Here is a 288,358-nt window from a genome sequence, read left to right on the forward strand (position 1 = left end):
TTGGAGAGAACCTGGAGGCAGGAGCACAGAAGATATCGAGTGCCAAGGGAGTCCTCTGCCTGAGCTGTGGCTGGAACCAAGATGAGGCTGAGAGGTGTCTGGTATAATAAAAGATGAAATTAATGTGAGAAAAATACACCTGAAAAGCACTTACATTTGCTGGTACAAAGGAATGCAAATCACTACAACAATCAATATCTTTTCCTTTGATAAATTTAAAGTGATTTGTAAAATGATAATTCTTAATTTTTTAAAGATGTAGTAAGAGAGGAAGAGTTTTACTGCTAAAATGAATACATTTTATGAACTTCCTTGGACTAAACTAATGTTATAAATTTTTGTGGGCCAAATTGTGTCCCACCCCCCACCAAATTTATATGTTGAAATCCTAACCCCTAGTATGTCGGAATGTGACTATATTTGGAGATAGGCCTTTAAAGAGGTGATTAAGTTAAAATGAAGCCTTAGAGTGGGCCCTAATCCAATCTGAATGGTATCCTTAGAAGGAGAGGAAATTGGACACTCAGAGATATCAGGGAAGCATGCCCACAGAGGAAAGACTGTGTGAACACATAGCAAGAAGGCAGCCATCCTCAGAAGAAACCAAGCCTGCCATCATCTTGATCTTGAACTTGTAGGTTCCAGAATTGCAAGAAAATAAATTTATCTTGTTAAGTCACCCAATCTGTGGTATTCTCTTATGGCAGCCCTAGAGAACTCATACAAGAGTAAGAATCTTAAATATTAATATCTTCATACGCTGTGGCTACCACAGCCAATTCCTCTCAATACCCATTTTCCCATTTTTCCTTACTAATAGAACCTGAGTTTTTTCTTTTTGATTATTATTATTATTGAGAGTACAGCACTGTGCCCAGCACTAGGCTGTAGACCATGATTGGTCTAGGCCAACTCTGAAAATCCTATTCCTGTTTTCTCAGCATCTCTTGCAAGTAGTGTTGACTTTGTGACCCAGTTCTGGGCAGCAAGACTAAGGAGAATGTTCAGTGGGGCTTCTGAGAAACATTTTGCTTTCCTAATAGAAAAAGACAGATGAAGGCATTATGCATGTTCCCCCACCCCTTTTCCTGCTTTATACCTCAGACACCGATATGATGTGCTACCTATCTTTGCACAGCTCCAGCTTTACATTCTATTAGGTAAGACATTTCAATGCATCAGAGGGCCTCTGGTCTAATAGTTTTAACACATGCCCTTGGAATCAGTCTTATTGGACTAGCTTAGGTAACATGCACATAACTGAACCAATCATGAGGACCATAGTTGACTGATCTGAAGAGTGTTCCGACTCCTAGAGTGTAGGGTTGATGCCAGCCTTAGCCAACACTCATGGATGGAAAGTTGGGGAGGGGTTGCCCAAAGGGAAATCAAGGTGTTGATACCAGAATTTGGAGGAACGAATGATGATCAGGCAAAAACCAACTAACACAACTAATTGATGTGCTTTACACCTAACTAAGTTCTCCTTCAGGTCTCAGCTTGCCTATTATTTCCACTATGAACTTTTCCTGGCCAACCTCAATGCTGTCAGTTCTAGACTAGTTGCCCCTATTGTTTTTTTCCTATACCACCTGTACTTTCTTTATCACAGCACTTTTATATTGTGTTAAAATTGTCTGTTTGTTTCTCTTAATTCCTGATTAAACTACAAAGGCTATTAAGGCAGGAATCGTGATTATCTCATTCACCATTGCCTCTCTAGTGTCTACCTGTGCACCTAGTAAATAAACTTGATAAATATATGCTGAGTGAATAAAAATCTACTGCTAAATGGATATTTGGTAGACAAGTGTAATTGAAAATGCTTTCGGGCTGGGCGTGGTGGCTCACGCCTGTAATCCCAGCACTTTGGGAGGCTGAGGCTGGCGGATCACCTGAAGTCAGGAGTTTGAGACTAGTCTAGCCAACATGGTGAAACCCCATCTCTGCTAAAAATAAAAAAAAATTAGCTGGGCGTGGTGGCACATGCCTGTAATCCCAGCTACTTGAGAGGCTGAGGCAGGAGAATTGCTTGAACCAGGGAGGTGGAGGTTGCAGTGAGCTGAGATCACGCCATTGCACTCTAGTCTGAGCGACAGAGTGAGACACTGTCTCAAAAGAAAAAAAAAAGAAAAAAAAAGGAAAATGCTTTAAAGCACATGGACGTGATAGGTACTACAAAAAGAATGGACACATTGGTCTCTTGTTACCACACCCATGCACTTATTCAGTCCCTTGAAGGAGGAAGAGTGGATACATTGGTCAGAATCTAGAACATTCATTGGGGTACATTTACCAACATTCCTTAAAGATGAGCAACTCTGACTATTACAGTCTCTTTGTTTTCCTTTTGCAGATATAGACAGGGTTTTTCTCTTTGACACAGGCCTAACCAGGTTTCTTTCTTCTTTTCCATCCCCCTGAAATATGCAACTGAATGGTAAATTATGTCAGGGCTTGGTTGGCATATATCTCTTACTGAAAATGCACCTTGATCCTAGAATTTAGAGTAAAGATGGAGAACTAGAACCATTCTTTTCTCAACATTAGACCATGTGCTCCATCCTATACAGCTTATAAGAAGACCCTGAATGGGAAGTTACTGAGCTCTTACATATCTATTTAGAAAGCAGCATTTTGTTTCTCATCTTATCTAATTTTCTCTTGGGGAAGCATATAGGTACAGGTGGTTATGACGTAAGATCAGGTTGTTTCTTCATTCAAGACTGTAAGAGAATCACAAATACAACGCTAACCTCACAAATGTGACCGTAACCGCTCACTGATTCCTAAGGGGGCACCAGCTCATTCAGCACTTCTCATTTCCTCACACAGCCCCTCAACCAGCAGGAATGAGATTCTTCACTGCACAGAACACTCAAGGCAGGTGTGGTTCTGGCCTGAAAGAGAGATTGTCCAGTTCTTACAAAGTGCTGGTTGGCCTCAGTTTTATGCTGTTAGTGCCAATACAGTGCTTTTCATACAAACTGAGGACTAAACTCTGATTTTTTTTTTTTATCTTGCCCAAATTCCTATCTAAGGGGTCTGGGGAGTCATGCCCTACAAACCAAAAATTCTCATCAGATGTGTTTTATTTAACCCTGTAAATAGTGGCTTACTTTCCAATCTGACTCTGGCATAACAAGGAAGAAAATCAAAATATTTTACCCCAAAACATGTTTCTCTACCATATCTTGAAATGACCCTGCAAAGCCGTCTCTTGTGGGAAAAATCCATATTCTATAGAAAATCCCTTTTCCCCTTGTTTTCCTTCCTTCCTTTCCAGATCCAGGAGATCATCAACTAAGAGACTTTTAGGTCCGATAAAAAACATTTTACAACCCGCTCTCTCTCTCTCTCTCTGAAGTCTGCTACCTGAGAGCTTCCTCTGTACAATAAAACTTGGTCTCCATAATTTTTATCTTAACCTGAACATTTTCTATTCATCCCAGGTCTTCAGATAAACTCAACCAATTGTCAACCAGAAAATGTTTAAATTTACCTACAGGCTGGAAGCCCCTGCTTTGAGTTGTCCTGCCTTTCTGAACCACAGTAACCTATTTCTTACATGTATTTGATTGATGTCTCATGCCTCCCTAAAATATACAAAACCAAGCTGTACCCCGACCACCTTGGGCACATGTTCCCAGGACCTCCTGAGGGCTGTGTCATGGGCCGTGGTCACTCATATTTGGCTCAGAATAAATCTCTAAATATATTTTACAGTTTGACTCTTTTCATCAACAGAACCACCACGGAGAACAATGTGGGAATGATCCAGTCTTACAGAGATGACAGATAGGAGTGAGAGGAGTTTTTGCATTTTTAGTTTTTTGAATGTGTTTTTTGGTACAGCCTTAGTGAAACTTCATTAAGCAATGGCTAGGTACAGATTTGAGAGGCATTAACAATTTTTAGGAGCCTAATAGCTATCTATTAATTAATTTGACAAATATTTACTCTGAAATTCCAGTAACTAGGTCCTTGGTAGACTCTGGGGATGCAAAGATGGGGAAGGCAGGATCTCCTGGAGGAGAAAATATTCAGTTGGAGGAGAAAAGCACTTAAACAAATATTAGGTTGGTGTAAAAGTAATTGTGAGTTTTTTTCATTACTTTTAATAGCAAAAACTGCAATTACTTTTGTACCAACCTAATAATTATGATGCATCATGATGCTGAGGAATGAACTCAAATTGACCTCTGCCAGATCTTCCTTGCCTTGTAAAATCCTGTAAATCTTTTAAAGCCAACTCAAATCCTGCTTTCTCCAAGAATCCTAAGTGCTCAGTTCAGTCAAAACAAATCTCTCTTGCCCTCTAACTTATATATTAACAATATTATGTTTGTGTCTCTTTCCCATTTGATTTTATATTCTTGAAGGACAGAAGCTGTATCTTAGCCATCTGTGTATTCTCCAATTTGGCCAGCACAGTCTTTTTCATGTAGTAAATACTGAATGTTTGTTGAATTGAAATAAACTTTATTACATTAATCAGTTAGTTCTCATGGAGTTTCCAAATACATTGATTCTCTGTTGTGGAAGAGAAAGGACAACAGAAGCAACATATTTCTAATTAATAGTTTCAATTTTGGTGAGAAATTATTTGCCTGGAATCTAAAAAAAAGTACATGAAGTCTTAATTTTAATATCATTATAGTAAGTGTATGTTGTTTCCACTGAAAATAAGAGAAACACAAAGGAAAATAATTCATTCTACCAAAAGGACGCATGCACCCACATGTTCATTGCAGCACAATTCACAATAGCAAACATGTGGAATCAACCCTGTTGTCCATCCACAGTAAACTGCATAAAGAAAACGTGGTACATATATACCATAAAACACTATGCAGCCATAAAAAGGGCAAAATCATGTTCTTTGCAGCTACATAGATGCAGCTGGAGACCAGCATCCTAAGTGAGTTAACACAGAAAAAGAAAATCAAATACCACATGTTGTTACTTATAAGTGGAAGCTAAACATTGAGTACACATGGACATAATGAGAGGAACAATAGACACCGGGACTACTAGAAGGGGGAGGGAGGGAAGGAAAAGGATCAGGGTTGAAAAACTACCCACTGGGTACTATGCTCATTACCTGGGTGATGTGTTCAGTCATACTCCAAACCTCAGCATCATACAATACCTTCGTAACAAACCTGCACATGTACCCTGTGATTCTAAAATAAAAGAGTGCAGTGGCGCGATCTTGGCTCACTGCAACCTCCATCTCCCGGGTTCAAGCGATTCTCCTGCCTCAGCCTCTGGAGTAGCTGGGACTACAGGCACCCGCCACCATGCCCGGCTGATTTTTGTATTTTTAGTAGAGATGGGGTTTCACCATGTTGGCCAGGCTGGTCTCAAACTCCTGACCTCAAGTGATTCCCCTGCCTCGGCCTCCTGAAGTGCTGGGATTACAGGCAGGAGCCACTGCGCCCAGCCCAACATGTAGATTTTTAGACATTATTTGCTGTCACTTGAAACTTAGAAAGATGATGGAATTGCAGACAATTTGAATTCAAGTTACTCTGTAATGCTAATGAACAGAATATATCTACTGATTATTACTGATTGTATTTGGAGAAGTTTAGATGGCGGTTACAGTGTTGGAAAGTAGGAATGTCAGAAATGGGTGTTGAGATCATGTGAAATAAAGTTACTATCAAAGATAGGAATTGAGATCATAGAGAATAAACTCGGAGATATGGGGTAAGCAAGAGCATGCAGAGAGACTTGAATGAGAGGAAGAATTCAGCACCAGATACAATGTAAAACAGGAGGCCATTTCTAGTTCTTGGTGAGAAGAATAGCTGACTGTAGTTACGGCCCTTTAAACTCACTGCTCTGAGCCACAGTTTAAAATGAGGTTTAGCAGGAGAGAGTTCCATGAAGAACCCCAAAAGTTAAAAAAAAGTATAAATTAATAGTTTTTAAAATAAAATGATACAAATGTTTTGGGAAAACTAATGAGGTATAAAATGGATTAGAAGGAAGAGGTCATAGAGACAGGAAATCCAGTTAAGGACAGCTTTATTTGTTCCAGTAAGAGGAGGTGAAGGCAGAGATTAGGATGGAAGACAGAAGGGATAGAAGTAAAGCTGAAGTTGCTCCATCTGCCAAGATGTCAGGTTACCTCTGAAAGCCTTTTCATTTACCAGTGATTCATTCTGTTTTGAGTTTTCTTCGGACTTCATTTTCCATTTGTTATTACTGATTACAATAATAAAGGTCTGATTTAGCACCCTCCCCATATGTTAAGGCCTCGAAGACAAACATAAATGACAAAGATGTGTCTTCTTTGAAAAATTCTTTGTGATTTTAATTTTTCACACACTCATGAAGTATAACTGAAAGAGATGGTGATTAAGATAATTTAGTATTGTTTTTCACCAAGATGCCTTGGATTTCTAGCATACTTTGATGTAGAGTATGCTATTCAGAGTACTAAGGTGTGAAGGATTTCTATGGCACTTTGCAATGGTTTCCACACAATGGCTGAAAATGTTTCTACGTGCCTGAGACAAAGGCTTTTAATCTTTTGCCCAAGGAGCAAGTTTGAGTTTGCCACATAAAATAGCACCCAAGGAACTGGGTCTTGCCTTCTAACGAAAGGGAAGCAATGGAGATGGAAATTTTCTTATAGTATTTTCTAAATGTCACTTTGTAGTATTAGATGGAGTTAACTGGCTAGAAATGTCTGAGCTAAAGTTCACTTAAGGTAATGGTTTTGGGTTACGTTTATCTTAGTCCATTCCTTAGTTTCCAAAAAACAAAAGATATTGAAATGCATGAATAAAAGGAGAATATTCAAGACAATAATAAAAAACAACCAGCTGCATTCCATTTTGGAATTAGGATTTTTTAAAAAGACAAGCTGTTAAAACGCGACTGCTCGTCTACTCCAATATGTTGAGAAACAGGGTCTCTGGTTATTAAAGCCAAAGCTGAAATTATTTTCAAATAATTATTATTCCATCATTTATAGTCCACTGAAAACATGCTTAAAGCGTAACTTGTTCTGGTCGCCAAAGGTGAAATGATAAAAGTCACTAAAACATGAACCTGAGAAGTATCTAAACCCACTTTTGCTTTGCCGTTGATGATTCCTTATCTTGCAACGATAATTTCCACCCAGCAAATATCCTTTGCCTGGGTTCATAGGACATATTTCTGCCATTTTTCTTGCATTGTTAATGAGTCGCCTGAAGCACGCAATCTGTGGTGGGACAGTTTTACTTTAAAAAGGTATAAATAGCCGGGCGCGGTGGCTCACGCCTGCAATTCCAACAGTTTGGGAGGCCAGGTGGGCAGATTACTTGAGGTCAGGAATTCAAGACCAGACTGGCCGATATGGTGAAACCCCGTCCCTACTAAAAATACAAAAAAATTAGCCGAGGGTGGTGGTGCACGCCTGTAGTCCCAGCTACTCAGGAGGCTGAGGCAGGAGAATCTCTTGAGCCTGGGAGGCGGAGCTTGCAGTGAGCCGAGATGGCGCCATTGCCGCACTTCAGCCTGGGCGGCAGAGCAAGACTCCCAGACTCTGTCTAAGAACAACAACAACAACAACAACAAATATATATATATAAATGAGGCGGATTGTAGACTTGGGCGTTTCAAATATCCACAGTCCACTGCTAGTTCATTTTTCTTTCTTCTCCATTCCAAAAGCCAGTAGTTGTTTTCTTCCACGGGAATCTAGGCTTAATTTGGATTAAAATTGTCCTGGAATTTATGGGAACCTGCTTTTCTGAACTCCGGTCTTAAAAATCTTCCAGAATATAACATTTTCACAGATAAGAAGTTTCAGATTCTGTTCCTTTTGGCTTTAATGCAAGGTTTTCTATTTTTTTCCCCCTAAATCTACTATTAATATTTCTCTAAAAATGGCAAGCATTTTAAGAAACTTTCTTATAATTCTCTTGCCCATTCCTCCAATCCCCATATTGAATATTCACATTTTTCCTAAAAAGAACAACTATTTTACTTGATCTTGGTATCCTATTGTACTCTTCATAAACCAAAAAAAAAAAAAAACCCATAAATTTTACATCTTAACTTTCACAGTTACTACAATCTTAAGGACGCAGGTAAACTTTACTCATATAACTCAATGTGATCTCACTTTGCATTGTAGAGCCTGCCAAAAAGTGGGTAGTTTGTTCAGTCCACCCTAGTAATTTTCCAAGTCAGTGTAGGTTAAAATATTGTCAATTCAAGAGTCTACTGTCTTCTCCGTCTTCAGGGAATGGTGTTTGAATCTAGGGGAGATTTATATCTCAAGGATAGGCAGGAAGGGTGAAGGTGAGCCAGTGGTCCCTGACAGCATCTATATAGTGTCTGCTGCTGCGAATAATAATAATAGATACTCCGTCTTCTACCCCTGGGTTATCCATGGTGACGATTCTGGCAAGGAAATAGTGTGATCTCCTTCCTTGTCTCTGTGGCAGGGGTGACACATACAAGGTTTCAGCTCCACATTTTCCAGCTGGTGACTGAAATATTACACTTCTTTCAATGTAAGTTTTCTCACTCCTTTTAAAGAACTTCTTAGCAGGTAGTTGCTCTCACCTGCAGAAAAATTTCACATTCTATTTATGGGGATAAAATTTTGCATCTCTTCCTCACGGCTTGTGGGGTACCAGGAAGATTCAGGAGGGAGATGTCCTCAGGTCTCTCCTATCCATATTCATTACCCTGTCACCTCACTGCTCTCTGCTTGGCCAGGTGGTACAAGGACTATTGCCAGAAAAGAAATTGTTCTCAAAAATCTTCAGCTGGAAGCTGGTTCTAATTCCCTAATTTCAAGAGGGAGTTTGCCCCCTGTTCATCATTTTAAATTCCAATTATTGGAGCACATAATCCACTTCTCAACTCTCTGTTACCAGAGATTTGTTCTTTTTACAAAGAAGGTGGGAAAACGTAAGAAAAAAAAATTGGTTCAGATGGATAGTAACAGTTTTTAAATTCTACACCTCACACCTACATCCTTGCTGTTTACCAAAAACCCTTCCTTCCCAAATTTGGTGTCTTTGTTCATCGGTCTTGGCAACTTTTTTCCCATCCATCACAGGGACCCACATGCTTCAGGGTTCAAATGAGTGGGGTCATGGAGGAGAAGTACATGCTGATTAGTGTAATCAAGATGTATCCTCTGGCCCCAGCTGAGGTTTATGATGGAACCATGTAAGATTATTCATGGAGGTGCTGATGACAACAGAGGAGTACCACAGGATTTAGCGAAATGTCTAAGAAGGAAAATGCTTCTCTAGATGTATAATAAGCTTCAGCTGCACTTCAGTGTGGTGAGAAGAAAATCAGTGTTGTTTTTTGGAGCTAAATTCTGTCCCATACTTGAAAATGTTAACACAGTGGAAACTTTTGATCAAAAAACTAGGACATCATTTTGCATAAAGTGCTAGAGCAGATTCTATAATACCTACAGAATGGCAGAAAGGCTGTTTGCACGAGAGGACACCATAAATCCACTCAGTACTAATAGCATGCAATGAAAACTCTTTTCAGAAGAGAGATTTTGCACACAAAGAGCCCCGAGGGAAGAGATAGCAATGGAAACATCCATCAAGTAAGGAAAGGGTGTTTAGAAAATTGCTCTTCCGACTCCATCTATCATACTATCAGAGACTGCTGTGTTAATCCATTTACCACCACTAAGCATGAGCACAAAGACAAAATGCAGAAGTATTCCTTGGGGAGAGCTTTCAACAAAACTTCTATAGAGGCTAATGTGGACAATGGGGATTTTTCCCATGTCACATCCAAAAAGCACTGAGTGCAACTTACACATCAACATGCAGCTGTGGGTGGTTTTTCAAATATAAGTCATCTCTTAATTCTTTGCTCCAAGGGGCATTGTTTTCTTCCTTCACAGGACAAGTTCTCAGTTGTGAATACATGCTGCAGCTCCTCTCTGCCTCTTCAATGGCAATATAAACTTCATATTATCCTGAGGGTTAAAAACAAAATAAGATCTTACTTCTCTGAATTCATTCTCCATGTATGGTAAAAAGGGCATTAATTAGAAATACTGCAATGATTATATAAAAATATTCATAATTACTTTCTTAGCTTTTACAATTGTCCCCAAAAAGAAAAGCATAGCCAAGTGTTTACCATGCTATTAAATATTATCAATTTCAATATTAATACATTGATAATGAAAATAATTCCATTTGTTTTTACAGTGGTTTTCTGTCTTTATAGTTATTTCACATCTTTTATTGCATTTGACTCACTTATTTGAATATTCTGAAAGTTACATACTTCCCTACTCTATTGACTAATTGTTCTTTCAAATGATTAAATAAATCTTTTTGGGGAAAGACATATGAAATTACAAGATGAAAACAATTCTTAGGGACATTATGCTCTGACCATTTCAATGAAGTCTTAGTCATGTGTGACTGGGAGAGAAAGAAGCAATGCCTTGAAAAATGATAGTGAGTGCAGCAGCTGCTTTGAAGAGCAAACGCCCTAGCCCATGTCACACCATTAAGAAGGATTATTCCCTAAAGAGAATAGTATAGACAAGTCACTTATTTAACTATGAGGTAAATTTCCAGGAAGAAGATTTAGATTTAAATTTCTTCGAGAAATCTACAGACTACTAAAATTCACCCATAACAATGATCCAGACATGCTATGTTAATGTTAGTGTTTTCAACTTTTTGAGTAGAACCTGTTTATAAAATATTACACAGATATGGCTGGATGCGGCGGCTCACGCCTGTAATCCCAGCACTTTGGGAGGCCGAGGCGGGTGGATCATGAGGTCAGGAGACCGAGACCATCCTGGCCAATATGGTGAAAACCCGTCTCTACTAAAAATACAAAATTAGCTGGGCATGGTGGTGCACAGCTGTAGTCCCAGCTACTCGGGAGGCTGAGATAGGAGAATCACCGGAACCTGGGAGGCAGAGGTTGCATTGAGCCGAGATCATGCCACTGCACTCCAGCCTGGGAGACAGAGCGAGACTCCATCTCAAAACAAAACAAAAAATTATACAGATATGATAATACTTGCAGTTTTATTATTTGGTGTCTGGGAGAATTGTAAGGACCACACATTTTTATGAATTTAGCAAAATATACGTTTATAATAATTTATCTTTAAATAATCACACCGTAATTTACATGTGGTAAATTATGTAAAATGTACCTGTGTCTATAGCTATGTTTGGCTAACATATAAATTCTTATTACACCTCAAGGCCTTCAGATGTTTTCAGCTTATCAGCTAAGAATTTCAATCAATTAACATTAAATTTATATCCACAAATTAATTAATTTATTAATTGAACATTTTAAAAAGCATTTCTTTAGGCATTGCATAATACTAGGTGCTGTGAAAGAAAGAAATAAAATCAGACATTCTTTAGAGCAACTGAGAGTCTAATAACATATACATACATATATGTGTATATATATATGTAACTATAATATTAAGTAAAAGTTAATTACAAGACTCATTTCCAGAAAAATGACAGACTAGATACCCTGAACACCTTCCCTCACCTGCCAAATTATAAAAATAAAGTGCACCTAGTTTTTTCTTACAATTCTGTGCTTTTGGAAAATAATATTTAAAAATCTTTCTATGGGAATTCATCTTTAAGTTAAGATTCCCACAGACAAAATTTCAAACTTGCAGTCAAAACCATAAGGCCCTCATTGGAAATAAGGCAAAGCAAAGCCAGCAAGAAATAACAGACAATTAAATCAGATATTACAGATTTCAAATATTAGAATTATTAGACTGAAATAGAATAATATATTTGTTATGCATAATAAAATAAATAGGAAAGGAAAATTTGACTAAGGAATAAGGGACTATAAGATTGGTCAGGCAGATTTAGGAAAAAATCAAATGAACATGTAGGAATACAAAAATTGATATTTAAATTTAACATCTGTGTTATAAATAGGTATAAATTTCTGTGATCTTGGATTAGGTAATGGTTTCTTAAGTAAGACACCTACAGTACAAATAACCAAAGAAAAAATAGAAAAACTAAATGTCATTAAATTTAGAAAGCTTTTGTGCCTCTAACAAATGGTGTTGGGTCAACTGGATAGCCACATGCAAAAGAATGAGCTGGACCCTTACCTCACGCCATATACAAAAACTGATTCAAAATGAATCAGAGACCTAAATGTAAGAGCAGAAAATATGTCTTTGAAGAAAATTTAGGAATAAATCGTATGACTTTGCATCTGACAATGATTTAGCTATGACACTAAAAGCACAAGCACCAACAACAAAATAATATTTAGACTTAATCAAAATTTGAAAATGTATATAAAGAACACTAGACAACCTACATAATGGGAGAAAATATTTGCAAATTATATATATAATATATAATTATATATTTGCAAATTAAATATATAATAAAGATTTAGTATTCAGAATATATAAAGAAATTTTACAACAACAAAAAGACAAAACAATCCAGCTTAAAAATGGGCAAAGCACTTATATAGACATTTCTCCAAAGAAGTTATACAAATAGCCAATAAACACAAAATAAGATGTTCACATTATTAGTCATTAGGAAAATACAAATCAAAACCACAGTAAGATACCACTTTATGACCGGTAGGATGGATACAAATTTTTTTTAAGCAGAAAATAACAAGTGTTGGTAAGGACATGGAGAAATTGGAATCCTCATGCAATGCTGGTAGAAATGTAAAATGGTGCAGCCACCATGGAAAACAATCAGACAGTTCCTCAAAAAGTTAAACATGGAGTTACCATCATTCCCACTCCTAGAAGAGAACTGAAAACATATGTCCACACAAACACTTCACATGAATGTTCATAACAGCATTACTCATAATAGTTAGAAAGTAGAAACAACCCAACTGTCTTTCAACTGATGAATGCATAAATAAAATATGATATTACCTCTATAACAGAATATTATCCAGCAATAAAAAATGAAATGCTGGTACATACTACAGCATGGATAAATCTTGAAGACATTATGCTATGTGAAAGAAGCCAGACACAAAAGGCCTCATATTGTATGATCCCACTTACATGAAATGCCCAGAATAGGCAAATCCATAGAGACAGACCTGGTTAATGATTGCCAGGGTCTGGAGAGAGGGGAAAAGAAAGCCACTGTTAATGGGTATGAGGTTTCTTTTTGGCGTGATAAAAATGCTCTGGAATTAGACATTGACGATTAAGTACAACTTTGTGAATCTACTCAAAACACTGAATTGCACATTTTTTTAAAGGGTAAATTTTATGGTAGGTGAATTCTATTTTGATTTTTTAAAAACTAATGTGTATTATAGCAGACTTTATATAAATGAGGAAAGGATCAATAAACTGGAAGATAGAAAAATTTATTCAACATGCTTCTCAGAGAGAAAAATTAATAAATTGTATATGACAGTGGAAGTAAGTAATGTAAAGGAGAATGAGAAAGCTGACATATACCTAACTGGAGTTACAATAGAAGAGAAAAGGGAAAATAGAAATGAGTCAATATGTAAGGCATTAACACCCCAAAACATTTCAAATGTATTTTCAAAAACTGTTCTCATTTCAGGAAACTGAACAAATTCTGAATATAAGTAAGAAAAAGAGAAATACACTACTAGATACAGCATAGGGGAACACAATTAGAAAAAGAGAGAAGATGGCCAGGTGTGGTGGCTCACGCCTGTAATCTCAGCACTTTGGGAGGCCGAGGCAGGCGGATCACAAGGTCAGGAGTTCGAGACCAGCCTGGCCATTATGGTGAAACCCTGTCCCTGCTAAAAATACAAAAATTAGCTGGGCGTGGTGGTGGGCGCCTATAGTCTCAACTACTTGGGAGGCTGAGGCAGGAGAATTGAACCCGGGAGGCAGGGGTTGCAGTGAGCCAAGATCACGCCACTGCACACCAGCCTGGGCGACAGAGTGAGACTCCATCTCAAAAAAAAAAAAAAAAAGAAAAAAGAAAAGAAAGAAAAGAAAAAGAGAGAAGATAAGTTGACTGTATGAAGAAATAGACAAATATTCTTAAAAAGAAAAAATGTTAAAATGACAGCTGGTTTCCCAGGAAAAAATAAAAATGAAAGCCAGAGAAAAACTGTAATAGTATATTGAAATTATTGAGAGAAAATAACTATCAATCCAGAATTGCACAGTTCGTGAAACATATCTTCTAATAATGAAGGCAAAATAAAATACTTTCGGAAAAAACCTGAAAGAATGTGGCAATAACCAATTCTCACAAAAAAAAAAAAAAACTTCATAAAACATGAAAGGTTTCATGTGCAAGAAGAAATAATGAGCAAAGAAATAGATACATTTATGAGTAAATCTAAACAACATAACAGTAAAAGACAATAATTAGTAATAATGTCTAATTTATGGAGTTATGTAAGATAGAACAAAAATTCTATACAATAGTAGTATATAAGTTGGGAGGAGGCTGATCAGAGTCAGTCATCTGAGGTTCTTGTATTGTTTATGAGAAAAGAAAAGATGATGATTAACTTTAGACTTTGCATACTAGAATTTTTAGAATGAGCATAACAGAATTAAAAATAGAAGATAATAGCGGGTATAAATTCTCACTGCTAGAATAAAAAATGAAATCACGAAAAAAAACCCCACAAACTTCTGTATCAGCTGCTTAACAAAGTGCCCTAAAACTTAGTGTCTTAAAAGAGCAATCATTTATTATTGCTCATCAGCTGGTAGATTAACTAGGCTGTTCCACTAATTTGGGCTAGATTTAGCTGTTCTTGGATAGACTCACTTATGTCATGACTCACGCTTCATCCCTGGGAGCTGGTCAGAGATGGCCTTATCTAGAGCAGCTCATCTCTTTTCCTTGTAGCCTCTCATCCTCCAACAGGCCAGCCTGCTCTTGTTCACATATTAACTGGACAAGTCCCAACAGAATGAATGCCTAAATCAGAGATTAGCAAACTTTCTCTGTAAAGGTCCAGATAGTAAATATTTTAGGCTTTGCAGGCCATACAATTGCAACCACTCAGCTCTGCTGTTTTGGCAAGAAAGCATCCATTGCCAATATGAACATGAATGAACGTGGCTGTGTTACAATTAATCTTTATGTTAAAAGATGGACAGCAGGCCAGATTTGGCCTGTGGGCTTTAGTTTGCTTACTCCTGGCATAGACTTAGGACTGGTATAGCTTCTTTCACCTCTTGATAGAAAGAAATGCAAAGTCTTATTACCAAAGGGATTCCTTTTACAGGGAGAGAAATGATTGCATCTCATTTTGATAATCCACCATAATTTCAATAAATCAAAAAGAAGTCAAGAAAAAGCCCGGGCACAGTGGCTCATGCCTTTAATCCCAGCACTTTGGGAGGCCAAGGTGGGCAGATAACCTGAGGTCAGGAGTTCAAGACCAGTCTGACTAACATGGTGAAACCCCATCTCTACTAAAAATACAAAAATTAGCTGGGCGTGGTGGAGAGTGCCTGTAATCTCAGCTACTTGGGAGGTTGAGGCAGGAGAATCGCTTGAACCTGGGAGGCCGAGGTTGCAGTGATCTGAGATCACACCACTGCGCTCCAGCCTGGGTGACAAGAGAGAGATTCCATCTCAAAAGAAAAAAAAAAAAAAGAAGTCAAGAAAAGAGAGAGAAAGTTCACAGAAAAAGTAAAAATAAGACAATATAAAGCAATATAAGTAAAGTCAAACATATTATTCACAAATTTACAGTAAATGTGAAGGGAATCATCTCTCAATTTAAAGCTGTAAAGCCAAAATTATTGAAACAGCAAAGAGGAATTTTAAAACCCATCAACGCTGTGGGAGATTTTAGCTTATTTCTCTCAGTAATTGATTAAGCAAAATGGCATGATTCAGTGCAGCTGAAGACGTGCATCCTGCATAACCCTGCAATTCTGGTCCTAGATGAACATTCTGAAGTGACTCTTAGGGATGCGCACAAAGACTCATGCACAAGGTGGTTCACAGAAGCATTGTGTATAGAGAAAAAACTGGAAACAACCAAACTGTCAGTCAAAAGGAGAATGAACAAAGAAAATGTGAATGAGGCCAATAGTAGAATTCTACACAATAGAGAAAAGGAATAAACCCCACCTTTATGGATGTATCTCAGGAGCTGAGAGTGCAATGTACAAAGCACATTGCAGAAGAGCACATACAATCTGACTTCACTTACCTACGGTTCAAAACATGCAAAACTAAACACTTTATTTTTAGGAAAAAAATAGATGGTAAGACTATTAAGATGGTGCTTACCTTTGTAGGTCGGGTTGGGAATGGTATGGGAGGGACATAAAGGGGGATTTGAAGATAGCTCTTAAGGAGGGTGTCTATTTTATATTATCTGTTTCCAATATAAACCAAATGGGCTTCTCTGAGTTTCCTTTCCTCTCATCCATCACCTCATTTGCATAATACACGTTCATCTTAGTGCAGGGGAGAGGGAAAGAGGTTATATAGCCTGTTACAAATGAGGCTGAGTTCTCAGATACAAAAATTTCCCTTTTATCTTACAATTGCATTATACTGAAAGTGAAACCTGTATCTCATTCTACTAAAGCAGAAAAACTTTAAATGACATTTTCAAATGTCTAGTATAAATGATATTTATGTTCAGTAGAATATAATTAGATTTTAATTCTCTGTTGATTTTGGTCTTTATGCCTGATTATAACAAATTTGCATTTAGGAAATTTTGTGTCACTTAAAAGATTCTTCAAGCTAAAATCTACAGACCATGTGATTATTTAGTTCACCACGTATATTACAATTTGAGCATCCCTAATCCAAAAATTTGAAATCCAAACACTTCTGGTCTCATGCATTTTGGATAAGGGGTACTCAACTCGTATTGCAAAATGTATTCTGCTGTGGGTGTTTCCCTATCCTGATGCTATTAAACCAGGCAATCCACCTGTGAAGTCCTATAAATTTCTGTGAAGGATCCTATGAATTCTTCAATAAATCAAAACAAGTCTTAAGCATTCTAGCCCTTTTCTTATTGTTTGTCTGGAAACTTCTAATTCAGTGACCTTCAGTTAGTGGGGTGGGAAAAAGAGAGGAAATATTTTCCAGCTTCAACTAAGGCCTCACCTGTAGCTATGACTCCATGGAATATGGTCCTTGTGGTCTTCCTTTGAGAATCAGAGGGGCAGAGAGCTGCAGTGCTTAGAGATGACTGATGTCTCGCTGGGTTGGTGCAGAAGCCTAAGCTTCACTCCTGCCCTTGCTCTGTCTCTAGTCAAAAAAGCACCCACACGGCTTTGGATTTTGTGGCATTGACTGTCATCCTGATTCATGCTTGCCTGTGGGACATGGCAGAGTTGAGTTTCCGTGGCTCAGTGCTCACTGCGCCCTGGCCAGGGTTCTTGCCTGCCCTTGGTGCTTCTTACCGCATTATATTTCAGGCCACCACTCTGCTTGACCTGGATCCACCAGACAGGTGGAGCTACTGTAATCCCTTTCAAGGGAGGTTTACATAGCATTAGAACTAAATCTTCTTTTATTTGTTCATACATATTAAATTACTGCTGGTGGATAGAAATGTTTTCTAAAGAGCAAGACTGCTTGGGTTCAAATCTCAGTTCCATTACTTACTAGTTGTGTGACCTGGGACAAGTTTTCATGTCTCTGTTCCTTCGTTTCTTCCTTACAAAATGGATATAATGAAATTATCCAATTTATGGGTTTGTTTGAGAGGATTAAATTAGTTAAAATATGTGGAACACTTAGGACATGCCTAGAATGTAGTAAACACTCCATCAATGTTAGTAATTCTTTCTACTGTTTGTTACAGAAAGTTCTGAGTGTTAAAGGGTATTTTATGTCTAGAGACAAAGTACAAAATTTGAGAGAGCTTTAACATTAGTACTAGAGTAGCAGTTCTGAGATTTGTAGTCTTAAGATGTTTACACATTTAGAAATTATGGAGGACCCAAAGAACCTTCGTTTTTGTGGATTATTTTCATTTATATTTACCTTATTCAATACTGAGCAATTAAAAATATTTATCAGTTTGTTTAAAAATAACATTAATAACCCTCTGTCTTGTTAATACAAATGATATGTTATGAAAAATGATTCTTCCACAAAATAAAAATAATTTAGTGAGAAGAGTGACATTGCTTTACATTTGTCCACATTTCTTTAATGTCTGGCTTAACTGAAGGCAGCTGGATTTTCATATTTGCTTTGCATTCAATTTGTTGTGATCACTTTGGGAGGTCGAGGCAGGAGGATGGCTTAAGGCCAGGAATTCGAGACCATCCTAGGCAACGTAGGGAGACCCCATCTCTACACACACAAAAAAAATTAGCCAGGCAGGGTGACATGTACCCGTAGTCCCAGCTCCTTGGGCGGCTGAGGCAGGAGGATCACTTGAGCCCAGGAGTTCAAGGCTGCAGTGAGCTGTGATTGTGCCACTGCACTCTAGCCTGGATGACAGAGCAAGACCCTGTCCATCTCAAAAAAATCTGTTGTGATATTATATGTCTTGTAGCCTTTGAAAAACATTGTATACTCATGAAAGAATGTATAGGAAAAGTGAAAATAATGTCTTAGTATTCATATGAAAAGAGTTTTGACCTTATAGACAGCCCTAAAAAGGTCTCAGGGAACTCTGGGGTCCACAGATCACATCTTGAAAGCCGTTGTGCTAGAGCAGGTGAGAGTTGAACACAACAGGTTTAAGACTAGACAGATTGCTTTAATTCCTGACTTCTTCTTCTTCTTTTCAGCCCTGAGACCTCCAGGCTGTTATGTTTGCTGGAACTTCCAACTGATCACTGTACCCCTGCATCTTTGCATGGCAGGTTCCTTCTCATTCTTCAGGCGTTAGCTTAAATACCCCTTTCTGGTAGAGGCCGCCCCTGACTACTCTACTATAAGCAGGCACCCCTTGTTATTTTGTAGCAATAGCCTCTGCTGTCTCCTTTTCAGTACTCATCACAAAATGTAATCACATTTATTTGTTTATTGGCTGCCTATTCCACCAGTAGATAAACTCCCTGAGGTCAGGGCCCTGTCTGTTTTGTTTACCATTGTAATTCCAACACCTACTTTGACCCCTTTCCTTATTCCATAAGTCTTAGTCAATCCATTAGCGAATCCTATTGACTTTATCATCCAACTATATCCAGAATCAGGTCACTTCCCAGCTCTTCCATCCTGCTACCCTGGTCCAAGGCCTGAACCTTCCATAGACCCTATCTATTAAAGGGTTTTCTGAAAGAAAACTCTGCCTTCCATTGCCCGTTAGTTACTATCTACACTCAACAACCAGAATAAGCCTTTCAAGATATAAATGAAAAAATATTCCGTTCCTCTGCTTACAATGTCCAGTGGCTTCTAATCATAGAGCCTTGCATGATTTACTTCCCAATTCCTTCTCTACTTTAGCCATAATGATCACTTTGCTGTTCTTCAGCACATTAAGCATATTCAAGGTCATAGCACTTGCTGTTACCTCTAACTGGAATACTATTGCTAATGACTCAGTTCCTCACTTCACTCAGGCCTCAGTTTAAATGTCATCTTATTGGAAAGTGTTTCCTCGACCAGTATCTATAAAATAGCAGCCTCCACCTGCCAATCTTTTTCTCTGTACATCATAATGCAATTTATTTTCTTTTGAGTGCTTATTAACAACCAATGTGTTCTGTATGTTTTTATTTATACCTTTCTTCTCCCACTGTCATGTAAATTTTCTCACCACAGGGATTTAGTCTTTTCTTTTTATTACCGTATCCTCTATGTCAAGGACTGGACCTGATACACTTAACAGCTGGGTGCTCCATATAAGTTTGCTAAATGAATTTTAAAATGAGCTAATGAATAAATCGCATAGAAATCATGCTTTTAAAAAAGTAATCTATGGGCTTCCATTCCAAGATGGCTGAGTAGGAACAGCTCCGGTCTTCAGCTCCCAGTGTGATCAATGCAGAAGACAGGTGATTTCTGTGGTTACAACTGAGGTATCTGGCTCATCTCATTGTGACTGGTCGGACAGTGAGTGCAGCCCATGGAGGGTGAGCTGAAGCAGAGTGGGGCATTGCCTCACCCGAGAAGTGCAAGGGATCAGGGGATTTCCCTTTCCTAGACAAGGGAAGCCATGACAGACTGTACTGGGAAAAACGGGACACTCCAGCCCAAATACTGTGCTTTTCCCAAGGTCTTAGCAACCAGCAGACAAGGAGATTCTCTCCAGTGCCTGACTCCGCAGGTCCCATGCCCACAGAGCCTTGCTCACTGCTAGTGCAGCAGTCTGAGATTGAACTGTGTGGCAGCAGCCTGGCTGGGGGAGGGGCATCTGCCATTACTGAGGCTTGAATAGGTAAACAAAGCAGCCAGGAAGCTCGAACTGGGTGGAGCCCACTGCAGCTCAGCAAGGCCTACTGCCTCTGTAGACTCCACCTCTGTGGGCAGGGCATAGCTGAACAAAAGGCAGTAGACAACTTCTGCAGACTTAGACATCCCCGTCTGACAGCTCTGAAGAGAGCAGTGGTTCTCCCAGCATGGCGTTTGAGCTCTGAGAACAGACAGACTGCCTCCTCACATGGGCGCTTGACCCCTGTGTAGCCTAACTGGGAGACACCTCCCAGTAGGGGCTGACAGACACCTCATACAGGTGGGTGCTCCTCTGGGACAAAGCTTCCAGAGGAAGGATCAGGCAGCAATATTTACTGCTCTGCAATATTTGCTGTTCTGCAACCTCTGCTGGTGATACCCAGGGAAACACGGTCTGGAGTGGACCTCCAGCAAACTCTAACAGACCTGCAGCTGAGGGCCTTGACTGCTAGAAGGAAAACCAACAAGCAGAAAGGAATAGCATCGACATCAACAAAAAGGACATCTACACCAAAACCCCATCTGTAGGTCTGTAGGTCACCAGCATCAAAGACCAAAGGTAGATAAAACCACAAAGATGGGGAAAAACCAGAGCAGAAAAGCTGAAAATTCTAAAAATCAGAGTGCCTCTTCTCCTCTAAAGGATTGCAGCTCCTTGCCAGCAACGGAACACAGCTGGATGGAGAATGACTTTGACGAGTTGACAGAAGTAGGCTTCAGAAGATCGGTAATAACAAACTTCTCTGAGGTAAAGAAGCACGTTCTAACCCATCACAAGGAAGTTAAAAACCTTGAAAAAAGGTTAGACGAATGGCTAACTAGAATAAACAGTGTAGAGAAGATCTTAAATGACCTGATGGAGCTGAAAACCATGGCACAAGAACGTTGTGACACATGCACAAGCTTCAATAGCCAATTCGATCAAGTGGAAGAAAGGGTATCAGTGATTGAAAATCAAATTAATGGAATAAAGCGAGAGACAAGTTTAGAGAAAAAAGTGTAAAAAGAAATGAACAAAGCCTCCAAGAAATATAGGATGACGTGAAAAGACCAAATCTATGTTTGATTGGTGTAACTGAAAGTGATGGGGAGAATGGAACCAAGTTGGAAAACACTCTTCAGGATATTATCCAGGAGAACTTCCCCAACCTAGCAAGGCAGGCCAACATTCAAATTCAGGAAATACAGAGAATACCACAAAGATATTCCTTGAGAAGAGCAATTCCAAGACACATAATTGTCAGATTCACCAAGGTTGAAATGAAGGAAAAAATGTTAAGGGCAGCTAGAGAGAAAGGTCAGGTTACCCACAAAGGGAAGCCCATCGGACTAACAGCAGATCTCTCAGCAGAAACCTTACAAGCCAGAAGAGAGTGGGGACCAATATTCAACATTCTTAAGGAAAAGAATTTTTAACCCAGAATTTCATACCCAGCCAAACGAAGCTTCATAAGTGAAGGAGAAATAAAATCCTTTACAGACAAGCAAATGCTGAGAGATTTTGTCACCACCAGGCCTGCCTTATAAGAGCTCCTGAAGGAAGCACTAAACATGGAAAGGAACAACCAGTATCAGCCACTGCAAAAACATGCCAAATTGTAAACACCAACGATGCTAGGAAGAAACTGCATCAACTAACGGGCAAGATAGCTAGCTAACATCATAATGAAGGGATCATATTCACACATAACAATATTAACCTTAAATGTAAATGGGCTAAATGCCCCAATTAAAAGACACAGACTGGCAAATTGGATAAAGAGTCAAGACGCATCAGTGTGCTGTATTCAGGAGACCCATCTCACGTGCAGAGACACACATAGGCTCAAAATAAAGGGATGGAGGAAGATCTACCAAGCAAATGGAAAGCAAGAAAAAAAAAGCAGGGGTTGCAATCCTAGTCTCTGATAAAACAGACTTTAAACCAACAAAGATCAAAAGAGACGAAGAAGACCATTACATAATGGTATAGGGATCAAATTCAACAAGAAGAGCTAACTATCCTAAACATATATGCACCCAATACAGGAGCATCCAGATTTATAAAGCAAGTCCTCAGAGACCTACAAAGAGACTTAGACTCCCACACAATAATAATGGGAGACTTTAGCACCCCACTGTCAATATTAGACAGATCAATGAGTCAGAAAGTTAACAAGGATATCCAGGACTTGAACTCAGCTCTGCACCAAGCAGACCTAATAGACATCTACAGAACTCTCCATCCCAAATCAACAGAATGTACATTCTTCTCAGCACAACATCACACTTGTTTTAAAATTGAGCACATAATTGGAAGTAAAGCACTCCTCAGCAAATGTAAAAGAACTGAAACCACAACAAACTGTCTTTCGGACCACAGTGCAATCAAATTAGAATTCAGGATTAAGAAATTCACTCAAAACCACAGAACTACATGGAAACTGAACAACCTGCTCCTGAATGACTACTGGGTAAATAACGAAATGAAGCCAGAAATAAAGATGTTCTTTGAAACCAGTGAGAACAAAGACACAACATACCAGAATCTCTGGGACACATTTAAAGCAGTGTGTAGAGGGAAATTTATAGCACCATAAATGCCCACAAGAGAAAGCAGGAAAGATCTAAAATTGACACCCTAACATCACAATTAAAAGAACTAGATAAGCAAGAGCAAACAAATTCAAAAGCTAGCAGAAGGCAAGAAATAACTAAGATCAGAGCAGAACTCAAGGAGACAGAGACACAAAAAACCCTTCAAAAAATCAATGAATCCAGGAGCTGTTTTTTTTGAAAAGATCAACAAAATTGATAGACCACTAGCAAGACTAAAGAAGAAAAGAGAGAAAAATCAAATAGATGCAATAAAAAATGATAAAGGGGATATCACTACTGATCCCACAGAAATACAAACTACCATCAGAGAATACTATAAACAGGTCCATACAAATAAACTAGAAAATCTGGAAGAAATGGATAAATTCCTGGACACATACACCCTCCCAAGAACAAACCAGGAAGAAGTTGAATCTCTGAATAGACCAATAACAGGCTCTGAAATTGAGGCAATAATTAATAGCCTAACAACCAAAAAAAGTCCAGGACCAGACAGATTCACAGCCGAATCTACCAGAGGTACAAACAGCAGCTGGTACTATTCCTTCTGAAACTATTCCAATCTATAGAAAAAGAGAGAATCCTCCCTAACTCATTTTATGAGGCCAACATCATCCTGATACCAAAGCCTGGCAGAGACACAACAAAAAAAGAGAAGTTTAGACCAATATCCACGGTGAACATCAATGCAAAAATCCTCAATAAAATACTGGCATACCAAATCCAGCAGCACATCAAAAAGCTTATCCACCATGATGAAGTTGGCTTCATCCCTGGGATGCAAGGCTGGTTCAACATACACACATCAATAAACATAATCCATCACATAAACAGAACCAAAGACAAAAACCACATAATTATCTCAATAGATGCAGAAAAGTCCTTCCATGAAATTCAACACCTCTTCATGCTAAAAACTCTCAATAAACTAGGTGTTGATGGAACATATCTCAAAATAATAAGAGCTATTTATGACAAACCCACAGCCAATATCATACTGAATGGGCAAAAACTGGAAGCATTCCCTTTGAAAACTGGCACAAGACAAGGATGCCCTCTCTTATCACTCCTTTTCAACATATTATCGGAACTTCTGGCCAGGGCAATCAGGCAAGAGAAAGAAATAAAGGGTATTCAATTAGGAAAAGAGGAACTCAAATTGTCCGTGTTTGCAGATGAGGTGATTATATTTAGAAAACCCCATTGTCTCAGCCGAAAATCTCCTTAAGCTGATAAGCAACTTCAGCAAAGTCTCAGATACAAAATCAATGTGCAAAAATCACAAGCATTCCTATACACCAATAACAGACAAACAGAGAGCCAAATGATGAGTGAACTCCCATTCACAATTGCTACAAAGAGAATAAAATACCTGGGAATCCAACTTACAAGGGATATGAAGGACGTCCTCAAGGAGAACTACAAGCCACTGCTCAATGAGATAAAAGAGGACACATATAAATGGAAGACCATTTTATGCACATGGATAGGAAAAATCATGAAAATGGCCATACTGTCCAAGGTAATTTATAGATTCAATGCCATCCCCATCAAGCTACCAATGACTTTCTTCACAGAATTGGAAAAAGCTACTTTAAAGTTCATATGGAACCAAAAAAGAGCCCATATAGCCAAGACAATCCTAAGCAAAAAAAAAAAAAAACAAAGCTGGAGGCATCACGCTACCTGACTTCAAACTATACTACAAGGCTACAGTAACCAAAACAGCATGGTACTGGTACCAAAACAGATATATAGACCAATGAAACAGAACAGAGGCCTCAGAAATAACACCACACATCTACAACCATCTAATCTTTGACAAACCTGACAAAAACAAGCAATTGGGAAAGGATTCTCTATTTAATAAATGGTGCTGGGAAAACTGGCTAGCCATATGTAGAAAGCTGAAACTGGATCCTTTCCTTACACCTTATACAAAAATTAATTCAAGATGGATTAAAGACTTAAATGTTAGACCTAAAACCATAAAAACCCTAGAAGAAAACCCAGGAAATACCATTTAGGACATAGGCACGGACAAGTACTTCATGACTAAAACACCAAAAGCAATGGCAACAAAAGCCAAAATAGACAAATGGGATCTAATTAAACTAAAGAGCTTCTGCACAGCAAAAGAAACTACCATCAGAGTGAACAGGCAACCTACAGAATGGGAGAAAATTTTTGCAATCTACCCATCTGACAAAGGGTATCCAGAATCTACAAAGAACTTAAACAGATTTACAAGAAAAAGACAACCCCATCAAAAAGTGAGCAAAGGATATGAACAGACACTTCTCAACAGAAGACATTTATGCAGCCAACAGACATATGAAAAAATGCTCATCATCAGTGGTTATCAGAGAAATGCAAATCAAAACCACAATGAGATACCATCTCACGCTAGTTAGAATGGCGATCATTAAAAAGTCGGGAAACAACAGATGCTGGAGTGGATGCGGAGAAATAGGACCACTTTTAAACTGTTGGTGGGAGTGTAAATCAGTTCAACAATTGTGGAAGACAGTGTGGCGATTCTTCAATGATCTAGAAATAGAAATACCATTTGAGGCCGGGCGCGGTGGCTCACGCCTGTAATCCCAGCATTTTGGGAGTCCGAGGTGGGTGGTTCACGAGGTCAGGAGATTGAGACCATCCTGGCTAACACGGTGAAACCCCACCTCTACTAAAAACACAAAAAATTAGCCGGGCGAGGTGGCAGGTGCCTGTAGTCCCAGCTACTCTGGAGGCTGAGGCAGGGGAATGGCGTGAACCCGGGAGGCAGAGCTTTCAGTGAGCCGAGATTGCGCCACTGCACTCCAGCCTGGGTGACAGAGTGAGACTCTGTCTCAAAAAAAAAAAAAAAAAAAAATACCATTTGACCTAGCAATCCCATTACTGGGTATATACCCAAAGGATTATATATCATGCTACTATAAAGACACATGCACATGTATGTTTGTTTATTGTGGCACTATTCACAATAGCAAAGACTTGGAACCAACCCTAATGTCCGTCAATGATAGACTGGATTAAGAAAATTTGGCACATATACACCATGGCACATATACACACATATACTGTGCAGCCATAAAAAAGGATGAGTTCATGTCCTTTGCAGGGACATGGATGAAGCTGGAAACCATCATTCTCAGCAAACTATCACCAGTGCAGAAAACCAAACACCACATGTTCTCACTCATAGGTGGGAGTTCAACAACAAGAACATTTGGACACGGGGGGGGAACAACACACACCGGGGCCTGTTGTGGGGTGGGGGGCTGGGGAGGGATAGCATTAGGAGAAATACCTAATGTAAATGATGAGTTGATGAGTGTAGCAAACCAACATGGGACATGCATACCGATGCAACAAACCTGCATGTTGTGCACATGTACCCTAGAACTTATTAAAAAAAAAAGTAATCTGTGGTTCTGTGCTTATGTAGATTGGTGTATGAAAAAGGAGGGCTGTGTGTTTTTGTTCAAGTTAGATCCAAACAGGGGAAAGTAGAGGTAAAGAGAGCATGAGTAATAGTAGCAGTCATATTTCAATTGATGGAGGCTAGGATAAGAAAATAATATACTTGCTAGCCTGAAATTATTTCTGACTCTAGTTACATAGGTAGCTTGGATAGTCACTATAATACTATGGATAGCAACTGTCCCTTTTAGAAACAAATCGTATTCTGGTCCTTTTAGTTTTTACCTGTTATAAATGAATTCTTACATATTAAATCCTGCAGCAAAATGTCTTTCTCTCATCAATATATATTCTCCCTTGGCTATATGACTTTCCCACTCCAAACTATGCAAACTGGCTTTGTGAACACACTTTGGCAAGAAAAATCTGATGGTTCCAGTGGAATTATACTGTTTCATTGAGAAGGGATTACTCAAGTTCCCTAGCCAACAGTTCATAGCCTATCAAAATATGTCAAATTCAGGAAAACATTGAACAGATTTGCTTTTATTCCTATGAAAAGAACATTTTTGATCATGAAGAGCCTACTAATCTAGGAAAGAAAGTCATGTCCTAGTTGTGAAATATATTAGCCACAAGACCTTGATTAAATTACATAACATCTCTTAGCTGTAATTTCTACATCCCAAAAATGGAGGGTTGTAAGAGATCACCTCTGAAGCCCCGTCTCCCTCCCTAGCACCTAGAAAACTACCTGTACATAGAGTGTTGTGAATTATGATACATGATGCTGAGAAACTATGATCTTCTTTCTTCTGCATTTCCATAGAATATCAGCTCCTAGCATGTAAGTGGAGCTTAATATCTGTTTATTCAAAAGAAAAATTTTTTTTTCTAATAGGAAAAATATAATATGCAATAAAATGTTATGATAATGTAGTTCAAATTGTGGGTAAAATTTTTTTAAATATATTATTAAAAAAGAATAAATAGCTCTAAGAAAATCAATAACTATGACTTTCCCTTTCCCGACTTTCTTTTGAGAACCCAGGCATATGGTTCTTGGTTCACTTCCTTCATGAAAAGATTTTTTCATGTACAGTGACAGCACAGAGGAGCACCCCAAGAGAGCTCAAATCTGAAGATCTCTGGATGTTTTTCGACACAGAAATCAGTGAAGTGAGGTCTCGGGCCACTCAATGTTTTCAGAGTCAATAATACAAATGTCAAATCAATAAAGAAGCACTCACACCAGCAGTACAAGAAAAAGACAACATTTATGATGTACTATCTTCCTCCAGAAAAGAAAATCCCGTGGCACTGGGACAGACATCTACTCCTCAGCCCAACCAGAAAACTTCAGAGCCCTTCCGGTGTACACAGAGTACACAGAATAGCCTTGAGGGTTCTGACCAGAATCACTCATATACAGCTGCCCTGTGAACATGAAATTTTCTCTATATGTCTTAATTTCTTCGTATAACATATGAAAGATTCATTGACGTCAATCTGTTACACAAAAAAATTTCCCTAATCATGGCCTTCAGACTGGCAAATATAAATCAGGTAGAATCTGTGGCGACCTCAGCACAAAACCATTAATCTTGCTGGAAGAAAGAATTCCCTATGCAAGCTCTGTAGTTGAAGTATGTCACCCTTATGAAAGAAGAGCACTTTTTTTTAATAAACTCCATTTCTCTGCATCCAACTACTGCTTATCATTCAAGGTCTAGCTCTTCAGTCACGCCACCTTTCCCTTCCATGAAGCCTGAGCTAATGTTCCAGCTGAAAGGGAGTTTTCTCCCCTCTTGGAACTGTATCTGTTTCTCTCTTGTGACCTTGATAATTTCTTTCCTCCATTACATGCACCTGGGCCTGTGTTTACATTCTTCCACTAGACTGAGGAGCAGGCACCACTGTGACTATCATTGCCTCCCCGGAGAAGCCTTTTTCCTGCCAAACAAATGTTGGGCAAATCATAAATAGTAAAAATAAAAAGTTTTGGTAGAATAAGTGAATGAGTGAAGCATTAACCTAATATTTCAAAATTAAGCATCACCTTCACATTTGAGTTAACTATTTGATTCAGCTTCAGGAACTAATTTTCACAAAAGCCCTGTGGCTCAGTAGATGGAGTCAGGTATGGAAGTTGGCAGATAATCTTTCTGCTCAATTACTAATGACCCGTGGAGAAAATGCCCTACTTATCGTATTTTTTGTGGAACAGTACAATGGAAAGTGTTCATGAAGGTCTTTGAGTCCATTTCCTGAGACACACAGATGACCAGGCACTTGTGTAGGTTGGCACTGTACATTAAGGGTCAGAGCAGAGCTGGGACCTGCTTCCTGAACATAACCTATGTGATACAAGTCAGAAGAGTGGTACCTTGATTGGGGATTGGCTAGGAAGAGGTGCAAAAAAACCTCTCTTGTATGACAGAAATATTCTCTATCTTGATCCAAATGGTGGCTACTGGAATGTACACGTATGTAAAAATCTACCCAGTTATACATTTAAGATGTGTACATTTTACTAAATGTAACACTATACCTTAGAAAAAACTAAATGCGATATTTTAATGAAACCGCTTTGCACCCTATTCATTATTTAACTTTTTATTTCTTACATCTGTAATTTTTCTGGTTACAAAACATATGTATTTTGTAAAGTACCCCAACATATCAGAAATGTAAAAGCCTAGAAAATGAATATCGTTCAAAACACCATTTCCCAGAGAGAAAACATTGTTAAAAATTTATCATACCCAGGTTGTATTTTTCTACGAAAAAGCGGCCGCTTTGAGGGTGTAGAACTGCTAGTTTTGTCACCTGGCCCATAATCTCCAGGAACACTGTGAATCCTGGGAGAAGCTGTGCCATGCTACTGGCAAGGAGCTGTCCTCTACCCTGGGAGAAGCTGTGCCGTGCTGCTGGCAAGGAGCTGTCCTCTGCTTCTTAAGCCATCAGGTCTCCTTTGGGTCCTGGACAAGTTTTGGTGTTCTTGATTTTTTACATTTTCTCAGACTCCAGAGATTTGGGCTTATTTACCAGTGTACCTTCTCTCTTGTGCCCAATCCTTGAACTCACTTTAGAATAGTATTAAAATTTCACCACTTCTTCCATTGTTGAAGATCCTAAAACAGATTCATGTTACTGCTGTTTCACAGATTTGTTGCTAAGCACTATAGACGGGTGAACAAAACGTGAACACAAGTAACCAACCCAGGGAACCGACAAAGTCTATGAGCTGCGAACACAGGTCTCCTAACACTTCTCCCTGGTAACATAGATTTAGCAAGGTTTTAAATTTCCTTACACTACCATCCGTAATAGCAGAGGATAAGCACTTTGGTTTCCTTTGAAGTCTCATACATTGGATGGGGAGGTAAGGAGGGTAGAAATTAACTTTGTCAGCTCTTCCTCTTCCCTTCTCTTCCCTTCCTGAACAATTCAGTCCTGAAGTCATTAGGTGGAGTTGAGCAAGGTAGATCAGAGCCTGGAGCATCCATTTGCCAGAAAGCTAAGGAAGAGCTTGAAAAATGAAAGGGGCATATCAAAAGGACACAGAGCATCAAAATACATGAGGACAGGAAAGAATTATAACCCAATAAACACAGGAAAATATGAGTCAATTTATAAATAAACTAAAAGTATGGAAAGAGTAGGGTATTTAAATAGTTTCAAAGTACCTCTCCACAAAATACCTGTTAATTAAAAAGGGAAAAAGAGTAACCTTACCATGGATAAGGCAGACTTTAATGGAGCAATCAAAGTGAACATTATCAGTAATGGAACAAGCTGAAAATCATACGCCACCTGATCAGATGCTATGAGAAATACACAGCATCACTTCTGGGATATTCTTGCTAGAGGTAAATAATCTAGATCTCATTGTAAGGGAACATCAGAAAACCTAAACTGAGGGATATTCTACAAAGTAGCCTTTAATCTTCAAAAAAGTCAAGGCCATGAAAATGTTCCAGATAGAAATAAGGAGACATGCATCGTGCAATTCAGAACTGCATCCTTTTGCTATAAAGGATGTTATTGTGACAATTCCTGAAGTTGGAATGGAGTCTGAGGATGAAATGATGGCAATTTATCAGTATTGATTCCCTGATTTTAATATTTGTAGTGTAGTCATAGAGGATAATTTTCTTGTTTTTTTTTTGAAATATGATGCTTTGATTTATTTTGGTCTTAAGATGTATCATTTCAGCAAGTTAGTCACAAATGGTTCTGAGGGAGTGCAGTTTTTTTACTGTATTTGCAGTTCTTCTGTAAGTTTGAGATTATTTAAAGATTTAAAAAATCCTACTCCAATGCAATGATTTAAAGAGTTGCTTCAGATAATGTTCTAGTTTAAGCGAAAATCCTCTGCTTGACCCTCCCTTCTGAAGGAAGAGGCTTATGCAACACCACGATTTTGAGAAAGGCAGGAGAATGATCAGATTTACTTTACTTCCTTGTACCATCTGCTGGTTCTTCTGGTCTCTGAGGAATTGTCTGTTCTCACTGGTTGGGGCTGTGTACTGTCATCTGATCTCTCTCTCTCTTGGGTTGATCACAGCCTGGTGATGCTCCCTGGCTGCCTCCACAGAAATATTCTCAGTAGCATTTTAGACCCTTGAGTCTCTGCCATGTCCTCTGTGTGGCACCCTGACACAAGCAGTTTAGCCCCAGCCTCTACTGTGGGGTTTCCTCTTCCATTGCTATAGGGCTCTGTGGCAAGCCATCTGCATCTCAAGTCAGTGATTTCTGAGACCTCCCACTAGGAGGCAGTATAAGTGTATGTCTATATGAGCCCCTGGCCCCATGAGGCTAAGGGCTTCATTCTTCAGATCAGTTCAAAGTGCTTAGATTTTAGGTAGAAATAAGGTGCTGTATTCTAAATGAGGACTTGGAGATGCTTAGGAAAACTAAATTTCAAGTCCTCTTTCTATCTAATTGTGTTGACAAATTTATTCTGATATGGTTGGTATGGGGAATTCAGTCCAGCAGGAGAATTCTTTTCATAGCATGAAATGGGAATCAAGCTGTGTTTGCTCTGCTCTTGGCTCCACCATAGCTTATCTAAAACACCTCCTTCTCTGCAGCCTGAAGCCCAGAGCTGAGAAGTCAGGACACTGGGCCTTCTCACAGCCCCCAACAACTTCTCTGCCCTGACACCTTTCTTCTACTTCTATTTTCCTGGGCTGGAAAGAACAAACTTTCCTCCAGGTCACATCTTCCTACCTTCCCACTGCTGCCACGAGCCTGAATCCTCATGGTGGGCCAGAGTCTTCATCCATGCAAGAGACACTCCCAGGCTTGGTTATGAAGCCTTGCATCTTGGTATAGAGCTCAACTTCCTGTCCTAAGGCAACAAGTTGCACCTTGATCTAAAATGTTAGTTAACATACCCAAGCTTTGGCTTTCCTATTGGTTAAATGGGAATATTAAAGATAAATATCTAAATTTACAATATATCTTCCTCAATAGTCTCTTATTAAATGGGATAATTAACTAGAATAGACATTCAAATGATACAGCATTTCATCATGTGTCAAATGAAAATAATAACATCTGTCTATATCTATAAGGATACAACAGCACTAAGAGTTTAAAATGAAATTTGAATCTAAAAAAATTATGTAGTTGCTATATAAATGTAACATTATTAAATTTACCAGATTTTTCTATATCATCCTTAGAATCTATGCATAAGAACATTTTGTCTGTTGAGGACAATTAAAAATAGGTCCATATAAGACGCAATTAAAGCTCCTGGGATAAACTCAGTCGCTTAATGAAATCTGCTCTAGAGCACAGAGTGTAAGAGCATTATTCCAACTGACGATTTTAATGCCCAAGTAAATGAAGACAGGATGGCCAATAAAGGTAACTAGCAAAATGTTGAGGTGGTGGTGTATGTTGGGAGGGGAGGAGGCAATGGAAGTAACCCTTACAGAGAATTTTAAAACCAACCAGAAGTTGATCTACTTTTCATTATTACCATGTGCTGGTGATTGTAACCCATGTCAGTGATAAGACACATTACATTCCACTTCCGATGGACTACAGCTCTGCTCTCTCCTTGTCTTCTCACTGTGTTAAGGAACAGAGACAACTTTGTTCCTGCAATGAGAATCCACAGGTTATAGGATATAGCTCTTATTTATACCCCCCAACGCACCATTAAGCAATGCCAATTGACTTTTCTGACCCAAGATCCAAAGGATCTTAGAGGACTTCTGACAGAAGATATTCAGCAAAAGTTGGTGCTCTGTCATGCTGACTTGCAGCATAATAAAAAAAGATAAAATCAAAAGAGGCAAATGTCTCTTAAAAATGTGAAGAACCAGTTTTGACTGAGGATAAAATTATATAAAAGTCCTCTTATGTGGGTGACCATATTTGTCTATGACTTGCTTTTGCTTCATATTTTAGTTTTGAATATTTTCTTTCATTGCGTCTCACTAAGGAAACTATTCTTTTTGACTCCCCACAGTTAAACCAGCCAATGAATCACTTATAACTTGCCATTAACAGCCAAGTTCTAATTGTTATATCTAGATATGATTTCCATGTCTTTTTCAGTCACAGATTATAAGTTTTTTTTAACTGCTCTGAGGTTTCTTTTACATCTCCAGAATCTGTAAAATTTAAGTACAGAATCTAAACCTAAAATTGAACACTTTATTATTGGAAGTAATTAATAACTAGATGTTTTTAAAGTATTAAAAGGAATGACATGTATTTGCAAGCTTACTGAGGTTTTGTTTTTATTTCAGGTACCGTATGTTTTAGTTTGAGAACTTGTTCACTCATTATGTCCATCTTTCCTTTTCAATCTATAAATATGTATAAGAGCTATTTTAAGCACTCACCTGCTAATTCCAGGTCATCTCAGGGTCTGCTCCTATTGACTCATGGCCACCCACCTTTAGTGGCGCTTCATGTCATATGCAAGGAAAAGGGAGAAAAGATGTGAAACTAGAAGGACATATCAGTGGTGGTCAAACAGCAGGCTCGGGAGTTGAAGAGCGTTGGAGGAGGAAGAAGCATAGCTATAAGGTCATATCTTTTGGCTTATTTTCTTAAGATAAATATCCAGTAATTTTAAAATTGCATTGTGGATATTTGAAATGCTCCAACTCTTGAGAGTCTGAATATTTTTCTTCCTGCAAGAAATGTGAATTTTTATTATGGCCGGCAGTAATTTGCTGGCAGATAGGCTGGATCCCTCTGAAGCTTGATTGTAAGCTTTGTTAGGTAGGGTCCAGTGGAGCCCTTAGTCTAAGGCTAGAGTCTTTTGGGGGTCTTGGTAGAAGGTCTACCCGTTCAGCAAGGTCTTCTGAGTCTGGATGGTCCGAGTTTGATGGCTCCCGGCACACTGTGGGACCTTCAGACCTTCTCTTGAGGCTTTCACTTGGTTACATATGTGACAATCCAGAAGCTCTCTTCTGCCAGGTCTCACTGAGTCTCTCCTGTGCATACCTGACATTGTATTTGGCCCAAGACCAGAGGACCTCTATGTAGATTTCCAAGCACCTGCTCTGTGCACTCCTCCTTTCAAAGATCATGCTCCCCAAACCCCAGCTGGCTCAGCACCCCCAGACTCTGACCTCTGTTCCTCTGCTGAAGCTGATCTGCTTGAGCCCCACTTCCCTTCAGCCTACCAAGCAGTGCCCCAGGCTAAAGGCCAATCAACCCAGGCCTCACTTAATGCATTTTTCTTCTTTTAGTAATATGTCTGATGTCCGACATCTAAACACAGCTACTTCATTTATTATGACCATTCTTATATTTTTTTAAGCATGAATCTACACCTGTCAATACCAGAAACCCAAGATTAGTTTTCTTGCTTTTATTCCACTGTTTTCAGTGTATTCATAATTTTAAAGATATTTCATATTGACCTTTTAAAAAGTATTATCATGGCATTGTTTTCAGAAGTGTGTTCTGTTAAAAAGTAAACTGGCTCTGTTATAAAACAAATGCATTTTTCTTGACAGCAGGACACCTCAGTGCCATAAAAAGCTGATATGGGTTGTAAATTTTCAAGGGACTATATTATCTGCATTTTTCAAATTCATTCGACCACAGAATCCATTTTTAATAGATTGTCTTGTGGGAGTAATAGAAAATGTATTACTTTTTTGGGAAATGGTGCTCTGTGGATGCTATTTATTAATTTTATTAAAAATTTATATGCCTAATTAAAAAGCAAACATAGTTACAACCACCTTTTAAATTAATTTTTAGATGGAAAATAAGCTTTGCTTCTTCTTCTTCTCTCTAATACTCCTCCACTCAAAATCATTCCAGGAAGTTCTCGAGACACATATGAAGATTTCTGAGTGTATATACATATGTTCCCAATGGTGAGTTTGCAGTTGAGCCCTGTAAACATTTTGTATATCATGGAATAACAGGAGAGTTTTACAGGGAGAAGTGCACTTTTACACTATGAAAACATGTATTTCATTTTGACATTTTTTCCCCAAAGAAAAAGACATTTTTTAGGTAGGATAAAATAAAGTCAGCGTTTTTCATTCTGTGAAGTTGTCAGCTTCTCATGCTGTTTGTTAAATGAGGTGTCACTGAAGATGTGAGAATGATGAGCTTTTAACAGCAGCAGCAGCGGCTGCAGCAGCTGGATCTCTTCTTTACCATTAATAATTAAATTATTTCAAGTCGTTTTACAGAGCAATCCTCCTCCTCCAGCACACTCACACAAAGCTCTGGGTACAGCTGATTGGGAGGTGTCTCCTCACTGCCATGTCTAGGAATTGCATAGCAACAGCAGAGAGGTAGCAGACATGAGGATGCCTGACTGAGTGACATTCAAAGACCCAGGCACAATGTATTTCTTCAGTTACCTCTGCCAAGCAGCTCCTCTCTCTGGACCTCAATTGCTCTAACAGGAAAATGAATTCTTTAAACTAGATAATTTTAGAGTTTCTTTTTAGCTCTTATATTCCACAAACCTTGTTTAATAACACTACATGGACTAAACAGTGATAAGAATATCATGTCTATAAAACACTGCCTCTCTGGTTGAAAGTAGGAGAGAAGTGTCCTAAAAAACAATGGAAAATACAGCTGTCAAGCAATTTGTAGTTTCATTTTAACTTTACACCTGTAAACAGAAAATATCTTACTCTTCAAGTTTGGCCTTCAAGACTTAAATAATTCCTGTAATCACAATGAATTTGTCATCTGTCAAAACCCCACATTTTAGTTCTTGTCAAGCAACAAAGTTGATGACTTTTCTCCTGAAACTTTATTCTGACTTTGCTTCTTACTGATAGCAGAAGATTACAAGGTGGGAGAGAGATTTTTCCCCAAAGATACAATGGAATTTTGCAGAGAACCAGAACAAAAGGTGTTTAAATCTCTAAATGAAACTAGAAGAAAAAAAATTAAGTCACTCTGATTTCAGTTGCTAACAAAGGCAGAGAAAGAAAAATCCACTTGCTATGTTACTTCTCCATGAGCCAAGCTCAGCACAAAGTGAAAAAGGATTTTCTGATACAGCTTTACATTATCTTTAATTGAATTATTGGTTTAGATTTTAGCAGAAGAGAAGAATAAAACGATCAAAGCCTTTGTTTTCCTGGGAGCCTCAAATGCACCTGTACTATATCCAGCTGTATAAGTGATATGTATGGATACTCATAGGGATGCCTGCGTTCTCCTGCCTGGGGGCCAGGTGAACCTGGAGAATTGTGGGGTGTAGCTCCTGTAGCTGTGCTACCGTAAGCAATCATTCATCTAGAGCTCTGGAGAGTAGCTCCAGAAGGTGGTCCAGACCAAGCTGGGGCTTACAGGTAGAGACACAGCAGAAAGGCCAGGCCTGAGGGGCAACTTGAGACTTAAATGGAAGGTGAGGAATGGATTGGAAAGTGGAACATGAGGTAGTTCAGGGCAAGTGATTCAGAAAAACTCATGAGCAAGATTCAGAGAACTGATGTCCCCCTTTATATATGGGGCTTAGACGGAACCCAACTATCATTTCTTCCAGGCCTTATCCACTTAAGCCTCAGCCTTAGAAGGGGAGGCAGAGATGTGTTTTCCCCTTGTTGGGTGATTGGTTTCAGCTTTCTCATTTTGGAAACTTCAAGAGCACAGTAACTAAGCCCACGGACTTTAGCAAAGACGGCACTTACTAACTATATGATTTGGTGCTGTATTAGTCAGGGTTCCCTAGAGGGATGGAACTAATAGGATAGATGTCTATTAAAGGGGAATTTATTAAGGAGTGCTGACTCACACAATCACAAGGTGAAGTCCCACAATAGGCTGTCTGCAAGCTGAGGAGTAAGGAAGTCAGTCTGAGTCCCAAAACCTCAAAAGTAGGGAAGCTGACACTACAGCCTTCAGCCTGTGGTCTAAGGCCTGAGAGCCCCTGGCACGTCCAAGAATCCGAAATCTGAAGAACTTGGAGTCTGATGTTCAAGGGCAGAAGCATCCCACATGGGAGAAAGGTGAAGACTGGAAGACTCAGCAAGTCTGCTCTTCCTTCTTCTGCCTGCTTTATTCTAGTGGTGCTGGCAGCTGATGAGATGGTGCCCACCCAGATTGAGGGTGGGTCTGCCTCTCCCAGTCCACTGACTCAAATGTTAATCTCTTTTGTCAGCACCCTCACAGACACATCCAGGAACAATATATTGCATCTTTCAATCTAATCCAGTTGACACTGAATATTAACCATTATAGGGGCCAATACTGATTTGGGATAAGTTACTTAATTCCTCTGAATTTCAATTTCTTCCTCTGTAAAATGAGGATAACAAATCTAATAAAAACAATATAGGTGAGAATAATAATCTTAACCTTAGGATGGTGATGAGTAAAGCACTTACTACCTGGCACATCCAAATTAAGTATTAGAACGATTACAGTTACATTCTATTATCCTCTAGTTTGGGCTACTTCCAGTACTAAGATATAAGCTCCATGATAGCATGGATCCTTCGGTTTCACAATTGTATTTCAAACCTAGCAGAGAGCCTGGCACATGGTAGGAACTTTGCAAATATTTGTTGAATGAAGCAATGAATAAACAAATGAAAGAAACTGGCCAGTACTCCTGGATAGCTTGCCAAGATATCTGTGAGGGAGGGTGATGCCACCACCAAAGCACTAGGGCACCCCAAGGTGCAAAGCTCTGACCCTGCCTGGTTTGGCCAGAGATTCTCACACACACCTGAAATGTCCTTTTGTATGGTAAATTATATTTTCTTTTTATTACTGTTTCCAGTACTTTGATCCAAGTCTCTTTTACATGTGTGCAAGAATATAAGATGCATCTCTTTTTAGTATTTTCACATAATTTTTTTTATACTTTAAGTTCTGGGATACATGTGCAGAACATGCACGTTTGTTACATAGGTGTACACGTGCCATGGTGGTTTGCTGCACCCATCAACCCGTCATCTACATTAAGTATTTCTCCTAATGCTATCCCTCCCCTAGGCCCTCACCCCCCAACAGGCCCTGGTGTGTGATGTTACCTTCCCTGTGTCCATGTGTTCTCATTGTTCAACTCCCACTTATGAGTGAGAATATGTGGTGTTTGGTTTTATATTCCTGTGTTAGTTTGCTGAGAATGATGGTTTCCAGCTTCATCCATGTCCCTGCAAAGGACATGAACTCATTCTTTTTTATGGCTGCATAGTATTCCATGGTGTATACGTGCCACATTTTCTTTTTCCAGTCTATCATTGATGGGCATTTGTGTTGGTTCCAAGTCTTTGCTATGGTGAACAGTGCTGCAATAAACATACGTGTGCATGTCTTTATAGTAGCATGATTTATAATCCTTTGGGTATATACCCAGTAATGGGCTTGCTGGGTCAAATGGTATTTCTGGTTCTAGATCCTTGAGGAATTGCCACACTGTCTTCCACAATGGTTGAACTGATTTACACTCCCACCAACAGTGTAAAAGGGTTCCTATTCCTCCACATCCTCTCCAGCATCTGTTGTTTCCTGACTTTTTATTAGAGATAGACATTCTAACTGGCATGAGATGGTATCTCATTGTGGTTTTGATTTACATTTCTCTAATGTCCAGTGATGATGAGCTTTTTTTCGTATGCTTTTTGGCCACATAAATGTCTTCTTTGAGAAGGGTCTGTTCATATCCTTTGCCTACTTTTTGATGGGGTTGTTTTTTTTTCTTGTAAATTTGTTTAAGTTCTTCTTAGATTCTGGATATTAGCCCTTTGTCTGGTGGATAGATTGCAAAAATTTTCTCCCATTCTGTAGGTTGTCTGTTCACTCTGATGACAGTTTCTTTTGCTGTGCAGAAGCTCTTTAGTTTAATTAGATCCCATTTGTCAATTTTGGCTGTTGTTGCCATTGCTTTTGGTGTTTTAGTCATGAAGTCTTTGCCAATGTCTATGTCCTGAATGGTATTGCCTAGGTTTTCTTCTAGGGTTTGTATGGTTTTAGGTCTTATGTTTAAATCTTTAATCCATCTTGAGTTAATTTTTGTATAAGGTGTAAGGAAGGGATCCAGTTTCAGTTTTCTGTATATGGCTAGCCAGTTTTCCCAGCATCATTTATTAAATAGGGAATCCTTTCCCCATTTCTTGTTTTTGTCAGATTTGTCAAAGATCAAATGGTTGTAGATGTGTGGTGTTATTTATGAGGCCTCTCTTCTGTTTCATTGGTCTATATATCTGTTTTGGTACCAGTACCATGCTGTTTTGGTTACTGTAGCCTTGTACTAGAGTTTGAAGTGAGGCAGCGTGATGCCTCCAGCTTCGTTCTTTTGGCTTAGGATTGACTTGGCTATATGGGCTCCTTTTTGGTTCCATATGAAATTTAAAGTAGTTTTTTCTAATTCTGTGAAGAAAGTCAATGGTAGCTTGAAGGGGATAGCATTGAATTTATAAATTACTTTAAGCAGTATGGCCATTTTCATGATATTGATTCTTCCTATCCATGAGCATGGAATGTTTTTCCATTTGTTTGTATCCTCTCTTATTTTCTTTAGCCGTGGTTTATAGTTCTCCTTGAAGAGATCCTTTACATCCCTTGTAAGTTGTATTCCTAGGTATTTTATTATCTTTGTAGCAATTGTGAATGGGAGTTCACTCATGATTTGGCTCTCTGTTTGTCTGTTATTGGTGTATAGGAATGCCTGTGACTTTTGCACATTGATTTTGTATCCTGAGACTTTGCTGAAGTTGCTTATCAGCTTAAGGAGATTTTGGCCTGAGACGATGGGGTTTTCTAAATATACAATCACGTCATCTGCAAACAGGAACAATTTGACTTCCTCCTTCCTATTTGAATACCCTTCATTTCTTTCTCTTGACTGATTGCCCTGGCCAGAACTTCCAATACTATGTTGAATAGGAGTGGTGAGAGAGGGCATCTTTGTCTTGTGTCAGTTTTCAAAGGGTATGCTTCCAGCTTTTGCCCATTCAGTATGATATTGGCTGTGGGTTTGTCATAAATAACTTTTATTATTTTGAGATGCGTTCCACCAATGCCTAGTTTATTGAGGGTTTTTGGCATGAAGCAGTGTTGAATTTTATGGAAGGTCTTTTCTACATCTATTGAGATAATCATGTGGTTTTTATCATTGGTTCTGTTTGTGTGACAGATTACATTTATTGATTTGAGTATGTTGAACCGGCCTTGTATCCCAGGGATGAAGCTGACTTGATCATGGTGGATAAGCTTTTTGATGTGCTGCTGGATTCAGTTTGCCAGTATTTTATTGAGGATTTTCTCATCGATGTTTGTCAGGGATATTGGCCTGGAATTTTCTTTTTTTGTTGTGTCTCTGCCAGGTTTTGGTATCAGAATGATGCTGGTCTCATAAAATGAGTTACGGAAGAGTCCCCCTTTTTCTATTGATTGGAATAGTTCAGAAGGAATGGTACCAGCTCCTCTTTGTATCTCTGGTAAAATTCAGCTGTGAATCTATCTGGTCCTGGGCTTTTTTTGGTTGGAAGGCTATTAATTACTTTCTCAATGTCAGAACTTGTTATTGGTCTATTCAGGGATTTGACTTCTTCCTGTTTTATTCTTGGGAGGGTGGATGTGTCCAGGAATTTATCCATTTCTTCTAGATTTTCTAGTTTATTTGCCTATAGGTGTTTCTAGCATTCTCTGATGGTAGTTTGTATTTCTGCTGGATCAGTGATGATATCCCCTTTATCATTTTTTTATTGTGTCTATTTGATTCTTCTCTCTTTTCTTCTTTATTAGTCTGGGTAGTGGTATATTTTATTAATCTTTTCAAAAAACCACCTCCTGAGTTCTTTGATTTTTTGAAGGTTTTTTCATGTCTCTCTCTCCTTCAGTTCTGCTCTGATCTTAGTTATTTCTTGTGTTCTGCCAGCTTCTGTTTGCCCTTGCTTCTCTAGTTCTTTTTATTGTGATGTTAGGGTGTCGATTTTAGATCTTTCCTGTTTTCTCCTGTGGGCATTTAGTGCTATAAATTTCTTTCTTAACACTGCTTTAGCTGAATCCCAGAGATTCTGGTACATTGTGTCTTTGTTCTCATTGGTTTCAAAGAACTTCTTTATTTCTGCCTTAATTTTGTTATTTACCCTATAGTCATTCAGGAGCAGGTTGTTCAGTTTCCATGTAGTTGTGCCGTTTTGAGTGAGTTTCTTAATCCCGAGTTCTAATTTGATTGCACTGTGGTCTGAGACACTGTTTGTTAGGATTTCCATTGTTTTGCATTTGCTGAGGAGTGTTTTGCTTCCAATTATGTGGTCAATTTTAGAATAAATGTGATGTGGTGCTGAGAAGAATGCGTATTCTGTTGATTTGGGGTGGAGAGTTCTGTAGATGTCTATTAGTTCTGCTTGCTCCAGAGCTGAGTTCATGTCCTGAATATCCTTGTTAATTTTCAGTCTTGTTGATCTGCCTAATATTGAGAGTGGAGTATTAAAGTCCCCCACTATTATTGTGTGAGAGTCTGAGTCTCTTTTTAGGCCTCTAAGAACTTGCTTTATGAATCTGGGTGCTCCTGTATTGGGTGCATATATATTTAGGATAGTTAGCTCTTCTTATTACATTGATTCCTTTACCATTATGTATACCCTTCTTTGTCTTTTTTGATCTTTGTTGGTTTAAAGTCTGTTTTATCAGTGATTAGGGTTGCCACCCCCACTTTTTTTTTGCTTTCCTTTTGCTTGATAAATTTTCCTCCATATCTTTATTTTGAGCCTATATGTGTCTTTGCATGTGAGATGGGTCTCCTGAATACAGCACACCAATGGGTCTTGACTCTATCCAATTTGCCAGTCTGTGTCTTTTAATTGGGGCATTTAGCCCATTTACATTTCAGGTTAATATTGTTATGTGTGAATTTGATCTTGTCATTTTGATTCTAGCTGGCTATTTTGTCTGTTAATTGATGCAGTTTCCTCATGGTGTCAATGGTCTTTACAATTTGGTATGTTGTTGTAGTGGTGGGTACTTCTATTTTCTTTCCATATTTAGTGCTTCCTTCAGGAGCTCTTGTAAGGCATCCCTGGTGGTGACAAAATCTCTCAGCATTTGCTTGTCTGTAAAGGATTTTATTTCTCCTTCACTTATGAAGCTTAGTGTGGCTGGATATGAAATTGTGGGTTGAAAATTGTTTCCTTTCACATAAACATTTTTAAATTCATGGGGCTTGGCTGATACAGTAATAATACCATTTTGTCCTATCTCCCATGTTATTCCCCAAAGACAGCAATTACAGAAGGCATTTCATTTCATCTGCTCTTCTACAGTAGATAGCATATGCACACAGACAATACATTATCCCAACACAAGTTTTCCGTACTGAGTGTAGCCTCACAAAAATCTCATTTAAATGCGTTGCCATGGAATTAGTGACAAATTTTAATATAATGTATCTCTTGTGGGGCTTCATGTCATATGAAAGGAAAAGACAGAAAATATGGGAAACTAGAAGGAGACACATCAGTTGTGATCATACAGCAGGCTCAAGAGTTGAAGCATCTTGGAGGAGGAAGAGACAGAGAGCGTCAGAGAGGAGTCATGGAAATGAAGGAGGTAGAAAGCAAGGCAGTTCGGTACCATCAAGCTGCCACAACATGCAGTTCCTTCTGCTTATTAGGACATATACCCCTTTTAATACAATTTTTCTCTTTTAAAAGTTGCTTTCCACCATTACATTGTAGACTCAATGATGATATGGACTGGTTTTATTTCAAGAGTTTAACAGAGTCTTTGACATATAGTAAATTCTTAAAATTTTTGACTGGACATTTGGATAGGTAGATAGATGGAAGGATGGATGATCAGAATATAAAAGAGACTAGAGAAGAGCAGAGGTTATCAAATAGAAGCTGTCAAGCACCTAATTTCCCCAGCGCTTTCCAGGGCTGATCCAAGCTACAGAGTTTCCTGGGATTCTTGGATGGAAGGAGTTTTACCCCTGGGAAGGAGAAGATGGAAGGAGGCATATCATTCAGTCAGAAGGTGGAGTTCAGTATGATAGAGATGGAAGTGGAAGTGTATCATCAACTGCGAGCCAGAATCAATATTTAAATTTTGGGTTGGAGAGTAGCTTGAAAAAAAAAGTAAAACAGTTAAGGGTACTTACAGATATTACTCACAGGGGACTTAAAACAGAGCATGTATTGCTTACAGGGCACTTGTAAAACAAATAGTGCAGGGTATTTATCAAAAATGGATATTGCTACCTCATCAGATTTGATGTGTCTGTCTCAGGAGGATTTTTAGGAGGACTGGCTCTTTTGTAGAGTCAGGAATGAAGGAGATACTCCCATTTCCAGAACCCTCTTTTAGACTCATCCGAGGGGTGCAGACACTAAATTCCAGAGTATGTGTTCTATCCCATACACTGTCACCACCTAGAACTTGAAAGTCCTGAGACTGAATATAGTTTAAGCAAGAGTTCAGAAGGCCTTTGACAACATGTTCAGGTTACCCATCTTAGGTTCTGGAACCTGGAAGATGTACCGAACAGGGTCTTAGTAGGCCAGATGGAGCAGAGAGTCATAAAAACAGGATGGACAAAATAATAGAGGGTGATTGGAGCTGCAAACTGTAAAACTAGAGTTGACTATGGGTATTAACTTGAAAGACTCACGTCACCATCCTCTGGTTGTAGCAGATGCAGGGCTTTTTACATTTTATCTCCCATCCTAGATTCCCTGCTGACACATTCCCTATTCTTGGGTGCAAGAGAGAGTATGTCTTCCATGTCTTCTTAAATACTCTGACTACTGAGGAGGTGTGGTGTTTGGTGTAAGGAGTTTGGAGGACAAATCGATACTTTTGAAAGACGACAGTCTGTGTAGAGGAGCAAGGTAAGTTACTATAGGCAAAGTTCAGGTCTTGGAAAGCATCTGGGTTGATTGGCTAGTTCTATTATCTGCAATATTCTAGGGATCAGTTGACCATTCCAGGTTGTTGTTGGCCCAGGAGAGGTACATGATAGTCTGGTTGGTATGGATGTGTAAGCCCAAGCTCAGAGAGCATTTTCCAAAACAAGAATTTGGAAACAAGAAACCAAAGTGCATAGTCAGAGATCAGAGAGCTGGGCAGTCTGTGAAAGTAGATCTTTTTGATGAAGACAGTTGCTGTGGGTGATACAGATGAGCAGCAGTGGGATATTGGTACCTAGAAAATATGCCATTTTGGCAAAAGCATTTAACATTATTGGGATGATGTCTTGGGCATCAGGAAGCCAAGCACTTAAAATATATCTTTCTGATAAAATCCCAGGATGTTTGAGATGACAGAAAATGCGGCAGGTCTTTAGGCCTCTCTGAGCCATCTCTAATCCAAGGGTATCCATTCTAAATACTTGGGTATTTTGAAGCATGCCCCCATGAGGTACTGGAAGAACCTAAGATCATGTTTTGGGCTTCTACTAGGCTTGGTGGCCTGACATGTTGGTAGATGTCACAACTAGACCAGTTGCCTTGTGTGGCTGTGAATTTCCACCAGGCATTGTTACGCATATGCATTAGTGATGGCCTGGTTGGGATTGTCTTACTTTCCTAGGATTGGGGTGGGCTAGATGACTACAGAGTTTTCTAGGAAAAGTATTTCTCTAGGTGTGGCAACCTCAGCTCTCTCCCATTTGAGGGCTCTTGTAATGTTTCTCCCTATCAATTTTGCTTGGAGCAAAGATAAGGGAGAATTTAAATCAAAGATCTCAGGCCATCTGGCACAGGGCATTTCCATTGGTTATAGAATCTGGTCTAAAACTACCAGAAACACATGTGCAGTTGAGCAAAGTGGTTTTATTCCTTGTTGAAGTTAGCGAGACTGCCGCCATGGGGAACTGCGCCTCAGTAAGAATATTAGAAACGACTGTAAGTGTTGGTTAGGTGATTTTGGAGAGGGTCCCAGGAAATGTGGGTTTGCTCAGGATTGAGTGCTGTTAAAAAGTGGGAAGAATCTTATAATTGGGCATCTCAATAAATCTTATGTAGAAGGAGGGCAAGACTAAAGCAAGGCTAAAGCTATAATTGGCGGACAAGCAACTGTCACTCATATTAGCCAGGAGAGGGAGGTTTCACATTTTGTAGTTTGCATAAAGACCTTGTCTTTGTCTGTGTTTAGACAAGCATTATGAAGTGATCCTGTTTAGTCTCACTTCGTCAAGGTCACAGAGTGATCTTGTCTGATGCTGGCAGTCCATGAGATAGTTTTTGTCCAATAAGAGAACCCCTGGTGTAGCTGTGAGCACTGGGCCTGCTTTCATAACACTGAGGCTTAGCTGTGTTAGGCCAGTTCCCCTTGTTAGGAGATGCTCTTTTCTCTTTCACCTGTCTTGTCACAGCTACTGTAGGTTGCAAAGGTCCTATTTGAGTCAGGGAGCATAAATGTTTCAAATGAAGAGAATTCAATGAAGGGACTATTTCCAGAGATGTGGGCCAGATTAGGGAAACAATAAAGTGAGGAACCCAGAGACCAGCAACAATGACAAGCCATTACCACTGCCACTGCCACCCCTCCCCAGAGCTGATGGAATAATGGTAGAAATTAACCTTTATTGGAATCAGTGAGAATGGGAACCCTAGTGGAGGGGCTGCCTTCCAGAAACTAGGCTGTTGAAGACATGCAGCAATTGTCAGAAATGCTTTGGTAGAGCAGGAGGGATGTGGAGAGACATATCCATTCCTTCTCTCTTTTGCTAGTGGCTTCCACTGGCTTAACATAAGCAGGAGCCAGGAGCAAGGTAGCTTAGGTTATGCAGTCAGAGCTTCCTGGGGCATTGAACAGGGCAGAGAAGAGCAGAGAATCAATATAGGAGTGGGCATGGAAAATGAGAAATAGCCAGCAGAGCCTTCAGCATGTATCCTGCGTTTTCATTAAGGACTGAAGAGATACAAAAGCTGATGGCCAGATTTGGTAAGGGTCACTTATTTAAGTTCACACACAGCAACCAACATTGTTCTGCCAACTCATTGGTCATTAAAAACATAGGCTTTGGATTTGAAAGGCATGAGAATGAGGTCTGAACAGTAACCCCAAAGAGCTCTAATTAGCTTATTATATTTGAAAGGTTCAGGAGTTGGAGGCTTCAAGATGGCTTTGAGATTGTATAGGGCTGTGTTTAGGCCTCAGAGTTTAATTCTTGGAGGAGGAAAAGCTCACAATGGTTGGTTTTGCTCTCCTAATTGGGGTACCAGACACTACTACTTTGTCAGCCTGAAAATATGAGGCTCAGAGGCAAGAGCTAACACAGAGTAAGTGAGCAAAAGCCATTCAGCCTATGATAAAAATGATAAAGATTTTAAATTCCGGAATTGGAGATGGTTTTCCAGTAACACAATTTCTCCTGTAGGAAAAATACCTGGAGCATCCTATTTAGTGATTTTTTTTTTTTTTTTTTTTTTTTTTGAGACTGAGTCTTGCTCTGTCGCCCAGGCTGGAGTACAATGATACAATCTCGGCTCACTGCAACCTCTGCCTACCAGGTTCAAGCAATTCTCCTGCCTCAGCCTCCCGAGTAACTGGGACTACAGGTGTGTGCCACCATGCCCAGCTAATTTTTTGTATTTTCAGTAGAGATGGGGTTTCACTGTGTTAGCCAGGATGGTCTTGATCTCCTGACCTTGTGATCTGCCCACCTCTGCCTCCCAAAGTGCTGGGATTACAGGCGTGAGCCACCGCGCCTTTCCTATTTAGTGATGTTTTAAGGGTAACCAGGATTTGTTTTGATTACGTATGGTAAGACACACAGACATGGTTGTCATGACGAAAAAATTTGTTATACTCACAGATTCCTAGAAACAGGAGGCATGGCATGCCACGCAGGGGCTCACATGGGGAAGCACTGAGGTTCCTCACATGGGGAAGCACCGAGGTTCGTCAGGAGGCAGACGGAGGGAGGGGAAAACATGGCCTCTGGAGGAGAGGAGCTGTCTTGAGTTATCTGGTACCTGGCTGTGATAATTAATTTTATGTGTCAACCTGGCTGGGCCATGGTGCTCAAATAGTTGGTCAAACATTATTCTGGGTACTTTCATGAAGGTGTTTTTTGCATGAAGTTAACATTTAAATTTGTGGACTTTGCATAAAGTAGATTACTCTCCAAAATGTGGGTGGTCCTCATCCAATCATTTGAAGGTCTTAAGCATAAAGACTGACCTCTCCTGAGCAAGGAGGAATTATGATAGCAGACTACCTTTGGACTTGAACTGCAACTCTTCCCTGGGTCTGCTGCTGATATGGTTTGTCTCTGTGTCCCCACCCAAATCTCATCTCAAATTGTAATCTTCAGATGTCGAGGGAGGGACCTGGTGGGAGGTGATTGTATCATTGGGATGGTTTCCCCCATGTTGTTCTCATGATAGTGAGTGACTTCTTATGAGAGCTGATGGTTTTAAAAGTGTTTGGCAGTTACCTCTTCACTCTTCTCCTCTCTCCTGCCGCCATGTAAGACGTGCCTTGCTTTCCCTTTGCCTTCCGCCATGATTGTAAGTTTCCTCAGGCCTCTCCAGCCATGTGGAGCTGTAAGTCAATTAAACCTCTTTTGTTTATATTTTATAAATTATTGTTTATAAATTACCCATTCTCAGGTGGTATCTTTATAACCGTGTGGAAATGGACTAATATACCTGTCTGCTGGCCTACCCTGCAGATTTTGGATTTATCAAGCCACCGCAATCACATGAACCATTCTGTTTTTAAAAAACTCTCCCTATATAACACAATCCCCAACTTACAATGGTTCCAAGTACAATTTTTCAACTTTACGATGGCACAAAAGTGATAGGCATTTTAGAAACCATACTTAACGTACTCACGCAACCATTCTGTTTTTCACTTTCAGTACAATAGTCAATAAATTATGTGAGATATTCCACACTTTGTGTTAGGTTATTTTGCCCAGTTGTAGGTGAATGTAAGTGTTCTGTTTAAAGTAGGGTAGAGTAAGCTATGATGTTCAGTAGGTTAGGTATATTAAATGAATTTTTGACATGATATTTTCAACTTATGATGTGTTTATTGAGACATAACTCCACAGTAAGTCAAGCAGCATCTGTATTTGTCTATCCTCTTGGTTATGTTTCTGGAGAACTCTGACTAATACACTGGCCCTAGAGTGTTTAGGACAGATGGATAGGGGTGTGCAGTGAGAAAGATCAATACAGGAAGTGGTTGGGTGTGGCTCTGGAATGGTTAGTTTACATTTGGAAAGCGTGCTCCTGGGCAAGTTATTTATTATCTCTAGGAATTGGCTAATCTTGTGAGCTGTAGTCCTTCCAGAGAGAGCAAGACACCAGATGTCATAGCATCAAAACAGAAAATAAGGAGATGTGGTTAATACAAGTTCAAAAGGGGGAAGCTATGGACACTTACAAAATAGATTGGTGCCATTCATATCTTCAAACAGAAATACTTTAGTAGATATGTCTGAGAAGCTTATTTGTGTGCCAAGATAAACAGCGTCCCTGCTCTCAACACATTTACATTAGAATTGAATGAGTGCCTGGAAATAAGCAACTGGCATTTTCAAGTCCAGAAAGCCTACTAAAAGAGTGGCAAAAAATAACGTGTCTGACTGTGTGCTGAGGCCAGTAACTGATGTGGAGAGGGAGGCTTGGCTAGGGGAATATAAATTCCAGGGAATTCAGAGCAGACCTGGTGGGGTCAAGAGTAATATCGAGTTACTCCTTCAGAATCAAGGTCACTCTGACTGAGACTGACTTTTAAATGAGCAAGAAGAATGCAGCACAGAAGATACTATTGCAGAAGAGCTACCAGAAGTGTTGCCAGGTTGTAATTCTAGGAGTGGATCAGTTGGGTTAGAGACTGCACCAGCTATTGGAAAAGTAAACACTTCTGAAAAACACTGCCTTTTAATTAATTTATCTACAGATCCTGTGATCTTGCTCTTATATTGCTTCGTCTAATTTCCTGTGGTAGACATGGCTAGCCATTTACCAAATTAGTTTTTTCAGGCAATTAATTTTCCTGGGCAGAGTTAGATCACATTTTCCAGACTCTTTTGCAGGTTAAGTGTGGCCATAGGACTGAGTGGATGGAATGTGAGCATAGGTGATAGGTATCGTTTCTAAGCTAAGGCTTTTAAAAAAGAGGAAAGCCTCCTCCATGCTTTTATGGTTAACTGGGATGGCAATCCCCAGGATGATCTTGCCAATCATAGGCTGAAGTTGGCAGATGCATTGTCGGCATGAACCCTTGGATAACTGCGTGGAGGAAAGTTGACCTGCAGATCAGGAACACCTATCTTGGACTATTAGGTGAAAACAGACAAACTTCTATTGTTTTAGAGCCATATTCATGTTAGGTCTATTTGTCATCATGACTTTAACTAGCGTAAGTATAAATAAAGATGTTTTTCTCTGCTTATAGAGGGCAAAGAGACCATTTCCCCCTTCTCTCTTAAAATGGTTTCTTGGAGCCATAATAAATCTGAGCTTTTATTCTAACCTTTGTAATAAAGATAAATCTTTTTAGATATTAAGCCTAATCTTTAGGTTCTACAATATAGAGATATTTCTAAGGTCATGAGATAGCTCTTTATGTAAGAGTGTACCCCTGGAATTAGGTCAGAAGCATCTCAGGAGGTGAGCGGAAATTGTCACACACTTTAGCATCTTCGTCTCTTGAGGAAATAAGGGAAGTTTTAATTGCTCTTTCTACTACCTTACTGTAGAAATTTGTGCGAAATTCTGTCCAGACTTTGTAGTCACATTTTTATGACCTCACATGTGTATAAATCCTCTAATGCTTCCCAGTAATAGTGTTCTATTTCTTTCTTCAATATTGGTGTGGAAGAGTCTTTTTGTTGGCATGATTATTTTATGTCCCCCAACAACTGACTAGAAATTGACATCAGAAGTAGGGCTCTACTTTAACAAAAAATGAAAATATGTGGGTTCTGCTTAGTGGTCAAGCATCTGCTGAGGAGTAAACAAATATTCAGAGGCTAGAAAGATGAGAACCCATGGCATAAAGTGGCAAAAAATTTTGGTAATATTGTCACTTTCAGTAACTTGGAACTCAAAACAAGTGCCTTCTAAATCTTTAGTTCTAGGGGAATAGGTAAGAAAAACCCAGTGCATCTGTGTGTGCATTGGGTGTGTTAGTGTATTAGCAAGGTATTGTAAAGAGGAAATAAGTACCTATAAGGATTGGCTGATTTAAAAGCATAAATAAAAGGTGTTAGCAATCTAGAAATTTGGATCTGAAAAGCCAACTGCTTCTGGAATCCAAACAGCAAGACATATAAACACTTTGAACAAGAAAAGGTCTATAAGGACTTACGAAGAAACTCAATACTGTAGCATAGATCAAGTTAAGAATGTTCTCTTCCTGCCCAAGCCTTTTGTTTTAGATATACTTCGGTATGCTCTAAGTTTAGAGAGTTCAGCATGGGGGTAAGGAAGCAAATACAGAGGCCTGAGCACTCTATCTAGAGAATAACTTTGGGTATGGTAATTCGCACATGGAATTGACTGGGAGTAAATAGATCAGAAGCCCATTATATTTTTGAAGGAAATGCATTGCTAAAAGAAACAACAAGCCTGCACTTTAAAAGTCTTGACTGTGAAAACTTTTGAGCCTCCAGCTTCCCAAATGGGAGAGTTAGGGGCCATAGAAAACAATAGCCTAGGGAATTCCTCCCAGAAATTGAGTCCAAGGTTTGTTACAAATTTTCTCCATGATAGAACAAGAGTCCTTTATAAGACCCATCCATCAGTATTCCATCCTTGCATAGACCAGTGAGTCCTGTTTCCCCTACTTTCTTATCCTGAAGGGGAACCTTTCTTTGGATGCTGTGCCTTGGTCCATTCCTGTGTGGTGGGATAGGAGGTAGAGTGGCAGAAATTTGTCTTTTCTGCACTGTCAAACTGCAAGTTGCCATAGCCAGAAGGGATGGAAAGAAATATATATCACCAAGAGATCTTGGTGCTGAATTGCATTCAATTATCCTTTTTCTCTTCTCCAAGAGTGTTCGGCTTTTCAAGACTTTCAGAAATTGATTTTTTTTTTCTTTGAGACAGAGATAGACTTCAAGTTTGGAACAAAAGACTGAGCTATAACTGGGCTACACACATATCACATTAATTTGGCTAAATAAGTACAACATGGGAATGACACCACTAGTAAAGCAGTCTTTTCAAATGACCTTTATGCTTCCATTTTTTATATTTAGGTTTTGACCCCAAGTCCTGACAGTAATGTATTTATTTTATTCACTTTCTGCTTCTATGAAGGAGTCTAGTTTACTGAGTATATGCATAGGTTACTATTATTTATTTTTTACTATAGGGTGTTTGTCGTGAGCTATAAAGCCAAAAAAAGCTACAGTGTCCTTGCAGAAAATGTGTGCTTTGCTTCTTACACTATGGGTGTGGGGTGACCCACAGTTGCACTGGCTTAATCATGCCTGCACCTGGCAATCAATCACTCTTCTGGAAACTGCATCCCATTAGGCATCAGCACAAAAAGCACTCTTGCCAAGTAGAAACAGGGCAGAAAATGCAATTCTGGTCTCTGACAGTGATTGAACATAGACTATGCCAAATCTCTGCCTGATGTCCCTAAATACAAAACATGCAGGGAAAAGCTGATGAATGAGTGGCTCATACTTCCTTCAGATCAAAGCTGCCATGCTCTTTTCATTATACAGTTTATCCATAGCAAGTAGATAGGACACATAGCTAATGCTCTATGTTCCCCAGAAGAGGTATAATGTGATAAGAGAGGTATACTCCAAGGACACAGTTAAATAATAAAGAACTGGGACCTGAATACGCCCATCCATGTACTAGAATTTTCTAAGAGTAGAAACAGCCTGCAAATTTAATGCTCTCCTTCTCCACTTAATCCCTCAACTGCCTACCTCATTGTATCTCCTCCCCAAAAGAGTACACTTCAGCCCTGGTACAGTCTATAGATCCCTCCTGGAATCAAAATCACAGAATGTTGGCATAGGAAAGCCCCATGAGTAATTTTGCTTCATCTTTTTTTTTTAGGACTGGAAAACTAAGCCCAAGAGTGATGAAGCAATTTAAGCCCGAGAGTGATGAAGCAAACAGTCAGTAAGTGGTAGATTCTGGAATGAAACGCTAGGATCCCATCTCCTGGTCTAAAGCTTTCCTTCTATTTACAGAATCATTTTCCATTTACATTCAGATTCCTGAATGTTGGCAGCACTTTGTCAACTGAATCAAGGAGATACTGAACTATAATTCCAAGTTTTAATGGTGCTGAAAGGACACATAAGAGACTACCTCAGTGCTCTGTTTAAAGAGAAATTAATAATGCTTCCTATTTTATGAATTGCATCATTTATACACATAGATCTTCAAACAAAGGTTTGTTGCTTGATAATCTGAAGTGAGAAGTATTGACTTATCAAGAGAAATAATTTATACTAGGGAGAGAAAAGTTAGCAATTGTAGAGCTACATGCAAATAACAAAATAACTATTACCATTGATAATTATTCAATTCATTAGTTAATTTATTCTTCACTCATTTCATATGTTTATATGCAGTGCCTGTGATGCCTGCAAGATATTATGCTAAGGTTCCTGGGAAACACAAAGGTAGGTAAAGGTAGGTAAAGGTGGGTAAGGTTCCTGGGAAACACAAAGGTAGGTAAAGCCACTTCTGCCCTCAACAAGCTAGCTCCTAGTTTTTTAAGAACTAAGTGATGGATATTCAGCAGGGAATTTTGATTCAGTAGGAGGGGACAGCACTCAGTCACTTCTGGAGAAAAGGGTTAGGTGGCACATTTTCCCTCTGTACTCGTTTTGTAAAAACAGCTTTACTGAGGTTTGACTGACACACAATAAACCACATACAATGAAAGAGACAATTTGATAAGTTCTGACATATGTAGACACCCCATGATCACTGTCAAGATGATGAACATACCCATCACCCCACAGAATTGCTAGTACCTTCAGTAATCCCTCCCTCTTGCTCCTCTTGGGCTCCACTGCCCAATCCCTAGGAAAACAGTGACCTGCTTTCTGTCACTATAGATTGGGTTGCATTTTCATTATTTTATATAAATGGAATCATACTATATGTACTATTTTTTTGCTTGGCTTTTTTTCACTCAGCGTCATTATTTTGAGGTCCATATACATTGTTTTGTATCAATAGTTTGTTTATTTTTATTGCAAAGTAATAGTCTGCTAAATATATACCAGAACTTGTTTATCCATTCATCTGTTGTGGGAAATTTGGGGTTATTTCCAGTTTTTGATTATTACAAATAAAGGTATAAATATTCATATATTTATGAAGTCTTTATTTACATGGACATATGGAAATGATACATGCTTTCATTTATCTTGAGTAAATACTAGGGGGTGGAATGGCTGGGTCATATGGCAGCTGTATGATTAGCTTTTTAAGAAACTGACAAACTGTTTCCAGAATGGCTGTACCATTTTTTAATTCTCATCAGCAATGTATGAGAATTCTAGTTGTTCCACACCTTTCCAAAAACTGGTATGGTCAGTCTTTTTGGTCAGTCTTTTTTCACTTCAGTTATTCCAAAAGTTTTCATTCATATGTACACATTTATACCCACTGACAAACAGAGAGGATGGTAGCCACTTTGGAAAAAACCTGAATCTCATCTGCCATTTGCATTTAGACAGATATGCCTGATACTCTGCAGAGAGAGAGACAAAGTGACTCATTGAAAATAATTTATCACAGAGAAAGGAATCTTCACAGGGAGCCATCCTTAGTAACAGAGCCAGAGGAAAATGCAAGTCCTGAGAACCACGTGGTTGAGAAAACAGACTCATCTTGCTCCAGTTTTGTGGATGTAAACAGGGGAGAGAGTTGTTACATCCCAGAAGCCTGAAGTCTTAGCATGTGCAGGCAATCTTGTTGAGGATCTCTTATCTGCCCAAGTATCACACAGTAGGTGTGTTGTCTCTTTTACATAAGAGTGATAGCAGACATCTCTGTGGTTAGGTTGTTCCCATTCTACCGACATTGAATGTAGCCACTTTCCAGCTCCGCCAGGTCCCAGGTGATGGCAGTGCTGCTGGTGTGTCGCAGAGTTCCAACTCTAAGTGACACCACTGAGGAAGTGTTGAGGCTCAGGCTGATTGAGAGGGTGATGTTTAATCAGGACTTCATTATGGAAACATAAAAACAGTTTTGAGGATAATTTAGAAGGAACTGTGATTTTCCTTTGATATTTCTAAAACAATCAGGAAGAGGGTCACAGTCAATGATATTTGGCAGAACAGATGGGACTACATCTATACTCGCTGGAGGTAACATACACTTGTAGCCATGAAGCCAGGTAGCATTTAAAAGGGCTGTAAGAGGTGGATAATGATAGCAGACATTTATTGAAAACTTAATGATATGCCAGGTGGTATTCAGAGTGCTTTAAAGGGAGGAACTCATTTAATCTCATAACCCAGGACATTTTATGTTGGGCTGCAAACCTAACATAAAACTGGCTGCAAAACAAAATAAGCTAAAGTGTACTCATAGAAAATGTGCATTTTTCTTCTTAAACTGTGAGGGTATGGTGACACACAGATGCATTTTCTTTATCATGGCTGTACCTATGACCTACTATCAACATTATTATCTCCATTTTTCAGGTGAGGAAACAGACTCATAAGCTTAAGTGAATTGCCCAAGGTCACATAGCTAAGAAACGGCAAGTCAAGTTTAGAATCAAGGCAGCCTGGCTCCAGAAACCATGTTCTCAATTGCTCTGCAGTTTTGACCTTAGCAAGAAATGCAAAATACTCTAGAATTCAGAGAAATGTCACATTATTTTTCAGTGAGGGAATAGGAAGGGATTCATGCAAGATATAATATTTTAAATGATACCTTGAAAGAATTATGAAAGCAGAGAACTATAGGTTTGGAAAGATCAGGACAGAATGAAGAGCATTCTTTCTGACACATTGACTATACTAATCATTGTGGATACATTTTCATTCCCTGTAAATTGTCCATAATTAGTGGAGGCAAAGGATATCAAATATAACTTGACGGGCTTATTAAAGGATACATATGGTTTATTAACTTTTAAATAACATATTTGAGTGTTATCTCCTGTCTTCTGGCCACCATTTCTTTCAGTATAGCAAGATGGGTGGGGGAAGCATGTGCTAGGAATTAGAAATGGGCTGGTCCAATTCCTAGCTCCACTGCTTTTTGGCTGAGTGATCTTGGGAAACTTGCTGAACCTGTTGTCAGAACTGTGAAGAGTCTCATATATTTCATTCTACTTGCAAGCTAACAAGTTAACTGCCACAGTTTCATGGATATTGGCAGAAGACATGAGACTCTTGAGTCAGAAACAATGGACTTTATTACTCATGGCAACGTCGGTAGCCAAAATATCAGCATTTGTGCCAGTTCCCTGAGCCCCAATTCTTACAGGATGATGCAAACAAGGCAGGAGATATCATCACGTGCAGTGGATTGTGTTATAGGAGAGGACTCCCTGGTCTAGGGAACCCAGATCTTTTGTAATGGACAGTCAGCCTGCCTGAACTTTGCCTTGAAGGAAGACATTATCTTTATTATACTGGACAATAAACAAACCTGCTTTTGCCCTGAAAGAAGACACTATGCTTATTTTCCCAGTCTGTTTGCTATACGTGTATTCTTGAGAAGATAGTCCGGAAAAAGGGTAACCTCTGCTCACAAAACATAGAGAAACCTGAGAGTCCTGTGGAAAATTGTCCCTCAACACCTCTATCTGCAGTTTATTCACCTGTGAAAGAGGAATAATGATAATTATTCACTGGCTTGCTGTGAGAATTTAATGAGATTCTATTTGGAAAGAATTTAGAAGGGCATCTGCCACATTTCAAGCATCCAGTAAATGTTAGTTATTGTCGTTCTTTTTAAAAATTGTGCTAAAATACATATAACATGAAATTTACCATTTTAGCCTTTTTAAATTGTAGAGGTCAGTGGTATTAAATACATTCACATTGTTGTGCGACCATCAGCACCATCCATCTCCAGAAAGTTTTCATCTTCACCAGCTGCAACATTGTACCCATTAAATACCAACTCCCCATTCCTAACTTGCCCTAAAGGGAATCCAAAGGATTCTTTAGTCCAAGAATCTAAAGGCCAACGAAACTGCAGTCTGATGTCCAAGGGCAGGAAGCATCCAGCATGGGAAAAAGATGAAAACCAGAAGACTCAGCAAGCCAGCTTGTTACACCTTCTTCCACCTGCCTTTTCTAGCCACACAGCTGATTGGATGGTGCCCCTAACAACCACCATTCTACTCTCTGTCTTTCTTATGTAAGTGAAATCATACAGTATTTGTCCTTTTGTGACTAGCTTATTTATTTATCTATTTATTTATTTTGAGACAGAGTCTCGCTCTGTTGCCAGGCTAGAGTGCAGTGGCACAATCTCGGCTCACTGCAAACTCCACCTCCCAGGTTCAAGTGATTCTCCTGCCTCAGCTTCTCAAGTAGCTGGGACTACAGACGCTTGCCACCACGTCTGGCTAATTTTTTGTATTTTTAGTAGAGACGGAGTTTCACCATGTTGACCAGGATGGTCTTGATCTCTTGACCTCGTGATCCACCTGCCTCAGCCTCCCAAAGTGCTGGAATTAAGGCGTGAACCACCCCACCCGGCCGTGACTAGCTGATTTTACTTAGCATAATGTCCTCCACATTTATCCATGTTGTGGTTTGAGTCAGTAGTTCTTTAATTTTTAAGGCTGAAAAATAATCCATTGTGTGAGTATGTGTGTGTGTGTAAATATACACACACATATATAAATATATAAAATCCATATTTATATATGCAAATATATAAATGTGCTAGGAATTAGAGCACATTTATGTATCTATATATTTACATAGCATATAGCACAAATATGTATTTATATATTTACATATAAATATGTATTTTATATATTTACATATAAATATGTATTTTATATATTTACATATATAAATATGGATTTTTATATATTTATATGTGTATATATATTTATATATTTAAGAGGTTATTTATTTAGACCTCTATCTCTCACCATACATAAAAGTCAAATCTAAATATGTTAAATACTTAAATGGAAGGCCTGAAGCTATGAAACTACCAGAAGAAAACGTAGGAAAAAGGCTTTGTGAAACTGGACTGGGCAGATTGTTTTTAATAAGACCTCAAAAGCATAAGCAACAAGAGCAAAAATAGACAAATGGGATTGTATCAAACTAAAAAGGCTCTGTGCAGCTAAGGAGACCATCAATATAGTGAAGAGACAACTTACAGAATGGGAGAAAGTATCTGTAAACTTTGCATTTGACAGAAGGTAAATATCCTGCATATTAGGGTTCTCCAGAAGGACAGAACTAATAGGATATATGTACATATGAAAGGATATATGTACATATGTACATATGAAAGGATATATGTACATATGTACATATGAAAGGATATATGTACATATGTACATATGAAAGGATATATGTACATATGTACATATGAAAGGATATATGTACATATGTACATATGAAAGGATATATGTACATATGTACATATGAAAGGATATATGTACATATGTACATATGAAAGGATATATGTACATATGTACATATGAAAGGATATATGTACATATGTACATATGAAAGGATATATGTACATATGTACATATGAAAGGAAGTTTATTAAGGAGAATTGACTTACACAATCACAAGTTGAAGCCCCACAATAGGCTGTCTGCAAGCTGAGGAGCTAGGAAGCCAGTAGTGGCTCAGTCTGAGTCCCCAGCTCTCAAAAGTAGGGAAGCCGACAGACAGTGCAGCCTTCAGTCTGTGGCCAAAGGCTGGAGAGCCCCTGGTGAACCACTGGTGTAAGTCCAAGGGTGCAGGAATCATCCAGCATGGGAAAAAGATGAAAACTGGAAGATTCAGCAAGCCGGCTTATTACACCTTCTTCTACCTGCTTTTTCTAGCCACACAGCTGATTGGCTGGTGCCCACCCACATTGAGGGTGGGCCTCCCTCTAGTAGTCCACTGACTCAAATGCTAATCTCCTCTGGCAACACCTTCATAGACACAATACTTCGTGTACAATTGTTTCACCCAGAAACAATACTTTGCATCCTTCAATCCAATCAAGTTGGCACTTAATATTAACCATCACATACTGAATATATAAGGAAGTCAAACAACTCAATAGCAATAATAATCATCATCATCAGATTAAAAAATGAACAAAAGACCTGAACAAACATTTCTCAGAAGAAGACATACAAATGGCTAACAGATATATGAAAAAATGCTCAGCACCACTAATCATTGGGGAAACGTAAATCAAAACCCCAATGACCTTACCCCAATGATCTTACCCCAGTTAAAATGTCTATTATTTAAAAAAACGAGAATCCAGAGAAAGGGGAACTTTTATACACCGTTGGTGGGAATGTAAATTAGCACAGCTATTATGGAAAACAGTATGGAGGTTCTACAAAAAGTTAACAATAGAACTAATTCATGATCCAGCAGTCCCATTACATTACTTGTTGCATATCCAAAACAAACGAAATCACTATGCTGAAGAGATATCTGCACCCTAATGTTTATTGCAGCATTATTCACAATAGCCAAGATATGAAATCAACCTAAATACACATGTACAGATGAATGGATAAAGAAAATGTGATGTATATACGTACACAATGGAATACTACTCAGCCATAAAACAGAATGAAATCCTGTCACTTAGAGCAACATGGATGAACCTGAAGGATATTACATTAAGTGAAATAAGCCAGGCACAGAAAGACAAACACCACATTATCTCACTCATATATGGAATTTTAAAAAGTTGATCTCATAGAATTAGAGAGCAGAGTATTTATTACCAAAGGCTGGGGAAGGTAAAAAGGAGGAGGGGACTGGAAGAGGTCGGTCAATGGGTGCAAAGTCATAGTTATATTGGAGGAATAAGTTCTGGTGTTCTTGCTGTCACCACAAAGAAAAGAGAAATGTTAAAAGTGATGAATATGGTAACTATCTTGATTTGATCTTTAAACAATATATAAATGTACTGAAACCTCACACTATACTCCATTAATATGCACATTATGTGTCAATTATAAATACAAAATTAATAATAATTATTTGAAAGTTCCATTAACGTTTAAAACAATCTGAAGAGAATGTTCAACATTTCTATTCTCAGTCTTTTAGAGACAAATCCAAATTACAAAACACTGAATTGATTTGTTCGAGAAAAAGCAGCAAATCCACAGCCAAATCATAACAAGAGAATACCTTGATGGTCTATAGTTTAGCACTTAACTATTCAGGTTGAATAAAAGTGCATAACTTCTAGTTCCATATATCAGTAAGAAATCTAAACAATGTATAATCATATCATCTTTATTGCTTCTTAAAATTGAGGTTATAACTAGCAACATTTCTGAAAAATTTCAAAGAAGTAAAAATTACTACTTAAATTTTAGCTACTTCTTTCCTATTACTCTTCAATTATAACTACCACTAATAGTACAATTATTACTCTTTGGAACACTATTGTACTTAGTAACATAGAGCATCTACTGTAACAATGAAACACTGTGTCCACTTTCTTTAAAAAATGTCAATTTACATCTTTTAGAAAATAGAGATATTTATCTTGGCACATAGTTGGTTGACTTTATTCATATGTCTTTTTATCTTACCTTCTCTTTGGAATACTTAGATGAAAAATTTTAATTTTGACTACTGTTCAAAAGCAACCTAAACACAACATATGTCAGCATTTTAATGAGCTTTGCTTTAATGACTAATTCAATGTGAAACTAGTAAAAAATTAATTGCATTATGAGAATAGAAATTAATTATTCAGATGCCTAAGTTAGGAGTACAATAATAGTCAACTACAGCAAAATCCTGCTTAACCAAACTTATCTAATGGGAACTTTCAAACTTTCAACTAAGATTTCATTTTGTTTTGGTGTTTTTTTGTTTTTTGTTTTTTTTTTTTGGAGAATCAGAAGGATGTAGATGGCAAGAGGGCATATTATCAAGTGAGACAGATTAAACTGTATCAACATTTATCTTTTGTCCTGAGAAATTCTAAGCTTTCCTTAACTAGTGGCTTTTAAAAAATCCTTTGTTTTAAGTGGACCATGAGCAAACTCATCTGTGCCATATTCTTAAATAGACACTCCTAACTTACCTGCTGCAAATCTAATAGGAGAAAAACACATTCTTTACTTTTCTCCTCCAAATAGGGAGCTGTAACTCATTGCAGGGCTTAGGATAGACACCTAACAATTATCTGGAAATAAATGAAGAAGAAATCTATTACACTTGACAGCTAAAAAAAAAAGTGAGAACACAATTGAGCTTCTTTGTAAAATTATCAAAACTTTCTGTAGTCGTGGAACCAACCCAAATGCCCGTCAGTGAAGGAGTGGATAAATAAACTGTGGTGTTTTATATATATATGATGGAATACTAGTCAGCCATAAAAAGGAATGAATTAATGGCAAATGCAGAGACCTGGATGAGATTGGAGACTATTATCCTAAATGAAGTGACTCAGGAATGGAAAACCAAACATCACATGTTCTCACCCATAAGTGGGAGCTAAGCTATGAGGATGCAAAGACATAAGAATGACACACTGGACTTTGGGGACACAGGAGGAAAGGGTGGGAAGGGGTGAGGAATAAGACTACAAATAGGGGGCAGTGTATACTGCTCAGGTGATAAGTGCACCAAAATTTCACAAATCACCACTAAAGAACTTACTCATGTAACCAAATACCACTTATTCTCCAATAACCTGTGGAAAACAATGACAGAAAAATCTTTTTGTAGTCAATAACAGATTTTTGTAGTATTCCTCAATCAGGTTACTTAATTATAATTCAACTACTTCTTTAAGGAATTTGCAAAGTTTTCAATTCACACACAAACACATACATAAATAGAAACATAGGCACAAATGCATATGAATATGTACATATATTACACACACTATGGAACAACTACAAGTAAATTCAGGTTAAAATACCAGAAACCAAGCAGAAGAGAGGCATAGATTAGATGTTAAAACCTGGGGTGGTGGTGGAGGTAATGACAACACTGGTCCTGATGATGATGATAGCTGTTATTTATTGGTTGCTTACTATGGCTAGTCACAACACTAGATGCTTGCTGAGTGATTCACTACATTTGAACACTATATTCATTTAGCTCCAAGATTGTTGTATCCAAGTCAAAAGGAGGAAGTGTAATAGTGAAAACTGAATATAGTTTAGGAATTTAACAGAATTGGCATTTGTGGTAGGGAAAAATCTGCTTCAAATGAGCATTTCCTCATGCAAATATTATATTACACATAGATAAGTGATAGTTGGTGATATTATTTGTCAGAAAATATAAAGAGGGACATCTGTCTATATATATTTAGAAAAGAAACATAAAATTATACAAGTAATTTAAAAACTTTTTAATAGCTTTATTGAAATATAATTCAGTCTATAAAATTGTATTTCCAGTGTACATCTCAATGGTTTCTAGGACACATGCAATTATCATAACAGTCAATTTTAGAATATTTTCACCACCTTAAAATGAAATCTCTTACTCTTTGGCTATCACTCCACAACTCTCCCATCTCTTCCACTACCCCAGACCCTAAGCAACCATTAATATACTTCTGTCTCTACAGATTTCTTCATTCTGGACTTATAAATAAATGGAGTCATATAATTAGTGGTCTTTTGTAACTGATTTCTTTTAGTTAGCATAATGTTTTCAAGGTTAATCTACATTATAGCATGTACCAGTACTTCATTTCTTGTTAAGTAATTTTCCTGGTATGGATACCACTTTTGTTGATCCATTTGTTGACTGATGAACATTTGGGTTGTTTCCATCTTTTGGCTGTTATGAAAGATGCTACTATTAACATTTCTGTACAAGTTTTTGTGTGGACATACATTTTCATCTCTCTTGGATGCATACCTAGAAGTGAAATTGTTATGTTATATAGTAACTCAAGGTTTAATTATTTGAGGAACTACTAGATTCTTCCCCACAGTGGCTGTACCATTTTACATTCCCACTATGACTGTATGAAAGTTCTGAGTTTTCCACATCCTCACCAACATTTCTTGTTAGTTTTTATTCTCACCTTCCTAGTGGATGCTGATGACTGATGTCAAGTGCCTTTTCATATGCTTATTTGCCACTTGTATACATCTTTTTTGGAGAAATGCTTATCCAAATCATTTGCCCATTTTAAAATTTGGTTGTCTTTTTATTATAAGAGTTTTTTAGTAGGAGTTCTTTATATATCCTGGATAGAAGTCCCTTATCAGATGTGTGATTTGCAAGTATTTTATCCTATTCTATGGGTTGTCTTTGTCAGGATGAGAAAGTTTCCTTCTATTCCTAGTTTGCTGAGGGTTTCTTATTATTAAAAGGTGTTGGATTTTGTCAAATGCCTTTTTCTTTGCCTATTGAAATGACCATGTGAGTTTTTTTGTTCTATTGATGATTTAGTACATTAATTAAGTTTTTAGTTGTTAAACCAATTTTGAATTCCTGGAATAAATCCCACTTAGTCATAGAGTATAAGTATAATTTGTTTTGTATGTTGCTGGATTTGGTTTGCTAGTATGCCATTGAAGATTTTTGCATCCACATTCATAAGAGACATTGTTGTGCAGTTTTAATTTTCTTGTAATGCCTTTCTCTGGTTTGGGTATCAGAGTAATAGTGGCTTAAAATATTTGGAAAGTGTTCCTTCTCATTCTATTTTTTGGGAGAATTTGTGAAAAATTGATATTAGTTCTTTTTTGAATGTTTGATAGAATTCAGTGGTGAAGCCATCTGGGCCTGGGCTTTTCTCATGGATAGTTTTAAAATTCTTGATCCAATCTCTTTACTTATTATAAGTCTATTCGGAATAACTATTTCACATTGAGTCAGCTTTAGTAGTTTGTGTTTTTCTAGGACTTGGCCCATTTCATTTGTCTAATCTGTTTGTGTACAATTGTTCACAGTATTTATTTATAATCCTTCCTATTTTTATAAGGTCAGTGGTAATGTCCTCTCTTTCATTTCTGATTCTAGTAATCTGAGTCTTTTCTCTTTTTATTTTTTAGTCAAACTAGTAAAAGTTTGTCAATTTTGTAGATCTTTTCTAAGAACCAGCTTTTGGGTTTACTGATTTTATCTATTTTTTTCTATTTCGATGTAATTAATTTCTACTCTAATTATTATTTTCTTCATTCTGCTTGTTTTAGGTTTAGTCTCCTTTTACTTTTTCAGTGTCTTAAGGTGCAAAATTAGGCTATTGATTTATTTCTTTTTTTCTTAATACAGGCTTTTATTGTAATAAATTTCTGTCTAAGCATTGCTTTAGGTGCATCCTATAAGCTTTCTTATGTTATGTCTTCATTTTCATACATCTCAAGGTATCTTCTGTTTCTCTTTAATTTCTTCCTTGTCCTATTGATTATTTAGGAGTGTGTTCAATTTCCACATATTTGTGAGTTTCCCCAAATTTTCCATTATTGACGTCTAATTGTATTTTATTGTGGTAAGAGAACATGCTTTGCATTATTTACATTCTTTCAAATTTACTGAAACTTTGTTTCATGGTTTTACTGTGATTGATCTTTCAGAATGTTCCATGTGCACTTGAGAAAAATGCATATTGTGTTGTTTTGTAAAATATTCTGTAGATGTCTTCTAGGTATAGTTATAGTTTTTTTCTATTTCCTTGTTAACCTTATGTCTACTTTTACCCATTATTGAAAGGGGGGTGTTGATGTCTCCAACTCTTATTGTTGAACTTCCTCCTTTTCCCTTCATTTCTGTCAGGTTTTTTCATGTATTTTTGTGATCTGTTATTAGGTGCATACATATTTATAATTGTTATATTTTAGTTCTGAATTGATCCTTTTATCATTATCAAATGTCCCTCTTTATCTTTAGTAATTTTTGTAATCTAAAATGTATTTGGTCTGACATTAATATAGCCACTCAAGATTTCTTGAGATTGCTGTTTGCATAATATATCTTTTCCCTTTCTTTCACTTTTAATCTTTTTGTGTCTTTGAATCCAAAGTGTGTCTTATGTAGATGACATATAGTCATCTACTAAATATGACTAGTGTACCTTATGTAGATGACATATAGACACACTTATCTACTATATGTGATCTAAATAAGACAGGCTTTGGGTTATGCTTTTTATCTAGTCTGAAAATAACTACCTTTTAATTGGTTATTTATCCATTCACATTTTATTTTTTATATATTTAGATATGTCTGCCATTTTACTTTTTGTTTTCCATGTCTTTTGTCTTTTTTATTACTCTATTCCTCCCTTACTGCTTTCTTTTGCACTGAGTGAATGTTTTCTAATGTAGCATTTTAATTCCATTATTTTTTCCATCATATATTTTGAGGTTGGTTTTTTTTTAAGTGGTTGCTCTAAGGTTTACTACATGAATCTTAACTTATTGGAATTAGCTTCAGATTTATACTAGCTTAATTCTAGTAATGTAAAGAAATGTTACTTCTGTTAGCTCTCTATTCCCTTTTCCTCCTTGTTTGTGGTATTGTCATACATATCTATTAATGTTAAAAACCCGACAATATATTATTATAATTTTAATTTACTGTCTATCATTATTTCCTTAGGCAATATGGTTTTGCTCCCATTCATCTTCTTTGTTCTCTGATTGGCAAATATATTACATGCATTACATTTCTATATGCTTGTTATAGTCTCCACAATACATTAGCTACATATTATTATTATTATTATTATTATTATTATTATTATTATTTTTGAGAGGGAGTCTTGCTCTGTCATCCAGGCTGGAGTGCAGTGGCAAAATCTTGGCTCATTGCTACCTCTGCCTCCCAGGTCCAGGTGACTCTCCTGTCTCAGCCTCCTGAGTACCTGGAAATACAGGCATGTGCCACCACACCTGCTTAATTTTTTCTATTTTAAGTGGAGTCAGGGTTTTACCATATTGGCCAGGATGGTCTTGAACTCCTGACCTCAGGTGATCTGCCCACCTCGGCCTCCCAAAGTGCTAGGATTACAGGTATGAGCCACAGCACCCAGCTGATACATATTATTTTATACAGTTGCTTTTTAAATCTATTAGCAGAAGAAAGAAGAAAAATATGCATTTATAGTTTCTTTATAATTTCTTAATTTCCTTTACAAGTACTTTGTTCTGCCAGATAAAATCTACTGTTGAGCCCATCTAGTTATTTTTATTGCAATTATTGAAGTTTTCAACCTCAGAATTTTCATTTGGTTATTTCTAGTAACTTGTATGTCTTTAGAGGTATTCTCTATTTGATATATTGTCATCATGCCTTCCTTTACTTCTTTAATTATGCTTCCCCTTAGTTCTGTCAATGTATTTGTGATAACTACCTTAAAATCATTTTCTGTTAGTCTGACATTGAAACTGCCTTTGCAAAAATCATAACTGAGAAAATTATGACACTGAACAATATCAGACCTAGCTGACCTCATCTTGCTTCTAACCTCTAAACTGTCCTTGTCCATTCCTGGGCATAGGCCAAACTAACTTTGGAAAGGAATTTAGTGTATAGTTTATATAATAGCTCTTCCCAAAAGGCTAAACTGTTCTAGCAAAACAAATGAAAGGCCACCAGCCACCAAGTCAAGATGAGAGGAGCTGAATTTTAAATATTACCAGCCATAATTCCAGAGGTCATGAGATTTGTAGCTTCCCCAGTTCCTCTTCAAGGTAACATCACTATTGTGAACCTAAGATCGGCCTTTGGAGATGTCTTTTCAGGTTTTTGCATTTCTAACATCCAGATAGCTCCCCCGGACCTGCCAGCCCGTTCTATGGCACCCACCCAGGAACTAACTTAGTAGAAGAGAACAGCTTTGACTCCCTATGAGTTCATCCCTGAGCCAAGCAGTCAGCACTCCTGATTCACTGGCCCCCTACCCACCATATTATCCTTAAAAACTCTGATCCCCGAGTTTTCGGGGAGACTGATTTGAGTAATAATAAAACTCCAGTCTCCTGCACAGCCGGCTCTGAGTGAATTACTCTTTCTCTATTGCAATTCCCCTGTCTTGATAAATCAACTCTGTCTAGGCAGAGGGCAAGGTGAACCCCTTGGGCAGTTACAACATCTGGTCACTCTGAAAGGCAGTTTGTCTTGTCTTCTTTTATTTAGGTGTATCATAGTTTTCTGTTTCTTTTCATGCCTTGTAATTTTTTATTAGAAACTGGACACTTTAGATAATATATTGTAGCAATTCTGGGCACTGCCAGGCCTCTGGGGCTTATAATTATTATTTATTTGTTTATCTGTTGAGTGACTCCCTAGGTTTAGTTAAATCTAGCCTGTCAGCTCTATAGTGTTCAGCCTCTGATATTTGTGCTCAGGGAGATGGAACTTGGTCTATGTTCACAGTCGCCCTCGGGTAACAGTGGCACTTGCAGGACTCCTCTACTCTTTTCCTGACCATATCCAGCTGTTAATCTCTACTGACTTTCTCAGCAGTTACTTGCCCATTGAGAGTTCTATTGTTTTCAACAATGCCCTGAGGATAAATTCTTCTTCAAACCGGTCTAATCAACTTTCAGTTCCCTTGGCAGAACAGTTTCTGAGGTAAAAGTTTGATATTTGTCCTAACCCTAGAAATGTTCCTCCCAGCTGCCCTATTCCCTGGCTCTCTCCTGCAAAGTAGCTGGCTTATAGTCTAGGCTGTATCTCCATTAGACCCATGGATCTCCTCCCAACTTTCTATTACTCCAACCTCTACTATCTGCAGAGTGGCCTTAGGTTTAAACTTCTCCACGTATCATTGCATCTAAAGTCAGTTTGGGGGAAGAGATTAGGCATGATCTGTCATATGGCTGGCTTCTTCTCCCAGGCAAAACCTCTGAGCCAGGGCTCTGGAAATGGAGGTGGAGACAATGGCAAGCTCTTTTCCGAGTGACACTCCACTCTAGAAGCTGACAGCTAAGTGGAAGGGGAAGAGATTCAATACTCTGGGGTCCTTTAGGCTTGTCACTTTTAGTGTGAAACTAGCACCTCACTAGCAGAGAGCTTCTGGGGGCTGCAGTATTTTAAGCATATCACACTCAAGGTAGAGTCTCAGATCCATGAGTGGAAATTGGGTGGAGAAATGGAGCCTCCACACAATCACACCAACTTGGGACTTAAGCTCAGCAATGGGCAGCTGAAGACAGAATGAGAAATTCCTGCTTCTCCCTGGAAGAAGCTCTCCAGCTGGGAGCTAAAAGGAGAGGGGGCTCTGTATTCTTGGTTGCAGAAATCTCCACCCGGCTTAGCTTGGAGGGGAAAGGAAAAAAGGAGTCTTTGTTCAGCTACCACAGACTCTCATCTTTCTTACTAAATGTTCATAGATGTTTCTTCATTTGCTATTTACCCTTCGACCATTTCCAGAGAGGCTTCAAAAGTTTGCTTTGTTTTTTAAAAAATAATTTTTGCAAGTTTTATTGGAAAACAGGTCACTGGAGCTTCTCATCCTACTGTGCCAGAAATCAGTCTCCTCGAAGCACGTGTTAATGGATATACTTCACAGTGTTCTGAAACAAAAGTCGGAGATACCTCAGAAATGGACTTGAGTTTTATAATTTCATAATTTATCCTAGACCCAGGAAAATTCCAGTTTGACTATTGGCCAGCAGTAATCGATTTACATAACTAGGCTCAACGTGGGCAATTTGCATAATTTACAACAATAGAATACAGGTTACTTGTAATCTAAGGAAGGACAAACCTCCTACTGAGACAGTCAAGTAAAAAGGGGTCGCTGAAGAATCTCTGACTGGCATGCACACTGGGAAGATGGAGTGGAGCCTCTGAAAGTTTGTGCTGTTTGCAAGGTCGAGGAGCCTGGCCTCTCCTGTTCCTGCGTGGCAACCTGGGATTCAATCTGTGAGGTGAGAAACCTGCTAGCAGGACTCTATCTCACTTTGCTGATGGTTCCTGCTTCCCTTTTTTTTCCACCCAATAAATGCAGCCCTACTCACCCTACAATGTGTCTACGTGCCTAAATTATCCTGGTTGTGTGACAAGAACCTGGGTTTTTTCTACAACACTACCATGTGAGTACAGAGGATGAAAAGGGCTGTCTTTCTTTCTCTTTGTAGAATACAAATCCAATTAGTTCTTGACTGGTTATTTTAATTTGGTCTAGAAAAAGAAATGAGCCTCCAGATTTTATTTTAATCAATAAATTCAGCCTTTTTCTGACTAAAATTTTTCTTCTCAGTTTTATTAAAAAGTAAGCAAAGTGAACAGGATTAATTTTGCAACTTCCCTGTAGTTGAAATGCTAATCCACAGTGAAATGTCTATGAAACAGAAGCCAAACCAGGTAATCTTCATATCAATTAGGATTAGTTGTAGTTGCATATAAGAGGAAAACCAAAATAGCATTTACTTAAACTCTCAGGATTTATTCTTCTAGCATAAAAGAAGGTAAAGTGGGTAGCAGTGCTGACATGAATGCTCCAAAAAAATAATTAGGAACTCAGGCTTTTTCTGTCTCTCTGCATAAGGTTGCTTCACGGTCCAATACAACTACCAGAGCTCTGCCTCCATGTTTGTATGTCACGTAAAAGAAATGAAGAAGCAGGAGGAAAGCAGGATGTCCCCCTCAGCTGCATCAACTCCCTTTTCTGTAAATACTGATAGAGACAGGAGACAGGGACATATGGGTAGAAGAGGGCAGTTCCCCGGCAAAGGCCCCACCCGCAAGCCTGGATACCTGGAGCCCTAAATAAGAACAGGTATTTCTGTTTTCATGCCCCAAAAGTTGCCTGTTGGCCTGCCACACCCCCTATCCTGCTCCCATATAAACCCCAAACTCCAGAGCAGACCAACAGATCAGCAGACCAGCAGACCAATGATGGCAGAATAATGTGGCAGAGAAAGAGAGAAGAGGAGGAATGTCTGGACACCAAGGGGAGTTCAGCTGGGGGCGGTTGGAGAAGAGTCCAGCTGCTGGGTGTCCTGACTCCAGGGAAAGATCACCTTCCTACTCCATCCCCGCTGCTGGCTCCCCAACCATCTCGCTGAGAGCGACCTCCACCACTCAATAAAACCTTGCACTCATCCTTTGAGCCTGTGTGTGATCCGATTCTTCTGGGACACTGGGCAAGAGCTTAGGACACAGAAGGCTGTCACACTGGCCCTTTGCCCTTACGATAAGGCAGAGAGTCCATTGAGCTGATTAACACTCAAGCCATCTGCAGATGGCAAAGCTGAAAGAGCTTTGTAACACTGGGGTTGCAGCACCCTGCCCTAGACACTACCCCAGGGCCGAGAGCCCAAAGCACTTATCCCGGCCTCTGCACCTGCCCGTCTGCATGCTCCTTCTAGGTGTCTGAGCTGTGGGATGACACAAACAGGTGAGCCACACCCCTGGTGCGTCTTGTGAGAGGAAATCAGGGAACTCTCCCATTTCAATACCACAAGATTATTCTATGGTCATGCTTCCATTTTCATCTTATTGCCTGAAACATAGTCACATAATCACAGATAACATTACAGGAGGTTGGTAAACGTAAGTTTCAGATGTGCACATTGCCAGTTCAAGTAAAAGTGGAGAAAGAAGTAGAGAAAGCCTTTTGCTTGGGCAATTACCCATTATAAAAACAATGTGAGAAATAATCATCCACACCCCTGCTTCCTCCCACCTCAATCTATTGAAGTTGAGTGTACAGAGAAACCATGCAGAGTAAAATGTATACCTGACCTGACACTTTTAACCCAAATACCTCTCTCAACAATCCTAAGAGAAATTTTAGCTGTTAGTGGACCTCACAAAGTCAGGGACCTGACTGGAGAGTTAGGCATCCAGGTTGTGGAGTCAGGCTCTGCACACTTAAGCATTGTGACTTCATTTTTCTCAACTGTAAAATACAGCTATCAAGCGAACCTTCCTCAAAGGATTGGTGTGGGTTAAGAGAATGCAGGACAATTGTTAACGATTGTGCCTAGTATATAGTGACCATTCTGTAGGAGTTAGCTGTTATTATTACTCTCTACAGCAGCTTTCCTTTTAAACACTTTTAAACACTTCAACCAAAATAGACTTATCATTCTATTCTAAGCAGAATAAGACTATATGTCCTTTTGTATGTCTAATAACATAGAGCAACACCATTGCTCTAAGGATATAACCAGGATTTTCCATGCAGGTTAGTGAGTCACCTCTCTGATAGGTGCACAGATATCTGTAGACATGGCTTTTATTTGCCTTGTAGTCAATGCCCAGGTCCCATGTAGCTAAACTGAGTCTGGACATGTGGCCTCACAAATAAATGCTACCAATGGTGACAACTGGTCAATGTGCTTTGAATAGGCACAGTGTAGGAAAGGTTCCAGGTTACTGGTGGTAGAGGTTGGTCTTTCACTTGCATTTTAAAATGTGTCTCAGGCATTGTACTCAACTTGATATTGCTGAATAAATAAGTGTCTGTATTTCAGGCATTGTATTTAATTTGACCTTCCTGAGGAAAACAGACAATGCAGGGTTAAGATATAAACAATACTATATTATAACTCTCTGTCCCTCTGGTGAATTTTCTATTTCGTAAAGTGATTTCAAGTTCTTTATATCCTCTGAATTTCGTAAGAATCCAGTAAGGTCAGCAGAGCAGGAGAAAGGATTGTTTTCCATATTTTGCACATGAGGAAACAGACTCAGTTCCTATAGGAAGTCATATGAATTTCAACCACAGAGCCAAGACTAGAATTCAGGCCTTCTGACTACAAGCTGGTTTCTATTCAGCTCCACCAGAAAGCAAATCAGCAGGGAGGCTGCTGAATAGCTTCTGAGTTATCAGAAAGCTGAATTTGCTAGCAGCTTCTGGAACAGCAGTGACGACAGCAGGTAAGGCAGGGCAGCTGTTTTTATAAGGTTATAATTTTGTGTTAGGAGCTTCCATAGATCGTCCTTCATTTACTCTCAAGGAGTCACTGGGATGTACCTTACTTTCATTTATATCTGAGGTCTTGCAGGGATGCAGTATCAGAGTAGTGAGAACTCCCACTTGTGATTAGCAAAATGACTCCCTGGTGAGAACAATAATATAAAGGGGGATAGAAAATGAAAGAGAGGCGAACTTGTTCATTTTTTCATTCCTCTGTGACTGCATACACCTGCAGTTCTGAGTTAGGTATTATCAACAGAAATGTGAATAATATCCAGGCTTGATACTGAGGAGTTTACAGTCTACTGCAGGAAAGAGAAAAGCATCTACGATAAACATTATCTTAGAAAGTTCTGAAAGAAACACAATGAGAAAAAAGAAGGGGGAAATGCTGCTTCATTTTTGGAGTGGTTTGAACTAGGCCTTGAAATCTAGGAGCATTTACCATTGAAACAGGAGGCGTTAAGGGCATAATGGACATGGAGACAAGATGCCATCTGTCATGCTCAGGGAATTTTAAGTAGTTCAATGTGGCTAGAACATATGGTATAGGGACTGGGGCTGGTTGAGTCAGACAGGGAGGTGGAGACGGGAGATGAAGCCTGCAAGGTATAATGGGTACCTGATATCCACATTAAAACGAAGGGCTGAGAAATTTACACTTCATCTTACAGGTGCTAGAGAAGGGTTTAATCAGAGGAGTGACATGATCAGATCAGTGTTAGAAACTTCTGGTGGTCCGGTGGAGGTTGAAATGGGGTGGGCAGGGAAAGTAACTCAGCAGGAAAATGAACACTTTGCTGGTAGTGGAGATTTTTTCTTTTTCTTTTTTACAGTTCCTTTCCCTTAAACTTGCTTCTCTTCTTTTATGCATTTTTTCAGTAGTTTTCAGGCACTCTGGAGTTATTAGTACTATTTCCAACTAGCCCAGGAGTTACCTCAAATGGCCAACCTGTATATTCATGAGACACCATGTTAATTCCATTAGACGGTCATTAAAAGAGATCTGAAGAGTCCTGAGGCACGCTGCAAAGTCCCTCACGCAAACACGGAGAGGCTGCTGTGCTGCAGCCATGCCATGGAGCCACAGCACGTCCAGGCATGTCTTTGCCTTTAGGTCCATCACAGGCCAGTTTGCCTCAGATAACCTCACTGTGCTTTATATACAAAATTCCAGGCTCTGTCTTCTAAGCTTCCAAGTGTTAGCTGGATTAGACAGATACTGCGAATCAGTAGCTCAAGGATTCTTGACATTTCTTATAGCAATAAGCCACAGGGAATGGCATCACTATTCAAAGTTTAACATTAAGAAGCTGAGCTTGGGGAAGCCCTAGGAAGAGTAAAGATTAGTTATCTGCTTTAAAAAAAAAAAAAGAGGACGGAGGCTGTTCTAGTCAGCTTAGAGGGCACTGGTTCAACTGGCTCTATGGTCCTAATGGAATCAATATTCAGGCAGAGAAAAAAGGTCACTTGGTTTCTCTCTCTTTTTTTTTTTTATAGTCTGAGCAAGAGAATAATGGGAAGGTGTGATCCACTTTATATGAGGCAATGTCTTTTATATCTTTTGAAATAAATATCATGCTACAATTTCTTATTAACAGGTTTGCAATTCTTTTTTACTTAGAAATGAAATATTTGTTCCCCCTATATTCTTAAATCTACTTTGTCAAAGATTTATTTCCACCATATTCTTCCAAGTTTCTTGGAATGATCACATTTCGACTTGGGTAGAAACAATAATAGCTAACACTTACATAGTATTTTCCAGGCATTGTTCTAAGTATTTATTATTTATTAAGTTGTTTAATCCTCACGTTAACCTAAAGAGGTAGGTCTTCATAGGAGGTGATGGGAAAATAGGAGAATAAAGAGGTTAAGTAATCTGCCAGCATCACACTTCTACACATGGCAAGGCTGGAATATAAAACCAGGTAGTCAGTCCTGCTTACCTCTTAGGGAACATCCCAGCCAAGAGTTCATCCATGGCAAGTACAATAATTTTGTTGAGAATCAAATTATCTCAAGGGCAATGTGTTCACTTTTCATGGTCAAGCTCTTCTTCTTTTTTGATAATTTAACAGAAAGAACTGGAAGCCATTTTCTAATGGATTGGAGAACCTGCCAATTCAATACTATGATGCATTACATGTGAACTTGGGGCAACAGGCCTGTGTCCCTATCCCAGATGCTGCATTTGACAAAGGATTTCACAGCCAGTGGTGATTTTAATGAATCCTATCTCACCTGTTTCTCATTCATGCTTTTTTGCAAAATATATCTGAGTGAGTAAGTATTCAAATGTAATTCATTTTAAAATGGCTGCCTCATATGTCATCATGTCATTATAAAATGTGAAAAGCTCTTTTTCACTTTAAATAGTCACAGGAGAAAACAGTAGCATTACAAAATATCTGTGTGATCACACAATGCAGAGCTTACATGACAGTCGGGTAGGGCAAGCATCTATGTCTTAAGGTCCAAGCTTTCACACCCTCTGATTCTAGGACTCTGGGATTCTGAGTCATTATTTTCTTTTGGGCCAGAAAATTGGAATCATGGGACACAAAATATTTGAAATTACAAGGTAAAGAGGGTCTCTTCACTTCCTCTCTCTCTACCCTGGAGTCCTGTACAGGTTGCTTTCTTGCCTAGTGACCCACATATCAGGCCTGAAATACATGCCTTCACTCATGATTGATGTATTAGGCTATGGATAGCTCAGGGAAGACATGAAAAAGGGAGCTTATTTGGACATCTAAATCCTAGTGTCTTTTCTAGACTCCCTTAGAACTTGGAGGACACTGTCGTGGGCCACACCATCAACCTGCCAAAAATCAAGCTTTTGTGAATTATTCAAAAGGAAAAGTAAATTGCTAGGTAACACTCTAAGTGTCTGATTTACAAATGTTACATAAAAACCAAGTCTTGGCACTTTTGCAAAGCATAAATTGGGATATAAAATCAAGTATGACAGTACTCCCTCCGGCCTGCTCTCACTCCCAACCCCACTCCCACCCACACACCTGCACTGGTCTCTCAGCCAACTTTCTCTCAGCTTCTCTCCGTCTGTCCCAATCTGAAGTTGCATAGCTTTGGCCATTTTTCCTCATTTGCCTTCTATCTTATATACCCTTCTATCAACCTTCCCTAATTATAAAATTATATACATAATTTTTCCACATAATTATTTGAAAATGTTTTCCTTTAACAAAATAGTAATTAAATTGGAATGATAAGTCATATAAATGGTTACATATTCAGGATATAAAGGGTGGAAAAAATAGGGGCACTCCACAGTGAAAACACTCAGTTGAGTGCTTTTAAATCTCATGGTTTACCAAATCTCTAATCAGCCATGTGATATGCATAAGGTGTCCTAATTATGGCATTTTATTGGGATGGTGCTGTTATTAATCATACTATTTTATCTTGTCTGTCTCCTTTGCTAAAGTTTAGAAAAATCAAATACTTTCCTAACCTCTCTTGCAAATAAAGGTAGCCCTTGACCCAGGTCTTTAAAGAATAAATTTTTTGTTTTTAATTGACACATACTAATTGTATGTATTTATGAGAGAAAGTGTAATGTATCAATATAGTTATACATTGTGTAATAATCAAATCAGGGAACTTATCATTTCTTTGTGATGAGAACATTCAAAATCCTCTTTTCTAGCCATTTAAAAATATATACATTTTAAAAAATATTTAAAATGTACATTTTAAATATAACTACAATATTGTTAACCATAGTTGCCCTACTGTACAATAGAACAGAAGAGCTTCTTCCTCCTCTCCACCCATATGACCTAGTTCTAATCAAGAAAATGTAAAGGGAAATCTGATAGAAGATTCTCAGGGAGGTATTTGTCTCCCTGTTAAAAGTACTGGAGGAAAAGCCTTTTTTTTCGGTAGGCTCCAGATGTTCCAGTGGATAACCTCAAGGTGCATGGCGCCAGGGAGTGACTGCCCTCAGTGTACCTTCTGGCAGCAGGAGCAGAAGCGAGTTTGTCCACATCCTGCATTCATGATAAACAGTTTGCTGTTTGATCATATAGCCTCCAGTGGAATGCTGAGTTGGTCACCACCCTCAGGCTTTCAGCTCCCAACACCACTGCTTCCTATTTCTGCAGGTGGTTGTATGGTGGAGCTGCAGCAGCCACCCGGAAGCAAGGAGAAGAAGGTCAAGGGACACTGACAGAAGCACTTGATATCCTCCAGGTGTTGAAGTATTCATTCAACAACTAGTTATTGGATGCTTATTACATTCCATGCACTGCACTAGTGCTAGGAATTCAAATGTAAAAACAATGCCCCTGTTTTCAGGGAGCTTACATTTTAATAGGGAGCAAGACAGCCAATAATAAATATATATCAGGTAGAGTTTAGAGCTATTGTTAAAACAATGAAGCAGGGTAAGGGAGCTGAAAAGTGATGGGGTGATATTGTATATAGGTTTATAAAGGAATATCTAACTGATAAAATCACATTTGAGAGACATAAAGAAAATGAGAGAGTAAATCATGCAGATATTGGAGAGGGGAGCAGAATGCTCCAGGAAGAGGATACAGCATATGCAAAGACCCTGAAGGAAGGCACGACTCAGCATATTCAAGAAGTAGCAAGAAGACCAGAGTGGCAAGTACTGAGTGAACAACAGGGAAAATGAAGGGAATGAGATTAGAGTTCACCAAGGTTCAGATCTTCTAGAGGCCTGGAAGCTATAGTAATGATTTTAGATTTTATTTTGAAAGACATACGAAATTATTGGAAGATTTTGAGCAGGGGAGCAACATGCTATACATTTTTTTTTTTTGAGATGGGATTAGGCTCCTGTTGCCCAGGCTGGAGTGGAATGGCACAATCTTGGCTCACTGCAACCTCTGCCTCCCGGGTTCAAGCTATTGTCCTGCCTCAGTCTCCCAAGTAGCCGGGATTACAGACGAGTGCCACCATGCCTGGCTAATTTTTGTATTTAGTAGAGACAGGGTTTCACCATGTTGGTTAGGCTGGTCTCGAACTCCTGACCTCAGGTGATCCATCCACCTTGGCCTTCCAAAGTGCTGGGATTACAGGTGTGAGCCACAGTGCCCAGCCCATGCTATAAAATTTTAACAGAACCTTTCTGGCTGCTGGATATAGAAAATGTTAAATGAGAACAAGGAAGAAAACAGATAAGCTAGAAAAATGTTACTAAAAGAAGAGTTTCTGGACACAAGTGGAAGTGATGGAGGTAGGGAGAAAGGCTGGATTCTAGATATATTTTAAAGGTTAAAGCAACAAGTTTTTCTGAGGGATTTGATGCAAAGTATCAATCCAGCAAGGGCCTATCTTCAGACTTCTTAATATATGAGAAAAATAAACCTCTGTTGTTTAAGCCACTATTATTAATGTGGTCTTCTCTTACTTGCAGCTGAAAGTATTCCTAATACAACTGGAAGCAAACTATTATTTCTTCAATGTGCTCTCTTTTTTTTCCCCCAGTCTTATGAGTTAAAACTAAATCACCAGAGTCTTGGATCATTACAAACTCTTGCACGAGGGTTTATCTACATAATTTACTTAATTATTAAACTCCATTAAAAATACATTAGAATAAACAAATATTGAGGCCCAGAGAGCTCAAAAACAAACAAACAAACAAACAACAACAACAAAACAAGGTTGATTTGCTTACTTGGATTTTGCCGGAGAATTGCATGGGAGAAAAGAAGAGAAACCTGGTCCACAAAAAGAAGATAACTTAAAGCACTTCTTTTAGGTGAAAACAATCAGTGTGAACTAATCTCATTGTTTCTGGTGAAAAGTATGGCAAGTCAGTTGCAAGACTGAGAAACTCTGGCATATACTAAATGATTTTTAAAAAGAGACCCCTTTTGAATGCTCTGGATAATAGCAGTGCTGTCCAGTAGAAATATAATGCTAGCCACATATATATTTTAAAATATTTTAGTAAGCATATTAAAACAATTTTTAAAACAGCTGAAATTAGCATTTACTATTCAAATCAATATATTCAAATATTATTTCACGTGAGCCCCTAAGTGTTCAGTAATCACATGTGGCTAATGGCTCTCCTATTGAACAGTCCATCTTTAGAAGACCAAACACAAAAAAAAACTTTAAAGGAAAACTGTGGGAATAAAACATGAAGTACGTTTAAGAACTCAATAATTTTACCTCTGTTTCAACCCAAACACAGACCATTTCCAAGTTATTAAAGTTTAGAATAAGATTTGAGAAAGAATCCAGGACTTGGCAATGGAAGAGAATGTGGGCATAATAGTACTCATTGAGATTGATGTAAGGATTAAACGAGATGAGATGTATGTTTTAATAAAAGAATGCCATATGAATATGCCTTTATGAAATAGCATTACTTCTTTATTTTATTAGAGTATCAGTCTGTGGTTAAATAAACACTTCAGATATTTGTAGGCGATTCTTTCCCCCAAATATCATCATGCTCTTTGCTTTCACAATCATTATACGTTACGAAACACTGATAAGAAACATATTTAAATACCCAGGAATAATCAGTTTGGAAAAAACTGGGGGCATTCTCTCCTAACATCCAAGAAATATCTTTCTTTGCACACATGGAAAATCTACTAGAGAGTTTTTGACTATGGCTACAAATGTGTGGGAAAGGGAAATGCTGATGACTTTTCAAGGCTTTCCTGACTAAAAAATCTGACACTGTAAAAAAAGGACACTGTATTCTGAAAGGTACAAGTACATATAAATAAATAAACATGTTTTTTTTTTCTCAGTAATATCTGAGACTTCTGAATTCCTCTGTAATTACATTTAGCAGGGGAAAAACAACCTCATCCATGCCTGTGCATAGCAGCTCCCAGCAATCTGTCGGCTTTTCACAGCATAGTAACCCACTGATCGCTGTCTTAGCTCTTCAATAAATACCGCAGGCCGTGTGTGTGTGCTTACAGAACTTCACAGGTTTCCATGGATACATGAATTTTAGTGCTAAAGCACATTTACTATCACTTTTCTTGTCACCAAGAATCCTGTAAACACTTGTGCTTTAAGCTTTTGTGCAGAAATTTAGCATTTCGTAGAGGACAAGTCAGAATTACCTTTTTCCAAATGCATTGTATGATTTTCCTGTAGGGCGAAATCCCCAAAATCATTGATATTTGTGGCCTGTTTTTAGTCATGCACTTTTATTTATTAAACCAATAAAAGATAATAAAGGTTTAACTACATTGTCAGTACCACTTTTAAATGACAGAAATGTATACTATTTAAATGTTACAATTAATAAATGAGATAACTTCCTCTGAATTTAAAATGCAAAGAGAGAAATAGGAAATGCAGAAGTAGGAATATTATGTTGATATTTAGCCACTTCCTAAATATGGTGAAATTTAAGAATAATTTTCAAGTATATTTTTGTGTCATACCCATAGCTTAAATTTAATCTTTCTTTTTTTTTTTTTTTTTTTTTTTTTTGAGACGGAGTCCCGCTGTTTAGCCCAGGCCGGATTGCAGTGGCGCAATCTCGGCTCACTGCAAGCTCCGCCTCCCAGGTTCACGCCATTCTCCTGCCTCAGCCTCCCGAGTAGCTGGGACTACAGGCGCCCGCCACCGCGCCCGGCTAATTTTTTGTATTTTTAGTAGAGACGGGGTTTCACCGTGTTAGCCAAGATGGTCTCGATCTCCTGACCTTGTGATCCGCCCGCCTCGGCCTCCCAAAGTGCTGGGATTACAGGCGTGAGCCACCGCGCCCAGCCAATTTAATCTTTCTTATACATACTAAGCTTTTTGGATATTTAAAAGACCTTTTCACAAATCTGTGAAGATGGCAGGCTATGTTACTATTTTTCCTGTTTCGTATATATATAAGCTGAGGCTCAGAGGTTTAACAAACATGCTTCTTATCATACAGCTAGCAAATGGTAGAACCAGGCTTAGAACCCAAGACTCATGACTCATTGCCTTTCCATTGTCTTTTTTTTTCTGAGAAGAATGCAGGCAACTCTTTATATAGAAGACATAGCTATGTTCTTCCTTCCTTGCCACATGCTGATAGATTCCCATGTCTCTGGTGTAGCCTCCATTACATTATTCTTTTCTTCATTCGTCCCTTGACTGCTCCACAGACTTGACTTAGCCTAATTTACCAAGCTTAGTCATTTCAGATGAATATAATCATCAGGAAGCAGCAGTTGCAGAGACATTACCTAGCTTGGATGTGCAGTACGTGAAAAACCTGTAAGCAAACAGATTTTCAGTTGCAATGATATTGACCAGAAATACACAAAGCAGATTGAATTAGAGGGTTAAGTAATTTGTACAGGAAAAAAATCCAGTCTGAGCAGGCAGGTGGCCTGGACATTCAAGTCAAGAAAAAAGCTTTTACTTTTACAGCATAGATTTTAGGGGCTGAGGTTGGAACTATTGGAATGATTGTCTCAACTCTTACTAGCTCACATAAAACGTAGCCAACCATCTCTGCATTATCTTGGCAAATATTTCAGTTATTTGTGCAGCTCTTTTATTTTTGTGGTTTTGAAAACCTATTAAAAAAAAGGTTTTTCTTTTGCTGTCTGATAAAAGAGGGAGTCTGGGTAGGGGAAGAGCTCTTGCCTAAGAGGCCTGACTTCAGTTCTACCCCAGGAGAACTGGAATACAGAGCTCCACATCTCAGGCCTCACACCAACTGCCAGGACTGAGCAGTCACAAGTTTGCTGAGAGGATCAAATGAGACAACAGAATCAAAGCGCTTTGCTAATTGTAAAATATGCACAAAACATATAGGGTTGTTTGAGGCCTCTGTCTAATATCACACAATGCCAATTGGTTTGAGTTTCCATGTGTTAAAAAGCCAATTGTAATTTTTGTTACCTTATAGGGCTTTTTCTGGAATGTGAACTTTATTCACTCAACAACAAACAGGACTAAGTCATCTCCATTATGCTTTTTTCAATATGTTTCAACTCTTACTATAAAATTAGGCAGCAACAGAGAATGCCAGCCACACAGGGCTTCACTTATAATGGCCAAAATAATAGGAACTGTTTATTTAAGTGTAATTTAACATCTGCTCCAATCATAGCCCCAGATTACAACTCTAGATTAAGACAAACTTTGCCTATTACTGCCCAAGGCTAAGTCCTCATTCTTTCTTAATGGAAATTTTAATTTTCCACTGCTCATCCGTAGAGTACCACCGATTGATCAACTCTCTCTCCAATCCATAGAAATGAAGAGAGAACTCAGGGCTCTCCTGAACTACAACGCTTTCTACATTTCTCCTATAAATTCCACGCAGGCATTGAATTGAATTTGTTCTTAACCAAATGCGTTTTATCTATACCTGGCAGGAATCTAGAAGTGAAATTACAAGATTTATTTCATTTTAATTCTATTATGAAGCATTTAATCACAAATACCCTGAAAATGAAAAGATAATTTATCATTTTACCTTGACTGAGCAACTCTCCTCACTTCACATTCATGAATCCATAACGCAGAGAGGAGACTGGATGATTAAGTGTTTGATTAGAGAAAACAGATTAACCTAGCAAACATAATAAATTTGGCTCATAAGCAGGATGGCTTTATAAATGCTCACAATACCTCTCCTGTATAAAATCATGAACCACTTCCTACAGTGATGACTCCATCGAAATAGTTGAGAAACATAAAGCAAATGCATGTTTATGGCTTTCTCTTTGAGACATTAAAAGGGTATTGAAAGGCATATCTGATTCAGCTTATAACTCTGGATATATATTAAGGAACATGTAAGAAAATATTAATGCATAAAAAAAGCTACAACTTCTCAAGTGTTCTAGTTTCCACTTTGTCAATAATTACGTTTTCAATGTCCTTCTGTGGACTGTTTCCAAAGGTGCCAATCCAGACCCAAAGTTTCAGATCACTCAGATTCACCCTTAACCTTCATAACACAACCCAATAGCTTTACGAAAAAAGTTGCATATTTAGGTAGTTGTTATCCCATTATGACAAAATACATAAAATTAGCGAGATATTTTTTAGCCTTCAAATAAGTGGGAAAAAATCCTTTTAGCTGAGATTCCATTTACATCAGAATAAAAATCTAAGTTATGACTAGGTTGAAGCAACGTCCTGTGCAGCGCTCCATAAAGTTCACTTAGTCTTCAAGGGTTCCTTACTTAGCTAGGTTAGTATTCCTGGCCTCTTTTTTTAGCAGTGAGAAAAAGGATACTCTCCCTGCCCCAGCTTTATTTTTAAACTCACAGCCATATCCTGGAGGTCTCTGCTGGCTATTTGGCGCGTGGGGGCGGAGGGGGGCCGGGGGAGGGGGGCGGGGCGGGGTCTGGAGGTCTGTGCTGGCTATCTGGCGTGTGTGTGTGTGTGTGTGTGTGTGTGTGTGGTTGGAGGTCTCTGCTGGCTATCTGGCGTGTGTGTGTGTGTGGTGTGGTGTGTGTAAGCAGTGAGGTTGTTTTAGGGCCAGTCCTTCCTCCGCCACTTTGCTGACTCAAAGACCCAGAGGCTTTCTTGGGGTGCAGGTACCATGATTCCTTGGGCCCTAAGGGAATTTTTGTTAGGCTAGAAGAGTGGGTGTACTCATGATGGGTGTACCCGAACATTCCTGGGCTCAACAAAACCGATTATCTTTATAACCGCGGCGCCTAGCACAGCGCCTGGTGCCCTAAACGTTGGCTGCGGGAACGTCCGAGACGCGGGTGCGGAGCCGGGGGCGGAATAACTGGTTGCGCGGCGCTTTGACCGTAGGCGCTGGAGCGCGTGCGTTGCGTGCGCGCGCGGAGGCGGCTGCGTCGGGGCGCGAGAAGGTGCAGTTCCCCGGCGGGCGGGCGGGCGGGCGGGCGAAGCTGGGCTCGGGGCCAAGCGAGGTCTAGCCGGAGCGACTGTGCCCCGCCTCCTGGGCGGAGCGGGCGGCTCCCCATGGTCAGAGCCTCGTGCCGGCTCGGCAGCGCCCGGACGCCGAGCCCAGCGCGTCGGCCCCCCGGCGTGCGGGCGTCTCAGAGCCGCGGAGGGGCCGCCGGGACCGTTTCAGCGTGGCGGCGCTGGTGCTGGCGTTGGCCCTGGAGGACGGCCCCGAGTGATGGCTGGCGCCTGCCTCCCGGGTGTCTCCCGGGTACAGATGGAGTCGTCCCGCGGCCGCCGGCGGCAAGGTCGGCAGCTGCGAGGCCAAGAGAGACCCCAGGACACACACAGCTGCCTCCCGGTGCGAGAAGAAGACCCCGGCTTGAGAGTGAGGTGTGCTGGGCGGAGTGGGGGAGGACCTCGAGGCGCCCCGGCAACCAACCGTGTTCTAACCAACTGGCAAGTGGGAAAAGTTGACATGACTAGAGAACAACGGAGCTTATCCACCCTCCTCTTTTTCACAGACTGGGGAACTCAGTCCACAGGGCAAGAGACTTTCTTCCCTAGGTTACACAGCTATTAAGTGGCAGAGCTGGGACTAGAAACCCAACCTGTTTAAGGCTTTTTAAGCCTACTGTCCTCACTGAAGTGAATATGAATAATAATACAAGTAATTATTATCGTATTGGATTTTGGAAAGTTGGATGGTGATATTCCTTTGGCATGCGAGACTATTAATATGACTCGTGCTGGAAAAAGTCACTCATGTTTTCTCTGGGCTTGGATTCCTCATTCCTTCATTCAATGAACATTTGCTCCGCAGTTACTTGTGCGAGGCACTCTCACCGGAGACTGAAGGTATAGAGCAAGCTTGTCCAACCCGTGGCTCACTAACCGCGTGCGGCCCAGGACAGCTTTGAATGCCGCCCAACACAAATTTGTAAATGTTCTTAAAACATTATGAGAGGTTTTTTTTTTGCGCTTTTTTTTTTTTTCTCATCAGCTATCATTAGAGTTAGTGTATTTTATGTGTGGCCCAAGACAGTTCTCCCAGTGTGGCTCAGGGAAGCCAAAAGATCGGACGCATGGTATAGAGAAAAACAAGAAGCATCCCTCCATAGCGTATGCCCCACAAGAGACAATTTCCCAGAGACCAGTAGCTGAGGCAGGTGTAGGAAGTGAATGGGCCATTAGATGGATGCCTGTGGAAGCTAAAGAAGGCGGATCGGAGGAAGACAATCCGACCTGGGGAGTGGAGGAGAGAGGGGGAGAAGGTGGCATCGACTTGGATTTTTTAAGATTGAGTCATTTGGGGCACTTGGAAATGGGCATTCTGGGTAGAAGGTTCAGTATTAACAAAAACAAAACAATACTCTTGAGTGGGAAGAATAATGGATAGTTTGATTTGCCTAGAATGTAGAGATTAATAAGGATGCCAGGATTCTAGGGCGGGGGACCAAGATGGGGAGTCAGTGGTGGGAAGCCCTGGAAGATTCCAAGCAAGGCATGACAGTGCTGTGGCAGCGGATAGTTAATTTGGCCAAGGAGTGGAACCCTCCTTTGTAGCGTGAGAGTGTTGGACCAAGGATCTTTGCAGCACTGAGAGTCTATGAATTAGCCAATCTGGGAATACAGGGCTTCATGGAAACATCACAGTGTAGGAGGATTATGGATGGAAAGTGCAGCTGGAATGGGAAAAGGTCGAAACCTAATTAGAAGCCTTGGGCCAGGGGTAGCCTGTGATCACCTGCGATTGTGTTTCAGACTTCCAGTAACATTCTTGGGAGTAGTTGTTAAAAAAGTGCTCTTCGTGTTTCTGTAACTTGGGTGGCCTCTTAGGCATGAGCAGACGTTCAGCCTGTCCCTATCGGCAGGGAACATTTATTTATTTTGATGCATCCCCAGGGACCAACAGAGAGCTATAAAGACAGCAGCCTGTTTTGCCAGTTGGCCAGTTGAAATGGGAAATTTCTTATACAAAGATTACAGACTTAACCTTCATGCCACTCTTTATTATAAACTGTTCATACAGTTCTTTGCAGATGGACTCAAAATGAAGCATTTTTTTACCTTAAAGATTGTAGTAGAGGATGTTATAAATGTGTCTTTAATTGGTTCTGTGTTTTCTCATACTTATGAAGCACTGCATTACACAATTTGTCTGAATGAAATTGGTAGATGTGGTCCATGTAAAACTTACCCAATCAGACAGGTTACAGATATTTGCCTAAAATCTGAGCCTGGGCACCTTAGAGATATTCTAACCTCACCCGGAAACTCCGCAACTGGAAAGGTGCAGGGATTCTGGAGCGAGGTTCCACTTCACATTATCTTCTGGTTCTGCATATGAATATTTAAAAACTTCCTGTGGTGTTATATGAAATATGTATTTGCATGCTTTTGCAGCTGCTCCATCTAATAGTATTTGAGAAGGGGAAAAAATGAAATGTTGCTTAGTAGAAATTCCTTTGGTTAATGATGTTAATCAATGGTATAAAAAAGGAGCATGAACTCTGGAATAAGAAGGGACACCTGAAATTGAATTCCAGTTGTGTCGCTTACTACCTGTGCGACTTTAGGTCTGGCACTTAACTCATCTGAGTCTCAGTTTCCTCATCTGTAAAATGGTCACCACAATAATCAGCTCGCAGTCTAACAGAACAACCTGTCACCACTAGAATCCCACTTGTTGGCCTTTTATAGCCACACCTACTTCCCTCCCACTGCCTCCTCCACTTCCTTAACTCATAGCAACCACTGTGTGTTCACTATCTTTTTAAATAATTGTATCATTTCAAGAATGTTATAAAAATGGAATGATATAGTGTGTGACCCTTTGGCATTGTGTGTTTTTATTTTTTCCACTAAGTATAATTCTCTAGAGGTACATTCAGGTTGTCGCATATGTCAATAGTTTTTTCCTTTATTCCTAAGTAGTATTCCATGGTAGGCCTGCACACAGTTTTTTATTTTTTAATTTTTTTAACCACCCTTTGAAGGTCATCTTGGTTGTTTCCACTTTTGGGATATGATGAATAAAGCTGCTATAAGCTTTTGTGTGCAGGTTTTTGGGTGGCTATAAATCTTCATTGTCTTTATTCTCAGGGGTAAATGCCTAGAAGTACAGTTGCTGGATTATATAGTAGTTACAAGCTAAACTTTTAAGGAAGTTGCCAGACTGCTTCCAGAGTAGCTACACATTCCCACCAGCAGTGAATGAGTGATCCAGTTAATGACAATGATGACTCTGCATCATTGTCAACATTTGATGTTGTCACTGTTTTTTATTTTAGCTATTCTGTTAGATGTATAATGATATCTCATTTTGTTTTTTTTTTTTAAATTGACAATGATTTATATTTATGGGGTACAACGTGATGTTTTAATCTATCCATACATTATAGAAATAATCAAACTAATGTATTAGTTCATTTTCTGTTATAACAGATTTATAACAGAATGCCAAAAACTAAGTAATTTATAAAGAAAATTAATGTATTTCTTATAGTTATGGAGGCTGAGAAATCCAAGGTCAAGGGACCACTTCTTGTGAGAGCCTTCTTGTTGGTGGAGACTCTGCAGAGTCCCAAGGTGGTACAGAGTATCACATGGTAAGGGGGCTGAGTATGCTACCTTGCTAGCTTAGGTCTCTCTTCCTGTGATAAAGCCACTAGTTCCCTTCCCATGATAATCCTTTAATCCATGAACTCCTTAATCCAGTAATCCATGAATAGATTAATCCATTCATGAGGACAGAGCTCTCCTGATCCAACCACCTCTTCAAGGCCTGCCCCACTTCTCAATACTACCACATTAGACATTCAGTTTCAACATGCATTTTGGAGGAGACAAACATTCAAACCATAGCACATATACATCATCTCACCAATTTATTATTTTTTGTGGTGGTGAGAATGTTAAAAATCTGTTTTAACAGTCTTGAAATATGCAGTACATTATTATGTGTGGTCAACATGCAGTGCAATAAATCACTAAAACCTACTTCTTCAGTCTAACTGAAACTTTTTACCCTTTGATCCACTTCTTCCCTTTCCTCATTTCTCTCTCTTCCCTTTAGCCTCTGGTAATGACCTCTGTACTCTATTTCTATGAGGTCAGCGTTTTTAGATTTCACACGTGAGATCATACTGTATTTCTCTTACGTTTCTGGCTTATTTCACTTAGCACAGTGTTCCTCAGTTCCATCCATGTTGTCACTAATGACGAAATTTCCTTTTTTAAAAGGCTGTATAGTTATTTCAATGTGTATATGTACCACATTTTTATCCGTTTATCCATTAATAGACACTTAGGTTGCTTCTGTATCTTGGCTATTATGAACAATGCTAAAATGAACATGAGGGTGCAGATATCTCTTCAACGTAATGGCTTCAGTTCATTTGGTTATATACCCAGAAGGATGATTTCTGGATCATATGGTAATTCTACTTTTAGTTTTTTAGGAAACTTCCATACTATTTTCCAAAATGGCTAAACCAATTTGCATTCCCACCAACGATATACAAGGGTTTCCTTTTCTCCACATCCTCACCAACACTTCTTATCATTTTTGGTAACAGCCCTTCTAACAAGCATGAGGAGATACCACATTGTGGCTTTAATTTGCATTTCCCTGATGATTAGAGATGTTGAGTATTTTTTCCATCTACCTTTTGGCTATTTGTGTCTCTTCTTTTGTAAAATGTCTGTTTAGATACTTTGCCAAGTTTTTAATTGACTTGTTTTCTTGCTATTGAGTTGTATGGATTCCTTATATATTTTTCATGTTAGCCCCATAGCAAATGTGCAGTTTACAAATGTTTTCTCCCATTTCATGTGCAAGGAGAATCCTAATGTCATCAACAAACAGAAATACACTTCTTCCATTCCTATATGAATGCCTTTTATTTCTTCTTCTTGCCTAATTGCTCTAGCTAGGACTTCCAGACTATGTTGAATAGCTGTGAGAGTGGGAATCACTGTTGTCTTTCTAATCTTACAGGAAAAACTTTCAACTTTTTACCATCGAGCATGATGGTGTCTGTGGGCTTGTCATATATGGCCTTTATTGTGTTAAGGTACATTCTTTCTATGCCTATTTTTTGAGAGTTTTGTAGCGTGAATGGGTGTTGGATTTTGTCAAATGTTTTTTCTGCATCTACTGAGATACTTGTGTGCTTTTTGTCGTTCATTTTGTTAATATGGTATATTTATTTATTAATGTATTTATTTATTTATTTTTGAGACAGAGTCTTACTCTGTCACCCAAGCTGGAGTGCAGTGGTGTGATCTTGACTCACTGCAACCTCCACCCGCATCGAGCTCAAGCTGTCCTCTCACCTCAGCCTCTCAAGTAGTTAGGACCACAGGCACATGCCACCATGTTAGCTTTTGGTATTTTTGTAGAGATGAGGTTTAGCCATGTTTCCTAGGCTGGTCTAGAACTCCTGGGCTCAAGATATCCATCTGCCTCGGCCTCCCAAAGTGCTGGGATTACAAGCATGAGCCACAGTGCCTGGCCCATATTTATTGATTTATATATGTTCACCCATCCTTGCATCCCTGGGATAAGTCCCACTTGATTATGGTGAGTGATCGTTTAAATTTACTGTTGAATGCAGTTTGCTAGTATTTTGTTAAAGATCTTTGCATTTGTGTTCATCAGGGATATTGGCCTGTAGTTTTCTTGGGGTGTTCTTGCCTGGCTTTGGTGTCAGGGTAATACTGGCCTCATAAAATAAGCTCTGAGGTAGTCCCTGTTTTATAATTTTTTGGAAGAGCTTGAGAAGGATTGGTATTTCTTCTTGAGCACTTAATGGGATTCACCTGTGAAGCCATCAGGTCCTGGGCTTTCCTTTGGTGGGAGATTGTTTATTACAATTCAATTTCCTTATTTATTATTGGTCTACTCAGATTTTCTGTTTCTTCCTGATTCAGTCTTGGGTTGCATGTTTCTAGGAATTCATCCATTTCTTCTGTGTTATCCAATTTCTTGGTATTTAGCTGTTCATAGTAGTCTTCTATGATCCTTTGTATTTCTGGGATGTTGAAAGGAGTTAGTTAGCTTGCTTTAGGCAGACAGTAAGTAAAGGATCCCCAGAGAACCTCTGACCCACCCCACAGGTGCTTACACCAGATATTTTGTGCAGATAAGGGAACTTGCACAGGGGGCTTGCCTAAACATGCCCACAGCACACTAAGGGCCCACATGCACACTGGAGGAATATGTGGAGCCACCAGAAATTCACGCCTTATACAGATAGGGAGCTCAGCCTCATCAGGTTATATATAAAGCCCTTGTATTCAGCTCTGAGGGGGCAATGACTAACCTGCTTTCAGGACCCCTCTCTTTGCTGAGAACATTCCTTTTGCTTAATAAATTCTACTCCAGTCACTCTTCAAGTGTCTGCGTGCCTAATTATTCCTGGTCATGAGACAAGAGCCCAGACCTAGCTGAGCTAAGGAGTAAAAAATCCTGCATCAATATCAGTTTCCTCTTTTTTTTGTCTCAAGATATTTTTAAATTTTCCTTTTAATTTTTTATTTGACTCATTGGTTGTTGAAGGGCATGTTATTTAATTTCCACATAGAGTTTTCCAAGATTCCTCCTGTTATTGATTTCTAGGTTTGTGCCATTGTGGTCAGAAGAAATACTTGATAAGATTTCAGTCTTCTTAAATTTGTTGAGATTTGCTTTGTGATATATCATATGATCTACCCTGGAGAATACTCCATGTGCAATTGAGAAAAATGTATATTCAATTGTTGTTGGATGAAGTTTTCTGTAAATATTTGTTAGGTCCATTTGGCTTAAAGTATAGTTCAAGTTCAATATTTCCTTGTTGATTTTTGGTCTAGATCTGTCCAATGTTGAAAGCGGGACATTATTGTATTGCAGTCCATGTCTCTCATCAGATCTATTAATATTTGCTTTATGTATTCGGTGCTTTGATATTGGGTGCATATATAATTGTTATATTTTCTTTATGAATTGACCCCTTCATCATTATATAATAACTTTTCATATCTTTCTGCAGTTTTTCACTTACAGTCTATTTTGTCTGATAGAAGTATAGCTACTCCCACTTTGTGTTGGTTTCCATTTGTGTGGAATATCTTTTTTCATCCCTTCATTATCAGCTTATATGTGTTCTTAAAGGTTAAGAGAGGTGAAGTTAATCTATTGTAGGCAGCATATAGTTGGGTCTTTTTTTTTAATCCATTGAACCATTCAATATGTTTTGACTGGAGAATTTAATACACTTACATTCAAAGTAATTATTGGTAGGTAAGAACTTACTATTGGTGTTTTGTTGTTTTCTGGTTAATTTGTAGATCTTTTGTTTTCTGTTTTCCTCTCTTGCTTGCTTCCTTTGCAATTTAATGATTTTTTGTAGTGGTATGCTTTGAATTCTTTCTTTTTATCTTTTGTGTATCTACTAAGAATTTTTCCTTTGTGGTTACTAGGAGGCTTACATAAAACGTCTTATACTAATGACAAGCTATTTTAAGCTTATAATTACTTCACTTTGATCACTTGTACAAACTCTAAACTTTTACTATCCCCTCCAACAATTTGTTTTTATTGACAATTTTTAAATAGTTTTTGGCATGTCCATTAGCAAAGTATAGTTGCTATATGTGTTTTGAATAGTTTTTCTTCTTTTAACCTTTATATTAGAGATATAATTTATTTTCATACTACAATTACAGTACAAGTGTTCTGTGTTTGACTATATACTTACTTTTACCAGTGAGTTTTTATTTTTATGTATTTCCATGTTGCTACTTAGTGATATTTTCCTTCAATGTGAAGTGCCCATTTTAGTATTTCTTGTAAGGCAGGTCTAGTTGTGATAAATTCCCTCAGCTTTTGTTTATCTGAGAAAGTTTTTTTTAAAGCTCCCCTTCTTCTCTTCCTTTTTGAAGGACAGGATTGCTGAGTGTAGTATTCTTGGTTGGCAGGGTTTTTTTTCTTTTAGCTCTTTGACCATATCTTATTCCCTTCTACCCTGCAGGGTTTCTGTTGAAAGATCTGATGGGGGTCCCCTTTTATGTAACAAGTTGCTTTTCCCTTACAGCTTTCCTATCTTCTCTTTGTCTTTAACTTTCCACAATTTGATTATAATGTATCTTGATTTGGTTTGCCTTGGATTCATCCTGTTAGATGTTTGTCAAGCTTCTGGATTTCTGTTTCCTTCCCTACACTTAGGAAGGTTTTCGCAATTGCAGTAGATTCTTGTTTAATGTTCATAGGTTCTTGGAAACTGCAACTTTAACCAAAATGATTTATAGCGGCTTTTGAATAACATCATTTTACTCAATGTCATTTCATTATGTTGATGAGAAAAAAATTCCTTTCATTATATGTTGTTTTGCTTTAAGTCAGTTTCCAAGGATCTATCAGTGACATTAAATGAGGACTTGCTATATGTCTTTGAATATATTTTCTGTCCCTTTCTCTCTTCCCTTTCTTGTACAACAATAATTCACATATTCTGTTTAATGCTGTCCACTAAGGCTGTTAGGCTGTTTCACTCTTTTTCATTCTTTTTTCTTTAAAAATCCTCAAATTATGATTTACCAATGACCCGTATTCAAGTTTGCTAATTCTTACTTCTGCTTGATTTATTCTACTGTTGAACCTCCTTATTGGTTTTTTCATTTCAGTTATATTATTATTCAGCTTGATGGTTTGTTTGGTACTTTTTAATATTTTCTGTCTCATCGTTGAAGTTCCCAGTTTTTTCATGCATTGCTTTCCCTACCTCAATAAAAATTGTTATGACTGCCCTTTTGAATTCCCTGTCAGATAAATCACATATTTACATTTCATTAGAGTCACTTTCTGGAGATTTAATTTATCTTGTTATTTTATTTGGAACATATTTCTATGTTTCTTCATTTTCCTCCGTTCCCTATGTTGTTTTCTGCACATTAGATAAAAGAACCACCTTTCTCAGTCTTGCTAGACTGGTCTTGTGTAGGAGATGTTCCTTTCCAATCAGCCTCTTCAAAGATTGTTAGAATCCACTAACCTCTTTGTGCTTGTAAAATCTGCTATTTTTTATTCTTATTGTCCCCCACCGCCAACCCAAATTAAAGTTTCAAGTCATTGCCTATGAGAGGTGGGATAGAAGCCAGTCCCTTGAAATGAAGCTGGAGAGACTGAGGTGTTAGTTGTGTGTTCCAGTTTCTTTTTTCTTTGCAGAGAAGCTTTGAGCAGAGTTTAATCTCCCACTCATTCTGCCCTATACCAAGGAGAATGTCTGAGGCGGATGCTTATACTCTTGATAGACTGCTCACATTGGACCTGGAGAGATTGCTGCTGAACATTTTCAAGTTAAAAAGCCACGTTTTTGTTCTTTGTTGTCTACGAGACTCAAAAATGAAGAACTCTGTCAACTCCCAGACTAGGAGCCTGTCTCTTGGGTGAAGGCTATAAAAGAGCACTCCGTGTGTATGGAAACTACTTCTGGAGAAAGTCTGCAGATCTGGATTTCTTGCTGGCACAAGCCAGAGGAAAAGGTGTAGAGGGAGTGACTGCTCTCCTGTCTGAACAAGCAGAAATCTCACACCCTCCTGGCAGGGAGAAACTTCTGGTCTAGAGTTATTACTAAAGCAAGCCATAGGGGAAGGTGCAAGGAGTGCCCACTTTCCCTTTCAGACATGAAGAAGCCCCTGCCCTGCCCTATCCCCCCCACCCCCGCACCTTTTTCCAATTGGAGATTAAAGGAGTTTATTTCCAGGGCAAGTCAAGGGAAAAGGTTTGGGAGTGCCATCCCTCCCATTCTTGTTGGCAGAGGTCTCCCAGTTTCTTTCAACAGAGAGATCTCTGGGCTGGATTGTTGCTGGAGCGAGCAGGGGAAAGAAGTGCAGTGAGTGCCTATCTCCTGTTCAAGCAAGAAGTCTCAGATCTTTTTTGCAGGTGGAGTCTTCTAGTCTGGAGTTATCACAGAAGCAAGCCAGGGAAAAAGATACAGGAATGCCCTTTTTGCTTCTCAGGCATGGAGAGATCCCCCAGCTTCACTCTCATGAGAGATTGCAGAAATTTATCTCAGGAGCAAACCAGGCAAGAAAGCATGTTCTTGCTGGCAGAGGCCTCCAGCCTCTTTTCCTTGAGAAATTGTAGGGCTGGAATTGTCACTAGAACAAACTAAGGAAAGAAGGTGGGAATGTTGTCCTTGTTTAGGCTTGAAGAGGTTTATTCTTTTTTTGCTATATAGGCTCCCAGATACCGGTGTATTACAGACCAGAACCACACTGAACTACTGGAAAAGAACATAGCCAAACCCTTTCCAGGGAGAGATTGGAAGCTGGGCTGATTCTGGGCACTACAGCAGCTGACAGAGCTTGCAAGGTGTGAAACCTCACTTTGTTTTTCGTGCTTGAGGGAAATCCTCCAATGCCTTTTCCATACTATTTTTCAGACACAGTGATTTAAGAGCCAAGCCCTTTTAAAGGGATGGTAAAAGTTGAACATTAGGTGTAAGACAGAAGCCCCTCACTCCTTGGGACCATGCTAGGAGTTGGGTTCCCTTCCTGATTATAAGGCTCTGTGCATAGGGTGGGGTTTGTAAATGAGTGTATCTCCACTTTTTCTACCAATTTTGATGTGGATATTTTCTTCTTTGTCTAGTGTGTAGGAGTCTTTCAGCTGGATTCTGCCTTTCTTTTGGAGATAATTGATCTGTGTGTAGGTGTTTCCTTAGTGTGTTTGTAGGAGAAGGGATAGTTAGGGAGCCTCCTATTACACCATTTTGCTGAGGTCCCCTTATTGTGGTTTTAATTTTGCATTTTCCTAATGACTAATGGCTTCCTTGACATCTATGTATTTTCTTTGGTGAAATTAGTCTGTTTGCATTACTATAAAGGAATATTTGAGACTGCGTAATGTATAAGGAAAAGAGATTTAATTGGCTCACAGCTCCATAGGGCGTACAGGATGCATGGTGCTGGTATCTGCTTCTGGTGAGGGTCTCAGGAAGCTTACAATCATGGTGGAATGCAATGGGGGACCAGGTGTACTCGATGAGAATGGGAACAAGGGGCGGTGGGAGGCACCACACTCTTTTAAACAACCAGATCTCTTGTGAACTCAGTCATCACCAAGGGGTTGGCATTAGCCATTCATGAGGGATCCACTCCCATGATCCACATGCTTCCCACCAGACCCCACCTCCAACACTGGGGATTACATTTCAACATGATATTTGGCAGTGATAAATATCCAAACCATATAACCTACATTCTAATTGTATTGTTTGCTTTTTTATTGTTGAGTTTGAGGAGTCCTTTATATGTTCTAGATACTAGTCCTTTCACAGATATGTGGTTTGCAAATATTTTCGCCCACTCTGTAGTCTGTCTTTTCATCTTAACAGGATCTTTTGTAGTACAAAAGTTTTTAATCTTAAGGACAATCAATTTACCAATTTTTCCTGGTAAGGATCATACTTTTGGTATCAAGTCTGGGAACTCTTTGTCTACCCTAGACCCTAAAAATTTTTCTCCTATGTTTTTCTCTATATTTTATAGTTTTACATATAAGTCTGTTATCCATTTTGAAATAATTTTTGTATGAAGTATGAAATTTAGGTCAAGGTTTGTTTATTTGTTTGTCTATGGATGTCTAATTGTTTCAGCACCAATTGTCAAAAATCTTTTATATAATAGTGTATGACCTTGACCAGTTAAACTACCTGCCTGGTTTTGTTTCCTTTGTCTAAAAATGAGGAGATTGGACTAGGACTAGATGGGTATCATTTAAGCTGCATTCCTGGAAGTTCTGGGGTCCCAGGAAGCCTCAATAGGAGCAGCAATGTGGGTGAGCGGTGAGTAGGGCTCTCATGTTGTCCCTGACTTCATTCAGGGCAGTGCTGCTTTTTAGGTTTTATATTTTTATGGTTCTATTTGATATGTGTTTTGACATGGTACCCACTGCTGCAAACAAGTTTGGAGACCATTAGATTAGATAATATCTGAAGTACCTTTCTGTAGTCCCTTGCTATGATTCTAAGTGTTCAGTATCATAACTCACTTTTTAAGTTGCATATTAGCCTTCAGCTTCCTCTGTTAGTATCTTGAGGGGTTACTCTTATGAAATCTTATTTCTCTTTATAAATATGATAGACTTTATGAAATCAATTAACTTAACAGTTTATGAATCAATTTATATGTCAAATTGAAAATTTGTTAAATATATTAGAATTTTACAGTTGAATCATTTATTTCACAGAATTATCATGCCTGGAAGAGAGCATAAGGAACTAAAATCCTACATAAACCATGTACCAATCTCAATGTCTCTCTTATCATCCACCTGTCTGGCTCTTGCCAATTCACAGGGCATTTGCAACAGTTTTTTTATCAGCTCCCAAAGGGTTACTTGCGACAGCTTTTTACCAGCTCCCTAAGGGTTACTTGCAGCAGCTTTTTGAGATAAACAAAATCAGGCTTATATGCCCATACCTATTTTCAACATGAGGAAACAGACTAAGTTCCAGTGACCTGCCCAAAGTTAGAGAACTAACAAGTATCAAGTAGAAGACTAAGAGAAGAGCTCACATCAGTAACACCTAGTCAAGTTATTTTCCCTTTGTTTTATATATTAGGGTTTCAGTGGGTATTTTCCAAAAGTTGATATTTGCTACTTTAGCTTTTTATCTATAAAGTGGGATGATAACATAACACACTCAAATAGTTGCATGTTTTTTCTTTTTTTCAATTAAATAGGGTAGAGATAGTGCATTTGAAAAAAAATTGCACTAGAAAGTGCTCCCCGTTCAAATGGTGGTTATTATTTTATACTTTGGCTGCATCTCGGAATCATAGCAGGCAGCTTTGTGTGTTTGCTGATTCCTATTCATGGGAAATGTGTTTGTTTATATCACAGTGTATTATCTATTTTTCCTTTTAATACCCATGTGGCCAAATTACGAACTGCCATATTAATAAGATGCAAACATATTTGAGAGGGTGGTTAGACTTAATCGTTTTCATAAAGTTGTTTTAATAGTTGTTTTTCAACAGATGGACAGCTTACATTTGGCCACGTTTCTGTGACAGTGTGATGATTGAACTTTTCAACAGATGGCATACAAACACTTGGGAAAACACCCTTCTAACATTAATTGTTATAAAAAAGACTTTTAGAGTGCCAGAAAAATGATAGTCTGTATTCCCAAGTCCTTAGTCTCTGCTATTATAATTTAGATGATTTGGAAGTTTCTATTTCTGGCATGTGGATTTGTTTCATAAATGAGCATATATATCTGCATTAGAGTGAAATGATGAGGAACACCCTGTTGTCAATTAGAGATTCAACATAGATACAGCATTTAAATCCTCCTTTGTTTGTTGATAGATGTACATAATCTCCTCTTGCTGAGTCATTCTACTTCTATTCCATACATAGAAAATATAACCTTTCATAAGAATCAACTGTCAGATACTTATGTATTCTTTCTAAAAAGTATTGACTTAAAAAAAATTACCAAACTTAGAATTTCAAACATGTTCATCAATGTGATGAACTCACCAGCTTTCCAAGTTGTCCTGCGTCTGCTGTTGACCACCTAGCATGGCTTCTGGAATCGGTAAGTGAGGAATCTGACAATAAATGGGGCAGGAAGGAGAGTCATGAAAATCTGTGATGGCATTTATGATTGTTACAATGACAAAGGGCATTTACTGATATTTAGTGGGTGCAAACCAGAGTACCTATACATGCTACACTACACAGTATAGTTTTAAACAAGAAAGAAATGTTCCATGTCCTACATTAATTTGAACATCTGGCTGGACATCCATCTGAGCCTGGAACCCAACTTTGCTTAAATGAAATGACAGAGTAGGTTTTGTAATATATGGCATTTTTGCAGAGTTTTAGTACTCACAAAATATTAAATGTTAGCATCCACCCCTACCTCTGCTTCTTGATTTTACTATACTGCTGTATAAAAGGTTGAAAGACTTCTGATCTGATTTTATTGCTCCTGAATTCTGACTTTTTCATGCTAAATAAGTGCAAGCATATAAACCCTTTTTTATATCCTTTAGTATAGTCATAGACTGAACATTTACTTAGTAAACAGATATTATATGTTTACTTTCCTATTTCCCCTTTTTATCCTAAATAGACCATTTTTTAATATTTAATCCTTGATATTTTTAAAATCTGTGTAAGTTATATTATCCAGGGATTTCTAGATTTAAAGAGAAAATTACAGAATGCTTGTTATTATAAAGGGGCTCTGAAATTGATCGGGATGAGAAGCATTACTATAGAAAATTAAGTAATACAAGACAAATTATTTCTCTACTTGTCCCCTTGTGCACACATCAGTGTTGGAATCATTCAAAGAAAAGGACAGGGTCGTGATTCTAAGTCTTTAATATAGAATGCAGTCTCAATAAATTCTGTATCATTCTGCTTTTATGGATGTCTTAAACTGATTTTCTTTTGGCAAGTTGTATTAGCTAGCTCTTCTTTGTATTTGTCATTGCAGATGGCGTTTAATGATTGCTTCAGTTTGAACTACCCTGGCAACCCCTGCCCAGGGGACTTGATCGAAGTGTTCCGTCCTGGCTATCAGCACTGGGCCCTGTACTTGGGTGATGGTTACGTTATCAACATAGCACCTGTAGGTGAGGTTTATTTCCAGTGGCTCCTGGGAGCAAAGTTTTAGTGTTCTTGTTACAGGAAGTAATCATGGGTGAAATAATAAACAAAACAAAATCGAAATAAAATATAGAAAGCAGATAAATCCAACTAATCTAGGTTTAGAGAAGGATATTCTAAAACCAAAGCAGCATTGAAGAAATCACAAAGGCCAATTCACATGAAATTTTAAAACCTCTGGATTTAAAAAATCACAATTAAAAAGTAAATAACCAGCTGGGGAAAATATTTGCCACAAACATGGCAAGGTTCAGTGTCTTTATGTTTCACACAAATAGGTTATTTCAATTTATTCAACACCTATTTATAGATCACCTAGTATGTTCTGAATGCTATTCTAAGTGCTGGGGGTATACAGACGTCTCCCTGCATGGTGGAGTTTACATTTTAGTAAGCAGGGACAGACCATGAGCAAGTTACAGAAATGTTAAAATTGTGATAAGTGATACAGAAAAAATAAGAAGGTAGGATGAGAAGTGCTGAGGGCAGAAGGTGGTGGGTGCAGATGCTGTGATTTTAAATGAAGTGGTCAGGAAAATTTCTTAAGAAAGTGACATTTGAGGAAAAATGTAAAAGAGGTAAAGAAACCGGTCAGATGCTCTCTAGAGATATAGTATCCCAGGTCAAGGGGACAGCAGACACTAAAACCTCAACAAACAAATGGATAAAGAATTAGGAACAGTTTGTAAAAGAAGAAAAGCAAAAGCTAATACACCTTTTGAAAAAATTTCAACTTTCTGGCCTAGGAATTGTAAAATAAACCAATAAAATATTTCATACCTATCTCATTAGCAAAGGTTAAGTGATAACGATCAGTGTTGATAAGAATATAGTGAAATGAACATAAAGGTATTGTTGATGGTAATATAAATTGATAAGGGCTAGGACCTTAAAAGGGTTCGTATCCTCTGACCCTGTAATTGTACTTCTAGGAATCTATTCTGGGGAAATATTTAGAGATGTAGACAAGCATTTCTGTGTAAGGATATTCACTTCTGTGTCATTTATAATGGTTAAAGTAGACAATGGCATATTTTCAATAGGGGAATGGTTAAATGAATTAAGATTTAGCCATATGATATTAGTTATCAAATATTCTTTACTGAGAAATCTTCATTGCATCATGGAGGGAAACTGCAGAAAGAGCTGAGGTGGTGCCGGCCTCAGAGATGCCTATATTTAGGGGTTTAACCACTATTTAGACTCTCTGTCACACATCTGCATTTTTTTCTATGTGCTGTCTTCATTTCCCCGGACTATGTCTCTTTAAAAAACTAAACTGATGACCATAAGCAGCTTTAGGTTCTGACTCTTAGGTTCTTTTGATCCAACACGAAAGAGCTAACTGTAACTACCTGTTACAGTTAAAGAATCACGGAGACAGACTCCAATCACTCCAGTGTGAGCCCCATGTTCATCGCTGGACTATCACTGTGCCCAAGAGAATGGAATACTGTGATTGGCTCAGACACAATTGTTTCCAGGAATAAATAGGCAATGGTGGGATTTGGTGCTGGATAGATATAAATAACAGCATCCATAACAGCCATTAAAAGTCTTATATCTGGACATGTTTTATTGCAGGGAAGATGGTCTTAATATGATATTTATTTGAAAAAGATTAACCACATGCTTAGTCATAAAGCAAGTCTCAATAAAGTCAAAAAAACTGAAATCATACCAAGCACACTCTTGAACCACAGTGCAATAAAAACAGAAATGAATACAAAGAAGATTTCTCAAAACTATACAAAAACATGGAAATTAAACAGCTTGGTCCTCAATATCGATGAGTGATGCTTAATATCTAGTGTCAACATGATTGGATTGAAGGATGCAAAGTATTGTTCCTGGGTGTGTCTGTGAGGGTGTTGCCAAAGGAGACTAACATTTGAGTCAGTGGGCTAGGAGAGACAGACCCACCCTCAATCTGGGTGGGCACCATCTAATCAGCTGCCAGTGAGGCTAGGATAAAAGCAGGCAGAGGAACGTGGAAAAATTACACTGGCTAAGTCTTCTGGCCTCCATCTTTCTCCCATGCTGGATGCTTCCTGCCCTTGAACATCCGACTCCAAGTTCTTAAGCTTTTGGATTCTTGGACCTACACCAGTGGTTTGCCAGGGACTCTCAGGCCTTTGGCCACAGACTGAAGGCTTCACTGTCAGCTTACCTACTTTTGAGATTTTGGGACTCGGACTGGCTTCCTTGCTGCTCCACTTGCAGATGGCCTATTGTGGGACTTCACCTTGTGATCGTGTGAGTCAATACTCCTTAATAAACTCCCTTTCATATATACATCTATCCTATTAGTCCTGCCCCTCTAGAGACCCCTGAAGAATACAGGTGGAAAATGAAATGAGGGCAGAAATCAAAAAGTTATTTGAAATTAATGAAAATAGAGACACAACTTACCAAAATCTTTGGGATGCGCCTAAATCAATGTTAAAAGGAAAGTTTATAGCACTAAGCACTGTCATTAAGAAGTTAGAAGGAGCTCAGATTAACAACCTAATATTGCACATAGTGGAACTAGGAAAAAAAGAACAGACCAACCCCAAGCTAGCAGGACAAAATAAATCTAAAATTGGAGAAAAACTGAAAGAAATGGAGATACAAAAATCCATGCAAAATTAACAAAACAAAGAATTTGTTTTTTGAAAGGATAAATGATTGATAGATTGCTATCTAAATTAACAAAGGAAAAAAGATCCAAAGAAGTACAATCGGAAATGACAAAAATGACATTATAACCAGTCCTACAGAAATACAGAAGGTCCCTAGAGACTATTATGAACACTTCTATAATACAATTTAGAAAATTTAGAGGAAATGGACAAATTTTGAAACATACAACCTTTCAACATTGAACCAGGAAAAAAGTGAAAACCTGAGAAGACCAATAACAAGTTCCAAAATTGAATCAGTAACAATAATAATAATAAAAAAACTACCAACCGAAAAAAGCCCTGGAGCAGATGGATTCACAGCCAAATTCCAGGAGGTGTACAAAGAACTGGTACCAATCCTACTGAAACTACTCCAAAAACCCCAGGAGGAGGGGCTCCTTCCTAACTCATTCTATGAAACTAGCATCATCCTGATACCAAAATCGGAGAGACACACAAAAAAAGAAAACTTCAGGCCAGTATTCCTGATGAACATAGATGCAAAAATCCTCAACAAAAGACCAACAAACCAAATTTGGCGCACATCAAAAAGTTAATTCATAATCAAGAAGGCTTTATTCCTGAGGTACAAGATTGGTTCGACATACACAAATCCATAAATATGATTCACCACATAAACCAAGTGAAAACCAAAAACCATATGATCATCTCAATAGATGCATTTGATTAAACACAACATCCCTTCATGTTAAAAACCCTGAAGAGAATAGGCATTGAAGGAACATAACCTCAAAATAATGAATCATTTATGAGACACCCACAGCCAACATCATACTGAATGGGCCATTCCCCTTCAGAACTGAAGCAAGATAAGGGTGTTCACTCACACTATTCCTGTTCAACATAGTACTGGAAGTTCTAGCCAGAGCAGTGAGGCAAGAGAAAGAAATAAAAGGCATCCAAATAGGAAAAGAGTAAGTCAAATTACCTCTTTTTGCTGAATATTTCATTCTGTACCTAGAAAGCCCTACAGACTCCACCAGAAGCCTCCTGGAACTGATAAACAACTTCAGTAAATTTTTAGGATACAAAATCAGTGTACAAAAATCAGTAGCATTTTTATACACCAGTAACATTCTAGCTGAGAGCCATATTAAAAACACAATTCATTTACAATAGCCACAAATAAATAAAATACCTAGGAATACATCCAACCAAGAAGGTGAAAGATCTCTACAAGGAGAACTATAAAACACTGCTAAAAGAAATCAGAGATGAGACAAATAGATGGAAAAACATTCCATGCTCACGGATTGGAAGAAATAATATTAAAATGTTCATATTGCCCAAAGCAATCTACAGATTCAACACTATTTCTATCAAGCTACCAATGCCATTCTTCACAGAATTAGAAAAAATATTCTAAAATTTGTATGGAACCAAAAAAGAGCCCAAGTAGCAAAAACTAAAAAAAAGCTGCAGGCACATTACCCAACTTCAAACTCTACTAGAAGGCTATAGTAACCAAAACATCATAGTACTGGTACAAAAACAGACACACAGACCAAGGGAACAGAATAGAGAACCCAGAAATAAAGCCAAGCACATAAAACCATCTGATCTTCAACAAATTCAACAAAAATAAGCAATGGGGAAAGGTCTTCCTATTCAATAAATGGTGCTGGAATAACTGGCTAGCCATATGCATAAGAAAAAAAACTGGACCTCTGCCTTTCACTATGTACAAAAATTTACTCAAGATGGACTAAAAGTTTAAATGAAGAACTCAAACTATAAAAGTCCCAGAAGAAAACCTAGGAAACACTCTTCTTGACCTCAGCTTTGGCAAATAATTTATGTCTAAGTCTCCAAAATGAATTGCAACAAGAACAAAAATGACGAGTGAGACCTAAGTAAACAAAAGAGCTTCTGCACAGCAAAAGAAATTATCAACAGAGTAAATAGTCTACAGAATGGGAGAAAATATTCATAAACTGTGCATCTGACAAAAGTCTAGTGCCCAGAATTTACAAGGAATTTAAATTAATCAACATGTAAAAAATAATCTAATTAAAAAATGGGCAAAGACAGGAACAGACACTTCTGAAAAGAAGACATTCAGGCAACCAACAAACCTATGAAACAATGCTCATCATCACTAATCATAGAAATGCAAATCAAAACCACAATGAGATACCATCTCACATCAGTCAGAATGGTGATTATTAAAAAGTCAAAAAAAAAAACAGATGCTGGTGATGTTGCAGAGAAAAGGAAATGTTTATACACTGTTGGTGGGAATGTAAATTAGTTCAGCCACTGTGGAAAGCAGATTGGAGATTTATCAAAGAGCTTAAAAGAGAACTACCATTTGATCCAGCAATCCTATTACTGCATATATATCCAAAGGAAAATAAATTATTCTACCAAGAAGACACATGTACTTGAATGTTCATCACAGCATTATTTGCATAGGAAGGACATAGAATCAGTCTTATTCAAAATATTACTAGCAGTTACTTCTGGGTGGTGGGATAATGGGTGATTCCTGTATACATTTAAATGCTTTGTTTTTCTGTATTTTATAAATGTTTAAAAATGAGCACAAATTAATTTATTAACAAAAAGTGTATGCAGACCAGGCGTGCTGGGTCACGCCTGTAATCCAGTACTTTGGTAGGCCAAGGCAGGCAGATCAGTTGAGGTCAGGAGTTCAAGACCAGCCTGGCCAACATGACGAAACCCTGTCTCTACAAAAAATACAAAAATTAGCCAGGTGTGGTGGCAGGCACCTGCAATTCTAGCTACTCAGGAGGCTGAGGCAGGAGAATCACTTGAGCCTAGGAGGTGGAGGTTGCAGTGAGCTGAGATTGGGCCACTACACTCCAGCCTGGGCAACAAAGCAAGACTCCATAAAAAAAAAAAAAGTGTATGCAGATAACAAATAAATAACCTGGAGTATTTTCCTCAGGTTATGTTTAAAGAGAAGTATTTATAGACCTAAGTTTTATTATCTTGGGAACTTCTGAGACTTTTTAATGAAGTGGTTTTTTGCAACATTTTAAAGTATTTGCCTCTTGTTTTAGAATATTATAAGTGAAAATGACAAATAAAATGATATTTATGATTCAGAGCTTCCAGAGTCTAGTGGTTAATACTAAGCAACCCTCTACATCTACATTATCTCTGCAGTTTTCATACCTGGAAAATAATATGAGATTTTCATGCTGTTTTCTTATTATCATGCCTTAAATTCCATATTATTGTGGTTTGAGCGTTCAGGTTTGATCCTGTAGATTGATATTCAATTATGTTGTTAACTACTGTGATACATTTTCCAAGCCAGTTTACCTCTCCAAATTTTAATTTTCTAATTTTTGCATGTGGTTATTAAAAATATGTTTAGTAAGTCTAACTGGGATATATATGCTCTGAGGACTTGTAATGTGTGAGAACTTGCAATGTGTAAGATGTTCACTGGAACATCTCACATTCCGTGAGAAGGAGGACAGACAGAAGGATAGTGGAAAATAAGTTTTGCTTTCAGTCATTACTAAAAGAGAAAGTTTCTAAACACTAGTTATGTGGAGACTCTCTCTCATGATTGACCTGAACATGGCCAAGCACAGCAGTTGTGGGCAGTTTGACAAGGACTGGAGCCTGGCTTTAGACCTGTACCCTGAGGAATCATCTGTCCAACCTCAAGTACTGACATTGTCAGGCCAAAGATATAGTAGTTCCTGGCAGACTAGGCAAATGCTTATGAGCAGAGGCAGCCAAGGTGGAGTGGTAGGGCATGGGGCATTGTCGTAAGTGGGTAGGTCACTGCCTGGGGCCATGTCTGGTAGACAGTGCCTACCAAGTTAGCTTCAGGCTCAGGACTTAGGGGGCTTTTTTTTTTTTTTTTTCTGGCCAAAGGAACTGGCAGGAAAAAAGCAGGGCCCCAGCCTGACTTCAGCCATCCTATCACAGGACTGAGGTACCATGCGGGTTTCGGAATAGGAAATTGGACCCCAAATTGATGCCTAGTTGAAAAACAAGTTTCAGACGCTTAGGGAGCTTAGATACTAGGATGAGCCTACTAATAACAGTGTACCCTACAGTATTAATTTGGAAGGGTTCAGATGCTCAGCAAAAAACTGCCTTATAGAAAAAGTGGACAATAATCTTATCTGTATCTATGTTAGACACACATACCAACATCTCTAATAATATAATACCAATCTACAGAGAATTTATTTTCCAAGGATGAGTAGCGTATTCTCATCCAATTTGTTCTATGGGAACATCAAACATTTTCAAAAAGTTTTTCTTATATTCTCACTCATACAATAGTAAGTGTTACTGCTAAGTTATAGAATAACTGCTTAAGGCTGATGAGATTAAATGACTTTGGTTTGATAATAAGTTAGGAACAGGGCTAGGTTTAGACATGCCAGCATTTCCAAAGTCTTTAGATGGCAGTAGAGTTCATTGGACTGGGTCACTATACCTTACTAACCAGAATTCTACTTTATAGATGGCATTCCTGCGTCCTTTACAAGCGCCAAGTCTGTATTCAGCAGTAAGGCCCTGGTGAAAATGCAGCTCTTGAAGGATGTTGTGGGAAATGACACATACAGAATAAACAATAAATACGATGAAACGTACCCCCCTCTCCCTGTGGAAGAAATCATAAAGCGGTCAGAGTTTGTAATTGGACAGGAGGTGGCCTATAACTTACTTGTCAACAACTGTGAACATTTTGTGACATTGCTTCGCTATGGAGAAGGAGTTTCAGAGCAGGTAAGTTTTCTTTAGGAGATATTCTTACATTGAGAAAAGAATAACTATTGGCTATGATAAGGTTCCCAGGCCTCAAACCAAATGAAAAGAACCAGAAAATACGAGAATACTGAAGGATAGAGAATGGACTTGAGTTGTCCAAGGTCCTGCAACAAGTTAATAACCAAACTGAGACTAAAACATGAATATTATGAATTTTGAGCTATAAGGGACTTGAAGTAGAATCAAGACAATAGCATTCTGTCAATCTTACTGCCTTTTAGTCTTTTTTTCCTGTTACTTCACCATACAGCAGTTTCAAATTGGTGATCTCATATACTGAAAAGAATATGCTAGAAAGGATGTTGAGCTTTTTGAATGGGAGTTTATTTACCAGTATCACAAATGGTTATTCTTAAATTATTTTTCATTGGTGGACAGAGGCTAACTAATGACATATCTTAGTGGGCTTGTGAATGTTTTCTTTTTCCTTGCAATTGCTAATTTCAATGAAATTTTGTGCCTTTAAGTAGATCCTTTGATTCACTGAGCTTTTGGATGACTTTTGATAGATTAATTGACTTTATTTTTAAAGTACTTTACAATTTTTGTCAGTTACTACCATTGTTTTGTAGTATGACAAATTTCTAGCTAACAGCATGTTCGTCTTTTCCCTACCTGTTGTCCTGTTGTCCCACCAGTCCAGTAAACTAAAAATGAATATTAAGGTGATAAAAGAGAATGGATATATAAAACTATTATCAAAAGAAAGTCCTCTTCATCCAAAATACATATAAAAGTGTTCATTTAAAATATTAAAATATGAAAAATAATTTAATAGATTGAACTCCAGGGAGTTGTTACCTATGAAAACTTTTTAAAAGGCAACTAAAAATTTGAAGGATAATACCATAATATTTTAATAATTCACATTTATTGAAGACTTCCAGTATTTTGAAATGGTGGATCAGTTATACATTTCTATCCTAAGTAAGAAATGAGGTTATAATTCTTCTCACAAAAGCTTGGAAAAATGTCATCTATAAGAAGGCTAGCAAAGCCTCGTGTTATTTAAACGCTGCACCTCTTGAGCCTAATTTTTCAAAATCCTACTTATCCTGCCCTATACCCAAGATTCAAATTTATTGTGGTTTTGATTTGCATTTTCCTGATGGCTAATGATGTTGGGCATCAATTTATGTGCTTATTGGCCATTCGTATATCACCTTTGGAGAAATGCCTATTAAGATTATTTGCCCATTTTTTTGTTGTTGTTGTTTGTTTCTTCTTCTTCTTCTTTTTTTTTTTAGATGGAGCCTTGCTCTGTTGTCCAGGCTGGAGTGCAGTGGCACGATCTCAGCTCACTGCAACCTCCGCCTCCTGGGTTCAGGCTATTCTCCTGCTTCAGCCTCCCAAGTAGCTGGGATTACAGGCATCTGCCACTATGCCTAGCTAATTTTTTGTATTTTTAGTAGAGACTATGTTGGCTAGGCTGGTCTCATGTTGGCCAGGCTGGTCTCAAACTCCTGACCTCGTGATCCACCCGCCTTGGCCTCCCACAGCGCTGGGATTACAGGCGTGAGCCACCGTGCCCAGCCTATTTGCCCGTTTTTAAATTGGATTATTTGCCTTTTTATTGTTCAGTAGTAAGTTTTCTTTATGTACTTTGGATACTGGACTCTTTTTAGATACGTATCTAGAATACATATTTTTCATCAGGGAAATGCAAATCAAAGCCACAATGAGATTTCGCTTCACACTCAATACGATTGCTATAATACAAAAGATAGTAAGTGTTGGCAAGGAAGTGAAGAAATTGGAACTCTCTTGCCCTTCTGGTAGGCATGTAAAATGATATAACTGCTTTGGAAACCATTCTGGCAATTCCTCTAAAATTAAATGTAGAATTACTGTATGACTCAGCTATTGTAATCCTAGGTATATATCCAAGATAAATGAAACACATGTCCACGTGGAAACCTGCACATGAATGTTTATAGCAGCATTGTAGAAATAACTCAAATATCCATCTAATGGGCAATGGATAGACAAAATGGGGTATATCCATACAATGTAATATCTTTCAATAATAAAAAGAAATGAAGTACTCATACATGCTACAGTATGGACCTTGAAAACATTATGCCAAGTTGCCTACTTAGCCAATCACAAGAGACTACATATTATATTATTTCATCGATATGAGATGCCTAGAATAGGGAAATCTATAGAGACAAAATAAATTAGTGGTTGCCTGGGGCTGAGGTGGTTGAGGTAAATCAGGGGAGACTGCTAAAGGGTAAGAGGTATCTTTTTGGAATGATGAAGTGTTTCAAAATTGTGATTGTTGCACAAGTCTATGAATATACTAAAAAACATTGAACTACATTATTTCAGTGGGTAAATATATGGTGTGCTAATTAGATCTCAAAATTTTTTTTTAAATAAAAAGGTTTGGGAAAATGGGAGATAGAACATAATGAAAGGATATATTTATTTTCATTAGGAAATAATTGGAAATTCATTCTCATTAGGAAATGTATTAACATAATGAATGTTCTGCTCACATGTAACAATAAATTGCTTTTGAGCTAGAACATAGAGGGTACACACAAATTCCTGCTCACTTTTGCGTTGAAAATTAGTGGTGTAGATAGGAAATAGGTTCCATTCCTCTTCTTCTTTGTTAATGACAAAGTTGTTCACTGCACTAACCAAGCAATTTTTATTTGTTTACTTATTTTATTTTTGGAAATGAGGAGATGTTAGTCAAAGGGTAGAAAATTTCAGTTACGCAAGACAAGTTCTGAAGATGTGCTGTACAACATAGGGCCTATGATTAATGATACTATGTTGCCTACTTTAAAATTTGCTAAGAGGTTAGATCTTATGTTAAGTATTCTTAGCACAAACCAACAAAGGGAGTGGGCGGAAGCTTTTGGAGGTGATGGATAAGTTTATGGCATTGATTGTGATGATGGTTTCATGGTGGAGGTGATGGATAAGTTTATGGCATTGATTGTAATGATGGTTTCATGGGGGTATGCTTATCTCCAAATACATCAAGTTGAACACATTAAATATCTACAGCTTTTTGCATGTCAGTCTTCAGTAAAGTGGTTACAAATAAGCAAATTTTTTAAAATGTTAAATAAAAAGAGATTAGAGCCATCTTCTTATTTGACTATAACTTGCAATCTATCATCATTTCACCTTTCACATCTAGACCCAAGACCCATGAAAAATTAATTTTTCTTCAACAAATAGTAAGAACCTGTCTCTGGCAGGTTCTGATGAAGATGATGCAGTGACAGCCTTAAGAGTCTACCTAAGCTTTCGTGTTCACAGACCTCAGTGAGAATGCCATCATCACCATTATTAGTGGAGTGTCCTTGAACCCACTGTTTATCAGTCTTCTAATCAACACAGATCGTTTGAAAGATTATGGAGATATTTGAGGTCTCTCAGCATACTGTATTATGTATTATCCATCCCAATAAATAGCATGCCCATAGTGGATATTACTTTTCATAACAGTATCCGGGAATTTTATAGATCGTTGTTAGCATAGTCAATAAAATCTTGATCTAGCAGCAACTGGATTATATATTACTATCAATAACTAATAGTATTACTACTAATAATAGCTAATATTAGATTAGTTTTTTGAATCCCTTTAAGCTTAGGGCCCTTGAGCTTAGAAATGTTTTCTTGGGAATGGCTATGTATTTCCCAAGTTTAAAAACTAGTAATGCATAAAAAAGGTGAGAAGGGTAGGATTATGATTTCATCTTTTTTTCTTCTTTGTGCTTTTCTGTATTTGAAAAAAATAATAGATTCAATTTTCTAGAGCAGTTTTTAGCTTCATAGCAAAATTAAGCTGAAAGTATAGAACTCTCTCCTCCTTCCCCACCCAGTATAGCCATCTCCTTCATCAATATGTCACATCATTACCATACCATTGTGAAAATTGATGAACCAACATTAATACATCATTATCAACCAAAGTCCATAGTTTACATTAGGGTTCGCTGGTTATGTTACGAATTCTATGGTTTGGACAAATTTAAAATGACACAATCCATTATTATAGTATTATAAATAATAATTTTCCTGCCCTAAAACTCCTGTGCTCCACCTATTCATCCTTCCTTCCCTGCAAATCCCTGACAACCATTGATTTTTTTTTTTACCATCTCCATAGTTTTCCCATTTGCAGAATATCATGTTGCTGAAATCATGTAGTATGTGGCTTTTTTCAGATTGGCTTCTTTCATGTAATAATATGTATTTAAGGTTTCTTCATGTACTTTTGTGGCTTGATTCCTCATTTCTTTTTAGCACTGAATGATATTCCATTTCCTTGATTTACCACACCTTATTTATCCATTCACCCACTGAAGGACGTCTTGGTTGCTTCGAAGTTTTGGCAATTATGAATAAAGCCTCTATAAACCTCCATGTGCAGGTTTTTATGTGGACATAAGTATTCAGCTCCTTTGGGTAAGTACCAAGGAGCATGATTGCTAGATCATATGGTTAGAATATTCTTAGTTTTGTAAGACACTGCCAAACTATCTTCCTGAATGAATGTATCTTTTCACATTTTGCACTCTCAGCAATGAGAGTTCTTGTTCCACATCCTTGCCAGCATTTGATGTTATCAGTATTTTGAATTTTAACCATTTTAATAGGCATCTTGTTTCAGTTTGCAGTTGCCTAGTTACATGTAATTTTGAGCATCTTTTATATGCTTCTTTGCATATCATCTTTGATGATGTATCTCTTGATGACCTTGCCTACTTTTTAATTCAGCTGTTCATTTTCCTATTGTTGAATTTCAAGAGTTCTTTATATATTTTAGAAAACACTTTTATCAGATTTGTCTTTTACAGTTGTTTTCTCTCAGTTTGTGTCTTATCTTTTATGTATTTTTCAAAATTTCTAAGAACATACTTTACTCTCATAGACCAAATTATGAAAATATCTCTATCTTTGTCAAAGATGGCCCACACTCTTCAGTAGGCCTGGACAAGGCAACACAGGAACACATCCTGATGGTGCTTCGGTGCATATGACTGCAGCCTTACGAGGCCTTAGGAAAGAGCGTTTTGATAAACCTGCCACACGTCTGTGTCCCCGCTATACTGCTGTCTAGACACAGCCACTCCAGGTTCAGCTAATGTTTCATTAGGCCAGGTACAGATCCCCAGAACGAGGCCTTTATTATGGCCCATGGACAGAAAGCCCTCTAAAGGATAAAGAATGCAGAGTTGGATTTGGTGACCTTATAATCCAAAGTAAGCCGTGAAGTAAAAGTTCTTGTTCATGTTGGTTCACCAAGAACATCCTGAGATGTTGTAATCTTGCACATCACATCCCATTACTCCTAACTCCAGTGGGTTGTCCCAATTACATGAGATTCATTATCTAGAATGAGACTTGAAATAAATGAACATTTGGAATTGGGGAAGCTGTCTTAAAGTGGCACTGCTTAAAGTGGCTTTATGATCATGATATCTGGCCTTTGTCATCTCTAGGGATTTTGGTTTGGGATCAGGTTGCCCATCCCCCAACCAGGCCTCTTAAATTTGTCAGCTTTCATTAACATCTTGTGTTTCTAGTGGCTGAAAGATACCTAGTCAGTTAGGTCTGCATCTAGCTGGGGCCACACCATCTATAGGATCCTGCCATTTTCCAAGGGCCGTACCCTGCTACCATTTGACACCTCTGTTTAAAGACACTGATTGCACCTTCATTTTTTTTTTATTGACTACCCCATTTCTCTCTATTAGACCTTCTTGGGATCTCACTATCTGCTGGAATTGTACTAGGGTTGGGCTTGATCCCTGTCTAATTAGTGACTCTTCCTCTTCTTTGGGATTTTATCTTATATCCTGCATCTCCCTGCCTCTTCTCCCCCGCTCCCCCAATATGGCATATGGGTGGCTCTGTGCTACAGTGAATTCTGATTATCTCTTAGGAAATAGTTTAGGTAAGGATTAAAATATAAATAAAATAGATAAGAAATCAAATAAAATCAAAATTATAAAGTAAAACAGGATTTTTCAGGGTTAGTGCCAAGTTGTTTGCCCTTACCATTCTCCCTGGCATCTGGGGGTTGGAGCAGAGACAGTGGGCCACAATTACAGGCCTAGTCTCTGCCCACCACAGGATGGTGTAGTGGAATGAACACATGCTGCAAACACATGGAGCCAAGACTTCTGTTGTGTCCCTCTTTCCTGGCCCTGGCCCTTGTGCCTGTTCCTAACAGGGAAGCTGCAGTTAGGGAGGTAGCATTGTGTTGCAGTAATACGTGGGTGGCAGGTTCCACGGTGGAAGGCTGTGGTTAGACAGAGGGCATGCTCAAATATGACCTGGGTTAGGCTTTCCAGCTCTTAGACTGGTTCCCCAGAGTCATTTGGGAAAAATATTTTGCTTTATTTGAAAGACCTGATTCTTCAATCCCAGAGAGAACAAATATGTTTTCAGAGTACTTGATAATTCTGAAGTGTCCGAATGTGACCTTTGGGTCATCAAATTGCACTCAAACCCATTTGAATGGAAGGCAATATTAGTTGAGTGCCAAGAATACCATGAATATTCATTAGTTCTCTCATCATCATGATGATTAATACCCTTAAAGCTATAAATGTCTGAATTCCTTTATGGACAGTTGATCTTGAGAGTGGTTTGTCTACATGAGAAATTAATTTTTGACATGATAGTTAACATCAGTATTGGCTTTTTTTGAAATTTGTTTATCAGAAAAGAAATTGTGTCTACCAAATAAGAGCTTATGTGTATTTAGCTCAGATGACATCCCTGAATTATTTGCTATTTGACATCCCTGAAACACACACACACACACACACACACACACACACACACTCTTACACGATACTTACTTTGGTGTAGACCCAACCAATCCAAAGTGTTTATTTAAGGGGCAGGAGCTGCATAGGAGAAGAACGTGTGTTTCAGAAGACTCAGCCTATCTTTAAACATCTTCGTGGAATGATCTCAGGCAAACTACTTATGATATCCCAAGTTTTGCAAAACAAGAGTGGTATATTAACCTCTTTCACCAGTGTACTATTATGATGAATGGGAACTGTGTTCATAATTAGTTTATAAACTGTCAGAGTGCTTTAAAAATATGAGGAATATATACCCATGTGTACGTATCTACATCTTTGACATAATTATACAAATTATAAATTTATTTCTTCATCTTTATGCAGAATTTTAATTTTGCATTGTACTTTAGATGTATCCATTGTACATTAAAACAGGTGTTCAGTTTAGGAAACAGGCTAAAGCTTCATTTAGGACACAGATGTCTTTAGAATATGATGTGTTTTTTGTTTACTTCTTGTTTCCTTATAGGCCAACCGAGCGATAAGTACCGTTGAGTTTGTGACAGCTGCTGTTGGTGTCTTCTCATTCCTGGGCTTGTTTCCAAAAGGACAAAGAGCAAAATACTATTAACAATTTACCAAAGAGATATTGATATTGAAGGAATTTGGGAGGAGGAAAAGAAACCTGGGGTGAATACTTATTTTCAGTGCATCATTACTGTTCCAGATTCCTATGATGGATGGCAGACTCTTTAATAAATTGCTTACTGATATTATCTTATCATTGAGCCAATGAAATTTTTTTCCCCTGCTAGCATAGATGTACTGTGGCAGCTTGAACGGAGAAGCAGTAGTCTTTTGAGTGAGCCAGCAGAAGATCTTAACAAAATCTCATCACATTTTATTTCTACTATAAATATTATTTTCCTTTTCCCCAAGGGTGGCCATTTTGCCAGAGGCATGAAAGACTATTTATATATGGTTTTGAAAGAAATTTTAAGAACCCCAGATTGTTAAGAGTTGACATCCAAATTCATGTTTCTTTTCTTGTTGGAAAAGAAACTGGGAAATTTAGCATTTTGGTTAGGCAGTTTGAGGGACTCTAATTTACAAGCCTTTTGGGGAATGCACCCTCATCTTCTTCCTGCCTGTGTAGATGAGGGTGGATGGGAAGAGGAGAGGCTGTTTGCTCCAGGGTTTCAGTTCCGGTGATTTGTGTGGAATCTACTTGCTTGTCAGGAGGACATGACAAGTAAGAGTGGGCTGTTATTTCTACAGTGTTACATATTATTCCCTTTGGATTTTGAAGTGTTTCAGGGATTTGACCTTTTAACCTTGAGAAGCAATCATTAAATGTTTGTTTAAAATGCCATATTTGGAAAACAATATCTCATATTTTTAAGACTTTTTTACAAGCCAAGGAATGTCATAATTTTATTCTCTCATTTTATTATGTGTTGAATTAAAGACACTGCTTTTTATGCTGCTCCAGTGAAATTCTTGGTTGCAGCAGGTGGAGAAAGGGGGAGTGCAGCTCTCTCTAACCTAGGATTACATCAGACATTGTAACATGACCCCATAAACTACACCACCAGCCAATGACATCCGTCTTATGCTATCATCAAAAGCTTGGCATTAAATAAAGGAAATGTTCAAGTTAATATTAGGGGGTTGATACAGTGAGAAAGCTAGGAATACAGTACATAATGTAACTGAACAGAGGACTCGGTGAAAGTCTTGTACCTATTAAACTGATTTAGATTTTACCCCAGGGCCAGAAATACTCAACAAGCTAACTGCAGGGTTAATAATAATGGTAATGGAAGGAGTTGTGTGCTGCAGTCCAGGCCACAGAGACCCTATATCTCGTCCCTTCTTTTTCAATAATTCCCTCCCTTTCTTATGGCATCAACTCTGTCTCCAGTAACCCTCAAAGACTCTCTTCTTCCACTGGTCTTCTGTGGGGGTGTGAGTGTCTCCTACCAGGAACTAATGAGAGAAAATTTCTCTTTCATTTTTACTCTAAATTCAAGTCTCTGTTCCTTTTATGCCTTGTTCCCAAGTAATAGTTAAAAACCACAATAACAGGCCAGGTGCGGTGGCTCACACCTGTAATCCCAGCACTTTGGGAGGCCGAGGCAGGTGGATCATGAGGTCAGGAGATCAAGACCATCCTGGTTAACATGGTGAAACCCCGTCTCTACTAAAAATACAAAAAATTAGCCAGGCGTGGTGGCGGGCGCCTACAGTCCCAGCTACTCAGGAGGCTGAGGCAGGAGAATGGCGTGAACCCAGGAGCGGAGGTTGCAGTGAGCCGAGATCACTCCACTGCACTCCAGCCTGGGCGACGACAGAGCGAGACTCCACCTCAAAAACAAAACAAAACAAAACAAAAAAACCCAGTTTTCTAGTATTGTCAAGTTAAGATGAGCCTGGCAGTAGCATAATGTGTTACCTTTCCCAAGGTACCCTTTTCAGTAAAGGATGCCTACACGGGGCAAATCTTAACCCGAAGCAGGGGAATTACTACACCCACCAGTGGGAGAAGGAGCAAAATTTGAAGTCAAGAACCTCCTAAGAGCCTCAAGTGCAGCCTTTCTGGAGAATTCTGGATGTCTCCACTCCAGAAGACAGTCCTGTCTGTGCTAGATAATGTCATAAATGCACTTTTAAATTAAATTCATGGATTCATGTTCACATTGGTAGTGTTTGAGGGTGTGGTAGTTTTCACCCTTAGAGGTTAGCTCACAAAGCCATCAGTTTCCCATAAAACTGGTTACTCTTGATGATGGCCAGCTTAAGACTGTCCAGCTTGTTTTTCCTATAGGTGATTATTTGATATCATGCTCATTGTGCTTTTATGAAATGATTTTCCCAAGACTATTAAACCTTTCTCTGAGCATATTTTTAACAGTCAGGAATGGAGTTCAACTTTATCACATTCTAAGAATAAAAATTATGAAATAAAGATCGTTATCCACCAGAAACCTTATAGGTTGTAGGAAAACCTGGGGGGAGAAAAAGCCTATAACTTTATTGAATCTATTTTTTAAAAAATCTTTTTATGCTATTGAAATATTATACAGTGTATCAATTGAATCTTTTCATTCTAAAAGTCAAATTACTAAATGCAGATGTCAGCTCAAGGAACCTGAACTACCATTTTTTTAGTTTGATACATAGTTTATAATCATAAACTAAAAATCTCTTCTTTTTAAAACTTTTGTCTTGTTACCAGTAGCTGCTAAATTATACACATTGTAGAAATTATTACTCTCCAGAGAGCTGTGAATACAAGAAAAGGTTAAAAAGCAAACAAAATGTAAACACAGAGGGATTGTTTTTATAGGAATTTGCATTTATGCTGGTGGTTTGTGTAACATTTATAATATGATTTACAGTAGCGAATTTCATGTTGAAACATTTATCATTCCTAAAGATTTCAGAATTGTAAACTCAAGGCTATCATATATTGAATCCGTACATCATGGTATTAGGTACATAATTGGCACTCATGTAATGAAACTGGTTAACTAATTGCCTATGGTCTGTTAAATTAGCAAAATCAGATTTATCGTTATAAGGAAAGACCAGTAGGTAATTTAAAATGTTCACTAGAAATAAATTTTCTCTCAAGTTTATGGTGAGGGTGATATATAAAAGGTAATAGTGTACAGAATATATTTGTAAAGGATGCACCCTTTCATGTGCTATTTAATATGCATCTAGTAAGATGATTTAGATAATTAAAAGATGAAATAGAACTTAAGATTGTTTAGTAGCCTGAGAACTGTCATGCTGCAGTTACAAATATAAGTCCCTTTTCTAGCATTGTTTTTAAGATGAGTAATGTTGAGTTCTGGACGACTTTTAAAGTTAGAGCTTGAGGCTGGGTGCAGTGGCTCACGTGTGTAATCCTAGCACTTTGGGAGGCTGAGGTGGGTGAATCACTTGAGGTCAGGAGTTTGAGACCAGCCTGGACAACATGGTGAAACGCCATCTTTACTAAAAATACAAAAATTATCTGGGCATGGTAGCGGGTGCCTGTATCCCAGCTACTCGAGAGGCTGAGGCAGGGGAATTGCTTGAATCTGGGAGGCGGAGGTTGCAGTGAGCCAAAATTGTGCCACTGCACTCCAGCCTGGGTGACAGAGCGAGACACCATCTCAAAAAAAAGCTTGAGGTTTTCATGTGTCAGTAACAAGCAGTAAATGTTGCTATGCTTCTTTAAGTAAAAGTATCTTTTTACAGTTTATTTCATTACCTTTGTGATCTACTCTAAACTTTCCTGTTCACTGGCCCCTAAACACTATACACTGAGTGATGCCAAACTTTGGTGGAATTTGCTTATATATTAACTGTGCCCATGCCAAGATTATATGGAATTAACAAACATCTCCTTCATTCTACCACTTCCACACAATTCTGGCTTATTATAGTTAGGGTTGAATTTCCGAAAGGGTTGAATTTCTGAAGTAAATGTTGGTCCTTGTTTCTCTATGAAAAGCATACCAGTGAAACAAAAAGAGGAACTGTGACCTTGGGAAAAGATATATATGTAAATGTTCTTCACAAAGATTTAAGTAAACTTGTGACAACTAATAGTAAAACTTTCAAAGACCAAATGTTGCCTCAATTTTTCTTTTTTCCATTGATGTTCATACTACTAATTTGACTACAGTACCATGACAGCTGCTCATTTTAAACAAAATAATGCTATGCAAAATGAATACAGTTTATTGAAAAGGATGATACAGGAAATGCATTTTTTTCTCTCATTGGTAAAGCATACAGTCAGAATAAGCCTATCTAAGGTCCCTTGCTGCAAGGTTTAATTCATTGAAAATATACTTTGAATGCTTGAATGGAGAGAGGAAAGGTAAGGGGAGAGTATCATCACTTCTCCACAATGTGTTAATTTTGGGGAAAAAAGCAATGCTGTTGAGCATGTACGACGACAATTCTGATTACAGCCTGGCCCAGAAATGCTGTTCTGTGGGTTGGCCTCCCAATTTGAGTTTTCTTTTTGGAATCTGTTCATGGCTTTCATAGCCTCCGTTGATGTAGAATCCATTTTTGCCATCACCTGAATAATCTGTCCTGTTTATGGGAGGCCAGGTTGAGTCTTCTGCTAGCTTCTTTTGCCAAGTCCTATATTGACTTTTAGAGTAGAATCCAAATTCTCTTTTGATCAACAGCCAGAGTTCATGATTTTGAAGGATGGAATCCTGAAAAATCAGATGGGAAAACAATCAATTTATTGCGCAGGTCCCCCTGCAGCCAGGCCGCTGGCCACCACAGCCACCTCCTTTCCCCAGGCCTTCCTCTGAGGTGTGCTCATTGCTGTTGCATCTACCTCTCCTTTCCCAAGTTCTGGAATTCTGCCCTTAAGAAGCTAGAGGGTGCTTGTTTTCACGGAAATCTGCCAGAAGCTTCCAGCATTTCCTTTTCACACATTTCCTGGTTAAGTCCTGGCTAGGGATTTTCTTAGAATGATTTTCCCCTCAGACTGAAATGGTAACAGCAATAACGTGCTCAAAATGAAGAAAAGAAAAATCACCATTAGCCTTGCTACCTGCCACCTGCCATGTAAAAGGTGTCTAAGCGTTTGTTGAATAAAGTGTTGAGCTCTAGAAATCAAATGTTTATTGGTTTTCATTTTTTGAGAGTTTTCTTTTGTTCACATGCCCACACAGTTTTTATCCATTTATAGTAATGAAATTGGTCAAATTTTGCATCCCAGTTTTATTTATGCTAAACTTTCTGTGGTAAACAATTTTTATGTAGCTTTAGCCTTTAAAAATTTTTATTTTATTATGGGAAGAACGTAGGTACAATATGATTAATAATGATTTTTAGTGACTAGCATTTCCTCAAATCGCTGTATAGCTATTTAAACAAACAGCATCTCAACAACACTTAAGTTGAATGTAATATTTTGCCACTGTAGATAATATTATGATAAGTGCCTTCATACATGTAGTATTTTTCTCTTCTTTTGGGTTATTAAAACATAGTCTCAAAAATGGAATCCCCTTTAAACATATATAATGAGGTGTATATATATTTTAAAATTTGGTTGATCCCTTTTCCAAAAAGTCTTAAAGCACATGAGTTAAAATAAAACTCTCCTTTTACAAAAAAGAACTCTCCTTTTACAAAGATAATACTTGAGCCTCTTACTAAGTGGGTAAAGTCATTTAGTGACACTGAGTAGAAAAGAAACACCGTAAGAGGAAGACCTTCAAGAAAAGGAATTGACTAGAATAAGCAACGGCTTCTCCTCTTTCTTATGGAAACCCTGCGGAAGGCAGTTCTTCACTCTAAAAAGTCTCTTTGGGTTTTAGGGTTGGAAGGTCACCTGGTCTAGTCTTTACTAGATTGTTGAAAATATTAGAAAAGTGCAATACAGTGCATTCATGGAAGCAAAATTAGAGTTCATACATGTTTTGCTTTCTATGCATAAGATATCAAGAACATTTCTATGCAGACTTCAAATAATTTTAAATCATTCCCCCCAAAATTTTCCTCCAAAAGAATATGTACCATTTTAATAAACCCTTAATAACTGTCATTTTGGGGGATCAAAGTGGTTGCTCTAGAAAATAAGCACCTGCTGAAAATGAGATCCTTAATTTGTTTATCTTCCTAGAAAAAATATAGAGATTACTTTACCTCTACAAAGAAAGCCACACAGAATTGGGTGAGGGCTACCACCAAAATTAAAACCCTCCACGATGTTATGGTTGGGATCAACTGTTGAAAAACAAATACCATTATTATATTTTGCACACTTCACACTTTGAAAAAAGACCATATTAATTATTTAATTTATAGATTTGTAATAACTCTCTGAGCTTAGTGGTGGGCATTACTTTGTCCCTTTACAGATAATACAACTGAAGGACTCAAAGCCTATAAATAAATGGCAGAACCAGAATTCAAAGGAGAATGGACTACCTCTTGGCCTGTGTACCTTTGACAGCCTCATGGTGCCTACTGAGAAATGTGCCCTGAATCACAAATACGAGACAGGACATTTTGGAGGCTATGTGTCTGTCTCCATTTTTATCTTTTCAAACAGAAGGCTAAGATTAAATCATTCATCAAATAATGTTAATATTTCCAATTCTCCCAAAGCAAATTCTACCTGGAATTCATTCTTTAAGGAGGACAGAGAAATGTAAGTATATTTTGATTGAGACTAGATGCAGATTGCTTCTGGCCCTATGTCTGATGGGTTAATGAAAGTTGAATGAACCCTCCAAACCCACCAGTTTTTAAAATTTAAGGGTACACATTAATCATTAAATATGCTTATTTAAAGTGTGAGAGCCATAACTTCCCACGGCTGCATCCATAGCAAAAGGCTAGTTACACAGCCTTTTTTCTGAGACCCCACCCAAGAGTGGAATATTTATGGCTGACTGCGTGTGGGACTGAACTCCCTTGAGAACAAAACTCACTGACCCTCCGTAGTATCTAAATGCTTATCCCTAATTCTCACCCCTATGCTGATACGGGTTATTTCAAAGTAATACTTTGTCATTTTTTTCCCCAGGTGGAGACAGTCTTAATCAAGTTGTGAAATACAGCAAATTGTAAAGGGTTGTTTGGATTAAAGGGTTGTTTGGAAAAGCTGGGTCAGATTCTAGCAGAGAACCTGGCTCTTTTTCTCATGGCTGCCACCACTCCAATCCAGAACTAACTCTTCTCCATCCCTTGACCTGGAAGTCACTTGATTTTGAATTATTTGTTTGTTTGTTTAATTTTGAGATGGAGTCTCGCTCTCTCAGGCTGGAGTGCAGTGGCACAATTTCAGCTCACTGCAACATTCTCCTGCCTCAGCCTCCCAAGTAGCTGGGAATACAGGCACCTGCCACGACACCCAGCTAATTTTTATATTTTTAGTAGAGACGGGGTTTTACCATGTTGGCCAGGCTGGTCTTGAACTCCTGACCTCAAGTGATCCACCCGCCTTGGCCTCCTAGAGTGCAGGGATTACAGGCATGAGCCACCATGCCTGACCCTGGAATTATTTATTTATGCAATGGTCTTCTCCCCTAGCTTCTAAACTACTTGAGAGCAGTGACCACACCTTATTCATCTTTGTAACTCTAGTACCAAACTCACTCTGGAGCTTCGTGTTTGATAAATGAATGACTTGGGTTTTCATTTCCTAATTGCTTGTCTCTCCTCTCACATGTAGTCTTCCTGCCGTCATCTAATTAGTCTGTCTTCAGAGCCCTGCTGAGAAGCCTGCTCAGATAGCTTCATTCACTCCATGTTGCCCTTGGCATAAAGTCTAAACTTCTCTAGCTGCCTCCATCCATCCATGCCTGCCTTTATTATTCATTCTTGTTCATACTCCACAGCACATGGCCTCAGTTTTAGCCAGTCTTCTAGTGCTTGGGTAAGCCTTGCTTTTGATTTCTGTCTCTGCCACCGTACATTCATTTGCATTTCTAAAACAAAACCTCTTTCAGTCCTCTCTGCGTCTTAGGCTGTTCTTATTGGGAATATCCCTACCTCCTACCTGGCAAAATGTGGCCTATTCTTTTGAACCCAGGTCAAGTTGCATCTCATCAATGAAATGCCTCCCATGACAGCCACAGTCCACAGTGGGGCCTCCTTCTTCTATGTTCTTCCCAGTTCTGTCTGTCTTCACACTCTTTTCAAGTATGGATAGCCTCAGGTAGCGTTCAAGTATGTCTCATCTTCACAACAAATCTATGACTCGGAGATCAGGAGCCAACCCTTCTCTTTTATTTCTCTCACAATACGGGGTCCAAGAATTAGTTCAATAGCCTTGATGAATTAGATTTTAACCCAGGGCATCCTGGATCAAATTATATCCACTGATATAAAACTTCATGTAGTCAATATCTGACAAAACATGACTGTCTTATAAGTCTATGTTTTCTTTCCCTTTATAACTACTTTATAAAGGATTTCTATGATATGGTTTATTTTTTTGAAAATTGTACTTGGAAAATTATTGTATTATTGCATTAATTTTATTGTATTGGTATAACATAGCATAATAAAGTATCCAAACAATATTTCAGGTAGGTACAGGATAAATGTACCCAATAATATTAATAATATGAAAACCATTAGAGGCCAGTATAGGTGAAATCCAGATATCTTATTTGCCCTTCTAGTATATAGAAATAGCCTCACAGTATTTGGTGGTCAAAGAGAATACAGTAATAATTGACTTGTGAATTACAATGAATACATGGTCCATGTACATGAGTCATGCCAGATGTGCAAATGAATGCCACTTACCTCCATTCCACGGTATATAACTTGAAAGTCAGAAAACAGAATGAAAATTGTGAGGCCCAAGGCAGCTAGCAGCAGAAATGAAAATATATCTGAGGAAATACCAAACATTATTTTTAGATGTTAAAAGAATGTTTCATATAATTTGGCACACATTGCAGAATCAATTATCTCTGTTGGGCAAATACCAGATATATCTTCAGATGTTTTGATATATCCTCATATGTTTTGAAATATGTTCTAATGCTTATAAGATGAAGGTAATATCTTAGAATCTTTCCTTGAAAGTCTGGATGTAGAGACTGTTAATCAAATGTATTAAAGTAACCTCCATAAAGCAGCTGCCCTGGTGCACTATCACTGCGTGTCCAGTGAGTTGTGCTTGCGTGGGATAAACAGTCAGTGTTCTTGGCACCATCTCATTCTTCCCCGTTGCCTGGAGAATAAAGTTCAGGGATCCTCTATTGACATTCAAGGCCTTCCACAATCTGGTCCCAATCAGCCTTTCTAACCTGGTCTCTGACTGCTCTTCCTTATGGGCAATTGGAAAGGTAAACCATAAAACCTCCAGCTTCCACGGAGGCCCAACACTCTCTAGCTTCTGTGTCTTTGTTAAAAAAAAAAAAAAAAAAAAAAAAAAAGCCCTGTGTACCTGTGTACATAATAATCTTCCTGTCTTGGCATGCTCCAATTTTTCTTTCCTTTTTTTTGAGACAGAGTCCCTGTCACCCAGGCTGGAGTGCAGTGGCACGATCTTGGCTCACTGCAACCTCCGCCTCCCTGGTTCAAGCAATTCTCCTGCTTCAGCCTCCCAAGTAGCTGGGACTACAGGCGCCCACCACCATGCATGGCTAAATTTTTTTTGTATTTTCCATAGAGATGGGGTTTCACCATATTGGCCAGGCTGGGCTCGAACTCCTGACCTGCGATCCACCCGCCTCGGCCTCCCAAAGTGCTATGATTACAGGCATCAGCCACACCCCTGGCCTCCAATTTTTCTTAAACCAGTTAAAATACCACTTCCTCTTCAAAGAGTAATACTCCCTTACAAAAGCTTATTTCATATAGTATGTATCATATTCTGCTTTGCATGATCTTAATTCATGTATCAACTGGACTGTGACCATTTGAAAGTGGCTTTATCTCTGGTTCTCTGGAACTCTGACTTGAAAAAGTAAATGAGAAATTAGCATGTACATCTGTTGCATTTCTTCTTTCCATCCTGCCCAAATTGTTTTAATTTTGGGAGCTAAACTTCCCGGATGCACTGTGACAGCATCTCTGTTCTTATTTCCAACCTCACCCACTCCTCTGTCAGAGCCTTTAGCAGAGCACTTTAGAGACGGTACCTTAGAAATATTATTTTTTAATAGAATTATCACCTTCAGGCCCAAACAACAGCATTTAATCAGCATTGCCATGATACAAATGATTCTGACAATCCTATAAAGTTATAAATAAGTGAACAAACTAGGTTTTCTCTTACACTCTACCTCATTTATTCAGTGTTGATCTACTCCTCCCACCCCCAACTCTCTACAGGCCTATACCAACCAGAAATCTGAGGCAACTGCCCCTTGATAGCAGGCTCTATTTTTGAAGTGAACAGAGTTCTGTTTTCATCCTTGAGCACCTACACACACCCTCAATATTTATTCATGCCTCACTTTATGTATATAAATAAATGCAGCACGTCTCAGAAGTGCTTGGGAAGGGTATGAGGCAGACAGAAGAAAAGTAGGAATTGCATCTCTCAGGATAAAGCAATCTAAATGGCTTGGTGATACGATTTCAGGAAATAGCTGTGTGGATTTTTCATTTACTTCATGGATTTGGAGTCCCAGGAACGCAGAAGCTGGGAAGAAGAGGACGCCTGAAAGGTCTGTTCTGATGAAGTCCTAGACCTCACTAGCAACTGGGGCTGAGTGGGGTGCACATCACTGTCTAATGGTCTAAAAACTAGGTCTCGCCTGTGCACAAGTGAGCAATGTAGAAACAAAATTATAAGGTCATCTTTTAAAATTCAGCTTTGATTGAAAAGATGTAATAAAGATTTGAATGTTGGCTCTTCTTGGTTAGTTGCTGCTGCTGAGGAAACATGAAAGAATAGGGCTCTGTTAATGCAGGTGCTTTAGGAAAGCAAATCCTGTGTAAGCCATTACACTTTATTTTCAGGTAAGGTTAGTAATGTTCACATTTGTTTCCAGAAAAGTTAAGCCTCTACTTTTTCATAAAGTTGAGCTTCTGTCAAAGGCTGTTAAAAAGGGCAAAGAGTTTTCTGTTACATCAAAATAAAGTTGCTTGTATATTTTAATAGTAGTTCTAGAGGCTTTTGACTTATAACCTGAGAGTATATGTTTGTTATCTTATTACATTTGTTAGCATACCTGTATGCTAAAATGTAAAACATTTTACATTTAAAATTATCAGTTATGTCTGGTATAGGGGTTTGAATTTACCCACAAGCTTTAAGTCACTGTGAGGTAACTACCTCTAATTCACTCAATTCATGTAAAAGGACTTTGCAGCTACTATTAAAATTAAAGTACTAGGCCAGGTGCAGTGGTTCACCCCTGTAATCCCAGCACTTTGGGAGGCCGAAGCGGGTGGATCACGAGGTCAGGAGTTCAAGACCAGCCTGGCCAAGATGGTGAAACCCCGCCTCTACTAAAAATACAAAAAAATTAGCCAGGCGTGGTGGCGGGCACCTGTAATCCCAGCTACTTGGGAGGCTGAGGCAGAGAATTGCTTGATCCCGGGAGGTGAAGGTTGCAGTGAGCCAAGATGGTGCCACTGCACTCCAGCCTGGGTGAAAGAGCAAGACTCCATCTCAATAATAATAATAATTAAAGTACTAGGCAACAAATATATTCTGCTTGTAAAATACATTTATAATTTTAAAAATTATTCATGTATAACAACATACATTTCCTGTGTATTAGTAATAATTCGTTAATAAATATAATGGGAAAGTCATTCACAATATAAGCAAAAATATAAAATACAAAGGATTAGTTTCTTTTTTTTTTTGAGACGGAGTCTCGCTCTGTTGCCAAGGCTGGAGTCCAGTGGCATGATCTCAGCTCACTGCAACCTCCGCCTCCTGGGTTCAAGCAATTCTCCCTGCCTCAGCCTCCCAAGTAGCTGAGATTACAGGTGCCCACCACCACCCCCAGCTAATTTTTGTATTATTTAGCAGAGATGGGGTTTCACCATGTTGGCCAGGCTGGTATTGAACTCCTGACCTCAGGTGATCTGCCCGCCTTGGCCTCCCAAAGTGCTGGGATTACAGGCATGAGCCACCGCGTCTGGCCCAATTAGTTTCTTAAATAAATGTGCAGGCAGGATTTGTAATGGAGAAAACAACGAATATTTGCTAAGAGACCTTAACAAAAAGCAAGAATAAATGGGGAGACATGACATGTTCCTAAATGGGAAGATTAAGTTATATACCAATGTAAATTCTTCCCAAAGTATCAAAATCCCAAAGGGAAATTTTAAAAGCCTGGCAATTTATTCTAGAGTTTATCTTAAAGAATGAACAGGAAAGAAATAAATACATTTTTTAAAATGAGGAATAATGAGGATACACTGATCTTGCCACTTATTAAATAAAACTTATTATAAAACTATAAGTTTTAAAGTATAGTGGTAAATCAAGAATAGACTGATATTTAAAAACAAAAAAGATAGTATGGAAACTATATAGACATACACATACAAACAATGCATAATATAAATGATGTACAGACAAACACATATATGAAGATAGGATGAAGGTGGTATATTCAGTGGAAAAATAATTGAATATTAAAAACTCAATAGTCAATAAAAGCTGCTAGAAAAACCGGTTGACTAGTTGGAGCAACTTGTTTTAATCCCTACCTCAAACTATACACCAAAATTAACATTAGATTTTAAAAGCACTTTAAAACTAATTGTGATAATCTATCCTATTTCATAATTAGAAAAAACTTCCTGTGCATAAAGACAATGGAAAAAAGATCACAAAAAATAAACAGCTCATACAAATAAATGAGAAACAGCAATCCAACAGAAAAAAAATAAGTTTAAAAATGTAAACACACAATTCACAGAAGAAGAAATTGCTAATGACATGAAAATACGTTTCTCCTCACTGGTGATCAAAGAAATGCAAACTAAAACCAAATAAGACACTGTTTTCTAAAATCTTATCAGACCAGCACAAATTTTGTTTTTTAACTAGTACTTCCTGTTGGATATAATATTAAGAAGCACACCCTCTCCAAAACAACTGATAGAAGTGAAAATCAGTACAAACTTTCTAGAAAGCAACTTTAAATTGTGTATTCCAGGCTTTGACATTTTCACACTATTTTACCAGTTAACTGAATTTTCTTATCCTAAGGAAATAAGAGGCTAAGTCAAAGTAATTTACACAAGTATACTTTTATAGCATTATTTATCATACTGAAGCCAATTGCTTGATAGGGTGACCATCTTTATCATGCAATATCTGGATAGGTATCATGTATCTAGTTTGCCTTGACATTCTCTATTTAAGCCTGGCATAATTATTAATAGTGTCTCACTTCACTCCTAAAGAGTGTCCCAGTCTGATCAGTAATGATGGGGCATATTCTCTGGCTTCTTTGGCCTGCGGATTATTATTATTATTATTATTATTATTTTTTGAGACAGAGCCTTGCTCTGTTGCCCAGGCTGGAGTGTAGTGGTGTGATCCTGGCTCACTGCAGCCTCGACCTCCCAGGCTCAAGCAATCCTCTCACCTCAGCCTCCCCAAGTAGCTGAGACTATAGGCAAGAGCCACCATGCCCAGCTAATTTGTAAAAGTGTTTTTTTAGAGACAAGGTCTCACTGTGTTGCCCAGGCTAGTCTCAAACTCCTGAACTCAAGTGATCCTTCCACCTCAGCCTCCCAAAGTGCTGGGATTACAGGAGTGAGCCACCACTCCCAGCCTTAGCTGGGAGGACCTTAATTGTAGCTTTGAAGAGTTTTTAAAAAACTCTACTTAAATTAATACACAGGGAAAGTAAGTAAGATTTTTTGAGCCCCTATTATAAGTGCCAGACCCTTTACATAAATTGTGCTAGGCCCATTCCATAAAATGCTTTGTTTAGTCCTTCCCTCAGGACTTAACAAATTAAGGATACTCCCTCCCATTCTACCGATGAGGAAATAAGGTCATAGAATGGTTAAAGTAACTTGCCCAATGTTATAAGGCTAAAGAGGTTAATTTGCATTTGAATTGGTTAGAAAGCCTTTAATAAAATATCTTCACATGCATGTATGTGTTTAAAATGATTCTTGATGACTCACAATAGGACAAGACTCATGTGACAGTTAAATAATGTCTGTGCTTATCTGCAAACAAGCAGATTTTCTGCATGTGGGCTCTACCAACGATGACCACTGCATTCAACAACAATTTTAGAGTCATGCAATTGTTTCTTCCTCAGCCCATCATTTCACCAGTGAGGTACAACTCTAGGGTGAGAAAGGGAATGGGAAAATATTCAGAAAGAAAAATTAAACTTTATATACTTACAGTTTGTATAGATGGGTTTTCGAAATGGCTTTCCCTTAGAAAAGATGAATGCTACTGTGATATAGTTGATGGTGGTGATGGGCCACAGTGTGGTGGTCTCAAAACTTAAAATTGAACCAGGAATCAGAGTTGCATTTCCAGTCCAGTTTCTTTCCAAACTCACATTTGTTGAAAAATTACTTTGGTTGGCCAGAAAACACTCACTACAAAAGAATCACCAGTGTTTATGAAACATTTGATTCCATTTTTGTCCATTAGGTGAAAAAAAAAATAATTTAATCACTACCATGGGATTTTAGCTTTCAAACTATGTCAGCCAGTAACTACCAAGACATACTTTGTTCACCTCTTGCTATGACAAAGCAGAAATAAAAGGAAGTCAAGATTGTTCTTTGTCTGGCACTCCGTTTAGAACAAGTGATCTACCTTGAAAGGGCCTGGATGACAATATTTTATGAATTCCTATCAATTCAAAGAGTAAATAGACCATGTCAATTAAACTGTGTGTGTGTGGTTTTCTCTTTCGTGGACTAAACAAGACTCCTAACTTGAGTTTTGAGTTTGAGTCTGCCACTCCTATTTACTTCCCTCAGATAGCTAAAGGATCTTCCTGAAAATCTGAACATGACAGTCTGCTGCTTATAAGGGGTCTACGGCTCTATTTTGCTGATAAATTAAGCTCAAACTTCTCCAACTGGCCTATGAGATCTTTGCATCCTTGTCTCAATCTACCTTTTCAGTCTTACCTTTTGCCACTCCTCCCATGCTCTATACACTCCAAACATATAGGATTATTCCCTGTTCCCCACGTATCAATTTGCATACCTGTTGGGTTGCATGTGCTATTGCCTTTAACTGCGATATAACATCCGTCCTTCAAACACCTCTGCATCTGAAATGCCTTTACTTTTGCTGGCAAGTGGTACTAGTGCCCACAAAAGTAAAGACATTTAAAAAAATGTTATCTCGGTTAAAGGCAATAACACATAGCAAGCTCATTGTTTTGCAATTCTTTATTTACATAATTTTATTTTACATCTTTGGGATGAGAGTTCCTAGAATATGGGATTTTTTTGTGGTTTTGTTTTTTGGTTTTAGTTAGATTTACAATAAATTTTTGGCACCTAGCAAAGTGAGGTCACATAATATTTACTCAAAAAATCTTTGTCCAAGATATGAGCTTTCCCAGTCCTGATTGATCTATTTCCAATGTTCTTTTTTTTCAATAATTAAACCTACAAATTAGTTTCCACCAGCTTTCTTGTTCAGCTTGAAACTTTTAAACCACTATTACAACTGTTTATAAATAAGATTCATTTTCTAACGTGAACTCAAATGCAAGACTTAATACTTATTATCCTGGGCTCCCTGTAGTCTAGAAATGCTTTTTGCACATACAGGCACACTTTGCTTTATTATGTTTCACTTTATTTTGCTTCCCAGATATTGCATTTTTCTACAAATTGAATGTTTGTGGCAACCTTGCATCTAGCAAGTCTATTGGCACCATTTTTTAATAGTATGTGCTCACTTTGTCTCTGTGTCACATTTTGGTAATTCTTGCAATGTTTTAAACTTTTCGAAATAATTACTACCTCTATTATTGTGATCTGTGATCAGTGATCTTTGGCGTTTCTATCATAATTGTTTTGAGATGCCACGAACTGTGCTTTTATAAGAATGCAAATTTAATCGATAAATATTGTCTGTGTCTGACTGCTTCACTGACTGGCTGTTTCCGCATCTCTCTTCCTCTCCTGGGGCCTCCCTATTCCTTGAGAGACAATAATATCGAAATCTGTTCAATTAATAACCCCACAGTGGCCTCTAAGTGTTCAAGTGAAAGGAAGAGTCACGTGTCTCTCTCTTTAAATAAAAAACTAGAAATGGGTAAGCTTAGTGAGGAAGGCATGTCAAAATCCAAGACAGGCCAAAAGCTAGGCCTCTTGCACCAGTTAGCCAAGCTGTGAATGCAAAGTAGGAGTTCTTGAAGAAAATTAAAAGTGTTATTCCAGTGAACACATGAACAATAAGGAAGTAAAATGGTCTTATTGCTGATATGAAGAAAATTTTAGTGGTCTGGGTAGTGGATCAAACCAGTCACAACATTCCTTTAAGCCAAAGTCTAATCCAGAGCAAGGCCCTAACTCCCTTCAATTCTTTGAAGGCTGAAAGAGGTGAGGAAGCTGCAGAGGAAAAGTTTGAAACTAGCAAGAGGTTGGTTCCTAAGACTGAGAGAAAGAAGGTGTCTCCATATGTAAAAGTACAAGGTAAAACAGCAAGTCTTGATGTAGCAGCTGCAGCAAGTGGTCCAGAAGATTTAACTAAGACAATTAATGAAGGTGTCTACACTAAACAGCTCTCAGTGGAAATGAAACAGCCTCTTCTATTGGAAGAAGATGTCTTCTAGGACTTTAATAACTAGAGATAAGTCAATAACTGGATTCAAGGCTCCAAAGGAGAGGCTGTCTCTCTTATTAGGGGCTAACGCAGCTGGTGACTTTAAGTTGATGCCAATGCTCATTTGCTCTTCTGAAAATCCTAGGGCCTTTAAGGATTATGCTAACTCTACTTTGCCTGTGCTCTAGAAATGGAACAACAAAGCATGGATGACAGCACGTCTGTTTACAGCATGGTTTACTGAATATTTCAAGCCCACTGTTCAGACCTACTGCTCAGAAAAAAAAGATTCCTTTCAAAATATTACTCTTTATTGACAGTGCCCCTGGTCACCCTTCAAGAGCACTGATGGAGATGTATAAGGAAATTAATGTTTTCGTGCCTGCTAATACACATCTATTCTGTAGCCCATGGATCAAAGAGTAATTTCAAATTTCAAGTCTTATTTTTTAAGAAATACACTTTTTAAGACTATAGCTGCCATAGAGAGTGATTCATTTATTGGATCTGGGCAAAGAAAATTGAAAACCTTCTGGAAAGAATTCACCATTCTAGATGTCATTAATAACATTCATGATTCATGGGAGAAGGTAAAAACATCAACATTAATGGAAGTTTGGAAGAAGTTGATTCAACCTTCTTGAATGACTTTTTGGGGTTCAAGACTTAGGTGGAGGATGTAACTGTAGATATGGTGGAAATAGCAAGAGAACTGGAATTAGAAGTGGAGCCTGAAGATGTGACTGAATTGCTGCAATCTCATGATAAAATTTGAATGGATGAAGAGTTGCTTCATATGGATGAGCACAGAAAGTGGTTTCTTGAGATGGAATCTGCTCCTGGTGAAGATGTTGTAAGCATTGTTGAAATGAAAACAAAGTATTTAGAATATTATATAAACTTACTTGACAAAGCATCAGCAGGGTTTGCGAGAATTCACTTCAAATTTGAAAGTACTGAGATGGGATAAAATGCTATTAAACAGCCTCACTTGCTACAGAGAAATATCTCATGAAAGGAAGAGTCAATCAGTGAGGCAAACTTCATCGTTGTTTATTTTAAGAAATTGTCACAGCTATACCCCAACCTTCAACAACCACTACCTTGATCAGTCAGCAGCCGCTCAGCTTGAGGTAAAGGCTCTCTACCAGCAAAAAGATTATGACTTGCTGAAGGCTCAGATGATCATTAGAATTTTTTAGCAATAAATTATTTTGAAATTAAGGCATGTACTTTTTTAGACATAATGCTATTGCACACTTGATAGACTACAGTATAGTGTAAACATAACTTTTATATGGACTGGGAACCCAAAACTTCATGTGACTTGCTTTATTGCAATATTCACTTTATCGTGGTAGACTGGAGCCAAACCCACAATATCTCTGACGTAGGCCTGTAGTAGATGTTCCATAGTCACAAAGCATTTTTACAAAAAGAGGAACAGACAGACTAGATGGCCTGAATTATAGAGTTTACAACCAAAGAGTATCTAGTCCAATATACTTACATTAAGGTAATAAAATTGAGGGCTAGTATGGCACATCTAGTTAGTGATAGAGTCAGGAATTCTTAGAATTCCTGATTTCCTATCCATCCTCTTTTGGCTACAACATATTGTCTTCTAGGTTCAGTCAAAACTTGAGTTCTCTGAGTATATGCACTCCAATTTTGGAAAAAATCTAGTGTTTAAACAGAATGAGATTCTATATTCCTAGTTATACTTAAATTGCCAAATTTTTTATCTAAATGACAATCTGATCATTTGCTAGTTTTCAATCTGTTTTACTGATTTCTGGTGCTCTGTGGAGTGAGGGGCAGTTTGCACATTTGCTATTTCAAAGAGAGCAGCTCTTTTCCTGCCTTTTCTTTTATCGGCAGAAAGACTTTGTCAGCAAAATAAAGCTTGAGCCATCGGCGCTATAGCCTACCACAAAAACATTAAAGCCCAGGGAGGTAAAGAGACTTGTCCTGATTCTAGTCCAATTCAATCAGAACAAGGATACCATCAATTCACATTTTAACTTTAACATTCATTTGGGAAAAAACAAAATAAACAAATCTCTCTCATATGTCTATATCAGTGGCCTGCAAACTACAGCCCACAGGCCAAATCTGATTCATCACCTGATTTTGTAGATAATGTTTTATTAGAATACAGCCACACCCACTTGTTTACCTATTGTCTAAGGCTGCTTTTGTGCTGCAACAGTGGAGTTGACTAGCTGCAACTGAGGCCATGTAGTGCACAAAGCCTATTTACTATCCGGCCCTCTAAGAAATGTTTGCCAACCCCTGGTCTATAAAATAAACAGAATACCAGGGAATATATTCATTCAGCCAACCAGTTGTTAGATCTATACATTAACAACCAGTGTGACAGATCTCTTCCCACCCACTCCACCCCAGTAGTCCATGGATTAACTGTGTTCTGTCCCATCATTTGAGTTTTGCAGCGACACAATTTGATTAATTAAAAGTTTTAGGATATATGTTCAAGCCAAGTTATGCAATGTCATTGGATATTTATTAAATTACCTTTCGAAAGCAGCACTAAGAAAATGAACTTACCTGTATTGGTAGACCTCACAATACCAAGGCTGCTGCTTCACATAGAGAAATGCACTGATCTGCACAATGCAGGAGAAACAGGAATTCAAAAATATTGAAAGCAGTAAAGGGGGAGAAAGGAGCTGTCCTGCTGGTCTATATGGAGCCAGCTTTGGGTAGGCATGAGTTGAACTCACTGAAAGACAAATACATTTTTTTCCTATTACAATCTTATCATTGAGAATAAAAGGTTGAGATTGAGATGCATATTATCTTGAGTCTGGCATTGGGATTCAGACTAAGCAAACACGAACAGAAGATTTACACCTAGGTAAGCACATTGCCTGGTGGCACATCCAGTTCCACCAGCCTTTGTCTCTTCCATGCTCTGTCTTCACCTTCAGAAATAAAAAAGTGGGTTAGGAAGTTTTGTAATTAATATATTTACCATATCGCATGGTGCAACTATTTCCTCCATAACCAGACTGACCAGAAATTGTGTGTAAAAGAGGGAAATGGCCTTGCTCGTGGGATAAGCAACACTAATATTGTGTCTCAGTGATGACAGGAAAGTGGAGAGTTAGAATGAGGAGAATAAGGAGGAATATAGCCAGATTCATCTTCATATGCTGGATAATTTAAAAAAAACACTCACTCTATTATTCATTCAGCCAACTTTCTCTGAGCATGTCAATGAGCCAGGCACTGTGATAGATGCTAGAGATGCATTAAGTATCTCTCTGGATACACAGGTGAATGGGGGACTGCTGATGTATGTTACATTAAGAAAAAGAACTCATGAAAAATATTGCTTCTAGATGAGAGTGTTAAACTATATTGTATTTTTGATTTCAGGGCTTTTTTAAATTTAAAGCGTTTGGAAATGGGCAGAAATTAAAAAGAACAACTATTTTAAAAAGACGACTACATCCTTAGTAGCTACATATATGAACATGCTGATGAAAATGAAATGTATTTGCTTCTCAAGGCAGAGCAGGAAGGAAGCATGAGGAGGACAGGAATTTGAATTTAAAGACTGATATTGTAGTCATGTTTCAGTTCCTGTCTTCATACCTGTCACCTCTTCCCTTCTCACAGCTTATCACTGGTTTGTTTGATGTAAGGGAAGAAGTGGGGTGTGCATATTTAAGTTTGTATTTATGAGTGTACAGGTAGAGTAGTGGTAAATGAGTGTCCAATGTGGGATGATAAAACTCTATAGTATTTCTTTGCTTTGTTCAATATGTGTTCTGGGGTAATCATGTAAACTCCTTGGTCCTTCATTTTCTCACATATAAAATGTGTTGGAATGCCTAAATGGTACCCAAAGGCCCTTTCAACTCTTTTATTCTAAAGCTCTATGACTAAGTCTTTACCTATACCAGATCAATCAATGTTTTCCCGGCAGGGTGCTGGGCTAGAGTCTGTGGGGTATGCAGAGATGAGAAGGACATTCCACCTGCCTTCAAAGAGTTTGAAGTCCATGAAAGACACAGACAGATTGTGTAATAAAGAAGCTGGCTGGCTTTTCCTGGGATGTATCCTCTAAATCTTTGAAATGCCCTCAGTGATAGGAGTATTTTTCTTATGCACGGTGGGCTTTGAGAGTTTATGCTAACAAGATGACTCATGGTGGGAATGAGGAGCGTTTGTGTTAAGATGACTCAGGAAGGGTCCTGCCAACGCCCAAAAGACCATCTGTGATTAGAGGGTTGGAACTTTGATCCACAGGATATCAGCCTGACCTCCAGATAGGGGAGTGGGGTTAGAGACTAAGTTTGACCTCACAGCCAATGATTCAATCAATCATGTCTACATAATGAAACCCTAATAAAAACTCCAGACACCGAAGCTCAGTTGAGCTTCCCTGGTTGGTAGTACTCTGCATATTGTCACCCATCGATGTGCCAAGAGGGTGAGGCATCCTGACTTCACAGGGAAAGGACAATGGAAGTGTCTCTCTTGTTTGAGACCCCTAATAGACCTTACCCTAGGTGTCTCTTCCTTTGGCTGGTTCTGATTTTTGTCTTTTTGCTATAATAAAACTGCAATCATAAGTATAACACTTTCCTGAGTTCTGTAAATTGTAGCAAATTGTTGAACCCAAGGGAGTAATGGGAACTCCTAAGTTTGTAGCCAACTAATCAGAAGTTCAGGTGGTATCGAGAGCCCCACACCTGTGGCTGGTGTCTGAAGTGAGGGCATTCTTGTGGAGGCTTTACCCTTAATCTGTAAAGTTTGGCCTAATTCTGGGTGGTTGGTGTCAGAAGCCATTGCTTGGGTCCACGAAGAAGGGGTACACAGTGTGGACTGTGATCAGGGCTCAGGAGAAGTGCAAGGAAATTGTGCTTTCAGGTCACAGAAGGCAGAGGCTTTAGTGCTTGGAGTTCTCTCTGTATTCCAGTATCCAAAGCAGAATGTAGCTATAAATTCATAAAGAGGCTGCAGGTAGTGGAGAGAGTAAAATTGCTTCTCTGTGCATCTGGCTTCTACCTCTTTGGTCTTCTCTCTCATGCTCATTGTAGTTTCTTGCCTTTCTTTTACACAGTAACTGTGGTAGACTGAATTGCTGGCTTCAGAGTGGTGGGGTGTATTTTGTCATCCCTTAATTTTGGGCTTCCCTGTGTGACTTTCTCTGGCCAAAGAGATGTTAGCATAGACTTCAAGCATGCTTGCACAGCCGGGCTTGCCCTGTGGCTCTGCTTTTTGTGACTCACAATGAGAAAATACCAAATCTGTCCGTTCAACCTGGCCTCAGAATGAAAAATGTGGAGTAGACCTGAATCAAATCCAAAAGCATTAACCAAGATCAACTGATCTACATACTAGAGCGGACTGGCTCAGCTGAGCTGACCTAGATCAGCTAAATGACAATCAACTTACAAACCCATGAATGGGGAGAATAACTGCCTGATGGTATAAATGCTGAGTTTTGGGGGTGGGTTGTTATGCAGCATTATTGAGGCAATACCTAATGCATACAGGGTTCTTATGCAGAATATTCTGACTTTTTCCATGTTAGAGACTCTTACTACTTCTGACAGAGAATCTGTATACCTGATTATAAATAAAATAATTTTATAGCTACCATTGTAGGACATCTGTTAGGTTCCAGAGGCTCTAATAAGTGTTTATAAACATGATTTTTATTTCCTTGAAAGCAAAGTAGGTAAATTTTACAGGTGAAGAAACTGAGGCTCAGAAAAGTAGTTTCCTTTGCTTAAAGACCCACAGTTAGTGAGTGACAGCATGGCACTGGAAACCCCAGTATTTCTGATTGTGAAGCCCTATGTTCTCCACTCTACAGCATATTGCAGTATGATGCATCTCAAAAATTAAAAGAACAAAATGGCAAGCCCTGCAATACAAGCTTGGACAGTAGTACCATTTATGAGGATCCCCCCATAAAACTTTTCTGCATTATCTGGGTTTCCTTAAAATGATGATGATATATGCTATCAGATTGCATTCAGAGGAATACTAACTTCTGAAGTGTTATATGGTATTCAAAATTAATCATTCTCCCTTCTGAGTTCCCACAACACATTACTCACATTGCTGCTATAGTGCAGGGTGTCTTGCATTAAATCTAGTTGTTTACATCTGCACTCAGCAGACTGTGAGCTCCCTGAAGGAAGAAATCCTGTCTCATTCCACATTCTGTTTCTTACTAAACCCAGCACAGGATCTATTGCATGGGAAGACTTCGCAGTTTCAAATTCTATTCTTATAGTTTTTAATTATTTGGCATCATTTGGCTATCTCGTAGTTGTGTTTCTCCTAAGTAGTTGGTTTACTTTTTATTCCAAACACTGAAAATCATATAAGACAAATTTCAGGAGGTTCATGAACCCACCTAAACTACATGCAGAATTTCAAATGGGTATCATGAGATTTCTAAGATGAAATGGTTTGTATTTTCCATCAGATTATTTAAGGGGACCAAGACCCAGAAAAGATTAGGAGTCATTGAAACACAGATGGGGTGTACGAGATGCACTTCTATAATGGGTGAGTCCCTCCTGCACCTCCTTCTCTGGATACTGCCTTCTCCTAGGGGCTGGAATGGCTGGCCTAAATGGATCTGAATTTCACGATCCCACCTTCATTCAGAGAAATGAGGGGCCTAGAGGTGGGCATCTAACCCACGTCAGGTCGATAAATTTTCTCTTCAAAATATTTGCAAATAGGACAATGAAAGGCTGAGCTCATTAGCTATAAGAAAACAAACATAAAGGCTGCAAAGCCCCAGTCCTAGTGTCATTTTATGAGGTCAGCTGTAGGGTGAATAAATGGAAGACAGATGGAAACAGTAAGAATGGAAAGAAGAAGAGACACAAGGTGGCCACCTGGAAATAAAGAAAGTGACCTCCATTTTTATCCTTTAGTGTTCTAGTCATCCTCAGATCCAGGTGCTTCCAAGTTCCTGTTCTTAGATTTTTTTGAGAATTATGTTCTTAAACAAACCCTCCCTCTATTTTCTTGATCTAGTTTGAGGAGTTCTTGTTGAAGAGGACAGAGATGTGGCAAAACAAGCTCCTTAAAAATGCCGCTACACAAAATAGAGTCAAATTGGACTTCCAGACATGCATTGCCTGATCAACATCCCTCCTCACTTCATCTTATTTCTCTTTTAGATTTTCTCTGTAATGTATTATATTTTGTCTCTGTACATTGCCTTAAAACCTTGTGGGAACAAGGCAGGGTGTGTATAGATAAATAAGTAAATAAATCAAATATGTGATGGTATTGTCTCTTCCCAGAACCAAGTCAGAGTTAAGGCCAAAAGCCTTAACCTGGAAACCTGGAAATGTAAGAAGCCGTAATGAGAATACAGATACTCTTTGATTTACAATGGGGTTACATTCTGATAAGCCCATTGTAAATTGAAAACATTTTTCAGTTGAAAATACATTTATGCTGTACACCTAACTTACCGAATACCATAGTTTAGCCTAGCCTAGCTCAAACATGCTCACAACGCTTAAGTAGGCTACAATTGAACAAAATCATCTAGCAACACAGTACAATGTAAAGTGTCTGTTGTTTAACCTCATTATTGCTTGGCTGGCTGAGAGCTGCAGCGTGCTGCCACTGCCCAGCATCCTAAGAGAGTATCATGCCACTTTCTTCTGAATATGCATCACTTTCGCACCATTGTAAAGTCAAAAACCATAAGTCAAACCATCATAAATCGGGGACATCTGTAATTTTACATTGATCATCAATTGTTGATGACTCCTAAGGGCTGCAGATAAATGTCCACAGTTCTCAGACCAGCAGTCAAGATTCTCTGTGATTTGACCCAATTCACTTTTTCAATTTTTCAATAAAAGATTTCACATACGCTGCAGTGTGGTCACATTAAAAGCTCATACCCCATATTTATCAGCTTTCTCTTGCTCATGCTGCTTCCTTCTACTTGAAATGCTCTTCTTTTAGCAAAAGATATTTGAAACTTATCCAACTTTCCTATTTTGATGTGAATGCTACTGCTTTCATGCCTCCATGCCTAGTATCTTTCTCCTTTCTCCACTGCTATCTCCTCCTTAACCCCAGATTATCGGAAGCCATCTCTTCTTCCTCTGGACTCCCAAAGCATCTGCTGTTTTCTGCTACTCACTACTTTCAACTTGCATCTTATTTGTTCATGTATGTGAATCCCCCACTGAACTCTGAACTTGAACAATCAGCCTTCTCATGCCTCAGGAACCTACGTGGCTAATATACAGTGAGAGATGAACACTTGTATAAGGGAATGTTGAATGGTGCTTCTCTTGTCTAGAAAATTGTGCCGAGCCTTATATGTGAGGACAGTGAATTGCAAGTGCCAATTTATTGTGAAGAGAGATTATCGCCATATCTCCATAGTGTCTAGCAAGAGAGATCCATATTGGTTATTTAACTATAAGCATGTCTGTTCCTGCCTCATTCGCTGCATGCTGTCTGTACAAGATAAAACTTATGGAGATTATCAAGCAATTCTTTAAAGGCAATTGTTAGGAGCAATGTAAACTGGTTTTCTTCTCAGCATCACCACAACCCCATGAGGGGAAGTCATAAGAGCCACTGTTAGAGAGACTGGAAGTGGTTTTAAGAGAGGATATTGGCCTTGCTCACTCCCCTTCATGGTAATAGCAGAGGGAAAGGGCAGGCAGCAGCGAGAGCAAGCTATTTACTGTCTGGTAGGTTAAGTAGAAGCCATGGAAATTAGCCAGGCTAGAGCTAGCTATCCTGGAAGGAGTTTATGAATGTGGCAGCCTGCTGGGGGTTGGAGGGCCCAGTAGTAGAAAAGGGCTTCATGGTATGTACCACTAGGAGGCAGCTGCAGAAAGGAATCCTGAGAAGTCAGAGGGAGAGAGCACCACTATGTCAGGGTGTGGTCTAGTCCATACCTATCCACAGGGAAGCTCTGATGAATTCACCAATGAACCCCGTGCCTATTGCCTAAATGTGGGTGTTGCCATGTTTGAGGGCATTTGACAGGATATTTTTGTGTAAGGTGTAAGGAAGGGGTCCAGTTTCAATTTTCTGCATATGGCTAGCCAGTTCTCCCAGCACCACTTATTAAATAGGGAATCCTTTCCCCGTTGCTTGTTTTTGTCAGGTTTGTCAGAGATCAGATGGTTGTACATGTGCGGTCTTATTTCTGAGTTCTCTATTCTGTTCCACTGGTCTCTGTGTCTGTTTTTGTATCAGTACCATGCTGTTTTGGTTACTGTTGCTTTGTAGTATAGTTTGAAGTCAGGTAGCATGATGCCTCCAGCTTTGTTCTTTTTGCTTATGATTGTCTTGGCTATTCGTGCTCTTTTTTTTTGTTTCATATGAATTTTAAAATAGTTTCTTCTAATTCTGTGAAGAATATTAATGGTAGTTTAATGGGAATAGTATTGAATCTGTAAATTACTTTGGGCAGTATGGCCATTTTCATGATATTGATTCTTCCTATCCATGAGCATGGAGTGTTTTTCCATTTGTTCCTCAGCAAACTAATGCAAGAACAGAAAACCAAGCACTGCATATTCTCACTTATAAGTGGAGCTGAACAGTGGGAACACATGGACACATAGTGGGAGACAAAACACGCTGGGGCCTGTTGGGAAGGGCAAGGAGGAAGGAGAGCATCAGGAAGAATAGCTAATGGATGCTGGGCTTAATACCTAGGTGATGGGTTGAACTGTGCAGCAAACCACTATGGCACATGTTTACCTATGTGACAAACCTGCACATCCTGCACATGTACCCTGGAACTTAAAATTTGCAGCAGAAAAAAGAACACAAAAATCATAAAAATAAGTCCTTTCTTCTTGTTGCTCTTCTTCCCCAGAAACAGGGGTGGAGAGTAGGTGACTCAAGGGAAGTGAAGAAGAGACCATGGCCTTCTCGTCTACTGCTTGCCCCAAGCCCATAGTTCAGGCTTAATGTAAGGGAAGAAAAGCTTTGAATCAGATGAAAATGTGAAGTAATAATTATAATACCTGGACTTTTCATGTCTAAGGATAAGATCATCTTAATACCTAGACTTGACCAGGAAATGACTAGCCTGTGGGATGAGTAAGTTTGCAGAGACGGGAAAACAATAGGATGTTTGCAGGTAGAGGGTAAAAAACAAACTAACAAACATAGCTGGTTTCTGCCTCTACTCTCTCCTTCACCAATCTCCCTGAGTTTAGCCCATTTACTAGCTACAGTCTGCTGAGTAATAATTAAAGTGCCGTCACTCTGATAGAATGTTATGCTTCTGGTCTATCGTCACCCTTCTGAGGTTTTTTTTCTCCTAGTGGTAATAACGGTCCCACTGTGAGTCATCCCAGCACTCCCATAGAGCCCATTCTGAGATGCGAGACTGAGTTTCCCAGGGCTACCAACTGGCATGAGGCTCAACAGGCTATTGCTGTGGGAAAGATTTAAGCAGCCCCATTACCACATAACTAATATCATGGAATTAAGTGTGCAAAAGCTCCAAATAACTTGCTCAGTGTCATATAGTAAGTCGGAGGCAAGACTAGAACTAGGAAGATCATCCATGTTTTTGGATTTCTAATGACACTGGTCTATCTGTACACATTCTAAGGCTCTTCAAGTGCTCAGAGAGCTAGTCAGTCTTCTCAAAAGAGGAAAAGGAGGAGATATGATTCATGTTGTAATGAGTGCTCAGTGTGTCCTGTGCTGTGATGCACACTTCACCAGCATCATTGTATCTGATCCTCACAATTCTATGAGGACAGTTAGCCAGAGGTCACGAAAACAGGCCACAATAGCCATGGCCTTCACCTCCATGCTGCTGCCTGAAAGCTTGGTTCTTGAAACCTCTTGGTGTTTTTTTTCTCTTTTTAGTATCATTCACAAATAAATCATGCAAATTGCTTAAAATATCCAGTGCTGTAGAAGCAATTTCATTGATTCAAAATTATTCAGTCATATGAATATTAATAACATGTAGAAAAATATTTTAATGAACTATGAATAGACATTTCAACCCTAAGAATCAAAATTGATGTTTTAGTGCTTATAGCTCTGATACTGATAAATTCAGTCATTGGGTTGATACATAAAACATATCAGTTTTATGTACTAAGGTGCTACATGAAATTCTCAAGGTTATTAATATCCTACATTGCCTGATGTTTTATCTGTTATTTTTCATAACATGCCTATTGTTGAGCAAGGAAAAAGAGATGACAATGCCATTCTTTTTCCTTGCTCTCTGGTGAGGCAGTCACCTTTATCACTTATTAAGAGTCAGCATCAAGTCCTGAGCTCCTTGATAGGAAATACTTTACCAGTGTCATCTCAAAGGAAGGACATGAGCAATAGCTGCTGTTGGAAGCCACACCTTGCTTTTGGAGAATTCTACTAAAATAAAATGTTAGCATTTGTTCTCACACATCAAAGACCTAGAAAAAAATCTGGTTTCACGTCAATGTGAAGCATAGCTGAATAATGGAAAGTGACCTTTGGGTTTTAAAAAATTCCCTTTCTAGGTTTTGTATTCATTTTTCTATGTACAAGACATAAAACTACAAAGAACTTGGACTACGTTGACAGTTTTTTGTGACTAAGACCTATTTGTTGTCAGAATGTTTTAATGCCAAGTCTCAGGATTTCAACTCTCAACTTACTCCCAATATCACTTTTAAAAAATTGTAAATAATGAGGTTTTGGAAATAAGGGTGCCTCTTTCTCAAAAGTTCCTTTTTGTGTGACTGTTTCTAGAATTTCATAGATAAATAAAAACAATATAGTTTTCTTTGCTAAAGAGCTTACTTGTTAAACAGACCATCAAAGTAATGGCTACATCTTGCATGAGATACTGGTAATTTCCAAAGAGTTGTAGTTGCTGAAAAAGAAACAAAAGCAAATATAAATGTGGCATCTGCCATCATAGCCTATTTATTATTCCCTACACTCTTTTTAAGTCGTTAGGAGGCAGCTGTTACTTTTTTTTCCCTCTTCAGGAAGAAAATGACTAACCTAAAATTATTAGCATCTCATTTTGTAGAATGAGGCCAGACGACTATTTTCCCTGCATTTAACCTACTTCATATTAGCGACAAAAGTCAATTATTTGAGAACCACCCTCCTATTGGGTGCATTAATTACCTGACAGCTGTAGTCTCAGCCTAGGCAGTTGAATTCTCAACATAAGATGTTAAAGCCTGAATGTTCCCTTAGAAATGTTATACTTAAAATTTGAAGTGAAGGCGCAATTCATTCAATAGGCATTGCTCTCCATCCTCACCCATGGTATGAGTTTACAACATAGGTCTCTTGGAGTCCATTCACTTTCACAAACTGAACAAAGGCTCCTACCCTAAGTAAGCCCATTGCAGAATTCAGTCGGGTACATCTGCCTTTTTAAGGTTTGTGTAGACAGAACTTCTTTCAAGTTCACATTATAGAGTTGAAGTATTTAGATATGAAAGTCAAATCATTACTCTCCAGGAAGTTGCCTTGCAATATCTCTTGCAGCCAGGTCTGTTTATCTGTTTCATATCTGTCGACTAAGCACTAAACTATAAACTGGTTCTGAGCACATTACAGACCAGATTTATGCACATGGAAAGTATTGCTGGCTTCTCAGAGAGTGAATCCAAGTCCCAGAAGGTACCAGGTTAAGGTTCTTCTGCGACACTCTTATTTAGGTCTAGACCACTAGAATGAATGGCTGCAGAGTGGACTATGGTTTCTACCTCCATCCGTGGAGGCTTTGGAAAATGAATTTCTGCTTTCACATGTTTGAAAGGCTGCCATTGGTTCCTCAGTGTCCCTGTCAACCTCCAATTCTTCCTGTCTTCTTTACTTTTCTTTCTCATATCCTTTCCTCTTCTTTTCACCTGAGAGTGGTAAAATTATATATTCAGAATGAGATGGAGCAGGAAGAAATTTCCAACCGCAGCTTTAGTTTTTCTTCTAGGAGAAGCTTTCATGGAACTATGGAGGGCTCTGAAAAATCAGCTTCCCAGAAGCAGGTTTTGGCCAAAGGCAAGACCTAATTTGTTCTTTTGGATGAAGAACTTGAATCCAGGTTTTCTGACTCCCAGTCCAGTTCTTGTTTCTTCCCACCAGGCTGCCTTTGAGCCCTCTGTGTGTGATTCTTGCAAGCAATAGCCCACTGGATGGTATAATCTTGTGGCCCTCTTATTCACTTCTCAAACCTCCCAGGAAAGCAATAGAATAATCCCTCCTGAAGTGTTCCTTGAGCCTGTTGGATCATTTTACTGTAGTACAAGCTATGGTTGGACTAATGAAGATTATTTTTAGCTTATACATAGTTCTTCTGTACAGCTAATTAATTTTTAAATGGCTATTTTCATCATTTAATTTTGAGTCTTTTTTAGTTTCAAAGAATTTCCGATTCTTTACTAATGATATCCCTGACTGTATAAATTCTAGGTACCTTCAGGAATAAGGGTCCATTGTGAAAGGTCTTTAGCATTCTAGTCCTTCAAAAGCAAATTCAACAGCTTCTCTTCCTTTTTATCTCTTCTTAGTCTTCCGTTGAAAATATTCCACAATTGGAGACTCATCCATTTCCTGCTGAATTATACTTAGGCTGCTTTGAAGCTCTCTTCATATTCCAAAAGAAGAAACAGGGGTTTGGAGAGGTGAAGAGTCTCAGGTTATCAAGAGAAAAACAACACACTAGAAAACTCATCTACATGTACTTATTTCTAGTTCCACATTTCATGCACAGTTACACCAGGTTCCTGAGTTTGCAGACACCTATTTTGAGAAATGTCATTTGTTTATAAAACATTAAATCTTGTATAGGAGCTACACCCTGAATAATAAATTAGGGACATAAATGCAATTAGAACTGAGACAAAATGATTTTGTTTCATACCCAATAGAGCAGTAATGCACTGATAAACTGGATTATGCCGTACATGGTCAAGTATTTAAATACTCCAAAGGATGAAACCAGAGCAGCTCGGCCTTCTCTGTTTAAAAAGAAATAAAAATAAAAATTGGTTATGTATGATAAATGTCTCCCAACTTCTTTTATACTTAAAACGAGTTATATTTTTAGTAGCCTGTTGACATACATTCACTTAATCATGAATTCATCCTCCTATTTATTTAACCACTCATTCATTCATTCTCTCCTTCAATCATTACCTTACTCATCGGTTCATTTACTCACTTTTATTTAGGGCTTATGAAGTACCAGCATTATGCTAAGAGTCATAGAGGATATAAAATGAATCAGGCACACTCCTCATTTTCAACAAGCTTTCAGTGAAGTGAGAAGATTACTATGTGTATTATAAACACAATACAACATTATGATAAGGTGCAAAATGTCAAGCATTGACTCACTTGTGACTCATTACATCTTAACAATACATGCTTCCTGGGAATTGCATTGTGTGTGCTTTAGAGGTCCTTGGAGACATAAAGCTAAAGGATAGGTGCTTTGACATTTTAGGAAGTGTGAATGTGACTCTAATATTTGAGATTAAATGGGTAAGGAAGGCTTTGATATTGCAGGAAGACCCCAGGGTAATAATCTGAGTGGGCCATAAAGATCAAGAGATCAAGACGACAGTAAAAAATGCAGCTTAAAAAGTAGATATTTCTCCTTTAAAAAAATTCGGTCTTAGCTATTAACGCAGTAACAGGTTTTCTGAATGGTGGATTATGACAGGTTAGAAGAAAAAAATGTGAGGTAGCAGCATGTGATGCGAGAGTGGGACCTCAGCAAACCAGCTCTCCTTCAGCCTCCTCTGCTCAGGGCAGAAGCAATCCACATGGGACGTGACCCACATCCACTTCATTTCTACTCCCCAGTAACATGGACACCTGCTCTGCTCAAAGATGTGGTCAACAGAACAGGGACATGAAAAGAAGAACCTAAAAGCCAAACTACTAACCACTTTGTCTCAGGCAAAATGAGAAGGCAAGGGTGGGAGAGAGGCCAGGATATTTTGGGAAGATATTTTCTACCAAGCTGTGAGGTGCTGTCGTTTGTTTTCAACACTGAGGATGGAGCAGAAGACAAGCTGAGAAGGGGCAAGCATGTGAAGTATGGATCGTTTTCCCAAGTCTGATATAAACATTGCGATTTCATTGTTTTTTTCTGCAATCGTGCATAGTTCCAGGAAAATTAAGACACCCAGATTCAAAGGAAAGTACAAGAAACTATTCTAAGTAAAGGATAAATGGGCCTCCAAAATTACTGCTATTCCTAATGATTGTGAATTTTAAGTAGCTCATGCATTTATCTACGCATTCTACAAACGTTCACTGAATGCTCTGATATACCCAGCATAGTGCTAGGCATAATGCTTGATACAAAAATCACTAAGACACAGTCTCTGCCCTAAAGGACTTGAACTATAGCAACAAGTAAATCATGTTTCAAAAGACAAAGATGAAAATCCGTGGATTTGATCCTATGCATCTAAAACTGTATCTCATTGCCTCTCTGGAGTGCTTTCTCAGGAATAAGTATGCATCAAGGATAGAAAAAGTAAAATGAGCCTAACAGAGCTGAACCATATCTAATTTTTATGAGTCTATGAAATATAAAAGCAAGGAGTTTCTACCCTAGCGTCTTACTGAGCCATCTGCCACTGGAGAAATTTTACATCATGACTTGTATTCCGTAACAGTACACTGCACTCATAAATGCACTGGGCCACATGCATGAGGAGGAGCATCTGAAGTTCGAATGCCACTGCATGTTGAATGGATCAAGTAGGCACTTTGCACTGTTATCCAGGAGCTCAAACTCCCTGCAAGGTCTCCACATCTGGTTGTCTAGCTTAACCACCACAATTCTCATCTGAGAAGTCTTCTAGCCCAGTTGCACCAACTGGCCCCTGCATTCTCCAGTTACAACACTGTGTCTAAACATGGCTGCCGCATTTTCCCCACCTGGAATTCCTTCTCACCTCCTTTCTGTTTACATAAGTCTCACCCATTTTTCAAGTTGCAACTCCCCTACTGAAAGCTTCCCTCCTGGCTTGAGTTCTCACACTCAACTGCCAGAACATTTGCTGTCTTGTTTGGACATTAATTTATTTCAAGCAAATTTATTGAGCACGTCCCATGTATCAGACATTGTATATATATAATTTTGTGTGTGTATGTGTGTGTATAAAACATGCCTGATGCATGAGAGACACTCAATAAATAATGTATATATTTGTGTGTATGTGTGTGTATATATGTTAATGTATGTATATATGTATATATGTAAAGGAGATATTTCTCCTTTAAAAAAATTCAGTCTTAGCTGTTAATGCGGTAACAGGTTTTCTGAATGGTGGATTATGACAGGTTAAAAGAAGACGTGAGGTAGCAGCACGTGATGCGAGAGTGGGACCTCAGCAAACCAGCTCTCCTTCAGCCTCCTCTGGTCAGGGCAGAAGCAATCCACATGGGAAGTGACCCACATCCACTTCATTTGTATGTGTGTGTGTATATAAATATATATACACACACACACATATTTATATATACATTCATATATATGTATATATGTATTTATGTAAATATATGTAACATGTTACACATATACATACACATACACACACACACACACACACACATAATTTTTGCTGGAATGTAAATTCTCCGGGGGCAAGACTCTCTCATTCTTTACATTTCCAAGCACACTTGTAAAGAGCTCCATGAGTTGTATTGACAATGGAAAGCATAAAATAAGGCGAGGGTTCTGAGTACTATCATCATGTAGTCACCATGACACAAACCAAGGTTAAGACACTAGAGATAGTAACCAAAGGGCTTAGAGATACTCTGCAAAATAAATCAGTAAAACATAATGCTTGTTTGGTTATGGGTGAAGAAGAGGAAGGAGTTACACGCACTCTAAGGGTCTGAACCTCAATGGCAGACTCCAAGGAGTAGACTGTTCTTAGAAGCAAGGAAAGTGGGAGTTGGGAAGAGGAGCTGCTTTGGAGGCAGGGGAAGTGATCGTGTTTGAGGGTGTGAAAGGACACACGTGCAGACACCCAGTGTTCAGGGTGTTGTGTAAAGCTGTCTTGCTGATATGCAGCCAACCAGGGGTGTGGAATTTTAGACCTGCTACCTTTAGGTCAGTGATTCCTGCCAGTGACCTGTTTATTCTGATGCACCAAAGGACATGCTGGGGAACTTCATGGCTGTCTTTTTTGTATGAATCTCAAAATCTGGTGATGGTTTTCAGATCACTGCCCATGAAAATGCCCAGAAATTATCCATAAGTGCTATAGGAAACAATAGATAAATCAGATTTATGAATAAAACATAAAACTGGGTGTTTTGTTCTTAACTACATTTAAAATATAAGTAGACATGAGATCAGAAATCAGAGTGGAGTGGAGGGGAGGGAAGCATGCTGTGAAAATAAACGTCTGTTAATGGCTTCCTGTATTAGTCCATTTTCACACTGCCATAAAGATTACTACCTGAGACAGGGTAATTTGTAAACAAAAGAGGTTTAATTGACTTACAATTCCACATGGCTGGGGAAGCCTCAGGAAACTTACAAAGATGGCGAAGGTGAAGGAGAAGTGGGCACCTTCTTCACAAGACAAGAGAGAGGAAGCACGCAGGGGAAACTGCCACTTTAAAATTCATCACATCTCATGAGAACTCCCTCACTATCATGAGAACAGCATCGGGGAAACTGCCCCCATGATCCAGTCAACAGGCTGGGAACCACAACTCCAGATGAGATTTGGGTGGGAACACAAAGCCAAACCATATCACTTCCCCTTCCCTGACACTGTCAATCAACTTTTTATGTAAAAGATATTGGATATTTACTAATTTGCATTTTGGAGACATGTAATAGTATTTAGGGAAGCTATCTAATGAAGTATTTCCTTTCTGCTTCCTCATCCATCCAAAATTCCTGAGAGAAATGTTACAGGAAGCATCCAACATACCAAATAGAGGAGAGAAAAAGTAAGAAATACAATTAGTTTTAAAACATCAAGTCAAGCTTTCAACTGTTTACATGATACCCACCTATCCTTTAAGGCTCAGCAAAAGTCACTTTTCTGTGGCTTTTACCAGCACTCTTGAGTAACACTAATGGCCCCCTTCATTGGTTCTCCAATAGCACTTCACCCATTCCTCTGTTGCAGCATTTATCACTTTAGCTTGTAGTTGAATTCTGTCTGCAGAGCCAGACAATGGGCCCATTGATTGTAGGGCTGGAAGAGGAAAAAATGACTTACCTGATGAGATGAGGCACACACTGGATGTTGGTTGTTTTAGAGGTAAAAGGGGATGCCACAGATGCTTCCTGCTCTGATAATGAAATGCCTGCATGAGCCGCTTTCAAAGCCTGGAATGATAAGCCCATGTCTCACCCATGACTTTTCAGGTTAGGCTTTACCTCTTAAAACACCAAGAGGCTGTTCTTCACATCATAAAGGTATAACACTGTACTGTTTCATCTTTGGGTCTCTGTTTAATGCTGTCCCTCCACCTGGAGTGCCCTCTCTCCCCTGATCCACAAAGTCACTAACTAAACAATGACCCAGAGGTAGAAAAGTGGTGTGTGTACATGCATGCGTGTGTGCATGTGGGCATGTGCATACAAGGGCCCTGCCTGTGGGGATTATAGATGTGAAAAGGAGATGGAAGCCCTCATTCAAAAACTCAATTAAAAAGATGACAGAATTTGGATGGACGTTGGTTGGGGACCTTCACCGTTTCAGTTCTTGTACCTGGTGGGAATCTTCATGAACAAAGGTGAAAGAATTCCTAGGCCGATCCTATAAGAATTGTGTGGGCATAAAATGAACTTTTATATATCTGTAGTTCCACAGAACTACAGAGTACCTGGCGCCATGAGTACATACTAGATTCAGGTTTAATAAATAATAGGACATTTTCTTCTTCCTCTTTGATCTCTAGTTCGTATCTCTATTATGTACTTTAGGACCATCTACTTTATGTTAGGGTTAGTTTTATTCATGATTCTTTCTTCATCAGACAATGAACTCTTTAGGAGGCAGAGACTATGTCCCTTTTTGCATTTGATTTTTTTGTTTTATTCTAAACGCCACATAATTAATGTGAGAGGATACGTATTCTAGATTTGAAAGAACAGACTAAAAATTAGCTTTTTCTCATGAAACATAAAGCAAAAAACATCTCTAGCTATAAAAATTTCTAGCTATAAACACAGTTTTCACAGAAATTTGGAAATAATATTTAAGAGAGAAATAAAACAAATACCAAGATCTTAAATCTCTAATAAGCTTTGGAAATACAAAGAAATCTTCCTCACTTCTTGTCCCATAAATCAGCTACTGAAATATTTCCTTAAGTACATAATCTTGAAGGTAGACTATTTGTTTCCTTCATGTCTTTAAAACTCAGAATATAAAACATTCACTGCCCTTCTACTGCATATGAAAAATAATTTGCTGATAATCATTTTATTTAGCTTTTTCTATAGCATAAAATAACTAAATAGTTTGGTCTAGGATTTTACTGAGTGAAAGAGTTCTGGGTGAAGCAAACTTAAAAACTAACCAGAGAATGAAAGTTTGGCAGGAATAAATATAATTTACATATAATTCAAAACTTTAATCATCAGTTTCAAACTTCGTTTCATTGAGTCTTTATCAGTTGTGTGACCTTGGGAGGGGGGAAGAAATCACCTCCTTGAGAAATCATTTCATTACTGATAACAGGAAAGATTTAAAGCAGATAGACTTGTAAAGTTCCATCTTTGGAACCTGAAATATGGGAGTCTAAGTAGCCTTCCTTTGTGTTTATTATTCTAGGAGTTTCCAGAAAGCATCGGAAGTGTCTCATCTCCCTTTACTCCCCTCCGCTTCCAACCCACACTCAGGTAGAGGTGGATATAAACAGCAAAATAATCAAATGGTTGCTGGTGGAAGGATGAAGAGACAAACCCCAGGAGAGCCTGAGGTCCTCCAGAGGGATATTAGTGAGTGGCTTGTCTGAGCAAAAGCCATTTCTACTCACCCCACAGTCGTTAGCTCCATCTCCACACATGCCCACATAATAACTGCGGGAGACAGGAGAAGAAGGATTAATAGGTAAGAAAAATGAACAGCTCACTTGAATATTTTCCATCATAACTAAGTCACATGTGATTTGTGTGTATGTGTGTGTCCCCTGAACACACCTGGAATCAGGCTGAAGAAAAATGGTTTGGAGAGACATATTCCCAGAGGGAAAAGGCAGTTGCGTTATTTAAGTTGTTTCAATCAATCACATTGAAATGGTAGTGATATAACCAAGGACATCGGCAAAACAGTGATTGCACACTTTAAAAGAAGTCCTGCTTGATGATACGCACCAAGGCCAAGCTTAAGAGTATGCAGTCATGAGCAGAGCACTTCCCACACAACCTAATGCAGAGATCATAACCCAATCCAGCTGCATTTTAGTCACTGACTGTTGCTGAGCATTTACAGCTCAAATACCAGGATGAGAAATTTCAAAAACAGTTTAACAGATATAACTAGAGACATATATTCATATTTTTGATGCATGTCAGGGTGAAAATAAGATATGTTTTCCATCTATATCAGTTTGGTGTGCAAGCACAATACAAATAGAAGAGTAAAAATTAATACGGCTGCCAAAGAAAAGGAGTTTCAGATGTAAGACACTGCCTGCCTTCTATTATAAGTTATACATTATAAGTATTGATAAATGACAATATTCTTAAAGACTTAGCTGCATTTTTCTAAAAACAGAGTTATGAAATCAATAAGGAGAAAAAATAAAGTTTTGTTAGCGTTTCGTTATTATTAGTTAATGCATAAGAAACAACCACTTTTATAGGTCAAAAACAGTTAATTAAATGTGGCCAGGCACGGTGGCTCACACCTGTAATCCCAGCATTTTGGGAGGCTGAGGCAGGCGGATCTTGAGGTCAGGAGTTCGAGACCAGCCTAGCCAACACAGTGAAACCCCATCTCTACTAAAGATAGAAAAAATCAGCTGGGCATGGTGGTGTGCTCCTGTAATCTCAGCTACTTGGGAGGCTGAGGCAGGGGGATTGCTTGAACCTTGGAAGCGGAGGCTGCGGTGAGCCGATATTGCACCGCTGCACTCCAGCCTGGGCAACAAAGCGAGACTCTGTCTCAAAAACAAAAAAAAGTCAAATGTAGGCACACCCCTATGGTTCAATCCGATACTGGGCTGTGTAGATGAAAATAATCATGCTATATATGTTCATGTCATGACTACCCACAATTGTTGAAAAATGGCTCCTTCTTTCAGGCTTAAAGCACATATTTAGTCTCTATATCACATCAAGAATCTTATCATCTTCTAGTATTCCCTGAATTCAGAAAGAGAATGCAGACAGCCTTATGCACATTGCCAATGACAAAGGCATGAGGAGGAAGATTGGGATGTTGAGAAGACAGCTCATTCTGAGGCAGTGTGTGTCTTCCTGAATTCATTTTTTAAGGGGAATATGGCTTTTCAAAGTTAGGCATTTTAGTTGGCAAAATTTCTCAGGCATTTGAAAAAGGTAAAATTACTTTCTTCAGCAATATCATGTAATGATCATGTGAATGAAATAGTCATTTAGTCACTGGTTACTTACCCAGCCTCAGGCATTCTGGAAGTTAATAGGCAGTTTGTAAGACTTCCCTATGAATGCTTGGGTAACAAAATCTAACAATAAAAGGGTGTCTCCTGATTTCACCAACAACTCACCAGCCATCATCTAAAGATTCACTACCCTATGTTCCTTTTCACTTCCTAGACTCTGCAGCCCCAAACTGTTACATTCCCAGAAACCAGTAGGTAGATCTGGTCTCAAGAAGTACCATTTCACTATAAGGTAACTTGGTCATCTTTATTTTTGAAGGGGGTAATAAAGGACTTTCTCTTGACTTTCCCTGCTGGGGCCAGATAAAGGCAAAATGCTATTTCACCTCTTGCTAAGAAGACCAGAAATTATTCACATATCTTCTAATGGACCAACCTAAAATAATTCCAGGGTATAACGCACCTACTTCCCCATTTTTCTGATTCTAAGCTATACAACCTGCCCCACTATTTCTGCTACATCCAAGCATGGGAGGGTTCTCTAAGATATATGCCTTATGGCCCACAGAACAAATGCTCTCTGGAATAGGTAACTTCTAAATGGCCCTCAGCGATCCCCAGCTCCTGGCATCCACGCCCTGTGTAATCCACTCCCCTGGACGTGGGCTGGATCTAGTGGCTTACTCCTAAGGAAGGGAATACGGCAAGGGTGATGAGACTGGCATATAAAAAACAGCAACATCCGTCTTGTGTGCTCTGTCTCTGGTTCTTCTTGCTTGCTTGCTCTTTTAGAAGTCAACTGTTGCACTGTGAGCTTCCTTATGCAATGGCCCCTGTCACAAGGAACTGAGGTTGGCTTCTGTCCGCTAGCCAGTGAAAAACTGAGGTTCAGTCCAACCGCTCATGAGGCACTGAGCATTCAACATGTGAATGAGGCTGGTGAGAGATTTTTTTCCCCACTCAAGCCAGTGCTTGAATTTTTTTTTAATCCCCTTTTTTAAACTTTTATTTTAGGTTTGGAGAACATGTGCAGATTTGTTATACGAGGGAACTCATGTCACGGAGGTTTGTTTTACAGATTATTTCATCACCCAGGAATTAAGCCCAGTACCCAGTAGTTATTTTTTCTGCTCCTCTTCCTCCTCCCACCCTCTGCTCTCAAGTAGACCCCAATATCTGTGTTTTTCTTCTTTGTGTCCATGTGTTCTCATCATTTAGCTTCCACTTGTAAGTGAGAACACAGTATTTGATTTTCTGTTCCTGCATTAGTTTGCTAAGGATAATAGCCTCCATTTCCATCTGTGTTCCTGCAGAAGTCATAATCTCATTCTTTTTTATGACTGCACTGTATTCCATGGTGTGTACGTACCACATTTTCTTTGTCCAATCTGTCATTGCTGGGCATTTAGGTTGATTCTATGTCTTTGCTATTGTGAATAGTGCTGCAGTGAACAGTCACATGCATGTGTCTTTATGGTAGAATGATTTATATTCCTCTAGGTATATAGCCAGCATTGGGGTTGCTGGTTCAAATGGTAGTTCTGTTTTAGCTCTTTGAGGAATTGTCATACTGCTTTCTACAATGGCTGAACTAATTTACACTCCCACCAATAGTGTATAAGTGTTCCCTTTTCTCTGCAATCTTGCCAACATTTGTTATTTTTGACTTTTTAATAATAGCCATTCTGACTCACACCTGAATTATTGACCCATAGGTAGCAAGAGTTAATGAGCACACTCTTCTTTCATGCCATGACACCTACTTTAATTTCTGAAATTCTTCAATAAGGCTTGATTTCTGCCCAGGAGACATTCTTGCAAAAACTGTTCCATTCACCAGAATCTAAAAAGAAAAAACAACCATTGCAATATGATTGGGAAGAAGAAAACTTTTAAAAATAAAAGAACAGCCCTGAAAAATCACTCCTGGTTACTAATTTAATACAGCATTGGATGGTATGTCATTAGACCAATACCAGGAAGGGAAATAAGGAGATTTAACACTTTAATATTGAAATTTCACTTAAAGTCCTCCATCACAACTCCATTACTTTTTTCCCAGACTATTTTTCCAAGATGGGGTGACCACTAATCAATAATACTACAGTAACTAAGAAGCAGAAGAGCATATGGAATAAAAATGCTTGAGGAAACACAGTTCTTTCCTGATAGACACCATCTCCATAATCATAGCATAGACAGAGGAAAGGCTGGAAGCTGAGAAACAAGGCTCTGTTCTCAGCTGTGCCAGCTAGCTGTGCACACCTTAGACAAGCAGATTAATATCTCTGAGTCTCAGCTTTCCCTGAACTGAACTAAGAGCTTTCTAGAAGCCTTTGGGGTCTAGATTCTGTGGACTTTGACTGCTAGGGTGACAGAATTTTCATGACACTGCTAACAGATAGTTGCTGCCCTCCCCTTGTGCTCCATTAATCTCCCGCACATTGACAGTGCAACCCTGCACAGCACTATTTTAAAACAGGACACACAGAGGACAAGATAACAAATGACTCTGAAAATAAACCATGGGGCCTTTGTTTCCTCTTGCTGTAATTTAAGAATCCAGGCAAGAAGGGGAATAGAGCTTAGCCTGACATGAGCTGGTTGGTTTCAGAGAGAAGCTGGCCCTCAAAACAAGCACCGTGTTTGGAACTCTGCCGTTCTCCTGGGTGGGGAGGGAAAGAAGGAGGAAGGCTGAACTGGCCACAGGGGTGAGAGAAGGTACCAGAACTCAAACTCTGAACGGGAGGCCGTGGGTCTGCCTGGGACCGAGAAGGCATAAAAAGGGCCAGAAAACTTTTTCAGGAGCAGTACTCCTTTGGGGGTGTTTATTCTCTAACTGTGAGGCAACCTCAGTGATCACTGTTTTCAATACTCTCCTCCTCCTTTCGCCTCGCTGATTTGAGGAGCAAAACAAAACACTTCTTTCTTCAGTACTTACTTTTGGAAGCAAGCTGTTGAAATGCTGAAATATCACTTGGTATGATTTCCCACTCATTGCAAAATGGTAACAGCTTCCTCCTTCCCCACGAGGGGTTGAACTGTTTCCAGTATGCATGTAGATTTCCTAAAATCAAAAGGGCATCATTTCTACATTGACTCCTAAGGAGTGTCTCTGCTTTCCTATGCGTTATTGAAGGAAGAGTTTTCATGTTGCCTAACAGTGTGAAGGTCAGCAACAAAATAATGTGTAATTTGCCTATAGCAGTTCTACCCATAGGAAAAAACACTCAAAACATTCCCCCCAAGATTATGTAAACATATGATACTTGGACAGTATGGTACTCTGGATCCCGTCTTGGGAGATAATATGTATGATGTCAGTCTACTGAAGAAATCCAACCATTCTTAGGTCCCAAATAGTTATTACAAGAATAGGAAAATTCTTCCCTCTTCTTCCTTCTCCTCCTCATGCAACCTTATATTTTCTAAGATCTCTACCATTCACTTATTCCAAAATCACCCTCATTGTCTTCACTGTAAAGCAGGCACTCTTTCTTCAGTGCCTAACTCCTTTTAGGCCCCAGCCTCTGACCTTTGTTATGACCCCACCTCAACAGGTATCTCTTTCTATCATGGTTCCCAGATTCTCTTCCATACTCTACATCCCACTGCAGGAGTAATCCTTTTCCGAAACCCTTTCCCTCCTTCCTTGCACCTGTCAAGGTGTTTCTCTGGCTTGGTTCTAGCCCTCCCTGGTTCCCAGTTAGGGAGAAAGCATCTGATGAATGCCTGTGCATTCATTATATCAATAATTAATCATGGTTTTTCATGCAACATTCCTCAGAGAGACTTCCATTTGTGTTTAGGACTCTAAATTCAAATATTGCAGGAGGTGAGAAAATTTTATTCATCAGATGACTTCATCTCAGGGAAAGCATTGTAGTTGAAAGAAAAAAAAATTGCTGTGCTGAATTGGGAGGCAAGATGACACACCCCTCCCTTTCTATCTCCAATTGCAAAATAACCAACAAAAGACATGTTCTAAAGCATCCCTCCTGAGACAAGGGCAGGAATTCCTTTTGCTTGCACTGGGAATGTGGGGAGAGGAAGTATGGTGGAGGGACCCAGAGAGGAGGAAGGCCTGAAACTGTGATACAGCTTCTCCTGGTGGGGACTAAAATTTCAGCAGAGGCATTAAATTCATGAATGAGTAGTGTGAGTGGACTGTTAGTTAAAATTCACAAAGGACCTGGGTTACAGCATGCAGTGAAATTCAGGCAGCATGCACCGATGGAGAAGCAAGTAGGTTCACAAGGAAATAAGCACCAGAAATCTGCTGAGAGCAGAGGGAGAGCTGTCATCTTTCACAGCCCATGCAATTAGAGGTTGAGGCAAGTTAACCCACCTCTTCCCAGGGTAGGGGCAGGGCCATTCTGTATAGCTGTGCAGTTTGTGTGCTGCAGAAAGACTCCTGACTGCACAAAGGCCCGCTCTATACTTAACAATCTGAAAGGCTGGTCAGCCTGGAGGAAGGCAGCATTTTTGTAATTCATCACCTGTAGGGCCATATCTTTGAATTCACACAAAAGCATGGGTGTTACCTTTAGTGATGGAATGTAAGGCTACAGCCCATTGTCTTATGAAAAAGCTATTCTGTCACAAGAGCATAGGGAGCTTTCTATCTAGAAAAGCCCAGCCTCTGTTAGCTTCATGTCATAGGTATAGTACAATCTAAATGCCCGTGGATCTGTGTGGAATCAAATAGGCCTAAGTCTGCTTTCCTGCTCTGCAACTCACCAGTTTTTGTATTGGGCAATCTTACTGCTCTGAGCCTCAGTTTTCTCATCTGTAAAAATTAATGGTTTGCCCAATTGCATAGGGTTATTTTAATGACCAAGTGGAAAATATGAGTATAAATCAGTAGTTCTCAGCCATGACTGCACACTGGAATTGCTGGGAAAAGCACCTGATGCCAGTTCCTACCCCAGGGGTTCTGATTTAATTGGTGCAGCCTGCACTGGAAGCTTAGAAACTCCCCCAGGTGATTTTCCTAGGCAACCAGAGCTGGCAGAAATGCTTTGCAAACTGTCAAACTCTGGACAGATGTGAGGGATTATTACTGAGATGACTCCTGGAGTTGAGAGAAGGCTGAGCAGTGCCAGGACTGTATTCCATCAGTCTAGGCCCACGGAGGGGCCTTCTAACATTTGCTCACTTTCTTCCCAGGTCCAGTCTCTTGGTTCTCCACCAGCTGCCAGGTCACAGAGGCAGGAACAAATTCTTCTGGTTCATCGGCCTCAACAATGATCACTTGGCTGCCTGGAGGGATCATTTCAGAATTCTTTGCAACAGTAATGGCCGTTTGAAGGTTATCACCTAGAAGACAAAGAAACTTTGCTTGCTGTATGTACAAACCTCCCCTCAGCAACAAGAACTGAGGTCTCCCTTTTCCACTCTGCTTGGTGTTCTTTGAGAGCATTTACCGCTTTCTGCCTTATTTTATCTTCCTCTCTGCTGTAGACTGCCCCTACTGGGCAAACACTATGTTCCCATCTCCCTCTCCATATTCTGCATCATATCCTGGTCCATGTGTATTTCAAAACATGTGTGAATTAATAAAGAAATACTTAAGCATTTATGACCAATCCTCAGAAGACAGACAACTCTTAGTGGAGAATATAGCATGATCTCAGCCTGATAGCTTAAACCATCCACGGGATCTGGAAACTAACTAAGCAAAGAACACACAGGGTCAGGCTGTGCTTGGGTTTGACGATCATACACCATGCCTGGCCCTACTGCCCTAGAGGACCATCAACCAGAGACTCAATCCTCTATGCAGAGGGATCACTGGGTTTCTTGATGAGAACACACCCATTCTTGCTCATTTACTGTGAGCCTTGAGGCACCGCACAGATCCTGGCTGGGAGGGGTAGTCATTAGACAAAGAGGATGAGATACGGTCCCTACCTTCAAAGCTTCTGGTCCTGTCGGGGCAGCTGCACATGTTTTTAGGTAAGGGACTACAGGGTAACAAATTCGACAACAGAACATTTTTCCCTGTCTCTGATACATGAACTCACTCAGCTCACACATCTTGTTCTTATGCCTAGGATACAATCAACTTGCCAGGCCCCTAGAAACAAATACATACCTGTAATCATCACAGTCCTGATACGGGCCTCACTCAGTTCCTTCAAGACCAGTTTGGTTTCTTTTTTCAAGCGATTCTCCATGATGAGAAGTCCCAGAAATGTTAACTCTGACTCCACTTTTTCTCTTTGTATTCAGGAGAAAATCAATATTAAAGTATATCTACGTAGGCTCCATAGTTCAATTTATTTCTTCTTTTAAAAATTTATAAGTTTTATTAATGCAATACAGGCACATTTTAAAAATCAAAATGAACTTAAAAGCTTATAATGAAAACCAGTAGTCTGTCTCCACACCACCTCACCCCTCTCCTTCCTAGAGGCAACCACTTCTAAATCTGTTTTTTCCAGTTTCCAACTTTATTTTTAAAAACAATGTGCTTATCTTCCAACTCTTCTGTTGGTTTTTAAATATGTTAATCAAATATACTTTATTTTTTAATTTCTCAGTGCTTTGTCTTTTTTGAGCTTGCAATCGTTTCAGTTTATTTGGCATTTATTAAGGGCATTCTGCATACATACAAGACACGATAGTAGTAGTTGAATACAGTGTCATTCATCTTAGTTTCCATCTGTCGCCTTGAATAATATTTACTGGCATCAGACAGGGCTCTGAACAGTTTTCGGAATTTGAAAGTGATGGCTTATAGTCCAACTGGGTTGCATTAGTTATGTAGGAACGTTCCTCTGAAATGGAATCACTCTTGGGTGGCTTTTTAAAAAGTAAATTTGGGGGCCAAGAACTCTTTTTTGATCTTTGTTCATTTTGCTGTGCACCGTGGTGTTAAGATTACAGGGAGATAGATCTGAACAATATGCATGCAGCTGTGAAGCCATTACCATAATCCAGGTAATAAACATATCCATCACCTCAAAAAGTTTCCTTCTACCCTGTTTTATGTGTGTGTGTGTGTTAAAATCACTTCTCTAGAATGTATTCATCTTGCATAACTGAAACTTTATATCCATTAACAACAACTTCCTATTTCCCCCTCCCCCTAGCCCTTGGTAATCACAATTCTAGTCTCTACTCTCTACTTCTATGAATATGTCTATTTCAGATGCTTCAGATAAGTAGGATCACACAGTATTAGGCCTTCTGTGACTGGTTTATTTCACTTAGCATGATGTCTTTCAGTTTCATTCATGTTGTCTCATATGGCAAGATTTTCTCCTTTTCTAAGGCTTAATAATATTCCATTATATGTACATATTACATTTTTAAAATCCATTCATCCAATGATGAACATTTAGGTTGTTTCCATATCTTGACTATTATAAATAATGCTGCAATGAACATAAAGGTGAAGATACCTTTTTTTGAGATCCCAATGTCAGTTCTTTTGGATATATACTCAGAAGTGGGATTTTGGACCATTGGATCACCTGGTGATCCAATGTTTTAAAAAATTAAAAACATTCTATTTTTAATTTTTTAAAGAACCTCCACATTGTTTTCCATAGCAGCTGTACCATTTTACAAAGGTTCTAATTTCTCTATATCCTTGTCAACTTGTTCTTTTGTTTTTGTTTCAAATAGCCATCCTTACAGGTATGAGGTGGTATTTCATTGTGGTTTTGATTTGCATTTCCCTAATGACTAGTAAAGTTGAGCACTTTTTCATATATCTGTTGGTCATTTGTACGTCTTTGGAGAAATGTCTATTCAGGGCCTTTGTTCATTTTTAAATTGGATTATTTATTGATTTTTCCTATTGAATTGTGTCCTCTGTACATTTTGGATGTTAATGTCTTATCAGATATATGGTTTGCAGAGATTTTCTGCCATTTTATAGGTTGCTATTTCACTCTGTTATTTCCTTTGCTGTGCAAAACTTTTCAGTTTAATATCCACCAGCAAAAGAATGAAATTGGACCCTTATCTTATACCATACGTAAAAATCAACTCAAAATGGATTAAACACTTAAACATAAGACCTGAAACCGTGAAACTACTAGAGGAAAACATAGGGAGAAATCTTCTTGATATTGGTCTTGGCAATGATTTCATGGCTATGACACATAAAGCACAGGCAACAAAAGCAAAAACAGGCAAATGTTCTTTGTTTCTATTTTATGATGCTTCTTCTCGTTCACTACTTTAGGCACTTGGCTGCTTGTTACCCTACAACACTCCCAGCAGTGCTTGTGTCAAAGCTTTTGTACCCACCATTTCTATTCCCTGCAATGCTCTTCCTCTGGATATCTGCGTGTCTTTCTCTCTTATTTTATTAAATGTCTGTTAAAATGTTGCTCCTCTGAGGACTTTGCTGATTGCCTAGGCAAAATGACATTCTCTGTCTTTTTTAAAAAGTCCTCTTAACTTACTTTATATTTTCCCCCTCAGGTCATTTAAGAACCACTAGTGGGATAATATTTTATGGGTTTATTTTCTAATCTATTTCCCCAACTAGGATATATTCATGAGGACAAGGATTTTATTTTATTCACTTCCAAATAAGTTCTCAATTCCTTGAGCGTCTGACATACAGTTAAGTTCAATACAGATTTGCTAAACTGGTGAAGGGGTGAGCCTTGATGGAGTATTTATCCTGCTGTTTTAGTTTGGGGTGACTTTTTACGTCATCTCAAAAAACTTTTCTACTTCCCCATTATGACTCCAATTTTTAAGAAGTTTTAAATTTTTCTAGTTGGAAAACTTTGCTAAATAGAATTTGATTCTAAGAAAAACCAAAACCCTATCCTTTTACCCTGTTTGAAAATAGTAACTAAATTCTAAGAAGTATAATAAGTTCCTGATATTCCCCAAAAAAACCTGGAATGGTTGGAAATATAGCACATTTTATCTTCATTTTCTTATTTTGTTATATTTATAATGTCTATCCCACTAGTGGCTCTTACATGAGAACAACACAGCTGCGTTTGTATGTGACAGCTGGATGATGGCTACACTCCATCACTAGCTACATAGATCTTTTCTTCACACATGTCCTTAACGTTGATTATTCAAATTTGTGTTTAGAAAATTACAAATCCTATGTGGTCTGGACCTTTATGTTTGCTCAAGAATAGCTAACACCTGGAATGTTAAATCTGAGAATGACATTCATATATTTCAAAATAAGCTTTGTGATCCTGTTTCAAGTATTAAAATGTCATGGCTGAAGGCCTTCTTGGAGATCATCCAATTGCATATTTTATAGATGGTGAAACAAGCACAGAGTAAGGAAGGGACTGTGTTTACTAATTAACTTAGAGTCAATGGACTTAGGTTGCAAATAATAATGTTAAACCAAGGATATCACTATTTTACATGAAGGAGCTAGCTGTATATAAATTAGCATTTATCAGCAACACAAATCCAATGTAAGAAATAAATAGATTTTCTGCTATTCAGTTTTCCACAGTATTTTTTTACTCCTTTGTCATAGATAATTTGAAAATAGCCTTTAAAAACTGAAGAACGTTGAAAGAAATAATAATTTATAAATTATCCTCTAATGAGGACAACTTATCCCTGTAATGTAATTAAGAATACTGAATTTTATTTCTCATAAGTAATTCAATTTGCCCTTGTTACCTTCACAGATACGAAGGAGATGTTGTAGTATTGAGCACTGAAAAAACCACGTCTAAAGTATTCTCAAAATCTTTCAAAGTGCCAACTGTCTCCCTCTCTCAACCTCTCTGTGTATGGGCCACCCAAGTTGATTGGTCACATAATGCTCTGAGGTTGAAGGAGCGTTGGTTGTTTTGATGGGATGAGAGCTGCGACTAAAGTTGACATAACATAGTGCCAAGCAGAGATAACACACTGGTATCTTGGAGTCAGAAGCTCTCAAGTACCATCCTTGTTCTGCCACCAACCAGCATTGTGACTTGAGCAAGTCATCTCCAGTATCACCTACAATTATCCATCTCTGAGTCAGGGGACTGTACAAGATTAATTCTCTGTCTCTGAGAGCCTTCCAGGTGATTAGAACTGTTCATCTGTTCATCTCCAGGACTCGCACTTCATGGGCACAGAGCCTGCTCTAGTGCCAATTTCTGAATTGCTTACCTGGCTAAGTGCTCGACTTCTGAAAGATTCCCCATCTTTAAGGTTTTGTGGGCAAGAGCAATGACACGGAAGCCTTGCACCGTGTAACTCCTCAGTTCCTGTGGGAAATTCTTGGGCACTGCCAGGGTAGAAGAAACAGGTAAGTGTAAGGTCATGTTGAAGGCTGGTCTAAGCAAGACTCCAGGACACAGCCATTGTACCTTGTCTTAACTTTCATTCCATAAAAGCACTTTAATAGAAAACTTAGAGCTTCTCCTAAAGGCCACAAACAACTTCATCAGTGTGTTCTTATTATTTTGATGGAAAAAATGTCAAAGCCGTGCTGGTCATTTACTGCGTTATGGATGGAATGTGTCCCTCCAAAATTCATATGTTGAAGCCTAATCTCTAATGCAATAGTATTTGGAGGTGGGGCCTTCAGGAGGTAATTAGGTTATGAGGGTGGAGCCCTCGTGAATGAGATTGATGCCCTAAGAAAACACATCTCTCTCCACCATGTGAGGATACAGGAAGAAGGCAACCATCTGCAAACCAGAAAGAAAGCCCTCTCCGGGAACCACGTTGGGCAACACCTCTATCCTGGCCTTTCCAGCCCCCAGAACTGTGAGGAATAAATTTCTGTTGTTCAAGCACGCAGTCTATGGTCTTTTGTTATAATAGCACAAGCTGACTCAGACAAACTGGGTGTCAAATGTACCAACTGGGTTCAGTAAGAACAGACCTCAGGACTGGGGTACTTGGATAAAATGAGAGAAACAGCTGATTTTCTAGATCAGGGGTCAAAAAAACAAAACTAGGATGCACAGGCTAAATCTGGTCTATAGCTTGTTTTTATAAATGAAATTTCACTGAAACACAGCCATGCCCATTTGATTGTTCATTGTCTATGGCTGCTTTAAGGCTTCAGTGACAGTGTTGAGGAATTGAAATGGACGCCATGTGATTGGCAAAGCCTAAAGTAAGAACTATCTTGATCTTTACAGAAAAGTTTGCCAAATCCTGCTTTAGGTGAAAGATGACACAATGCCAACATTTGTGTGTTTTAGCATGGCAATCACAACTATGTTTATAAAATCTTTATGATTTATAACGTACCTATAAGGGTATTAGAGGGAACCACAGAACAATGGGAGGTATAGTAGCTTAGGTGGCAAATCAACTAAGTTCTATTCTCCCTTCCACTTCCATGTGGACCTTAGTCATGTTCAGTCTCCCTTCTGCACCTTAGTTTCTCATCCATAAAATGAGAATTCCAGATCTCTCTGTCTCCATTCATTTCAGACTTTCTGTAATTCTAAAATATTCCTGGAGGTGGGAATCTAATTTCAAGAAAGTTCTTAGCTCTCTATTTCTAAAAATGGGGTACGGTGGTGGTGGAAATCACTGAAGATAGTATTAGCGTAAGTCAAAGATTGGAAGTTGGGAAAACAGGAAGAACTGAAAGAGCTGCCAGGAAAACAAGTGCCAAGTGACAGGCCCAAATCCTTACTGAGAGAGCAGGGACAATAGATACCAGTTTAAATGTCAAGAAGATGCTCAGCTGTACCCGTGTAACTGAAACAAAACAAACACAGTATATGTTGTAATCAGTGAAGGACAGAGTTAATGTGACCTATGCTGAAGATCAAAGACAGAAGAAAAGGGGCTAAAAAAAGACTCCCAATAGAGAAGTTAAAGGAATTATTTGCCAAATCTAGAATTCTCTGCACAAGTTGATGGCCATCAGCAATCATAAGGAGAGTCTACATGAAAATCGGAAGACAAAAAGACCAATTTTATCCAAATGAACTCATTTGAATGCAACAACATTCTTATACATCTGGCTGCCGCTTAAAGAGTGCATATGTTTATAAGACTAAAAAGCAATACAAATCAGCTCAAAGTCTGGCCCAGAAAGATGAAATTGCTGTGAAAATTATGAATTATCTTGCTCTAATACCATTGAATTTACTCTGATCACTTTTATTTCTGTTCTATATTCTTCTATATTCTCCTCCCATCGATCTGATTCTCCCTGGAGGTGACAGAGCAGTCATGTCTGCAGAACTTACCTAGCGTCCAGACCTCTCCATTTCCCTCATTCACACCTCCCCTAGTTCTCTGACCCTCAGTAGCTCCCTATTCTGGCTCCTGATGCAAGCTTCACATCTCGTCTCCTTCCCAGATGCCTCACTGTGGTTGTACTTTTCTTACTGCACCCACAGCCAGATATTTAGTCGCTGCCTCCCAGCCTTGAAATTATCACCCCTGCTTCTTAGGATCTACTGGGCCTACTTTGCACCTACCCAGGAAACAAGCAGCTCCACGTTCATTGATTGTGAAGCTTTCTGTGTTTGTTGGCTTTATGTATTTGGTCTCGGCTGGCCGCGGTGGCTCACACCTATAATCCCAGCACTTTTGGAGGCTGAGGCAGGCGGATCACTTGAGGCCAGGAGGTTGAGACCAGCCTGGCCTACATGGTGAAACCCCGTCTCTACTAAAAATACTAAAATTAGCCGGGTGTGGTGGCATGCTCCTGTAATCCCAGCTACTTGGGAGGCTGAGGCAGGAGAATCACTTGAACTTGGGAGGTGGAGGCTACAGTGAGCTGAGATCGTGCCACTGCACTCCAGCCTTGGGGACAGAGCAAGATTCTGTCTCAAAGAAAAAACAAAAGTATTTTACTTCTTGAAAGAGAAAAGTGTTAGTACCTGTTTCAGATCTGCAGAACCTGGCCACCATTTCTGGGGCACCTTTCATGTAGACATGGAAATGATTCTCCCCAGCTAGCTGAGCGATCACGGACATCCTCTGCAGGCTCGAGGAAAATGGAAACTGGCACAAGGTGATGATGGCTTCCACTGGACTCTGCAAGCCCATCAACAACAGGGAGCTTAACAAGCTGCTAAGTGATATTTCCAAATGCATACCAACAAAAGGGCTTTACTGTGCAATGAGCCCAGAGACATCTTGATGTAGTATATTTGTCACAACATTGATTTTGTGTGTGTGTGTGTGGCTGCCTTAAAGTGACTCCCTCAACAAGTTGTCTGGACTGCAAGGACCTTCCCCTGGAGAAATCCTAATCACCTTCCAGGCCAAGCTCACAGGTCATCTCCTCTGCAGTGCTTTTATCTCCCAGAAACAGTATTCATTCCCATGTCAGGACTCTTGAAACTCTTTCTTCAGCCTTGATTATAGCATTTGGCACATTGTGTTGCACTTATCTGCACCTATATTGATTTTTCTATGAGTCTACCTGTTCCTCCAACCCAGAGCCAAGTGTGTCTTGTTTTGAAGCCTCTTTATCTGCTAGCACCTAGCACAATGCCCTAGCGTACACAGGTAGTGTTTGTTGAATAAATTAATAGACAAATTCGGAAATGAAAGAAACAGCAAACCAACCGTGGAAACTGTTATGATAAGGCAAAATAATAGGACTATAAAAATATGTGCAAGTCAGAAATGTTTTACCAGTTTTATGGGGAAAGAGCTATGTGATGTAAAGAAGGAAATCATACCTTACTGGCTTTTGGTCCTGGTTTTATGATGTTTGAAACTGACGTCCCAAATTTGCAGGAGTCTACAATGCAATCTTCCATTTTCTGTTATAAAATGAAAACATTCATAAGATTCTTTGAATAAAAATATTAAGAAAGAAATATCTCTTATTTGCACAATACTTTAATCTTTTCAAAGCCATTTTTACATATTTTCTCTTCCAGGCCAATTATCTTAATACTGTCATTGTCAAATTTCTGTTGTATCGATTTATATTAGGGGCCTTATTGTAGAATGTCAAAAGCCAAAAATATTGTGAATTCATTTTAAGAAGTAATTGATGGAAGAAGTGCTAGCTACAGGTCCATGGATCTTTCTAAATGATTACATCTAGTAATTGGAGGAGGGATTAAGTGGAGATGTAGTCTCCAACATTGCCGAGCACCATAGCTCTCAGATGAGTTAGGACTGGGTCCTGAGATAAACATGGCACTAGTTCTTCATACTATACCTATGCTACTAGCCTAATTGAGTTAACTAGGGAGTTGGTATGTCAGCTGCTAGCAAATTAGAAAGCCTGTTTGAAAATGACGTGTATTCTTTGGATATTACAACAGAAGTTAATACCTCTGAGAAGCCAATATTAACCAATATTAAAATATGGGAAAGACAGTCATATATATAAATAGTAGAGGTCAGAAAACAGGAGATAGTATCTGGTTTCCACTCTGCCACTTACCTGTTTAATCTTGGGGACACCACTTTATTTCTGTAGATCTCAATTTCTTCTGAAAAATATTCTGACATCCCATCAAATGCTAAAATTCTTGACAGTCTAAAAGGACAGTTTCCCTCCTCTGTATGTGGAGTGGAAGGTTCCCAGTTACCAAAAGATACTCAAGACAGCTTCTGACACAGCTCTAAACTCAGTGAAAAATCATGCATTTTTATGCTTTGTTTGGGATGGATACAACTATTCTTAACAGATGGTTCTTACAGAGCTAATACTAAAGATTTATATTCCCAACCAAGTATGTTATTTGTAAAGACAGATCAGCCCTCCTATAATGGAGAGGGGGATGTAGTTAGGGCCAGGACCAAAGCCAGATATAAAATGACCCTGCACAACTCATCACCGTGTTTATCCCAATGATTCTGTTAAGGACACTGCTTATAGTAAATACACCGATTCCTCTCCATTGAGATCCAGAGAATTGGTCACTATGTCAAATGTTTTTCCACAGCAAATGCTCTATTTTAACTTGCTGGTATCAGAAGTTTCCCTTTTTACCAGGTTTCCTCTTTCATTGATTTGCCCTCTAGAAAGCTAAAATTTCCCTATTATATGTCTTTGTATTAGCTTCTTTGTTAGGTGTGCTTTGTTTCCCTGCAATCATTTGTTCCCATTCTTTTGCAGCTATGTTTAACTGCTGTACTGTATTTTATACATCATTGGACACAGCTTTAGGATGTTCTTCGGAGGCAACAGGGTGTAATTAACTAACCAGTTAATTAGTGAACACCCTCTACTTGTTTGGCTCTTCATTGTGCTCAAAGCCCCTTTAGATTCATAGTCTCAGTGGTCATAAGTCCGTGAATGAGGCATTATTACCCCAAACGTACAGATGAGGTCACAGACTCAGTCCTGGCTCTGGCTTTGTGATCACACAGCTGGAGAGTGGTGAAATGCAGAGGGTTTTCCACTATGGCAGCCTTCAGGGTGGGTTTATACCCTTCCGTTTTCATTCACACTCAGCTCAGGAGATTGAACCAGTTGGAATGCAGTCCTCCAGTTTGGTGTCTAGACTTATGCTTTACAATACACAGTCGCCACCAGCCACTTGTAGCTATTTAAATTTAAACTATTTAAAATTAAATCAGATTAAAAATTCAGTTTCTCAGTTGCAGAGCCACATTTCAAGGACTGAGTAGCCACATATGGCTCGTGGCTGCTCTACCAGAGAACACTGCTTTTGACTACTGTTTCTCTGATAGTGTTTTGGAAAACACTGATGTTTTGGAGAACATGCTGGGTTATGGGTGTCAGTAAGGTTTTTGAGGTCAGATAGGTTCGGTAAATGCTGCATGTCATATTCCCTCTTGAATATTCACAAAACACCACAGTATATTAAAGAAATCAGGCAGTCAAGAAATGAGTTTAACTTTGTTTAAACAACAGTTCCCAAGTTTGTTCAATAATGGACGCCTATTTCATGCAGCAACCATTAACAGAATTCTTTGGGGGCACAGGTTGGGAAGTTCTGGTAGTGTTACACGCTTATACATACATTATTATGAACCTTCTCTGTGTTTTAACAAAAATTAGAAAAGCTTCAGCACTCCCAGTAAAGATTTCCTCAGATTCTCATCTTTCCATTAAACTATCACCTTACCCAGGCAGTGCCCTCAAACATTTTGAGGTCCAGAGGGTCTCCCTGGATGGTCCCATTGAGAAGGATCAGAGAGTGGCAGCTGGCCATGGCCGCACACAGTGGGCTCCATGGCACAGCCTGGCCTGAGGCAAAGCTGTGGGCTTCCTGGAAGCTGGTAGAGAAGGTAATGTTAAAGTCTTTGATAAAATCATTTTGCACATTCTGTCCCTTAAATCTTACTAAAGTGGAGCTCCAAACACCTAACGTTCATGCTCAGAACCTTCCCATGGCTCCCTATGCTCCAAATGATAAAGTCCAAACCCCTTAGCCTGGTATTCAAAGTCTTGTCCACTTCGGATCTACCTTACCTTACAGTGTCCACTCCTACTAATGTCCTCTATGCCCTGTACTCTAGATCCACATTAAACTTCTTGCTATTGCTATGCTTGTCCAGAGACTTCTCTGCTCTTAAGCCCCTGCCCACTTGGTTTCTTTATTTTTTAAACAGGGTGTTTTGCCTACAGAGTTATCTTTATATAAACATTTCTTTGAGTTGGATATGAATTTTGTTCTCAACAGAATTTTCCACTGGCCAATCAATAACATAGTTTCAGAGGCTTTGGATAGAATTGCAGGGACTTTTTTCATATTACTTGAAGCCAGCCCACATAATGGCAGCATTGTGGGAAGGCACTGAACAGGCAGCTGGGAGTCATACCTGCAAACTCTGTAGAGCTGTCTGCAGAAAGCCACACAGCCTAGGCAAGAAGTCTCTAGGGCTACTTAGGGAGCAGGAAATTAGGGATAGGAAAGAAGGCTGCATGGATGCAGAAGCATTTTTCACGTCTCAGCCCTTTAGAGTTTGCCCCTACTTCTTGAAGCACCCTGGACATCCCACCTCTAAAGCCTGTTTTTCTCTTTGATAATACAAACTGGTATCTTGTATCTTCCTCTCTTCCCACCTTACAGCTGAATAGTGATTGTGTCTAGTTGTTTCTAGTCTCCGAAAACCTTCAGAGTACCAGAGACAAGGGAGGAAGATGGAGGGGTGGAAACTGTGGACATCTTTTTTCCCTTTCACTGCTCTGGCCAATAGATTCCTTGCCTGTCTGGGCAAAGGGCTGGCCGGGACATCTGAGCACCAGGAGCAGAGACACATCAGTAGGGTTAAAGCTCAGGTGTTCCTTGTCACCCAGTCCAGGGTATCTTCTGCAACATCACACTGCTTGTCTGCTGTTACCTTGTGCCATGCTTTACCTGGCCCCTTCGTCATCTTGGGAGTCCCCTGCAAAGTGTCTTCTGTCACTGACAGCAGCCTCAGCCACTGTTGGCACCAAAATAGGGTACTTAGAGCTTAAGAGCAGAGGCCATCGCCGCTCAAATTGAGAAGGCAAGTCTTAGCCCATAGGGAAGGAGCTAGAAGCCACAGGGAGATACCATGAGGAGATTCACCCTCCAGGGGCCCTCTTTCCCTTCTGTAGCTCTTTCTGGAGTAGACATCTATGTGATTGTCCTCTCCTCTCCCTAGTGCCAGCTTTTAGCCCACAGCTGTAAAAATTCTAGCCGCACGTCCCTCAAAACCTATCTGAAGTGCCATCTCCTTCAGGTGGCTTTCTTTGATTCACTAAATTTCAAAATTAATTTGTCTTTACCCACCATGTAATTATATAAAAGTCAGGACTTTGTGTTATATCAAATAATCTCCATTTCTTCTTCTCCATTCTGACATTTCTGCCTTAATAGTAACAATTTTCATGGCCTGTGTTGTACATCAAAGGTGGGTGTATTTGCACCTTTTTATCCCGCTAGACTGTGAAACACCACCTGCCTGCGCTAGCCACCCAGGAAGTTTTGTAGTTTTTAATTAAGCATGGTCTTCATTTCACTCTTTTTTCTCTGTTTTATTCATTTAGTTCCTTAATTATCCACCTCATCCTACTCCATTTTTCATGGAGATTTTGAAGACCTACTTTTCCTTTCTCATTCTGAAATTAGAATTCATTTAAGCAAGTTAGAATAATTAGGAACTAGTTCCAGCCAACTATTGTATATATTTTATGTGACATTCATCCCTTAACACCCAAAAGATGGATTTGAGTATCATCCAGGTAACTCCACCAAACACACCTTCCATTTTCACATAAGAGGCCTACCAGTTGTCAGCAGTAGGGACAGTCCCCCAGAGGTCCAGCCCATCTTCAGTGAGAGTGCCAGTCTGAGTAAAAATTAAAAGCAATATTAGCATAAGATTTAAAGCTTTTAATTATATAGTAATTTAAACAAAACCCAAGTTTCTAAGATATTATAGTAGATCCAGTAGTCTAAATACCTTGTTTATAAGTACCAAATTTTAAATCAGAGAGGAGTACCCACAAGAAAAATTAAGCAGGTGATACATGATCCCCAAAAGACCATGTCGATAATTAGGTGATTTCAGTTACTAATGATGAGGAAAAAATGAAAGTGTTTTGTTTTGGTTTGGTTTGTGTATTGCTATGACCGTTGCTGTTGTTAACCAGGAGAGGTTCAGTACAAGAATCAGCTCGAGTCTGACTTTTAGTTGTCACCTGCTATCTCGCTGAAGCAGAGCTCATTTTTTTTTGTTCATTTTCGAGACTGTTCAGTTCACAGTTTGCCATCTGGTTCACAGTAATTTTCTAAAAATATGGGTGACACAGTGACTGTCCAGATTGATAATGAAATGTTGATAAAGGGCTTTGAGACTATAGAGAGAAAGTAAATGCTAATAATAAATATTAATTAATGCCCATAAGTGGATTTTATTTTTAGATCAAGGGAAAAATAGTTCAGAGATTTGATTCGCCATACTATGGGAGAGTATTTGTTAGATAATGAAACAGAGAAAGAAAAATGGAGCCGAGTACTATCACAGCACTTTTAATTTCCTCATTGTTTCACAGGTGTTGATGAATTACATACTCTGGTGTCTTGATGCAGTAGGCTAACAGTTTTAGGCCTGCTTAACACCCTGAGTAAGTGAGTTGGCTACAGCTAGCTGCTTCAGCACTGCCAGGGCCCACCAGAGCTTTACCAAGCATGGCAGAATACCCTGTTTCAACACTAAGATCCAAGTCTCTGACACTACTTTTCAAGCCTATCTCTATAGAAGTCACTGAATTTTCTAGTTTTCTATAAAATGGCAACCTCCGTCATTATAGCACATCCATTAGCATAATGCTTTACAGGAAAGTGTTTACAATGCTTTCCATTTCACAACTGAGTTAACAGGGTGGAGGCAGGTTAGAGGTGAAATGAGGAGCCTAATGTCATAGTGGCCTGTAGGTTGGAGAGGCAGAACCAAAATCCAGCCCTTCTGGAGTCTTCCTCCAAACTAGCAAATGTTAAGTGAATCATACGGGGTATGTGGAAAGACAAAGCTCTTTCTGGGTTTCTAGATTAAATAATTAAGAAAACTTTGTTTCATTCATTTATTTGAACTTCACAAAGAAGGTGCTAACACACGAGTGAATTATTTCTTAAACAACAACTTTTTGAAAAAGAGCTATTTGTTTCATTTCTCTCCTGCATTTTATAAAGGACTCCACCATGTTCGGTTTCCAAATCCCCTCAAGTTGTTGCATTTCAAAAAGAGTTTGCAACTTAATTCAAACTGATATGTTTTCCTGATGATGTTTTTAAACATCAATATTTTGAACATGAAAACAGAGATGATACTGCAGCAAAACAGAAATTAGATTATGTTATCTCTCTATGAAAATGACCCCTTAACAATAAAACTAACCATAAATAGAGAAAACTAAATTATAGTTGAGGTTCTAAGGGGAATAAGATAGAAAGAGAAAACCTCTTAGCATAAATTCAAGCCCAGGCTTGGGCTGAATTGAATAAAAAGAAAGAACTTGTCTTACAGAAGTTATAACAAACCAATAGAAAATAGAAATAGATATGAGAACAAATGGACTCAGAAACCCAGTGACAGATATCTCCGAAACTGGAAATAACACTAGATGAAAATTCAATTAATGGCAGAGTGCTTTATTCCAACATGATGGTGATAGAATTTTATAATGTGAAAGCTGGAAAGAAACTCAGAGACGATTGTGGTTGAATCTGCTTTTCTTAAAAAGTCACACAGAGATGGGCCGGGCACGGTGGCTCACGCCTGTAATCCCAGCACTTTGGGAGGCCGAGGAGGGTGGATCACGAGGTCAAGCGATCAAGACCATCCTGGCTAACATGTTGAAACCCCGTCTCTACTAAAAATACAAAAATTAGCTGGGCATGGTGGTGCACGCCTGTAATCCCAGCTACTCGGGAGGCTGAGGAGAATCACTTGAACCCAGGATGCGGAGGCTGTAGTGAGCTGAGATTGCACCACTGCACTCCAGCCTGGTGACAGAGCGAGACTCCATCTCAAAAGAAAAAAAAAAAAAGGTCACACAAAGACTTAGTACCAAATTCTGGGTCAGATTTCTCATTTTGCCAAATTTCAATCAAGAGTTTTTTGCACTGTCACGTGTCATCATGCCCTGCAGAGTTTGACCAAGGACACCTAAAAGCAGCCTCACAGACAGCCTGGCAGGTGAGGACATGAGGATGTGGAGGGAGAGGTTTTATACAGGAAATAAAGTGAACAGCCTCGGGAAAATTAATTTTAGAAACAGTTGAATATGTAATGAACATATTTCATAAGTCTCCCTCTTATATTCCAGACACCAGTGAGGCTCATGAGGAAGTAACAGGAATCCCTGTTAGAGAACTTCCAAGGGGGTGTTATTTGGCCCTGAATCTAAAATGAAGTTAACCTTGTCGGTTCTTGACTGGTGGTGATCGAGAACTTTCTTTGCCAAACAAAATACAAACAGAAAGAGAACTGACATAACCTAAGAGATATACCCCTTTCACCTGGGGACCAAGCCTGGTCGAGTCTACTCATTGGAGTCACTCCCATTTGCCTTCTACTCTCCATCCTTGTCCTTTTTGTCTGGGACAAGCAATGATCTCTTCTGTTGTCCCCAGATGGCCTCTTTCTTCAGTCTTGTCTCCCTTCCATCCCATCTCCCCAGTTGCCCCTGGTGGGATAGAAAACACCTAAAGAAATGTCACCAGTCTTCTTAAAAAGTAAAGGCTCCTATTCTGCTTCAAGACAAGGACCCACTCCTTAGCGTGGCATATGAGGCCCTTAACAATTGCCCTCAACCCAGCTTCATTCTCTACCTACCAGCCCATATTCTAGCCACACCCCATGGTCCTCTGTTCCCCACATGCAGTGGGCCCCTTGTACCCCTGTGCTTGTCAGCTGCTCAGCTCTGAGCCTGGGGCTTATTCTTTCTAACAACCAAGGCTGCACCTCAAAGGTGGCCTCCAACCGTGGCAGGTAACTGTGCCCCGCGCTTTCCTCAGGCCTCTATTAAACACACATCTCACAGCATGATCGCCATCTACACTCCCATTTTCCTGCTTTCTCAGCTAGACTAGAAGCTTCTCAAGGGCTAGGAATGACTCATTATGGGACTCTCTACCAGCATTGTACACAGCAGTGGCTCTCTGCCACAAAATGGCAAAGGCCCTAATAAATTATTCAAATGCACATGAATTGAAGACAAAAGGGACCCAGCCAGGCCCACTGCTTTACAGCAGTTAAACTGGCCTGTCCAAGCTGAGGGCAGGATCCAAATAGCAGGCAGCTAATGCTGAAGTCCTCCAGGTTCCCCATAGGAGACTCACGTCATGGGGGGGTGTCAGGACCTGCTTGGTAAACGCAGTGTTCCCCATGTGGCATATGCTCCTCCTCTGCCACCTTTCCAGGTCCCTAAGCACAGAGACAACCTAGCCTGGAGTCACAAGCCCTGGAGGAGCAAAGGGGCAGGACAGGGTCATTGTTTCCTTCCTTCCTTTCCTTCAAAGAAGCAGAGGAGGAGAGAGGAAACAGATTCACTTATCTTCTGGACAAAACATTTCAGGAAACAGAAATGTTCCTCACATTTTCTGCCAAGTCAGTCAGTCTAAGAAGTTACATAGTAAGAGATGGTTTTAAAAAAACCACAAACCAGGCACACAAATTATTAAGTTTCACAGATAAAAAATTCATGATGTGCTGGCTAAGCTGCTAACCTTAAGAGTCAGCAGAGCAGGCTCCTAGAATGTGATCTTGCACTAGCTCACTCTGTGACCTTCTCTGGCCTCAACGTTCCTATCTGTAAAATGGGAACACTGGACTAGACATTTTCTGAGGTTCTTCCCAGCTCCACCATGCCTTGAAATCATTAACATTAAACCTGAGAAGTCTGGATCATACTTTGTCAAAGCACACGAGGTTTATTTGCCCACACATGTTGATTCTCTGTGGGGAGATACAGAAGATTTTCTTTTTCTTCAGTCTCTTCTGAGCATACACGTTGCCTATGGTCAGGGCAGCTGGCAGCACTGGAGGGACAGTCACGGTGAGGAGGATCAGGGCCATGGTCACAGTATCTTTTGGAGGAACCTGGGAGAGGACAGACATTTTCATACAGGATAGCCCAGCACAGCAGACTGCCACCCTTCCTAGTGCCAAAGGAATGAGCACATTGTCTCCTACTGCAGAGCAAAGGAGACCTTTGATCCCTACTCCCAGTCCACCAACCCCTTTCCTGGTTCTGTTTCCCTCTACTTAGCATTCCCTCTGCCCAAGCTTGACTGTTGGCTTATGAATCTCTCTCCCCCACTAGCCTACAAACTCCTTGGGTGTAGCAGCTATGGCTTATTCATCTTTGAATCTACCTTATTGATCTCTAGATACAGAGCCTAGCATGGGATTTAGCACAGAGGAGGTGCTCAGGACATAGATTGAATGGATGGCAATATAATTAAAAACTAGGACCAACATCCTTCCAAGATCTCAGCATATATTATTAACTACAGAGAAGCCAATATAAAATTAGCTTGCTCTCACTGGATACTAACTCTGGAGCAGGAACTGTATTAGGCTACGTATATTATTTAGTTGCTCTCTATAACAACCTTATGACGTAAATACTATTATTTTCTCCATTTAACAGGTAAGGAAACTGAGGTTTTAACAATTAAATAATTTTCCCAAGGCCACATACTAGGTAAATGACAGAAATCTGAACCCTATTCTGTCTTACTGCAGGGTACAAACCCATGACCAATATGTTTTATTATCAAGTCAATTTTGTGAACTCAGGATCCCTGGCAGGTGATACGGTTTGGCTGTGTCCCGACCCAAATCTCGTCTTGAATTGTAGCTCCCCTAATTCCCACCTGTAGTAAGAGGGACCCAGTGGGAGGTAATCGAATCATGGGGGCAGTTTCCCCCATAATGTTGTCATGATTGTGAATAAGTCTCATGAGATCTGATGGTTTATAAATGGGATTTCCCCTGCACAAACTCTCTTGCCTGCCACCATGTAAGACATGTTTTGCTTCTGCTTTGCCTTCCAACCATGACTGTGAGGCCTCCCCAGCCATGTGGAACTGTGAGTCTCTTAAACCTCTTTCCTTTATAAATTGCCCAGTCTCAGGTATGTCTTTATTAGCAGCATGAGAACAGACTAATACAGCAGGTCTCCAGAGGAGGCTCACACAATTAAGGTCAGGGATGAGGTCAAATCACAGGGTTGACTGATTGATTGTTTTGTTTTCCTCACATGCTCTAGATATTAATGATTCTACCCTCTAGAACCTCACCTATGTTTTTGTTAAATTAACCATCATTTTAGCCATAAATACTTTTTTAAGTATTGGAAACATGGGATTCAAGTTCAGTAGCAATGTCTGCTGGGACATCTTTTGCCCAATATCAATTTATCACAAAATTCATTACTCCCTTCTTTTCCCAACCACAGACACGGAAGAGTTTTGACCCTAAGGACTCAGCCTTGTCTAGCGCTGAACCAGTGCAGATAGAGGCAGCCAACAGAGCCACAGGTTCTGACCCACAAGAAGTTGGGGTCTGGGATTATTAGTCTTGTTGCCTCAGTGTGTATTGGATGTTAAGTTCTTCCCAGGAAACCTCATTCTCAAATACTGCCAGGGCTTCCATGAGCTTTTTTCCTGCTTTTCTGCCCAATGCTCCAGCTCCCCAGATTAAATTGGCATACTCCCTCAAATTCCAGCCCCAGTGACCTTGACATTCTGCCTAGCTCTTCACAGGCCCCATCGTGGGCCTCTCTTGACCCAGAAATGCTCCCTGGGAGCTATTTCAGATTGAAATAACTACTCAGCAGTTAAGTTTTGGCGTGAACATTGCCTTGAAATTCTTGTTACTATGTCTTTTCCCACCAATATTCACTGCCCACCTCTCTCTCTCTCACACACACACACACACAAACACACACACACAAACACACACACACACACACACACGCTCATTGATGCCACCAATTTGGACATTGTAATTAAGCCACTCACAGTTTTTCACCTGTTTGGATGTTTTATTCACAATTTTCTCTTCCTCCCCACCAGCTCACACTGTTATGATCCCAGACTTTCTTATTTTCTGGTTCACAGCAAAATCAGACTCTCAGGACCAGAAAGGACCTCAGAGGTCTTTAGTGACAACCCTTCCCTCCCTAGCCACCAGGCTATGACAAGGAGCATCCAAATGAAACCTGACACCCTGTAGCTTAAAGGGAAGTAGGTATCTCATGCAGTACCAGCTCTGTAAAAGTGGAAATTAACTTCATTTCAGACCCTAACCAGAACACATGGGAAACCCACTGATTGCATAGTGTTTTAGATATTACCTAAACACTGGGGGCAAACTAGGCATGAGAACATTTCCGCTGTCTAAGAAGCTCTTTTGGACAGTAATGATTCACAGAATGATGGGATCAAGATGTAACCTAAACCAATCCTCTGAGTTAGGTCAAGCTCTTTGCAGAATCTATACTATTGAAAAGCCTTACCCCCAGTACTTACTCCATGGTACATATATACCCCTAGGGCATAGAAAAAACCCATGACACCAAGGCAGGCCAGGAACACGATGAACTTGAAGGCATCGCTGTATAGTTTGAAGTTCAGAGGCCGGGGGTACAGGATGGATCTCACTAAGTCCCCTTTGGCTGTATTGTAACCTACATAAAGATAATCATAGATCAAGTAAGGCTGCTTGATGGACACTTGGTCTCCTAAAAATGGCTTTACTGTCTTTGAGGAAAAGAGTAGAGTGTCCTCTAACCTTCTACCTAATCATTTTATAAGTTTTCAGGTGGTTTTCATGATTTTTAACCATGAGCTTCCATGTAGGCCACAGGCTGAGCAATGCTCTAGTGTCTAGTGCCTGCTAACTAGTTTGAACATTTAAAAAAATTAGATATTTTTAATTTTAAAAAATCAGCTAGAACAACTAAATCATAAACCAAACTAAAGCATGCAGGTATCACAGTGTAAAGTGTATTTTGCATCTGTGAATAAGTCGGGTGGCAGAAACAGAGGTCAGAGGTTAGAACAGAGAGCTAGGACCAGGTCATAGGAGGCCTTCATTGTGTCACGTCATGTAAAAGACTGGGACTCAGGAAGTGTTTGCGGAATCATCCAGATTTGGTGCCACATTTGGTATGGGAAACAAGAGGAGTTGGAGATGTTATTAAGAGACCAGCATGATGGTGATGATATTAACAGAGAAAGTCAATACAGGAGGATGAATAGTTTCAGATTCGTTGGCTTTAACTGGTCTATAGGGCACCCAGGTGGAGTTCTTTATTACTGAATTTGACATACAGCCTAGCAAGCAACTCTTTGAAAGGAAAAAATCCTCATAGTCGTGGTGGCTGAAATTGTTTTTTGGTAATCACTCAGAGGAGGTGTCAAGGGAGATAGAAGCAGCGTATGGTCACAAGCAAAAAGAAGAGCATAGTTTTACCTTTGACAAATTTTACTTCACCTACACATACCCTTCATCACATAGAAGGGTTTTACCAATAAACCATTTAATTAAAAATAGTGACACTTTAGAATAATAAGTGTCTGTTTGGAAAAAAGCATGTTGTTACTACCAGAATGTGGCAGACTCCATAATCCTAAACTAAATTTCCCTAATCCAACTCTCCCCATGTTCAAGCATGAATTAAACTTACAAAAGTGGAATCCACTAACCTGTTTGCAAAACGACTGCTCGTACAGGCCCCTGCCCAGAGGGCTTGACCTGGATAACTTCTGTTCCACAGAAAAGGACGTGTTTCCTATAATCCTCCAAACTGTGACATTTCCAAGGCATAGTGTTCTCCATCTGGGGCAATGGTGTCTTTGTAACAGGTATACTTTCTCCTAAAGAGGATTGTATTTTGTTGAATCTATGTAAGCTCAGGTAGTTGGTCAGAACTGGTGCATGCCAGTTTCAAGAAATTATACAAACCACAACTAATCCGGTCTTAATGCCCATCCCATGAGTCAGATGACTGTTCATAGAGATGCTGGTGGTACAAGCAATGGTAGACTTGATTCTATTGCAAATATTTAGATTAGATCTGCCTATCTATCCTATACCTGGCCTGCATGGTTTGTTGTCATAATTTTAAAAGCAGCCTATTATAGATGAGTTATCACTGAATCATTCTCCCAAGCATTCATTAAGCCCAGCACTATTTTAGGCAATGAAGGAGCTTTCCAGCACGTGAATAGTAATTACTATTTGCTTTGCATTCACTCATTTATTCATTTGTTTATTCATTCACCCATTCATTCAGCTATTTTAGGTGCTTATTCTGTTCCAGGAACTGTGCTAGGTGCTAGGAATATGATGAACAAGAGAGACAGAAATCTTGCCCTCATAAGCTCATGGAGCAAGGTGAGAAAATAGTAGTTATTCCACATCATTTTCAGATGGATCCCATCCAAGTCCCATTTTTATCATCTCATTCTTTTGCTCAAAATCGTTAGCCTTTTCCATTGCCACTACTGAATAAAGACCAAACTCTCCTGCTAGATTGTCAAAGCCTACCATGATTCAAACATCATTGCCTGACATTCCCCTACAAAAGCTCCAGCTCAACTAGGCCACTTGCATTTCCTTTTATTGGCCCCCATTCTTTGCAGGTAGCAATTTTTTTCCTTTCCCTGGTGGCTATAAGACAGAATATTTAAGGTACAAAGAAATCAGCTCAGAGTTCAAAAAGGATACATTTCAGAGACAAAATAAAGATGTTAATAATAATTTTTGGCTCCAAGATTTAAAGAGTATTAGAATGAATTTAAAATTCCATCAGTCTTTTACTAAATGTTCAATTAGCAAGATAACTTGTCATATTTCTAATTTGGAAATAGTATTATATCAATCATAGTTATACAAATTTAGGTCTCATCTCTCTTTCTAGGTCATAACTGGGAACAAGAACTTTGACATATATAAATTTGTATACTCTTCATTTTCCTAGTGATATGTAATAGGTTCAAAACACATAGTTTTTTCTTTTTATTTTATTCTACTTTATATTCTAGGGTACATGTGCACAACATGCAGGTTTGTTACATATGTATACATGTGCCATGCTGGTGTGCTGCACCCATTAAATCATAATTTACATTAGGTGTATCTCCTAATGCTATCCCTCCCCACTCCCCCCACCTCACGACAGGCCCCGGTGTGTGATGTTCCCCTTCCTGTGTCCAAGTGTTCTCACTGTTCAATTCCCACCTATGAGTGAGAACATGTGGTGTTTGATTTTTTGTCCTTGAGATAGTTGCTGAGAATGATGGTTTCCAGCTTCATCCATGTCTCTACAAAGGACATGAACTCATCCGTTTTTATGGCTGCATAGTATTCCATGGTGTATATGTGCCACATTTTCTTAATCCATTCTATCATTGATGGGCACTTGGGTTGGTTCCAAGTCTTTGCTATTGTGAATAGTGCCACAATAAACATACGTGTGCATGTGTCTTTATAGCAGCATGATTTATAATCCTTTGGGTATATACCCAGTAATGGGATGGCTGGGTCAAATGGTATTTCTAGTTCTAGATCCTTGAGGAATCGCCACATTGTCTTCCACAATGGTTGAACTAGTTTACAGTCCCACCAACAGTGTAAAAGTGTTCCTATTTCTCCACATCCTCTCCAGCACCTGTTGTTTCCTGACTTTTTAATGATTGCCATTCTAACTGGTGTGAGATGGTGTCTCATTGTGGTTTTGATTTGCATTTCTCTGATGGCCAGTGATGATGAGCATTTTTTCATGTGTCTTTTGGCTGCATAAATGTCTTCTTTTGAGAAGTGTCTGTTCATATCCTTCGCCCACTTTTTGATGGGGTTGTTTGTTTTTTTCTTGTAAATTTGTTGGCGTTCTTTGTAGATTCTGGATATTAGCCCTTTGTCAGATGAGTAGGTTGCAAAAATTTTCTCCCATTCTCTAGGTTGTCTGTTCACTCTGACGGTAGTTTCTTTTGCTGTGCAGAAGCTCTTTAGTTTAATTAGATCTCATTTGTCAATTTTGGCTTTTGTTGCCATTGCTTTTGGTGTTTTAGACATGAAGTCGTTGCCCATGCCTATGTCCTGAATGGTATTGCCTAGGTTTTCTTCTAGGGTTTTTATGGTTTTAGGTCTAACATTTAAGTCTTTAATCCATCTTGAATTAATTTTTGTATAAGGTGTAAGGAAGGGATCCAATTTCAGCTTTCTACATATGGCTAGCCAGTTTTCCCAGCACCATTTATTAAATAGGGAATCTTTTCCCCATTTCTTGTTTTTGTCAGGTTTGTCAGATGGTTGTAGATGTGTGGTATTCTTTCTGAGGGCTCTGTTCTTTTCCATTGGTCTATGTCTCTGTTTTGGTACCAGTACCACACTGTTTTGATTACTGTAGCCTTGTAGTATAGTTTGAAGTCAGGTAGCATGATGCCTCCAGCTTCATTATTTTGGCTTAGGATTGTCTTGGCAATGTGGGCTCTTTTTTTGGTTGCATATGAACTTTAAAGTAGTTTTTTCCAATTCTGTGTAGAAAGTCATTGGTAGCTTGATGGGGATGGCATTGTATCTATAAATTACCTTGGGCAGTATGGCCATTTTCACAATGTGGATTCTTCCTATCCATGAGTGTGGAATGTTCTTCCATTTGTTTGTGTCCTCTTTTATTTCATTGAGCAGTGGTTTGTAGTTCTCCTTGAAGAGGTCCTTCACATCCCTTGTAAGTTGGATTCCTAGGTATTTTATTCTCTTTGAAGCAATTGTGAATGGGAGTTCACTCATAATTTGGCTCTCTGTTTGTCTGTTATGGGTGTAGAAGAATGCTTGTGATTTGTGCACATTGATTTTGTATCCTGAGACTTTGCTGAAGTTGCTTATCAGCTTAAGGAGATTTTGTGCTGAGACGATGGGGTTTTCTAAATATACAATCATGTCATCTGCAAAAAGGGACAATTTTACTTCCTCTTTTTCTAATTGAATACCCTTTATTTCTTTCTCCTGCCTGATTGCCCTGGCCAGAACTTCCAACACTATGTTGAATAGGAGTGGTGAGAGAGGGCATCCCTGTCTTGTGCCAGTTTTCAAAGGAAATGCTTCCAGTTTTTGCCCATTCAGTATGATATTGGCTGTGGGTTTGTCATAGATAGCTCTTATTATTTTGAGGTACGTCCCATCAATACCTAATTTATTGAAAGTTTTTAGCATGAAGGGCTGTTGAATTTTATGGAAGGACTTTTCTGCATCTCTTGAGATAATCATGTGGGTTTTGTCTTTGGTTCTGTTTATATGCTGGATTACATTTATTGATTTTCATATGTTGAACCAGCCTTGCATCCCAGGGATAAAGCCGACTTCATCATGGTGGATAAGCTTTTTGATGTGCTGCTGGATTTGGTTTGCCAGTATTTTATTGAGGATTTTTGCATCGATGTTCATCAGGGATATTGGTCTAAAATTCTCTTTTTTTTGTTGTGTCTCTGCCAGGCTTTGGTATCAGGATGATGCTGGCCTCATAAAATGAGTTAGGGAGGATTCCCTCTTTTTCTAGTGATTGGAATTGTTTCAGAAGGACTGGTACCAGCTTCTCCTTGTACCTCTGGTAGAATTCGGCAGTGAATCTGTCTGGTCCTGGACTTTTTTTGGTTGGTAGGCTATTAATTATTGCCTTAATTTCAGAGCCTGTTATTTGTCTATTCAGGGATTCAACTTCTTCCTGGTTTAGTCTTGGGAGGGTGTATATGTCGAGGAATTTATCAATTTCTTCTAGATTTTCTAGTTTATTTGCATAGAGGTGTTTATAGTATTCTCTGATGGTAGTTTGTATTTCTGTGGGATTGGTGGTGATATCCCCTTTATCATTTTTTATTGCATCTATTTTATTCTTCTCTCTTTTCTTCTTTATTAGTCTTGCTAGCAGTCTATCAATTTTGTTGATCTTTTCAAAAAATCAGCTCCCGGATTCATTGATTTTTTTAAGGGTTTTTTGTGTCTCTATTTCCTTCAGTTCTGCTCTGATCTTAGTTATTTCTTGCCTTCTGCTAGCTTTTGAATGCGTTTGCTCTTGCTTCTGTAGTTCTTTTAATTGTGATGTTAGGGTGTCAACTTTAGATCTTTCCTGCTTTCTTTTGTGGGCATTTAGTGCTATAAATTTCCCTCTACACACTGCTTTAAATGTGTCCCAGAGATTCTGGTATATTGAAAACACATAGTTTTTTCAAATGCGCAGATGAATTAAATAAAAATGCCCAAGTTTCTCTATGATTGGTTTTTCAAAACTCATTTTCTGCTGTGATGTATTTTTACATGCTAAGGTGTAAGAAGCTATAAAATTGTTATTAGCAATCTTGAATATTTTTCAAGAAATTCTTTTAGGCAAGTGTTGTTCCCTATGCCATTTTCTTTAAAACAATTATGATATTCATCCATTGTGTAGATGTATCAATTGCATTCTATGGCTTCGTAGAAGGGTTAGAATGTTTTGACAAATCTCCAAATTATGGTACTACATTGTTTTGAAATCAGCCTTTGTAAGAGGCGAATACTTAGAGATCATTTCCTTTTTTTTTGCTTTTGAATCACAGAATATTAATCCACAATATATACTTAGGCTAACATCAGTAAACTGTTTTCTGCACACAAAACCAATGAAACTGGAGGCAGTCATGTATTGATCAATCAGTAATGGAAGTCATTTGCAGATAATTTGTTCCAGAGATAATAGTCAGATGATTTTACAGAGAGATGGTTTTCAAGTCTCTTTTATGCTATTTGCATATTAATAAGAAGCCTCATGTTTTGGCCTTTCTGGGGAGCCCAAGAAAGGATGATTCATCTACAAAAGATGTGGGGTCCAAGGCAGCTGAAGAGAGTTTTAGAGGAAAGAACCATCATTGCTCATAATCAACTGTACATTTGGCTCCCTGTGCTGTCACGTGGAGGTTCTCTCCCTTGTCCACAAGGATCAAGATGCCTCTTCATGGTGACAGTGTTTGAAATTCCAAGTCCTTTTAATTTATAGTTCTAGAACCATTAGACTGTAAATGTTTTGAGACCAGAGACCATTTCTCTTTTAACTTGGTGACACCAATACGCAACACAGTACCTGGCACATGGTAGGCATTTCTGAGCTTTTATTGAGTAAATGGATGAACAAATAAGTAAAAGGAAAGGGAGAAGGAGGATGATAAAAAGAGAGGACGAAAGGATCAAAGGAAGAGAGAAAAAGATCTGACCTATCAACTGATGATAAGCTCGTCTGACAGGATATCGATGTGAGATCATCACTTAGGAAAATCCCTGCATGTCCAACTCAGGTCACTGCACTCTCGCCCCACACACATCTCAAATACATCAGCAGCTTAATGAAGAGAAGAAGAGGGAAGGGGATTGCGGCAGAGTGCATGCCACCCCTCTTCGCCATAATTATCCCTAAGAGAATGAGGAAACACTGATTACAAGCCTAGGTTCTGGGGACAAAATGCCTGTATTTAAGGCATTAAATTTATTTATTAAGACAATAGAAGTCTTCTGTTTTCTTCATATAACTTATAACTGTTGAAAATTTGTGTCATTTGTATACTTTCATGTTTTCTGTCTCTGTCACTAGAATATCAGCTCCACAAGGGCAGAAATCTTATCTGCCTTTTTCACTGCTATGTCACCTGCAGAGTTCCTGCTCCATAGTAGGGGCTAATAAATATCTGTAGAATGAGTGAATTCACAAACAAATCCAAATCTCAGCTGTGCCACTTCTAAGCTGTGTGACCTTAGGCAAATTAGTTACCCTTTCTGGGCCTCAGATTTGCCCACTCTAATAGAGTTGCAGGTTGAATGAAATAGTATATGTAAAATGTTAGCACAATGCCTAATACATATGAGAACTAAGAAAAAAAGCTATAGTGCCAAGAGATAATTTCTAAATTAACATATTCCCCCCCCCTCCCAAATGATATTCCCTTTTGTCTCCAGACTCCTCCCATTTGAGAGAAGCTAGATCTTGAAGTTGATTATTGTTTCAGGAAAGACAGCAGAAGAGAAGGACGGGGGAGTTGATCACTGGCTTTTGAGTTTTTGAAGTCCTTCATGAGTTTGATCATGGATTGAGAGACTATCTGAGAGTAAGAACAAAGTTTTTCTGCTCACCATGCCTTTCCTCTACTGCATTTCTAGCTAAATCAAAGTCCTCGTACTGGGAGTTGGAAGAGAATCCAACGGGACTTAGATGTGGTGTGTCCCTGAGAGAAGAGGTGTGCACCACAGTAGAACACGGGAACATGCAACAAGGTTGTGGAAACAGCGCGAACAGCACCAGGATCTGCTGCCCTGTCCAGGTAAATAGGCCTCAGACAGCTCAGAGTGGAGTGGGAGCAGCAGGAAGAAGAGCTGCCCTCCATCAGACCCCTCTCCCTGATGTCTTGCACATCTTAGGACAGTCAGACAAGGGTGAGGAAGACCACCTAACTGATGGGGACAACTGTCTGACTCATATTAGATATTCACACTGGACACTTTTAAGGATGGCAAAATTTGGAACCGACATAAAAATTAAGTGTAGTTATAAAATAAAGGTAAACTTCTTGCACAGCTGAATTTATGACAATAGCATAAGGCTAAGGAGAGCAGGAGGAGAAGAGCTTACCAAAAAGTGGATACTATTGATGGGAATACCAAGTAGGGAGAAAAAGGTGATGAGGCAGGAAGATGAAGTCAGCAGCTTTTTCCAGCTTAGAATTATCTTTCTCACGCCTATGGTCCTTTATATTTGGGAGCGAATGCCACCTCCAATTCTGATCCTTTCACTTGCTAGCCGAGCAGCTCTGGTCTTTTTACCTCACTCTCCTCATTTGTAAATCGGTATTCTAACAGCTCCTAGTCTAATTTGTTTTATACCATGATGAAGTGAGATATAAAAGTTATTTATAAAATGTAAGTTGCTATAGAGATGCTAGGAATATTTGATATTTTTATTCTTACATAAATAAAGACTTCTATCTATGCAAAGGACCATTTCGTACATAGGGAAGAAATACCTAAATCATATTTGTGGACAAATTCCCTAGGAATACATTTGCAGTTTCAGGAATCTTACCTTAATCCTCTGTTTAATCAAGATCCTTTCCACAAATATGTACATGAGTGGGAGGATCTATGTAGGCTGTGCAATAAAGTATTTAGACCAGACTGGGATTTAGATCTTTCTGAAGAAGTTAACAAAAAAGAAATAATGTATTTTTACTTCATGTGTCTGTCTCTGAAACTGGCCTCTATCGGTACTTAAGTTACACAGATATTAGTGCTGATGAGTTCGTTTTTCCAAAAAGGAAAACTAGAAGCCACTTGTCATTTAAGGTTATTTGGAGCCATTTTGCACATTTGTTGAAAGGCAGCGTTGTTTGTCATTTCTATTCCTCTGGAACTCTCTGAGTTTTCCTGGGAATCAAGGCAAGTTCTATACACCCGCTACAGTGAAAGGAGAGAGGGCAGCCCAAGGGCAGTGAGACTTTCTGTGTTTCCTCCCCATGTCTGCTCACTGCCACACTCTCTGTTACCAATGAGAGAAGTCATTCTTCACTGTCAGGCTGCTGGGAGGTGTGAGGCAGCTGCTGTGTTTGAATGAGAAGGACAGTTTTCCTTGGGCTTGAGGTTTACAGGTCAGATACTATGGCAACATTCTGGGTAAAAGATATGATCAGTATGCAAATCCTCATCACTATCATTATAGGACACATTTCAACACATTAAAGGAGTATTTTGTAATTATACTGAACATATTTATGTTAACTACATTTTCTTGTCTCAATTTTGAATTAAGCAGACCCATTTTAATGTAAAATCTGCTTGTGTTGAACAATTTAGGGATAGATAATGAACTCTCCCTACATTTAGGTCATGTTAAAACATTTTCCCTGTCTTTATACCATTTGGAAACAGAAAAACTAAACAGTCTGTAAGCATAAAAGACAAAGTTTCTATTTCTGTGTTGCTGTATAGTCTCTTCTCTCATTACAATGTGCTGTGTATTTTAATTTTTTGCCTAAAGAATATTTTATAAGTAGTATCTTACTAATTAAACAAATTCAAGTAGACTTAACAAAGTACAAATGAGAACTAGGACTGCCTGAACTATAACTAGAAGATTAGTTTCTGCTCAGTGAGATCAACAGGAATATAAATCTAAAGAACAGAACTGTGCGATCGTCTTTGCCCGGAGGTTCAACTCAAACTCCTTTCCTGTGAAACCTTGGCCTCAGTAGTTTTCTATCTACAGAGTGCAGGGTTGGATAAAACCTCTATGGCCTTCCAATTGTGGGAGTCATGGTTTTTAAGGTTGCATCTCTTTTGTACATGTGTATAAACCATTCTCATGTTTATGAAGAGATTGTGCTTCAAACTGTGTAGTGCTCTCATCCTCCTCTGAACCCAAAGCACCCTATTCACCCCACTAATTGGTCAATTAATCACATGTCATATTAAACATTTGTTTTCATTTCACATTTATTGTGACTTAATTCTTATATTGTTAAACATTTCCTGTTTGTGTATATTGTGTCTCCATATAAATGCAAAGGCTGGCTGTGTCTCCCTCACCTATCTCTGAATATCTTAGCAAGGGTCTGGTATAAGGTAGGTGAGGATATGTTGATCTGATTAGATGTCAGACAGGGAAGAGGAAGCTCCATGACAACTGCCTACCTGTAAGCATGCCTTCATTCACCACGCAGCTTCCATCAATCAAAACAGCATCACATGGCAATGAAAATTTTCCTGGAAGAATAAGAATGTCTCCGGGAACCAAGAGACGGGATTCCAGCTCCTCCAAACCTACACCAAAGCAAAGTTTCCATGAATAGCTGACCTTTTCCTGTTTTTACTTAAGAATGAAGGCAACTAAGAATCCTTATCAACCTGTTGGCCAAGAGCTACCCTACCTGTTCAACTGTTGAAGCCCCTTTTTAGTCAATTGAAAATTCCGAAAGAATCAGGATTAGGAAATTGGTTCCTGGGACTCAGAAAAGGATTAGCTAAGCAACAGGATCCCATCTTGATCCTAGTACCTGGTGTGCTTTGCCCACAGCAGATACACAAGGGCACTGGGCAAAGCAGAAGTGCAGCTTCCTGCTGTTTGCTCTCGTCCGGGTTTCTGATTCCTGTGGTTGGTACACTTTGTCTTCTTGGATTGAGGCCTTACTTAAATTGCCCAAATAACTTCTGCTGTCCCAGGGTGCAGCTCCTCGCTCCTTGCAAAAAGCCACAGCCACTCCACCTCTGACTAGCTCAGAACAGATGCCAAGTGTCCAGACAGCTATCTAAAAGCCCCATTCAGGCCCAGGTTCCAGATGGCAGTTCAAATTGTGTGATGCAGGGTCTGTTTGGGATAGTTAGACTGGGAAATAAAGGAACCTTAAGAAGGTTTACCCAATGTTATTCGAATGAGTGACATGTGAAGGGGAGAGGGAATTTGAAGGAACCCAGACATTGGGTAAGAATGACGGAATGAGGGCTTGGGTGAGGGTAAGGCAAGCAAGCTGTCCAGTGTACAAAATTCAATGAGGCCCTTGTTCTCAGGGCCCTGCAGCTGTGGGGTCAGCACTGGCATGATCTTGCCTCTTTAAATTTTCTATCTTAGAGGGCTTCTTTGCCTCACCCTCGTCCCAGTTCTGGGTTCAATCTGAAAAGATTATTTCTCCTTGACTAATAATTAAGGACAAATGAGACCAATTCCCCCCTGAAATATTAAGATGCTGAAGATGGCCTAACACATCACTTACCTTTGTCTTTTACAATGATTGTAACCTGGACTTTGTTGTGGTCCTCCACGAGGTTATGCAGCTTAACTGATTGCTACCAAGTAAAAGTTAACATTTAAACATTAGATAGTTCATGTTCTGAAAACCACATGATCTCATTACAGTAAATACCAGGCCAGCTGTCACAGCTAAAGTGACTCTGGGCAAAGGACTCAACTTCTTTTGATGCTTCAGCTTCCTTGCTCCAACCCCTACCTCACCTGACCCCCTATGTGCAGCAGCAAATATGCTTATTAGTTTAATGCTATCTCACTCCCAAGAAAAAATAATGCACAGTCACTGCCTCAAGGACCTAAGCCAAGGAACCTGTTAAAAGAAACTTTAGACAAATTAAATTTAATGGGAGTTTAATTGAGGAAGAGAAAAAAAGTGATTCGCATATCAGGCAGCCACCAGAATCACAGCAGATTCAGAGAGACTCCAGGGATGCCTGATGGTCAGAATAAATTTATGGAACAAAGAAGGGAAATGACTACAGAACTCGGAAGTGAGGTACAGAAACAGCTGGATTGGTTACAGGTTGGTGTTTGCCTTATAGTAACAGTTTGAGCACTCAGCAGTGTATGAGTGGTGGAAGTATGGCTGCTGTATGAGTCGCTGAAGATTGGCCAAGACTCAGGTATTGTAACAGACGCATAAGTTAGGTTTTCAATCTTGTCTATTAAGTTAGGTTAAGGTTGGTCCACAAGGACTCAAATATAGAAGTACAGAGTCCTTCTCAGGCCATATTTAGTTCACTTTAACAAACCAAAGCTACATTTCTTGAAGATGCACAATCAGAATGAGGAAGAATGAGACTGTGAGCAGGTTACTTCCCTCTCTATGCCTCTGTCTCCTTGTCTGTAAAACAACAAAGCTAAATGTTCTCTGTAAGTGGCTTTCTGCTTGTAAGTGTCTGTGAATGTTTGGGTTGTGTTCTGATTGCATGTGGGACAGCCATCCTCTCCTTTATGAACTGTGGATTTTCATATTGGTTAAGTCTGCAGATGGGAGTTATGCTGTTAAGTCGTGAATCTTGTGCTACTGCTTATGAGTTATTTAGCCTGTTTAACTCCTTTTTGCTCATCAGAAAGGGGAGATTATAACAGAATACAATAGGGTTAAGTTTTAAGGTATTTTATTCTTATAGAGCCCTCTGTGTAGTACTCAATACTATGCTAAGAGCTCATGAGTGTTAGTGATTCATAAGAAAGTTGTTGGGAAAACAGTTGTGAGAGCACGTTAACTGGAAAGACTTGCTTGAGATCGTTTATTGAGTTAGGACTCTGTGAAAAGTGGAGAAAATGGAAGGAGCCTGGAGAAGTGGAGAAAGCATCTTATAGGATAACACAGGGGACAGAAAGGCAGAGGTGAGAGATGATTTCATCCATACAGTTCCCCAGACTGACTGTTGGGGCAACATCAGCGAGAGAAAGTTCCATGCTGGGCCAGCCCTGGAAGGTACTGCCTCTTCCTGTTTGGATGTCGGTGACTTGGATGCCTCTAACTGGAAGTGGGTTTGAATACTGTCAGCAATACTTAATTCACCTTAACCTAATTCAAATGTAAAACTTTTTTTCTTTTAGCTGTTAAATTGTTTTGATCTGTTCTGTTGGTGATATTTAATGTTACAAATGTCACCAGGCTAAGACAAGCATTACACATAATTAGGCAACTTTCCCCTTAAGAAAACATAATGAACCCAGCGTTAATATTTATATGGAAAAATTTATGATATACTTCAGTTTTGCATGGAAAGTTAAACTTTGGTAATTTGGATCAATTGAGTGGAAGAAGCGATAGTACTGTTTAGTGCATATTCATTGCTCTAAGGTGACTTCCTGAGGCTTAACTGTTGGGGCATGCATTTTAATGATGCGTAATAGTGGGAAAGTCAGCTGTGTTTCTGTGGGCAAAGAACCCTGGAGTCAGTCAGGATTTCTGAGTCGTAGGTCAGGCATACCCCCTAATCAGTCAGGTAATGTGAGTATGTAAGAAATTGCGCCTTAGAATTTAGTCGTTTTCTCTGTAAACAGACAACATTGAATTGGATCACTTTCAAGTTATACCTTCAAGCTCTAAAATGATATGACATTGATTTATTTTGCATGTCAGAGATGTATTTAAAACCTGCAAGGCATCATAGAAGAAATACACATGGTATATAAAATGGCTCAAATCTTTATTATTTATAAATAGTTTAAAACATGAAGCAGTTATTATGTGCCAGGCATTGTTGTAGGCACTTGAATAACAGTATTTAATTTTTTTAATTCTCAAAATAATTCTATGATGAAAATGTTATCTCCAACATACATGTAAAAACCAAATAAAAGGGGGTTGAAAAATGTTAAAGTAATCTTTTCACCATCATTTACTTACTAGGTAAATCAAACCTAGGTTCATCTGACTCTAAAACCTTTTCTGTTGAGGAATATGTTCTACTAGTGCTTAAAAATAGCATTTTTTTTCTTTAAGAAGATAAAAATCCTTCCTTAGATTTCTTTTTTTTTTGCTTAGAAACTCGTTTAGATAATGCCAAATTCAGCTTAGCATAAGAGGATGATAATCAACACATTTGGAAGTGGTGAAGTATGAGTTAATCATACTTGACTGTAATTCTCAAAACTCATTATGCTGTAGAGCTGGATTGGTTTATTAGACTTAGCATTCTGTGTAACCTGTCATGCTTCCAGGCCTCTGCTCAAGCTAGTCCCTAGGACGTCCACTCCGGTTTTCTACTAGCAAACTCTTTCTAATCCTTCTCATAAAGGCCTACTCAAATGTCACCTCCACTCTGCAAATCCCTACAATTCTCAGGAAGAATTCATTGTTCTGCTCTCTCCACCTGTGTGAGTGTACTGATCACATTCCATTATAGCTATCTGCTGTCTTGTCAGGCCTCCCTCGTGAGTCAGGCAGTAGAGAGAAGAAAGGCACCATGTACATTATGTATCTGTGGATTCCTCTAGAGCCTATCACATAGTAGGCCCTTGTCAAATATGTATTTATTAGAACCAAATTATTCTACTTCTCCCAACAACACTGGAGTGGGATAATGTTAGCCTCCTCTTTGAGTTAATGCGCTCAGAAAATCTGCAAACACGGGTTTCTATGGCAACCAACTAGCTAGGAGAAGGCAAACCCTGCAGTGCTTGCCATGACTGCAAAGCTCGTTGCCTGATTTTCATTAGGCCACCTTTAGTTTCTTCTGTCCCTGTTCAGCAGGACCAGGATCAGTTTCCAAGATGAATTTGCATATCGTTATTATTCAGCATCTGTTGCTACGTGCCCTTGTGTTTGTCGTGGCTGGATTTCCTCTAGAGATGAGTAATGAGGGTATTAACTCAGGTGCCTCTTGAGCTTGGCTCTGTCATGACTGAAGGCAAAGCACTGTGGGCCAGATACTCCCAATGCTATTTCTAGCAGCCACCCGTGGAGCTCAGCAATACAGTATGCACATACAGTTCAATGCAAATACAGTTGAGTACCAAGGTTTGCACTCATGCCTGCACCAAACTTGTTAGAAAGGGACGGAAGCGGGAGGGTTTCTTGGCTTAGGAAAGGTAAGCTTTCTTTGTGTAGCATGATTTGGGGCCCCAGTAGATGCAGAAAAACATCTTATTCTACTCCTGCAAACACTTACTCTCTTACAATTTTCCAAAGCCTGTGTTTGTTTACCTAAGTCTTTAATTCAGTGAAATAATGAACTTCAATGTAGCTCAACAGAATGATTTGGAGATAGCAGTAGATGCTCCTTCTTTCAGTCCTGCCAAAGCCCTTCCCCAAATCTTACTGCTGCAAGGAAATTCATGAGTCACTTTGAGATTGCGCTCAATGGGACAGTGTGTATGTAGTACTTGACTTGGAATCAGAAAACCTGGGGCTAAGGCCACTGTTACTGGGTGAGTGTGAGTAAGTCCCTTCACCTCCTGGATTGCCCCTGTCCCTCCCTCTCAGGTGGTTAGGAGGCTATAAAAATCATGTATGTTTTATTTCATAATTTGCCATGTCCCATACAAACACATACATTGTGAATGTGGGCGCCTATTGTAAACCGTAAAGTCCTAAACAGATGTTGATGAATGAGGACTTGTGATTTAAATTGCAAATACACAGTTTCAGGAAACTGGCTCATTTTGTGGAGTGTTACAAGGTGCTTTACAGGTTGGGTTAGGTACCCTTTTATTAGTAAATACTGGCTGCTAATGAGATTAGTGTTTGTCCTCTAATTCCTTTTCTGTTTTTTAAAGAAATCTTTTGCAATACTGCCACCAAGTCTAAAGTTCCCATATTAGCCACTGTTTTGAACAAAGGAATGTAGGGATTCTGTTAAGATATGGAACCTGAATGTTTAAATTCCAGTAAGGATTTTTAAATAGGCAAATTACAAGTATTAGAAAACAGGTATTACCTAACTTTGGAAGGGGAGTTCTTATAAGCAAAACAATAAACCATAAAGGAAAGCAGAAATATATTTGACTCAATATATAAATGTTCATCCACAGCTAAAGTCAAAGTCTAGAGAAATAGACTAAAAAGTAAAACTTTTTCACATATATGATGAATATAAAGAGGCCCTTAATATAAAATGAAAATGCAAAACACTATTAGACAACAAAAAGTGTCTAGTCTCACCAGCAATCAGGAAAATGTACCTTAAAACATCAATGAGACCCGGTTTTTTTAAAGATGTTAGATTTTAAAAATCGTAAATATCAATATAACTCCAGAAACTGATGAATCCAGGGGAAATAAACACTCTTGTGTGTTTCTGATTTAAAAAAATTCTTTCATTTGTGGAAAATAATATAGCAGCATCTATTAAAATTCAAAACATACATATGCCTTGATGCAGTAACCTGGCTTTTGGTTGCTATGCTAAAAAATGCAAACACTAATATGTAAGAACACGCCCATACTGTAGTAGTAACTTTTAATTCAACATTATTTGTGGTGGCAAAAGATTGAGGGGAAATTACTTTCAACAAGTAACGGAATAGTTGAATAAATTATGATATATCATGGAATATTATAGTATTATTTTAAAAACATGAATTATAATTATTTATTTACTTGGTGAATTGCCATTATATATAAAGTGAAAAATGAAAGTTCCAGATTAATGTGCATAGTAAGATCTTATTTTAATTTTAAAAATTAATAAAGACATAAATCTCCATATAAGCTGGTATATATATATGCACTTAATAGAGTAAAATGAATGAAAAATATGATGGCATTAATAAATAAATACATATATCTGGGACCTTCGTGTTTGAATTTATCCTTCAGTGGGTTCCCTTATAATAATCATTCTTAAGCTTTCAGAATGCATAACAATCATTAGTTATAAAACTTTTAAAAATGAAGATTCTAACCCTGGATATTTTGATTTAATAAGCCAGAAGCTCAAAAATGTCAAGGAATTCTCTTGCTGAAACACTGCCTTATTGAGTATAGAATCAAACCTAATTTTTTCCACAACCCATCCCCTAACTCCCACACAGGAATTTCTGTATTTCTTTGGGATTTCCGTAAAGATATACCCGAATATCAAATGAACACATAGACATTATAAAGGACTTCTAAGAGGGAGACTAAAATTTTTCAAAGACAATTAAATAGGAAACCTATAGAACAAATACAATATTTAAGTCAGGGAAAATAGATGGAAATGTTCTAAGGGGCATAATATCTTGATTAATGCACACAGTTGAGATGCTACCCCTTCATTCTCCTAAAACTATGGCTGGCATCATTAATCCATCACAGCATTCTTTCCCACCATACTCAAATAGAGCCTCAGAGTGCTTCTAAACAAAGCATTCGATGAAGGCTTCAGATGATAATCAGAGTTTGCAAAGACATTTAACTCTCCCTGGTAGTCCAAAGTCCTTCTGTCATCCCATATTTGGTAAGCCCTCACTTTTTGTTTTATGACTTATGGTTGACAAAGCAACTCCTGGCTCTCAGTGGAAATACCATGGGCTTTACTTCTTTAGCTAGAAGCTAAATAGAATCTGGCTGTGATTTCAGGTCTTACCTGTCGCAAATCATACACACTTAAGACAATGGAGATAACAGTCAAAATGATGATGGCCACAGAGTATTCTATGTAACCTTGAGACAGCCACAAAGTTAGGGTGAAGGCTTGGAACACATAGAATGGATTTAAAACCTGCAGGCACAAAAATGGCATTTGGGTCACTTGCATGAACCTTAGTAGCAATCAAGAAGATGTCATTTCATTATCAATTTTTTTCTCATTTTTTTACAACATACACAAACCTCTAATATTTAAGAATTCACTTAGATCTCTATTGATTTGGGTTGAGAAAATGTCAAACACATAGAATGTGATATGGTGGAAGCAAAATTATTTTATGCATTCAGAGCCATGCCCACAAGTTGATCATTCTTATTCATTTTGAATTTCAAAAATATTTTACCAATAACAAAATTTAACAATTCACCTTCTTAAACAGACTGACTCATAATGGGGGAGGTACATGATTCAGTCTCTTTTAAAAACGTACTTCCATTTGGAACAGTTTAATTGCAGTTTTATTTTTCATATAATCACATGCTGCAGATTTAGTCAAGTTGCGCAATGAAAATGAAAGATTCTACTTTTTTATTCAGGTCATTTAAAAATAGCATATCTTTCATGTCACAGGTCCTAGCAAGGTCACATAAGAGTCAGCCAAGTTCTTCTCTTGAACAAGGAGGAAGACTGGAGAGAAATGTCTTCCCCAAGGCTGCAGAGCAAATCATGAGCAGAAAGCAGAAGGTATTACCAACCTGAAAGCTGGTCACTCATACATGTACATTTCTGGTCGCATGAGAATACCTTCAACTTTTTTTGTTCCCTCAATTTTTCCCATTTGGGTCCTGCTAACTCATGCTAATAATGAGAGCAGAGAGGGCAAACCTGAGAAGCCAGAGAAAAGTCATAGGATATACATGCAGAAAGTGAACTAAAGAGCCCATCAGAGCAAAGCAAGGATTATTTTTCTGAGAAAGTGTTCTTTCTAATCATTATGAATTGGATGAAATATTGGTTAAAACCAGTGCTATTCTCTCTTACCTCTGTTTTCTATAATTCCCTTATGTACTAAATACAATTCTAATTTAGTCTTAAAAGTGAACTGACATGTGGTAAATAAGTTAGTACGTTGTATCTTAAGTGTTGGATATATTTTGTCCATTAAAAAAGATTTTGTTCCTTAATGTTTCTTATTATTTCAATCCCAACTGCTTTACTTGCAAATTATAGCTTTTTTGTTTGCTTATTATAAAATGCTCTGATTGTAGATTATGTGCAAATGATAATATGATCTTGAAGTTAAACAAATCCAGTAGAATACTGGTTAAATACTTTTTGCAGAAGAAACAACACTATTCTAATTAATTCAGTTCTCTTATTTAATATTCTTTTGAAACCAAATGTAGAGAAATAGTTGTACTTGGTTTTTTTTTTCTTTCTACTAAAGGGCTAGTAAATAGGTGCCAGAAAATACTAGCACTCCTTTCAAATTAGAACACATTGACCCCTGGAGAATATTTGGCAATTTGAAAACGTACTTGACGTTTAAAAAGCTGCCTACTTTTTGATAGTTAGGGAAGCTATGCATATGTGGAGGCAGGACGTATATGGGAAATCTTTGTATGTTCCACCCAATTTTGCTATGAACCGAAAACTAGTCTAAAAAATAAAGTTAAAAAAAGCAACCTGTTTTCTGCTTCAGACACAGAATAATGGTAAATAATTTTTTAATATTAAAAAGATATGTCCATGTTCCAAAACAAAATGACCATCTTTATGGGTTAGAAATAGACTGGAAACATGCACCATTGAGTGGGGGCTCACATCATCAGATTCATGGGTTCCAGACAAGGACTAGACAGCAAAATCTAGGAGCCCCTTTCTCGGAGGAATAGAGACAGAACGTGTCCCTTAGGTGGCTGAGGATAGAAATGAGGCATATGGTGGAAAACAAGGGTGGCCATGGGCTTCCTGTTCCAGAATAGAGGTTGAGCAAAGTCATAACCAATGAAGGCTTTCCACCCAAGGGTGGAATGGGAGAGGAGTGTCCATGGGACAACTGTGAACTGGGCTAAGCCTCAAGCTGGCTAAGGGCATGCATGTGACAAATCCCTGAAGGACAAGCACCCAAACCTTCAGGGACCACATAGGGGCCAACTGGAGGCAAACAAAGCCATCAAAGAAGCACAGAAAGCACAGAGAGAAAGAGAAAAATTGATGGGGAAAGTGTCCCACTTAAGGTAAGCATTAAAAAAAAAAATCCAAGCACACAAGGAAAATATTTTTAAAAACAAAAACAAAAATAAAACACTAACAAAGGGAGAAGTTACTCTCAAGAAAATGAAAATAATAAAGCCATTTGAAAAAGACCAAAAGAATACATTTCAAATCCTCAATAATTATAGAAATAATAACATTGCCCCATGCTGTGGACTGAACATTTGTGTCCCCTCTAAATTCATAGGTTGAAGCCCTAACCCCCAGTGTGATGGTATTTGGAGATGGGTCCCTTGGGAGGCAATTAGGTTTAGATGAGGTCATGAAGGTAGAGATCCCACGATGGGATTAGTGTCCTTGTAGGAAGAGGAAGAGACCAGACCTCTCTCTCCACCATGTGAAGACATAAAGAACACAGTAGTCTGCACGCCCAGAAATGGGTCCTCACCGGGAACTGAATATGCAAGCACCTTGATCTTGGACTTCCCAGCCTCTAAAACTGTGGGAAAATAAGTGTTTGTTGTTTAAGCCACCCAATGCATGACATTTTGTTATAGCAACCCAGTGGACTAACCACCCCACCACCACCACCACCACCAAAACCACCATCCAAACTAAAGAGAACAAAACAAAACAAACAGGAGATTATGAGGCAGGAATCTGTCTCACACTGGAAAGGAATTTTAAAGTAAACCTGAGTTTAAAATAAGCAGTAACAAAAAGAAGTCGCATGAAACAAGATATCATTCACATCAAAGTATTTATGTGTTCCTTCTAGGAAGTAAGAAGTAAGGGGCAGAAATCTATTTTTTCAAAAAAAAAAGAAAAGAAAACAGTTACCTGTTTAACAAGCAGCTTCCATATGGGTTGGATTTCAACCTCAATGGCGTTGGGCCCACACACTAATCTTCTGCGGGAAATTGATCATCCATTAGTGTCATAGCTACAAGCACATGATAAGTGACTACAGGCCAAACTAAACAGAAGTCATTTTTCTACTCTTTGGAGATTTTGTGACTTTGATTAAAAAATAATGTGCAAGTTCTTTTGAAACGTAATTCTAAACTACTATTTTTGAAATGAAAGTCAGTGTATGATGGACAGAGCTGTAGTCCTCGATACAAATATATCTTAAATGTAGTACAACTCAAAAAAAAAGTTGGAAAGACACTTTCATTTTGAGTTACTTTTAAAATAATTTTATTATATACTAAAAGCAACGAAAAAGACACAGCTATGCAGATGTTCCTAGACTTGTCAGGCATTCTAGATTGCCCTTGATGCTAGAAGTCATATCTATCTTACTTTGGTACCTCCAGCACCTAGGACAGGGCCCTTAGTATACGAACCGAATGAATACATATTAGTATATGAACTGAATGAACGAGCAAATGAACTGGAAGATATGGCCTTCATGGCTAACACTTGGTAAACGTGTATATTATACACAAGGTGTAATACATATGTGCATTACAACAAGAATGCATATTTCTATACTATTTTACCATTAACAAAGTTTTTACAAAGATTCATTTGATCCTCACAATAGTCCAAAGGAAAGGGCTAATACCTCTATTTTGCCAATGGAAGAAATTATTCAGTGCGGCATGTAGCCAAAATTGCACACATCTAGTATGAATCACAACAATGTAACTTTTTTTTTGAGATGGAGTTTCACTCTTGTTGCCCAGGCTGGAATGCAATGGCACGATCTCGGTTCACCGCAACCTCCGCCTCCCAGGTTCAAGCGATTCTCCTGCCTCTGCCTCCCGAGTAGCTGGGATTACAGGCATGCACCATCATGCCAGGCTAATTTTGTATTTTTAGTACAGACGGGGTTTCTCCATCTTGGTCAGGCTCGTCTCGAACCCCTGACCTCAGGTGATCCACCCGCCTCAGCCTCCCAAAGTGCTGAGATTACAAGCGTGAGCCAGCACGCCCGGCCTACAATGTAACTTTTAAACAGAGTTGACAGTGTCAGAAACTGCACTTAGCCTTTTTATATGCATTAACTCCTTCAATCATCACATTATTCCCATGAGATTTCATATTATTAGCACTTATTGTAATAGAAACTCAAGCTCCGATAAACCAAGAAACTTTTCCAGGATCGCAAAGCTAGAAAGAGGCAGGCTTTGTAGCATTGTCTATGACTCCACTTCACAAATCTGCCTCAGAAAGGACCAATGGGGAGAATCTGCATGAGAGATCTTTGGTCTCACTGAGGTATAACAGAGAGCTGAGCCCAAGTTTATCTGACTTCTTAGCCATATTTCTTTCCAAGTATAATTGTAGTTTGCAAAGAACAGAGAGGACTCAAACCGAGGTCTTCTGACTCCATGCCATGAAAACACTGAGGTTCAAGGATGTTGGGAATCAGAGAGGGCAAACAGCCCATCACGCTCTTTGACTTCTTAAGTCCCTAAACCTCCCGCTGGAAAGAGCCCATAACTCAAACCATTTCAGTACTCAGGACTCTTTTACACAATCTGGGGCAATAATCTGTTGTTAAGCAAAGTGTCAGAACTTAGGACCCCAAACTCGGTCCTCCATTCTCTCTCCCTCTCTCCGCTTTGAATGCCCTTCCCACATTCTTCAGTTTGTAAATGCCTACTCAGCCTCGGAGAGCCAGATCCGACAATCAAGCTTAATGGTTGAGAAATGTGGGAGCAGAGAGGCCTGGATTTGAACACAGCTAAGACCTTGTGCTTGCTGTTCCCTCCAACTGGAACTAATTTCCTCCACAACTTCGTATGTCTACCCGCTCAGTCCCTCAATGAAACAAGGGCGTTCCCTTTGTGAATGAATTTCATTCTTTCTCTGTTCAAGTAGCACCTCCTTACTGGGCTTTCCCTAACAATGCTCCTTGAAATAGCTACCCTGACTCTTAATTCAGATTCTCTTCATCTCCTTATCCTGCCATATTTTTCATTATAGTGCATATAATTACCTGAAAGTACACGTTATGTTTCACATTTTAATAAGTTTGCAAAAAAAAAAAAGACTGTATCTTCCACTATAATGTAAGCTTCCAGAGGACATCGATACATTCCGAATGCCTAAAACAGAGCCTATTATATGCTGAATGAACGAATTGATGGCTGAATGAGGGGTCAGCCTCACTCTTCTCATCTGTAAAAGGGGTTTTATAAAACATACCTAATAAAATTGCTATCAAGCTGGGTGTGTGGCACACACCTGTAGTCCCAGCTACTTGGGAGGCTGAGGCAGGAGGACTGCTTGACCTCAGGAGTTTGAGACCAGCCTGGGCAACAAAGGGAGACTCTAATTTAAAAAAAAAATGCTACCAGTAGCATATGAGAAAAATACATAAAGCATTTAGTTCTCAATAAATGGCAGCTATCTTTGAAGTCTTACTCCCTCTGGCACAATTAACTCTATTTTTCTCCCTTCCAACAACCTTTCTTTTCTTAGCAACAGCACTTACATCATTAAAGTATAATGTATACTTAAATGTCTTTTCCCTCTAGTTTCCTAGAGTCCCTTTAAAGGCAGAAACAGATTTTTTTTTCTTTTTCTTTTTTGAGACGGAGTGTCTTGCTCTGTCGCCCAGGCTGGAGTGCATTGGCACAGTCTAGGCTCACTTCAACTTCCGCCTCCCAGTTTCAAGCGATTCTCCTGCCTCAGCCTCCTGAGTAGCTGGGATTACAGGCCCACACTACCACACCTGGCTAATTTTTGTATTTTTAGTAGACACGGGGTTTCACCATGTTGGCCAGGCTGGTCTCAAACCCCTGACCTCGTGATCCACCTGACTCGGCTTCCCAAAATGCTGGGATTACAGGCATGAGCCACCATGCCCAGCCCAGAAACAGAGATTTTTAAATCCTGTCTAAAAATCTAGCACTAGGGGCGCAGTGTCTGACCTAGAGGATATTCCCTAAATAGTAGAATGAATTAATGAGGTTCAAGGCAGTACATGGGGTATGGAAAGCAGTTTAGAAAGCAAGCCTAGAGTCTCATGCTCTTTGGCTCTCCAAGTTTGGCAATATTACCATTAAGAGAGAAGAGATCCCATGAGGACGGGGATCCAGTTGATCAATATTTGCCTGTAGATCATCCTCTTTACGGTTCATCTGAACTGTATTGAAATCACAGCCTGGCATGCCCCTTGCTGCTGTGTCTCTTCTACTGCTTCTTGCCAAAAAATATTGTGTGTTTAGAGATCATGTACCCATCTCAGTTTCAGCACAAGCCAAGCAGAATATTCAGGGGTGTTGACTAATGGCTGAGCAATGGGAAGAAATATAAGATTTGAAGCTGGTTCACATGAGGAAAGGTCTAAGAAACAAGGGAGCTGACATTCTGACCAGCTGGCAGGGAAAACAGGCCCCAGATTGTTCCAGCAGCTTCACAGAACAACGTAGGCTAAATAAAATTAAGCAGACCTGCCTAATAGTTCCAACTATGCATTAGAAGAAGAGTTGCTTTGGAGGTAGATGGTCCCTCTCCAGAAGTTGAACAATTTCTCAGCAGGAAACCTGTGGAGGGGATTTCTGCAGGGACCATGGGCTAAACTTGGGGAATCATTGAGGTTTCCTCCAACCCTGAGATATCAGTAAATCTGTTAGAATTTATTTATTTCTGAGAAAACAAAATGCAGATGACTAGGAGGACTTTCTCTTGGAGGAGGTCCATGTCCCTTTTCATTTGTTATTCATTCATTCATTCATTCAATTAACTTACCAATAATTGTTAATAATGTGTCGTGTGGTAGCCATTTTAGGCTCCAGGTGGTAAAGACTGAAGGAGTCCTCAAGGAGGAAGGAAGGGCATGTTAGAATTATGGTGGAGTTTTTCAAACTACACCTATTTTTTGCTCACTGCTTCCATTCTGATAAGTTTCCAACAGAGTCTCTGGCAGGCAGGGACGTCTATAGTTTTCCATACATACAATGTCAAGCCAGGAGATTCTGGCATAACCCACTTCCAGGAACTTAGGAATTTTTAGGAAGCAGACATGTAGAGGTTGAGAAAGTTCCCATGTGATTCTGTTAGCAAGTTCCTGACTTCCCTAACACTCTTGTTTTATAAAGGGAGGAAGACCTAAGATATTCACAGATGCACAGGACATGGCATCCAACTTCTGGGATTTGGATGTGGTTGTATAGCACAACAAGAGTGCTGGCCTTCGAGCCCTTCCATTAAAAACAATAATAAAAACAAGATTGGTATATTTTGAGAAATTGCTTTATGGAAGGAAAACATCTCTATTTCATTACAGCTTGAACCTGCTTGTGTACTTTAATGAAACACTTACACAGAGAATGTATCTCCATTCTACAAATGACATGAAAGTTATTTTAGTTTTTTACATTTGTCCTCATGTGTGACCTGCCCATTTCTTTCATTGCCTAAATTGCATGTTTTCAGATAGCCTCAGGAAAACTCGAGAAGTTGGGCTCTTAGAGGACTTCAAGCCCTCCATGTGAGCTAAGTGAGGCGCTTCCAGTCAGCTTTTCTGGGGAAAGGCCTTGAGCATTCCCAGGCATAGGGATGCAGAAGGGAATGGACCAGGAGGACATCAGGAATGGAGATGGGGTACAAAGAAACCGAGTGCAGGATCCTGCCAGGGAGATTCTGGACTTAGCTTTCCTGGTCCCTCTGTAGGGCTTTGCTCTAAATAAGGCAGTAGAGTTAAGTGGTTTTATACTTTAAATGGGCCAAGATCCATAGAACCGTGGATCTGATAATTCCACTTTATTAAAAAAGAAAATGATCTCAGTTCATTTAATTTTTATTAAATAGCTTATGCATTAAATTTTAAAGAAAGGATATATATATATATGTTACATTTTTAAGTAACTTGTTAACTTCTAATTGAATTCTAATAGTTGAGACTACGTTATTGGCTTCCAGAAGAATGAGCAAAGCCCCTTTCCTCTCCTCCAACCAGCCCTTCCTTGATCCTTCTGTAAATGCTGATCTGATGGCTGAGTATCTACTACAGGGCTCTTTTCTAGAGGTGGTTTCAAAGGGGATAGAGGTCACGGTATATAAGCATGGTTTCTAAATTTTCCTTTCCCCAAGACTGAGGAGTAAGAGAGTAGGGTCTCACAGCAGCCTCTCTCTGTCCTTCTCTCTCTCTCTCTCACCTTCTTTTTGCTTCTTCTTTCTCTCTTTTCTGATGTTCTGTGTTCTCATGGAACAGTTTCTGTCAGCTTGGAGCTATGCATTAATGGCAAACCTACCTTCTCTTGCTGTCTGTCACTCGGATTCCTTTCCTCTGGTGCTGACAAGCATGCCTTTTCTCTCAATGCTGTGGTAAACATTGAGAATTAAATTTGGCCTTGCAGAATCACTAAATCAACGGGGAGCCTCTCTTCCCAGCTTTGCATTCAGTGATGTCACCTTGGTGGCTTAAGTTGGCCATGGATGGAATATTCCTACCATAGAAACCAGCAAACCCTGTCTATCAAAGCTTTTTTTCTTCCTGAGAGCTAGGTCACCAGCAAGGTGATTGGTCTGGACTTAACCTCAAGTGTGTGTGTGTGCATGTGTGTGTGTGTGTGGTGGTGGTGGTGGTGGTGCAGGGGGGCTGGGAGAGGGTCCTTCCATTTCTGCTGCCAGGAAGTCATTTACTCCTTTTATTTTCTGCAGCCTAAACAAAAGGGACAGAAGCAGGGTGGGTGGGCTGAGTGAAAAATAAGGTGAAGAGATGCTCAACTGATAAATAATCTTAATAGGAAGACTACTTGACTAGTTGAGGAATCAGGTAGGTTTTTTATTTTTATTTTTCCCTTATGGGCTCACTTTTGTGATATAAAAGAATTACCTTGAATGTCTTTTGACCTGCCTAGGACAGGCACTAATATGGAAGTTTGAGTTCAGTTCATGACGGGTGAAGCTAAGGAACATGGAACTCCTGGGACAATTTACTTGCTCTCTTTCTGATCCCTTCTCACAATTTCTCTCCGGGGTAAAGTTATTTCTCCTGATGTTTGGATATGCTTTCGCTACTGAAAAGTGAGAACTATGTAAATCTGCATTTTCTCTCTCTACCCAGCTGCTAGGGAGCCCATAGAAAAAGTTTGCATGTAAACTCTATAGCTTTTCATCATCAGAGATTCTTGTGTATCCCCGTTCATTTCTCATCTTATGCACTTGCTTTTTAATGAAAGCAAGCTCAAATTCACTAGGAAATTGGTAAGATATTACTCAACCATCCATCACACTTAGTTTTTTAAAGGCCTTGGTCTTACCCTAAAAAATGAAATGAAAAAATCTTCCATATTCTACTTATTCTCTTTTCACTCCCCAAATAACATAAATATGACCATGTTTATAAGTAGATTATCTGCTCCATTCTTCATATTTGGAAAATGATACTCTTTGTCTTGCTTATTAGATTGTCAAGTTCTATATTGTGTGGATCAGATTTTTTTTTGTGACGGAGTCTCACTCTGTTGCCCAGGCTAAAGTACAGTGGCATGATCTCAGCTCTCTGCAACCTCCGCCTCCCGGGTCCAAGCAATTCTCCTGCCTCAGCCTCCTGAGTAGCTGGGACTACAGGTACAGGCCACCACGCCTGGCTAACTTTTGTATTTTTAGTAAAGACGGAGTTTCACCATGTTGGCCAGGCTGGTCTTGAACTCTTGACCTCAGGTGAACCACCCGCCTTGGCCTCCCAAAGTGCTGGGATTACAGGTGTGAGCCACTGCGCCCAGTCATGGATCAGATTTAAATTTGATTATGTACAATGTTTACTGAAGTTTGGTGCTTGATAAATAAGAAAAAAACATGAGGTAGCTGCACTGACAGGAAATCTTTCCTGTGGAAGTGGTTACCTAGGCAGAGTGTGTCTACATCTATCAACTAGAATTCTTAAATGTCCTAGATAAATCCTTTACATGCCTTGTATTTAGTGCTATTAAACCAATATATTTTAATAACTCTAAAAACTTTTTTGTGACAATGTTTTGAGCATTACATCTGAAATCTTACATAATAATACCATTTCTAAGGCATTTTGCAATATTGTCCTAGTCCAGATGTCTGGTTCATTTTTCACAGTGTCTGATAGAGGAAAAACTTATAAACAACAGATCAGTAACTCTTAGACTTGGTGTGTGTGAGAATTATGGGGGTTGCTTGCTAAAAATGGGTATCTTCTAAGTACCCCTTGCTCCTACAGAATTATCAGAATTATGAGGGTGGAGCTTAAAACCTATATTTTAAAGTATCTGATTACTTCTTAGCTTGAGAATAGGTGTTTCTGGCCGACTGTAAAGGTTAAGCAGACACTCTCTCTAAAAATGGGTGAGAAATAAAGGTGATTATAAGATTCTGGGGAAGACTTGTAATGATTTCCTTTCAGATTTGCCAGGGTTCATCATTTCAAATAATAGCTGAAGAAAGCAGGGACTCTGTATCTCTGTGAGTTAATAATAGCATAAGCATTTCCTAATTTATGTGCATCTATAGGTACCAATCTCATGATTGTGCCACCATTTATGCCTCTCTTTCTGACTAGTCCGTGTCTCTGGGACAATGACTAAACCTTTGTCTTTAGATCCTTAGTTCCTTGCAAAGTACCTATTTGTTATTTAACAAATCAATGAATATATTAACTTACTCATTTACTCTAGAATTATGTATTGAGCTCCTACCAAAGAATCAGGCACTGTTCTAGGTACTGCAGATATAGTGGTGAATAACACAACTAACCGAGCAAGCAAAATCCTCATCTCCAGGGCTGTTTCTTCAGAATAAAATGCAATCAAAGTATTGTCATTCTGTCTCTCCCAGGATTTGGAAGATTACTAAGCTGACATTTAGGGAATGACTCAAGATTTTTTTAAGAAAGGAAAAATAAAAAAACAACACAAAGATGATTGCTCTACAAGCCTGAGATAAAAGATCAAATTTTATATGATTGCATTGTTCTTTTGGTCTTTGTAAAAATAAGTTTGCCTAAGAAAAGAACAATTTAGGATATCTCCGCTGCCAGTAAATGAACTTGGACTATAACAAGCTGATGAAGCATTATGCCAACAATGCACTGATGATAACTGATTTGATACTTCATTTTCTGCTGGCAGAGTTTACTCTTAAGGCATATAATAAGTCCTACCTGACCTCTTGCTCTTCACTGGTCAGACCCAATCCAAATGTCTGATGGATGTCAGAGCAGGAATTGCTGTCTTCTAGCAACCTAGGATGTATTCAGGATAGGAACCACACTTCAGTTCATAGCACTCAACAAATCAGTGTTTTTCCCCTATATCCTGACCAAGGGGTGACAAAACATTGTACTTACCCAACTTTCTGAAACCGCTTCTCCAGGTCGTTCCAAACATACCTGATTTTCTGCACTTCCATGCACCGCAGCTACGATTGCAAATGTGATAGAGCAGGTGTCATTCACAGCATAAAGCTCACTGGGAGAGGGAGTGGTGTCCAATGCAGGATGCAGATCCCCTTGTGGGTCTCACTTGCTTTCCTTCTTTCTTTCTTTCTTTCTTTCTTTCTTTCTTTCTTTCTTTCTTTCTTTCTTTCTTTCTTTCAGACAGGGTCTCACTCTGTCACCCAGGCTGGAGTGCAGTGGCGTGATGACCACTCACTGTAGCCTTGACCTCCCAGGTTCAATCGATCCTCCTGCCTCAACCTCCTGAGTAGCTGGGACTACAGGCAAGCACCACCACACTCAGCTCATTTTTTGTTTTTATTTTTTTAATAGAGATGAGGTTTTGCCATGTTTCCCAGGCTGGTCTCAAACTCCTGGGCTCAAGGGATCCGCCCACATTGGCCTCCCAAAAGTGCCGGGATTACAGACGTGAACGACCATGCCCAGCCAGTCTCACTTTCTTTGATACATAGCTGTCATTCCCATTCCAAAAGTGTGATATTCGGAACTTTCATTTAATAAACAGTTATTTTATGCTTTCTCTGTAAACATGCATAACACCATACCCTTCAAGTAACTTACTTTTAATTCTGGCTTTATTAAGGCTTGGTTTATGACAGAGTGGCGGTCAGCCACCAGGGATTCTTCCCACTTCTTGCTTACAGGAAACTTCAGTGTGGATAAGTAGAGGCAGAATACCTTCTTCCTCATATATCTTTGAAATTCGTCCTGGAAAAGACAATCCAGTTCATGAAATTCTCAAGTGTTATTCAGTAAGGTGCTCAATCAACCAAATACCTACCAAGTGGTACAAAACTTTGACCCAAACAAGCGCATCAGCTTTATCTCAGAACTTAGTAGAAATGCAAATTCTCAGCCCCACTTCAGACCTACTGAATTAAAAACTCTGGGTGGGGCCAGCATCCTTGTTTCAATGAGCCCTCCAGATGATTCTGATATGCACTGAAATTTGATAACCACTGTGCTAGAAAATAAAAAGAAAGATAATACTTTTCAGGAAAGCTTTCTATCCAGAAAATAGTTTCTAGCTATATTAAAGTGACATCTAGGTGCTTAAAATGTGTAATATCCTCCAAAATACATATTTTTGAAAAACTGAATGACCATTCCCATGTTATGGTCTCTAAACGCTGTAACACTGACAGCCACTGCTCATGTAATGGCTAAGAGCACTCCCTGTTAACCTGATGGGGTCGAAATTTCCCCAAGCTGAAGCAGAAGAAATGCTCTTCCTTCCTGGGTCAAAATGAGAGATAGCAAATGGATTGCAGAGGTAATTTTGCCGTATTTTCTCCTGTTTTGATCTATGGAAACTCTTTAAATAGAGGAAATCTACCTTCTGAAATATAATACCAGCCACAGAGTTATGCCACAGAGGCAATACAGAAGACACGATCATGGCTTTCAAAATAGAAAACAGAAAGGCACGCACTGTTGTCCTCAGCAAAACAGTGTCTGCTTCTTGCAAGGGGCATGGGATGCAGTTGGCCCACACTCTCCACTGGGGTCTCCAGTAGAACACCAGCAGAAGGCCCCCACAGGTCAGCACGGATGCGACAAGGCAGAAGGCTTTCCGTACATTGTGGTCCCGGTAACCAAACACCTCCTGGAGAATAAATTTAAAAGATCGCTCTATTTTTCTTTTCTTCACATAAACATATTATTTTCTTTCAATAAACCAAACTTGAGATGAAAGAATGTTGGCTGGGAGACAAATCTGGTTATAGGTGGTTAAATCAAGTTGACTGCTTGCAGCTGTCCACTGATCAAATCAAAAAAGAAGGACTTATTTTACTACCCTGGTATATGGAACTAAAACATTAAACAGAAAGAGTATGGAAAGGGCAGATTTATTTGCTTCTATATATTCATAAGAGTCACCTCAGATTTTTATAAAATACTTCATGTTTTGAGGCAGATTTATTTTCTTTAGGCATTAGTTATTTTAAACATTGTTATGTTTAAAATACCTAATATTTTAAAATTCCTACAATATGAATTTATTGTAGGAAGATGATAAAATCATGACAGATGTGATCTACACTCATACATCTAGCTTTATCCATTCAGCTTTGTCTTATAATAACATGATTGAGGACGACGGAAAGTATGAATAAATGTACTATTTTCTAAAACAGTATGTTGATGTAAATTAAGGAATTACTCGTGGATATGAAAGACTTTCAAAAAGCAGCTTATATTTATTTACCCTGATAGTAATATGCTAAAATATTTGGACTCTCACTAGTAGGTTAGTCAATATTTGTCATAAACTGAATAAAGATTTGAGATTTGATTCTAGAAGGAAAAATTGCCAAACAATAGATTTGCTTATTGAAGGCCAATTCCTAGTTCCCAACTTGTACAGTGATGTTTCATAGCATTGTTTTTTAAATTTGAAAAGCTAAATTTTCAGTGCATTTTGAAGCCCCTGAGGGATGCTGATTATGAATAATATCTCTACTATACTATTATTTTAGGTTCTGCTATTGTTGTTTTTGTGCTTTTTAAAAATATGACTGAACTCTGAATTTTCAGGTCCAGATCACAGGACTATCATGTTTAGAAACTTAGTTTTTACTAAGTGTCTAGAGCACTTTTGATGCGGGAACATCCTGCATTTTATGCCAGTTTAGATCATGCTATAAAACATCTCTTGGCTTAAGATTTTTTCCATTGACCCTCAACACTATCATCCACCTGAGAAAAAAGTTCATTAAGTTCAATGAGGCAGCCACTCTATTTTGAGATTATTCAAATAAGGTTTAAGTTAGAAATATGCATTCACCCTGCTTTTAAGCATGTTTTCTATTGGTTCTCCTCTTTCTCTTTCTGTTCCCTCTGATTCTATAAACCTGCTTTAGTTTTATTTGTGAATTATAGTTTTATTAGGACCAAGTAAAATGTATATGCCACTTTATATATTATGTCATAAATATACATTCTTTTACCGAGTTATTTACAGAAGCTTACTGCCAAAGTCAAAATGTGTGCAAAAATAGAAGCAGGACAATTTGGAATTTTAGTCTAGCTTGTACATGAAATGAGCTCATTCATAAATAACTTTCTCTTTTTCTGTTTATTTGTATACAGTAATGGCAATGAAAATCATAATTCTGGTACCCCTTCAGTTCTCTTCTATACAATGTTTTTAAATTAAAAAACAAACTCACAATGCTAGTAAGACTGCAATGAAAGCACTACAGCTATATAGTGCTAATAGCCTTGTGAACTGGAATAATTTTTTAGGAAAAGTAAGGTGGCAAATTGTATCAAGAATTGTAAAGATATTTCTACTCTTTGAATCAGTAATTCTTCATTTGAAAATATGCCCTAATGAAATAATATCTAAATGAGAAAGTTTTGCATATACAACGTTCAGTGCAGCATTATCTGTAATAGCAAAAACACTGGAAAAACCAAATGATAGCTAATGGTTCAGTAAGTTGTGAATGGAGCATACTGTGATGTAGAAACCTGGAGCATACTGTGATACAATGTTAAATGGAGAAAAGAACAAAGAACAAGTAGAATAAATGGGAAACAAGAAGCAACATTATGAAATTTAACCCAACTATATTAGTAATTGCATTAAATGCATGTGGCCTTAATGCTATGATTAAAAGCAAAGATTATTAGACTAGATAATAAAAGACCTATCGTATACTATTTACAAGAGACACACTTTAAACATAAAGAAGTGGATAGGTTAAAAAGGAAAAGAAGGGGAAAGTATACTGGGCAAACAGTGGAAGAAAGCTGATATCGCTGTATTACTATCACACAAATTATATTTCTTTAAGGATAGTTAAGGAAAAAATACTATGAGAGCAAAGGAAGGATATTTCATAAGCTAAAAGATCAATTCAACAGGAGGACATAACAATCCCAAATTTTTGCACATCTAAAAAACATAGTTTTAAAAATTATAAAGAAAAATTGATAGAATTTAAATCTACTCTCATCATTGGAGATTTTAGCACATCCCCCCTCTCAATAACCAGCAGAATAAGCAGACAAAACACTCAGTAGGAATGCAGGAAGTCTGAACACCTCCACTAGCTACATTGATCTAATTGACAAATACAGAAAATTACAGCCAACAACTGCAGAATTCAAATAGTTTTCAAGTACACATAGAATACTTACCTAAACTGAGCACATTCTGAGACATAAAGTATGATGACATTACAATTAAACTAGAAATTAAAAACAGAATAACTTAAAAATTCCCAAATATTTGGAAAGTAAACAACATATTTTGAAATAACACAGGTAAGTCAAATAAAAAATTACAATAAATATTAGGAAATCATTCGAACTGAATGAAAATGAAAATTGAGAAATAAACATTCATGGAATGCAATGAAGATAATCCTTACATAGACATTTACAGCTTTAGCTGCAAATCTTAGTAAAGAGAAAAAGTTTTGAAATCAATAAACTAAGCTTCCAATTCAAGAAGTTATAGAAACAAAAGCAAATTAAACCCCAAAAAAGTAAGGAAAAGATTATAAAGATGAGTGCAGAAATAAGACAGAAAGTAGAAATACAACACAATAGAGAGAAACAGCAAAGTCAAATTGGTACCCTGAAAAGATTAATAACATTGATAAACTCATCAATAAATACGAATATTTTGTGTTTATTACAGAAAATTAATATGCAATTTAAAAGCTCCCTGCAAAGAAATCGTCAAGCCCAGAGAACTTGTGATTCCTTTGAAATATTTAAGATAGAAATGATACTATTCTTTTACAAACCTCTTTATAAGTAGAAGAGATGAAAATTCTCCCAATTTGTTTTATGAAGCCAGCATACTCAGACACCAAACTCTGATAAATATGTTGCAAGCAAGGAAAATTGCAGGCTAAGCCCTGTCATGAACATAGATAAAATAATTCTAAAATAGATTATCTAACTAAATCAATGATATATTAAAAGTTTAGTACATCACTACCAAATAATGTTTGTCCTAGAAATGCAAGGATTTAAAAATCAGTCAATGTACTTTGCCATTCCATGCACTTCAATATTCAGAAGGAAACTCAGAAGGCCATCTCAATAGATAGAGAAAAAGACTTATACAATTCTACACCAATACATGATTTAAAAAATTCTCAACAAGTTAAAAATAGATGAGAACATCTTTAAGCAACATCATGTGTAATGATGAAATAGTGAATATTTTCCCACTTAAGTTACAACCAAAATGAGATTGTCAACAATCACTACTAATATTTATCAGTACAGTACTAGAAGTCTTAACCAGTGCAACGCAAGAAATAGAGAAAGAAAGAGGGAAGGGAAGGAAAGGGAAGGGGAGGGGAGGGGAGGGGAAGGGAGGGGAATAACAATTGAAAACAAGAACTAAACTCTATGTGTAGATAATGTGGAAAAATATCCAAAAGAATATACAAAGTATAAGAGTTAATAAGTGAATTTATTCAGATTGCTGGATACCAGGTCAATATAGGAAAACCAATTGTGTTTGTATATATTAGTAACAAACAATTTGAAAATTAATTAAATACCATTTATAATACCTTCAAAGAAAGAAATTGATTACCTTGTAATAATTCTAACAAAGTTGTACAAGACATCTAAACTGAAAAGTACATATCATCGCCAAGAGAAAGTAAAGACCTAAATAAACGAAGAGCTGTATTAAGTTTGGGGATTAGCCATTAGTAATCCAATTTAAAATCTCTTCAGACTTGTGTGTGTGTGTGTGTGTGTGTGTGTGTGGTAATTGACAACTTGGTTCTAAAATTGGAATGGAAATGCAAAGGATGTAGGATAGTCAAGACAATTTTTGAAACGAATAAATGTGGAAGAATTATGCCACCAGAAGTGAAGGCTTACCACAAAGCCACAGTAATTAAGAAAATGAGGTATACACACAAGTATAAACAAACAGAGCAACAAAACAAAGTCCAAAAAGAGACTCAAACATATGATTTCTTCACTTGCAAGAAAGGAGCCACTGCAATCTGTGTGGGAAAGGGTGATTTGCTCAACAAACAGTGCCAGAGCAAAACGAATAGCACTGGAAAATAAATGAGTACAATCCCCCCACCGCCCCACCCCACTGGTTTGTACCATATACAAAAATTCATTTGAGATGGCACAAATATGTAAATGTGACAACTGAAACAATAAATCATCTGAAAGAAACCATAGGATGAATTATTCTATGAACCTCAAGTAGGCAAATGTTTCTTAAACAGAAAATAAAAAGAAAGACAAAACAAATGTACTTGACTTTGTTAAAATTAAAAGCTTCTGGCTGGGCACAGTGTCTCACACCTGTAATCCCAGTGCTTTGGGAAGCTGAGGCTGGAGGATTGCTTGAGGCCAGGAGTTCAAGACCAGCCTGAGCAACATAGAAATACGCTGTCTCTACAATTTTTTTTTTAATTAGCCAGCAATGGTGGTGCACACCTGTTGTCCCAGTTCCTCAGGAGGCAGAGGTGGGAGGATCGCTTGAGCCCAGGAGTTCAGGGCTTTAGTGAGCCATAATTGCACCACTTCCACTCAGGCAACAGTGAGACCCTGTCTCTACTGTCTCTAAGTTTTTTAAAAATATATAGAAATGAATTTTAAAAGTAAAGAAAATTAAAAGTTTCAGTTGATTAAAAGGTCTCTGAAGAGGCCAAGCATGGTGGCTCATGCTGTAATCCCAGCACTTTGGGAGGCCAAGATGGGAGGATCGTTTGAGCCCAGGAGTTCAAGACAATTTGAGATAAGATTTGGGTGGGGACACAGCCAAATTATGTCACACAGTATATGTATTTATTTTGACCAACTAATTGAGAGGAAAATTAGATTGTATAAATGATTATTCTTCTGATGTAGTCAGAGTCACTCAGATTTTTTCTGAATATTTACACGCCCCCAGTAAAATCCACTGAGAAATGCAGGGTAGAGGAGAGAGCCAGGAACATGTTTGTACCATAAAAGGAAAATTAATAGTATCCAGAGGTGGTGTTAATGTAAAGATACTGGAAATGGGATGAAAGTGTCTGAATCTCAAACCCGTTATACATGGTTCCTTGTAGTAAAGTGAGTTTTGCCACCTATTACCTGTGAGCTGAGGATTTAACTTCTCTAATCTCAGTTTCCATCTCTGTACTTAGGGGAATATTAATAGCATACACCTGGAAAAACAATGCGGCTTAAAGAGAGGTGTAAGGTGTTGAGAGAAAAAGCAGCTCAGTCAATGATAACAGGTGATTTTATAGTAGGTTCAGTCACAGGAGGAAAGAGGTGACTATTTCAGCTTTTAGTTGCAATATACTGGATCAAGACCGGTAATAGAAACAGCCTGTGTTCCATGAGGCCAGGAACCCAGATCTGCCACCTGTTAGTTGAGTTGAATAGCACAGAAATTGTGTCCATCTTCACACAGGCTTGATTTGTATTCTGTCTAAGCAGTGGTGTTCCTTTACATTTTTGTTTCCTATAGAATTCTGAAAGAGGTACCACAGCCCTAACAGTCTTTTTCTAGGCCCAGAATACAAAGGAAGCAGTCTGGATTAGGAATAGCAGTGAAATATGCATGCGCTTTTTCACAGAGGTTATTGCCATAAATCGCAACTTAGAGCCAGGCTTCCCTTCCAGGTCTGACACCAGAACCTCTTTTCTTTATACCCCACCCTGTTGCCTTCTAGAAGCTCTCACTTCTGCCCTTTGCTCCACTATTTACCAGCTGTGATTTAAACTTGCTGAACTTCAGATTTTTCGTGTGAAAAATGTGACTGCTTGTAAAATGCATCAGAAGTAGTTTGGTGCAGCAGTTAAAAGCTGAGGATATGGCATGGGAAAACCAAGTTCAAATCATACCTCTACCACGTAACCATATATAAGACTTTGGCAACCCACTTTACTTCTGATGCCTTAATTTCCTCCTCCACAGATGAGAATAATAACAGTCACTATTGTCTAGGGTTATTGTTAGAAACTAATAAGATATGATATCTTGAATCCCTTTTACTTTTATCTATATTTGACAATAAGAACTAATTGAGTGTATTTGATGATAAAATCCTTCTGAGTACTTATTAGGTGTTATTTAATTCTCACCACAACCCTATGAAATAGGCATTATTATTTACTAAAATAAGTATTAACATTTATAAATTATTTGTAGAACAAAAACAGTCTTGGAAATGTATGTTCAAAATAAATACTAAATCATTCAGTCTGGAGTAAGAAAAACTTTTCACTATCTAGCAGTGTGATTCGAAACCCAATACAAAAGAGATGAACATATCCCACTCTTGGCTACAGGTATTCCCATAATTTCAGCTGGCACTACCATAACAAGAGTGCTAACATATAGTCCTCCTGCAAGTGAAAGTGCAACTAAGGACCTTTGTTTGGTGAGGCTAACAGCAGAGAGCTGTAAGTGTGGGTCAAAAGATGATGAGATGCCTGGCCCAAGTAGCAAGAACAATTTCTGAAAACAGAATTTGCCCTAGATCAAGGGCATGGAACAACATGGCAAGTTCGGTTAAAAGTCATTTGTAAAATAAGAGCATTGTTAACCAGGGAGGGAGTCTCAGAGATTATTTGGTTCAAATTTCTCTCTAGGAAAAAACAGCTATACAGTGTTCTTTGCAGATGAGCATCTATCGTCTGCTTAAGAGGGGCTTTTCGTTGCCTTACAGGGCTGCATACTCTCTTGTTGGACAGCTGTGATGGTGTATTAGTTTTCTGTTGCTGCATAGCAAACTCAGTGTCTTAATACAACACAGATTTACTGTCTCAGTTTTTATGGGTTGGGTATTCAGTTAGCTGGGTCCTATGCTGAGCGTCTTACAAGACTAAACTCAAGGCGTCACCTGAGCTGTGCTCCTTCTGGAGCTAAGAGACCTCTTCACACTCATATGGTTGTTGGCAGAATTCGGTTCCTTGCGGCCTTAAGATGGGGGGCCCCCATTCTCTTGCTGGTAGTCAGCTGGAAGCGACTCTCAGTCTTAGCAACCACTCCTTACCACAGGGCATCTTCCATCTTCAAAAATGCAACGTAGAACCTCCCTTGCATCAGACCTCTCTCGTGCTTTAACTATCTCTGACTTCAGGAAAGGCCCAGTCTCTTTTAATGAGTCACCTGATTAGGTCAGGTGTACCCAATCTCCATTTTTATTAACTCCATTGAGTTCATGTGGATTATACCTGTAAAGTCCCTTTTTCCATAGAACATAATATAATAATAGGAGTCCTAGCTTCTCATATTTACAGGTTCTGCCCACACTCAGCTAGAGGGGATTATACAACAGGAACGGTGATCACAGGGGTGTCATGTTAAGTTTCTGCCACCACAGATGATTAGGAAGTTCTGGCAGGTGCGGTGGCTCACACCTGTAATCAGCACTTTGGGAGGCTGAGGCAGGCAGATCACGAGGTCAGGGGATTCAGACCAGCCTGGACAACATGGTGAAACCCTGTCTCTACTAGAAATACAAAAATTAGCTGGGTGTGGTGGTGTGCTCCTGTAGTCCCAACTACTCAGTAGACTGAGGCAGGAAAATCGCTTGAACCTGGGAGGCAGACGTTGCAGTGAGCCGAGATCGTGCCATTTCACTCCAGCCTGGGCAAGACTCCACCTCAAAAAAAAAAAAAAAAAAAAAAAAGGGGGAAGTTCTGCCATAAGGAAAATAAATATGGCTGGAATCTACCAACCCCTACTTTTGTTCTCCACAGCAGCCTCTCAACTCTTGGAAGACAAACATTATGACTGTTCTTTGGGAAACTGTTTCTAATTTCTTTTAAACAGTTCTTACTTACGATATGCAGATATTCCTCCAAATACACTATACTTCTTGAAATTTCTCTCTAAGTATGAGTTTTAGAATTAAATGTAACTTCCTAGATTTTTCCTAAAAAAATACAGATTATGGCAGAACTTTTATTTATTTCTTCTATTCTGAAGAACAGGCTTTTACTAAGGCATTCCAGGGCTAATTTTTTATAGCTACATCACATTGGCAAATAAAATTCAGCACATCAAATAAAGCACTTCAATTACTTTTTCATGTACAACTACCAAACCCAAGTCACTGATACCCTCACCTTGTTTTTTGAAAATAACTTAAAACAAAAACTCAATAATGAGGTCTGTTACATTGCATCTTGCCAATTTCTCACCTACAATCCAGCCTAGACAAATTTTTGAATCTTGATTCTGTCACCTATATTGTTGTTCTTCCCTTATAGCTAGGTGTCAGTTGAAGATTGATAAGCTTACCTTTACCTCATTCAACCTGATAATATACATGTTGACTGAAAACAGGAGAGAGCCAACAGGGCTGACTTTCAGTTTCAATTTTTACTTTTCAGTTTTAATCCTTTGAGTGGTTTTTTTGAGGGGAAGTTCTTTATTGGAGGACAACCTTGTGTATGTAAGATACATTACATTGTATATGTAAAATAATCTACATGTTTAAAATTCCTGATTTTTCTTTTTCTTATTTTTTTGAGATAGAGTCTCACTCCATTGCCCAGGCTGGACTGCAATGGCGTGATCTCGGCTCACTGCAACCTCTGCCTCCCAGGTTCAAGCGATCTCCTGCCTTAGCCTCCCAAGTAGCTGGGATTACAGGCAGCTGCCACCATGCCCAGCTAATTTTTTTTCTTTTATTTTTAGTAGAGATGGGATTTTGTCATGTTGGCCAGCCTGGTCTCAAACTCCTGACCTCAGGTGATCCACCTGCCTCGGCCTCTCAAAGTGCTGGGATTACAGGCGTGAGCCACCGCGCCCAGGCAATTCTTGATTTTTTTTTTAACAACTCATCACATATTACTTGTTTTCTCAATGATAGCCTCAAACAATGATCATTCTTTACATCTTAACCAGAAAAAAGAGAACATATCCTCAACACCAATCTCACTTAACATATGTATTCCTGCATTTTCTAATTATTTTTGCACTTTGTAACTCTTGATCCCTTGTACATAAATGAACCACTTATTTTTCATAGCCCTTTCCATATCTCGCATGTGGCCCTCACAAAACTTGTGAGTCAGGAGAGCTAGTGGTATTGTTCTTAGGTAAAGAGTCAAGGCCAAAGAGGTGTCCACAACCACATGATTAGCAGCTGAGCCTAGACTAAAGCCCAGGTTTGCTCTCTCAGAGTCCAGGGCTCTGCCACTGTTCAGCAGAAGAAAATTACTTCGAAGCAAAATGCACCTTTGTCAGTTCTGTTTTGTCCACACCAAGCAGCCATTTTGCCTTCTGGGGCTGCTGTGATGTGTAATTTTGACATTTTGTTGGTGGGTGTCTGTGCAGAAGGGGAACACAGATGGAATTGCTGGGCTTTGCAACTGATATGAATGAAGCAGCACTTGTGGCTCCAGTGGGGTCAGAATCAAAGTCATCTTCAGAAAGCAAATGCAGCCTGTGGTCACGGGAGCTGCTGAAACAGAGGCTGATATGCACACAGTGTGCCTCCAGACAAACCAGGCTGAGAAGAGCCGTCATGATTATTTTTCCTCCCAGCAGGGTAAAATGATAAAATAATACCTATCGGTCATTGAGAACGTTCCAGCCTTCCTATGGAGGTTCCAGTGGTCAGGAGATAATCTGTGCATGTATTTGCACACACACACACACACACACACACAGAGAGAGAGAGAGGAAAGATTCCATGGGTGCATAAGTGTGGGAAATAAGGTGCATTGTGGCTGGGTGAGGTGGCTCATGCCTATAATCCCAGCATTTTAGGAGTTCGAGGCAGGAACATCACTTGAGCCCAGGAGTTTGAGACCAGCCTGGAAAACGTAGGGAGACCTCGTCTCTACTGAAATTTTTAAAAAATTAACCAGCTGTTGTAGCGCATGCCTTTGGTCCCAGCTATATGGGAGGCTGAGGCAGGAGGATTGCTTGTGCCTGGGAGATTGAGGCTGCAGTGAGCTATGATCACACCACTGCACTCCAGCCTGTGTGGCAGAGTAAGACCATGACACACACACACACACACACACACACACACACACGCATACATAGTGCTATATAGTGCACTGTAATGCCCCCTTAAGAGATCACAAAAAAACATAATATAGATATGGTTTGAATGTGTTCTCCAAGGTTCTTGCGCTGGGAGGTGGGGCGAATAAGAGGTAATTAGATTACAAGTCTCTGCCCTTGTGAATGTTGTTTTCACCCTAGTGGGTTAGTTATTGCAAAGTGGGCTCATTATAAAAGCAAGTTGGGACCCCTCTTACTCTCCTGCTCTCTCGTGCTCTCTTGCCCTTTTACCTTCCACCATGGAATGACACAGCAAGAAGGCCCTCACCAGGTGTGGTCCCTTGACCTTGAACTTCCCAGCCTCCAGAACAATAATAAATAAATTTATTTTCTTTATGAATCACCCAGTCTGTGGTCTTCTGTTACAGCAGCACAAAGCAGACCAAGACAAATATACTCAAGATTTGAGAAGCCCTGCTGTTACCTGTGTACCCGTTTCACCCAGTATTTCTCAAACCTGATAGGGAAGGAGAACAGGGAAACTTCTTATATAATACCTACTGCAGAAGATATGTTTAGAAAAGCTGTATTACCTCATTTAATCCTCACCACAATCCCAAATGGTAGGTATTAGAGAGGTCAAATAACTTGCCTAACAGAACTAGAATTCAACCCAGGTCAGCCTGAAGCCAAATCCCATTCCATTAAGTATGGAGCTATATAACCTGGAGGCTTCAGATTTATTTCGGGTCTTATGTTTTGAAGGCTCCTGTGGGCTCTTAGTGAAGCTATGGGTCCTGAGACCTCTGGAGAAGACAAGAAAAACTGACTGCAAAGGGAGAGGCTGAGGGAAACACCTGGGCAGGGCAGATTTTTAGGAAAAAGGCAGGTGAAGAAAAGGAACCTATTAGAGCTAGATAGTAGTGAGGAGGGTGGGAAGTGGATGGGAGTAGGTTGGAAAAAACAATAAAGACCTGTACAGTGAGAATATTGATTGCAGGGCTGTTGTAAAGTTTTGGGTAAAATGAAAACCTGTGTGTCAAGCACCTAGTACCGCACCATGCCCAGGACAGTAAGCACTACCAGGATGAGAACAGGAGATGGGAATGATAACAGGGTTCAGCTCTAGAGGCCAGTGCAAGGCTTTATCTCCATGCTGAGCTCAGCAGAATCACGCAAGACTGAGCTTGCATAATCTCACAGCATCGCCCCTCCATCCACTTAGGCTCTTCATGGGTGTTTGATTGAAGGAGTTCATTATTTGCCTCGACTGTCTCTAATTTTTACCACAGTGACTCTCACGATCACAACGGATTGTTCACTTGAAATAATGAATGCGAGTAGAAGTTAGACCGGGCCACAGGGAATCTTCGGGGAAGGAAGAGCAAGTGGGGCGAGGCTGTCAACATCAGAGAGCGACAGCCCCCAAGGCTGGGACTAAACCATGCCCAGGTTTACTTTGACCTACTGATTGTTTTCAAAAGATGAATTTGTTTTCAAAATTTATCATCAGGCTACATCACATAAAAAGTCAGATTTCTGGCTTCCCTCGATTTATTTATTTTTTACCTTTTAGATTTAAAAACATCTATTTCTAGAGTCTGGGAAGTCCAAGATCAAGGTGCTGGCAGATCCAGTGTCTGATGAGGACCCTCCTTCTGGTGCATAGACTGCCATCTTTTCTCTGTGCCCTCACATGGTAGAAGGGACAAGGGAGATCTCTAGGTTCTCTTTTCTTTTATTTATAAGAAAAACAGGCTTTTGCTATGTTAACCAGACTGGTCTTGAACTTCTGGCCTCAAGAGATCTTCCCACCTTAGCCTCCCAAAGTGCTGGGATTACAGGCATGAGCCACCATGCCTGGCCAGGGGTCTCTTTTCTTTTTTTAATTTCCAACTTTTATTTTAAGTTCAGGGGTACATGCGCAGGATGTGCAGGTTTGATACTTAGGTAAAAGTGTGCCATAGTGGTTTGCCACACAGATTGACCCATCACCTAGGTGTTAAGCCCAGCATCCATTAGCTATTCTTCCTGATGCTCTCCCTTCTCCCATCTCCCACCTTCTGATAGGCCCCAGTATGTGTTGTTCCCCATCCGGCTTCCTTCTAAAAGGCTAGCAATTGCAAGATCAGTTCAGCAATTGCCTGGAGCTAAGTCACAGCTTCCACAGTTCGGTCACCCCAGCTCCCTCAGGCCTAGCGGAGTCTGTGGATTACCTGATCAACCAGAATAGGATTTGCATCTGTGCTCTACGCCCCAGAATTCTGAAAAAGAAATCTAGAGCCATCTCCCCTTCCCCACAATGAGTTAAGCTTACTTGGATTCCTAATAGACATTTCTGGTGAGTGTCTGTAAAAGGGTTTGATCACCTGCAAAAATGAAGAAAACTGGGGCACCTGGCTCATTATTTAATCCTATGATACCAATGTCCTGTTTGTGAGTGAGAGAATTAAAGTATCAGGCTATAAACTTTACAAATAAAGCAACTAGTTAGAGAAGAATAAAGAGCAATGTAATTTTTCATGCACTCTTATCTACATGTTGAAAACATCAGAGCTAACAGAATTGTTCAGCAGTGAACACAGGTGAATAGATTTTCATTCTTTAAAAGCTTTAATTCTGAAGATTTTAAAGTGCTGTGCTATTGTCAAGCTTAGCGTGCTACAATAATGCAAGCCACAAATATGAGCTGCCTTCTTAATATTAACGTTCCTAGCAGCCACATTAAAGATGTAAAGAGAAGCAGGTGAAATTTTTACCTAAGCTATCTAAAATATTGTCATTTCAATGTGTAAACAATATAAAAATTATTAATAAGATGTTTTACTTTTTTTTACTAAATTCTTCAAAATCTGGTGCGTATTTTACACATAAAGCATATTTTGTGTGGACTAGCTACTTTTCTAGTGCTCAGAAACTACACGTGGCCCATGGCTGCCTTATTGAACAACATAGATGTAGATGAAATCATATGTTTTCCTTAGAGTAGCAAACAGGGATAGGTGGAGGGAGAGCCGGTATGGATTTGCCCCAGATCTCACAGGGAACCAGGATGCCAGCCAGGAAACTGACATCATTCTAATCTACAAACCATGTTCTCCAAGTTCTTTGGGGCCCCCAAATGTGCCCTCACTCTGACCCTTCCCCTGTCTGTCTCTGTCTCCTTTCTTCATTGTCTAGCTGGAGCCACTGTTGTATGGTGAACAGCACAGGATGTGGAGAAGGAGTCGGCTGGATTCCCAGCCTGTCCCTTGCAGGCTAATGACCTTGGGCAAGTTATTTAACCTCCCTGGTCTCAGATTTCTTTTCAATTAAATAGGATTAGTTCTTTCATCACTGAGGTCTGAGGATTATATAAAATCATAAATATAAACACCTCAGCACCAAATAAACACTATAGTTTTCAACTTTTTAATTATTATTTTTAAATGTGTGTGTGTGTGTGTGTGTGTGTTTGATGAAAACAAGAGTGGGGAAAAAATTGGAGACATGAGAAATGTTTAAAATATGTGTTAAAAATCCCAGGCCACATTCTACTCCTTCTTTAGTAATTGATGCTTAAAACTTCTCTCTGCGCTTATAAAAAGCATGACTTCAGCCCAGAGCCCCCTAAGCCTAGGTTATGCATACATACCCAAAGCACGAGAATAAAAAAGAGTTCTTGTTTTCAATAGAGTTTGTTCCATCACATAGCAATCCAGATAATAAGGGGGAGACACCCCACTGAGCACCATGCGGGGCTCTGCAAATACTGTAAATGTGCGAGGAAACATCACAGGTTCATATGAAGATGGCAAGAATTCTATCATCCAGAGGTCACAAGTTTCTCAGCCCCTGCAGGTTTCCCCACAATAAAATGGTGCTTTGCAGCCCTTAAGGAACCTTACCAGACTGAAACCTTTCAAGGTCCTAAAGCCTGAAGCATAAATGCTACACTCTATTTTCTAATTCAGCTGTAGCCCATACTCACCGCCTTGGGCTCTTTGAGAAGACTAATAAAATAAAGGGAAGACTCACCAGTTCATCCTCCTCTCCCTGGTTGAGCAAAGCCCGATGGTCCTTCTTACTGTTCTCTTCCATCTGAACTCAACCGGCGAGGATCTCTTCTGGCTAACTCCTTGGAGAAATGTCAAAATCCCTTGGGCTTCTGTGAACTTGGAATCGTCACAACTTGTGATTGCTCTTCCCAGGCGCTTTTAAAATCTCTTAGTACACACCTTGCCTATTAGACTAACAAAGGAAAGAGAGAAAATCTTCTCAGGAACAGGATTGGTCTGTTAATCTGGTTATTGTGGGTTTTTTTCCTAGTGTTTGTTTATTGAGCTAGATATGAGTGCCTCAAGACCTGAGGAATGACGGGGGAAGAAGTTGGCAAACTAGAAGGAGAAATCATTTTGTATGCGATCCATAAATGTCTCAGCCAAGGAATGAGAATAGTCACTTTGCTAAAAACCTAAGATAAAAGGATTAGCCAGTGAGAGATGTATAAAAACCCTGCAGACTTTGAAAAAGTAATGAACATATTGGGGGTGACAATGAGAATTGAAGGAAGGGAGGTAGGCTCATGATAGAGAATGTAGGAATCATTTTGGAATTAGAAAAATCTGAGTTCTAATCCGTGCTTCACTGAAGACCCTGGACAAATCACTTAAAATCTGGAATTTCAGTTTCTAGTACATAAAATGTCAATAATAACTATACAGTAATATAAAGATTTAAGATGATAGTCATAAAAAGCCAACGATAGCACCCACCACAGTCACTAAGAGAGAAATAATCATCATCATAATCATTACACTAACCAAGAAGAAAGAGGCTTTAAAAAGTAAACTATATTAATAACTTGATTCTTTTCATTTTCTCTTTAGAGTTTACAAAAGTTTTCAAATGAGCAAAGTATGTGGAGGGAAGAGATGCTAGAAAGTCCGAGGATTAAGGATATAGCCCAAATTTCAACACCACTGAATTTGATATTTTGATTAGAAAATAGGTATACTGTGATCCATTCCAGAGTCAGTTAATTTGTTTGTGATGAAAACTTTTGTCATTTTATTGGCTCTTATTGTATCCTTGCACTTTGACTATGGAAGAAAATTTGCTGGGAATGAAAACTATTAGGGATGATACTTGGCTGTTTCTGCTGACTGAAATAGACACTGATTGCCTTGAGCAGGCATAAGTGTCCAACTTGGTGTTCAGGAGAGATCAACGTGCTCTCTGGCCAGGAGAAAGTGGCTGATGAGAATAAACAGGAAGACAACTAGAGCTCTTCATGCCAGAGGCTCCCGAGGTACCCATACTGAAGTATAATGTGCCGGTGTGAATGTTGCCTTGTAAGTAGTACCAATCTAAGGTAAAATGCATATTTGAAGAAAGGAGTTCTGGATTTTAGTAAAACTTCATTAAAGACACGAGTGGTGGCTATCATTCACTTCTTACCCATCCGCTATTTACTTGTATTTCTTGCTGAAAGAACCCCAACTTTGTGCAGCATGACTTCAGCTAAAAGCACCAAGATGAGTCAATGATTTGTCTATGGGTCGGCGTGTGGCCCAGTTCTAAACAATGAAATAGAAGAGAAAGACATGGTCTTGTGGGAAAGGTTATCTTGTTGATGAAACAGAGAGAAGAACATTTTTTTCTGTCTTCCCCTTTCTGCCTTTCTTTGAAAGTGATCCATGAAAATGCAATGCTTGGAGCATGGTAGCCATCTTTAGGTGGTGAGGAGGATGCAAATCACCATGAAAATTACGGTGAGAAAAGGACAAAAGAAGTTATATGCCTATAACACCACTGATTCATGGACCTACCTACCCCTAAACACCACATTAAATACACAATTAAACATTCTCATAAAGCCACTCTTGCTTGGGTTTTCTGTTACATATAGTCCAAAGATATACATAGCACTGGTCTTGACTCCATTCCACTTTTACTCAACAATTATGTACTGGAAAACAGATGTTCCAGACATTGTGCTAGGCCCTCGAATACAATGGTGTAAAGGAAAGAGCCCCTATCCTGAGAGAGTTTATAGTTACTTGGGAATGACAGATAACTAAGCAGCCTCTTAATTGGGAAATATACTAAACTCAGATTTAATGGAATACAAACAGGTTCCCAAAGGAAGTGACATTTATTCTGACATCTCAAAGATAAGCAGAAGTTAACAGATAGAAAGAATGGGGGATAGTGGCATCTGGTGAGCACAGTCTAGGCTGGGAGCAGAAGGTGTGGAAAGGGTCAAGCGAGGTGGGAAAGGAGCACCTATTCGGGGCATTAAGGGGAATAAAAGTAAGACTTGAGACTAGAAAGATGGGAAGTGATGAGTAATAATTATGATGGAGATGCAAACAAAGGTGTGCTCAAGAAGAGCTTGTCAACCATGGCGAGCTGGACTCTTGTCTGTCCACCGGCCAAGACCCAAGGCCTCAGCTCCTTCCCACTGAGGAACCAACACTCTTTGCCCTGTACAAGTACAAAATACCCACTTCAAATTAAAGTCTTTGAATAATCCCAATGCTCATAAATGTCTTGGAGGCACTGAGCTTCCAGGTCCCAGAGATGTGAATGCTGACATTGGGCCCATTTACCATATGATGGATTCATCAGGGCAAAGTTTGTATTAGATAATCTCGAGGGTCTTTAAGTACTGAGCATTGCTTTAGCCACCAGAGGACAAGCTCTGTGAAGAAAGTAATCACATGGCATTAAACCCTGCCTCCTGGAAGGTCTGCAACAGACATTATAGCTTATAGGACCTAATGCCAGACCCCCATAAGCAACGTGAAGATCCAGTCATGCCTCAATGGCTTAGCCAGTCCCTTGTAGGCACATGGGTGGAAGAGTCACCTTTTATGTTTATACACGTGCTGGAGGGTTGAGGGCATCTCTTCTGGGAGAAGCAGCCTCAGGAATGGTGGCAGTGGCCTCTTCCGGATCACACTAGTATTTCTAGCCATAGAGTTCAGGAGGTCATAACTTAAGCTGGAATTCTTTAGATCTTTTCCATCTGAAGAGGTCAGATTCCCTGTTGCCTATGACTAGAAGCAAAACTGCATCCTGATGAACCACAAAGGCAAACTCTGTCCTAATAAGAAGGAAGCTGTCAGCACCATACAGCATAAGAGCAGGGGCCTTCAGAGACAAGAAGGGAGGGAAGAGACCAATGAAAGACTCAGAAAGGAACAAAGAGTAAAATGTCCACTTCACACAGGGGCCTGAAGAACTGATCATCCCTCAAGAAGCAAAGTCATAGACTGCTGAACAGCTTTCCTATCAGAGTGAAGCCAGAGGAAGTAAATGACTGAGAGAGTGTTTCATCTTCTTCCACAATCCCTGACCTGGAACACAATTTCCAGAAAACAAAAAGATGGGCAAATTTTGCTTAAAGAGGCACAGTGAGATAACAGCAGATCCAGGGCTCAAGCCCGGTTCCCTGCCTCACAGTCCAGCGTATTTCCACCAAGAAAGGCTACCTGCTCTGCTGCTGTATTTTCTCTAGAACTCTGCTCTGAATGCTAGAGAGGTGAGGGACATGGGGATGACATGGATTAGGGAGAGAGGGCGTGTCACCACCTCTAGTCCACGAGGCTTATTCGACGAAGACACAATGGACGTGGTGAGGTTGGTTAGAACCATACCTCACCCTCCTATTTGGCAGAGACAAGATTCTCATCCCCTATTTTCCCATGAAGTAAGGGGGAAACTTATCCAGAGTTGGATGTCTTCTCTAGATTTTCAAGCTCTCTTGATATTTTTCTCCACCCATTAAATGGAGTCCTACTGGAACATTCTATCTTGGAGATCCAGGCTCCTTCCATCTGTGGCTCCACGATTTTCAACACGTGGCTTCCAAGGCTGCCTTGATTATATAAAAGGGGGACTTCATGGAGGATAGTAAATAAAAGTTTCCATGGACTCATCCTGGAAGAGTTACTCTGAACTTACGCTAGAAGATTGATTAGAACTCAGTTAGGTGACCACATCTACTTGCAAAGTTGACTAGGAGTGTGGTCCACCAGTGTGGCAGGAAGAATAGAAAGTGGGTTTGGGGTTACCTAGCCACACAGCCCCAATGATCATCTGAGAGACGGGTGAAGATAGATCAGCCTAGATCTCAAGGGACCCTGGTGAGTCTGGTGAGAGAACAAAATCAAGCAGAGGTGACTGCCACACATGGCAGAAGTGATGAAGGCCTGCATGACTGCAGAAATAAAGAGCATCTGTGGAAATCTGAGAGGTTCTACATCTGGTAACAGGGTATGGAGTGGCCTGTGATACCTGACTGAGTGACAATGCCAGAAGCTCTTTGCAAGAACCACAAAGGTTAAGAAAATACTTGAATTTTGATACACGACTTGTCCTCTATCTGAAATATGGAATCACATGCCCTCTCTTGAATTGCACTCAGTCTATTCATAAGCAGAGCCAACCAACCCTTGCTTCTTTCACCCCTAACCACCACTGAATCAAAATAACTCACACATTCTCTACAGATTTGAACAAAATAGAAGGAGCTCCCTTTAGAAACACAAATATGGGCTGTTCAAGGTGAAAGTATGATTGTAACCTTTCCCAATCCCTACCTCAAATTTCTATTTTGGAGATCAGCAAATTGAGAATTTGGTGATATGTAGCAAGCCTTAGATGAGTAGAAAAAAAATTATATCTTGTCTGGGTACACACATACAAAAACCCCAAACTGTAAATGGAGGCTTCCTGTATTATTCCTTAACCTCTACTTGTCCTGTTAATTCATTTAACAAACAGCTTCTAAGCTTATCAGACTAGTGTTAAGACTGAAGCGGGGGTGGGCAGAAATGAATCAGATGACAATCCTGCCGTTAATGAGTTGATAGGCTGGTAAACAAAGAATAAAAGAACACGACTCCACTATAGGAGGAATAATGGAATGGGCCAGAGAGGGTGGCCAGAGAAAAGGCTAGAAGAGAGAGAGAGGCATGGAGTCTAGCTGCTCAAAGGACTAACAAGTGTGTCTAGCCTAGCAGCTTATTTACCTGCTTGGGGTCACAGAGAACTTTGAGAATCTGAGGAAATGTGCAGGTTCCCCCCTCCCCAAGAATAATGCACATATGCACATGTGCAGAACATTTTACTTAGGTCAAATTTGCCTTACGCTTTAGATGGTTCAAAGGTCTCTTCATTTTATGCTTCTTCATTAATTTCCTGAACAAATATGTATTGAGGACTTACTTCCTATTAGACGTTGTTCAAGGTGTTGAGAGGACAGCAGTAATCAAAGCAGATAATGTTGACTTCTCAGGGAGCAGGAACTGACTGACAAAGCAAGTAAATAAGTAAAACCCACAGTTTGACAGATAGTGATATTGCCACGGAGAGAAATCAGGTTAAGAAAGTGAAGAGGCAATGCTGGTGGGGGTCAGAAGTGAGGGGAGTGGGGAGTGGAAGGGCATGTGGAGTTGCATGTTAAGTAAGGTGGTCCGCTTGTTGAAATCAAGGCCCAGCACTGTACTACAGTCCTGTTTTATTACAGATTATTACAGTGAACTGAATGGGTACTGAGGCTTCACCAAAGACATACTTTTTTGGTTTTTGTTTGTTTGTTTGAGACAGAGTCTTGCCCTGTCCCCCAGGCTGGAGTGCAATGGCATAATCTCTGCTCACTGCAACCTCCACTTCCCGGGCTCAAGCGATTCTCCTGCTTTAGCCTCCCAAGTAGCTGAGATTACAGGCACCCACCAGCACGCCCAGCTAATTTTTGTACTTTTAGTAGAGATGGGCTTTCACCATCTTGGCCAGGCTGGTTTCGAACTCCTGACCTCAAATGATCTGCCCACCTCAGCCTCGCAAAGTGCTGAGATTACAGGCGTGAGCCACCACACCCAGCCCGTTGCTGTTTTAGGAATAATTATACCAATTTTAAAAGCATTCCCCCCACCTGTCCCCACAGACCCAAACAAAATGTGGTGGTGTTGTCTTCAAAAAAGAGAATTTTTGTGTCATTAACATGATGGAAGAACTTTTTTAAAAACGTAACTGTCAAGTATTCTATTTGCATTTAGGAGACTGTTCATCTATGCTAGATTGTCATTTTCCCTCCTTCTCCCACAAAAGTTTACTGGGAATCCATGTCGTGGCTCATAGCTATCCCTCTAACCATACCATGGAAACGCAGGCACCCAATGTGAAAAGGAGCATTTGCTGGGCATCCCTGACACCATTCATGTTTTACTCATATTTGAGTAATCAACACATCTAGAATTATCTTGCATTGCCTAAGTCATATGTATATAGTGAATGTTATATAATATACCTGGCAGGTGTGTTTTAATTGAATTGAATAAAGATACAAATACTTTGTAAAAATATTAATAATAACAAGGTGGTCAGGGAAGACACTACAAAGACCGGAGGAGCTAGGGGCACATGGCTACCTGGGCAAAGAGGGTTCTGAGTAAAAGGAATATCAGGTGTCAAAACCCCGAAGCTGGTGGCCAGGAAGGAAGCCAGAGTGCCCAGGGCAGTGTGCACAGCCAACAGAGTCACAGGATCCCAGGAAGCAAAGCGAAGTTGTGGACATATTTGGCACGCAGAGAAGATCGTTCTTTATGTCCCCCTTGTCTAGGTGATAAATTTTTTAAGTGTGAGATAGAATTAATAGCAATGGCCAGAAAATAAACATAGAGAGTAAAATGGTCTTTTATTGAATTTTGTATACGTAATCATGCCAGTAAAAATGATTTTTAAAAATAAAAAATAAAGATTACTGTACATAAAGAAGTAATCAATACTTTTCAACTATACTAAGATATTTTTTACTAAAGGAGAAAAATGTATACATTTTAATTAATAATAACATTATAGCAACTAATAAATGAATTTTAATGTAATGAAAACAGAGGCAAAAGGTAAAATTTGGGCAATTATTAAATCATTTCACTCATGGAACATTTTATTTTCTTGACCCATACTTTTTTCAAAAAGCGAACAAAAATTTGAAAAGCAAAATAAATCTCAGTTTTAAAGATATTATTTTTGAGACGGAGTCTCGCTCTTGTTGCTCAGGCTGGAGTGCAATGGCGCGATCTCAGCTCACCGCAACCTCCGCCTCCCGGGTTCAAGCGATTCTCCTGTCTCAGCCTCCCGAGTAGCTGGGATTAGAGGCATGCACCACCAAGCCCGGCTAATTTTGTATTTTTAGTAGAGACGGGGTTTCTCCATGTTGATCAGGCTGGTCTTGAACTCCCGACCTCAGGTGATCCACCCAGATATTATTCAAATTCAGAAATATATTTCAAGTATGAACTAAAATGTGCACTTACCATAAAAAAATGACAACTTAGAATGTGCACTCTGTCTTCTTCTATTTGTGAAGAAGATCCCCGGAAGAAAAACCTCTAAGACAACTAGACTAAATTGGAGCCAGGGAATGGAAGTCTGAACAGTATGGAGAGGGAATTAGATTTTATATTATCGCCAAAAAGCAACCACTGGAGGTTCAATAGTAGTTCTTCAACTTATTCGGCTCTCCTCAGTTAAATTCTGCCCATAACTGTGGAAAACTGCCATATGCAAAACACTATTCTAGGTCCTAAAATGAGGATCCATAGACGAATAAGGTACAAACCTTGCCCTTGAGCTCAGTCTACAGGAGCCATGCTCTCAAGTCCAAGTCTTACGTATTCTCTACTTTTCCTCCAGCTGCTCTTGTGTCCTATTTTACAAAAGAATCTTTGGCAAGCTCATCTCTCCTTGCCAGGTTCAGGCGTGGCTTGTTACTGATATACATAGGTACCACCCATATAGGTATGACCATTCATTGTTTAGCAGGATCCTTTGAGGTGAATTCCTCTGATAGAAACTGGATGATTCAGAATCTGTTGCCAGAAGTTAGGAAGTTTGAAAGAGATTGATTCTTGGAATATATGCAGCTTCTGTTAGAAAGCAAGGCAGCCCATGGACTTCTGATTACAGCAGGTGAAGCTAAAGAAAAAAATATTCCCTTTTACCCACTCATAGCTGACTCCTCATCAATGAAGAAACAACTCCTCCACCTCTGCTAGTAAGTTTTCTCTGGATCTCTCATCACTACTCTTTTTTTTTTTTTTTTTTTTTTTTTTTTGAGATGGAGTCTTGTTCTGTCATCCAGGCTGGAGTGCAGTGGGGCAATGTCGGCTCACTACAACCTCTGCCTCCTGGGTTCCAGAGATTCTCCGACTTCAGCCTCCTGAGTAGCTGGGATTACAGGCGCCTGCCACCACACCTGGCTAATTTGTGTAGTTTTAGTAGAGACTAAAATGAGTTTCACCATGTTGGCCAGGCTGGTCTCAAATTCCTGACTTCAGGGGATCCACCCATCTCGGCCTCCCAGAGTGCCGGGATTACAGGCATGAGCCACCACACCCAACCTCATTTCTACTCTTATTCTAGGAATGGCTGTAGCTACCCTCCACAGGGGCAGAGACACAAGCTTAGGTAGCTGAGCTAGCTCTTCCATGCCCCTCATGGGAGTCAAGAACCAGAACTTGAACTAAATTCTGTGCTCTGCTTAGTTTTTATTGTAAAATGAGGCTTGATGTGTTGCAAATACTGTTAATATGTTGTGGATTATTGAAGCAATTTTTAAAATTTAATTCCTTGTGTTTTGGATTTTTTAGAAAACTGCCTTTTCAGTCATCGAATAAATATTAATTGATTTACTTTCTCATGGAGTCAATTCTATTTTCCAAATGCTTCATATGTCCCAGGTTGGGTGACCTTCACTGTCCTTGAGTCCAACAACTTTGCTTTGGGGACTATTCCCATAACATTTGATAAGTAAGTAAAGAATAGTTCTTAATACATTCAAGGAAAAGAGCCATTCATCTTCAAATCCAAGCACTTAGCATAGGGAGAGGCATATATAATTAGGTGCTCAAAAAATATTGTGTGATGAATAAATGACTCTTTTCCTACCTAGGGAATATGCTTTTCCTGTGTTACTCAGAGACAGATACCGTCTGCAGTCTGCTCAGATCTTCTTGGATGTCTTTGATGCCTTCACAGGCATTTGTGTGCTTTTCTTCTAATGACCTATTCTTCTGACTCTTTTCAGAGGGTTGCCCTTGAGCCCCTTTGACTGTTCTACCAAAGACCCGAAGTTTGCTCCCCACCCCCACCCTGCCCAGGCAGCCCTGAGCCAGTGACTGACAAGGCAGAAGTCTGAAGCTGTTTCCTTGCCAATAGTTGGGACAGAGTGAAGAAAGGTTTTCATTCCAAAGCTCCCTGGCAGCATCAGATTGAAATAAAGACTCTGCCCAAAATCACATTCTTACTTTTATTGTCTTTCACTCTCTTACCAGCTTCTCCTGGAAACACTTCCTTCATAAAATATTTATATATAAATCCAGGTCTTGCTGTCTGCTTCTGGGGAACTCAACTTAAGAAAAGAACTAAGCGTGTCTAATGTTTGTACTCACTACATCTGTAGGTACCGACAACCCGTTCTTTCTCTGGGGAGGAAAACCACCTGCCTCGTCCCATTCTCTCACCTCTTACTCAATTCTCTCACTTCAAAATCTACAGTGTCTTTTCTCCTTAATTTAAAATTGTCCATGTAACCATGCTGAGTTTGGTCTGACCATTCTTTCTCCTTAAGGTGTTAGAATTGTTCCAGGATAATTCAACAGGTCACCTTCTGTTCCTGGAAATCTGTTCACTATTGTCAAGGATTTTAAGCTTGTCAAAGCATATGCCATGTTGCCCCCGTGCTCTGTGTATTAGCTGCAGGGGAACAGAATGTCTGCTTAATTTAATATTCTGGAAGGCCTTCCACATGACTGGCCACAAGAACAAATCCACACAAACTCCCAGTTGTATGACTTGTCTGATGACAACAGTAAGTGCCAGTGATAATGACTGTCCAGTGTTAACTGTGTTTGTCAGTTAAGTCACCAACCTGCGTCAGACCAGTGGCCAAACACGTGCCCCAGTATAGTCGGGTCAATGCCTTGGTGAAGACTAAACTCCCACCTCTTCTCCCCTCACTGCTGCTAAAAACGCTCACAACCATTGAGACCAGTAAATGGTGCTGGGCAGAGGACAATAGCATTTCCGAAACTATTGTGGCTACTGAAAGAACAGGAGTTCAACTGTATTTGTGGATTCAAAAGAAGGAAGAAAACAGCTGTGATGAGGTGCGGTGGTTACAAAGATGGAGAATGGACAGAGGCCTTCCAGAATGAGTCAGATCACAAGATCTATCTTAAGGAGAATAATCTCTAAACTGATGTTGCAAGGCAAATTGATTTGTTACTACTCAATTGCAGATGATCTAACCTAGTTGGCGAGATGAGGATTTCCTTAAAATATTCAAACCAGAGAATGGTCCAGGATCAGTTATTCTTTTTCTCCCTTATCTGGAGGGTGGATTAGTTTGTGTATCTCAGAAACTGGAGTTTTTGGCTGGGCGCAGTGGCTCAAGCCTGTAATTCTAGCACTTTGGGAGGCTGAAGCAGGTGTATCACGAGGTCAGGAGTCCAAGACCAGCCTGGCCACGATGGTGAAACCCCATCTCTATTAAAAATACAATAATTAGCTGGGCATGGTGACAGGGGCCTGTGATCCTAGCTACTTGGGAGGCTGCAGAGAATTGATTAAACCCGGGAGGCAGAGGTTGCAGTAAGCCAAGATTGCGCCACTGCCCTCTAGCCTGGGTGACAGAGTGAGACTCCGTCTGAAAAAAAAAATATTGTGGAGTTTTTGCATAAATTTTCAACTAATTTGAAGAATACAAGTAACTAAACCCCATTCTGTGTTTTTGTCCATGGATCAAGGCAATGCTTTTCCCCATTGAACTCAGCCACCAGGTGATTGTTTTGTCAATAGTTCAGTACTTAGAGCTCTAACAAAGAGCAGGGATAAATGGGCGCACCTCAAGGGAGAGAAGTCTGTCAGCAGGATTTCCTTTCACCAGGGACTGCTTTTGTAATGTAAGGTAGAGAATGCACAGTGACAAACAGAATTTACAAAGGAAATGTACCACAAAAAGTTCTCTCAATGCAGGGTGAGTGGCAGAAAAAATTGTAGATGAGTCTCCATAGGGACAAGTGCAAGATAGCACATTTGAAAGAAAATAATCTAAGTTGTTCTTTTAGGACTATGGTTTCTAAACCTGATCCATCGTTAGATCACCTGGAGAGCTTGATAAAGATATAGCTCCCCAAGACCCATCCTAGAGATTATGATTCAATATATGTCTCATCAGGCTCAGGAATTTATTTCTAATAAGCTCCTTGAGGATTTTCATGATGGGTCAAGTTGGAGAGTCATGTTCCAAAAAGAAGCCTATGAATTTCTGTGGACTACTCTATGGAGAAAGTAAGCTATCACATGGCGTGACAGCAAAAACAACAACAACAACAAAAAAAAAACAACAAAACTAAACATAACCTACAAATATGTCCAAATCTGGGCTGTCTTGCACAGGTCTTTGCATCTCAAGGGAGATCTCATAGACTTGGAAATTATCCAGAAACTGCCAGTTTAAAAAACCATTCTTCAGGATAGTTAGATGATAGGATAAGAAGAGCTGCAAAAGAAAGCTTACTCATTCAAAGCATAAGTAGTGAAATCTGCAAACGAAGGCTAGAGGTAGGTTGCTCTGTATGTTATTTAAATAAAATAAGAATAAACAGTCTAAGTAAAACATAATTTAAACAAACAGCAAAACATGGATAACTACAATTGCATTAAAATAGAATTAAATGCATTCAATTCCTGGAAGTCAATAGTATGTTCACTAATTTCACTCATTCTTCATTCATGCATTCTTCAATTTGTTCTTTTACTGACTCCCACGACACAATAAATAGCTATATCATGTGTAAAGCCAAGACTTAAGAAGCTTCCTTAAAGTTTGAGAGATGAAGAAAAAGAAATTATGTGCCACATTTAATCTCCTTTGATTTTTGCTATTATCAATGAGATCATAAATAATATTTTCATACCAATAGCCAATTGGAGATATAGGAAAAAACAAATTGTTTTCCCTACTCTCACACACCACTCAACACAACACTTTTGACATCAGATGTAAGCCAAGCAGTTCTCCAGTGGACACCAGCTGGATGTCCTATGATACAATTGAATTCTGACCCTATCTGCCTAGAGATAGTACGAAATCCCACAGATTAAGGACTTAGTCTCAAAAGACTGCCCCAACCTCACACACCCATTGCAAGTTGTAGGTTGTCACCTATGCTTCTGACCAACTGGGTATAAACTGGGAGTCCCATTACCCCCTCCATGGGTTTGATTAATTTGCTAGGATGACTCACAGAACTCAGGAAATGCTTTACTTGTGTTTACCCGTTTATTAAGAAATATAATAAAGGATACAGATGAACCGCCAGATGAAGACATACACAGGCAAGGTCTGGCAAGGTCCCGAGTCCAGGAGCTTCGTCCCTGTGGAGTTGGGGCGCACCACCCTCCCTGCATGTGGATGTGTTTGCCAAGCTGGAAGCTCTCTGAGCCCCATAGTTCAGACATTTGTATGGAGGGTTTATCATGTAAGCATGACAAATTATTAGGTCCACTTCCAGCCCCTCTCCTCTCTGGTGAGTGGACAGTAGGGCTGAAAGCTCCAAGCTTCTAACTATGGCTTGGTCTTTCTGGTGGCCAGTTCCTATCCAGGAGCCCACTAAGAGTTGCCTCTTTAGAACAAAAGATGTTCCTATCACCAGGAAATTTCTAGGAATTTAGGAGCTCTTTATTAGGAATTGAGGTCAAAAGCCAAATACTAGAACAAAGGATTCCCCTGTCACCCATACCTGCACGGGTGTTAGGAGCTCTCTCTCAGAACCTGAACAGAGACTAAACATTAGAACAAAAGGTTCTCCTGGCATGCTTGTTGCTCAGGAAATTACAAGGGTTTTAGGAGCTCTGTGACAGAGACTGGGGTCGGGGATCAATATAGTATTTCTTACTATTTCACAGTGAAGGAAACCAAGACACAGACATAGTGACTAATTTGCTCAAAACGGCAACTCCGAGAAGTCTGGATTAGAACTCAAATCTGTCTGATTCCTAAACTTGTACCTTTAACCTGCCATATGCCACTGCCCCAAAAGGGTCACCTTTGAGATGAACTTTGTTGAAGAACTGTGTGGCCTCTAATGATAAGGTCAGACTTGGGACACTGGTCAAAGTCTGAGGCTTTGGCTAGCATGGCATCCAATGCCCCCAAGGCCAGTTCTGCCCCCACACAGGCCTACGTACAGCTAGACTCCTGCTGCCTTGAGCCACCCACTGTGCCCTGGGCCACCTGTGAAGCTCCCTGACTGCTGCACGAGACTGAGATGTGGGCAGACACAAAGATTTGGATTTTCCCATGTATAACTCTTGGCATCCAGACCACCTGGATTCCAGGAACCATCTAGGGAGTATCCAAGCCTACAAAATTATCCCCAGATCAAGTTACCAATTAGTCATGCATTGTGACTGAATTCCTGAGGCTATTTAAGCCTTTATGAAATTCTCAAGGCTAACCTTGGGCTGGGTCAAGAGAAAACTGGCTCGGCTTTCAGGAAGAGCACTCAGCCAGCTGGGAGTCACTCCATCTTGTATTGTGTTTAGTTCCTGAGCACACCAGGAACACATGGTGGCCCTGAGGCTCTGCGGTGCTTTCTGAGAGGATTCTCCCTGTGACCGTCCTCGTGCGGACTTTCACCAAGTGGGCATTCACCTTGTGGGGAGATGTCTTTCCTATCTTATAACCTGTGTTTCCGTGGCCATGTAAACCCGGGACCATAGTCAAAAATGGGACCCTGGAAACTCCACTGCTCTGGAGTCCCTCCTGAGTCATTGAGAGGTTCACAGGGATCCTCCGCACGTGCTGCACAGTGTGCTGTGCTCCTGTGACACCATGCCCTTCCCTCTCACAGTCTGTGTGGCCACAGGCCACTGCTTCGAGATTGTCACGGCTGCTTCCATGGTCAGGCTTGCTGGGGGCATTGCCTGACCCTGAGGTTGGTGGCAGGGGACCCCAGGCCTCCATGATGTGCACAGATACCCTGTATCATCCTTGGCCCTTCTCTATCTCTCTTAACCACTTTCTTTCTCCTTTAGCCGCTTATAGATATGCGAAGACTCTTTATGTCACCTGTACTTCTGTGTGTGACAGCATCAGCCACTAGAAACACACATCTCTTGGGTGGTGGCTCATGCCTGTAATCCCAGCACTTTGGGAGGCCAAGGTGGGTGGATCACCTGAGGTCAGGAGTTCGAGACCAGCCTGACCAACATGGTGAAACCCCGTCTCTACTAAAAATACAAAATTAGCCAGGCGTGGTGGTGGGTGCCTGTAATCCCAGCTACTCGGGAGGCTGAGGCAGGTGAATTGCTTGAACCCGGCAGAGGTTGCAGTGAGCCAAGATTGCACCATTGCCCTCCAGCCTGGGCAATAAGAGTAAAACTCTGCCTCAAAAAAAAGAAGAAAGAAAAAAAAAGAAACACACATCTTCCACTTGTGTTCCCACAGTCACATCACTGCCAGGTGACGGAGGCCACAGGGGGATTTTCTCCACCTTGCTTTTATTACACTCTGACATGCAGACCACAGATCACAGGGTGGATCTCTCTTGCGCATGCTTCATATATATGTATACACACACACACACACATACACGTATGTGTGTGTGTGTCTGTCTGTCTCTATCTCTACATAACTTTTTTTGTCATAGCTTTCTTTTCCAATGGTCCTTGCAAGAGTCCTAAAGATAGGGTGAAACCAGGCCACAGACGGAAAAATTCATACCCCATTGTCCTCAAACTTTGCGCTTTCCCTTATATCCAATGTTTGGGTTTCAACAAGTTTGTTTGGCTCAACTCTTTATCTTTTATCTTCTTTGGGGTTTAGTATCTTCCTATGTGGGCCCTTGCACTCTCATGCAAATAAGCCTGTGGTGTCTTCTACACATTGAGATAGTCTTTGTAGCACACACCTAACTCTTATAATTCCACACCACACTTCTACATCCTCACTATATAAATAGCCAAACTTATTAAACACAACATTGAAATCACTATACTTTATACTTCTAGTTGTTTTTATTCATAGCCCTATTGTTGAGTTAAGCTTCAGTGTACTGGATGAAAAACAGATGTTCACAGACAAAGGATGAGAAATAAATCAACAAAATATCCCAATGATTACATTTTTTATGTAATCATGTGACAGCTGCTTGCCGAGCCCCTAACCATAGCTCTGTGCTAGGTGAAGGATGGGAAGATGAGACAACTCAGGCCTGGCCCCTAGCCTCACAGAATGTACTCTCTAGTTGAAGTGGGGTTGGGTGGGTGGGAGATATGGTATGTTAAGGCACTACAGGACCATGATGCAAGGCAAAAACAACAACAACAACAACAACAAAACTGCATGCCACACAAAGGATAGATATGTAGAACGTGATGGTTGTGTAGAAAAAGAGAGCTTCTTTCTGGCTTGGCAGGTCAGGTGGTATTCTAATGGGATATTATTACTGAGAAATGAGTGGGATTTGGATGTGTCAAGATGAAAGTAAGAATTACTGATGCCCCAAAAGAGAAAACACGAGCCAAGGTATTACATTAGTCCATTCTCACACTGCTATGAAGAAATACCTGACACTGGGTAATTTATAAACGAAAGAGGTTTAATTGACTCACAGTTCTGCATCGCTAAGGAGGCCTCAGGAAACTTACAATCATGGTGGAAGGTAAAGGAGAAGCAGGCACCTTCTTCACAGGGCAGCAGGATGGAGTGAGTGGCAGCAGGGGAAATGACAGACATGTATAAAATCATCAGATTTTGTGAGACTCACTCACTATCATGAGAACAGCATGGCAGGAACTGCCCCATGATCCAATTACCTCCACCTGGTCCCACTCTTAACACATGGGGATTACGGGGATTACACTTCAAGGTGAGATTTGGGTGGGGACACAGAGCCAAACCACATCATGCTGCCCCTGGGCCCTCCCAAATCTCATGTCTTCACATTTCAAAACACAATCACACCCTTCCAATGGTCCCCCGAAGTCTTAATTCATTCCAGCATTAACCCAAAGTTCAAGTCCAAAGTCTCACCTAAGACAAGGCAAGTCCCTTCCAGGTACGAGCCTGTAAAATCAAAACCAAATTAGCTACTTCCTAGATATAATGTGGGTACAGGCATTGGGTAAATACACCCATTCTGAATGGGAGAAATTGGACCAAGACAAAGGGGCTACAGGCCCCATGCAAGTCCAAAATCCAGTCGGGCAGTCATTAAACCTTAAAATTCCAAAATGATCTCCTTTGGCTCCTGTCTCACATCCAGGTCATGCTGATGCAAAAGGTGAGCTCCCACAGCCTTGGGCAGCTCTGCCCAAGCTCCCTGTGGCTTTGCAGGGTACAGGCCCCCTCCTGACTGCTTTCATAGGCTAGTGTTGAGTGCCTGTGGCTTTTCCAGGCTCACAGTGCAAGTTGTCAGTGGATCTACCCTTCTGGGGTCTGGAGGATGTTGGCCTTCTTCTCGCAGATCCACCAGACAGTGCCCCAGAGGGGACTCTTTGTGAAGCCTCCAACCCCACATTTCCCTTCCACACTGCTGTAGCAGAGGTTCTCCATGGGGGCTCTGCCCCTGCAGCAAACATCTGCCTGGACACCCAGGTGTTTCCATACATCCTCTGAAATGTAGGTGGAGGTTCCCAAACCTTAATTCTTGACTTCTGTGCACCCACAGACCCAATACCATGTGTAAGCCGCAAGGGTTTGGGGCTTGCACCTTCTGAAGCAACAGCCTGAGCTGTACATTGGCCTCTTTTAGCCACAGCTGGGACTGAAGCAGCTGGGAATCAGAGCACCATGTCCGGAGGCTGCACAGAGGAAGGGGGCCCTGAACCCAGACCAGGAAACCATTTTTCCTTCTTAGGCCTCTGGGCCTGTGATGGCAGGGGCTGCCATGAAGGACATTTTCCCCATGGACATGCCATGGAGACATTTTCCCATTGTCTTGGTGATTAACATTCAGCTCCTTGTTACTTATGGCAAATTGCTGTAGTAGGCTTGAATTTCTTCCCAGAAAATTGGTTTTTCTTTTCTATTGCATCATCAGCCTGCAAATTTTCCAAAATTTTACACTCTGCTTTCTCTTGAATGCTTTGCTGCTTAGACAGTTCTTCTGCCAGATATCCTAAATCATTTTTCTCTCAAGTTCAAAGCTCCACAGATCTCTAGGGCAGGGGCAAAATGCCAACCAGTCTCTTTGCTAAAGCATACCAAGAGTCACCTTTGCTCTAGTTCCCAAGAAGTTCCTCATCTCCAGCTAAGACCACCTCAGCCTGGACTTCATTGTCCATATTACTATCATCATTTTGGTGACAACCATTCAACAGGTCTCTAGAAAGTTCCAAACTTTCCCACATCTTGCTGTCTTCTTCTGAGCCCTCCAAACTGTTCCACCCTCTGCCTGTTACTCAGTTCCAAAATTGCTTCCACATTTTCAGGTATCCTTATAGTAGCGCCCTACCATTTCGGTACCAATTTACTGTAGTAGTTTGTTCTCACACTGCTATGAAGAAATACCTGAGACTGGGTAACTTATAAAAGAAAGGGATTTAGCTGACTTACAGTTCCACATTGCTGGGGAGGCCTCAGGAAACTTACAATCATGGCAGAAGGTAAAGGATGCACTTTTTTTTTTTTTTTTGAGACAGAGTCTCACTCTGTTGCCCAGGCTGGAGTGCAGTGGCAGATCTCAGCTCACTGCAACCTCTGCCTCCTGGCTTGAAGCAATTCTCCTGTCCCAGCCTCCTAAGCATCTGGGACTACAGGCGCCTTCATGCCCAGCTAATGTTTGTATTTTTAGTGGAGACGGGGTTTTGCCATATTGGCCAGGCTGGTTTTGAACTCCTGACTTCAGATGATCCACCCGCCTTGGCCTCCTAAAGTGCTGGGATTACAGACATGAGCCACCGCACCCAGCTGCAGGCACCTTCTTCACAGGGCAGCACGATGGAGTGAGTGCCAGCAGGAGAAATGCCAGACACTTATAAAACCATCAGATCTCATGAGACTCACTCACTGTCACAAGAACAGCATGAGGGAAACTGCCCCCATGATCCAATTACCTCTACGTGGTCCCACCCTTGACACATGAGGATTACACTTCAAGGTGAGATTTGGGTGGGGACACAGAGCCAAACCATATCAGCTATTGAGGTGGGAAAGTGAGGACTGAGTGCTGAGAGTAATAGGAAATTCAGTTTGCTGAAGTAGAGAAGGCAATAAGGGAAAAGATCTGAGATGAAACCAGATGTGGCCAGTGGAGAAGGACTTGAAATCCTTAGTAAGCAATGTGTACTTTATCTGGTAGACACTTCAGACCATTAAGGGTTTCTGGCCATGGACATGACATCATCAGAGTTGTGCAATAGAATAGATAGAGACTTCGAGAAGAAAAAATAGAAGAAAGATCTCAGTCAGGGAGACTACTTAAGAGGCTCTTGTAATCAGGCAGGTGGTGACAACCAAGGGCTTAGAGGAGAGGAAGTTCTGCACAAGAGACACTGCCAAGAGAGGGTCTAGGACTTAGGAATTGCTTGTAGCAGGCCCAGGTGGGACTTTTCATTGCATATATGTGTTTGTAATTACAAAGGTAAAAGCCATCATTTACCCACAAAACTTCCTCGATATGATGCAAAACCATCACCCTGGGCTTGCAGCACAATATGAATGGTGCCTCCTAGGACTGTACAGTGTGAAATACGTACAACACATGTGAGACCTCTCTGCAGTGTAACCCCCTTTAACCACAATTTTAAACTCAGCAGAATGTCCACGGTAAGTATGTGTGCAGCCTTTATCACAGGTCAGTGACTTATCAGATTTTTCTTGGCATTGAAACACTTCGAAGTCAAGACAGCAAGGAAAAGAGCTGGGAGAGTCTGGATGACTCTTTGAGTGCTTTTCATCCAACCATGGACAATGCTCTGCAGCATCCTGCATTCTTTTCCCTGACAGATTAGCTAATTTAATTAGCAGAATCTGGCTAGATGTGAAAAATGTAAAGAACCTTGATTTGGAAGTCAGTAGGTCTAGATTATAGACTCAGCTCATTCATTTCCCCATTATGGGTTCTTGAACAAGTAGTACTCGTTCAGCCTTGGTCATCTGAAGGGTGGCACAGGCATTATGCAGAAAACAAACCACGGTAGTAGAGCAAGAGCAACATTAGACAGAGTGGTCAGGGAAGGCTTCTTGGAAGAAGTGACAAGTGAGCTGAAATCTGAAGGAGAAGGAATCAGGAATGGCAACAGGGGGTTGGTGGCGGGCAGCATTCAAGGCAGAGAGGATGGCAAATGCAGTCTTCCTGAGGATAGAGCAAGCTCAGAGTGTTTGACAAAGCCATGTGGCTCACTCCTAAGGCTCTTTCATCAACTCCGGGAGAGTTGTGTTTTGTTGTTAATTTTATCTTTGTTTAATTTTGGAGAAACTCACTTTACTAATAAAGTTTAAAGGCCATTGTTAACAAGTCTAATGGAAACCAAAGGGCAGACAGAATGTTATAGGGCAGCAGTTTTCCAAATGTTTATGCATAGAGAAGTGAGCACAGTTCAAAGCCAAAAGAAAATCTATAGGAACCTGAAAAGCTGTGCCAAGCAAGTCTGAATAAAGATCAAGCAGGGATATAGTTTTCTGTTTCTGGAGACTGAAGTCAGAAACCAGAGCTTTATCCAATCACATGAAATGGGCTCACAGGGCTCTGGTGTTATGATTTTCCTCCCTCAGCTGTGGGAGTTGGCCTTTTCTGTGATTGATGGTCAGGTTCAAGAGAACTTCCATGAAACACCAAAATCTCTTTCTGGAAGAAACTGTGCTCATTATGGCAATTACATTGGACATTTGCCTCGCTGTCGTCTTGTTTTTCAATGCTACGGTTTTTCTCTTCTTTTTTCATTCAGGAAAAACAACATAGGAGAGTGACACAGCAGGGATCTCGCTGATAAAGGACCTGCATCTGAATCCAGCTCCTCCATCCATGGGCCATGTGTCCTGGTTGCTGAGACATCTGGAGAGCCTTGTACCTCATCAAAAGAAGAGAGACAGTAATCCTTGCCTTTCTTTCCTCCTAAGGTTGTTAACGAGGCTTAAATGAGAGAACAAGGATGAAAGTATTTTGTAAACTCTAATGCCCTGTGTATAAAGCAGAGAATAATAGCATCTGTGGTGTTAGAAAATGCCTGGAACTTTGTAAAGATGTTGTTTGATTCAACATTACTGGAGTAAACCACACCATTAGACAGAATGAAAGACTCCACCGCAGAGAGAGAGACTGATTTTTATAACAACTGAATTTATTATAGCATAAACTAAATACAAAGCTCTGAATAAATAATCGTTTTTTTCAGTCATCACATCTGCAGGTGTGTATGTGAACATTTCCATAAGCACATAAGGATACAGATGTCACAGACATATTTAGTGAGGGAAGCCCAGAGTCACGGTTCTCTGTGGGTAAGAGCTAGATGCCTTGAGATGAACATACAGGGCACCGTCTCAAATGATTTGGACTATGTGACTGTGTTCGTTTCTCCTTCAGACTCTGCTCAAGAAAGTGTATTGATAACAGGTTGCTCCGCCCTCAAGTTTAGGGCACTCTCCCACGCTCTTTCATGCAAAGTTTTTTAACACCTCTCTTTAAGAAAATTCACAAATCAGAAGTATTACCCCAGCTTCAATCTGACAATCAGGACCCCTACTCTGCCCCTCTTTCCTAGGATCTTATCTCCATTAGGGGTCCCCTTTCAAGGTACAGGGCAATTGAGTCTATATGTCCACACAATCGGATCTGACAAGGCTGGGAGCCCTCCCTCCAGAGCCCATCCTCCCATGAGTGTCTGTCTGGTATTCTGTGTGGGTAGTAGTAGAAAATAGTTCACATCTGGTGGCTCATGTCTGTAATCCCGGCACTTTGGGAGGCCGAGGCGGGCGGATCACGAGGTCAGGAGATTGAAACCACCCTGGCTAACATGATGAAACCCCATCTCTACTAAAAATACAAAAAATTAGCCGGGCATGGTGGCAGACCTGTAGTCCCAGCTACTTGGGAGGCTGAGGCAGGAGAATGGTGTGAATCCGGGAGGCGGAGCTGGCAGTGAGCCGAGATTGTGCCACTGCACTCTAGCCTGGGCAACAGAGTGAGACTCCATCTCAAAAAAAAAAAAAAAAAAAAAAGGTTCACATCACAGCATAAGACTGAGACACTGGGTGTATCAAGCTTGAAAGAGATCTTGCAGGTAATTGAGTTTCATCTGATACTTGACTTCCTTCTCTACTTGGCCCTTGAATAGCCACTTGTTCCTCCAATGTCCTAGAGTACATTCCACTGCTATCAGTGCTGGCTGTTAGGACAGTGGTTAGGGCAGATGGCCTGAAGCCATCCCCACTGTGATCTTTACCCATTTGTCCTGATTTTGCCTTCTCATGCCACCTGGCACAAGTAGGATCCTTCTTTCTCAGGAAAACCCTTCACAGTCCCCTGACTGTTTTCTTTCCAGGCTGGGCACTCCCTGTTCCTTCAATTACTGCTTCTAAGATGTAGTTAATCCCAGGAATACAGTCTTCAAAATGAGTCTCTTTTCCCAAAGATTTTATGGCTGCTTGACTAGTGGAGGACTAGATTCTTTTCTTCCTGTTCCCTGCCAGCCTTTGCTAGTGATAGAATCACTTAGGATCAAGGCAAGAGCAACTCAAAGTCTCAGAAAGACAGACAATCATTTTTTTGTTTTGTTTTGTTTTGTTTTTAATACACCTCTAGCCCAGGCCTGGCAGGATGCCTGGCATTCATTTGAACAGAGGGCCTGGTATTAGCAAAGGGTTGCCCATTCTTTGCTTGACTGTGAGATCACACTAAGCAACCTGCCCTGCTGGAACTCTGGAATTTGGAAGTATTTGGCAGCAATATAAGGTTTGCTCAGAAGATCTGTATTTGAGGCCTAGATCTGCTCTTGCCATTACTGAATCTCAGCTTTCTCATCTGTATGGTGGAGATGATAAGCCCTTCCTTGTTCAGTCATGGGACAATTGGTACCATTCAGGTGAGTTAGTGGAGGTGAATGCACTTAGCAAAGGGCACATTTAAGTATGAACTGTGCAGGCTGATCTTGCTCATGACTAGGTCACAGACCATCTCTAGCTTGCCCCTGCCTACAACCCTCTACTTTTGGAAAATGAGAAACACTTTTAGAGAAGGACATTCAGAACTGCCATATCATTGCTGAGGCTGGCTTTGCAAAAGGAAACATTTCTTTCTGTACCAAAAAAGACAGTGATTCTGCAGTCTTGAAACACTAAAATATCTTCACGCCCTATTTTAAAACCAGAAGTAACAGGGTACCCTCATGGCTGGGAGACACCATGTTCCTAGAATCAGCTGCAATCATAGAGCCATCAGCCATGCTCAAGAGCTCAGTTAGGGGGAAGGAATGCTTGCAAATGCTATTGATAAGTTCCAAAGCCAGCCTGGGCCAGGACACTTATCCCCTGATCAGAACATTCACCTAGGATTTGATGCTCATAATACAAATTTTGCTTTTGCCTTAAAATATTATATGTAGGTGTGCTCCTAGAGTTCAGTGTTGTCTCCTGAGGTAACAGAAACCTGAGTCTTCCTTGTGCTGAACAAATCAAATATAACCAAATTGTAATAGTGACAAAATAAGGACAATTTTAGTTTTCTGGAAACTCAAGCCACAAACTTTAAAAAAAAAATGTACTAGTTGTGTAAGAACTCCCATCAATAGTGCCATATAATGCTGTAGCATGAGACTAATGTTTCTCAAAAATAATAAAGCAGAGGAGTGAAAATTTCTGGAGTTGGCCATGTGACATGAGAGATTCCTAAAACATAGGATAAGTTACTGGGGTTAGGAAAAGTGGGCTGTAGTGGACAGCACTCGTGCTTTCTGATCTGTTATTTTCCTCTCCTTCCCAGGACTACGTTCCAGACCAACTCTATCATTTGTGGGGCCTGGTACAAAATGAAAATATGGGGACCCCTGTTCAAAAATTAAGAATTTTAAGATGGAAACAGCAGAGTGTTAAAGCCAAGTGTGGGGACCTTCTAAGCATGGGGCCCTGTGTAGTGACAGCTCATAAGCCCATGAAGCATCCCTAAACACAGGAGACTGCACTTTCCAGCTCCCTGGCCAAATCCTTGACTAATGAGATATGAGTAGGGAAAGCAATGTGTGCCACTTTTGGGGTGAGGCAGTGAAGAGCCCACACGTGATCTCCAGTCTATTCCTTCCCCCATCACAGTCAACACACAGTCCTTGCATCGAGCTGATGGAGCCATCAGGTTGAAGCAGTCACTGCTGTAAGAATGGCAGTTCCAGAGTGTCACCTGGATCACGAAAGAAGCACTTGTGTGTTAAGGCACTGATATCTGAGAGTTGTTTTTTATTGCAGCATAGGCTAAGCTTATCCTTAACAATATGTTGGGTAAGGCCAGAAACAGAAGAAAAAGCCTCAAATCTGAAAAGTACTACAGAGAAAAGGAACCCAGACAGTAAAGATTGGTGTAATGTTTCCCACGCATTAGTTTTTCCATCGATGAAGTAAAAATTCAAAAATTACAACTCCGTGAGTATACACAGTACTACTTCCCCTCAACTCATTTTTATAAAAAGGAAAGTATTGTCCTGTCCTAAGAGGAAAGATCACATATTTTTCCCCTTTAGCCTGCTTGTCTCTTGGCCCATAGAAATTCTTGGCCCATTCTTGCCTTCACTGAATGCCTCTAATACCTTCAGAAGCCAAGAGGAAAGCACTCTTCTGGGTCAATGTTCTTCTCTGTAGACAGTATTTTATCAAACAGACTTTAGTTTGTCACCATGATTTGATAGGTAGCCCCAAAACTCCAGCTGATGTTACAAGAGTCTCATTTCTTAAAATCAATGAAACTGGTCCCTTTTGTCATTGTTTCTCTGTAATATCAACTTGGATATCACATGTCCTTCAGAGTTGTTCTTCATTGCTCTCAAATACTGGATTGCTGTAAGACACTCCTCTGCCACACTCCGGCATGTCAGAGTGGGAGGTTTGGTTTAGCGGGGGCCAACTAGGGTCATTTGCCAAGTCCCTCTGCCATATCCGATACTGGCTTTTTGACTGATAGCCGAAACATCTTTTAATCATCATCCACAGGGCTCGATTTTCAATAACAGCCTCCTGCAAAATAAAATAATTACTTTTTACAAGCAAGGGTTGAGTGTTTTGAGGCTACAGCCCTCCACAGGCCATCATAAGTCACTACTGCAATGGTTGCTTAGATCCAGCTTGACAAAGAGCTTGACCACTGGACCAATCTAAGGTGGTTTCATTGGACAGGTATTGGTTTCTCAAACGTTTCTACTTAAGTAACTCCTGTGGGAGAAGTAAGAGGTACAACATTTCAAGACTCTGGGAACATAACTTGAAATGGCTTGCCTCAAAAATGAAGTTTCTTTTGAATCTCACATCTAAATTGAATTTAAAATCATTCAAATTCTATGTTTCACTCTATAGCACATCTATATTTTGTTTAATATAAAATGACATTAAAATTACTACTAAATACTAAACACAATTGACCCTATATAAAGATGTGGCCCATGTATGACATGTTTTTGATATATCCTGACATATCACTGCATATTTAATTTCACACGGGCCAGTCTTGGAGTTGAACAGATCTGGATTTAGGTCCCAGTTCTGACACCTATTATGGGCAAATTAGTTACTCTATCCATGTCTCCGTGATTAGAATAATCCCTTCCTTATGTTTGTTGTAAGGCTTATATAACTCCCTTTACAATGCAGGGCAGGGCAGGGCATAGCTCTCTCCCTTTGCCTACCCTTTGGAACTACTCATTTAACAAATGGCTATGCACTGTGGTCCTGTTCACACATGCCTCTAACCTTCACCTTCACTGAAATACAGTATTAAGATTACAAAAGACATGTCTCTTTGAAAACATTTTGCAATGCCATTTTATTTCATGAGTTAGAGTGAGCCTTGAATAGAGCCCAAGTTATAACTTATAATTCATGAGAGGTTATCATATTAATTTTCCACTTTTATCATGTTTGCTCACAAAGATTGACCATCTTAGAGGTTATTGTGAAAGAAACAAAGAAAAAATATGGGACGTGAAACTGTCCCACAGAATTAGAACTGATTTTCATGTCTATCTTTGCTAATTTGAAAGAGTTAATTCTGTGAGATTCTATAAGGAACTTTGCCAGATATAGTAGTTTTCCTAAAATCTACCCATTTTTGCCATTTAGGTTCCACTGCCCATGAAAGGATAGAGAACAGCCAGTCTGCATTATTCCTGTGATAACTGACCATCTGCTGGCTGCGGGGCTGTTAAAGATCCATATAACCGTCTCAGCCTCTTGGAAACTTAGCCAGATGAGTTATTCTACTTTCCTGCAGCAAGGTTTTTTTGTCCTCCTTAATTGACGTGAAAACAGTAGTTCTTCTTAGAGCTGGGATAAGGCAGGAGCATCGAGTAAAGGTTTTAAAATCTTACTTACTTCAAGGAAACCTTAGCAAACCTTAAAACAAAATAGATGAAACCACACACACACACACACAGAGAGAGAAACTTTGGTGCTCTCCATCTCTACATCTTGCCTTCAGTGTTTTTTAGTTCTGGACTCTGATGACCTGTATCACCTTGCTGCTCTGGAAGAGGAAACTACAGAGAGGTGATCTGTCCTGTTACCGCACATTATAAATACAAGGCAGAACTAGTGACATGATCTGAATTTGTATTTCCATCCAAATCTCGTGCTGAAATATAATCCCCAATGTTGCAGGAAGGGCTGGATGGGAGGTGACTGGGTCGTAGGGATGGATTTCCTTCTTGCTGTTTTCGTGATAGTGAGTGAGTTCTCATGAGATCTGATTGTTTAAAAGTGTGTAGCACCTTCCCCTTCTCTCTCTTCCTCCTGCTCGGGCCATGTAAGACCTGCCTGCTTCCCCTTTGCTTTCCGCCATGATTGAAAGTTTCTTGGGGCCTCTCCAGCCATGCTTCTGGTACAGCCTGCAAAACCATGAGCCAATTAAACCTCTTTCCTTCATAAATTACCCCGTTTCAGGTATTTGTTCACAGCAGTGGGAGAATGGACTAAAATACAACTAGAAAAAAACGAAAGCCTTAGTGAGACATTTCTTTAAAAAAATTTCGCCACATGAGCGCTTCTGACTGGCTACTCAAATAACTCATACATACAAGCATACCTATATAAACACATCAATAATTGTTTTAAAGGTGGGGGCAATTAAAGCTATCCACACTACCTCTCATGCCTCTCAGCTGGAGGTTCGATCATGAGCACTGGCATAGTAAGGATAAGGTCCTGCTCAAACCTGTTTGTTTTCAGGGCTGATCAGAGATTAGATAAGTGGAATAATTTGCCCAAAGTCAGAGAGCAAGAAAGTGGTGGAGCCAGGATTCGAACCCACCCACGTAGATTACCCCGAGCTTGTGCTCTTAACTGCAAATATGCTGAAAAAGGAAGAACTTCCTGCTAGAGGATTAAGGAAGACTTTGATACTTCATTACCATACAGCCCATTCCCTCCCAACTCTTCCCTTCCCACCTAAAAGGGAAAAATAATGATAATAAGTGGTCTAAGCCAAATTGTCTAACTTTTGACATGGATCCACTTTCCCAGAATCTTTTTCTACTCATGATGACCATGAGACACAAGTGTAATCGATAAAGCATAAAAGGAAGTCTGCTGGTGAGCTTCAGGAAAAGTTTGTTTCTCAAGAAAAGGTTCAGACTTGCTGGAAATAGGCTTGCTGTGGCCTCTCCTTCCATTTTCTTCCTGCACTGAAAACAGATGTAAAGTCCGGCTCTGTGGAAGCTATCTGGACACCATAATCACGTGCACAAACATGAAAGACCACATCGAAGGAGAGTAGAAGAGAAAGGTGAAAGAGTGTGGATTCCCAGTGACACTACTGAGTTACTAAGCCAGTCCTGAAGCCACCTACCTTCAGTCTTCTTCTTGAGTCAATAAACATCTTTATTATTTAAGCCACTGTTAGTTAAGTCGTTACTTGCCTACCTGATCCAGAGATCAGGAAAGATACATGAAGAGGATACTACTACAGCTGTGCTGTAGAGGATGGAATAGCACTTTAATATGCGGAAATGGAGGAAACATACACCACACAGAGAGAATCCTGTGATCACGAACAGGGATAAGATGTATACACTAGATCCCCCTCTAAAGGGCAAAGACCATCATTCTGCCACTGGGTCTGAGGACACCCGTGATAATGCTCTTTTATTAATCTGGTTGCTTTAGAGACCATATGGTTTAGCATATTGCTTCTCAAAGTGTGATCCCTGAACTAGTCTCATCAGAATCCCCTGACAACCTGTTAGAAATGCTAACTTTTGCACTTCTTCCAGGCCTACTGAATCAGACACACTGCGGGTAGGGCTGGGCAACGTGTGTTTTAATAAGCCTCCCAGGTGATTCTGATGCCCACTCAAGTTTGAGAAGCTCTTGTTTAGCATATAGAGAGAAGTTCCAGTACTGAAATTCTGTGTCCTGTTCTGCCACCAGCTCCTGTGCAGCCTTCACTCTGCATAGGAGTAAGCAGGGAGAGCTCATTGAGGTCCTGCCTACACAATACTGCAGGGAAGTCAGGCTGTAGGTTCTCACAGCTCACCATGAACACTCCATTTGCAGGAATAATTCTAGTTCTGTATCCCAGAGCAGAAATAGAGACAGATGGAATTCTGCATCTCACCTCTCCTTTGTTCATAAATGCCTTTTCAGGGCACCCCTGCCTACCAACAGGCTTTGAAGAATGGATATTGTGTCTGGTAGTACTGAGCAGGGAGAGCGTGAATCACGTGGAGAAAGAAAGCAGGAGCACAAGCTCATTTCACTGAGGAAATGGAGCACAGGGGAGCTGAAGAATAAAAGCTAGAAAATGGAGCAAATGGAAGCTGGAGAATGAAAGCCGGAAAAGCTCACTATGAATGTTATTTCCCATCCGCAAGGCAAAAATGATATGAGTTAAGTGAAAGAAGCCACACACAAAAGGCCACATATTGTATGGTTTCACTTATATGAAATGTCCAGAAAAGTCAAATCCACACAGTCAGAAAGTAGAATAGTGATTACCAAGGCCCAGGAGAAGGCAGAAGGGGCAATGAAGAGCAACGGCTAGTAGGTACAGGATTTCTTTAGCGATGATGAAAATGTCCTGCAATTAAGTAGCGTTAATGGCTGTACAACTCAGTGAGTGCACTAAACACTACTGAATTGTGGACTTTAAAAGGGTGAATGTTATGGTGCGTGAATCATATCTCAATTTTAAAAAGTAAATTGTGTTGGGTCTTTATTTGGAAATTGTAGAAATGAACAGGACCTTAGAGACCATAATTCCATTCTCCCCCGCCCTACTTGACAGATGAGAAAACTAACGTCCTGCTTGGGACTCATCAGAGGAAGGCACCATTGCTTATACTGTGAAGGAAGGGAGCCCCTGCACTGCTGAGTCCATGTCAGCTAAAGTTGTTGTTTTCAGAGTCCCAAAGAAGTCCCCCTACACACATGCGTGCACACACACAAGATCAGCAGCCCAAGATCAGCACACTTACCTCGGCCACAAGGGACACAATGAAATTCAAGCTGAGCATGATGACAATGGAGGCCCTCCACAGGACGGGAGTGCAGAGCAGCTGGCGGGAGATGATGAAGCACAGTTAGTCTGAAGACACGCAGATGCTGGAAACATGCTCACATGTTCACAGCATATATTTTCCTAGGTTATAAATCTCATATGTAATATATATGTGTGTATATTACATATATCTTATATATATAAAAAATTTCTATGCTTGTATGCACAGAAAAAGTACGGAAAGGTTATACTTATGATCCTAATGATTTGGGGGGGTTATGAGTGTTGCTTTTCTTCTTTTATCTTTTTTTCTTCTTGTGATGTGTGTGTGTTTCTCTATGATTTCTAAATTTCCTAAAATAACTTTGGTCACTTTGCAATTAGAAAAGAAGAGGAAAATCACTCTTTGTTTGCTTGCTTTGTTTTGTTTTCAAAAGGGAGGCAGGAATGTGGCTTTATCCCCAGGAGGCCTGATGGTACCCATGTCAAACCTTCACAACTGGGCAGCATTGCCCTCTTCTCCCTGGTGTCCCGTCTCTCCCCAGCCAAGCCCTGCCTTTAGCACTGGCTCAGGGCTTCACCCTCAGGACTGTGCATCCAGCTGCACAGTGTGCCCTCACAAGGGCCCTTGCCAAAGGAGCAAATGGAGCTGAAATCAAGCTTGTCATGACCTGTCCCTTTGCCCATTTTCTCTGTGTCTTCCCCAACCCCTTCCAGGCACATGCCTGATATATATGTATGGTGAATGAGTGAATCAATGGGTGAATTAATGAATGAAAAAGTGCCAAGGGCATCCCATTGTATCTGGCACTGACTTATGCATTGCCTCATACGTTAGTGGGAGTAAAAACTGAAACAGTTCCATAGAGGACAGTGTTCTCAAAGTTAAAAATTCAAATCCACTTCTAGGAATTTATCTGAGAAATATACTTGTACATGGCTAAAATGATATATGCACAATATTTTTATTGCAGCTTTGTTTGTAATAAAAACTTGGAAACATCTTAAATGTCTATCAATATGGGACTACATATAAAGCATGGTATACATATGACATATACATAATATGCATTTACATAAAATATTATATTAGCATTAAAAAGAATGAGGAAAATGTATGTACTGATATGGAACAATTAATGCTGTTATATGAAAGAAGCAAGGTGCAGGACAATGTATGTGTTGTAGCAGCCATGAAAATTTTCCACTCAGATCTTCTGCTGCTGGGAGGATAAATGGTGGATACCCCAACTGTTATGCTCAGAATCCACCACCACATCCACTGTAAAGCATATCTAAAGTCATAAGCTGCACATAGCCAAGAAATGAGGACACCACGGATTCTCATCAGACTCATTCCTACGAGACGTAGAAACTCCTGATGGGCAACTTTGGCCTGACTTTCTTAGAAGTGTACTGCAGTCTGAGATGCTACACATCTAGCCCTCCTTCTTCCCTCCCTTCGTTTTAGAGGATAAACCCACATCACAGTGTGATGCCTCTCCCCACTTCCTCTGGCTTTCTATTCCCTTACCCCTACCCCGAGAATTTCCTCCAGCAAATCTCTTGCATAACTAAACTCAACTTGTCATCTACATCTCAGAAGACCTGAACAAATATAATAGTTTTCTACTGTTTATGTAAAAATGTGGAAGAAGAATATACAAAATATGTCCCAAAGTATGTAAAATAAACTAGTGTCATTGGTTACCTCCAGGGAGAGGAACTGGTAACGGGGAATCTAAGATGGGATGGGGATTGTCACTATATGGCTTTTTAAACATTTGAATTGTGAACCAAATGAATGTGTTCCCCATTAAAATAATTTATAAATTTTTAAGTAAGCAGTTTCTAGGTTGCAAAACAACATGATTCCATCCTTTTAAAAAAAACTAAAAATTAATCAACACATTTATAGTATATGAATTGTAAAAGAAGGAAGAATATAGTGAATAATGTTATAATTTTCCTTGCCCGCACATTCTACATTTTCTAAAAAGAACACATATTTTTATGTAATAATAAGAAAAATAATTGTTTTAAAAGTGAACAATAATTCTTTGCAGAATCCTTTGCAGTCATGCTGGCAATGACCCTACCCAGGTTCTCTCCAAATTAAATATGTTCCCTATTTTGTTATACCAGAGGACCCAGCCTTTCTGTAAGAATCTTCTTCTATTAAAAAGTGACATTCAACTCACCACATCTCATCCTTAACTTCTGTAGGATTAAGAAGTTTTAACTGACTTAGAAGACCAGTGGGCAAAGCCTACTTATTTCCATGAATACTTAATTTAATTCACGAAGGCACTTAACAACAGTGGTAATTACACTGCTAACCACAGTGATGTAGTTACAAAAATAAGAAGACTCATGCTAAACATATTAGTATGTCAAACTAAAGATATTAGTTAGTATGCCAAATGTCACTGTGGGTTTGTGCAGGTGTTGCTGGTTGGGAATGCACTGTATGCTCTAAGTGCTTGTTTATATTTAGGAGTCTGATACGCAATGATCAGTCAGTCATTCCTTTGTCATTTTTTGACATTCTTTGTGGAAGGCACTGGTAATACAAGAATGAATAAGATACACTGTTGGACCTCATGAGACTCATCTTTGAGATGGAGAGGCAACCAGATATACAAAGCACTCAATTAAAAGAGCTGTTTCTTTAGTCATCTCTTCAATATTGCATTTCTTGATCTAAAGATCATTTAGCCGTGATTAAATTGTAATAAAAGTAGGATAGGTTAAGGGGATCAAAATATGTTTTTCCCTGGCTTGGATATGTAAACTTTTGGTATCTTGTAGGTTTTTACAGCTGTATCAATATTATAAAATATAAGAGAGTTTATGAGGAAAAATATGGCTCTTGGAAAGTGAGTTTTACAGACATTAAGTATGAACACACAGAAAACATTTTTAAAGCCGTAAAAAAATACATAAATATATGATAACCAAAAAAAAAGCTATAGGCAAAACAGTTTTAAACAACTTCAAAAAAAGAAGCAATTAGGAAAAAATTCTCTCATATTTGAAAGAGAAAATATAGAAAAACATTTTCTCATAGGAGATCTTTTAAAATAAAAATATTTGGTTAGATGCAGTGGCTTAAGCCTGTAAGCCTAGCGCGTTGGGAGGCCAAGGCAGGAGGCTAGCTTGAGGCCAGGAGTTTGAGACCAGCCTGGGCAACATAGCAAGCCCTCATCTCTACAAAAATTTTTTTTTAAAAAATTAGCTGGGCATCATGGCACACTTCTGCAGTCCTAGCTACTCGGGAGGCTGAAGTGGGAGAATTGCTTGAGCTCAGAAATTTGAGGCTATAGTGAACTACGATTGCACCATGGCACTCCAGACTGGGCAACAAAGTGAGATCCTGTCTCTTAAATAATAAGAAGAAAACAAAATTAAAGTATTCAATACTTAAAGGCTGTCTTTAATCTCATGAAATCAAAACTGGGTAGAATTTTATTTCTTGACCAGTTTAAATAAAAAATATAGATAAATTTAGCATTTTTTTTAGCTCTGCCATCCCAAAAGAATAATTTGTGTCAAAAATCATGTCAATTGAAATTGTGATCTGCTTTTTAAAGTTAAACTGTTACATAACTGTAAAGCATCATCATATCCCAAAGATTAGACTTACATCCAAACGTCTATATAATTCTGGTATATCAGCAAATAGAATGAATAGACATACACCAAGCTGTATTATCAGCACAAGGACAAATATATCTGAGGAAATAAGAACACAAGGTATTATTTTGAGAAATCAGAGTGAAAAATGTCACATATATTGACGGATGTATTCTAGATTAACACTGATTTAATTTACTTGATTTCTACATCCAAATACTAGATGGAAAGTATTCATTTCTAAGCAATGGGTCTCACCTCTTTAATTTCTATGCATGTCCTTGAAGCAAGTGAAAATTTTCACATGCACATTTTAAGTTTCAATTAATAAAAGTAGTAGATATACATAGGGTAACATTGACAAAATACATGTTCAATAAATGCCTTGAAGACATCCAAGTATCTGAGTCACTTTAATGCAAATTATCTACCTCAAATCATTTTCTGGTAAAAAGGAAGCCTGTCAATAAACCAATTTTTAAATTGTTATCATATAGAGGTCAGTATTTAGCTGCTTCCTCATCCCAGGAAGAAGAAAAGCTAAATAATTTTCTCTGAACAAATAAATTTTTATGAAAATATTCATAAAGGAACTCAATTTGGGCTTTGAATTTTTTCAATAAGAAGAGTAGTGATGATATACAAATAAATGTCTTGAAGATTAAACAGGTCACTCATTTCTCATCCAAACATACCTTCCTACTCCAGAATGTAAGGAAGTAGGAGGGAGGTACTCTGGCCGAGAGCCTCCATAACCCTCTCTAGTCAGGTTCCTCCAGGCTGGACCCACTAGCAGCCTGCCACCACACAATGCCACCCTGACTATTGCCTTCATGGCAAGAGACAGGATCCACTTGAGTTCTGTTACGCTTCTCTCCACTGTTTCCAGGGTGAATTCTGACAAGTACTGACAAGTAGAGAAATAAATTGGTCTTTTCAATTTGGAGTGATCCCAAGAAAGACACCCAGAGGCAAACTTCTGGCGAAGGAAAGGGAGAAAGAAGCCCTAGTATTTAATGTAGCTTTGAAGGAAAGAGCAAAGAACCGTGAAAATGAGGCTGTACGATGTGTTTTGCAGAGTCCTAGAGTGGAAGTCAAGAGATGCTAGATAAGAATCAACTCTAAAGCTGTTCCCTAAGTGACCTGGACATGTCTGTTCCCCTCTCTGATGACTTCTCACCTCTGATGCAGTACAGTTCTACTCACAGTTTGTATAAGTTGGCTGTCTAAATGGTTTTCCTTTAGAGAACACAAGAGCCACAGTGATACAGTTGATTGTTCCCAAGAACCAGACTGTAGTGTTCTCAAAACTTGTGAAGGTGCTATTACTTTCCATTTTTTCTGGAGCAGTTGGAGACATGGTTAACTCTGAGATGCTTTCATTTTGTACTGTGCAGGCACTAAAAGGGAAAACCAAAGAAGCTAATGAAGTAAGATTGCAAGGCTTTATGGAGCATTTGTATCCAGAAGATTCCATACCAAACAGTGTCCAGAGCAGGCACTCAATGCTTCTACAATTGCCTGTGCTTTGGAAAACACACACACACACACACACACACACACACACACACACACACACACACTGAAAAATAGGGGAAAAAATCAACAAGCACAGATAGACCCGTATTTTGGATACATTGAGAGAGAGAGAGAGAGACAGAGAGAGAGATTCAGCCAATTATGTATTCAACAAATTATGCACATTCATTAAGGCTATATGGGAAAGAGATTGGTAAATCATGATTCCTCCCTCAAGTGGCTTAATATCTCTGATAATTTGGCCAAGTGTGGTGGCTTACACCTGTAATCCCTAGGAGGCCGAGGTGGTTCACTTGAGGCCAGAAGTTTGAGACCAGCCTGGCCCACATGGTGAAACACCATCTCTACTAAAAATACAAAAAAATTAGCTGCACATGGCAGCATGTGCCTATAATCTCAGCTACTGGGGAGGCTGAGGCAGGATAATTGCTTGAATCCAAAGGCAGAGGTTGCAGTGAGCCTAGAACACACCACTGCACTCCACCCTGGGCAACAGAGAGAGACTCCATCTCTATAACAGCAACAACGACAACTGTTGCAGGAAGTCAGGGACTTTGAACAGAGGGACTGGCTGGAGCTCTGGCAGAGGAACATAAATTGTGAAGATTTCATTTTAATATGGACATTTATCAGTTCCCAAAATTAATACTTTTATAATTTCCTATGCCTGTCTTTACTGCAATATCTGAACATAAACTGTGAAAATTTCATGGACATTTATCAGTTCCCAAATAATACTCTTATAATTTCTTATGCCTGTCTTACTTTAGTCTCTTAATCCTGTTATCTTCGTAAGCTGAGAATGTACGTCACCTCAGGACCACTATTGTACAAATTGATTGTAAAACATGTGTGTTTGAACAATATGAAATCAGTGCACCTTGAAAAAGAACAGAATAACAGCAATTTTAGGGAACAAGGGAAGACAACCATAAGGGCTGACTGCCTACAGGGTCAGGCAGAATAGAGCCATATTTTTCTTCTTGCAGAGAGCCTATAAATGGACATGCAAGTAGGGAAGAGACCGTTGAATTCTTTTCCTAGCAAGGAATATTAATAGTTAATATCCTGGGGGGAAGGAATGCATTCCTGGAGGGAGGTCAATAAATGGCCGCTCTGGGAGTGTCTGTCTTATGTGGTTGAGATAAGGACTGAAATACACCCTGATCTCCTGCAGTACCCTCAGGCTTATTAGGATGGGGGAAAAAACCCCACCCTGGTGAATTTGAGGTCAGACTGGTTCTCTGCTCTTGAACCCTGTTTTCTGTTGCTTAAGATGTTTATCAAGACAATATATGCACAGCTGAACATAGACCTTTATCAGGAGCTTTTGATTTCACCCTTTGCCTTGTGATCTTTGCTTTGCCCTTTGCCTTGTGATCTTTATTGGCCTCAGAAGCATGTGATCTTTGTGACCTACTCCCTGTTCATACACCCCCTCCCCTTTTGGAGTCCTTAATAAAAACCTGCTGTTTTTGCAGCTCAGATGGGCATCACGGTCCTACCGATATGTGATGTCACCACGGAGGCCCAACTGCAAAATTCCTCTCTTTGTACTCTTTCTCTTTATTTCTCAGCCAGCAGACACTTAGGGAAATTAGAACCTATGTTGAAATATTGGGGGCAGGTTCCCCCGATAAACAACAACAACAAATCTCTGATAATTTGTAAGTGAGTTGAATATATAACTTAACTAACAAAGATAGTTTTGAAGGTGAAAAGGAAAGATGTTAATAATTTCACTGGGACATCACTTAATTTAAAGTGGGCTACTTAAACTGGGGCTGCTCAGGCAAATTATAATCCATGGTCACCCTAGATATCAAAGATGGTCATAGATCATTATCATATAAGACAGACAAAGATAAGTGCTAATGAATGAATGATACATTCATTAGCATTAAATCATGCTACAGAGAAGAAATAATCACTGAAAATTTGCCCAAGGGACTTTAAAAAGCCAAAACCTTTGGCAGAATGAAGACCCATGTGCCTCCCATCATATTGGCCAGAGGATGTTTGATAGAAATTAGAATGTGAGAAGCAGAAGCTGAGACTATACTCATACCTGTGTATCTCCACGGAATACCAAGGCTGCCTCTGAACCAGGATGAAGCCTGCAATATGCATGGCCAGGCTGAGAAGAATGTTGAAAATCACAGAGAGTAGCAGAGGTGGAGAGATCAGCCGTCCTGCAGGTCTGAAAGGCACCAGCTTAGGGTAGGCACCATTCAGATTCACTATAAAATAAATTCGAATTTTATATTTATGAGAGCAGGAAAATGTATTCTTGATCAGAAGAATGGCATAAGTTCATTGGCCCATACATTTGAGGAAATGGACAAACTGGAGTACATCACAAACTGAGGGAATAAAACAATTAATGGACTCAAATTCAAGTCATGTAAAGAATTCTTAAAAGAGCAGACAAAGCCACAAGATGTCACTTTTGGCCTTATAAATAGGGAAAAACTATTAAATTACAGAGAAGGGAGGGATGAAATATACTCTCTCATATATTGCTTGTGGGAAAATAAATTGATGCAAACCTTCTGCAGGGCAATTTGGCAATAAATGTGAAGAGACTGAAAAATGTTCATAACTTTCGACATAGTTATTCTACTTTTGGAAATTTATCCTAAGCTAAAAAAGTTAATCAGAGATGTGAAAAAATATTCATTATGGCATCATTTACAATAAGTTATGGTACATCTATACAATGGAACAACATGTAGTCACTAAACAGCAATGCTTTAAAACACTTAATGACAAATAATAGGTGATATCCAGCAAAATGGTGAAGTAGGCAGCTCCAAGTTCCCACATCTCCACAGAAATATCAAAATACAAGCAGAAACTGTCAGAAATCTGAAAATCTGAAAAACAGAAAAGTATACTGCAACCAAGTGAACACTGAATCAAGAAAAAGACAACTTTAGGATCACAGGAAAGTTTTGTGGCATTTCTACTTGCACTTGATCCACCCCCTACTCAGCTTAGTGACAATCCTGAAGATAGCCTGCATTCCCAGAGGGAGACCCTGGTCCCTGGTTACAAAAGGAGCATAGCAGGCCTTATTTACAAATTGTTACATATGTCTGTCCCAACCTGTCTGGGAACTACCTGAAGGATTGATGCAGGCACTCATCTCTGTTCCACCTAACACAGAACTCACTCTGGGCAGAAAAGCAGTGCACATTGCTTGAAAACATTATTAGGCTAACAAATGCAGTTGCCTAGGGCAAAAAAATTACAGTTGATACATAAAATAACCATCTAAAGCCTGGAAGAAAAGCTAAGGAAATTTCCTTGGAGGAATTAGGGCAGTCTAAAGCATCTGTGTATGCTGGGAAATGTAGAATGCTATGTAAATGCCCAGGGCAAAAGCTATGTGCATCCCAGGGCATAGTACATGCTCAGTAAAGACCAGAGAAAACCCAAAGCCTTCAGCTCTGGATTATCTCCAGACTCAGTGTAAGCCTGGCAAAGTGTTGAATAAGTACTCCAGCACAGAAATAATCTGTAAGGACTGGAGAAGGTTTTGTTTGTTTGTTTGTTTGTTTTTTCACTCCTAGAGGTCAAGCAAATCTCTATCAAAACATTAGCTGAACAAAAGCTGAAGGAACAGGGACATATGCGATCTCACATGAAAACTAGTACAGTCTTTCCAAAAAAAGCTTTGGAAAGTCACTAAACAAATGGACTATTACAGCCTTCAACAAAGAGTGAAACAAAAAATTCAAACCCTAAAATAGGAGAAGAATCTAATTTTCAGAGTTAGAGCATTATAATATTCAACAGAGCAAAATAAATGGACAGAATTTGTCCCTGAGGAAGCACAGATATTAGACTTATTAGGTAAAGACTTTAAAACAACTATCTTAAATATGCTGAAATAACTAAGGGAAACCACGGGCAAAGAACTAAAGGAAATTAGGAAAACAATGTATGATCAAAATGAGAATGTCAGTAAAAAGATAAAAATTATAAAAAGGAGTCAAAAGAAATTCTGAAGCTGAAAAGTACTGTAAGTTAAGTGAAAACAGCAAACTTGCAAACTTCAGCAGACTTGAGCAGGCAGTTTGCTGCTCAACAGCAAACTTGAGCAGGCAGAAGAAAGAATCAGTGAACTTGAAGGTAGGATAGTTGAAAATATCCAACCTGAGGAACAGAAAAAAAAATGATAAACAAAAATGAACAGAGCCTAAAGGGCATGTATAACACAAACAAGCAGACCAACATGTACGTTGTGGGAGTATCGGAAGGAGAGAAGAGAAAGAGACAAAAAGAATAAGAAATAATGGCAGAAAACTTCCCAAATTTGATGAAAGGCATAAATCTGCATATCCAAGAAGTACAAGTAATTACAATAGGTCAAACCCAATGAGATTCACATCAAGACATCATATTTGAGCTATTAAAAAACAAAACAAAACAAAGACAAAGAATCTTGAAAGCAGTGAGGGATAAGTGACACATCACCTATAAGGGATCTTCAGTAAGATTAGCAGCCAATTTCTCATCAGAAACCATGGAAGCCAGAAGTCAAGGGATAACATTTAAGATGCTGAAAGAAAAAGAAAAAAACTATTGACTAAGAATTGTATACCTGGCAAAACTGTCCTTCAAAATCGAGGGAGAAATTAAGACATCCCAGATAAACAGAAGCTGAAAGAGTTTGTTATCAGTAACCCTACCCTAAAAGAAATGCTAAAGGGCTCAGATTGAAATGAAAGAATACAAGATAGCTACTCAAACACTTACGTAGAAATAATGATGTCTAGTAAAGGTAACTATATCAGCTATCAGCAAATATAAATGCTGATATTTGTGTATTTTTGGTTTGCAATTTCACTTTATATATCCATGTTATTTAGTACACAATGGAAAAAGATGTAATTTGTAACATCAACAATATAAAAGGGGAGATAACGCTGCAAAGGAGCAGTTGTTTTCATGCTATTAAAGTGAAGGTGTTAATTCAAACTACACTGTTATAAATTTAGAATGTTTCATGTCATCTCCATAATTACATTTTATGTAATTTAAAAACCCACAGCTAACATCATACTCAAGGGTAAAAGACTGAGAACTTTGTCTTAAGATCAGAACAAGGTAAAAATGCCCTTGTCAGCACTGCTTTCAACAGTGTGCTGGGAGTTCTACCCAGAGACATTAGACAAAAAAGAAATTGGCCAGGCGCGGTGGCTCATGCCTGTAATCCCAGCACTTCGGGAGGCCGAGGCAGGTGGATCACGAGGTCAGGAGATCGAGACCATCCTGGCTAACAGAGTGAAACCCCGTCTCTACTAAAAATACAAAAAATTAGCGGCCGGGCGCGGTGGCTCACGCCTGTAATCCCAGCACTTTGGGAGGCCAAGGCGGGCGGATCACAAGGTCAGGAGATCGAGACCATCCCGGCTAAAACGGTGAAACCCCGTCTCTACTAAAAATACAAAAAATTAGCCGGGCGTAGTGGCGGGCGCCTGTAGTCCCAGCTACTTGGGAGGCTGAGGCAGGAGAATGGCGTGAACCCGGGAGGCAGAGCTTGCAGTGAGCCGAGATCCCGCCACTGCACTCCAGCCTGGGCGACAGAGCGAGACTCCGTCTCAAAAAAAAAAAAAAAAAAAAAAAAAAAAAAAAAAAAAAAAAAAAAATTAGCCAGGCGAGGTGGCGGGCACCTGTAGTCCCAGCTACTCAGGAGGCTGAGGCAGGAGAATGGCGTGAACCCCGAGGGGCCAGAGCCTGCAGTGAGCCGAGATTGCGCCACTGCACTCCAGCCTGGGCAACAGCGAGACTCCATCTCAAAAAAAAAAAAAAGAAATTAAAGTCAACTGGATGTCAGCAAGATGGCCAGCTAAAAGCCCTTAGTACTCATCTCTCCCACAAAGACAACCAAAACAACACTATATTTTGATGAAAATAACTAAACGAGAGTGTCAGAATACATCAAAGGAGTAGCAGAAACCCTGTAGAGCACAGAAAACCAGTATGGCCACATACTGGTTTCTATTATAGTACTCCACATCCCAGGAAATATCTGGCATCCAACACCCCACTCTCTAGCCAGGATCAGCTTAGAACCAAGAGGATGTCTCCTTGTGGGGAAAAGGTAAGCAAGAGGACCCCAGCAGCCCCCATCAACACCCTGGACACCTACAGTCCTCACAGGCACTGAACCAGCTGAGGGAGTTGCCTGAAGTCCACACAGCTGTGCTACCCCAGAGTAGAAGCCAACAGTGTGCCCTTCCCCCTGTGGCCTACAAGGCTACTGCACTATGTCATCTTGGAACATAAACTACTGCTGGAATGTGTCCTGCTCTGAGGGCAAGTGGCATGACCCCCTACCAGCCTTGAGGCTTAACGGCTGCTGGACTACTCCTGCCTGGTGCCCTGCCATCCCTGATCTGCCGCTACATCTTACCTTGAGAGCCAAGTTGCTATGCAGCTATTCCATTTACCCCTCTTATTCCCACTGTACCATGTCCTCTAGGGACTGAACTGAAGCTACACACTACCTCCACAGGAAATGAGTGCCTTGGCAGAGCTGCTCCATTTGCCCTTCCCAGTCAACACTGCACCCTGCCCTGCATGGCCTGAGGGGAAGCTGTACGTTGCATCCCAGAGAAACTGCCTTGATGAAACTGCTCCAACTACTCCTCTTAGTCACTGCTGCACCCTGCCCCTAGGGACCTGAGTTGAACCTGTGCACTGCCTCTGGTAATGCAGTGGAAGAAAAAGAGTACTATGGTAAAGCTGCTCCATATACCCTTCTGAGTCCCTGCTGTGCCCTGCCCCTTGGAGCTTGAGATGACGCTGTGCACTGCCTCCTGAAGAAACAATGCCTTGGCAAAGTGGTCCAACTACCCCTCCCAGTTGCTGCTGCCCCTGCCCCCATGCCTGAGCTGAAGTGTAGTGTCTTGCCTTCTGGGAAAATGGTACTTTGGCTTCCCAGAGTAGTCATGCCTCCCCAGTGCCTGAGTTGAAGTAGTGCCCTGTCTCCCAGGAACTGGTGTGTTGGCCAAGAGCAGTCATACCTCACTTCCCCGACCCCCTATACTTACCCCCAAGCCTGAGCTAAAGCAGTGCACTGCCTCCCAAGGAATCAATGCTTTGGCCGAGCTCGCAGTTGTGCATTCCAGGCCTGAGCTGACATAGTACTCCACATCCCAGGGAAAAGCACTGGCTGAGCAGAGACATCCCTTCCCCCAACAGGAAAAATAGCTCTAGTTCCCTGGTTCCCTAGAGCTTGACTAGCTGGACTAGAGTCTGAACTGCTGAGATACCTCCTTCCCAGGTAAGTGGAGTCATCACTGTGCTGCTCCCTGTCCCCCACCCACTGCCCCTCCAGGGCCCAAGTGATAGCTGTGCCATTTTGGGTTCTTTGCTGTTGCCGTACCCCAGCTTCACAGAGTATGGAATACCACTGTGCCCCATCATCTCAGGGTCCAAGGTCACCACTGGATGGTGCTTCATCTCCCAGGGAACTTCGTTGCCATTATATCCTATTAGCCCTAGTTCCTGAATTGCAGCTGTACCCTGCTCCCTGGTCCCAAACCTCCAGAGCAGTCCTTCTCTCCAAGGAGAAAAATCCTGAACCTAGGAGCCTAGCTTCACAGCCTCTCTAAGGTCTCCCTGCTATAACCCAGCACTACTGCAGCTGCTTATAGGTCATGCCAGACCTGACACCGAGAGGGTCCCTCAGTCAAGTCTCCCCATCATCTGTAAAATGGCCACTGAGGCACTCAGTCATTATTGGCATTGATCTTAGCTGAAAAACTTGTACAAAGTCTATACTACTGCATCTTCTCGGAATCAGAGTTACCACAATCTTCACAATTAGCATACCAAGACTCATCTGCAAGTGAAAGCCACTGTGTAAAGTTTGGAAGAGGTGATTGTTCTGCCAGGTGTAAAGACATTGATGCAGAAACAAAAAGGAAATACGAAAGAGCGAGACAATATGATATCAACAAAGAAACACGATAATTCTCCAGTAACTGACCCCAAAGAAAAGGAAAGTTATGAATTTCCTGAAAAGGAATTTATAATGATCTTAAGGAAACTCAGTGAGATACAAGAGAATACAGATAGACAAATTAGGAAAAGAGTTTCCTAATTCAGCAAATTTAGGAAAATTAGGAAAATTAGGAGAAGAGTTTAAAGAATTTAAATGAGAAACTTAACAAAGAGATAAATATCATTTAAAAAGAACCAAACAGAAACTTTGGAGCTGAAGAATTTAATGAATGAAATGAAAAAAATTAATAGAGAGTTTTAATAGCAGACTAGAGCAAGCAGAAGAAAGAATCTCTGAATTTGGAGCTAGGTCTTTTGAAATTACCCAGTCAGAGGAAGCAAAGAAAAAATGAATATAAAAGAACAAAGACAAGCCATAGGACTTACGAAACACCAGGAAATGATCAAACATTAGCATTATGGGATTGCCAGATGGAGAAGAGACAAAGATAGAAACAAAACATTTTATTTAATATGATAAGTGCTGAAAACCTTCTAAGTCCTACAAGAAATACGAAAATCCAGATATATGAATTTCAGAGTCCCCAAAAGAATTCAACCCAAAGAGATTCTCATCATGGCACATTATAATAAATTGTCAAAATAAAGGACAAAGATAGAATTTTAAAAGCAGCAAGAGAAAAGTGCCAAATCACAAATAAGGAAATCCCCATTAGACTATCAACAGATTTCTCAGCAAAATCCCTGCAGGACGGGAGAGAGTGAGATGATATATTCAAGGTGCTGAAAGAAAATAAAAACTGGCAGCTGAAAATACTATACAAGTAAAGCTGTCCTTCAGAAGTGAAGGAGAAATAAAGTCCTAGACAAGCAGAAGTTGAGAGAATTCATCACCACTAGATTTTCCTTACAAGAAATGCTTGAGAGTTTTTCAAGTAGAAATGGAAGGACACTACAAATATAAAAACATATGAAAGTATAAAATTCACTGATGAAAGTAAATATATGGTGAAATCCAGAATATCCCAATACTGTTATGGTGCTCTATAAAACATATATATCTCTAGTATGAAGTCTAAAAGCCAAAACAGTCAAATATAATAGTAACTACAATACATTGTTAAGAAGTACATAAAATAAAAAGATGTAAATTGCGACACTAAAATATAAATTGGGGGAAGGATGAAAGTCTAGAGATTTGTATGTGACTGAGGTTAGTTGTTTTCAGTGTAAAACAGTCCATTATAATTATAAGATATTTTATGTAGCTTCATGGTAACTACAAAGCAAAAAGCTATAGCAAATACACAAACAATAAAGAGAAAGTAATCAAAACTCAGCACTGGAGAAAACCACCAAATCAAAGAGATAAAAAGAAAAAAAGACAGGAACAAAAGAACTACAAAACAACCATCAAATAACAAAGTGGCAATAGTAAGTCCTTAACTATCAATAATTACTTTGAATGTAAATGGAGTATTAAATTCTCCAATCAAAAGACATAGAGTAGCTGAATAGATTTTAAAAAACAAGACTCATCTACATAATGCCTATAAAAGACTCACTTTATCCTTAGAGACACAAATAAGCTGAAAATAAAGAGATAGAAGAAGATATTCTATGCAAATGGTAATCAAAAGAGAGCAAGATTGGCTATATTTATGTCAGATAAAGCAGACGTCAAGTCAAAAACTGTCACAAGAGACAATGCATCCAACATTGAAGCACGTAAATATATAAAGCAAATGTTAATGAACACAAAAGGAGAAATAGCAAGACAATAATAGTAGGGGACTTCAATAACCCACTTTCAACAAGAGACAGATCAACTAGACATAAAATTGACAAGAAAATATGGGAACTGAACTGTACATTAGACAAAATAGACCTAACAGACATATACAAAACTTTCTATTCAATAACAGAAGAATACACATTATTTTCTAATGCGCATGGAACATTCTCCAGTTTAGATCATATGGTAGTTCACAAAACAAGTACTAAAACATTTTTTAAAAATCAATTATCATATCAAGTATTGTTTCTAACCACAATAATATGAAACTATAAATCAATGACAGGAGGACCTTCAGAAACTATACAAATATATGGTAATTAAACAAGGTGCTACTGAACAACCAATGAGTCAATGAAGAAATTAGAAGAGAAGTTAAAAAATTTTTAGAGAAAAATGAAAATTGAAACAAACACAGCAAAACCTTTGGGATACAGCAAAAGCAGTACTCAAAGGAAAGTTTACAGCAATAAATGCCTACATGAATAAAGAAGAAATAACAAACAACAACCTAATGTTGAACCTCAAGGAAGTAGAAGAACAACAACAAACTAAACCCAATATTAGTAGAAAGAAAGAAATAATAAAGATAAAGCAGAAACAAATGAAATTGACCTAAAAGCAATACAAAAGATAAGCAAAACAGAGTTGGTTTTCTGAGGAGATAAACAAAATCAACAAACCATAGCCAGACTAAGAAAAAAAGAGAGAAGACTAAAATAAATAAAATCAGAGGTAAAGGATACATCACAACTAATAACACAGAAATACAAAGTATCATAAGAGACTATTATGAACAACTGTATGCCAACAAATTAGAAAATCTAGAATAAATGGATAAATTCCTGGACACATACAACCTACCAAGAATGAATCATGAAGAAACAGAAAACATGAACAGACCAATAATTAGTAACAGGATTTAATTAGTAATAAAACTTTTCCAATCAAAAAACGTTCAGTACCTGATGGCTTCTCCACTGAATTCTACCAAACATTTAAAGAAGAACTAATATCGATTCTATTCAAACTATCCCTAAACATTGTAAAGGAGCAAATACTTCCAAACTCATTCTATGAGTCCCCCACTACAAGGACACAATAAAAAAGGGCCAATATTTCTAGTAAATATAGATGTAAAAAAAAATCCTCAGCAAAATACTAGCAAACTGAATTTAACAACACATTAAAAAGGTAATTCACCATGATCAAGTGGGATTCACCCCAAGATGCAAGGATGGTTCAACATATTCAAATCAATAAACATGATACATTACATCAATAGGATGGACAAAAACCATATAATCATTTCAATAGATAAGCATTTAACAATATTCAAAATTCCCTTCTGCTAAAAACTCTGAACAAATTAAGCATAGAAGAAATGCACCTCAATGCAATAAAGGTCATGTATGACAAATCCACAACTCACATCATACTAACGGGGAAAAGTTAAAAGCTTTTCCTTTAAAATCTGGAACAAGAAAAGGATGCCCACTTTTGCCACTTCTATTCAACATAGTACTGGAAGTCCTAGCCAGAGCAACTAGGCAAGAGAAAAAAAAAACAGACATTCAAATTGGGAAGGAGAAAGTCAAATTGTCCCTGTTTGGTGGTGGCATGCTCTTATACATAGATAACCCTAAAGACTCCACCAGAAAACTAACAGAACTAATAAATAAATTCAGTAAATCTTTAGAACCCAAAATCAACATAGAAAAATCAGTAGCTTTTATATAGGCTAATGATGAATTATCTATAAAAGAAATAAAGAAGACAATGCCACTTTCAACAGCTACACCACAAAAAATAAGATGCCTAGAAATAAATTTAACCAAGGAGGTGAAAAATCTCTATACTGGAAACTATAAAACACTGGTGAAAAAAAATGGAAGCTAACACACATACATGAAAAGACATCCCATGTTAATTGATTGGAAGAATTAATATTGTTGAAATATCCCTGCTACCTAAAACAATCTACAGATTCAATCCAATCTCTATCAAAACACCAAAGAAATTTTTCACAGAAATAGAAAAAAAAATCCTAAAATGTATAGGGACCACAAAAGACCTTGAATAACCAAAGCACTCTTCAGCAAAAAGAATAATGCCAGAGGCCCCACATATCCTTGATTTTAAAATATACTACAAAACTACAGTAACTAAAACAGCTTGGTATTGGTATAAAATAGACACATAGACCAATGGGACAGAATAGAGATTCCAGAAATAAAAACATCTACAGTCAATTGATTTTCACAAAGGTGCAAAGAACACACATTAGGGAAAGCACCGTCTCCTCAATGAATGGTGCTGAGAAAATTGGTTATCGATGCAGAAGAATGAACTAGACCCCTATCTCTCACCAAATAAGAAAATTAACTCAAAGTGGATTAAAAACTTAAATGTAAAACTCGAAACTATAAAACTGCTAAACAAAAACATATGAAAAATGTTTCATGGTTTTGATTTGGGCAATAATTTTTTTGCTAAAACCCTAAAAGCATAGGCAACAAAAGCAAAAATAGACAAATGGGGATTACATAAAACTAAAAAGATTTTGCACAACAAAGGAAACAGTTAACAGATTGAAGAGACAACCTACATAATGGGAGAAAATATTTCTAAACTATGCAGTATAATAAAATAGCCCCTGACAAGGGATTAATATCCAGATTATATCAGGAACTCAAAAAAAAACTCAATAGCAAAAATAATAATAAAATAATTCAATTAAAAAATGGAAAAAATACCTGACAAGACATTTCTCCAAAAAAACCATAGAAATAGGTATGCCATATGCCAACAGATATATGAAAAAATGTTCAACATCATTAATATCAGGGAAATGCAAATCAAAACCACCGTGAGATATAATCTCACTCCAGTTAGAACAGCTATTATCAAAAAGACAAAAAATAATAAATATTAGTGAGAATGTAAAGAAAAGAGAACACTTACATACTGTTGGTCGAAATGTAAATTAATACAGCCATTAAAGAAAATAGCATGGAGGTTCCCTTAAAAATTAAAAATGGAACTACCATATGATCTAGCAATCCCACTACTGGGTATGTATCCAAAGAAAATAACATCAGTATGTCAAAGAAATATCTGCACTCCCGTGTTTATTGAAGCCCTATTCATAATAGCCAAAACATGGAATTGCCCTAAGGGTATATCAACAGGTGAATGAATAAAGAACATGTGGTATACACGATGGAATACTATTGAGCCTTAAAAAAACAAGGAAATCTTGTTGATTGCAACAACATAGATGAAGCTTGAGGACACTGTGCTAAGTGGAAGAAGCCAGACACAGAAGGACAAATTCCACATGACCTCACTCATTTGTAGAATCAAAAAAAGTTGATCTCATAGAAGTAGAGAGTAGAATAGTGGTTTCTTAAAGCTGGAAAGAATAGAGATAGAGAGGAGAAGGGGATGGAGAGAAGGTTGTCAGTATGTACAAAGTTATAGTTCAATAGGAGGAATAAGTTCTATTGTTCTATTGCATAGTAGGATGATTATCATTAACAATAGCAGACTTTATATTTCAAAATTGCTAAAAAAGAGAATTCTGAATGTTCTCACTACAAAAAATGATAAATGTGCAAAGTGATAAATATGCTAATTACCATGATTTTACTATTACACAACGTATACATGTATTGAAACATCACATTGTACCTCATAAATATGTACAAATATGTGTTAATTAAAAATAAGTTGTATCTTTTGAAAAGAAAAAGGAAATAAAATCATCCAATTGGAAGAAAGAAGTAAAACCATCTCTATGCACTGATGACAAGAGCCTACATACTGAAAATCTTAAGAAACTCACAAGAAAGCTGATAAAATTAATAATTGAATACAGCAATGTTTCAGGGCATAAGATCAACACAAAAACAATCATCGTGTTTCTGTACACCAGCAGTGAACAATTCAAAGACAAACTTAAAAAAATTCTATTTCCAAAAAATGAAATACCTAGAGATAAACTTAACCAAGAAAGAGAAAGGCTTCCACACTGAAAACTACAAAACTTTGTTGAAAGAAATTAAAGATGACACAAATAAATGGAAAAACCCATTAAAATCTCATATTAATGGATTGGAAGACTCAATATTATTAAGATGTTTGTACTATCCAAAGTGATCTACAGATTTGATGCAATCTCTATCAAAATTTAAATAGCTATTTTTAGAGAAATGGAGTCAGTCCTCAGATTTATATGAAATTATAAGAGTCCCTAAATCGTTTCTAAAAATCTTGAAAAGAAAAATAGCATTGAAGGACTCACACTTCCCAAATCCAAACTCAGTAACCAAACCAGTTCGGTGCTAACATGAGGAAATACATGTAGACCAATGGAATAGAATTGAGGGTCCAGCAATAAGCCCATACATCTATGGCCAACTGATTTCAAAATGCATATTAATACCATTTAATGAAGGAAAGAATAGTCTCTTCAACAAGCTGGGACAACCAGATTTCCACACACAAAGTAAGGAACTTGGACCTCTACTTCATACCACATGTAAAAATTAACACAAAAAATGGATCAATGACCTAAATGTAAGAGTTAACAACATAAAATACTTAGAAGAAACTTAGGGAGAAATATTCATAACCTTGAATTTGGCATTGGATTCTTAGATATAACACCAAATACATGAACAAACAAATACATAAATAAATAAATAGGACTCCATTAAAATAAAAAACTTGGACATTATTTAAAAAGTGAAAAGATAACATATAGGAGAAAATATTTGTGATTTCATGTCTCATAAGAGTTTAATCTCCACAATATATGAAGAACTGCTAGAACTCAATGTGCAAAAATCACAAGCATTCTTATACACCACTAACAGAGAAACAGCCAAATCATGAGTGAACTCCCATTCACAATTGCTTCAAAGAGAATAAAATACCTAGGAATCCAACTTACAAGGGATGTGAAGGATCTCTTCAAGAAGAACTACAAACCACTGCTCAACGAAATAAAAGAGGACACAAACAAATGGAAAACATTCCATCCTCATGGATAGGAAGAATCAATATCATGAAAATGGCCATACTGCCCAAGGTAATTTATAGATTCAATGCCATCCACATCAAGCTACCAATGACTTTCTTCATAGAATTGGAAGAAACTACTTTAAAGTTCATATGTAACCAAAAAAGAGCCCACATTGCCAAGACAATCTTAAGCCAAAAGAACAAAGCTGGAGGCATCACACTATCTGACTTCAAACTGTACTACAAGGCTACAGTCACCAAAAGAGCATGGTACAGAGATATAGACCAATGGAACAGAACAGAACCCTCAGAAAGAATACCACACATCTACAACCATCTGATCTTTGACAAACCTGACAAAAACAAGAAATGGGGAAATGATTCCCTATTTAATAAATGGTGCTGGGAAAACTGGCTAGCCATATGTAGAAAGCTGAAACTGGATCCCTTCCTTACACCTTATACAAAAATTAATTCAAGATGGATTAAAGACTTAAATGTTAGACCTAAAACCATAAAAACCCTAGAAGAAAACCTAGGCAATACCATTCCGGACATAGGCATGGGCAAGGACTTCATGTCTAAAACAACAAAAGCAATGGCAACAAAAGCCAAAATTAACAAATGGGATCTAATTAAACAAAACAGCTTCTACACAGCAAAAGAAACTACCATTAGAGTGAACAGGCAACCTATACAATGGGAGAAAATTTTTGCAATCTACTCATCTGACAAAGGGCTAATATCCAGAATCTACAAAGAACTCAAACAAATTTACAAGAAAAAAACAAACAACCCCATTAAAAAGTGGGCAAAGGATATGAACAGACACTTCTCAAAAGAAGACATTTATGCAGCCAAAAGACACATGAAAAAATGCTCATCATCACTGGCCATCAGAGAAATGCAAATCAAAACCACAGTGAGATACCATCTCACACCAGTTACAATGGTGATAATTAGAAAGTCAGGAAACAACAGGTGTTGGAGAGGATGTGGAGAAACAGGAACACTTTTACACTGTTGGTGGGACTGTAAACTGGTTCAACCATTGTGGAAGACAGTGTGGTGATTCCTCAAGGATCCAGAACTAGAAATACCATTTGACCCAGCCATCCCATTACTGGGTATATACCCAAAGGATTATAAATCATGCTGCTACAAAGACACATGCACATGTATGTTTATTGTGGCACTATTCACAATAGCAAAGACTTGGAACCAACACAAATGTCCAACAATGATAGACTGGATTAAGAAAATGTGGCACATATATACCATGGAATACTATGCAGCCATAAAAAAGGATGAGTTCACGTCCTTTGTAGAGACATGGATGAAGCTGGAAACCATCATTCTCAGCAAACTATTGCAGGGACAAAAAACCAAGCACCGCGTGTTCTCACTTATAGGTGGGAATTGAACAATGAGAACTCTTGGACACAGGAAGGGGAACATCACACACCTAGGCCTGTCGTGGGGTGGGGGGAGGGGGGAGGGATAGCATTAGGAGATATACCTAATGTAAAGGACGAGTTAATGGGGGCAGCTCACCAACATGGCACATGTATACATATGTAACAAACCTTCACGTTGTGCACATGTACCCTAGAACTTAAGGTATAATAATAATAATAATAAAACCCAGAAGACAAAAATTCAATTAGGAAATGGTCAAAGGACCTGAATAAACATTTCTCCAAAGAAGACATGTAAATGGCTGATGAGCACATGACTATATGTTCACTATTATTAGTCATTAGAGAAATGCAAGTCAAAATCATAATAAGATATCACTCCAAACCTATTAGGATGGTTAAAATAATCTTTGTCCATTAAATAACAAGAGCTGATGAGGCTGTGAAGCAATTAGACCCCTTATACATTGCTAGTGAGAATGTAAAATGATGCAGTCATTAGGAAAATAGTTCGGTGGTTCCTTGAAAAGTTAAATATATGATTAACATATGACCCAGATTCCACTTTATACCCAAAAGAGTTGAAAACAGGGACTCAAAAAGATATTTTATGCAAATGTTCATTGCAGCATTATTCACAACAGCCAACAGGTGGGAGCACCCAAGTCCATCAACAAATAAATGGATAGATAAAATGTGGTATATACATATAATGGAATATTATTCAGCTATAAAAACGAATTAAGTTCTGATGCATGTTACAAAATGGATTATACTAAAGAAACCAGATACAATGGTACAAACTGCCTGACTTCATTTATATGAAATATATTGAATAGGGAAATTCATAGAGACAAAAAATAGATTAGAGTTAACCATGGGTTGGAGGGAGAAAGGATGGGGAGTTATTGCTTTAATGGATAGAGTATCTGTTTGAGGTGATGAAAAACTTTTGAAAATATATAGTGGTGATGATTGAAAACATTGTGAATGTAATTCATGTCCCTAAATTATACACAGAAAAAAATAAAAATGACAAATTTTGTTATATAATTTTACCACAAGAAAAAAATTAAAATGAAAATAAGATGCACTATATAGAAGACATAATTCTAATTTCTTAATTTATATAGAAAAAAGACTGGACAGAAATACATCAAAATGCTTTAATTGGTTAGCTCTGGATAGTAAGATAAAAATAGGTTTTTCTCTGTTATATCTTGAAATGTTTTCCATCTTCCACAGTGAATATATGTTAACAACATATACACTTAATATATGTTAAACAGAAAAGAATCAAGTTGTTTAACAAAAAATAGAGAAAATCCTAAAGGCACTTGCTATGGAGAAGAGAACAATCACAGAATAAATAAAAGCTGCTTCCAAATTCTTTCAAATAGAATTTTCTATTCGAAATAAATTTCAAACAGAAGGACTGTTCTGGAGAAAAAATTAAACTCTTCTGTGACACCTCAAATGGCAAAACTGGGATGGATGAAAGTTACACATTTAGAGATAAATTTGGCTTCGTGTGAAGGGGAACTCTGCTGACAAAGTTAACAAAGCCTGTACGAGGTTGTTCTTTCAATAGATTTAACAAATATTTAACAAGCTCCTTTAATATGTCAGAAGTATTGGGATTACAGCATGGATCAATACAGACTAAATGTTGTTCTCATGAAACACACATTCTGGGTGAGGAGAAGCAGGCAAAAAGCTAATGAAAACAAAGATAAATATAGTAACTTCAGATTGTGGAAAGTACTGTGAAAACATAAAGCAGGGTTGTGTGATAGAGAACTGGCTTCTTCACTATTAAAGTGATCTTTCTGAAGAAGTGACATTTGAGCTCAAATATGAATAATGAAAAAAGTCAAAGACATATAAAGATCCAAGGGGAGAGTATTTTAGGCAAAAGGAATAGCCAATGCAAGGGTACTTGAGTTGACCACAGCTTGACAATGTACTAGAGACAGTAAGACCAGTACAGCAGTCACATCAGTGAGTGGCAATGTGGGTAGAGGTGAAGTTGGTGAAGTAGTCAGGAGCCCAATCATATAAGACTTGAATTGAGTCAAAATGGGAAGCATTGGAGCATTTTAAGCAAGAGAATGAATAATAAAATTTATATTTAAAAACAATACTCTTACTATTGTGTAAATGGGAATGAGGAGAGGGCAGCAACAGTGGAAGCAAGATCAGCTATAAAGTTGTTACAGTAATGCACAAGGGAGCTGGCATTGCTTAGTGACTAATGATGGCGGCTACATTGAAAATGGAGGGGGGGAATCACAGTACGTTTTGGAGGCAGTGCTAACAGAAATTTCAAATGTATAGGATGTGATGGGTGAAGAAACAAGAAAAATAAAGGATGACTCTAGTTATTTGACTTGAACAACTAGGTAGATAACAGTGCAATTCCAGTAGAATGTAAGCTCCATAAGGAAAGAAATCTTGTTTTGTTTCACTGATGTATTATTCTAAGTTCCTAGATCAGTAAGTAGCACAAACTAGGGACTCAGTAAGTACATAATGATTATATTGAATATCAGATCTGGGGGAATTAAGAGTTCTGTTTGAGAATGTGAAGTTTAATTCCTATTAAATACCCATGGTTAGATGCAGAGTAGCTACATTTCCAGAGCTTTGGATGGACATCAAGGCTGGAGATATAAATTTGGGATTCATCAGCAGATAGATAATATTAAAGTCATGGGGCTGGTTGAGATTACTTATGGAGATGGTATAGGCTGAAAAGACAGCGGATCCAAGAACAAGACTTGAAATACTCCAAAAGTTAGAGAACAAGTATATTTGCAAATTGCTCACTACACATTTCTTTTCAGTAAAGTTACTTGTTTCTATATATGCATGTGTGTGTGTGTGTGTGTGTGTGTTTACTATATATAAATATGCTTCCAAATATATATGGGTGTGTATGTGTATATGTGGGTATATATACATTTATATATACACACATATATATGTTTCTATATATATTTATATATACACACATATATATGTTTCCCATATATATATATGTTTCCATTATATATATGAAAACAAGTAAATATATATGTATATTCAAACTGTTTTGGGGAGCAACATGTTAAACATTTGCAAGTATACCACTGCCTCCTACTGAACAACTGCATAAGCCCAAAATTCAAATTCATGCCCCTGGATGTTAGAATCTGGCTAATGGAAATGGAATGGTAGTAGAATTAGGGATGAGAATGGAGAAAGTGGGTATACATAACTGTTTGGGAAGTTTAAGAATAAAGGAGGCAGTAGCTGGTGGTAGATTCAGGGTCAAATAAGAATTTTTAAAAGAAAGAAGATATGAGAATGTATTATATGCCATCATTGGGAATGATCTAGTAAACAAGAGAAAGGTTGATAATAATGGAGAAATAGATTATTAGACGAATAAAATCCTTGAGAAGGTTGGAGGAAGTAGGAGTAAAAGCATAAATGGAACCACTACAAACCTATTAGAATGGCCAAAATCCAGAACACTAACAATACTAAATGCTGGTGAGTATGTGAAGCAACAAGGACTCTAAATCATTGGTAGTAGAAATGCAAACTAGTATAGCTGTTTGGAAAGACAGTTTAGAGGTTTCTTACAAAACAAAACTTATTCTTACTACATAATCCTTTACCCAGTGAAAATGAAAACTTATTTCCACTCAAAAATCTGCACACGGATGTTTATAGCAGCTTTATTTACAGTTGCCCAAACTTGGAAGCAACTAAGATATCCTTCGGTAGGTGAATGAATAAATCAACTGTGGTACATACAGACAATGGAGTATTATTCAGCACTAAAAAGAAATGAACTATCAAACTATGAAAAGACATAGTTGAACCTTAAATGCATATTACTAAGTGAAGAAAAGCCCATCTGAAAAGCCTATATATGATTCCAACTATATAACATTCTAGAAAAGCCAAACAAACCTGCATGTTGTGCACATGTACCCTAGAACTTAAAGTATAATAATAAAAGAAAAGAAAAGAAAAGAAAGGCCAAAACTACTGAGACGGTAAAAGATCACAGTGGTTGCCAGGAGCTTTGGGGAAGTGGGGAAGATGACTAGGCAGAGCAGAGGATTTTTAGGGCAGTGAAAATATTCTGTGTGATAATATAATGATGGATACATGTCATTATACATATGTTCAAACCCATAAAATGTGCAAGACCAGGAATGAACTGTAATGTAAACGATGGACTTTGGATAATAATGATGTTATTATTAATTGTTTCTCACGAAATGCTTTCATTGAGTTTTGCCAAACTCTTGTGTCCATAATCAACCTATGATTGCAATTGATGACTGAATTAGTTTCAACATGAATGTTGGTTGAGATTTTCCTTTAGCTGAGCTAGTAAGACAAAAGCAAAACAACAAAGACATGTCAAAACTTCAATCATTCATCAATAGAATTTCATCAGTTACAACAAATATACCACTTTGTGAGGAACGCTGATAGTAGCAGAGGCTATGTATGTGTTTGGGAAGGAAGTACATGGGAAATCTCTGTACCTTCCTCTCATTTTTGTTGTGAACCTAAGACAGCCCTAAAAAAGAATAAAGTCAAAAATAAAAAAATTTTCCATTGCAGGAACATTAGGGAGACAATTTATTCATTAGAAGGTGGAGGGTAAGAGAGGTATAATGGCAAGATTACCTTTAAGCTTCATTCTAAATCCTGAGAGGCTAAGATTTAGGTATGAGAAATATAAAAGCCATTTGGCTCCTATAAATTGGGTACATTTTAACTATAACTGTATCTAAAAGCACTCTGAAGTTAGTGTTCCTGATTTTCAAGCTGCTTTTTTCATTTTAAGTGTTTAGTGACCATTTATAGAAGTTCCACATTTTGCAGAAAACAGCAAAATAACGAGCAAGCTTTTCTTTTGCTAATACTTTCTTGCAATACTTAAAAATGAGGATTCTATTTCCTCTCTGTGTATATATTTGGGAATAAATTCCAGATCATTGCTGCTGTTGCAGCTGCTGTTCCTCATGGTAGACAAATCTTTCCAAGGCAGAGGGAGGGCAGCTGAGGGTAGCACCTCTGGTAAGAAAGTTTTAAAATGTCTTACTTGTTACACCAATAAGAGTTGTAATGGCCAGATCCTGGAACAGAAACTGGTAATTTGAAAGGCTGTTTGTCTCCTGAAAATAAAAAGAAAGCAGATCAAAAAAGTTGTGACCTTCTGGATGAAATTAGATATTGATTACATTTATTTTCTCACTGTGACATAGGGTTTTTCAAGTAAATTACTGTGGAGATGCTGTGTTCGGGGCCTGGTTGAGTTGGTGAGTGATGGTGTTGGTGGAAGTAATCAAAGCCAAACCTGTGAAACCCTCTCTATGCAGGGGGCCTATCATCATGTGCTTTCAGGGTGGGATTGTTTGTGCATCCTTATTACTTTGTTGAGGAGGACATCTTCCCCTACCAGATTCATCTCTGCTCTCTTTTCTACTTGTTAACAGAAAATTTAGGATTTCATTTCACACAATAAAAAAATACATCCCCAAGTGACAAATGTGTGGTAACCTTACATAAGTTTTACTGATGGAAAATAAGAATAAGTAAACTCACTATTTGCATTCTTGAATGTTTTTAGACAAAATTTTAGAAAATCCTAGCAAAACATCTTAATAGTCTAGAGGAAAAAGTGCTATGTCTTACTGATTTTAAGAAACTCACTCACTTTCTTGCTCCCCACCCCTTAGTGGAAAGGAGATAATGTTCAATGTTTAATTCTACTTTTGAGTATAATTTGGGAATTCTAAAATAGAGGCCAATTTCCAGAAATAGCCTATCCTTCTCTAGCCCATTTATCAGTGAGTAGGAAAAGATATAGTTTATCGGAGAGCAATAGAACTAAAATCTTTAACCCAGGAAAAAGAAGGCAGTATATAAAGATGAATCTGGATATCTGCCACACAGATATCCAGACGAACTTTCTTTCCTTGGTGTTGGTTAATACGGTAATCTCACATGTTGAGTTCACAGATGATGTGCATGTTTTTTTCTCTTTTTATATCTTGGTAAATAAAAAAAAGTGATCACAAGACCTATGTATTTTTGTGGTATGATATGCCAGTTTTCACATCCCTATATTCAGGGAACCAGTGGCATGCTGGCTTATACTAACACTTAAAAGTCAATTGCTAAATTTTCAGAGATGTTGTGAGCTGGTTGTTAAACAAAGCCAATACAAAAACTTAAATTATACAAGTGTACCATTAAATAAATTATACTAAAACCAAAGTTAATAAATACTCAAAGCTCAGCTATTTCTAAATATTTTTCTACATTTTACTGCTATCTCTGCCCTTAAGGTTATTTACGACTCTTGTATCTATATGGGGCAAGTATTATAGAATCATATGCTACTATACATCTTTCCCCACTTCATGTTCAGTGACAATAGGCAGACAGCTTGCAACTGGTTATGGTAGGAGTATTTACGCCACTGAAATGGGCAAACATTAATAATCAGGTCTTTTTTTTCATGCTAAATGAAGCATTTAGCAACACCCCAATGCAGAGAACCATTTCTTTAGTGAGTGGTAGACTAGGGTAGAGCCACGTTGCAATTAAGAAGATAAAGACCTTGTCCAATCAGGTAAAAGTAGCAGCAATATATTCAGTGGTGATTTCAGCTATTACTAGATAAAAGGTTTCTACATCAGAGAATTGACATCAGCAACTTTTCCTGTACAAATCTGTCTATTTGTGATTTACTTTACAAATTCTTAAGGATATTTTTGGAGGGGCTGTTGTTGTTCAGATATCCTATTTGTACTCTTTCTTTGAGAGGCATTGTAAATTGAGAGTGCACCGCTACTTGTTTTAGTTCACACTAACCAAGAGGCTAAGTCCCAAGTCATACCCAGTAGAGCAGCAGAACACCAACATACTGAATCATGCTGTACAGAGCCATGTACTTAAACATGCAAAAGGAGGTAACGAGAGCTGCACGTCCTTCCCTGTGTAAGAAAAGAAATGATAAAGACATGAAAGTAATGAAAAGACATAAGGTCAGTCATTCTGTGCTGTTCAGCTAAGCTCAGGAGAAAAAAAATCAAAAGTCATTATACGACTGTCTGTCTGAAAATGGACAGCCCTGAGCTCATGGATGCTGGCTGTCAGTAAACTACACAACCCAATTTTCAAGAAAGGCCAATTCCAGGCCAAGGTCCAAGGGCCTTGATCTGGTGATGGAGTCCAGATTTACAGTTGCTCTTGTCCTTTCAGCAGGCATTGTTTTAGCTCCTGAACTCAGATCAGTGGAGCTAGTGCCAGATCTTCTACCTATTCACTAATGAGATGCAGAAGATCATTTCCCTTGTCTCAGTTTCTTCATCTGTGAACTAATGGATTTAAATAAAATTCCAGATTCAGGGGTTATTTTCATACAGGAGCTTCAGGAGCTTGGCAAGCATTTGATTCAAATTTCATTTTGGCAGTCCCAACTTTTTCTAAAACTGGACCAAAACAATACACACTCAAATTAGTCATATATCAAATTGAAATAGGCTGGAAATGATGAGCATTTTCATTTGTGTTATTGTTGATTGATTTGAATAAATAGTACACATTTAAAGCATGAAATAGATGACACATGAAATGTCACTTTTATCTTCTATTTCATTCGGTGAAAAATAAAGTTTAAGTTACACTTTTTAAATTTAAATTATACTTTTTTTTTTGTCAGAATCTTGCTTAGTCACCCAGGCTGGAGTGCAGTGGCATGATGTCAGCTCACTGCAACCTCTGCCTACCAGGTTCAAGTGATTCGCCCGCCTCAGCCTCCTGAGTAGCTGGGACAACAGGCATGCTCCACCAGGTCTAGCTAATTTTTTTTTGTATTTTTAATAGAGACTGGGTTTCATCACGTTGGCCAAGCTGGTCTCGAACTCCTGACCTCAAGTGATCCACCCACCTCGGCCTCCCAAAGTGTTGGGATTACAGCCATGAGCCACCACACCCAGCCTAGATCATACTTCTTTAAGTTTAAACTCATGCCCACTATGATGTCCTAGGGTGTTAAAACCTGATCCCCGGGGCCGGGCGCGGTGGCTCACGCCTGTAATCCCAGCACTTTGGGAGGCCGAGGCGGGCGGATCACGAGGTCAGGAGATCGAGACCATCCCGGCTAAAACGGCGAAACCCCGTCTCTACTAAAAATGCAAAAAATTAGCCGGGCGTGGTGGCGGGCGCCTGTAGTCCCAGCTACTTGGGAGGCTGAGGCAGGAGAATGGCGTGAACCCGGGAGGCGGAGCTTGCAGTGAGCCGAGATCCCGCCACTGCACTCCAGCCTGGGCGACAGAGTGAGACTCCGTCTCAAAAAAAAAAAAAAAAAAACCTGATCCTCAAACCAGGTTTTTTTCTGTATCAGAGTTTTGCCGTGACATTTCCTCTGCCCAGAGGTAGTTTCTCCTTATTGCTTAGAGAGGTTCTCTAAGCAATAAGGAGAGGTTCTCCTTAGAGAGGTTTTCCCATACCACCCCATCTGAAGCAGCTGCTTCCACCTATATAGCCATCTTATTCCCTTTTACCCTTTTTATTTCCTGGACAGCACCTATCAAAATCAGTAGGTATCATCCTTATCTCCCTTAGTTTCTGGCACTAAATGCCTACTCACTAAAGATTTGTCAAATGCATGAATAAATAAAAAATTGGGAGGACCTAGCCAAATTATTATTTTTATGTGGTGGAAATAGTATATCTGTAGATAAAATACATTTGAATAAAATTAATTCTAAGACAATCTCTAACCTCATATGGTTGTATGAGCTTGGGCACATCAATTAAATTTTCTGAACTTCAATTGTTTTGTTTGTTAAAAAAATAGCCATTCCTGCATCTCCAGGCTGTTTTGAAGTGTGAGATAGTAGGCATTATAGCATTTTTAAACTAGAAACACATGTCAGTTACAATAACCAAGAGCAGCCACCATGCTCACTATCTCTATCATTCAAATATAATGGAGCAGAAGTACATTTTCGGCAGGGTGGTGGGGGACATCAAAGCAAATTTTAGTGAGAGCAGCAAAAGCCAATAAAGATTTTTTTTTTTTTTTTTTTTTTTTGAGACAGAGACTTGCTCTGTTGCCCAGGCTGGAGTGCAGTGGCACAATCTTGGCTCACTGCAATCTCCACCTCCCAGGTTCACACCATTCTCCTGCCTCAGCCTCCCAAGTAGCTGGGACTGCAGGAGCCTGCTACCACGCCCAGCTAATTTTTTGGTATTTTTAGTAGAAACGGCGTTTCACCATGTTAGCCAGGATGGTCTCAATCTCCTGACCTCGTGATCTGCCCACCTCGGCCTCCCAAAGTGCTGGGATTACAGGCGTGAGCCACTGCGCCCGGCCAAAGATTTTGAAAACTTTATTTTTCAAATAAAAATTGAAAAGGAGATAGTTACATTTGAAAAATGGGGATGATTGACACTTTCAAAGCAATAACAAGTTCCAGATTCCAATCTTCTAAAAATAACCTAATCAGTGAATTCACTGGAAATGCCACTGCTCTCCCAATGTTATTGTTAACTTCTGGAAAATCCATTTGGAAGTAGAATGCTTGACTGCATTCTTCCACAAAACACCCTCCGCACCCAGGGACAGAAAGTTTCTCTAGTCTTTCCCAGGCAGAACAATGTGATTTGCACCAGAAGTCAAGAGAGAGAAAACAATGTTTGAGGAAGTGCCTACTTACTTGATAAGGTGAGGTACGCACTCAATGTTTGGAGTTTTGGAAGTGAAAGGTGAGGCCACAGATGCCTCCTGCTCTGATAATGAGATGCCCACATGAGCCATTTTCAGAGCCTGAAAGCAAAGAATCAGCTTACTCCTCACATAGACTCACGTACGTCTCTACTAAAGCCTCATAAGAAAAGGCCAGTTAAGCTGGCCACAAGGTGGTTTGTGTGCCCAAACTCTAACCAAGAGACTTAACCCTGCCTGGAACATGAGAAAAAGATGGCATTAGGATACCTAGCCAAAGAAATGAGAACTCCAGAACCAAATTCTACTCTGTGTAGCCTGAACTAACCATTGAATCGTGTGACTTTGGTCAAAAGCCTCCCAATGCAACAGTTTATCCGTCAAGAGGAATGTAAATGGTATATATGCCAGGAGTATACCTCTAAAGGGCTCGAGTATAAATGAATGTGAGATTATGACTACACACACTGGCAGCTACTCTAAAGGGCTTAAGTGTAATCGAATGTGAGATTATGGCCACACAAACTGGTAGCTACTTACCCCACAGTCATTGGCTCCATCACCACACATACCTACAAAGTAACTAAGAGGGAACCACATTAATTGTAGATGAGATCAAACCTATCTTGCTAATTTCTCTAATTAAAAAAACAAAGTAACCATCATTACTTAGGGTTCAAACTCATTATTTAAGGGAATTTTCCTAAGAGTCTAGTTTGACTGAAAAAAGTGTGATTCAGCAGTTAATACAATGGATTTAGAAATTCAGAACGTGATTCCTGACTGTAAGTGTTTCATGTAGACACTGCACATCACTGCGTAGGGAGAGTTTTCTCAGCTGTAAGACAGAGGTGCTCACAATTCTATGATGTAAGTTTGGCATGGCAGAGAGGGCACAGGATTTGAAACCAGATGCAGATGTTGACCTGGTCATCTTAACATTTTCACTATTATTATTATTCCCATCATTATTATTATTTTGCTACGAAGGGCTATGAGTATTAAATGAGGTGCTGTATGGGAAAGTACTTATAAAGTCTAAAATGATAACAAGTCATAGTTGTTTGTGCTGTTAATACTAGCATGAGAGGAAATCCATCCTGTCAACAGTCACTCAACTCAAGTATGTAATGCCAGGCCTAGAAGTTGAAGAAAGAAAACACATCCTTGTTTCAGAATGACTTTTTGAGGCTGGGTGAATACTCTCTTGAATCATTGACAAGGACTATTGAGAGCCAACTTTTTAAATTATGAGCATTCTGACAGCATTCATAAAACATGCTATACTTTTCTTCCACACTGCCATATGGAGGGAACTCGTTGACTCTCTAGGTTTCAGCCATGTTGAGAAGATAGGGCTTTCTGAGCTGAGAAGCTAGCCTGATAACGGAATCAAATGAATAGGAGGGCAGAGCAGAAACAAGTAGGAGTCGGAGTCATGTTGTTGTGACACGATGACCAAGATGGAGAAAGCCTCTGGTACTCTGTGGGGTTCTATTAACAGGAAACAAAGGGTCCTAAGCGATGGGCACTTCATTTGGACTGCCCATTCTGTCTAGGAATGGAGACCCTTTGTGTTAGAAGAGAATGATTTTTCTGATTTAGGGTGGAAAAATGCTTTGGCACACAAGTATTTTAGTATTTTTAATGTTGCATGAATCTCTTGTCATATGAATATCCCTATATCATCATTGTGATGACGGCATATACAAATAAATTCTCACTGTCCCTCCAGGAGCTGAGCTCAAGCCACCTTTCCATTCTTATTTCTCCCCACACTCTTTCAGGACCCTTAGGTTCTAGTCCAGTGGTTCTCAGCATTGAATGCAAAATTGACTTAAGTGAAAAAAAATACTGATTTTTTAAGCCCCATATAAACAACTGAATCAGGATCTCTGAATGGTGAGATCCCTTGGTACTGCTATTTTCTCCAAAGCTCCCAAGTGATTATCTCATGCAGCCGAAGTACGGACCACTGCCCTTGTCAAACTGAGTGACTCCTGGTACCTCTTCCACTCCCCCTGACTGTTATGCCTCCATGCAGTTCATGCCACCTGCACTGGCAAAGAACCTACTCCAGTTTCTGAAATTCTTCCACCAGACTGGACTTCTGCCCAGGAGACATTCTTGCAAAGATGGTCCCATTGATCAATATCTGTAAGGAACCCAAAATGGAGATTTTTTTATCAAGTCATCTGGTTGTACATGAAATAATTACTAACACTCAGAATGTTGACTGCATCATGACACTTACGATGAAGAAAAAAAAAAGTTTCCAATGAGCCTTCCTTTGGATTTTAAGACAAACATTGAGGTTTTGGTCATCAGATAAGTGATCAGTGAAAAACAAAAATCAGTAAAGATAATTACTTAACAAAAAATATTTTATGAAAATGATGACCTACAGGAATTTACCTCAGCTGTCACGGGGAATGTGGTCCTGAAAAATCTTGAGCTTAATGGAACCTTGAACTGCAAAACAGCAAAAGGTTGATCTATATATCTAAACTATCGATCTATCTCTCTCTCTCTCTCTATATATATATATCTAAAACTTACCTCCCCCGACTAAAGCTTTAAGTTTGACCCTCTTGAGTACAGAGGTCATCTATCAAAAAACTAATGGTGTTCCTTTATTCTTGGTCTGCTTTCCTGTGTAATTGCAGGGTTTCCACTATACTCTGAGACCCCTTACCATGGCAATATAGTGACAGCCACCCAAAATCATCTGTATAATTCAAGAAATCACTGATACTTCAATCCTATAGATGGTGGAAAATTGACTAATCAAGTTTATTTATTTCAAATCTAGTAGGAAATGAGACAATAGTATCTTCTGCAAAAATATCTGTCTCTCTTAAGATACAGAAAACTCACTGAGTATATTTTACCTGTCTCAAGATTTGAAATAATTTAGGACCATGTTCTGTAAGTGACATCATCAGCATTTTCATAGGGAGATTGTCACCCTCTTAGAACTTACCTTTGGCAGTAGGCTGCTGAAATGTTGACTTATAACATGAAAGGATTTTCCAGTTAGGGCAAAATGGTAACTTCCTTCTCTGCCTTTATCAGAGACTTCATCCCTGATGTTAATGTAATTGTCCTACAAAGCAAGACACAGTTATTTTAGACTCTTTCATTTGACAGAGTGGTTAGAACCATAAGCATATCTGAGAGAAGTTAATGAAGACAGACCAGGATCTATCTGTAAAAGTCACTCTGATTCCTCAGAGAAGCATTTTCTTTTTGCTGGATCAATCTTTGCACATCACAGACAACCAGTGAATAGGAGAATAACACTTACTCATGTCCTGTTTTCATCGTGATTTGATCTTGGTGAGTCCCAGAGAAGAGCACATTTCACACATATCAAGTGTAAAATACAAAAGCACTGCAGCTTAACAAATTTCTCCCTGAAATGAGAACTTACTATTTTTTTGTCCTTAGGGAACTAATATTGTTCTACAAGGACACAACAGAGATAGAATACTGACAAGACTGGAGATAAATGAATGAAACTTTTTTCTCACCCTGAAAACATAGTCTGATTTTCTGATACACAGAGCAGCATCTCTCCCAAAGACTAGATCCCCTTAGAACCCAGTGGGGTGATTGACAAGCAAGGGGAAAGGGAGAAAATAGATTCAACTCCACGCACTATATTCTTTCTCATATAGGGACAACCACTTTTTTAAGGTTAAAAGATGGATTATTTCCAGCACACAGGAAAGCACTATACCTTCAATCTCTGTATGAAAAGTATGGAAAAACCAATGTAACTGAGTTCGTTCAAAAGCATGAATGCTAGACATTTGGAAGCATATGTTGACTCTAGGTCAAAGCTGCTCAGTCACCAACACTGCAAGACACATTGATAATGTGGCAGAAGGTCTGTGTTCAGGAGTACCTGATTCCCATACATAATGTGTTTCTTCTCTTCTACTAACGTCCAAGATATAGATGCTGATGAGGACCCGGTGGTTTCATTTGCCTCAATGAGAATGACTTTCTGGCTTTCAGAAACCATTCCAGATTTTCTGGCCACTGTTATTGCAGTCTGAAGATTGTCACCTAGAGGAAAGGAGGAGTATCTCAAGATGAGGTTGACAAGATTGAATTAATTCATGCAGAGCCTTGAAAACCAGAGCAGGGAGTTCAGTCCTTATTTCAGGTATGAAGAGAAATGATCTCTGATATCTATTTCAGCCCTGACCTTCTGTGACTCCATGATCCCTTTTCTGGTTCTTACTGCTTTTCGTCAGGTTGCTTCATGATCTACCAGTGTATTTTTGCCAGACTGGGGGAAAAAATTAAAAAGCAAAATTCAAATCTATTTTCATCATTTGTTAGCAGCTTTGCAAATGTTTAGGCAAATCCTCTGGTTTAGTAGAGTATCTGGTGGTTCCACTTCCAGGCAAAATGGAGTAAACCCACTAGGATGTATCTCTCCCACTGATTACAATGGAAAACTCTGAACAAAAACCAAGAAGCAACTCCCCAAGGACTTTGAAAAGTAAACAAAAGCAGGCAGATGGTGGGAGGGAGTCAAATTTGGAGAAGCAACCTACAAGGGGATGAGTTTCTCAGCACTTTTTCTCTTCCCTATTCCATATTTGACTGGCGTGTGGGCCTCAGTTAAAAAGCTGTTTGGGCAGTAGAACTCCAAAAGACACCCAGTCTTTCTGGCCAGAAGAGCCAGGAAAAGGGACCCTTGTAGGCTAAAGGGCATGGGCGGAATCCTGGAAAGGAGAGAGCCAGACACAGGGACTAATTCAGTATATGAATTACGTAAGTCCCAAGTTCAGCCTAGAGCTGTGCGTGTGTGGACCAGATCCAAAGAAAGATAACCCCAAAAACTTCAGGAATTGAACTATGATATAAATCACCCCTCGTTTGTGAGAGTAACCTCTGAGTGAGGCAGACCCAAACATCATAGCAAAAGATTTTATATTTTAGCTAAGATTGAAACTGCCACCTACAACAGGAAAGATAGAACTTATGGTTGATTGCTAGCCCAAAACAAACAAACAAGAAAACTCTCAACATTCTCCAGAAGATTTTAACAGGATTCAAAGTTTCATAACATAATATTCAAAATGTTCGGGATATTCAATATGAAAAATCTGGAAAATCTGGTCAATTCTCAAGAAAAGCCACAACAGTTGCCAATCCATAGATAGCCTAGATGTTGGAAGTATCAGACAATGGTTTTTAAAGCAGCTATTAAAAGCCCCCTTCATGTGGTAACTGTTAATATTCTTGAAATAAGTGGAAAGACGGAAGTTCTCAACAAGAAAATATAAACTGTGGGAAAAAACCAAATGGATACTTTAGAATTAAAAAATATAATACCTGAAATTTAAAAAAATCACTGAATGTACTCAATAGCAGAATAGATCAATGGAAATTACACAACCTGAAGAGCAGAGAGAAAAAATCGTTTTAGTGAACAGACTCAAAGATACCAAAATAATTCATATTCATGTCATTAGAGTCCAAGGAGAGGAAAAAAGGTTGAAAAAGAAAAAAAAATTGACAAAATAATAGGAGAAATTTTCCCAAGTATGATAAAAGACTTAGATTTACAGATTCAAGAAGCTCAGTGAATTCCAAACAAGATAAACTTAGTGAGAATCACAACCAGACATATAGTAATCAAACTGCTAAAAATCAAAGATAAACAAAAAAAGCAGTTAGAGAAAACCACATTACATATAAGAAAACAATACTTCAAATTATCACAGATTTCCATCAAAAATATGGAGAGAAGAAAATAGTGGAACAACATCTTTGAGGTGCTGACTTCATCTTTCACTTTGAAGTGTCAACTCTGACTCCTATAGCTTCTAAAAATATTCTTCATGAATAAAGGAGAAATAAAGACTTTATCAGATGAATGAAAATTGAAGATAATTTGTTGACAGTGGACATGCTCAAAAAATAAACAACAACAAAAGCTACAGGGTTCTTCAGGTTGAAAGGAAATGATACCAGATGTTAACTTGTAACTTAAGGAATGAAAACACAGAAACAGAAATGATAATGATCTGGGTAAATATAAAAGTCTAATTTTCTTTACTCATGTTCTTTAACTCTTCCCTGTTGAAAGTAAAGACTATCACATCATCTGGTGGGGGTTTTCAACATATGTCATAGTTATGACGATAATAACATAAAGAAGAGAAAGCAAGAGACATTCCTGGTTATAAGGCTTCTTGAAAGGAGAGGTATGTATGTTGTGATGCCTAGAGCAACCATTAAAAATTAATCATATAACATCTGGCTGGCTATCCTTAACATAGCTTCTCCCAGGTTTCTACCAAACTATGTATGAAGATCCTCAAAAGAGCCGAAGTGGTAGGAAGGAGCTACCTGAGGCTGGAAGGATACAGGGAGCCCTGAGCGCTCATAGGCTTCCTCCATGCTCCACAGCAGGCCCCTGACAGCCTGTCTGCTTTTTGCCCTCTACCACCTGTCAGAGATCCAGTGTTCGGGATAAACAGCCCAGGCCTGAGCTCCAATCATCTGACAGAAAAATCTAACAACCTGTCTAAGAAATCCGAGACACTGGACAGGAAAAGATCAGGAGGAACAACCAGAGCACATGACTAGAGAAGTCAAGAAGCTGCCGGAGACAGATGAAACCTGCTTTAAAAATAAGGAGAGCACTGGCCAGGCGCAGTGGCTCACACCTGTAGTCCCAGCACTTTGGGAGGCCGAGGCACACAGATCACGAGGTCAAGAGATCAAGACAATCCTGGCCAACATGGTGAAACCCTGTCTCTACTAAAAATATAAAAATTAGCCAGGCGTTGTGTTGCGTGCCTGTAATCCCAGCTACTTGGGAGGCTGAGGCAGGAGAATCACTTGAACCCAGGAGGCGGAGGTTGCAGCGAGCCGAGATCGCACCACTGCACTCCAGCCCTGGCAAGACAGTGAGACTCTGTCTCAAAAAAATATATAAAAAATAAATAAATAAATAAAGCACTGGCTGGGCGTGGGGACTCATGCCTATAATCCCAGCACTTTGGGAGGCCAAGGTGGTAGGATCACCTGAGGTCAGAAGTTCAAGACCATCCTGGCCAACATGGTGAAACCCTATCTCTACTAAAAATACAAAAATTAGCTGGGCGTGGTGGTGCACACCTGTAGTCCCAGCTACTCGGGAGGCTGAAGCAGGAGAATCGCTTGAACCCGGGAGTCGGAGGTTGCACTGAGCCGAGATCAGGTCACTGCACTCCAGCCTGGTGACAGAGCAAGACTCTATCTCAAAAAATACAAATAAATAAAAAATAAATAAGGAGAGCACTTAAGAAAACTCAAATCCCACCCCACACACGATTTAAGAACTGAACGATTCAACTTAAGAAAACTCAAATCCCACCCCACACACAATTTAACAACTGAACGATTCAAAAGGGGATTTGAAAAAGATAATGAGCATTGTTGAGACCTGAGATTGTGGTCTGAACAAACTGGGTGCAAAAAAAAAAAAAGTCTTAAAGCAAAATTATAAAAAGATACAATCTAAAGCAAGGCAAGTGGTGCATGCCTGCAGTCCCAGTTACTAAGAAGGCTTAGGCAGGAGGATCGCTTGAGCCCAGGAGTTCAAGGCTGAAGTGAGCTATGATCCTGCCACTGCACTCTAGCCTGGACAAGAGAGCAAGACTCTGTCTCTAAAAAATAAGTAAATAAACAAACAAATAAATAAGACAACTACAAGAAAAAAGATAGACTGAGAGGATAGATAACAATGGAACTACCAGAAGTAAAAATGGAAAGACAGAGAACAGAGGCAAAAATTAAATAAACAATAGGGAAATCTTTTCTGGTAGGAAGAAAGACTAAAAAGTGCTGTCCATGTTTCTCCCACTCCGATCTCTTCTTGATTCTGGGGAAGTCTGGTTCTGATCACTGGTTTCCAGGGATTGATTCTAAGGCCTTGGGTCACAGAAAGAAGCAACAAGAAATTCTAATCAATTCAAAACTTTTTAAGTGAATGAATCATCATAAAACTGGTCCATTCAGAGGATAGAGTTGAGTCCATTAAGTTATTGTCACAAGGGGTTGCGTATTTGGTGATTCAGTTATATAAACCAATGTTCTTGCTATAAATATGATACTTTTCATAATCTGTTTTATCATATGTATAACATTCAAAGTGACAGATATTATGATGACTTAATAAATATGTCAAAAAATGGTAAAAAATAAAAATAAAAATTTTTCTAAAAGCGCTGTCCATGTTCCAGACTAAGTTAATGAAATAAGGGAAACACAAAGGCAAACATTTCTAAATTTCAAAGTTAAAAAGTTTATGTGCAGAAAAGAGTAAGTTACTTACAGTGGACTCTCACTGGACTTGTCATGAGCAATATCAGAAGCCACAAGGCAAAGGAATAGCCCCTACATACAGATCATTAAGAAAAAAGAACAATAATTCAAGAATCTTATATCTGAGCAAGATGTCATTCATGTGTCAGAGCAAAGAAAGATATTCAAGCATATGTAAGAAATCTAAGAGCACCCCTTCATTCCATCCAAGGACAATACTTCAGCGAAAAAAATTTGTAAACAAGCAAGGAAAGAAATACGGCAGAAATTTCAATATGAGAAAAGAGGAAGTAAAGAGAGAGGGTGGAGAAGGAGGAACACTTGTACATAAATCTAAGTTAAGGATAGATTATGAGAATGTGTCATCTAAGTGCTAAATAAAGATTTTTGAAACAGAAGGGTCACAGTGTAAGGGAAATCCTAACCAGTAGTAAATGAACTCAGCAACTTCAAAAAGTTGGACTGGGGTGTTAGAAAGGGAGAAAGTAAAAACAGTCCAAGATCCTCTTGGATTGTGGGGAGTAGAACAGGGGACAGAGAAGTACAAAAGAGGAAATAAAAGTATTCTAGAGTTTGCAACTGTAGAATTGGGTTCAGGTGAAATGGGAACAGAAAATGCGTGCTTTGATGGGGAAATAATGTATCTTCGTGACATAAATGATAGAGTTAAAAGCATCTGACTACAAGAGCAGGGAAAAGAAAGGCAACACACCCCAAAAATATGAACATGAATTCATTAGGAAATCATTTATTCACCTCGTCTCTTTCCCAATTAAAAAATTATAGCATCAGTGTGAAATTTCATTAATAAAGTCACACTTAATTTCATTAAGAAATTTCACACATTTCTCTTGTGTGATTTACTCTCATTGCTCTCTTGTTTGTATGATTTGGAGTTGGGATTGGGAGTAGAGAGGACATCATTTTCTTAAATTTCTAGAATCGTGGATTTTATGATTGATGGGTTTTCAGCATATTTATAGACCCCATCAACTGAGGATGCTTCTTCTTCTAGCACTTGACAATAAAAATC

At 39.1% G+C, this 288,358-nt stretch overlaps 3 protein-coding genes and 3 long non-coding RNA genes across 19 annotated transcripts in view, besides 3 other annotated features; 3 read left to right on the top strand and 3 right to left on the bottom strand.

Moving 5' to 3' along the window:
* Window positions 1-77,173: 77,173 nt before the first annotated feature.
* LOC105374280 (uncharacterized) lies at window positions 77,174-81,529 on the bottom strand. 2 transcript variants are annotated; one of them, XR_924833.3, is made up of 3 exons: window positions 81,401-81,529; window positions 80,256-80,351; window positions 77,174-79,040 (listed from the first exon to the last, which is right to left on the bottom strand). It is a non-coding gene; the product is annotated as an uncharacterized LOC105374280 (long non-coding RNA). The 2 variants fall into 2 exon arrangements; XR_001741071.2 differs by lacking the exon at window positions 81,401-81,529 and adding an exon at window positions 81,056-81,101.
* On the top strand, window positions 81,112-121,932 carry PLAAT1 (phospholipase A and acyltransferase 1). 7 transcript variants are annotated; one of them, XM_047448626.1, is made up of 5 exons: window positions 81,112-81,327; window positions 91,873-92,006; window positions 96,157-96,295; window positions 103,476-103,741; window positions 111,110-111,361. In XM_047448626.1, exons 3-5 carry the CDS (start codon window positions 96,157-96,159, stop codon window positions 111,209-111,211), a joined length of 507 nt encoding a protein of 168 aa, XP_047304582.1. In that variant the 5' UTR covers window positions 81,112-81,327; window positions 91,873-92,006; the 3' UTR covers window positions 111,212-111,361. The 7 variants fall into 7 exon arrangements, with proteins under 7 accessions (XP_047304582.1, XP_011511337.2, XP_011511336.2 ...); XM_011513035.3 differs by lacking the exons at window positions 81,112-81,327; window positions 91,873-92,006; window positions 111,110-111,361 and adding exons at window positions 81,728-82,039; window positions 117,471-117,763; window positions 121,664-121,932; XM_011513034.2 differs by lacking the exons at window positions 81,112-81,327; window positions 91,873-92,006; window positions 111,110-111,361 and adding exons at window positions 81,728-82,039; window positions 117,471-117,763; window positions 118,142-120,503.
* Window positions 81,630-81,879: a silencer, noted in NCBI's record as "silent region_15008". NCBI's record gives its function as "represses an Ori minimal core promoter by ATAC-STARR-seq in GM12878 lymphoblastoid cells {active_cell/tissue: GM12878}" and the evidence as "EXISTENCE:reporter gene assay evidence [ECO:0000049][PMID:35858748]".
* Window positions 82,285-84,478, top strand: MGC2889 (uncharacterized protein). The gene has a single exon (NR_026877.1). It is a non-coding gene; the product is annotated as an uncharacterized protein MGC2889 (long non-coding RNA).
* Window positions 115,295-219,259, bottom strand: ATP13A5 (ATPase 13A5). 4 transcript variants are annotated; one of them, NM_198505.4, is made up of 30 exons: window positions 219,169-219,259; window positions 204,613-204,786; window positions 203,742-203,888; window positions 203,073-203,143; window positions 202,887-202,967; window positions 194,633-194,702; window positions 191,573-191,707; window positions 185,509-185,581; window positions 184,433-184,561; window positions 175,435-175,605; window positions 174,256-174,413; window positions 171,629-171,817; window positions 167,502-167,563; window positions 165,370-165,520; window positions 162,997-163,080; window positions 162,187-162,343; window positions 159,497-159,614; window positions 155,478-155,602; window positions 154,539-154,699; window positions 152,322-152,447; window positions 151,144-151,223; window positions 147,833-147,875; window positions 146,065-146,174; window positions 141,717-141,813; window positions 139,637-139,709; window positions 130,391-130,565; window positions 125,420-125,622; window positions 119,872-119,960; window positions 117,256-117,336; window positions 115,295-115,808 (listed from the first exon to the last, which is right to left on the bottom strand). In NM_198505.4, the coding sequence occupies exons 1-30, from the start codon at window positions 219,229-219,231 to the stop codon at window positions 115,548-115,550; spliced, it is 3,657 nt and encodes a 1,218-aa protein (NP_940907.2). In that variant the 5' UTR covers window positions 219,232-219,259; the 3' UTR covers window positions 115,295-115,547. The 4 variants fall into 4 exon arrangements, with proteins under 4 accessions (NP_940907.2, XP_047304031.1, XP_016861794.1 ...); XM_011512770.3 differs by lacking the exons at window positions 115,295-115,808; window positions 117,256-117,336; window positions 119,872-119,960 and having other exon boundaries at window positions 125,534-125,622; window positions 130,391-130,449; XM_047448075.1 differs by lacking the exons at window positions 174,256-174,413; window positions 175,435-175,605; window positions 185,509-185,581; ... (5 more) ...; window positions 204,613-204,786; window positions 219,169-219,259 and having other exon boundaries at window positions 184,433-184,537.
* On the top strand, window positions 147,750-155,027 carry ATP13A5-AS1 (ATP13A5 antisense RNA 1). The gene is made up of 2 exons (NR_046758.1): window positions 147,750-147,906; window positions 154,550-155,027. It is a non-coding gene; the product is annotated as an ATP13A5 antisense RNA 1 (long non-coding RNA).
* Window positions 188,423-189,101: an enhancer, noted in NCBI's record as "H3K4me1 hESC enhancer chr3:193065706-193066384 (GRCh37/hg19 assembly coordinates)". NCBI's record gives its function as "activates a minimal SCP1, AML or CMV promoter by ChIP-STARR-seq in primed H9 embryonic stem cells {active_cell/tissue: H9 hESC(primed)}" and the evidence as "EXISTENCE:reporter gene assay evidence [ECO:0000049][PMID:30033119]".
* Window positions 229,761-230,329: an enhancer, noted in NCBI's record as "OCT4-NANOG hESC enhancer chr3:193107044-193107612 (GRCh37/hg19 assembly coordinates)". NCBI's record gives its function as "activates a minimal SCP1, AML or CMV promoter by ChIP-STARR-seq in primed H9 embryonic stem cells {active_cell/tissue: H9 hESC(primed)}" and the evidence as "EXISTENCE:reporter gene assay evidence [ECO:0000049][PMID:30033119]".
* The window catches only part of ATP13A4 (ATPase 13A4), a 194,153-nt gene continuing 145,267 nt past the window's right edge, over window positions 239,473-288,358 (bottom strand). For 2 of the 4 annotated variants that reach the window (XM_047449063.1, NM_032279.4), the window contains 12 exons: window positions 282,899-283,062; window positions 281,972-282,094; window positions 281,064-281,143; window positions 279,529-279,571; window positions 278,981-279,090; window positions 276,154-276,250; window positions 274,351-274,423; window positions 255,085-255,256; window positions 252,684-252,877; window positions 251,488-251,576; window positions 247,819-247,899; window positions 239,473-243,370 (listed from right to left, as the gene is read on the bottom strand). In XM_047449063.1, coding sequence (XP_047305019.1) covers window positions 243,158-243,370; window positions 247,819-247,899; window positions 251,488-251,576; window positions 252,684-252,877; window positions 255,085-255,256; window positions 274,351-274,423; window positions 276,154-276,250; window positions 278,981-279,090; window positions 279,529-279,571; window positions 281,064-281,143; window positions 281,972-282,094; window positions 282,899-283,062 — 1,439 coding nt within the window. In that variant the 3' untranslated portion in view covers window positions 239,473-243,157. Of the gene's footprint in view, window positions 243,371-247,818; window positions 247,900-251,487; window positions 251,577-252,683; window positions 252,878-255,084; window positions 255,257-274,350; window positions 274,424-276,128; window positions 276,251-278,980; window positions 279,091-279,528; window positions 279,572-281,063; window positions 281,144-281,971; window positions 282,095-282,898; window positions 283,063-288,358 lie in introns of those variants that run through there. The other 2 variants (XM_017007319.2, XR_007095757.1) reach the window with 2 other exon arrangements.

Source organism: Homo sapiens, chromosome 3, assembly GCF_000001405.40.
Source record: "Homo sapiens chromosome 3, GRCh38.p14 Primary Assembly".
NCBI lineage: Eukaryota > Metazoa > Chordata > Mammalia > Primates > Hominidae > Homo > Homo sapiens.

Bases quoted from the DNA above. Each gene is read 5' to 3' on its own strand.
- PLAAT1 (XM_047448624.1), top strand. From the start codon at position 81,885: ATGGCTGGCGCCTGCCTCCCGGGTGTCTCCCGGGTACAGATGGAGTCG. The intron at 96,296-103,475 runs GTGAGGTTTATT...TCTACTTTATAG, and splicing joins TATCAACATAGCACCTGTAG to ATGGCATTCCTGCGTCCTTT. The intron at 103,742-111,109 runs GTAAGTTTTCTT...GTTTCCTTATAG, and splicing joins GAGAAGGAGTTTCAGAGCAG to GCCAACCGAGCGATAAGTAC.
- ATP13A5 (NM_198505.4), bottom strand. From the start codon at position 219,231: ATGGAAGAGAACAGTAAGAAGGACCATCGGGCTTTGCTCAACCAGGGA. The intron at 185,582-191,572 runs GTAAGACCTGAA...TTTACTTGGTAG, and splicing joins GTGTGTATGATTTGCGACAG to CAATCAGTTAAGCTGCATAA. The intron at 163,081-165,369 runs GTAAGGTGATAG...ATTTTATAACAG, and splicing joins TGTTTGAGGGCACTGCCTGG to AAAATGGAAGATTGCATTGT.